Source organism: Pongo abelii, chromosome 13 (genome assembly GCF_028885655.2).
Source record: "Pongo abelii isolate AG06213 chromosome 13, NHGRI_mPonAbe1-v2.0_pri, whole genome shotgun sequence".
Classification (NCBI taxonomy): domain Eukaryota; kingdom Metazoa; phylum Chordata; class Mammalia; order Primates; family Hominidae; genus Pongo; species Pongo abelii.
Window position 1 is genome coordinate 65,156,845 of NC_071998.2, and position 223,141 is coordinate 65,379,985.

The window sequence follows — 223,141 nt, forward strand, 5'->3', positions numbered from 1 at the left end:
AATGGGAATATTTTATAGCTGTCAAAAACCAACAGTGCTCAATAAAGCCACTCTCATTACAATTAGATTTTACTTCCTGGATGCAACAGATTTGGCCATTATAAATGAATTATGAGAAAATAAAAGGGAATATGTCTGATGAGATTTTGAAGATGCCTGGTGCAAGAAGACATGGAGAGCTAGTTGAAAAGGTACCATGTTCTAAATAAGAAAAACTCTGTATTAGGTACTTCTGTATAAAGAAAAAACCCACTTGGAAAAGCCATACCAAAGAACACTCCAACTTCCAGAGCCACACACAATTAAATGAAGAATTAGACCAAGATAGATAATCCTTAATTTGACAGAGATTGCTAACTGTTCATTAAAATTACTTTTCTCTTTTTCTTGGACATACTGCTAGACTGCATTTTTTGTGGGTGGACATGGCCTTCTGATTGAGTTCTAGCCAGTGGTATGTGAATCAAAGGATGTGTACCACTTCTAGGGCTGGCCCCGAAAATTTCCCATGTGTGTTCCTCCATGTTCTTTTCCTCTTCAAATGACTGGGCTGAGAAACCCCAGGGCTACTTTGAGATCCATCTGTTGAAGATGACAGAACCCTGTCAGCCTGGATCCCAGAAAAACGGTGTGGAGCAGAGAACCCAATGACTTGCCACTGCCCTGGACTTTTCAGTAGGCAAGAAATAACTATTCACTGTGTTAAGTCTTCACATTTCGGTGCCTATTTATTATTGTTGCCTAGCCCACATCATAGAGAACCATTTTAATACTGACATTCTAATATCTATGTCATGAACTATTTAGTCTTTGAAAAAAAGAAGCAGCTCCAGCTTTACCCATCTTAGATTTGAGATAGCTTTGGTGATTAAAAAAAATAACTTAAATAATAATTCATAATTTGGAAATAAAATTATTCATAATATGACATTTTAATAATTTCCCATCATGCCTATTTGTGTGCCAGACACTGTACCAAGTGCCTTATGTACATCATCTCTAATTCTAGCAATAATCCTGCTTGTTAGACATTAGGTTACAGAGATGAATTTGCTTTATAACACTCAGTCACAAGAAATGGCACACTACCTTATTTTTCTAAATCTAGACATAGGTCCCCTCTCTAAATGATGAGAGAGTTACTGCCAGTCAAATTTGGGTATTCTAAAATATGTGAGGACAAAGGTAGTTCACAGGAGGCCTGAAAGATATGGGAGGGCTTCTCACCTTTAAGTCATCAGGCCCATGGTTCAGGGCCCTATAGTTGATTCCCAAGCAAGTGACTCCAGCTGCTCCATGATTGGCATGGACGTTATTGCTTCCTATGACTTCTTAGGCTATAGCTATAGTCAGTCCTCCTGATATCTATGAACTAGCCTACACTTCTCACCAAAAACATCACCATCTTCCCTATCCCCGTAAATAAATCTCTCTTCTCTTTCCCACAGGAAGGCACCTTCTGCCTCAGCAACTCCAATAACAGCTCCCATCCATTTCCAGAAGTCTTGGAGGGAGGTTGTCATACTGGGGCCTTGCCACCTCTGTGGTATGCCATTAACGTCCTGAGGCATGACCATCCACCTACCTTGTTGGGATAGAAAAGAGCAAGAAGGAATAAGAGTTTGGTATATTTACAGGTTTTCCTGCCATGTTCAGATAACAGATTGAGGTTCAGAGAGGTCAAATGAGTTGCCCAAGGACACAAACTACTCAGCGGCAGAGCTTCATTTCAAACCCAAATCCATCTGGCTCCAAGGCCTACAGAATTTTCTATAATCCCAGTTTCTCCCAGAAAAACCCAAGGCACCACAGGCCTAAGAAGTTTTTTTTAATGACAATGGAAAATAATTATAAATGATTTAAATGAGATGAAATATTTGAAATCCAAATCTTACAGGGTTTTTTCACTTGAAAAATCACCCAAATAGCTTACCTTTTATTTACACACACACATAGAAAGACACAGACACACATACAAATAAGCGAAGACAATTGGTAAAAATCATTAATTTGTAATATCATCTTGCAACTAGAGTTCTGAAATCACATATCTAATCAATTATCTTCATTGAAACACATCGACAATTAAAATCTCACTTGGCCCATCTTAATGACAGTCTTATAAAGATTTCCAAGTTTAAAATTTAACTGTATACATATCTGAATTTTTTCAGGAAAACAAAAATTTTAACACAACAAGAGAAAATTATTTGCTTTAACATGCAAATGGGGCCATTATTAGACTAAATAAGGGTGACTTAGGAGGCCTGAGTTATAGTCTCTCTTCTAACAATAGTTATACAAATTAACTTCGGGTGAAGCCCAATTTCTTTGGATTTAATCGTTCTTATTTATCCTTTTAGCTCTCACATTTTCTAATTTTACATTTCTTGGAAAACTGGTATCTCTTAAAATCAGTGATGTTTATTGATCCACATTTGTAGCCAATGTAGTGTAAAAAGGGGTAACATAAAGAGGGCATCAGAGAAAGAAAAAAGGAATAAAGAAGGAAGGAGGAGAAAGAGACAAAAAAGAGAGAGAAAGAGTGAGAGAGAGGGAGAAAGGTGAGAGAGGGTAGAAAAAGAGAAAATAAATATTTTCTCATCATGGTCCATGTTTCTCAAGGCTGGTCGAAGAGTTGCTTGAAATTCTGTTGCATCCTTTGGAATCAGTCTGAAGCATTTCAAACTTCGAGTATTCCACTCCCACTGGCAGGCCCATCCCTCCAGAGAAGATGAGATGAAACAGGATGTCTTAGCCTGACACCATTAAAAATTTGATTTATCCACCTCTCTTTGTTCTGATTCCATGCGCTTCAAGCAACCTCTTGATTATAATCCAGCTTCCGTGGCCTCCAGGGACACTGTGTGATGGTCAGGCTGATAAAAGTTTTGTAACTTGCATAGGTTCTATTTCTCACTATAAATTGATATGCTGCAGGTCACTAAATGCTTTCAAGTGGTAAGTATTGTTGGATTGACCAACAAATTGTCTAAGTAGCCAAAAAAAGGAGGGGAGGGGCAGACATGCAAATGGAGGCACAAAGATTCACCGGCTGACAGTGCCAGACTCAAAAGAAGCCACCCATTCCCTCATGACATGCCAAGAGGAGCTGGCTTTCCCATGGACTCACAGGGTCTACAGATGGCCATTAACTGTGCAAGAAAGATTTTCCTGACATGACAGGAGCAGAGAAGACATTGGGAAACATTCTATAGACTTCATTTTGGTTTTTCTCTTCTGATGGCCTAAGTTAGGTCCCAATTTTCAAATCTATCTTTCAAACCATCATAGGGATTCATGTTCTAGTACTTTAAGTGTGCTGGCTAGCATTGCATAGAATTCTACGTCATTGATTTGATCTAGCTTCAAATCCCAGCTCTCCCTTTGGTAGCTGATTTAGTCAAGTTACTTAATTCATAAGCAGTATTTTAAAATATTTATAATGGGAATAATAGACCTAGCCCATTGTCATTATTCAGATTAAATGAAATTATGCACAATGCTTAAGACATAATGACTGCTCGATACATATTACCTACAGTCATAACAAGTTATCATTATAATGATCATGGCTGAGCAATGCTGAATCAGCATATTGTAAACTCTTACTTGTTTTAGAGATCCTTAAAGACAGAAATGGATCTTATCTAATAAATTTAATCTTAGTGTCAGTGCATAACGTGGTAATGCTCTAAAAATATGTCTTAAGTAGGATATACAGTGAACAGTTGCACAAAACTAAGGACCCAACCACAACTTTCTTTCCACTCTACCTTCTAAGACATCCCCAGAAGCCCTTTCATGGTAGGCAAACATCCAATCCCATGAAGCCCAGCCCATATTTGTTTTCATCTGTAAGATACATGTGATCTTCCAGAACACACCACTCCCTACTTTCTCAGTAAAATAATTCACCAATCCTGCCACCATCCATGACATTCTGTAACCTCACCCATAGCAGACACACACATCTGATGATCGTTTCTCCTCCTCCTCTCCACTGTTGTAACTAGCACCTCTGCTCCCCAAGTCCTTATCAACAAAATTTCCAGGGTGACTAGGGAATTCTAAAACATGGCAACATACCAAGGGTTTCTTTTGGTTACCAAAGCATCCTGAAGTCCTGTGACCTGTTGGGGGGTGACCATTAGGATACAGAACAAAAGATTTATTCAAAGCCCAAGTGCAGTCACGTGACATCATTGGTGATTTCCCCAAATCCCTCCAACCAAAGGCAATTGTTATGTCCATATTGGGATAGCCATTAGCAAGAGTCTCCACCATAATATTTGGAAGAACTTTGTGACTAATTTAGCAGATGGAATTTTTTAAAGTTACAATTAAAAAATTCACTATAAGATGAAAATCCTGAAGAAAGTCAGTTGCTAAAAGCAGATGCTGGCAAGTTATAGGCCAGAATTTTCTTATTCCTAAACAGCCCAAAACTGACAAAATTTAAATCATCATTAATTAAAAAAACCTTTTTTTTTTTTAGACAGAGTCTCACTCTGTCGCCCAGGCTGGAGTGCAGTGGTGCAATCTTGGCTCACTGCAACCTCTGCCTCCTGGGTTCAAGCAATTCTCCTGCCTCAGCCTCCCAAGTAGCTGGGATTACAGGCACCCGCCACCATGCCCAGCTAATTTTTGTATTTTTGGTGGAGACCAGGTTTCACCACATTGGCCAGGATGGTCTCAATCTCCTGACCTCATGATCTGCCCGCCTCAGCCTCCCAAAGTGGCGTGTGCCACCGCACCCAGCCAAATTTTTTTAAACCTTCAAGTTTTATAGTATCAAGATTCTAAACCTACCCTCTTTTCATGCCTTAAAATGCCACCAATGATGGTGCCAGCTTGGCACTTTACTTTTTCTCCTGGAACCCTTTCTTTGGGCAAAGGATGGCAAAATAAATTAGCTGAGTAATCCCAAATCCATCAAAAAGCAAAATAAATAAGACATACTGTGAAATGGTGAGTTTTCTCATCTTGAAATATTTAATTAAGTTTTAAAACAAAAAGGCAGCAATGAGCTCTTTCCCCTTGGAAAGGGAGAAATAGCAGAAATCACTTGTGTTCATGTTGAAACAGGTCCACTGAGCATCCTCTGTAAACATTAAATAACTATCACATAACATCAAAAATGAAAACCCCTTATTATTTATTTATTCAACTGAATTCCATGCTCACAAGAAGCCTTTTAAATAAGAGTCTCAGAGAACTTCATAAATAATCTCTCATTATCACTCACCTTCATTTGAAAAGGTATTTTCATCCCCATTTCAGCATTAGGGGTTAACAGAAAGGTTAAATGAATTATATAAAGTTATATTAAATGCCTGCAAACAATAGAGACCAAGGTTTATTATCCCTTGAGAACTAAACGTCTTTCTTTGAAAAATTAAGCAACTTATCTAATTATTTTTAGGAGAGTGTTTCACAAAAATACAATATTTTATGTCTACATCATGGTCTATAAAGAAAAGTCACAAAATAATAACCATGCTAAATAAAACATCAGTGTAGTTTCCAGAATCCTTTCTGTTCTCTGTACCCACCCATGTGGCTGGAGATTCGAAATGCTATTTAAGTCTCATTTTCCTTCAGAAGCTAACCTCTGTGGAATAAAATGCTGTTAAGGGGGAAAAATCTTTTCTGTCATTTGACTTTAACTTATGATAAATTAGCTTCAACTAGTTTCTTAGAAAATTGCCCAAGAAATGACTACAGAAAATTAAATACCAAGACTTCAAAGAGGCAAACACACAGCCTTCAAATTCCGACCTTAGAGAATAATCCTCCCTTTCTCATGCTTTAGAGAGATGTGAGTAAAGAAATCGTACTAGGGCATGGTAATGAACCATCTTTCAAATGACTTTTCTATCAATCTTCTTTTCAAAGGGTAATAAAGTGATGATTATTTCTAGGCAGTTTCTGGGAAGTTATCATCTCATTTCAATAGTCACCAGTGAAGGACTGCACTCTGGTATTCTCACCAATGGTGATAAGGGCAAGAACTGGGTGAGAATTCAATAGACAAGGTATAGGTTTTTAAAAGCTATTTCCTAGAAAATTAAAACAGAGAAAGATCAAAAGAATTGTGTTGGGTCTTAAGGAATTGGTAATTATTTCCTTCTAGATTAAAAGTTCAAATCTGATTTATTACCTAGTGAATGAAATCCACTATTATGTGAGTATTTTTTTCTTTCAACAAATATTGTTGACAGCATATTATGTGCCTTCCTTTGTGTCAGATGTTGGTTACTAATTGAGAAGGACGAGAGACAACAAGGGAATCTGTGTCATGATTTCTAGAACCAGAGCAATAGGTCTCATCTAAAACAACAGTAACAAACAACAACAACTCAAAAAAATTCTTTGAAAGCATTGACTAAATGGTTGCTGGGAATTCTTAGTCACCCGGTGTTTGTTTTGCAAAACTGCAGAAAATAACAACAGGGCAAAAATATCCAAAATTGTATCTGATTCCATTCCCCAGAGCTCTAAGAAGCTTTAAGATAGCATAGGGCTTCTTTAAGGACCATATGGCCTTGAGCAAAGAAAATCCTATGCACTGGATGCCTTCAGGAGAGGTCTCTCTGGAATGTGGCTGCTTCTCTGGTTGCCAAAGTCAAATTCAGATCCTGTCTGTGATATGGTCTTTGTGCTCAGACAAGGATTATGAGGTCTGCTTTTCCTCAGTAGATCCTAAAACCAGCCCCAGCCATGGCTTCTTATTTGTCCTAATTCTCTTACCCAGTCCAATCCTACTGCGCACTGGCAGATAGGATATGAAACACATTTCTGAATTTGACATTTGGCCAGAAGTTCAATTTCTTTAGCATTAGCTAGAAATCCAAACGTGGAACAAAACAAACAAACAAAAAGAAACATGAGACAAAGCTTTCTGAGGGCAAAAACATGCCATGTGCACCACTACATCCTCATCACTAACGCAGTTCAGAGAAGGCACTTAATATCTGTTGAATAAAATCAACTGACTGAATGAACACCCCACACTTTTGTGGTCATGGATCACTCAAAGTCAAGACTGCCACACTGGTATTTGTATGCAAGTATTCCCACAACGACTTTTGCTCAGCAGTTCATCTTTTTAAAATGTTATTCTGTTGATTTTTCTTAAAACAAACAAAAGAAAAGGCATACCACAGAAATTTGAAATCCAAATGTATTTGCTTTCAAGTTCCATTCCAGGTAACAAATATTTGACCAATGAACTGATGTCTTTAGTTTGGCCATTGGGCAAGCAAACTCTGCCTCTTTCCATAGTTGAGTGCAGCACTGAGGTGAGTACCAATTGTTCCTTTACCGATTTGTAGAATAGGATAAAGTTGTTAAGCCCCCAAAAAAGTATTAACATTTTATCTTCATTGCCAATCAACAAATCCCCCAAATTTCCTGCCTTCCATCACCCCAAAACCCAAGTAAAAGGGGAATAAATTAGCCCTTGTGGAACTCAAACTTACAAGAATCAGAGGCAATCATTGGCAAACTAAATTCTTGGTTTCCACCTTCCTATTCAACATTTCCCCTATATACCTAAGAATGCAAGAGTGTAGATTTTTAAAGCAAGCTCACTAGCAAGTCAGCTAATGTCAGGATTAAAGATAAAAATAAGCTGGAATTTTTCAAACCCAGGAGGTTTGCTGCCTGTGAACTGGAGCATCTTATAATAAGAAAGGGGATGCAATAGGATGGGGAGAGGACTCCCAGCCCCCCATCTCTCCTTGTGTGAAAAGCTGGTGCTTGTTCGAGGTAGGGCGACCAGGCCCAGCATACAAGAGGGATGACTGATCCCTCAAATACACTACACAGTGTGGCTTCCAGGAGTCCTTCACCTTAGGCCTCACAAACCAATGACATGTTCTCAACCATATTTCAAAATATATATACATTCTTTATGCCAGGGGAATAGGGAACTCTGCCCTGGAAGGAAGCAAACACCTGTGAAACATGTTTTCAGTCTGAAACCATATCTTTCTTCATAGGACCTGACATAAAGTAATTTAACCTGCAATATTATATATACAACTTTGGAAAGAGGAGTGGTGTTTTACAGGCTGAGTTAGTCAACTCCTAACTAATAGTACCCCTGAGCTTTAAGGAAGGGAAACCCTTTCTTAATGATTTCCAGTTCTTCATATTCTTGTTCTCTTGTTTTAAAAAAAAAAAAAAAAATAGGCCAGGCGCAGTGGCTCACGCCTGTAATCCCAGCACTTTGGGAAGCCAAGGTGGGTGGATCACCTAAGGTCAGGAGTTTGAGACCACCCTGGCCAACATGGTGAAACCCCATCTCTACTAAAAATACAAAATTAGCCAGGCATAGTGGTGCACACCTGTGGTCCCAGCTACCCGGGAGGCTGAGACACAAGAATCGCTCAAGTCCGGGAGGCAGAGGTTGCAGTGAGATCGCATCATTGCACTCCAGCCTGGGCAAAAAGAGTGAAACTCCATCTCCAAAAAAATATATATATATATATATAATATATATATATAATATATATATTATATATATATTATATATATATTCCATATATATTGTATATATTATATATGGAAGGGTATTTGTTTTAGATTTCCCTTTCTTTTACAGAAACCTGAAATATCCAGGCATCATATGATTCACTGACAATATCTGAAACCCATCTAGATTTCACCAGTATACTTGGTAGTTTGTGCAGGAATGTGCTCCAATCTGTGCAAACCCACCCTCATTCCATTGTTTTTCCTATCATTGCTATTCAAAGTCCTATGTTGTGGAAAAGACAAGAGGAGGAAATCACATAACTTTTTATGAACATATATACATAAATACAATCTGTGGGTGAAGTGACAAATAGTAGTAGGGGGTCCAGTCTGCACACATAGTGAGAAAATAAAATAAATGTATCCCCCCCAACCCCATCCTTTAATGTGCAGGATTCTGCTCCAAGGTTCCAAGTGACCAGCTAAAGCAATGAGGTATACAAGAACAATATTCCCAGCTGACTCATCCAAGTATCTTCATGTGGAACTTGAGGATGGAGCTGCAAAGTGCCCTGGACAGAGGTCAGTGTCTAGGAGAACCCATTGATCGTATACCAATGAGGCCTTTGAACAGGAGATGTGAGGCTCAGAAGGCATGTCCCAAGGAGATGCTGATGTAATCAACATCACGTTGATCAATCTATGTTATCACAGAGTTCCTGGCAGGCAGGGCAAGCACTGGGATCTTCTTGCTCCTCCCTTTTTATAGTTGCATATCATCTTCTGGGGAATTTCTACCCCTCTCCCTTGCTGGAGGCTTCTCAGCTGATTCTATTTTTATCTCAAGTCCAAAGGTGGAATTTATCCTTTCAGGGGAATAGTCATTTCTTTTTAAATCTGCAAGGAGGACAAGTAAAAAGGTTATAGTGGATCCCCAAGAACCTACTGTTCATGAAGACAAATGGGACTTCAGGCTTTGCCAAGTGTTCAGAGAGATCTCCTCTTCCTCAGACCATAGATATTGGAATTCAAACCCTCAACCATGTCTAGATTAAGCCTCCTTTCCCACCCCAATACCCCCTCTCCCTTCCCTATGCTGTTTGGGCGCTGTTTATGGGGGCAGGGAAGAACGACTTGGTGGCTTGCTTCAATACACAGTGCCCTATAAGGCATAATCTGGCCAGAGTTAAGTAAGACCAAATGGGAAATGGGGCATTTTACTATTGAATGACAGGCAGAGGCAGAGAGGTCAGCCAAGAAGGCTGACTCCTCATCTCAGTGGTCAGTTTTCTATGACAAAAGCTCCACCTCAGGTTTGGTACAGCCAATAAAAGCTCCATCCAGTTATCAGATCCTATGCTTCCTAAGCCCTCCTTCCATTTGAAAAGAAAAAAGTTAAAAGAAAATATTAATAGGCATAACCTTTGTAAGATAAGTATGGAGGAAAATGGAGTTAAAATGTTTGTGACCTTTTTGTGCTGTACTGATTGTATTTGCTAGCCTAGAACATGTATTTCTTATTTTTTTAATGTTAAATGAGGATTATGTGAAAATAAAAATAATACATACTATATATTAATAATAAAACAATCAACATTTATTGAATATGTAAATTGATATGGTTTGGCTGTGTCCCCACCCCCAAATTTCATCTTGAATTGTAACTCCCACAATTCCCACATGTCATGGGGGGAATCCAGGGGGAGGTGACTGAATTATGGGGGTGAATCTTTCCTGCACTGTTCTTGTGATAGCAAATGAGTCTCACAAGATCTGACAGTTTTAAAAACGAGAGTTTCCCTACACAAGCTCTCTCTTTGCCTGCTGCCATCCAGGTAAGATATGACTTGCTCCTCCTTGCCTTCTGCCATGATTGTGAGGCCTCCCCAGCCATGTGAACTGTAAGCTCATTAAACCTCTTTTTTTAATAAATTGCCCAGTCTCAGGTATTTTCTTTATCAGCAGCATGAAAACAGACTAATACATATACTACATAATTCAATCTTCACACAAACTTTATGAAACAGGTGCTATTATATCTGGTTTACAGACGAGGAAACTGAAGCCCAAGGTAATATAGCTGGTAAAAAGCAAAATTAAAATGTTTGAGTTCAGCCTCTCTGGCTACAGAGCCTATGCCCTTTATACTATCCTAAACTGCCTCTCATATAAAAAAATATGAAGGGAAACATAGTCAAACAAAAATGAAAAATCACCTCTAATCCTATTTTCCAGACAAAACTCTTTTTTTATTTAGATTACCAAATGTCTGAATAAACAAGGATATTTCTTATTTCCACTTAAATGTTGGTCAAAAACTAAGGTTTTGAAAGAAAACATGAATTAGGACTACAGATGGTGGAATTCTTGAATTACTCAAAACCTACCAGTGTATCACACCTGTGATCCCAGCACTTTGGGAGACCAAGGCAGGTGGATAACCTGAGGTCAAGAGTTCGAGACCAGGCTGGCCGATGTGGTGAAACCCCATCTCTACTAAAAATACAAAAATTAGCTGGGCATGGTGGCGGGCGCCTGTAATCCCAGCTACTAGGGAGGCTGAGGCAGGAGAATCACTTGAACCTGGGAGACAGAGGTTGCAGTGAGCCGAGATTGCCCCACTACACTCCAGCCTGGGTGACAAGAGCAAAACTCTGTCTCAAAAAAACAAACAAACAAAAAACCACCTACCAGTGCAGTGTAAAAAAAATTATCTCAACCTTAATCATACAGGACCACTAACTGAGCTCAAGGATTGGAAGTAGTGAGTTCTGTCTCAAGTCTCCCTGTGTCCTGGCTCCTTAGATGTAGTACTTGTATCTTCAAGAATGCAGGCTGCCCTTCCAGGGTAGGAATGAATCAGACCTGGGAAAAGGACAGTATCGGAGGATGTTGAGTGAACGAGCCGGACTCCAGCCTGCCATCATGGAATGACTCTGATCGTTGTCAGCTCCTGCCTTCCAGAGGGCCCTTACCTGGAGGTCCTGATGACTCTCAGTCCAGTCCCAGCCCCTTCCTGAGCTCCTTTTGACCAGAGAAGCCAGTGGGCAGCTTGGCTGTGCACTAATCTCTTTGCTCACATCAGGTATGTGATTTGTGAGAGTGAGTCCTGGCCAGTTGTGAGAGTTATGGCCCTCCCCTCTCTGACTGCTGCATTTTGATCTCCCCACCCCTGGCTGACCACTATATTCCCAGTGGAACTGGAAGCCTGCTCCAACTCTGTCTTTCTATGCCTTCACCACAAGAGCTCCCCCTACCTCTAACTCCAACCTGTAATCCCAGCACTTTGGGGAGGCCGAGGTGGGAGGATCACGAGGTCAGGAGATCAAGACCATCCTGGCCAACATGGTGAAACCCCGTCTCTACAAAAAATACAAAAAATTAGCTGGGCTTGGTGGTGAGCACCTGTAATCCCAGCTACTCAGGAGGCTGAGGCAGGAGAATCGCTTGAACCCGGTAGGCGGAAGTTGTAATGAGCCGAAATTGCACCACTGCACTCCAGCCTGGGCGACAGAGTGAGACTCCGTCTCAAAAAAAAAAAAAAAAAAAAAAGAAACCTCCTTCATTTGTTATAAATTTACACCTGTCCCATCCCAAGTTACGATGGATGGTGCTCTTTCACTGACTTCAAATTCAGGGTATGATCATTTATTATAAGGCAAGAAGAGCTACTCAGCTTAAGATACATGAAATCCCACTGTAAGGACAAGTTCAGTGTGACCAAAAGTAGTGGGCAAGCTGAGGCACACATGATGCTCCCCTTCTGGGACAAAAGAAAGGAATGAAACAGAGCCAGGACTGCCCATTTGGAGGGCACAGGCCTCCAGCTGCTTGCTTTTATAGTAGGAATTTTTAAGTATGTCATATTATCAAATCAGATTTTAAAAAATATATGTTGCAAAGTGTGTTCAAAGTAGCAGATTTTTACAGTGAAAAGCACTACTTTAATTGAGGGTGTCATTTCCCTCCATACCACACCCTCCCAAGTACCCAATGGCGAAATTAGAATAGAATAGAAATGCTGTGGGCAACACCCTGCGGCCATCAGCAGCTGGCAGGACCCAAATGTGGGGGGTGGGGCGGGGGCAAAGACCTGCCTCGGTCAGATTTCATCCCATTTAAGTCGGTGGAACTTTTCCTTTGGAATGACTGTGACAAGTATTGGGCCCCAAGTTGTTTTATCACATTTTGGCAGAACCTAAAGTAAAATCCCTGTCCTTTTAATCCCTTTAGAGACTTGAAAATTTTGCAGTCAGAAAGTCAGGCTCTGCGAATGACTGTGAATGGGATAAAAATGTGATTACGATTTTCTACTTTATCCCAGGTTACAAAGGATGTCGTTCTATGGGAGATTTACTTAGAGAAAAATAGAACTGTTAGTGGCATACCCGGGAGTTTGAGCTTCCGGCAGCAGGAGTTACAATGATGTTTTGCAATGAAGTTTCTAATTGCATCTTCCCCCAAATTGGCCGGTCCAAACACCATTCCTCTTGATCTAGAGGAAATATCAGAATATCAATTAGATCACAGCTAAGAAAAAGGAGCTCAACTAGGATTCTCCGAGATACCGAACAGTATCCCATAGTAACCCAGTAAACTTGAAGGAGCCAACAAAGAACAGAGCACTTTGGGGGAAACAACAATGTTAGGTTTGCAAATTTAAAATTCAAATGCACTTAAATCTTTGTTCCCAACTCCAAGACCTACTGTGAAACGCATTTCAACGCTAATCTGATAGAAGAGTGAATTTTCTATGTACTACATTAAAACAAAATACAGCGAAATCCTTTTTAATGCATATGGGGTGAAAGAGTGACATTCATTACCAAATGCTCTACTAGAATACCCCAAAGGTAAGATATAAAGTAAAATACATTTGCTTTTGGGACACGCCTTCTAAAACGACGCATAGACATTGTTTCAAACCCAAATACTTTTCTGAAAATAACCGTCCTCAAAAACAAATTCCTGACTAAACCCTAGATCCTTACTCATGGCTCTTTCAAAGCCACTTGCTCTCCTGCAAACTGCTAGAGCTGGGCTTTTTGTGGAAAGACAAGACTATGACACAATGTGTTGGTGGAAGTAAAGTACATATGCTCGATGTAGGTGACAGAGTTACAAATAGAATCAGTATATATAAGGCACCTTTTGAATACTCTATAATCATAACAAATCCCTAGCAGATTCTAAGATCAGTGTTCATCTGTTATCATATCAAAGGCGACCATCATTCTTTGGATTTTGACACTGCACACCACAGAGCAGAGCACACCAGAAACATTTCCCAAGAAACTTTATGAAAGCTAATATTTTATTTTAATGACATGCAGAGTGGAAAAAGCACATTTTAAAATCTGAACTCAATTACCGCTCTTAAATACCACGTCTTAAGAAAAAAGAAAAGCAAACTATCACAAAAGGAAACAATAAACTTCGCTTCTAAGGAATGCGGTTTTTCAAAAGGGACGTGGTGTAAAAATGGACTTTTTTCCATCCAAGGATTGAAACATTTATCTCAATTTCCACTTCCTTTTGGCAGAATAACAGTAGCTGCTCTGAAGATGTGCCAAGCTCAGAATGAGGGCTGATGTCAGTTTGATCTCAGATTGCCTCTTTGCTCCGAGGCGAGTAGGTGGAGGAAATCTCTTGGGAAGACAAAGTGAACAGACACCCAGGATTAACTTTCCTGGTCACTCAATCGCTCTTACAGAATACAGCTCTGGGGGTATTTACCCTGCTGCATAAGCTGCCTCTTGTTAACTATTCCTCTCTCTCTGTCCATCTGGTAAGGAACCACTTCAATAAGGTGAAACTGAAGGTGGCAAAAAAAGTCAAAGCACTCAGCATTTAGACCAGGATTCTACGATGCCAATAAAGTGAAACACAGTGTTATTTTAGTCGTTTAAATTGAAGAATGCCTTTTCATAGTCTCTCCAACATGACCCTGTTAGAATATTTCACTCATTTGCTTTCCATACCTGCCATTTCTTTCTCCCAGCAAAACGTAAAAGCCCCCAACTTAGAGATGCAACACTGAATCTCAGATAAAACCTGTAAGTTAAATGATTTCCCTCTATGAGCTCTGGGAAAGTTAAGACAAAAGAATCAAAATTAATACCAAATGCATATAGCAGGAGTTCGACCACTCCCGGTGTAGGGGAGAATGAAGGAGAGTTGTAGGGAAATTCATTTGCATCTACCCCCTACAGCACGCCTAGAGCCTTGCAGTCTTAGATAACCAGGTTTTAAAAAAAATACAAGTAGCTGTTTTCCAGATTTTTCACAACACAGGAAAAGCAGGTGGTAGCTTGGTTCCACATGCGAGGAAACGCTAATTAGTGCCATCTATACATAGATTTACTAAAGAACATCTCATCATCATTTCATACTTGTCAAATGCCCAAAACTATCAAAGCAGCAAGCTAAAAAACTGTAATCCCAAATGACCAATAACCAAGGCAGAAGGTTAGGGAAAGTTAAGAGACAATAAACATTAGAAACAATATGAGAATTTATACCACAAAGAATATCTTCTCTTTTGGTAGAGGGTTATCCTTTCATTGACCCCTTCTCTTCATAAGAAAGTTACCATCTTCACTGAGCCTAAGTTTTCTCATTTTTGAACTGGGATTGAAAATGCTTCCTTTCATTGTTGTTGCAAAGGCTAAAATAAATAACCCATGAAAGCACTTGCTTAAATCAGTGCTTCCCAAACTTTAATTTACACCGGATCACCTGAGGATCTTGTGGAAATTCAGATTTTGGTTCAGTATTTCTGGGGAGGGTCCTGAGATTTTGCATGTCTAACCATCTTCCCGGTGATGCTGACCTTGTTGGTCCATGTCCCATGCTTCGTGTAGCAAGTGCTTCAGACACGTAAGGCATTCGAAATGTGAGCCCCATTGAACTAATCAGACGTAATTCCCCATGATAATGAGAAAACAGTGCTTCTTGTTATCTTGACCATGAAGGCCAACTGCATCCAAAATTGGGTAACCCCACAAAACCAGGCAGGCCACAATGAAGCCATCCTATCAGTTTCCAGAGTTCCTATCCTTAAGTCATAAAAAAATAAAGTTGTCATAAGACAGAGTTTCTCAACCCTGGTTGCCCATAGAATCACATGAGGAACTTTTAAAAAATACAGATATCAGGGCCCTATCTTCAGAGATTCTAATTTGATGCCAATCCTTGGCATTTTTTTTAAGTTCCCTAGGTGACTTTAATAGAAATTGAGGCCCACTGGCCTACAGCATGCAATTAAATACCTACCTGTCAAGTGGGATAATATAATCTTAGAATTCTAAATGATAGAATATTCAGGTCATATTAAGTGACATATGCCAAGGTCAAAATTTAATAAATGATAGATGGGGTATACATAAACTTGGTTCATTATATATGCAAAAAATTTCCACTGCAAAATTATAGAGTACTTTTAGTACAAGATTCCTACTACTAACCCTTAGGCACACAGGACTACTGAAGAAATCATATTCTTAGCTAAAAACACTTTAGCGGAGCTAAAGTGAAAAATAATAAAGTCTTTATGTATATAAGAGCGGTAACATGGTCTCTACAGTCAAATAAATATCATAGGAATTAGCTGTGTATGTTCAATATGGATCACCTTTATTTTCTCTAGTTCACCTAGTTCAATTAAATATCTAATACACTTTTAGATGGGCCTCTTTGCATAGAAGCCTACATGTTTAGATTAAATCACTCAGTAAAATAACAGAGCACTAAAGCAGTGAATACGAGTTCTTGGGGAGGGAAAGTAAAAATTTCAGATTTTATTGATTGCCCACTTATGTAGTTATATATATATATATATAGTTATGTATATATTATGTAGATATATATATACACATATTATATATATATATATATAAAACTACCACCCAGGGGCCAAGTATAGACAATTATGACAATTAAGAAGTAAAAATGTATGCTGGCAGTTCTCAAGAGTGGTCTCTGTACCAGCAGCATCATAATTCCCTGGGAACTTGTAAGAAATGCAGATTATTTGGCCCTACCCCAAACCTACTGAAGCAGAAACTCTGGGAGTGGGGCCCAGCAATCTGTGTTTTAACAGGCTCTCCTGGTGATTGTGATGTAAGCTCTTATTTGAGAACCATTGTTGCCAGCCATATTGATCAGTGTTTAACCCTCATGATCACTTCTTTCTACCCCACCTTTAATAGAAGAATGCAACCTGAGATCCTTTACTGCCAAGTCTTCCCAAAAGCCTGCTTCTGGGATAAAATATCCATGGGAATTCAAGGGACAGGTTGATGAGTCATCTCTCTATAGAATTTAAACTTCAGCTCTTATTTAAGTCAGACAATCTGATGTTTCATATTTAAGCTCCATTGTTTTGTCCTCTCATAAGATTTGCTGTTACTAAATAGCACACTTTATGCCCCCAGCTTTCATTTTATAAGCATATGATGGAAGATGCTGCCCATGATAAGATGCAATGACTCCATTGTGAAGACAACAAAGGAAACTGTGCTTCTCCTATAACATTGTTCTCATATCAAAGCCACAGAGGCTGAACTTACATATTGGAAACTCAGTCAAATTTGCATTAGTCCTCATAATTTCCATTTATGTGTACAAATCTAACTGCAGATTTAATATCATTTTACATATTTCCATATTTTTCCCCCCATTTCCTAACCTATGCTTTTTTATAATCTTATTGTTTTTGGTCTATATAGATAAGCTACCTAAAAACCTTTCTAGGATCTAGGCAGGGAACATATATGTTTGTAAATTATTTTTAAAACCATTTACTATGTGTTAAATGCAATTTTCTAAATGATAACACATAAATTAACTTACTGTTTGACTTCAGGTTTTATAACAGATGGATCTGTCAAATTTTCTCCAACACCTCAAAAGAAGAAACAAAATTTGTTTAGCAAATGGAGATTTCATTTTCTTAGAAATTCAAGAAAATAATAATTAAATTCTAATTTCTTAATTTAAAACTCACAGTCACTCTGTAGTAAATTAAACGTCATGAGCCCATACTTCACCACTAAGCAATACTGGCAAGTAAAAAATCTGGCTGGGCGCGGTGGCTCACGCCTGTAATCCCAGCTCTTTGGGAGGTGGAGGCTCGCAGATGACCTGAGATTAAGAGTTCGAGACCAGCCTGGCCAACACGGTGAAATCCCATCTCTACTAAGAATACGAAAATTAGCCAGGTTTGGTGGCGCATGCCTATAATCTCAGCTACTCGGGAGGCTGAGGCAGAAGAATCGTTCGAACCTGAGAGGCAGAGGTTGCAGTGAGCCGAGATCATGCCACTGCACTCAAGCCTGGGCAACAGAGCTTAACTCCATCTCAAAGAAAAAAAAAAAAAGCATGCAAAAAAAATCTGTACTTGTACCCCCAAATATATAAAGATATATAAAAACTAAATATAAAAAAATTAAATATTTTAATTCTCAAAAAATCATGTAAATTAAATGCACTATAAAATTGTTCAGAAATGTTCGAAAATTTTAGTTAATGCACTGTTTCCCACAAACCCTCTGTTATAATAAACTTCTAGGCCTCAAATGATTGTTTTAGTGGTGTGTTCACAGTTACTGATAGTGGCATCTGTCATTCATTTACCACTTGTATATACCAGATATTCTAATTTTATTTTCTGTAATTCTCAGCAATTATAAAAGAAAAGTGTTATCCTCGTAGCCTCATTTTACATTTTATCCTCATTTACATCAATGAGTACACTGATGTTCAAACCAATTATGTCATCTGTCAGAGTTTGCACAGTCCATACATGGTCAAAACAGGATTAATGCTGAGCCAAAGTTTGTGTTCCTAGTAGCTGGACTACAGGCATGTGCCAACACGCCTGGCTAATTTTGCATTTTTTGTAGAGACCAGGTTTCTCCATGTTGGTCAGGCTGGTCTCGATCTCCCGACCTTAGATGATCTGCCCACCTCGGCCTCCCAAAGTGCTGGGATTACAGGCGTGAGCCACCGTGCCCTGCCACATACTTATACTTTTATTCTACTTATAAACAGTAGAATAGAAACCACCAAATTCTTGATCTGGGTGATGGTTACACCTGTGTATTCAGTTGTGAAAATTCTTTGAGATGTATGCTTATGCTACGTGAATTTTCTAAATGTATATAAGTCTTCAATAAAATTTACCTTTGAAAAAAAGATGACACTAAAGCCTAAAAAGGTAACATAGGTGCAATGTAAAGCTAAAATTTATCAAAACAGGGATCAGCACCTAAAGTGGATCTCTTATAAAATATAAGTGGTGAGGAGGCTGATTTCCATTGGTGGAAATGTTCCAGGACAGCCAGTAAGATTTGGGCACAATCCAGCGATTTCTGAGATCATTCTCTAATCAACCATGCTTCTCTTTGCTTGAAAGCAACTAACCTTGTGGGAAGATTATTTTAAAATTATATAAAATTTGTAAATTTTAGTGTATTTCTATATGTTGAGAAAACTCATGTTTTCTAGCCAGTATGTTTTAAAAAGATTTTTGCTATCATCTGTAGGTTTTACAATATGCTAAACCTTTCATAAGAAAATGTAATCCTTATAGACTTTCACCCTATGAAACTGACTTCCTTAGAAAAATAACCTAGAGCCTGAAATTGGGTGACCTGGATACCTTCCTTAATCTCTTTGAACCTCAGTTTTATCATCTGAAACTGTGAATAATAATGGGCCTAATCTTACAGGGTTACTAGGAGGATTAAATTAACTACTGGACACAAACTGCTTAGCAAAGTGTCTGCCCCCTAGGAAGCTGAAAAAATGTTCACTGTTACTTGTATTATTTTTCTTCTATCAAGAACTTCTTGTGAAGTGAAATTTTATTTCCTTATCACTAGTAAAATCATGTTTCTGATTGATTATCTCATTTCCCTAAAGTACTATGTTCCCTAAGGAACAGAACTCCTTATAAGAATGAGGGTAAAGAGTATCCACAAAACTTTATACCTCTAAACCCAATCTGACAGTCCAAAGATTAACTAATAAATACATATTTGGGGGCACACAAATGGCAGAAGGACCTTTCAATGTGTGAAAACAGAGAATAGGCCAGGCGCGGTGGCTCACACCTGTAATCCCAGCACTTTGGGAGGCCGAGGCAGGCGGATCTCTTGAGCCCAGGAGTTTGAGACTGGCCTGGCCAACATGGTGAAACCCCATCACTACAAACAAATACAAAAATTAGCCAGGTGTGGTGGCGTGTGCCTGTGGTCCCAGTTAACTTGGGAAGCTGAGGTAGGAGGATTGTTAGAGCCCAGGAGGTTGAGGCTGCAGTGAGCCATGACTGTGCCACTGCACTCCAGCCAGCCTTGGCTACACAGTGAGACCTTGTCTCAAAAAAAAAAAAAAAAAAAAAAAGAAAGAATTGGAGAGGAGAGGAGAGGAGAGTAGAGGAGAGGAGAGCAGAGGAGAGGGAAAAGAAAAGAAAAGAAAAGGAGAAAAGAGCAGCTCCGAGTACCAATCTGACTTCAAGAGAGTAAATGCTCATGTCAGGTAATATGCAGCATGCCTTTATGAGGAACTCAAGATTGACATTCTGATCCCAACCACCATTGAGTACATCAATGAACTTGCACATTGGTGGAAAGAAGCTACCTTTTTTGTAGTAGCAGAATTTATGATGATGATGATGTCGATGCCAATGCTGACATTCTGGAAACTGCTTTGTTGAATAAAAAAATTAATATCTCTAAAAATTAATATTAATATCTCCAAATTAATGTTGAAAAATACAATGAGCTAAAAAAATGCTATAAACCACTGTAATTTGAAATACAATTGTTTTTCAAATTCTGTTGCTGGGAGCTAAAGGTTGGATTTTAATGATGATGATTTAGGCCCTCACATGTAGGATTTTTTAAGTGGAAATAGAGCAAAAAACTTTAGCATAATTACAAGTGATTGGAAATTGGTCAAGTCTCTCCTTAGAGTACAGTTTCTGACCTGGTGTGGCAGCTTCTGGGGTTAGTTATTGGCACTCCCTTGGAAGAAAGCAAGGAGGAGGAGAAAAGAAACTGAAAGAATCAACTGCTCGAGTGTTTCACACTCCTTCTTTCTCTCAAAGCGGTAGGGAACCACAGCACACTGAGCAGGGCCTTCTTCTATAGAAGCTGAAGCTGCAGTCTCTCTGCAGCACCAACAGGACCACACAGCTGAGGGCGGACTCCCTGCAACTGCAGATTAACCTCCATATTAAAGAGTCACACAGAGATTAATGCTTACAGCAACAATTACTAACATTTGCTGAAGGCGGTGTATCAGGAACTTGTCTCAATTCTTGCCCTTAACAACTCTATGGCTTAAGTGCCTAATACTATTTTCCCCATTTACAAATGAGGGAAGTGGGGCTCAAGGTGGTTGCTCCTCCGTGTTACGCAGCTAATTCACAGTGGAGCCAGAAGTCAGACTCCGGCATTGCAACTCCAGAGCTCCTCCTCCTAACTGCTGCTGGTGAGCCTCTGTCTCCACTTCCACCACCCAGACAATGTGCATTATCTCTCCAAAGACTAGAAATACAAATAAATTAAACACAATATAAAACTGAACTAAAAACCATTAAGAGATTTTAAAAATACATTCTATTTTCCCTTTCCAACATGGTTTGGATTAAATATAATAATGCACGTAAAACCTTTAGCCAAGTGCCTGGCACATAGTAAATGTTAGCTAGTAGTAGTGGTGTAACTGTTCATAATTACTATTATAGGATTCACATTCTTCCATAAATCCAGGTCTAACCAATTGGCCAAAACTCTCTGATAAGTATCTCAAATTTCATAACACTCATTCTATGATGTCCACTCTTCCCTTCTTTGAAGGTCAATGTTTTGACATCGTTTATTTGGAGCGGCCTATTTCTGCAATTCACATAATTGCCCATTAAAAGAATAAAGTTAATTCTCTTTTTCCCTCAAGACTGTCAACGCAGCATTTGTTCTGTTTAATGTTACTTTGGATTACTAAGAGACATAAAAATCCCCAAACATAAACATCATTAAACAAAAACCTATTCAAGTGGAATACAAAACACACTGAAGAGTCATCATTAATTCCTTAAAGTTTTTCTTTGGTTGTTTTTTGTGTGTGTGTGTTTCTGTTTTTCCTTTTTAAACAACTCCACCCAAAACTCAAAGCACAAACAGTCAAATACAGATGAAAACAATCAACCTCTCTCCAATTTGAGCTACAAAAATAGATGCCTTGGGCATCGATGCTCTGGGTTTATATGGATCAGGTACTTGCTGGTTTAAAAGCTGAATCAACTTGGTCATTTTAACTTTGTTTATATTGCTTCCTAAAATATTGGGTTTGAATTGAATTAGAAATATAATTCAACTCTGTGAGCAGCATAAATATGAAAGGACAGAAGCACCTATATGTCATTTAAAAAATGCACTTATATGTAGTTTAAAAATTTGTGTCACATCCTTGAGCATGTGACACAAGTTTCAATCAAAGTGACTTTGCAGCCTTACCGGACATTGCTCATGATGCCCCAGGACTGTCTGCTTATCTCTACATTCTCCAACCTCCAAGCCTGGCTTTCAGCATAGAATCCCAGAACCAGAGAGCTGGGAAAGTCAGACAGGACAAGAAAAAGGCCCAAGTTGTTTAAACAAACCATAAGATGGTTATACCCTCTACATATGAAACTCTTAAAAGAAATAAAAGAACATTGAAACGAAAAGAACAGGGATGTCTTAAGAACAGCTTAAGTCTGCATCCTGGCTCCCCCTTAAGTAGCTGTGCAACTCTGGGCAAGTTATTAAACTTTCTGGGCCTAAATTCCCATAATATTTACCTCAAGGTGCTGCTTCTAGGATTAAATGAGGTAACTTCTATGAACTTCCTGGACTAAATCTATTATTTAAAACCAAAGCCCTAGTCAGTGAGCCTAAGGACTAAACATTGACCTCAATACGTATTTTGTTCTGTCCCTGCAAGGAAAGCCTGCTGGAGATACTCTGTTTTGTGCCGCAGGATTATAAGTCACATGTGAGGTGTTGATAGCCAGGAGATGTGCTGATCAAAGGCTTCCATTAAATAAGAGTGTGCTGTGTTGCCTCTCTCATTCTGTGTATTTTCATGAACTGTTATAACAAGGGACACAGCAAAGAGAGCATGCTAAATTATAAATTGCTAAAGCAATGAGCTCAAAATCATGAAAAACACCCAGAATTTAAATGTTCCTATGCATATAAATGCATGCCTAAATATTAACATAAGGCTAAGTGAAGTCATAAAACCGAAAAATTTGTTACAAAAATCATTCCCCATTTTGCTCAAAAATTTAGATGTCTTTATATTTTAAATAATCATCTGCCTACATTTTTCCCTCTACCTAAGTGGGAAATAACATAGCAGATTCCATGATTATCACTGTACAATGTCTCTGAAATAAATGTGCCCACCTCCCTTCAAAGCTAAACAGAGCAACTCCATATATTACCCATCCTGGTTCTTGCAAGATCTCTTTACACTTTGCCTCAAGCTTGTTGTATCAAATCCTACATCATCAATCACCTTGCAAATCTAAAACCAGCAGCTCTCCCCGAGTGTACTCATAGGTCCAGTGAGAGAAAGCCAACATCAGCTCCTCCAGGGTGTTGGTGGGGGTGACTTCATCACCATTGTTGTTGTTGTACTTTCGGAACTCCCCTGTCATATACTTCTCAATGGTCAACCACTGGTTGGCTGAATGGCAGTAGATTAAGAAAACTTCCAGGAACCTGGTAGGGAAAAAGAGGCCATTGATCCCCCACAATACAGCAAAAATGGGACTTACCTTACTGAACAGTCATCAGCAGGAAAGATTACCTAACTCTGGTATGATGCAGCCTCAGTGCACATGTCCTTGCCCTTTCTATGGAACGGATAGGATGCAAATATTGGGAATTTTTCTTTCCATGCTGACCCACCTCCCTTTGCTTTGAGGCAACTTTCCAACTCTTTTATGAGTACCAGACCCAACTCTTCTTGCTGTGCTCTATAAAGTTCCTTGTAAATGAAAGAATGAAGTTTTACTTTGTCCAGCACCAAATTATGATCTGTGTCTCAATAAATGAATGCAAGTGTATGAAGACACTCAAGTGAAAGTAACAAGAGTTTATTCTTACAAAATTCCTACTTTCTATAAGATATTGGGGGAAGAGACCACGCTTACAATAAGAATAACTTTTCTACCACAACGCCCCTGGACATTAGTAACACCCAAGATCTGTCTGTTTCCCATAACTGAAATCTTAGTTATAGCCTCTGAACCTCTTTTTTCCACTCATGTTTAAGTCCAGTGATCAACACCAAGGTATCTCTGGGGTCTCTAATTCTCCTTTTGCCAGTCTCCGAAATTATGGAAGGAAGAATCCAAAAATAAGATCATGGGGAATTTCCCCATGGATAAGATTTCTCATGAGTAATGGGCTGAGAAGACATGATAGAAATTCCTACTTGAAATAAAGGGCCAAGGTACCAAGATTTTCTTACCTTGGTGTGTAGGGTATGGTTTGTGGTTTCATTTGGTTGAAGGTATAGATCAATTTTTGAGCAGCTCTTTGTTGTTGAATTTCCTACAAAATAGGGGCACTGATAAAAATACTGATTTACTGTTGTACAGCTATGATCATGAAATTACTATAGGCCACCCCAATGTGATTTTTAGCCTTATTCAACTCCCACCACTGCCTGCCCCAAAAGCAAAAGTCCTACAAAGCAATACTACCTCTAAAAAATAATAGGCTCCCCTTTGGGTTGAAGATAATGGCCTTAGATAAGGATGTAGCCAGATCTCTTTTCTTTGACTTGTCCCTCTGGGCTATGGGTCTCTGAGTTTCAGACTTACCCTGAGGCAAAGATGAAGCACAGTGCTCCCCTGGAAGATTTTATGCCATGTCCGCACAACCTCAGGAAGAAAGGACTTGACAATGAAAACTTGTCCCGGCTTGAGAATGTCATCCTCAGACCAAGTGCTGACGACTCGCATAGCTTTACGGAGGCCCCCATCCATCTCCTCTCGGGACAATACCTGGATCATTGCCGCTCTCCCACGCTGAGACCAAGAGGACATGCTTTTATCAAGGTTTAAAGGGGAACTCTCCTCCAACCTGTAGACAGTTATTTCTTCTCCTGCTGCAAAGAGAAGTGAAGGCTAGGAATTCAGTAAGATCACCATGTCTGTGACATGGATAGTATTCTAAATATCAATGCACAGTCAGTTCAGTTACCCAAATGACCAGAGGAGAATGGGACTAGCAGGGAACAGAACAGAATAAGGACATGTATCAGGCTGGCAATGTTTCCATGTTATTTATTGTCTAGTAGATGTGGGGAAGGGGAGAAGGGACAAGTATCAGAGGATACAAAAGAATTAAGCTGTTCTTACTGTAGACTATAACTGGACAAAAACAAAGTGGTAAGGATATGCTTCTTTTGTTAAAGACAAATACTTCTAAAGAGACGGTTTAACCTGATGGTGTTGCTCATTATCATCCTCCTAAGGAGCCTATAATTAGACATTCTTTTCTAATTGTTCTTCTCATGACCTATTAATACAGGTTGCATATCCCTTATCCAAAGTGCTTAAGACCAGAAGTGTTTCAAATTTTAGATTTTTTCAGATTTTTGGAATATGTGCATATACATAATGACATATCTTGGGGATGGGACCCAAGCCCAAACACAAAATTCATTTGTTTCATATACACCTTATACATATAGCCTCATAGTAATTGTATACAATATTTTTAATAATCTTGTGCACAAAACAAAGTTTTGACAGTGTCTTGATTCTGACCTGTCACATGAGGTCAGGTGTGGGAGTTTCCCACTTGTGGCATCACATTAGCCCTCAAAAAGTTTCAGACTTTGGAGCATTTTGGATTTCAGATGGATTTCGGCTTGAATTTAATACAAGCTCAACTTGTATTAAAAATATTCTGTATATCTGCTTATGTGTACTCTATGTAGATCTGTGCTTTATATCATAAAAAAACTTATTTTTTCCTAGGGGTGATATTACTTCATTGAAAATGCAAGGTTTAACTCAGCTGGAGTCAAACAGTACCAATGCCATATCCCAGAGCCTCTCCTTCCTTCCTTTGTGCCTTTGGATAAGTTACTTAAAGCCTCAATTTCCCCATCAGAAAAATGGGGATGAAAATACTGTTTTCATTGGGCTGTTGTAAAGGTTAAATAGGCTAACATGTCTAAAGTGAATTACAACCTCAGATACAAACTCAATCCCACTTAAAGGATTTTAGACACAAAATACTACTTAACTGCTACATAGCTTCCACTTTTAGGCTGTTGAAGAGGGAAAAATTCCTGTTGAACCTAAACGCTACCAAGTCAGTGTTTAATGTTTCTTAACAGAGCAACATAATCTATATACAACTTCTGTCCAGCCCCAGCTGGTGTTTCATTTCCCCCTTACACCTTTGCTTCATTTTATACATATGAGCACGGTACTGGTTTACCAAGAAAGGAATCCATTCTCTCACTCTTGCATCTAATTCCTCACCAATAAACACATCTAGGTAGTGCTCAGTAACAACTTTTCAAACCTTTCAAATATTTATTCTTGGTGCCCAGATAAATGCCACTGAAGATCTCTTTGGAGTTCTAAATCCCTAGAGGCTTTAGAGCAGAGCTATTGATTTGCAAAGCCAGCCATGGGGCCAAATGGAAGGGGAAGGCATCTGCATTAACAATCAGAAGCCAGGCCGGTGCGGTGACTCTGTAATCCCAGCACTTTGGGAGTCTGGGGCGGGTAGATCACCTGAGGTTAGGAGTTTGAGACCAGCCTTAGTAACATGGTGAAACCCCATCTCTACTAAAAATACAAAAATTAGCTGGGCATGGCGGTGCACGCCTGTAATCCCAGCTGCATGGGAGGCTGAGGCAGGAGAATCACTTGAACCGGGAGGCAGAGGTTACAGTGAGCCAAGATCCTGCCATTGCACTCCAGCCTGGGCAACAAGAGCGAAACTCCATCTCAAAAAAATATAAAAATAAAAATAAATAAATAAAAACAATCAGAAGCCAACCTGGTCTGTCCCCATGTGAACAGTGTGAGAAGAATCAAGATCAAGGACAGTTTGGGGACCCTTGCTATACTGTCAACTTGCTCATGCCTTATCCTGCCAAACAGAGAAATTTTGGTAGCTTTAGCCAGGGTGAGATTGTTTTTCTTTACTACTCCAGACTTTTAAAATGACATTCGCAGTCTGAGGTAAGAGCAATTAGTGTACACAAAACAAAATAAACAAAAAACAATACACAAAGCATTTCTCTTCAGATGCCTGTTGGCTTTCACCATATTGACATTTATCGCTTTCTCCTGTGCTTATTATAAATGGTTGGTTTGTTCTTTTCTTTCCTACTTACTTCCAGCCTTGAGTCAGTGAATGCCAGGTGCAATATTATTGCTTTCTTCCCAACTGCTGCTCATTATAGGTCTCATTCCCATAGTATTAGCTTTTGTCACAGAATGCTGGCCATGACAGTTAACAAGAATTTCCATTTTAGGAAATGAATCTCACTAAACTACAACTATCAACAAAACAAAATTTTAAACTAAAATAATGCAATGTGGTTTCTCCTTTGATTCACTCAGATTTTATGCCTCTGTCCTGGCATAAACTCAAGAAGGTAGAAATGCTACTCACCAAACAGTTGGACTGGTGTAAATGGTATGGTCTGAGAAAGCCTCATTAAATTATTCCTTTCAATGGCTGCAAACAAAAACAGATTTTCTATTTTAAGTATGCATCAGTGGGCTGAATTTACAGAAAGCCTCTCCACATCAATATATTCATATAATGCTATTTAATTTCAAAGACCTCTTATTTTTGCCATTATCAAAAATATAATCTATAATACAGTCTTAAAAATAAACTATGCCTTAAACAGGAAAGAAATCCCAATTTTAGAGGCATTTAATGAGATTATGTCACATGGTCTGAGGTAGGACTATCACCTCCACTCTCCTGAATACCAAATCACATACTAATCCATACATATGTGGAACTTTCTTTTAAATGGCATTTTAATCCGTGGACTTTGGTTTTCCTTTCCAAAGCAAATCCAAAGCACAGTGGACTGTGGGGACACCTACTGTTCACTTTGCACAGTTCATCTTCTTTTTCCAGAGAGAGCTGAAGACCAATTTTAATTAGAAGCGAGTGATCTGCATTTTCCTGTTAAGAGCTATAGCCTAACAGATCAGAGTCAATATGAGTTACAGTATTCCTCACTAGAGACTTTCTTAAGTTGACAGCTGGAGTCAAAATAATAGATTACTGCCGAGCTGAAAGACTCAGTTGTAAGAGCCTGGGTTGAGGAGTCTGGAATCCACTGCAACTCTATTCACTACAAAGGAGAATTCAGGATAAGGCAATCTATTACTAGACCCTGAACAAACAACCTCATATAATTATAACAGTAATTATCGCACCAATAAGCTCTTACTCATGTATTGAGCTTAAGATTTGTAAAAGGCTTGCCCATGTATTATCTCATCCAACGCTGAGAGCAATGACTCCCAAGAAACCATCCAATGGCACAAGTCCAGTTGGTTTTTATATTGCTTTGCATTTCAAAGTGTTTTCCTCTTAATTCTCAACTAGCCCTTTGGCAGACTGTTCCTCAGGAAGGGCAAGTACAATTATTCCCACTTTGAAAGAAAGACAACTGAAGCACTGTGAAGTGATGTTGCTTAAGAGAGTCAAGACCCTTGACATCTTTGTTTAATAACATCTTTGTTGAACTCACTCTGTGGGGTTGGCCTTCATTCAGTGATCATACTCACTGAGGCCCCATTGAGGGTACAAAGCCCTCCCTCAAGGAACTACTTTCAGGTCTGCCTTTTCCCCAGTCCAAAACATTGAGATCTCTGGCTTGGGGCTGCTTTGAGCTTGCAAAGAATTTTTAGATCTCAAGGTCATCTTTCTACTTTGCAATCTGGAACTTGAGAATGCAAACATTTTGCAAAAATGCAAATTCTCTTAAATTCTGAAAACTTGTTTTCCCAAGTCAATGGCAAAGTTAGAAATTGGAATGCTCTTCTCATCAAAGTGAACAATAACTTTTCAAGTTGCAAGCCATGCCAGTAACACGGAATTTGTCAATGTTTCTGTTTACAAATGCAGAAGCACAGACATTTAGCTCAGCTGACATGTCTATGTGCACATGCATCCTACCTGAATAATGATGGTGAGGCTCTTGAGGGCTTTTTAAGGAGGCTGAGATCTCTGAAATTAGAGAGGAGATTGGCATTTTAATTACGTGGCTGGAGATAAATACATGTTTATGAATATATTGCCTTCAAAGTTATTATTGAACAGGTTAATCAGAATGGCTTCTCAGTATTCGAAAAAGCTTGCCTAATATTTTTTAACCACAGTATTGCGCATGGTATCCTGACAGCTTCCAATCATCAGTGTAATATCTCCAAACATATTTATATAGGGAATTGAAGAAAGGCAGGTAATATTAGCCTCAAAGATGTATTTCCTCTGAACCAATTACACCTCTGGGTTGCAGAAGGCACTCAGCTGCCCATCATACTTCACGACATCCCAGAAGCATGATTCTCTGAGCTCCCTACCAAGATGCAGTACCCGTAGAAAGACAGTATTAATACCAAGTTATTAACAGACTACTTCACTGACCTAAAATAACAACAAAATGCTGAAAACACATTAAGAGCTATATACTGGAAACAAAGAAGAGGGTGGATAATATAGCACCAAGAGATTTGTTTGGTTATACAAGGACTATGTGTTGGGAACACCTCTTCCAACTTTAACTAATTCTCTTCTGCCTGCTCCAGTCCTAAATTACAAGGCTCTAGAGAAATCCCTTGCAACAGTTTTGCTATTTCATAAAATCAAAATTAAAGTGGAGAACTTTGGTCTCATGATGGCAACTGCTTTATACCTTGTAGAGTAAGCAGCATAATGAGCCCAATTTCGTAGATCTCTCTGGGTTTTTGTTGCTGGATAAGGAAAGGAACAAGAATCACTTCCTTTAGGGAGTGTTGGCAAAAAGTAAGATCAGCAGAAGACTGTTTCTTTCTGAAGTCATCAATAAAAACAAAAAGTATTCCTCTCCCATATCATACTAGGCATGAGAGATATGGGTAAGATGTTGTTCCTACCCTACAGAAAAGCAAATGTATTAGGAGAGACAGGTAACTATAATCACAATACAGTTAAAAGTAATATACGTAATAAAGGTATATACAGAGGTTTATGGAACACATTGATTCCACCTGGAAGGTAGGGCCTTCATAAACAGTGTGAAATGATTGAAGTGTATGGGCATCTGAGTCTGGTAAAACTGAGTTTCAGTCCTGGCTTCACTGCTTAAGGAGCTGTGAGACCATATTCGTATTTATTCAATATACATTTATTGAGTACCTACTATGTGCCAGGCACTGGTCTATGCTCAAGAGGAAGAGCAGTAATCAAAACAGATAAAGTCTAGTTACATTCTAGTAAAAGGAAATAGAAAATAAATATATAGTGCATATAGTATAGTGTGTGTGTGTGTGTGTGTGTGTGTGTGTGTGTGTATGCATCAACTTGAGAGAGTTAGAAAGCATGGGGATAGGAAAGTTGCTGTTTTATATAGGGTGGTTAGGCAGAGCCTCTCTCATAAGGTGAAATTTGAGCACAGAGTTGAAGGAAGAGAGGGGCAGCAATATGAATAAATGAAGAGTATTCCAGTGATAAGTAACAGCAAGTGTGAATTCCCTGGGGCAGGTCCATGCTTGTCATGTTTAAGGAGAGTGTAGCCACAGTGAAATGCACTGACAGAAATGAGGCTGGGGGGGTGGCTGGACAGCAAAACAGGGTATTGCAGACTCTGTTTGGACTTTGCTTTTGCAAAGTGAGGAGGAATGCCATTTGAGCAAGAGTGACTCAGTTCAACTTTCAGTTTAAAAGGATTATTCTGGCTGTTTCTGGAAAAAGACTACTAGAGAACAATAGTTTGGAGGCCATACTATAATCCAAGAAAGAGATTATGATTGCTTAAAAATGGTGTTATGGCCAGGCGCAGTGGCTCATGCCTGTAATCCCAGCACTTTGGGAGGCCGAGGCAGGCAGATCACGAGGTCAGAAGATTGAGACCATCCTGGCTAACACGGTGAAACCCCATCTCCACCAAAAATACAAAAAATTAGCCAGGCGTGGTGGGCGCCTGTAGTCCCAGCTACTCGGGAGGCTGAGGCAGGAGAATGGCATGAACCCAGGAGGCAGAGCTTGCAGTGAGCTGAGATCGCGCCACTGCACTGCAGCCTGGGCGACAAAGTGAGACTCCGTCTCAAAAAAAAAAAAAAAAATGGTGTTATGTGGAAATAGCAAAACATGATCAGAGTCTTGATATATTTTGAAAGATTTACTGATAGATGGGATGTAGGGATGTGAAAAAATGGAAGACAAGTATTGCAAGACTTTGGCCTCAGGAACTGGGAGGATAGAATTGCCATTTCCTGAGATGAGAGAGGACAGTGTTGGAACATTTTGTTTGAGACACCTTTTAGACCTCCACATGGAGGTGTTACTATGTGGTCAGTCATATTCTGCAAGGCAGAAATAATGAATGAAAGGGATCATGCCTATGGGCCTGGAAATTTGAATTGAGATCCAGCTTTCAAGAGCATTGAGGAAAAACTCAGGGGTTTGCAGTCTACCTTTGGGTAACAGGGAGCCATTGAAGGCTTCTACTTGAGTGATGATTTAGCATTCATAAAGATAATTCTGATAGAAACATAGGAAAGTTTAAAAGGAGACAAACCAATCAGACTGCTAAGACAAACTCAAGGGCAAATGAAAGTATACACTTTTGTTTTGGAAAATAAATAATGGTGGCTTTAAGGCAGGAGCAGTAGGGTAGACCAAACAGATCGCTTTGAAGATGTGGGGGTGGGGAGTAGCGGGGGAGGGACGGAGTTAGAAGTCAAGGTTAATAGCTAAGAGCAATGGGGTGGGAAGGAGATTGTAAATGACTAAGATTTCCAGCTTGCATGAAGGAACAAGAGGCTCTCAGAAAGACCAAAATAAGTCGACGAAGAAGTAGAACAGCCAAAGAAGAAGAGCCTCAAGGAAACACAGAAAAGAGAGGGTGCCACGAAGGAAAAATGGTCAATATCAAATGCCACGAGTTCAACAAGAACTGAAAAGAGTCATGTGAGTTAGCAGTTGTAGTTGAGTTTCAGGAAAGTGATGGGGCACACCCCATGGGCTGAAGATCAAATGTTAATTGCTCTTTCAATTAATTTGGAGGTGAAGGGTTGGAGTGGCAGCTTGAAAGCTAGGTAAATCAAGAAAAAGACTATTTGTTTCTTTTGTATAGAAAACAACCTAAATTTGTTAGTAGGCTGGGGAGAAGGAATCAACTGCAAAGGAGGTGGGGGAGTACTGGAAACCCAAGAAAGTGTGATGGAACAAGAACACAGAAGACGAAGGTGCCTTTACATCAGGGAGTCAAGAATATGGAAAGGAGTTTGTAAATTGTAGTCAAGTTTGAGAGTAACTGTAGTGGCTTTACCAGGGAGCTGTCTCACATGATCTAATCCTATTTAGCCATTTGGGGCCCCGGATCTTACTAAAACCCCACAGGAAAAGGCACCCATATAACAATCTTATAAATGGCTCTTAATGAGTAATGTGTGAAAAAACAAAAGGACAGTAAGAGTTGGTGAGCAAAATGAGCTCAGTGGTTTACTTTCATTCACACAGAAAATGGGGAAATAACAGTCAGAAACCGTCACTCAAAAAGTTTTAAACCAGACATCAATCCCAATTTGTCTGAAGAAAGATATTCAGCTTTCTACTCTTCTACTGAACTTTCTACATTGCATGATAGACAAAAATCATAAGTACAATTTCAAGAATGACAAAAATAGCAGTACAGTGAACCTCAGCATTAAAAAGATGAAAAAATAAAAAATAAAATGTTTAAATAGAAAAACTTACTGTCAACTCCATTTGAACTTTTCAGCCTGTTTGAAAAAAAAATGTTGTTTAGATAATGCTGCCTTAAATCTTACAGTTTTCAAAAAAAAGGAAACAGCATGTGAAACAGTAACAACACAAAGTATATATCTTATATATATGTGAAATACATATACAGTCATGCACTGCCTAATGATGTTTTGGTCAACGACAGACAGCATATATTACAATGGTCCCATAGATTATAACAGAGCTGAAAAATTCCCAACACCTAGTGATGTCTTAGCCATCATAATGTCACAGCGCAATGCATTACTTATGTGTTTGTAATTATGCTGGTGTAAGTAAGCCTACTGTGCTGCCAGTCATATAAAAATATAGTACATACAACTATGTACAGCACATAATACTTGATGATCATGATGGATGACTATGTTACTGGTTTATGTATTTATTATATTATGCTCTTTTTCATTCTTTTAGCATGTACTCCTTATATTTATGTTTTCTTTTAAGTTAACTATAAACAGCCTCTGGCAGGTCATTCAGGAGGTATCCGGAAGAAGGCATTGTTATCATAGGAGGTGATAGCTCCATGCGTGTTATTGCCCCTGAAGACCTTCCAGTGGGACAAGATGAGGAGGCAGGAGACAGTGATACTGATGATCCTGATCCTGTGTAGGTCTAAGCTAATGTGTGTATTTGTGTCTTCATATTTTTAAAAAGTTTAAGAAGTGAAAATAAATAAATAATTTAAAAACAGAAAATGGCTTCTAGAATAAGGATATAAAGAAAGAACATATTTTTGTACAGCCGTACAATGTATTTGTGTTTTAAGTGTTATTGTAAAAGAGTCAAAAAGATTTTTAAATGTTTTACAGTTTATCAAGTTAAAAAGTTACAGTAAAGCTAAGGTTAACTGATTATTTAAAAAAGAAAAAAATTATAGAAATTTAGTGTAGCCTAAGTGTACACATAAAGTCTCCGGTCGTGTAGAGTAATGTCCTGGGCCTTCACATTCTTTCACCACTCACTCACTCTGACACCCAGAGCAAGCTTCCAGTCCTGCAAGCTCCATTCATTGTAAGCATCCTATACAGGTGTACCATTTTTTATCTTTTATACTGTATTTTTACTGTACTTTTTTTGTGTTTAGATACACAAATACCATAGCTTACAGTAGTCAGTACAGTAACACACTGTACAGGTTTGTAGCTTAGGAACAATAAGCTAGATCATATAGCCTAGGTGTGTAGTAGGTTAGACCATCTAGGTGTGTGTAAATGCACTCTGGGATGTTTGTACAACGATGAAATCACCTAATGACACATTTCTCAGAATGTATCCTGTCGTTAATTGAAGCATGACTGTATATATATTTGAAAGAGAAGCATTAGTTACATCTAATCCCTATCGTATCAATAAAGAAGTAACTTTTCAGCGCTGCAAGTGTTTTTATAGAAAAATGAGCACCAGATATGTATGTAAGTCATTTACTGTGTACATCCTAAGCTAATTGAAAAGCAGTTGTTGTTTTTTAATTAGCTTTGTGATCACACAATATATATAACACGTAACTGTGTTTGTGTTCTTCTCGATCAATTAAACTAAAGGGTTCCTGAACTATGCAAAGCAGATGCCTACAAATAAGTCTGTGAATGTCTCTGGACAAGCCTACAAATCAGTTTCATTAGCCCACGTGGCCCCTAAATGTTCACAGGCTGAAATTAGTTCTCTTTAAACTGTTACTTGCCCTGCTCAAATGCACAAGTGGCCACAGGCGAGTCTGAATAAATACATTCAAATAATATCTTCAGTATTTAAGGTCTCTAAGAAAGAAAGTACAATTACGATTATTGTTCAATTTCATGCTGCAATAAACCCATACTCTGCATGAGCACAAACTACTGAACCTCTGGGAGAAGAAAGTCATGTGTCCTTTAAGTTTGGAGGCAGGCTTGCACAGGGTCCATGATGGGAGCCCTAGAGAAAGACCATCTCTAAACAGAGCTGACTGCAAACTGAAAGTCACCTTCTACCTGCTGGGTATCAACTGGCACTTCCATAGAGTAGATGATTTTGAATTCTACCTGTATGAATAGTTAATGTGATGATGCAACTAGGAAAGTTCAGAAAATACTACAAATAAAATAGGATAATCTTTGCTTGGTTGATTTACAACTTTTATTTCTCTAGATATATACTAATAAAATTCCAGGAAGATACTCAAGTGAGTTCTCTATCTTCTTTCTCTCTCCAACCCATCTTCCTCCCCCTCTCTGTCTCAATCTTTCTCAGAGTTACTGCTTTGATGATTAGGATGCTACTGAGAAACCGAAAACAAAAAAGATATGCCTTATAAACTGAAAGGAAAAAATAATTATTTTTAAAATTAAAGAATAAACGTAATCAGGTGTTCAGTCTAAGTCTGTTTCGTTAAGCAAGACGATTTATTTCTACTCTTTTATGCAAATTCACAATCTTATCTATCCAAAAAGATATGATAATCATTATTCCATGTGTGTTTTGACACTGAAAAGGCAAATGTTTAATTTGTTGTAGGAGTATGTGTTTCGTTATATTCTTAAAAGGAACTCAGGTGAGATCTTGTTGCCAGAAACAGGAAAACTTGGAGAAGAAATCATTTTCATTCTGCTAACAAGAGAAAAATATTGTCATTTGACACACACTTCTTTTTTCTCCCTTTCTGACTATATTAAACCTTTGTTCCTTACCAAGTTAAAAAAAATAGAAGCCAAAGATTCTTAAAGATAGACATTTAGAAATACTCACAGGGAGTTCCTATTGAGGTTGGTGCTCCTGGAATTCCACAAAGAGTTTTTGCTGAGATCCTGAGCAGAAGGGAAAGGCCGTTACGTGTGTGCTCAACATAGTCCCACCCCAAGATTCTAGGAATGATCTGCCAAACACGCTCCTTGGAGAATCTTTCTTTTTTCTTCATCTACCTGAATATTCTTCTTTTAAAAAACATACTAAACCCAAGCTAGAAAGATGCATAATGTTAGGGCAATGTCAGAGTAACTCAGTGTGTTGATGGACTTTAACAGAATGAAATTACCTTTAAGGAGATATCAAACAGAAAATGTAATATATGAAATTTTTACAGACTGAACATAGAAAATCAGGATTAAACATACACAATCAGTTAATCAGGACTGAACATACACAATCAGCTAATGACATGGAAAAAAATGAAAGTACAAGTTGACAGACAACACGGATCATCACATTGTTATGTCTTATGAAAAGATTCTCATCTCAGGTCATGATGATTATTTAAAATAACATTACCTTGGATTTACCTCATTTGATTTCCTACTCAAATTCAATTATTTCCTGAGACTTAGTATACTCCAGGCATTACTCTAGGTAGGTCTTTTCATAGTTGTTATTTTTGCTGTCAATTAGCAATAATCTTATAAGGATGGCATTAGTCCCACTTTAGAGATACAGCTAATGAAGCTCATAGGTTAACTGATGTACATAGCTTTGAAACATAGAAAGTGGCAGAGCCAGAATTTGAACACAGGTCCCTGCTTCCAGTTACCCTCAAGTAGTCTGACACTTTACTTTGAAAATCTTTCACAGATCCTATTCCTACAAGAATATCTAAGGTTGTTAGTCATAAAGGTCATGTCTCAACAGTTCTCAAGTTCAAACAGGTAATATTCAAACAAAGACTTAAAATTAGGTTTCTTGGGTTAAGCTAACTATTCACACTTCCCATGTGGTGGATGGCACAAAACAAGGCCCATATTTTTAGACAGCAAGAAAAACAGACTGCAAAACCAGAGAATCTCAGCATTGAAGAAACACTAAGGGTCTTTACCCTGCAAGGCTTGAATCCCCTCCATCATGCCTGCAAAGAGGTTTGTTCAGCCTATGCTTGACTGATCGCACTAGTGAGGGACTCACTACTTCCAGAAATAAATCATTCCATGCTTGGAAAGCTCCAATTGCTAAAAATTTCTCCTCAGATTGGGCTGAAATCTGTCTCCCAGTGGCTTCTATATGTTGATTCTAGATCTACCTCTTAAAAGTGTATAGAAAATAGCTTATTTTTCTTCCACATGACAACTTTCATATATTTGAAAACAGTTTCAAAAACTCCTGAATTCTTTCTCTCTCATGCTGAACATCCCCAGGATAAATTATTGAGTGGATAGGTAAATTGCATAAAGAAAAATGTCAAAGAAAGAATAATGTGGAGGGGATTGAAAAAATAGAACAGGAATTCAACTGAGCATAGCTTCAAAACAAAGATTAAACAGACTGTCAATAAAAAGTAGAAGCCAATTAAGGGACATAAAGGTAAAATGGGCATAGTCAAGAGTAGCACTGCATGCTCGAATGCTTTTTTTTTAACTCCTAAAATATTTTTACCTCTTGAGACTGCTTTAGGTAATCACTGATTTGTACAGCATATTGTCCAATTTCTTTAGTTTTCATTTTCTGATGTATGTAAGGTTCTACACCTTGTAAAGAGGAAGAGAAAGATTAGAAAATACATGAAAATGTGTTACATTCAAATCACAGTTCCCAAATAGAAAAATCTGAACACAGTACATTCATTTAAACTTGGATATAGTTTTCCCTTTCTGTTTTTAGCAAGTTTTACCAAGTTTCCTTTATCCTTTTTTTCTCAAGAGGTTGAAAACTATATATTCTATTTCTATTCTTCTATAGTTACTTTCACATTTATAACAACTTACACTTCTCTATTGAAGTCAAGAATTAAATGATCCATAAACTGTCCTCTTATAAGACAATACCTTTAGAAATTTTTTATATCTATCTTATCCTGCACACTATTGCACATGCTTTACTTAAAATATGTGAAATTTAATTCCATTCCTAGTCTAGTTAGGAATCCTTCCTTAGCAACTGCATCAAACATCATAGTAGGCTACTTAAAAAGAACAACAAAAGAATAATAGAGGCTGGGTGCTGTGGCTCACATCTGTAATCCCAACACTTTGGGAGGCCAAGGCGGGTGGATCACCCGAGGTCAGGAGTTCAAAACCAGCCTGACCAACATGGGGAAATCCTGTCTCTACTAAAAATATAAAAATGAACCAGGTGTGATGGTGCATACCTGTAATCCCAGCTACTCAGGAGGCTGAGGCAAGAGAATCGCTTGAACCCCGGAGGCGGAGGTTGCAGTGAGCCAAGATTGTGCCACTGCACTCCAGCCTGAGCGACAGAGTGAGACTGTCTCAAAAAAAAAAAAAAAAGAAAGGAATGCCATCAAATAAATAGATTTAATTTTTAGCCTTTTATTAAAAAGGATGATGAGGTTCATTACTGTTATTCTTTATGTAGCTGGTACCTACAGAGTTACTACATATAGTAGATGCATAATAAATATTTAATGAGTACTTGGTTGGATTAATTCTGAGAATAATACTTATTAGGAGTCCTGACTAAAAATAGGAGATAACAGTTGCATTTTTCCCTAATGATTTTGTGCTGGAAAAAAAAAAAAAGTATACAAGAAGTATAAAAATTACTATTTGAAGGCCAAGTGGAGTAGCTGGCTCATGCCTGTAATCCTAGCACTTTAGGAGGCCAAGACAGGAGCATCACTTGAGGACAGGAGTTTGAGACCAGCCTGGGTAACATAGTGAGACCCCCATCTCTACAAAAAATAAACAAAATTAGCCAAGCATGGTGGCACATGCTATAGTCCCAGCTACTCGGGAGGCTGAGGTGGAAGGATCGCTTGAGCCCAGGAGGTCAAGGCTGCAGTGAGCTGTGATCACGTAACTATACTCCAGCTTGGGTGATGGAGCCAGATCCTGTCTTTAAAAAAAAAAAACAGAGAGAGAGAATGCTACCTGGCAGGGCATCTGCCTATTCACAGACTTTTATTTTTTTAATTCTTTTTCAATTAATTATTAACTCAGACACGTTTCAAAAAAACAAGCTTCTCAACTCTGGATGTGGTTCAAGGAAGACAGTGGGCCTCATTACTCACTCAGATTAGCCGGGCACTCAGATCAACCTATTTCCCTAGCCTTACCTCCCCCTCTGATCATCTGACTTAATGAGATTCTTTCCCAGAAACCTCATGCCACTTGCATCTCTCGATGTTTGAAATTCATTGGAAAGAACTTAAATGATTTAAGAATGATATATAACATCCTAAACATAAATTATACTATTTATAAAAAATATAATACCTAATATATATAATATAAATATATTACATTTATAAATAAAATGAATCTATTTATAATTGGTCCTGGAGTCATGTCTTTAGATGTGGGATTTAATTTATCCAAATTTATGGTCTCTAGTAAATGGTATGATTAAAGTCAAGGCAAATTAAGCTCTCATGCTATATCTAATAAATTGAGGGGGTGCTGACTAATTTAATCTCTAAATGTCTCTTTCAGCTTAGAGACCACTTGATTTTCAGTGATTTAACAGACAACTGAGTATTTCTAAACATAAAATCAGGGTTTCTCCACCTTAGCAATGACATTTTGGGCTGGATAATTGTCATGAGGACCTATCTATTCCATTCATTGTAATCTATTCCATTCACTGTAAGATGTTTAACAGCATCCCTGGCCTCTACTCACTAGGTGGCAAGAGCATTCCCCCCACTTGAGTTATGACAACAAAAATATCTCCAGATATTCCCAAGTGTCCCATGGGGAAAGCGAGGGGAACATGTAAAATCACCCCTTGGTTGAGAACAATTTACCATATGAACAAGCAGATTTTTAGAAAAGTCTGACAGCATAAATTTCAATACAATGTCTACTTGTACCTTAAACTTAGTATTTTAAATATTTTTAAAACCTTATGACTACTTAATCACTTAGTCCTTTCTGTTTAAAAATTGGTAAATGTCTCTTATCTAATGCAAGAAGTCCAAAGTTCTTATCATTGCTATCTTTTCTGTTCACAATCTGCCCTCATCTTACCATCCTTCTCTCCTCTACAAACACCATTATTAAGCTTATTAAGAGATAATTGCCCACAGAATAAACACTAAATGTAGACAGTAGTAAATAACCAAATATAACTTAACTCACTGAATTCTGTGTAGCGGTCCATATCAGTGTCACATGTACTTTAAGAATTTATAAAATTAGACAATCCCCTATCCATAAATCGGACTAAATGAATGCTGTCTGGATAAAACACTCTGAGTCAGGTTCAACAGCTTTGAATACAAGAGACTATCTAAATCTTAATTTTTCTTTTCTGGAGTCCTTTGGACAAACAAAATTTTGTCCCTTTCATAAAAATGAAAAACAGAAGAATGCTATTTTCTTTACAGAGTGTAGCCACCTTCTCTTTCCCTTATCTCCATGTGAAAGAACAGGAGGGACCGCCAATGGTCTAAAGACTGTACCCTGAGAAAACTCCACCAGGGTTTTTGGGATCCAAGATTGTAGATGTTACACACCTGTGTGACTAAATTTGGACACTGTGAACCAGTTCTTGCTGTACTCCTCTTCAGAGATGCTGTTTTCTCCTGGCTCTGGATTCAACTGGTGACTCTGAGAGCAGGCATTGACTGTTATGATCTGGAGAGAAAGACACTTGTTGGAACACAGTGACACTAATTCAAAAGCACTGTGAGTCACACTAATAGAAGCACCAGGGTGAAGGGCAGTGTCCATTAACACTGGCTGCATATGACAATTGCCTGGGAAGTGCTGACAAATCCCATCACTTAGGCTGGCAGAACACAAGCATCCATGGGATTTCTCTTTGCAGTCATGACAGAGAACCCCTGCTCCACACCTTGGTTCTTAATCTTGAGTGCACATCAGAATCACCAAGGGCTTGGGGGCTTGTTTAAGCCACAGGTCACTGGGTCCTACCTCTGGAATCTCTAATGCAGCAGGTCTGGAAGGAGGAAGAATTTGAATCTCTAATAAGTTCCCAGGTGATGCTCATGCTGCTAATAGGAGATCATATTTTGAGAAAATATTAGAATCCAAAGAATTTGTTTTGGAATTCTAGCTCTGTCATTTAGAAGCCATGTGAACTTGGGAAAATCACTTAATGTCTCTGAGCCCCTTTTCCTTCATTACTAAAATAATAGATAGCCAATAATATGACTGTCCTATGTACTTCCGAGCTGCAGAACAAATGCGGTAAATTGGTAACTCAAAAGCAATAAATAAATAAATGCAAGCTTGAATTACTGAACTCAGTTGCAATTTCTAGTTGAACTCTGGACACTTGAACTATTCCAAAAATAAATCTACTTAAGTGCATATTTCTTGGGATTCCAGAAACTCATGGCATTTTTCCTGAAAGAACAGCCTTCCTTATCTCTCCCCTAAAAGGTTCTTTTACATAATTGTCTCAATACTAATCTCTTTGCTTCTGCTTCTCATTCTAAAAAAAGGCTGAGGTATTTTTTTAATGCATCCAGATTATTATTTGGAAAAATAAGTGTAAAAATTTTTTAAATAAGGCAGAGCATTAAGATCATGAAAGGTGAATTCTTACAGAATTGCTACTTGAGATCTAAAACTTCCTAACGAAATATAAAAAGACTCACTGAATGAAAATAAAAACAACACATCAAAATTTGTAGGAAAGAGCTAAAACAGCGCTTAGAGGGAATTTTATAGCACTAAACGACTACATTAGAAAAGAAGGCCGGGCACAGTGGTTCACACTTGTAATCCCAGCACTTTTGGGAGGCTGAGGCAGGTGAATAGCTTGAGCTTAGGAGTTTAAGAACCAGCCTGGGCAACATGAAGAAACCCTGTCTCTACCAAAAAAAAAAAAAAAAAAATACAAAAATTAGCCAGGTGTGGTGGCACACCTGTGGTCCCAGGTACTCAAGGGGCTGAGGTGGGAGGATCACTTGAGACTGGGAGACAGAGGTTGCAATAAGCTGAGATGACAACCGCACCCCAGCCTGTGTGACACAGTGAAACCCTGTCTCAAAAAATAAATAAATAAATAAGAAGGAAATCTGAAGTCAATGACCAAAGTTTCTACCTTAACAAACTAGAGGCTGGGTGCAGTGGTTCACACCTGTAATCTCAGTACTTTGGGAGGCCGAGGTGGGCAGATCACCTGAGGTCAGCAGTTCAAGACTAGCCTGGCCAAAACTGAAAATACAAAAGTTAGCTGGGTGTGGTGGCGTGTGCCTATAGTCCCAGCTACTTGGGAGGCTGAGGCAGGAGAATCACTTGAACCCAGGAGGCAGAGGATGCAGTAAGCCAACATCCTGCCACTGCACTCCAGCCTACACGACAGAGAGAGACTTTGTCTAAAAAAACAAACAAACAAACAAACAAAAACCTAGAAAGAGAAGAGCAAAGTTAAACTCAAAGTAAATAGAACAAAAGAAATAATAAAGATAAAAGCAAGCATGAATGAAACAAAAATCAGAGGCTGGGCGTGGTGGCTCATGCCTGTAATTCCAGCACTTTGGGAGGCTGAGGCAGGCGGATCAATTGAGGCCAGCCTGGCCAACATGTCGAAAACCTGTCTCTACTAAAAATACAAAAATCAGCTGGGCGGGGTGGCACAGGCCTGTAATCCTAGCTACTCAGGAGGCTGAGGCAGGAGAATCACTTGACCCTGGGAAGTAGTTTGCAGTGAGCTGAGATTGCACCACTGCACACCAGCCTGGGTGACAGAGAGAGACCCTGTCAAAAAAAAAAAAGGAGGGGAGGGAAGGGGAAAACCCAAATTTAAAATGTTAGGAACAGGCCAGCTGGGCATGGTGGCTCACCACTGTAATCCCAGCACTTGGGAAACCGAGGTGGGTGGGTCACCTGAGGTCAGGAGTTCGAGCTCAGCCTGGTCAACATGGTCAAACTCCATCTCTATTAAAAATACAAAAATTAGCCAGGCATGGTGGTGGGCGCCTGTAATCCCAGCTACTCGGGAGGCTGAGGTGGGAGAATTGCTTGAACCTGGGAGGCAGAGGTTGCAATGATCCAAGATCAAGCCACTGCACTCCAGCCTAGGCGACAGAGAAATACTCCACCTCAAAAATAAATAAATGAATAAATAAAATAAAATGTTAGGAACAAAAGAAGTGATGTCACTAACCACAGATCTCAAAGACAATAAATGAATAATAAGAGAAGATTATGAACATTATGTCAATAAATTAAACAACTTAAACAAAATGAATAAATTCTTTGACATACACAAAAAAAGCTCATTCAAGAAGAATTACATAACCTAAATAGCTCTATATCTATTACAGAAATTGAATTTGTAGTTAAAAGCTTTCCCACAAAGATGGTTTCATTGGTTAATTCTACCGAATGCTTCAGACTGAAATAATATCAATTCCTTACAAATTCACCCAGAAAACTGAAGAGGAGGGAATACTTCCCAACTCAATAAATAAACCAAGCATCATCCTAATACCAAAACCAGACAAAAATATTACAATAAAAGTGAACTAAAGACAACTATCCCTCAATAATTCTGATGCAAAAAAACTAATGAAAAGTTTGGCAAAATGAATACAATATGAAAAAAATACATCATGACCAAGTGGGGTTCATCCCAGCAAGGTAATTTAATATTCTAAGAATTCTAACATTATAAAATTAATGAATGAAATTCACTGTAAAATAACAAAATCAAAAGGAGAAATACCTGATCACCTAAGTAGATACAGAAAAAGCATTTGACAAAGGCTAATATCCATGAATGATAAAAATTCTCTGAAAACTAAAAACAGAAGGAAAGTTTTCACCCTGATAAAGGGCATCCATAGAAAAACCTATAGCTAACCTCATTCTTAATGGAAAAGGATTAAATGCTTTTCCCCTAAGAACAGACACAGGAAAAGATATCTGCTTTTATCACTTCTAGTCAATATTATACCAGAGGTTCTGTTCAGTGTAATCAGGCAAGAAAAGGAAATACAACATGTCCAGATTGAAAGAAAGAAATAAAACTATCTATGTTTGTAGATGACATGGTCATGTATATAGAAAATTCTTAAAAAGCTACACAAAATCTACTGAAGTAAAGAAGTTTAGCAAGGTTGCAAAATACAGGACCAGTATCAAAAAACTTCTATATACCATAAACAAATAATCAGATATTAAAATTGTTAACTAATGGCAGTTATAATAAAATTAAAAAATATGAAATAGGGATACATTTAACAAAATATGTGCAAGATCAGTACTCTAAAAGCTATAAAACATTACTCCAAGAAGTCAAAGAAGGCCTAAATGGAGAAATACATCACGTTCGTGAATCCGAAGACTCATTATTGTTAAGATGTCAACTTTCCCCACATCGACATATAGATTTATGGCAATTCCATTCATAATCCCAGTCCACTTCTCTATAAAAATTGACATGCTGATTCTAAATTTATATGGAAATGCAAAGAACACAAAAAGCCAAACTTTTTGAAAAAGAAAGAAAATTGACCTTTAATATATGACTCAAAATTTATTATAAAGTTGTATTCAAGATAGCATAATATTGGCATAGAGATAGAAATCGATCCATACATATTGTGATCTATATGGTCAATTAATTTTTGACAAAGATGTCAAGGCAACAACAGAAAAAAGAGATCTTCTATTATTGTTAATATGGTCAAGAACAAATTGAAAAAGATATCTTTTTACCAAAAAAATGGTAGAGAATTTTGATATTCATATTCAAGAAAGAAAGAGAAGGGCAGAAGAAACTCAATTCTTAGCTCAAAAATTACCTCAAAATGGAGTATAGGCCTACATGCAAGAGCTAAAACTATGAAATTCCTAGAAGAAAACATGAGAATAAGTCTTAGTGATGTTGGCAAAAATATTTTAAATGTGATACAAAAAATCATAGACTATCAAAGAAAAGAATCAAACACTTCATCAAAAAAATTATGGTTTCAAAGGACATTTACGAAAATTAGAAGGCAAACCACTGAGACAAAATATTTGCAAAAACATCTACTCAAAAAAGGATTTATATCTAACATATATTTTAAAACGCTCACAACTTTATAATACGACAACAAGCCAATTTTTTAAATGGGCAAAGATCTGAGCAAACATGTCACCAAAAAAGATATACCGTCATGCCCTGCATAACAATATTTCAGTCAATGACAGGCCACTAATACAACAGTGGTCCCATAAGATTATAATGGAACTGAAAAATGCCTGTCACCTAGTGACATTACAGCTGTGATAACATCGTAGCACATTTTGTTTTTTATAAATTTAGTGTAGCCTAAGTGTACAGTGTTTATAAAGTCTACAGTAGTATACAGTAATGTCCTAGGCCTTTGCATTCACTCACCGCTCACTCACTGATACTCCTAGAAAAACTTCCAAGTCCTGCAAGTAAGTGCCCTATACAGGTGTACCAATTTTTATCTTTTATACTGTACTTTTACTGGCCCTTTCTATGTTTAGATATGCTTAGATACACAAATACCATTGTGTTACAATTACCTAAAGTGTTCAGTACAGTAACATACTGTACAAGTTTATAGCCCAGGAGCAACAGGCTACATCATACAGACTAGGCATGTGGTAGGTTAGACCATCTAGGTTTGTGTAAGTACATTCCATGATGTTTGTGCCATGAGGAAATCACCTAATGACACATTTCTCAGAAAGTATCCCCATCATTAAGCAATGCATGACTGTACAGATGGCAAATAAACATATGAAAAGATGCCTAGTAGCATTCGTCACTATGGAAATACAAATGAAATTGTACCATGAGATACCACAACACATTCACTAATATGGCTAAAATTTAAAAGATTGAGTATAGTGAATTGGTGAGTGCTATGATTTGAATGTTTGTTCCTTCCAAAACTCATGTTAAAACTTATCCCAGTGTAATCATATTGAGAGATGGAGCCTTTAAGAGGTGACTGGATCATGAGGGCTCTGGCTCATGAATAGATTAATTCATTCATGAGTTAATGGACTAATGGATTATGGAGGGGATAGGTTATTTATCATGAGAGTGGATCTGTTACAGAAGCCTGTTTGGCTCTCTCAGGAGCCTCCCTTGCCATGTGATGCCCTGTGCCACCTAGGATTCTGCAGAGAATCTCTACCAGCAAGAAGTCCCTACCAGATATGTTCCCTCCACCCTGGACTTCCCAGCCTCCAGAACTGTAAGAAATAAACTTCTTTTCTTTATTAATCACCCAGTCTTAGGTTTCCATTATAGCAACACAAAACAAACTAAGACAGTGAGGATGTGGAATAGCTGAAATGCTCATAAATTACTGGTGGACATGTAAAATCTTACGATTACCTTGGAAACCAGTTTGGAAGTTTCTTCAAAAATTAAAAAACACTTACCATATGACTCTGACATTCCATTCCTAAGTATTTACCAAGGAGAAATTAAAACATATGTCCACAAAAAGACTTGTACACAAATGTTCATAACAGCATTTTTGGAATAGCCAGAAATTGAAAACAACCCAAATGTCCTTCAACATGTTAGCAGATAAATAAATTGCAGTATATCCACCCTAATGACTCTTAAATTTATATCTGGGTGTGGTTGTATATGCCTGTAGTCCCAGCTACTTGGGAGGCTGAGGTGGTAGGACTACATGTGCCCAGAGGTTCAAGATCAGCCTGGACAACATAGCAAGACCACATCTCTTAAAAAGAGGAACAAATTATATCTTCAATCCTTTCAATACAGTGTTATTTTGTGTAGATGGCACTTTACAATAAAGATAAATCAAACTAAGATAGGCCACTACCTTGACTACTCAAAACCTAAAAGACAGAATAACAGTACACTTACCGGCACCTGGAGTCCTTGAGTATTCTTCTTTTTCTTTGACAGTCTCCTGTCTTTGGTTAGCATTTTCGCTTTGACCCATGCTCCCTGCCCTATTTCTGAAGAGCCTGAAAGATCTGTAAGGGAAATGGTCCAGATGAGAAAGTTGACAACAGTAAGTGGGGAACATTTTATTTTACAGAAAAAGCTGAGAGAATGAGGAGAATGACAATGTGGTTAAGAGTCATAGATTTAAAAAACAAAACAAAACAAAACCAGTAGCAATGCAAAGGACTTAATGCTGATTTTTTAAATGTTTATTCCTTACTTTTAATCTTACAGATCTTCATCAATTTCTCCTCCTTATGGAATCTAAAACTATGACTCCTAGCGAAGGGCCTGTCTCTGCGGAGAGGATTGATCCAAAAGGATGTGTTTGGCTGAAGCCATGGTCCCACCTCTGAGCATTCACTACTCTGGGCCGATCTTGTTGAGTTATTAGATAGGGAGCTGTCCTGGGCCTGCTTCTGGTGCTGTTCACTCCAAGCGGAATCACTGTCACAAGTGGAGGGCAAGCAGGTTTGCCATTTTTCCTTAATGCTAAACACACCAGTTTCATCACCTTCTGAAAATGCCCAGTTTACATATCCACCTCCAGTTTGCATGATCTTGGCTTGGGAAAGAGGGGAGCTCATTGTCATGGGTTCAGGTGTGCAACTCAAAGTGGGTAGCACTTGCTCCACCTTGTCTTGTCCATCCAGTAAGTAAGCAATTGGCTCGTGCTTTTCCTTGGGTTCATCCACTGATGCCCGGTCAGAGACAACTGGGGTCTGCCCAGTCAGATGAACAAGAACCTCAGTCTGGATGGCCTGTTCAGTTGCCAGCACATCTGGCACAGAGGGTCTGGACAGAGGCAAGACAGTTTCTGCTGAAAAAGGAACTCGCTTTAGATTAGAAGGGACCAGAAGAAACTGGCCATACTTTGAGTGTGCTTGCCTGTTAGGAGACACCCCAGAAACCACTATACTACTTTCTGTTTCTTGCCTTTCCTGGTCATTTCTTACATTTGTGGCCTCTCTTTTACTGTCTGTAATCTCAAGAAGCGCCCCCCTCTGCACTCTTGGGGGATGCCGGCCTCCAGCCAGGCTCCTCAGCAAAGAAGAGGGCATGCTATAATACTGGTATTTCTTCTCTCCAGCGATCTCCATGCTGCCTAGAACCTCTGCACAGATGACATTGCTCCAGCTGTGGGGAAGTTTTTTGCAAGTAGAATGCTTTCTCTTGGCCAGGAGAGCCTCATCCTCTTGCAAAGTGTCAACAGCAGAAAGGACTTTTAGGGTATCCACAGTCAGGGCAGAGAGATCCTGCAGGTGTCCCACCTGGCTGTCCAAAGACAGTAAGGAGTCGTTTATAAAAGACACCTTTTCATTCATTTCTTTCAGCTGGAAGTACATCTCTGTAACCCTAGTGGTGAAGGAAGGGAGAAAACCAATAAGCACATTAAGCCAGTGGGAATTTGCTCTCTTCCTACCCTACTTCCATCCTTAAATGGCTCCTGAGCCTCAGCTGCTTCCCTAGGTTAAGTCTGTCTTTTGCCTTCTTCTTCGCCCAATACATAACTCTCAACTCAGGTCATCTCATCCACTCCTATAATGCCCACTACTACCCACAGGAGAGGAAAAACTTACATATCTACATTTCCAGCCCTTATTTCTTTTTAATATTTCAGAACCACATTTCCAGTTCCAGCTAATGATTCCTTCAATTGTGTGATCAATCATCCCATTTTTACTCATTAATATATTTATTCATTTACATGACAAACATTTGAATACTTCCTAACTGCAAGCACTGTACAATTTTAATGCATGTAGGAGATCCTGAGGAAGAAATAAGAATGACAGAAACAGAATCAATAATCAAATATGTAATTAAGAAAAAGAAAAAAACACAGATCTTTAAAATTAAAAAAATATATATATCTAACTCTACTGTTCAAACAGGCTTCCCAAGTTTCAAACAAAATCCATTTTAGAAGACTTATATTCAGAAAAAGCCTAATGCAAATTTTTAAAGTTGTTTTGAATACTTTAACCCAAGATTATGATGTTCAGTCATTGATTCATGTAAAAGCAAGACAACACATGTTCACCTATTCAAATGTAAATGTTAAGTTGCAAGTAAATTGAATTAAATGTAACAATTAGTCCAGGTGCAATGGCTCAGGCCTGTAATCCCAGCACTGTGGGAGGCAGGTGGATCACTTGAAGTCAAGAGTTTGTGACCAACCTGGCCAACATGGTGAAACCCCATCTCTACTAAAAAATACAAAAATTAGCTGGGCACGGTGGCAGGCACCTGTAATCCCTGCTACTCAGGAGACTGAGGCAGAGGTTGCAGTGAGCCAAGATCGCGCCACTGCACTCCAGCCTGGGCAACAGAGTAAGACTCCATCTCAAAAAAAAAAAAAAAAAAAGTAAAAATTAATTTAATTGAGAGATGGTTACTATTTGTCTGTACATTTCTTTGTAATTATCTCTGTATGTGGATGAGGTTGGTTTTGTATCCCCCAAAGAGGATATGTTGAAGCCTTAACCCCAGAACCATAGAATGTGACCTGATTTGGAAATCAGATATTGATAGAGTAATCAAGTTAAAATGTGATCATCAGGCTGAACCCTAATCCAATATGACTGGTGTCCTTATAATGTGAAATCCTGACACAGACACACAGAGGGAAGATGATATGAAGATACACACGGACAAAATGGCCATTGACTAGAATGATGCATCTACAAGCCAAGGAACACCCACGGTTGCCAGCAAACACCAGAAGCTAGAAGAGGCAAGGAAGGATAGCAACATCGGAGAAAGCATGTCCCTGCCAACACCTTGATTTTGGACTTCTAGCTTCCAGAAGTCTGAGACAATAAAGTACTGTTAGAAGACACACAGTTTTTGGTATTTTGCTGCAGCAGCCCTGGGAAACTAATGCAGCTATCTAAACTTCATGAGTGATGGAATAAATTACAACATGTATGAGTTGATTACATAAAAAGAAACTTGTATGCAAAAATAGAACACAAGGGTTTAAAACAAAAATAAATTGGAAAACTAGTATTCTAATAAATTTGATGAGGCATTGATATCTCTTGATTAAGCAAAAACGTTCACAATTTATTGAGGAAAAAAAATTACAAAGACTCCCAAGGACAGGAACAGATGAAAAGATACAATACAAAAGGTAAGGAAACCCAGTAAAATAGTCAACCTCATTAGGTAATCACAGATGAAAATTAAGATAATAATGAGTTCATCCATATCATAACAGCATTTGTTTTAACCCATTTGTTTTAACCTCGCAAATTAAAAAAAGAAAAAGTGAAACAACTCAGTGGTAGCAAGGATGGAACACAGGGACACAATATTGTAAAGGAAACATAATCTTACTATGCTAAAGCAGACAGATATGTTATATTATGAGATAGAATATTATGCATCCATTAAAAATCATATTCACATTGTTGATAATTATTTTCTTGGGCTATTTCTGGTGGTAGAGGCAGGGCTGGGAATGTCTATTATGTTCGGCATTATGTTTTCAAATTTGGTATAAAATTTTAAGTTCAGAAACAATCGTTAAAATATATTTACAAAGTATATGTAATTAATTGGAGAAAACATTTTTGATGTGTAAAAGCAAAAAAAAAAAAACAGGATACAAAACAGTATCATTTTAACTGGAAATATGTAGAAGACTAAATTTTAAAAAGCCAAAATTTTCACAGTGAACTCTGGCATATCACATTGTTTTTTCTTTCTTTTCTTCCTCTGTTTCGTTCTATTATTTGGGTGAGAGGAGGTATAGTTTCAGTTTCTCAATAATGAAAACCTTCAATAAACAAGATTAAAATAAAAAAACAGCATGGGAGGGAACCTAACCAATTGTGTCATGGCTGACGTGACCATTGCAGAAATGAAAAATGATTCCCGCTCTTATCTGGGGGCAGGGAGAAGTCGTGATTGTGCCATGAAGAGTTTAACACTCAGCTGTAACAAGTACTTCCCAAAATAGTGTTAGACTTCCCATCTTTAGAACACATCTCAAGTCACAGGGATTGAAAGAAAGATCTTCCACTTCCTCTTTCTGGGACCTTTGTAAATAGAAATTAAAGATAAAAAGAGTGGCATTTTTATTATATTCCATTTTTATTATATTCTATGTGAGTAGAACCCTCTCTTTCTTGCTTCTGCTATAGAATTCAACTTCTATAACTCAATAGAGGCTTAACAAATGCTTCCTGACCTTCTGGAATCTGCAAAATTAGAACTGGCAAGGATGATGTGGGAAACAGCACAAAATATATGTATACTCCCTTCCAAATATGCTTAATTAGAGCCTCTCCATCCAGTGAACTGTTTCATCTAATTCAAAAACAGTACAGTCTGAACACCAGTAATGGAGACTCATTAAGTTCCATTAGCAGCAGTCACATCGAAAGGATACAATAGAAACCAGCAACTATTCACAGCCACAGGTAACATGCTACAATAGAAACCTGTTAGACAAACAACCTGGTCACCCTTAAATCAGGTCCCTTGCTTTTACAGACTTATTTTCTAAAACTTGATGTCCCGTGAAACATATTTTAATTATATTGCTGGACCACCAATGACATTAATTTAGCCTTTCAGTCATTCTGACACATAAAATTTATAATTTTAGTTTCCTCCATGCAAGGTACGAGGATGGAAGAAAGATGAGAATGGTAGTTGTTTTATTATGGGCCTTTAGGCAAGATGGCTTAAAATGAGATAACAGCAAGTATAATTACAATCATCATGAAAATCACCATATTCACTGAGTGCTCACTATGTGCCAAGCATTTTATAAAGGTTCTACCTGTACTATTTTATTTAATCCATGTAACAACCCTATAAGGTGGGCATTACTATTATCCTTTCATAGAAAAGAGCCTGGGTCGGCCGGGCACGGTGGCTCATGCCTGTAATCCCAGCACTTTGGGAGGCTGAGGCAGGTGGATCATCTAAGGTCAGGAGTTCTAGACCAGCATGGTCAATATGGTGAAACCCCATCTCTACTAAAAAAAAAAAATAGCTGGGAGTGGTGGCAGGCACCTGTAATCCCAGCTACTGGGGAGGCTGAGGCAGGAGAATCACCTGAACCCAGGGAGCGGAGGCTGCAGTGAGCTGAGATCATGCCATTGCACTCCAGCCTAGGCAACAAGAGCGAAACTCCGTCTCAAAAAAAAAAGAGAGGTTAGGTCACATAGCCAGAGTCACATGGCCCATGAAAACGTCAGGCATCAAACCTAGACAGGCCAACTCCATATTCAGTGGCATTGACCACTGCCTTCTGGTACCTCTCAGCAACTCACCTAGGATCTAGGCAATTTCTTTTGGGGGTTCCTAGAGTACCATGAAATGCTACATGAACTACACCAACAATTCTCATGCTGGGAGGTGTCACAGATGTTCCTCAGTAAGGTTTCATGGTCAAATAGTGCTGGGACCTGCTTAAGCTATAACTGTACTGACGAATTACAATGCACATTATGTTAAATATTTTTTAAAACCACAGTATTTCCCAAATATAATGTACCAAAACATGCTTAATGTGGAAAAATACCTAAAAGCATCTTACTGCACAGAACAGAGAAAGGGAAAAGCTGACTTACACTACTAGAATCAAAAAAGAAGTTAGAGTCCCAAATAGGGAAAGTAAGATTTAAAACAGCCTTGCTATGTTCTCTTTTTCCACTGTCACAACTCACTTGATTCGAGAAGGATATAGCAATCTCTTCTTCAGAAGTAGGCTAACGTGCAAAATCCTCTGAATCTTCTTCCCTTCCCTCTTCAAACTATTGCTCAGTTACCTCAGGAAATATTCTCCCCCCTTTCCCATACCTCATTTATGAGGTCCCCACAAATGACCTCAACAAAGATGACAGTATAAGAACAGTGCCACTGAGATAGCTCCATCAAGAGGGAAAATAGATTCTATTTTGAAGTTTAATTAGAGCTGCAGGCTCAGATGTGGTAACTCATGCCTGTAATCCCAGCACTTTGGGAGACTGTGGCAGAAGGTTGCTTGAGGCCAGGAGTTCAAGACCAGCCTGGGCAACAGTAGCAAGACCCTGCCTCTATAAAAATGAAAAAATTAAAAGTTAGCTCAGCATGGTAGCATGTGCCTGTAGTCCTAGCTACTTGGAAGGCTGAGGCAAGAGGATCGCTTGAGCCCAGGATTTCAAGGGTGCATGAGCTCTGATCACTCTATCTAAATAATAATAATAACAATTAATTAGAGCTTCATAACCAAATTCTAAACCTCTTGGAAGCACCCATAATTTTCAGAAGGTACATATCCATTGAATTTCTAACCCTCTACTCAAATCCCAAGAAAAGAATCCAAGAGAAACACAATGCTTTATGATGGTTAATGTTTTTAGGATTTTATCATTGAATTACTTGTTTATAAATGTCTGGTTCTCAATTTTCACTCTATGTTCTCTTAGTTTGTGATACCGCCTTCTTCTAGTTCTCTTTATACTCCTCTGAATGGTTATTTATGGTCTTCTCCATGAGTTTCTCTTTCTTTGCCCATTACAGGTGTTGGCACCTCCCAGGATTTAACTCTCAGCTCACTAGGTTCCCTCACTCTTGCTTCCTGGGCATAATCACTTCCTCTGTCATACTTCTAGTTTCCTACAATAGGCAGATGACTCCTACAGTTGACTGTACCAATAAGCAGATGAGCTCCTCCACCAGTTCAAATGCTCCCTAGGGGCTTCAGATGCACACATCCAAAGCCTCCTGAACATCTCTGGCTAAATATACTACAAGAATCACAAGCTCAAGAAATCTAAAACTTATTGCTTTCTCCTCACACCTCCTGTGCCTTCATTTTGGTGGTGCCACCTTTCACCTGATTACCCTACTCTTTTCTGAAAGTTGTGCTGGACTGTATGCTCGCCCTTAGCTCCACATCTGATCCTTAACATGCCTAATGAATTGTTCTTTCTAAATGTCATATTCACCCCTTCCTTTCAGTCCCACCACCACCAACCTTGGCAAGGCTGTGGACACATCAGTGTGCTGCACTATTCTCTCAAATGGTCTCCCTGGTTCTTATTCTGACCCCTCAAATCCACACCATTACTGAAGGTAAATCTATCCATATCTTTGGCCACCTGAAATCCTTCCTTAGTTTATAGTTTAGAGTAAACGGCTCTCCATAAACTTATCCCAGTTCATAATCTTGGGGAGGCAGGGAGGCTATCCTGTCCGCATCTCATCTGTTCACCCCCCTTTCCTTAAGGGTTGGAGAAGAATTTGTATTTAAAAAGAAATTATACTAACAATTTTGAGGGGCCCGTTTTTACTTAATAATAGATAACTTTCATTGTACTCTTACTATGAGTCAGCACTCTGCCACACAGTTCATCTATATTATCTCATTTAATCCTCACAACATCTCTAAGAGGTAGGGCTATTTCCGGGGTTTGTTTGTTTGTTTGAGACACAGTCTCATTCTCTTGCCCAGGCTGGAGTGCAGTGGTGCGATTTCAGCTCACTGCAACCTCCACCTCCTGGGTTCATGTGATTCTTCTGCCTCAGCATCCTGAGTAGCTGGAACTACAGGCATGTGCCACCATACCCAGCCAATTTTCTTTGTATTTTTAGTAGAGACAGGGTTTTGCCATGTTGGCCAGGCTAGTGTTGAGCTCCTGATGTCAAGTGATCCACCTGCCTCGGCCTCCAAAAGTGTTGGGATTACAGGAGTGAGCCACCTTGCCCGGCCTCCATGTCTGTTTTACAAATAAGAAAACAGCCTGGCATGGTGGCTCACGCCTGTAATCCCAGCATTGTGGGAGGTCAAGGGGGGCGGATCATGAGGTCAGGAGATCCAGAGCATCCTGACTAACACGGTGAAACCCTGTCTCTACTAAAAATACAAAAAATTAGCCGGGTGTGGTGGCACACACCTGTAATCCTAGCTACTCGGGAGGCTGAGGCAGGAGAATTGCTTGAACCCAGGAGGCAGAAGTTGCAGTGAGCCAAGATCACGCCGTGGCACTCCAGCCTGGTGACAGAGTGAGACTCTGTCGAAAGGAAGGAAGGAAGGAAGGAGGGAAGGAAGGAAACCAAGGAGGTTCAGTAAATTTGCCCACGTCCATATAACTAGTAAGTGCCTGAAGCAGGACTTCACCCCAGCTCCGTAAGCTCCTAATATGGGTCTATGCTTCATACAAAGCGGAGAACCAAGCTTTCCTGTCGGACTCAATGAGCATAGCTATAAAGGGGGGCAAAACGTGTAGAAGAAGGAAAGAGAAATTCATATAACTATGGACTAAAGATATTATGTAGGTGAAATCAATTTTTGTGGACTCAATCTTTGATATTCAATTTTTTCTCCATATTAAATTTGATCTGAAATTCAGGCACAGAAACACAGATTTATATAAATATGGTATCAATAGAGAAGTCCAGATTTATTTAAACATGACTTATGCCCATAGTGAACCATTTAGAAAGTTCTTCATATGATTCAGTTTAAGTAAAGCCATATTTAAGGATTCACATCTCTCTATCTGATATTTGCACATCAGAAAAAAAATACATAATTAGATATAATACATCATAGTTCCATGTATGTTCAAAAATAAAGGAACTCATTTAACTTCTGTCAATTTGCTTCCATTTACAAGAACAATTCTGTGTTTTAAAAAAATGCATTTCATCACATATAGCCTTCCATATTTTCACACGATGCCATGCACCCACAATTAGTAATAAATCCACAGTAACTCAGATCACATTATAGCTTCCTAATATGTTCAATCTCTCCAATACGTCTCCTCCTCTTTCCTCAAATCTCTGAATGTCCCCCATACCGCCTGCCTCCCTCGAAATCCCACACACAGGCACACCCAGCTGACGACTCTGCCTCAAGACCTGGGTCCCCACCAACCTTGTCTGCCCTCCCATCTACTCTGGCCATATCCTGTCCCGTTCCCCTGCTTCGGGGAAAAGGCCAGACCCTCCATTTTCCCAGCTTCTTAGGGACTTCTCTTCAGCAAATGGCCTCCTCCCTCCACTCCTGAGTTTCTCCCTTGCTGGTGGATCATTTTCAGGACCATGCTGTTTTATTTATTGCCACATTAAGCAAAATCCAACAAAAAAACCTCACTGTGTCCCCATACCTCATCAAGCTTCCCTGCACCGTAACACTTCTCCCAAAAGCCACCTGTAATTGCAGTTTCTGCTTCTCCTATTCTCTCTTCACCCACTTCAGTGAAGCAGCCGCCAACTCCACCGCACGACAACCGCCAGTCAGACGCCCTAAGAACCCCACTCCCCATCCAACCAGCACCCTCTATCTACCTCCTCCTCCCCTCTGGCTGCTGCCAGACACACCATGTGGCCTCAGGCGGCTGCGCTTGCTGTTCCTTCCGCCAGGGGCGCTATTCCACCAGACACCCCTGCCTCGCCCACTGCCTCACTTCCTTCAGGCCTCCACTCAATGCCCTCAGAGCGACCTTCTAGGACCAGACCATCTAAACAGTCCACTCAACCCCCAGCTCCGCTAGATTTCACGCCACCATCATTTCCTATTCTCTCCAACTACTTTATTTTTCTTCATAGCTCTTTTACTGCCTGATATTAAATGACAAATCTATTTTTGTGGTTCCTTGCTTAGGTTTTGTTCTCCATCCACTTCATTTCTCTCACCACCTACACACATGCACACACACACACACGCGCACGCGCGCGCATGAATGTAAGTCCCATGAGGACAAGGACTCTTATGTCTTATTAGCCACTTATTCCTAGTAAGTAAAAGAGTGCCTGGAATATAGTAGATGCTTAATAAATATACTTTGATTACATGAATATTATATATTATTAAATGTTTCAAATTATAAAGAACTCAAACCTCTGGGATTTGAAAGTAGATCTTTCTACTCCTTTAGATATTCTAGCAGAATCACGTTTTGTTAGTGGTTTCAGAATGGAAAAGATTTATATCTTTTACCTTTCTGATGTCACTCGGATTCGTTCCTCACAACTACAATTCACATCTTCCATCTTCTCATGGAAGTATTTTTCCACGCACTGCTCCTCAAAATCATGAAGTTTTTTCAGATCCTCCTTACTCAGGTAGAGTTCTATAGAAATAAGTATGAAACACAGAAAGAATCATTATTCACCTCAGGGCATGAGTGGCTTTTCTTCCACTTGTATTGAAAATGAGCAACTATAGCCTTTTGTGATAAAAGTTTGTCACCTTGTCAAACTATTTCTAATATTAATGCAGAAACAGCACCAATAAACAACTGGAAGCCAGGCGCAGTGGCTCACGCTTGTAATCCCAGCACTTTAGGAGGCTGACGGAGGATGGATCGCTTGAGCTCAGGAATTAGAAACTAGCCTGGGCAACACAGGCAGACCTTCTCTCTACAAAAAAATTTCAAAATTAGCTAGGCGCCTGTGGTTCCAGCTACACAGGAAACTGAGGCAGAAGGATGGCTTGAGCCTGGGAGGTCAAGGCTGCAGGAGCCATGATCACGCCACTACACTCCAGCATGGGCTAAAAAGCGAGACCCTGTCTCAAAAAAGGAAAAGAAAAGAAAGGACTGGAAACACCAGCCTGGGTCTCTCCTACTCATTCTCTGAAAATGACTCATATATAGAATTCTTTCTCTTCAATATTTTCACAGGTTAGAATGTTTTCACATTTAACAAAAATTCACTGCGTTTATATGAAAATGGGGAATCTGATTGTCTTTTCTCTCTGCCAACACTTTCTAAAATTAATTAAATTTTAATTGATTCATATTAGATTCACATATTTTTGAGATACATGTGATAATTTGATACATTCATATAATCAAATCAGGGCAACTGGTGGCACAAGCCTGTAGTCACAGCTACTCAGGAGGCTGAGGTAGACCACCTTAAATATTTACCTGTCCTTTAAGAGAGAAACGTTTGAATTATTCTCTTCTAGCTATTTTGAAATGTATAATCAATTAATTTTAACTATAGTCAACCTACTGATGGCGGGGCATGGTGGTTCACACCTGTAATCCCAGCACTTTGGGAGGCCGAGGCAGGTGGATAACTTGAGATCAGGAGTTCAAGACCAGCCTGGCCAACATGGTGAAACCCCACCTCTACTAAAAATAGAAAAATTGGGTGTTTCCTCTCTCAGCTTTGGAGGCCCCCTCCCTCTGTCTCTGTACAAGGGAGCTTCTTCCTTATTTGCCTATTAAACTCTCCGCTCCTTAAAACAAACAAACAAAAAAAATTAGCTGGGTGTGGTGGTCCATGCCTATAATCCCAGCTACTCAGGAGGCTGAGGTATGAGAAACATTTGAACCCAGGAGGCAGAGGTTACAGTGAGCCGAGATCGCTCCACTGCACTCCAGCCTGGGCAACAGAGCGAGACTCCATCTCAAACAACAACAACAAAAACCCTACCGATCTATTGAACACTAGGTCTTATTTCTTCTGTCAAAGTGTATATTTGTACTCATTAATCAACCTCTCTTCCAACTATTTTAGCTGTTACAATGACAGTAAATAACCAATAGGTTAAATGCAAGATTAGAAGAAGGCAGTCTGTTGAAATTAATCCAGTAAGTATAAGAAAGTTTTACCTTGTTACACAGAGTTTGTGCATACTACGTCCTTCTACTGAAGAATGAGATGTTATTATTGCCATTCAATGGCCCGCCACGGCTGTACACCTTCTCTGACACAATTATAAATAACTCATTAAATAGACACATCGCTAAGTGATATTATAAGGCTAACACAATTCTTCATCAAACTCCAGCATTCACATTTGGTCTATTACCTTGGCTTTCACTCCTGCCTAATAGAATAATATACCATCTTTTAAGCAAGTTTATAACACTTAGAAAATATATAAATGAAGTGATGCTGCTAAAAGGATTAAATTGGAAAGTTCTCTTTCTTGAATGGTTTTGCTTACATTAGGAGAAAAAGAACTAACACGGTTCTCCAGAATTTATTTAAAATGCAATTGTTACATTATTTTCTGATAAAATTAATGACCAAAAAATCTTAATTTTAAATTGAAAACATAGCTAAAAGTATTATTCAGCTGTAAAATGTATTCACAACTCAGGTATACAGTGCTTTCTGATTTAAATGGCAGGAAAAAATTTTCAGACACTGAAAAGATTCGGTATCTCCCATCCCCTACCCAACTCTAATGTCTTCTTTCACTAAAGAATCTCCTATGAGCAAGAAACTTTACAGGTGTCATGATGTGAACCTTATGTGGATCCCTGAGAGCAAACAATCCAGAGTAATTCCAATGACAGGTGTAGCTTGCAGTATGTGGCGCTTTCCTGTAATTGTCCGCAAGGTGGCACTGCTGCCCCTTTTGTAAATGTCTTTATCCTCAATATAAAGGATTAGAAGCAATGTTATGAAAATTCAAGAATGTTCCAGAAAGCTCAGGGTGAATTCATTTTAAACTTTACTTGAGTTTTATATGAATCCTCCTATAAGCACAGACCAAGGTGAACCCAGGAAACGTTCTTTCATGTGGTACTAGGAAGTCTGGGCAAATGCTAGTCAATTTCAGGATTTATCAAGCGATTCACACTCTGCTATTAGGTTGCAATGGTTCTGCAGCCAAAGCCTGGGACGTCTCTCTATTAGCAGCCTGAAATTCACAGTATAATTATAAGCCTTCAAGTTAACTTCAGTTATGCTTTGGCTTTTGTACAAAGGCTGAATCTCTTGGTCAGGGAGCGGGGTATGAAAAAGAAAAAAAAAATCTTCAAAGTGACTTAGGAGGAGAAAAAATACTTCACAGAGTCACCTACCACCAGCAAAAGCATATCACCCTGTCAACCCCATAATATATTGCAGGGGATGACCTGTCCCCCTAAGGACCTACCTAAACACATTAATAGCCCACTGTCCCTTAGCTGAAACTCCCGGAGTCCAGAGTATTTTAGAATTCAGAACTGTTCTTTTCTAGTTTCAGAAAGTTAATATAGTGAATATATCATAAATGAAGTGAAATCCCTAGTTAAGATTAAAGCAATCCCTAAAATCAAACATATTACTATTTTCTGCAGCAACATCAATGAATATTCATACTACAAGAAATAAAGAGAATAAATGGCTTCACATCAATTCTCATCAGCCTTTTTTGGCCAAATGAGTCTTTCCTCAATTTATGAAGAAAAAAGGCTTTCAGTTTTCAGAGGTATTTTAGATTTAGGAATTGGGAAAAGGATTGTGCATTTATGCCCTCTGCTTCCTGTATTTCTGGGAACTATCTAGAAATGGGCCTGGTACCAATTGTGGAATTGTTTGACAGGAACTACAGAAGATCTGTAAAACCACCAAACGCAATGTTCTCTGACAACAATTAGTACGACAGTCATATCATGCAGTGAAGATCTGGCTAAACGAGATGAATAAGAAAACCTCAAAATATATAAGCTTATGCTTTGAAAAAACACAAGTGAGAACCCCTGTTTCCGCATCCTGACTCACAATGTTGCCCAGGCTGAAGTGGCTATTCACAGGCATGATCGTGGTGCACCCCAGCTTTAATATTCTGAGCTCAAGCAATTCTTGTGCCTCAGCCTCCTGAGCTAGGACTACAGGCATGCACTACCACACCCAGTTTCTGAGTTGAGGTGCTTGAAAATAAGAAACATCCATTTCAGAATCACTTCCATGCTCAGGAGATTAGAGAACCAGAGGATCGTGACTCTGGTTAATAAGTTAAGCCCAGCTTTGCTTATCTTTTCCCTTAGACCCTAAGGCCTTCTGTAACTCCATTCTCTCTGAATTCCATCTTCCACAACAAAGAGAACAGTACATGTCACATGACTACTCTCTAGGAGTTATTCTGATGAGTTCTCCAGTCAGCAGAGAAAACAGAGGTTTTCCATGTGACATAAAGCCTTTACACAATCAAGCAGAGACTCTCTTCCTACCTATTCCTTTCTAAGTATCTGTTCATCTTGGCAAAAGGCATTGCGACCTCATAATGAGGTCAATATATTTACTTAGACCCAGAACATCAGCTGATATCTATTGTCAGGGAACTCCCAGAGCCCCACAGTGCCCTGGACTTATGATACTCCACTGCATCTTTGTCTTGAATCCTACTTTTTGCTCTCTTTCTGCTGCCTCACATAGAACAACTTACTTAATCCAACGTCACCCTCTTCTTGATCGTGAGGAGCTCGATGACAGCACAGGCGGCGGAGGAGAAGGCCCACGTGGCTCAGCAGGATGAGAGGTGGGGGCAGCCAGGGCTTCTCATGGTAGGTCATGATGTAGCGATAGCGGTTATATTTCCACAGGTTATTTGAAATGGATTCCATATCTAAGTAAACGTTGCTGTAAGATGAAGTAAGAGAGGGACAATGTTTTAATATGAAGACTTGAAAGGTAACAGATTCTATATTTTCCAACATTTATGATTGGCTCACCTGACATTACCAGCAGTTACCCAACACAAATACTATCCATGTGTTTACGATTCTTCTTCCATCAAACAAATATATTAGCTACCTTCTACAATGAAACATGCTAATCAGAATAACAAGCAAAAGGCAGACATTACAATCAGAGAAAAGAAAATGCCAACATTTTCAGTGTAACGAACAGAAAATCCATTCTGGAACTCAACACTATTCTCAAGTCACCATCTCTTCTCACATAAGAAGCTCTTTTTCAGTCCATAATTCATCGTTTATGGGAAACAGCTTTAACGTTCCTCTGTATCATCTACCTAATGTCAAATGTGAGAACTGCTAGAAAAATCCCAGTTAAAACACGCAAACGAACAGTGTTAGTGAAGAAATTGAAGAAGAATCAATTCATCTTAAATCAAAAAGCAGAGCTTCTATTAAAATCCAGACAAATTATTTAGATTAACTTTACAATAAAAGTAACTCCTTATTGGTAGGTCACTTTGTAGTTGTAACATGGAGATAGGATGGTGAATGTTGATATTATAGAACTTGCCATGGGGGTAATGATTGGAGGTACAGTTATTCTGAAACAATGCACCATCCTTAACTACTTAACTTTAAGTATATAATATGATATAAGAGGAAAACAATAAGATGTCCACCTTAATATTTTGCATAGACTAACAAAATTTAGTTTCTTTTTAAAACAATTCTTCTTCTTGCAGTGTCAAAATTTTAGTTTCTTTAGAGAAAGATAGCAGAGTAGAACTTGAGGAAGGCAGCCAAATCTAGCAAATAAAAACACAGACAACCCTAAACTTCAACAGTGATAAAGAAAAGGAACCAGGATCATCCTGGAGAAAGCCATCTTTGGGTAAGAATAGATGTTTCTCAGAATCCGTACAGAAGGTGATTGAAACATAGATGACTGGGTTATACCAGTAGTTCTCAAGCATGTTTTCTGAACCAGCAGCAGCAGCATCACCTGAGAACATGTCAGAAATGCACATATTTGGGGCCCGGTCAATGAGTGGGAAACTCTAGGGTTGCACATGCTATTAATAGCAGTTTCACTCCAACGTGACAACAGCCTTCCACCAGCAGATGGCGACCTTAACAGTGTATTTAATTTTGGGGGGTTGGTTTGTTTGTTTGTTTTTGTTTTTTTCAATTATTTTATAAAGAATTGTCTGTAACCGGCTCCTGGACAAGTAGTCAGGTCTGGGGTTGGTCACTTTGTATGGTCTTCAGTGTGTTCATCTCTAACGTGAGAAATTTGTCCTATGCGAGGATTTCTCAACTTCTTTTTTGATGCTGGACATTTGTTGTTGTTGTTGGCCAGGAGGCTCACAAAGAGGCCTTTATTTATCTAGCTCAAAGTATACACTATCACAGTCTTATTTGCTACTCCTTCTACTAAAATAGTTCAAATCAATGTTTCTACCACACTATCAAAAAGTTATATTTCTTTTTGCCTCCCCACATCAGAGTGGTTGAATAGAAGGTAGAAACAGGCCGAGAGTCCATAGGCTCCCAGCTCTAAACAGTGTCAGGGCAGGAAGGGGTGGCTCCAGGTCTCACTGTGGCACCTTCTACAGAAAATAGACGCAGCTGCCAGGCCTGGGGACAGAAACCAGACATCCCAGTCCATCTCCAAAAAGCAGCACAAATACTTTCCCCCGACAGTGTGAAAAATACACACCTCTAGCACTCTGCAGTGGTGCATTTAGTTTTCTTTAAGAAAAAACAAATCAGTAGTTATGTATCCTGTTTCCTCAAGTTTCAAGAAAAAAAAAAATGAAAGGTCACTCTTTTCTCTTTAAACACTGATGTGTAGCTAGTAACTTGGATAAAAAGGTAACCACCCTACAAAATGTGCTCAGCATGTTCTGATGCCAGGATGGGCTTGGCCGCCTAGGCTGGGGCTAGAAAGGAGAACTCCATCTGTCCCAGTGGAAACTGAAGCCAAGTGTCGGTGCCGCATTTGGCTTCAAGATCAAGAATCAGAGCCTTTGAAATGGAAAGGGGGCATCTGAAAGGGCACCCCCACCAGGGGCTTTTCAGAGCTAAGGCTCCAGAAGGAAGGAGTCGCCCTGCTAGTGACAGAGCTGGGAGTCACTCTGAGCTGCAGCTCCCACAGGATCCCCCTGTGAGAGGCCCCATCTGACCCTCTCCAGCCCATGGCTCTCTGCAACTGCCACCTATACTCAGGTATATGGCTTTGCTGCTGCTGGCTTTTCAAATCAGCTATTATGTTTGAGATGTGACTGTCACCAACAGAGTTCTGTCCTAAAAAGCCATCCCAGTGCCATGTTGGCTCAGGGGGCACCAGCTTTGTGCTGCCTCCATAACAAGCAGGAGAGTTCTCAAAGCAATGTTCCACTGATCCCTGGACGCCACTGCAGCATTAGGGACAGGTTCGGTCCCCTGGAGGGGAAAGGTGGCTTCAAGGCTGTTCTCTGGGCCGTTTGCAGGAGATCTGCAGGTACCAGGAGCCCGTACTTATCGCTTCTTTCAGTGGTGGCCAAGCCAACCAGACCCAAACATGATGCACACGGGCTCCCAGACTTGGCTCTCACTCAAAATTGACCCACACCCCTTGGGCTGCTCTGCAGTTCTTTGGACTCCAAGACCCAGAAGGGCCTCTGCCCAGCTGCCTGCTTGGGCAAGACTCACTGGGTACCATGAGCAGCAGGTGTTCACCCAACCTCGAGTATACACCCCTAGTGACTGGGAGCGCACCACCTGACCGGGCGACACTCCTTCCCAAAGAGTCCAAAGAGCCTCTTGGAGACACCCACAGCAGGAGCATCACGCCATCCCATCAACAGCCCCCATTTACCTTCCTAGGGCTAAGATGCGGGGTGTGAGCCTTTCCCCTGAGAGCAAATGGGCAGTGAGACACTGGACATTTTTAATAAACAAAAATCTCAGACTACCAGCCTGGGCAACATGGCGAAACCCCGTCTCTACCAAAAATACAAAATTTAGCTGGACATAGTGGCATGCATCTGTGATCCCCGCTACTCGGGAGGTTGAGGTGGGACGATTGCTTGAACCAGGGAGGCAGAGGTTGCAGTGAACTGAGATCACACCACTGCACCACTCCAGCCTGAGTGACAGAGTGAATCCCTATCTCTCCCCATGCCCCCACAAAAAACTCAGACCCTTTTATTATTTGATATATAAAAATAGCTATTATAACTAAACACCAGCAAATATTCCAAGTTCCTAAAATGGTTGGGCTAAGAGACATGATGACTATCATATAAAAAGCAGGAAGGTATGTCTTCCCCATGTATAGGTAACAACACAGCAGTCACTTTTTTTTTAAGAATTTTGATTTACTTTGCTGACTCTCAACCCTTGTCTTCCCTACTTTCGTTACTCATACTGCATAAATTGATTTTCCCTTTTCTTATCTTTTCCTCTTCAGTAAGATAAGCAAGGAATCAAATACCTAGCACAGTGCCTGACAGTTAAGAGGCATCTAGAAAATATGAGTTTCTTCCCATTACTTCACTTGGTTTCTTTTGTCTAGGAAACAAATATGTGTCAGGCACTCTTTTCAGTGTTTGAGGTAAATTGCTTGCTTCTGAGCAAGACGAGAAGAGGTGAGGAAGTGGCCCATACTGGTAGCTGCAGGAAGAGCATTCTAGGCAGAGGGAATAGCAAGTGCAAAGGCACCTGTGTGGTCTGAAAAACTGAGGGGCCACTGTGGTTGGAGAGAATGGGTCAGGGGAAGACTAGTGTGATGCACGATTTAAGAAGTGACGGCTGGGTGCAGTGGCTCATACCTGTAATCCCAGCACTTTGGGAGGCCAAGGCAGGTGGATCACAAGGTCAAGAGTTCAAGACCAGCCTGGCCAATATGGTGAAACCCTGTCTCTACTAAAAATACAAAAATTAGCCGGGTATAGTGGCATGCACCTGTAGTCCCAGCTACTTGGGAGGCTGAGGCAGAAGAATCACTTGAACCCGGGAGGCAAAGGTTGCAATGAGCCGAGATAACACCACTGCAGTCCCGCCTGGGCAACAGAGAGAGACTCAAAAAAAAAAAGAAAAAAAGTGACAGGGGCCAGGCATGGTGGCTCGCACCTGTAATCCCAGCACTTTGGGAGGCCGAGGCGGGTGCAGGAATTTGAGACCAGCCTGGCCAACAGGGTGAAACCCTGTCTCTACTAAAAATACAAAAATTAGCCAGGTGTGTGGCACACACCTGCAATCCCAGCTACTCGGGAGGCTGAGGTAGGACACCTGCTTGAACCTGGGAGGCAGAGGTTGCAGTGAGCTGAGATCGTGCCATTGCACTCTAGCCTGGGTGACAAAAGTGAAACTCCGTCTCAAAAAAAAAAGAAGTGACAGGAAAGCCAACTCACATGGGGCCATATAAGTCATTGTAGTGACTTAAACTTTTACCCAGAAGTAAAATGGGAGGCACTGAAGAGTTTGGAGCAGAAGAGTAATATCCTCTGATGTCTGCTTTTAAAGGGTCATTTGGACTACTGTGTTGAGAAAAGAATATAGGGAGTCAAAGACAGAAACAGAGAGATAAATTAGAGACTCTGTGGTAACAGTGGGGTAGTGAGAGGTCGTTAAATCAGTTATCTATTTGAAGGTTGAGTTAATAGAAGTTCCTGAGAGTTTAGAGGTAGAGGTTCAAGAGACATTAAGAATGACTCCACGTACAGAATCATGGTGTAGAGTAGAGAAAAAGTAAGAATGACTACTTAGTTTTTGGTGTAAACAACTGAAAAGCTGGAACATCAACAAAAACTCATGTTCTTCCTCGCAGATTTGGGAAAGACTACATTAAATATTATAAATAAAAGTATGTTGGGAAAGAGGGGAGATGAAGAGTTTGGGTATTTTAAATTTTAGAAACTTCTAACTGGTGAAGGAAGGGGCCAGTTGGATCTCCATGGCTGGAGTTTAAGAAAGAGAGCTTGGCTGGGGATATAAATTGGGTGTGCTCAGGATATACAGGAAACTGAAAGAGATCACAAAAAGCATAAATAAAGGAAAAGGCAGGTCCGGGTTCAGGGACATTCCAATGTTAAAAGGTTGGGGAGAAGATGATCCAGAAAAGAAGATTGAGAAGTAGTGAGAAGTGACAGAGAAGAAAACAGAGGGCCTGACACCGTGGCTCACTCCTATAATCCCAGCACTTAGGGAGGCAGAGGCAGGTGGATCACTTGAGGTCAGGAATTTTAGACCAGCCTGGTCAACATGGTGAAACCCCATCTCTACTAAAAATACAAAAATTAGCCAGGTGTGGTGGCAGGCGCCTGTAATCCCATATACTTGGGAGGCTGAGGCAGGAGAATTGCTTGAACCCAGGAGGCAGAGGTTGCGGTGAGCTGGGGTCACACCCACTGCACTCCAGCTTGGCTAACAGAGCAAGACTCTATCTCAAAAAAAAAGAAGAAAAAGAAAGAAAGGAAAAGAAAAGGAAAGGAAAGGAGAGGAGAGGAGAGGAAAGGAAAGGAGAGGAAAGGAAGAAAGAGAGAGAGAGAAAGAGAGAAAACAGAGAACGGGGAACCTGGCAGCAAGTGAACAAAGAATATCAAGAACTCCTTAGCCAACTTGCAATTCCATCACTTGCTATCCTTTCATAATTTGAACTTACTGCCTAATCACAACTCAAGATCTCCTTGCATTTTGATGTTGTTACATTGTACTTTCCCCCCACAGTCAGTTCTCCGTATCTGTGGGTTCTACATCTGTGGATTCAAACAACCACAGATTGAAAATATTTGGGGAAAAGAAAAGGATGATTGTGTCTATGCTGAACATGCAGAGACATTTTATCTTTGTCATTATTCCCTCAACAATACAGTATAGCAACCATTTACATTGCATTAATACTATATTAGGTATTATAGAGAATTTAGAGATGTTTTAAAGTATACAGGAGGATGTGCCTAGGTTATATGAAATACTACACCATTTTCTATAAGGGACTGGAGCACCCATAGAGTTTGGTATCTGCAGGGGGTCCTGGAACAAGTACTCCACAGATAAAGATGGATGACCCCATTTATTATTTCACCGTTTCCCATGCTCCGTGTCCTTCTTACCAATAGTTTTATGTGCATATTTCAAAACAATAATAATAAAACATAGAACACACAAAAATCAAAGGTTACATACTCAAAGTACATGTGAATCTACTCAACATATCTGCCCACATTTCTTATTTAAATAATCATATTTAATTGAAATAACCTACTTGAAGAAAGCAATCAACAGGTTCACCATGATGATATATTGCACGAAGAGGTAGACAGCTTGCAAGAATGGAGTAAGAAAAGAACCAGGAGGGCAGGATGGCTGGCTTGAACAAACTACAAATAAAGAATTTTAAAAGAATGAAAGATAAGATGAATCACAGTCCTGCCACTCTAGACAAACATTTAGCACATTAACTGCACAGAATACCATAAATTCAAACATTTTTAAGATTTAGATGATTGTTTTTCAGATTTATTTTACTCTTGTTAACTATGAAGGCACAATTTCTGCATGATGGTAAAATCCCATACACACCATCTATGTCTCCAGCATAGACTTCTCCGTATATCATCCAGTATGGCTCAAATACAATATCTCGAGCTAGACTCCAAGATGGTGGCTCCTTTGGCGAAAGGATGGCCTTGCGTGCCACTCCAAAGCTCAGCAGGACTATGGCCATGATGATCACAATATAGAACATGTTTGCTGTCTGCAAAAGAGCATAGTACAACCAGAATTTTACCACAGATTTGAAGTTCAAAAGAAACCAAACACCAGCAGCCATCATAATTATACCTGCAAATAATAAGATTGTCTAGTCATTGACTAAAACACCCTTGTGCAGGAACAGCTAGACTTTCTTTGGCTAAACTCTCGTTTTCTCACACAGTATGCATTTCAAGTCAACTTGGTCTATGGAATAATATAAATGTGCTGAGAGGAGAGAATCTGTGCTTCTTTGTTTAAGCAGTAATGAATTGTGAACACTTTTTGATTAGCTAATATCTAAGTTTGCCCCTAGTTGGACCAGAGGTTAGGAAAATTAAAAAAGAAAAAATAGGGTATTGTTGAATTAGTCCAATGGCTCCTTATTCCCAGAATTGTCTTCAGGAATTGATTAGAGTCTAAGAAACTGATCAAGCCAGTTTAATTCTATCTACTAAATGTACATCAACTCAGTCCTTTAGTTTACTGTAACAGAGAGAGCATTCACCACAATTCCCATCATTATTTCAAGAGCTACTCTACATCTCTTAGCTTTCCTTCCATTAGGCTGGGGCTGTGAAACCTATTCCAGCCAGTGGGCTGTGGTTTGATGGTGACTTGGGCACTTCTTGTCCAGAGCAGTTAAAAGCCATTAGACTTTCTCCATCCCTCTCACTCCCTACCATAGACCTTAGGAGCTAAATGTTCACGTAGCTATGTCACAAGACAAAGGGATCCCAGATTCCTGAGTCACTGCACAGAGGACAACCCCCATGAGCACTCACCAAACCTTGCATTAGGGAGAAATACCCTTGTGCGAAGTCATTGAAATATATTGATTATCTCGGCATAGCCTATCTCATAAAGACTAATGTCACCAAGACAAGAGAAAACATTTCTAGTCTAAGAGAAAAATGTCAAATAGGAAAAATCTTTGGAGTCCTGGAGGTTGTCTCTTTTCTGTCCTCTTTGTTTGTTTGTCTTAGCACTACCCTTCAATCTCCAGAACTTGCCCCTTCCCTGCCAGTAAGTATTCTAGAAGGAAAAGTCAAAGATGATCTTGAGACACTGTACTTATTAAAGCGTAGGTCTTAGGTCCTTGTGAACAGCCAGATGGAAAAAGCCGGCCAGGCTCAGTAGCTCACACCTGTAATCCCAGCACTTTGGGAGGCCGAAGCGAGCAGATCACTTTAGGTCAAGAGTTTGAGACTAGCTTGGCCAACATGGTGAAACCCCGTCTCTACTAAAAAATAAAAAATTAGCCTGGCATGGTGGCAAGTGCCTGTAGTCCCTACTATAGGCTACTCGGGAAGCTGAGGCAGGAGAATCACTTGAATGCAGGAAGTGGAGGTTGCAGTGAGCAGAGATTGCGCCACTGCACTCCAGCCTGGACAACAGAGCAAGACTCCATCTCAGAAAAAAAAAGAAAAAGAAAAAAAGAAAAAGCTGACACAACTGTATGGCAAGCTCAGATGACAGACTGGAGCTAGGTGGCCCAATTTTGAATCCTGGCTCCCCATATATTCCTTTGAGGAATTTGCTTAACCTCCATTTCCTTGTATGTAAATATGTATAATAACACTACCTATTTCCTAAAGTTGTTACTAAGATTAAACGAGTTAATACATACTAATTACCTAGAACAGTGTGTGGCCTATAGTAAGCACGATCTAAGAGTGTGATGGTAGGGGAGAGTCAGTGAGTGATACAAGAATAAACGGATATTTTAGCAGAAAATATCATTGGTGGTAGCCTCACATGAATCTGGTCCTCGGGAATTATTGTGCTCAGAGACAGATTTGACTCAATCCCATACCATCTGGTCCTAATCAAAAGGGTAAGCTGAGTGTCCCAACCAACTAACTATGCAATATACTATCCAAGTTCATTTGCTAATACTAGTTTGTGGTTATATGGAAGGCAGTGGTGACATGATCTTGCTCGCTGTGCTTCTATAAATAATTCCAAAATAGCGAGGCACAATGGCTCATACCTGTAATCCCAGCACTTTGGGAGGCTGAGGCAGGAGGATCATTTGAGCTCAGGAGTTTGAGACCAGCCTGGGCAACATAGTGGGACCCTGTCTATATAAATAATAAAAAATAATTAGCTTGGCATGATGGTGTGTGCCTGTGGTCCCAGTTACTCAGGTGGTTGAGGATTTCTTGAGCCTAGGAGGGTGAGGTTGCAGTGAGCCGTGATCGCACCACTGCACTCCAGCCTAGGTGACAGAGCGAGACCCTGTCTCACATAATGATGATAATAATAATAATAATTTCGAAAGTTAAACTATCCGATATAAACCATGAAGAGCCATTAAAAAGAAGCCAGGCATGGTGGTGCATGCCTATAGTCCCAGCTACTCAGGACGCTGAGATGGGAGGATCCCTTGAGCCCAACAGTTCAAATCTAGCCTGCACAACATAGCATCTTTACAAAGAACACTAGAACAACAGGGGGACTATATTTAATAATAATTAATTGTACATTTTAAAATAACTAAAAGAGTATAAGTGACTTGTTTGTAACACAAAGGATTAGTGCTCGAGGTGATGAATACCCCGTTTACCCTGATGTGATTATTATGTATGCCTATATCAAAATATTCCATATACCCCATAAATACATACACTTACTTATGTACCCACAAGAATTCTTTTAAAAACTTTTTTTTTTTTTGAGATGGAGTCTTGCTCTGTCGCTCAGGCTGGGGTACAGCGGTGCAATCTCGGCTCACTGCAAGCTCTGCCTCCCGGGTTCACGCTATTCTCCCACCTCAGCCTCCTGAGTAGCTGGGACTACAGGTGCCCACCACCATGCCCGGCTAATTTTTTGTATTTTTAGTAGAGATGGGGTTTCACCCTGTTAGCCAGGATGGTCTTGATCTCCTGACTTTGTGATCCGCCCGCCTTGGCCTCCCAAAGTGCTGGGATTACAGGTGTGAGCCACCACGCCCGGCTAAAAATAATTTTAAAAAAGAATACCAGGATATAAAACTAGACTGTACTCACCATTTTTGCAATCATGGTCACATATGGACCTGCATGTTGATTCACAGCAAAGAAGTCCAGGAGCCGTGAGAACCAGAATATGATGTCTATGCAGTAGATCAGTCTTCCCGCTGTGTGAAAAGGAGGGTCACCCCATCGAAGGACGAAGCCAACTGAAAACAGGCCAATGGCCACAGTTTCTGTTAAGTTCCAGTACTCACTAATCCATACCTTCACCTTTTGAGTAAACTTCCCAGGTTCTGAAATACAGATCTAAAAGAAGGAAGAAAGAAACTTTAAAAACGAGGTACAACCAAAGAATCCCATCAATATGATCTTCTTAAATACACAAACCATTCACTGAAAGAGTAATCTAAAACCTGCCAAACCTTAAATCACTCGCAGATTTCAGAGACTTAAGTTATCATCAGTAATGAATTATTTAAACAATGCTATACAAATATAATTTAATTCATTTGATAATGCTAAATTGTCACTTGAAACTCCAACTAGAAGTCAAAAAAAACAGAAAGCACTTTTTCTAGCTTTCAATAACCCTAAAATACCATGAGAAAACACCAAGACATTTTAAAACAATACTGCAGGCTGGGCGCGGTGGCTCATGCCTGTAATCCCAGCACTTTGGGAGCCCAAGGCGGATGGATCACGGAGGTCAGGAGATCGAGACCATCCTGGCTAAAACAGTGAAACCCCGTCTTTACTAAAAATACAAAAAATTAGCCGGGCATGGTTGCGGGCGCCTGTAGTCCCAGCTACTCGGGAGGCTGAGGCAGGAGAATGGCATGAACCCGGGAGGCGGAGCTTGCAGTGAGCCGAAATCGCACCACTGCACTCCAGCCTGGGCGACAGAGGGAGGCTCCGTCTCAAAATAAATAAATAAATAAATAAAATTCAATACTGCAGTGGATCTGTATAGCTACGATTTCATTTCAGGAGGCACAGCAGGGTGCAAAGAAACACTGGATGGAGCAAGGGATCCTGTAATCCAGTCCGACTACTGCTATTTAGTGAGTTGTTGACAAACTACTAAGAATATGATATCGGGCCGGGTGCAGTGGCTCACGCCTGTAATCCTGACACTTTGGGAGGCCGAGGCAGGTGGATCACTTGAGGTCAGGAGTTCAAGACCAGCCTGGCCAACATGGTGAAACCCTGTCTCTGCTAAAAATACAAAAATTAGCTGGGTGTGGTGGCAGGCACCTGTAATCCCAGCTACTCCGGAGGCTAAGGCAAGAGAATTGCTTGAACCTGGGAGGCAAAGGTTGCAGTAAGCCGAGATCTCACCACTGCACTCCAGCCTGGGTGACAGAGCAAGACTCCGTCTCAAAAGAAAAAAAAAAGAAAAAAAAAGAATGTGATATTGGAACTCACTAAGATAAAAAAATACCCCTGAAACACCATATCAGACAAACAGAAATGTAAAATAGTACACCAATTTTCCCTGAAGCATTAAAAAAAAATGGTACAGTTCAGATAACTATCTGTTTCTCTCCTGACTTATTTTCTATAATCATAAACTCCACATAGGAATTAGCAGGCAACATAGGTATAATTACAAAGAATATAAGTATATAATGGTTATATTACTTCTAGGAGAAAATAAACATAGGTAAATACACAGACACAGAGACACACATTGACATCTAAAACAGTCTGAGTCAGAAATATTTATGATTGCAGTTATAACTGATAGGAATGCTAGTTTTTGTTTTTGTTTTTGTTTTTGTTTGAGATGGAGTCTCGCTCTGTCACACAGGCTGGAGAGCAGTGGCACGATCTTGGCTCACTGCAACCTCCAGCTCCTGGATTCAAGCAATTCTCCTGCCTTAGCCTCCCAAGTACCTGGGATTACAGGTGCGTGCCACCACGCCCGGCTAATTTTTTGTATTTTTAGTAGAGACGGGGTTTCACCATGTTAGCCAAGATGATTTCGATCTCCTGACCTTGTGATCTGCCTGCCTCGGCTTCCCAAAGTGCTGGGATTACAAGCATAAGCCACCACGCCCGGCCCCTTTTTTTTTAAAAGTAACTCACTATGAACCAGAAATTTTTAAGTTTTGTTTTTTTGCTTCTTGGATTATTTGCCTCAGAGAGATTTCCAGCTTCAATTTTCAAAATGTTTGGTAGGAGCTTTCAAAAGCTATAAACATATTCCTTACATATTGCACAACTTCAGCCATTTATGCCACTCATTAGATGAAATTGATAATATGAAAATAATGCAAAGCAACAAAAATCCACCCCACCAAAAAAAAAAAAAAAAAAAAAAACTCAGGGAAATCAAACAGTTGGAGGGTTTAATACAATTCTATGGCACCATCTATCCTTTAGGATTGGTAAACACACCAAGATATCCACTTCAAAGATAACTGCTTCCAAAGTGCACCAACCAGCAGAAAGCAGCTGATAAGGATAAAGGGCTGGAATCAAGGATTCTCCCCCAAATAACCTTTATGCAGCATGTAAGTCAAGGTCAGTGTGTCCTGTCTTCCCCCACCCTTGACATGTCCGTTTTCATCACCAGAGCCAAGGAGTCTTTTAGCGGACACCTACAGAAGCTGAGGACATATGCAGAAGATAAAGGTAGATGGCATAACTCACCTCCCTGACCGCCTCAATAGCATTGGTGAAGATGTAAATGCTAACAAGCCACTCCTGCACGCTGGGCTGGGGCTGCATCTCCACCAACACGGTGTAAGTGAACAGCATGAGGAATGCCAAATACGCCATCTGTGAGGGGGACACACATTCCCCAGATGTAAGTGAGAGCAAGCATGGAGCATGCCAAGGAGAGGCAGATGGAGCAGAAACCCAGGCATGAACTTCAACATGATAACATGAACACAGAACTAGCACCACCTTTGGGTTATTGATGACCTACTATCAAGGAAAGCACAATAATCCATGGTGTTCTAGTCTAGGATTTAGAGGCAGGAATGAAATCACTGTTCTCAGATACATGGAAGGACACAATGTGTCATTCTGCTGGCTCCTGACTAGCATTTCCAGGACCCTGCACATCCAACAGGGGCACTGGCAAGCTAACAGCAAGCCCAGGAGGAATCACAGGTCTTCCCCTCCATCTTAAACACAGAAAGAAAACATGTGTGAAGCATGCCAGATCCGCAGTGGCAATAGATGCTTATTTTCAAATACAGTGAACTGTGGCATTTACCACTGCTGGAAGTTCTATTTTATGTTGATTAAAATACTCTGTTTAATAGAAAAGTTGTGTCCAACTGTGAGCGCTTTTAATTAAGGACTGTTTGTCAATATTTATATCTTCAGCACTCAGCACTCTGCCTGACACATGATAGATATTCAATAAATGTTTGTCTAATTACTGTGTATATATATGTATGCCTAGATTTCCAAAGTCTTGAAAGAATTAAGACATAGTGATCACACATATAGATACATAGTGATTAATAGCTTTGTAATCTTACCTAATATTCTTATCTTCTTAAAATATAGTCCCAGAAGCAGAATATCTGTCCATGCACATTGAAAATTGTGACAAATATTACTAAATTTTCTGACAGGAAGGCTTTACCAATTTACACTATTATCAACAATGTATGAGACTGCAGTCCTCTAAATAGCCTCAGAGACAACACACAATGCTCACTGATCAATACTTGCATTTTAAAACCTTGTATCGGCTGGATGCGGTGGCTCATGCCTATAATCCCAGCCCTTTGGGAGGCCAAGGCAGGCGGATCACCTAAGGTTAGGAGTTCGAGACTGGCCTGGCCAACATGGTGAAACCCCGTCTCTACTAAAAATACAAAAAATTAGCTGGGCATGGTGGTGGGCACCTATAATCCCAGTTACTCAGGAGGCTGAGGCAAAAGCATCTCTTGAACCCAGAAGGCCGAGGTTGCAGTGAGCCAAAATCGCACCATTGCACTCCAGCCTTGGTGACAGAGCAAGACTCCATCTCAAAAAAAAAAAAAAAGAAAAATCAGTTGAGAGAAAAATGTGCGTGTATGTGCGTGTATGTGTGTGTGTGTGTGTGTGTGTTCATTCTCATAAAAGTCATATTATTTTAACCTTGATCCCTATTTCTCATATATTTTTATCTACCTAAATGGATAAGTCTGCTTCTAACTTTAGTTCTGCACAGATAACACAGAGAATAGCTTAAACCATTTCTAACTAGATAAGAATGGTATTATTGACAATAGGTTGTCTTTTAGGCAGTCATAATGGATATTAGTGCCTATGATTTACGGAAGTGTAGAAGAGAAGCATATAAGAAAGTAAAGGTAAATTTCAATAATTCTATACTTCTCTTGGTCTATATCTCAAAGTCTGAGTTTTTTTGATGACTCCTTAGGGACACACTTTAAGTTAATTTGTTCTTTCAAGCAACTTAAAAGTTTTTTGTCATTGGTTTCAGCATGGCTAGACAATTTACTCCTTAACTTTTACTCTGCGGTTCAGACCTTAGCCCATTTGTCTGTATATATTTTATTATTTGTATTTTGTTATCTCCTTATACTGATTCCTTATACTGGACTCATTTATGTACATTAATGGTCTCCCCTACATAAGTGCAAGCCGTTTGATGTCAGTATTGATGTTTGGCAATGTCTTCTTCTCACCGCCCCCACTGCTGCCTAGTATACTATGTCTTAAAGACAGCAGTTAGCTGTCAGTAAAATCGAATTGAGTGACCTGAACCTTAGGTTACCCTCAGCCGTAACTTTCTTTCTATATAGTGTACAACTATATACGAATCTGGAAGATTTATAAGCAAAAGACTACAAACATATTCGATAAGTAGATATTCAGATTGAGAAAGCAGCACAATTCCTCTACTTGAGAACAGGTTGGATTCCTAAAGGCTATGTTAAGTACACTTACTCTTTAGTCCAAAGTGGCATCACACAAAGGCTACAAGCAACCAAAGTACTCACACCTAGGTAAAATTAGGTACTAAACTCTCTGGACATTGGCAGTATTGCTTCTGACTCTTTTTGATTCTTTCCAATTATTAAAAACACCATGGTGGGCAGATCTGGCTGATTTTGTGCTATTGCTTAGCTTTGTTCCTGTTTCTTAAAGCTCCTGAGCTAGATGTTTCCAAGGGAAGAAATGCCTAAATACGCTTTTCCCAATGGTATGACTATGGTTAAAACTCTCCCAGCACTCCTGTCAGAGTCTTTCATATATGTTGTTGCACATTACAAAAATAGCAAAACCTCATTGTTTGAAAGCAGATGTGATTTTTGGAAACAGATAAAAATCATACACAGCTATGTACTTATTCAATAAGTATAGGAAATAAGTGTGTGGTTGGCCAGGTAAATATTTGGAAATACAACACATTTAGATAAATATCCTTTTATAATCACACTTCAAATGTTTTAGATATACAAACTCTTGGCCATGAGCTATTTAAGTATAGATAAGCATTAGAAAAATAAATGCTATGGGAGCACATGTTCTCAGATCTCCTGAGGGCTGTGTCACGGAAAAAAATATTTAAAAAAAAAAGAAAAGAAAATTATATGAAATAAATGTGAAAAGCACCAAACACATCTAAAGCACAGTTCATGCTTTCTCTGTAGCTCTACTATCCATAATAGATTTAGTATTTGTTCACACAGTTCAGCTTCTAAAATTTTTCATTTTCTCTCTATATTTATAAACATATACTACTGAAGGCAAAAACAAACACTTGCATCATTTTCTACCTATATAACACATTCCTACAAACAAAAAGCTGATTCAATTGCTGATTGTTTTTTGTTTTTTTTTCTTTTGAGATGGGGTCTCGCTCTGTTACCCAGGCTGGAGTGCCCCAGTGTGATCTCGGCTCACTGCAGGCTCTGCCCCACGGGGTTCATGCCATTCTTCTGCCTTAGCTTCCCGAGTAGCTGGGACTACAGGCGCCCACCATCACGCCTGGCTAATTTTTTGTATTTTTAGTAGAGACGGGGTTTCACCGTGTTAGCCAGGATGGTCTCGATCTCCTGACCTCGTGATCCACCCGCCTTGGCCTCCCAAAGTGCTGGAATTACAGGCGTGAGCCACCACACCCAGCCTCAATTGCTGATTTTCTAAGAAGAATCCACCCTCCTATTGCTTAATTCTGCAAACACTGCTATTAATTTGGTTGTTCCACAAATCTTTGAATGCTCAGTCTCCCTTCAAATGGTGAGGTTTTACCACTTTTGTGAAATGTGCAACAACATATTTGAGGGACTCTGATAGGAGCACTGAGTTTTAACCACAGTCACACTGTTAAGAAAAGAATATTCCAGTGTTTCTTTCCATGGAAATTTCTAGCTCAAGAGTTTTTAGAGACAGGAGCAAAGCTAAGCAATAGGGCAAAGCCAGCTAGATCTTCCCACAATAACAGTGCTAACTCTTAGCACTCAAAGAGAGAAGAAAATGCTTGTTCTCAAACTCCAAAAAGTAGGCGAGCTCCACCCTAACCTCTCCTTGCATTCCTCCAGTCCTCTTTGCTACCTACTTTGTCATGCCCTCACTTTTAACTAGGTTTCTACATTTTTATTGCAAAGTGGCAAATCAGGCATATTATCAACATCATCACTAGCTATCAATCATCATTAATCCGACATATATTGTTGTAATGACACCAACCGTATAAAACCAAAACTTGACAATTGGAGCACCGTAGAACTCATAGACTTTCCTGGTCCACGGAAGGTGTTGGTGCCCACTTTCCAAACCAAAATGCTGATTTTCATCCAGTTTCTCATCATGGCCCCTTTCCAAATCATACTCTTTCTGTAAAATAAACAAATAATCATTTTCTTGTCAGCAGCTTAACTAAAATAGTGACAAGCATGAACATCCAAAAAATATCATAAATAATATATTAGAAATTAATTGGCTGGGGGCAGTGGCTCACACCTGTAATCCCAGCACTTTGGGAAGCCAAGGTGGGCAGATCACCTGAGGTCAGGAGTTCGAAACCAGCCTGGCCAACATGGAGAAACCCTGCCTGTACTAAAAATATTAAAATGAGTAGAGTGTGGTGGCACGTATCTGTAATCCCAACTACTTGGGAGGCTGAGGCAAAAGAATCGCTTGAACCCGGGAGGCAGAGGTTACAGTGAGCCGATATCATGCCACCGCACTCCAGCCTGGGTGACAGAGTGAGACTCTGTCTCAAAAAAAATAATAATAATAATTGGGCACCCACATGCCAAATTATAATCTTTGAAGGGAGAGAAAACTGCATGTATTGTATAAATTATTGACCAGTTAAAACGCATGAGGTATTTCTGAAATGCAAGCTGACTCTGTAGTAATCAAACCCAAAGTAAGAATAGTTCCAAGGATTTAAAAATTGGTCCCTATTCCCAATATCCTTTTTTTATGAGATGAAGTCTTGCTCTTGTCGCCCAGGCTGGAGTGCAATGGCGCGGTCTCAGCTCACTGCAACCAACCTCCGCCTCCCAGGTTCAAGAGATTCTCATACCTCAGCCTCCCAAGTAGCTGGGCTTACAGTCACCCGCCACCACACCTGGCTAATTTTTGTATGTTTTTCAATTCTGGAACCTAAGGATACTCATAAAATCCCTGTGAAATCAGTAATGAACAATACAATTATTTCCTTAACACATAAGAAATTGAGCATACATTGATGATGCATGGCCATCCCTTGTCATAGGAAATTCAGGCACTGCATTAGTTTTAGGATTCTGACCTTCGATAGCATCCCCACTGATTTATAGCAGAGGGTCTGTTTGCCTGCAGTTCATGTGCTCTCTGAGCTTCCAGAGTTCCTTGAACACCCTACAACCATGTGCAAGTATTTGTGTTGTACATGTATTTTTCTGGGGAAACAATCAGATTTTTCATCAACTACCAAAAAGGTATGTGTCAGTCCAAGGGAATTAACTCATGTAGAGAATTAGCAATGAGTATATGTAAGGCAGAGCAGGAGTTGCCTGAATGTGACTACACAAACACCCACGCAGAATGAGCTTTGAAAAGAGGAAGGAAAGGAAGAGAAAAGAAAAGAGAAAAAGGAAAAGAAAAGACAAGACAAGACAAAAGACAAGACAAGACAAGACAAGACAGGACAAGACAAGGAAAGAAGCACTTATAGCCTGGCTACCTTTAAGAAGCAGCAATACAAGGGCAGCAAAAGGAAAGCAAAAGCAATATCACTCTACTGTATAGATTTATAGGTGGTTTTAGTTTTTTAATAGGAAACACATGTAATTTTTAATTTTTTAAAGTAATATTAAAAGAAAAGAATGTTCTCTGCTGTCTCTCAAACTAGTCCATTCTTGCAACCTAGCCACAAAAGTTATCTCTTTAATGTCAGACCTGCAAGATTAGCAAAATTTTTTAAGCCAAAGAATGAATCAAATTTTGCTTGAGTTGTCCATGTAATTGCAGAAAAATGTGATGTTTAAGGCCTCGGGCATCTAGATGGGTTATTGTCAGTGCCTGATTAATTATTCAGTCATTTATTTCACTTTGGGCAGTGAGGTTAGGATTGTGACTGTAGGAATTGGCCCAGTTCCTAGCAGGTTTGAACCAGCCTAGAATTAAAATGGTGTAAAACCAATTAGAAAAGTCATCATTTATGAGCTTTTAATGACACCAACACCACATCAGAAAGACCCCAGAAAGCAATTTAAGTAATGACTTTATTATTAAATAACTTCTCTTATTATTTTTCTAGGAGTGTTTCATTAGCTCTTAATTGCTCTTGACAGTTTGGAGTGGATTATAAAGTGCTGATCGGGCCTGTCTCTGAGTTGACTTCAAAGACACCAATTGCTATGATGAAGACAACCTGAGAACGTAAATTCAGATTTTTTTTTACTGAGAAGAAGGTAAAGACAAAAACATATGACTTGAATAACTTTTATTATATATATATAGCTCCCCTCACCCCCCACACCCCCTGACCACCCCACACTCTTTTTTTCTCTCTAATTGTAATCTGACACACAAATTAAAATTATGACTACAGCAGTAAGTCTTCCCCCCATATCTGTTTTGCAGTCATCTTTCCCACTTAATTATGCTCTGATAGAATAGATTTTGTTATACAACTTTCTTAGTATTATTTCACTGTGATTTATCTACCTGTCTAAGACCGAGCTCATCTTTCCCCTTCCGAACCCACTCCTTCTCCAGTTAGCCTTGTGTCCCTTCAAGACGGCCTTGTTTAAAAGACCCTCTTCCTCTCCATGTCCATTGCTACTGACTCTCGTTAAAGGACTTATTGTTTCTCACCTGGATGGCTACCCTGGCCTACCCTGCTTCCAGCCAGTCTTCTTGCTAAACCATCCTATGCCCTGGAGGCAGAATAATTTCTCTAATAGTCAGATCATCTCACTACTCTGGCATACACATTCACTGGCTGTCCGTAACCTACAGAATAAAAATCATACTCCTTCACAGGATATACAAGATTCTACATGATCTATCCTCGATCTACTTTCCAGCCATTCCTACAAGTACTCCCAGCTTGTCACATAACCCTCATAACCTAGATTCCAGCCGAACCATACCACTTGTGATGCTTTACATACACCTTGCCACTTCCCAACTCCATGACCCTGTTGATAGTCTCCTTCTCGCGATATGCTCTTTTCCCTCTCCACATCATCAAGTCAAGCTCAAACACCATCCCAATCATAAAACTGTCACTAACCCCTAATCCTTACCTACTGACTCCTAATGGGAAGAGTCTTCTTCTGCTGTTGGTTAACCCATTCCACCATCTTACTGTAATTTAGTCCTAAGAAAACTCATGTCATCACAGGTCACGTTTTCAAGAGGTTATCAGCTAAAAAGATCTAAATTTCACATGGCAAAGTTATTCTGCCTGTAAAAATTTCAATAACGAGTTTTATAAAACCTCAGTGAGTAAATGCAGTATTTGATGCTATACAGCTTCAGCTCCAGAATAATGGCTTTCCTTCTCTAATTACCAGAAGTGCCTTCTTTATATTCATTATTACCCACTATTACCACAAGAAGACAACACAGTGACACTCTAAAGAGCATCTAAGTATCACCTGCCTTCAGTTTCCTGCCACAATACATAATGCAAATTATGTTCCTCAACTAATAAATTGCATTACTTAATCAGTGTTATGAAATCTTATCTACCCCATCAAAAGTGCTGCCTCCACCCCTTACCCCATGCCTAGCAAAATTCTAAAAACATAGCAGCTTATTAATAATTACTGCTTAAGTTAAATTCAAAGGCAAAAGAAAGATTGTTCTTATGATTATAAGCCATTGATAGTGAACAGACTTGAAACACTTTTTCAATACCTGTTTTAATTGAACAATGGTGAGATATTGTGGATATTCTGTCTGATTATAAGCCCCACAGTTGAAAAGGCTGCATCTGCCTTAATTAATTCAGTATCCACAGAACCTCTAGCACATGTAAAGTGGCCACTAATGAGTCATTGAATTAATAAATTGGTATATGGCTATGTCCAAACCACGTCTTTGATTTTGGCTTCGAAGTAGAAATAGAATATTTTGCTTAATTGTATACGGGGCTTAATTAGGTCTATTGTACATAGTATACCTGACCATAGCATAATATGGTTAAGATTAAGAAAACTAAATGCTTGATTGATTAGTCAGAGGCATTTTAAAATAATGTATAACCCCAGGACCATATGTCATCACGGGCCTGAAATAGAGGCAACATAACTTTTGTTTAATAGATGGCTATATAAGTAAACTTTAAGGATGTGTATATTTGCGTGCAGTCAATACAATGAAAATTCAGTTCATTATGATTTTGCACTAACCACAGAAGCACTTTCTTTGGAACTGCTGGCATTCTGGTCACTGTAATACCACATAAATTGGAAGTCCTGGGACTGGGGAACATGTGACATCTCAGCTTTGCTTTTAAATTCCAGTGTCAAAATGGTGGGTGGTAAAATAATGCTTATAATAATCTGTAAAAAGAAAAAAAAGCAAAACAAAGTAGTAGGGACTACAAAAGCACATACTAGACAAATAACGAAATTAAGAATTTCAGTGTATATAAAATGCCAGACCCATCCCAGTCAATTTTCATCCCGTTTCTATAAATAATTTTTTGACTCAGCAACTTCAGTTCTAGTGTCTCTCTCAGAAATACTCATGAGTACAAGCATTTGCAGATAAGAATGTTCATTGCAGGACTATTTGTAAAAGCAATACACTGGTGTCCACCTAAATGTCTATCTAGAGAGCGACAACTGGTCTGGAATAACCTAATAGTGGAATACTGTGCAACCATTAAAAAGACAAAGGCAATGTTGAATATAATGAAAAGGTAGCCACGCTATATTGTTAAGTGAAAAGATCAAATTACAGTTACCTCTTGGTGTCCAAAGGGGATTGGTGCCAGGACACCCCTGACCCCCGACCCCAAGGATACCAAAATCTGAGCCTGCTCAAGTCCCTGACATAAAATGGTGTTGTATTTCCATATAACCTATGCACATCCTACCCTATACTTTAAACCATCTCTAAATTACTTACAATACCTAATACAATGTAAATGCTATATAAATAGTTGTACTGTATTGATTTTTCATTTGTATAACTTTTATTGCATTGTTATTTATTTGGGGGTGTTTTTCCAAATATTTTTTATCTGAAATTGATTAAATCTGCAGATGTGGAACCCATGGATATGAAGAGCCAACTGTATAGAAGAACATAGAGTGATCCCATTTTTGTTAAAAAATAAAATTAAAAATCTTAGCTATTTATATGCATATAAATATACATTTAAAAGTTTAAAAATATGTATACTACACTGTAATTATTTATCTCTAGGAGTAGCAGGACAGGGCAGTGACAAGTATTATTTTTCAATGAGCACACTGCTTTAATAATATTTTAAAGCCATTAAGTAGCTACTACCACATAAAACACATTAAAATTTGTTGACATTATAAAATCAAGAATCTAAAAGTATACCATCACCTTCTGTTAGATCCATCTCCCATCCCACAAGTATCTTTTCTCTACTAGTAAAACCCAAGGAGGGTATAGATCCAGACATCCACAAGTTTTTTTCATTATATTGCTATTATTCATTAATTGCTAACAGTCTTTTCAAAAAAAAATTTTAAGTTCAACTTGTATGGCCTTCCAAGGTAAAGAGTTTAAAAGATTTACTAAATGCTCTGATATCAACTTGATGAACACTACTTCTTCAAGCTAAAAGTAGGCCTTAGTATTCTGGTATTCAGTGACGAAAAAGAAGATTTAAATTGACTATTTGACATTCATTATTAAGTATGGTAAACTGAAGTCATATCCTTGTTAACCTTCTTTTTTTTTTTTCATGATGAAATTATCTTTTGTCATTCTGTTTTAAAGCTTGATCTCCTATGAAGATTCTCTGGACTTTCTCCAGTTCTAATAGGATTTTATTTGTGTGTTTGTTTTCTGTCCAGATGTACAACCCAAAATACATGCAATCTTCTAGGTCTGGAAAAATCGCAGTTACCATGCTCAGTGGTAATATTGTACTAATTAATCTCTAGTCAACTTCCTGAAAAGGCCCCACATTCTGTTGCCCTTGTGCATTGCAGAACAACTGGCTTATGAAATAGTATTTGACAACATCAGTATCCCATCTCTAAGGGATTGGATGGAGCATTACAATGAGTTTTCCCATCCACATCTCTCTACATGGTTTTCCTACAGTCTTCTTCTACTTGGAATTAGCCTAGCCAGGACATCTCACAATTATTTGCAAATGTGTTTCTAAAACTCACCAACCAAGCACTGATAAAGTAGCATCTAAACACTGGAGAAGAATGTTTACTGCAGCTTAGAGACTTTAAGTAGCTAACTCAGCCTTTTTTATTATTAACTCACTCATGTTTTGGGGCAAAACATTTAGTCTTACTTCACAAGTCTCCTTTTTGGTATGAAGTATATGAAGAACAAGAAATAACATTAAGTTCTCAGAAATAAGGATTTCTAGTAAACTAGAGTATATACAGGACAGAAACATGAGGAAAATTATTTCTCAAACTACCAGCTATCTATATCTTATCTCACTCCCTGAACGTTGAACTTATGCAGCTAGAGGTGAACCCATTCGCATCTCTGATTCCTCCGTTCCAAGGGTGCAATCAAAGCAGATCATTGGAGAACTTCTGAAAACAATTATTATTTCTGATATTTTCTTTAAAAGGATTTATGTTGAGATCCTTTTTGGTTGACATTTCTCTTATTTCTATAATTTCATCAGTGGAAAAATAGTCATGTTTGGGACACATCATATTTTTAAGAACTCTAGGAAAAATAAAATTACAATATAAAATACAGACTTATGTAGTTCTTAATACTCACTCTTTGTCTCCTTTTATTTATTTGGTTTCATAAGTATATGTACTCCTTAAGCTTGTCCATAACCTAAAGCCTTTAGACTTAGGTTTGATGTCAAAGGTTAAATGTCCTTAGCAGTCAACTAAATTATTATTGATAATTTAAGATAATAGATGAGGCTGAGAAATTTGAGATAGTTACTCATATGAACAAATGTATTGGAGGGCAGCCTTATGAAACAGTCACTTATTCTCTCAAAAAAAAAAAACACACATACACACACACACGCACACACACACACACACACATTGGGTGAGCAGAACAACAGAAGTTATTAATTTTATTTAGTTTATTATCTGTTAGTATTCTTACACTGAGAAAAAAATTCACTAAAAAGTCTCATTTACTTTTGTTGTAATTATTGGAGGCAATAGCAACTAGTAATAATGAAATCTTGCATGTTTGTCTATGCTTTTAACTTCTAAGCACCCTCACCTTTGTGGTGGACAGGGCAGGTAAAATTATACCCATTTTTCAAAAGGAAACTGTGGCCATGGGAGATAAAAGTCGTCTTCACAGATTCCTCTGGAAAGACCCCAGATCTTCTCTGAGAATCAAATATATTAACTGGGATGTGAGGGCGATCTGGCTGTGACATCTGTCACCCCATTGATCGCCAGGGTTGATTCAGCTGATCTGGCTGGCTAGGCAGGTGTCCCCTTCCTCCCTCACCACTCCATGTGCATCCCTCCCAAAGCTGTGCGCTCTGTCGCTCAGTCACAGAAGACGACCATCCCCAATAGGGGAAGACCAATCTTCCGTCAAGGGTATACGAGTAGCCGCACTCCCCTGCTAGAACCTCCAAATGAGCTCTCAAATATATTAACTGGTTTTCCTGAAGACACAATTCTGGAACAAAATGTAACTCGAGTACAGAATTTTATACAAGACTAACATTAAACTCCATAAGACAAGTAAAGTAAATTTACCTTTAACCAAGAGTTTTTCCTCATTTTCAGCCGCCCCATCCACATGTCTGTCAGTAGCATCTGGGTACAAGTATGTGAAACAAAGGGTCGTAATCCTCCCGACACGGCCAGTTTCAGGCAGGTCGAATTGCTCCAGTTCCTGAGTTCATACGTCAACAGCGTCATGGCCATGCGCTCATTCTGCTTGAATGCCTTCTCCAACAAGTCCAGAGCCAGCTGGCCAAACTGTCTGCCATGACGGTGGCCAATTAAGAAAACAAAGGCAGGTGAGAGAGCTGCATTATTAGAAACATTTTAGAACATTTAGAAACATTGTAAAAGATTGGATGTGAGGCTCAGAAAATAACAATTCATAAGGCTTCCTTTAAAAAAAAAAAAAAAGCAACAACACCAAACAGCAACTGAATAATCTTAGTTTCCAGAAACTATTTGAAAGGAATTATAGCTCAGGAAAGGGATTTTTCTCCCTTTCCTGAAGGAACAGAACTAGGAGGTTTACATTGTAGCACACAGAATTTAATTTACACCTGAGCTATTCATAGGGAGTAGCCACTCCACACTATTGGACATAGCTTGGTTTGGGACTTATACATAGGCTTATACATAGCTTGGTTTGTTTGGGACTCCCTGATAAGACCTAATAAAGTGGTTTTTTTTTGGTTTTTTTTTTTTGACAAAAAAAAAAAAAACTATTCAGAACCCAACTAGCAAGCAAAGAAAGCTGTGGAGTCACTTTTTTTTTTAAAGATTTTATAAAATATCTACGTGACTTAAGAAAGCTATAGACGTAGACCTAGAGACACCCTCATGTGATTTTCGAGGAGAATGTTTCCTCTGAAAGGTAGACATTGTCATGCTCTGGAATTTGTCTTTTTGGTAGAGACAGGGTCTTGCTATGTTGCCCAGGCTGGTCTTGAACTCCTGGCCTCAGTCAATCCTCCCACCTTGGTGTCCCAAAGTGCTGAGATTAAAGGTGTGAGCCACTGCACCCAGCCTGGGAAATTTTTTTTTTTTTTGATGGAGTCTCACTCTGTCGCCAGGCTGGAGTGCAGTGGCACGATCTCAGTTCACTGCAACCTCTGCCTCCAGCCTGGGAATTTTTAAATCAAAATTATAAATTAGTTTCCATTGATTCTAGCTTTCATTCTTTCTTCACTACTGTAACACTTCAGTAACTTAAAAATCAAAAGCATTTTTAACTTCTATTTTCCACCATTGCTCTCTGGCTCCCTAAGACAATGTATTTATTTGTTTTCCCACCTGAGAGATACTTAATGAAAACAATGTCTTAATTTAATTTAGCATCAAAGACTTCTAGAGTTAGGGGGAGCTTTCAAAATCATTAATTGAACATTTCATAGTTAGTAAACTAAAGCCCCGAAATCTGGTCAACTGACTTGTCTAATTAGTCAACAGTTGGCTAGAACCCAAGTCCCCTGACTTGAAGGTCACCTCTTTTCTTTACTTCACAAAGCTCCTTAGAATACCTGAAGACCCTTTTAATAGGAGAGTCCATAAAATGCATGGCGGTAAGTCCATTTGTCCTACAAGTTTAAAGACGAGAGAGATAAAAGTGTCTAACCATTCTAAGAAGTGTTGATGTTTAGTATGAAGTGAAGAGAGAACACTTACTTTGAGTAATTCTTCAACTCTTCTGAGGCATCATCCACCATGTGACTCTCCTTAGCTTCATGGGCCATTGCCCGGTAGAGGATACACGCAATCACGGCTTTAACCGTGGCCTCCTCTCCATGCTGCCAGAAGAACATGGCCATCTTCTGCCTTTTCATCAGCACAGCCCAAACTAGCAGGTCATTGTAAGGGTAAAGAAAGCCAGTAGACTCGGGGTCATCTGATACATTTTGTTCTTTTGACTTCTTCCTTGATTTATGAAGGACTATAGACTTTTCCTGTTGGAAAATAAAATAGGAATGAGTTTTCAAATACTCAGATGCATGATGTTTTACCTAATTCAACACGGCAGGTGTCCTAGAGATTTTTTTTAATCACTACTAAAAAAGAGATGGAAATAATAAGAAGATTTTATAAGCCAGCAAGCAAAATTTAGACCATAAAAGGTAATCTACTTCTTGTTGCATTTAACAGATCCAGAGTCCCTGAACTGATATATCTTAAGGTTATTTAGCATAACTCAAAGCAGTGCCTCTTTAGGATATACCCAGAGTGCTTAATTGAATTTGAAAGATGGGTGGGTAGGGGGAGATATAACAATGCCTGAGAAATGGTTCCATCTTCCTCAGAGTAATAACCACAGAGCAGTACGATGAGTGCTGAAATAGAGACTACATGACAACTTTTAATTTCTCAGGGAAATGGATCGAAATGGCATATTGGATACATGAGAGTGATGTATTTTTAAAACGCTCTAACCTCACTTAGCAAATAGATTCATTATCTTCCCTTTGGGAAAACATCCCTAGTGTAGCCAACATGTATCCAAATAGATTGATTTGAAGTTTCTTTTCCTTTATTCTGATTATATTTACCAGCAAAGGTAACAGGTGATCATGAAATACCATTCTCCACCTGATAAATCCCCATTCATCATGCCATTCTACCTCCTCACATAATCCTGTATCATCACTTTGTGTGTCTCTATCTCTGGGCTCATCATACTGCACTACAGTTATGACTTTGAGGAAGATGAGACCATTTCTCAGACACAATTATATCCTCCCCTCCCCACCCCCCTTCCAAGTTCAACCAAGCACTCAGTATAATGCCTGGCAAACTCTAAAGATTCAATAATTACTCCTTTTAATTTGAGAGGTCATAGCAAAAAATAATAATCCATTTCCTCTATTTCTATAAATAAAAGGAATTCATGTTCATTGATGATGACCAAGGGTAATTTTATAAAATGCCTCTTTCATACCAGGAGCTATGGAAAGCAAACCTCTTTCAGCTAACATAACAACCATTTGCATGGAAATTCTTGAGCAAAAGCATTTATTCTCAGAGTAAAGTGGGACTGGAGGAGTATGAGACTAGGAGGAATAACAGTGTTGTAAACACACACACACACACACACACACTCATCATCATTGTCATACTGTAATATTAGATTCATAATAATTTCAAGAAAGCCTCAAAAAGGAAAAAATATTAAAAAAAAAAAAGAAGATGCAAAAAGTCAATGCGACAGAGAAGTGAAGGAAAAGAAGGAAACAGACTTCACATCCAACTGGCCTTAGGGAACAGGACATAAGAGTATGGTGTTGGGTTAGTGATCACATTTTTTAAGTACCATCCCATAGATCACCTGACTGAGTCACTGTCTAGACACAGCAGGGATAGCAGCAAGGAACAGAGGCTAAAGTGCAAGTCCAGAGAATCACTGTGCCTTTGCTCACTGTTGTTACCGGACAGCTGTGTTATGCTTTTGACTTGCACCATCTGTTTATGGCACTTATAAATGGTCCCTCTATTTGCACCTCCCTTTCTTTGACGTAAATGAAGGAACAGTCTCGAGCTGCAAAAAACATTTTCCTTTCAAGTCTAAAAACAAGTAAATGGTACCTTGAATTTGTATGGCTGTGCAGTTCTAATGAACTGGGAGTGCAGCGTACTTTCTGCAGACTCATTTCTATTTCCTGAGGAGTGTCTCTGGTGCTGGGAAAGGTTTTGAACAAAGCTGGTCACTCTCTGGCACATGTTATTATTTTATTTTTAAAATAAAACAAAAGGAGGGGAGAAGATTATAGTGGTAACAATATTTTATTTCTAGACAATAATGAAAACCAAATATAATGTTGTGTCCTACCAAATATCCATGCCTCTGTTTCTCATCCATGATTAGCACCCAACAAGAGCCTCTAATGATCTCATTGTGCATTTTGTTATTTCCTAACATCTTAGAGAACACACTCTTTTGTTCCGTATTATATATCTGCATACCTTCACTACGTGGAAATTCGATTAGAATGAATGGATGTTCTCTCCCTGGAACAAGTTCAAAATAGGCAATAAAGATCTACAGTTCTGATAAGAAAAAATTCCCATTCACAAGCAGTTCTAAGGTTAAGGTTAAGTCAGAAAGTTATGGAATTTCTCAGGTATTATATAATATCTCCACTGGAACTCCAGTGGCCAGGCCCAATAACAACACAACTCATTGCCATTAGCAGGAAGTTTTCATCAATGAGAAACAAAAACAAAAAGAAGCATTCTTAAAGGGACTAACATAAAATATGATAAAAACCGTTAGCTTGCCTGATCTCTACTTCTACAGAGATCCTGAAGAGACTGAAAAAGAAGAGCAGGCTGCTGCTGAAAAGGCTGTGACCAAGGAGGAATTTCAGGGTGAATGGACTGCTCCAGCTCCTGAGTTCACTGCTACTCAGCCTGAGGTTGCAGACTAGTCTGAAGGCGTGCAGGTGCCCTCTGTGCCTATTCGCAGTTCCCTACTGAAGACTGGAGCGCTCAGCCTGCCACAGAAGACTGGTCTGCAGCTCCCACTGCTCAGGCCACTGAATGGGCAGAAGCAACCACTGAATGGTCTTAAGCTGCCCTTGCACGGGCTCGTAAGCAACATGGAAATAAGCTTAATGTAAAATAAACATCAGTTTCTAAAAAAAGAAAAGTCCGAAGCACAAAAAATCCCAAAATATGCACATAGCAAATGAATGATTATAAATATTTATGGAAAATAAAGTTTAAAGAGGGAGAACTTTTTAATAGAAAAATAATAAAAATGTTTGAAATGTCATCTTAAACAACTAAAGACTAATTAAAATTAGTTTAATTTTACATTAGCTATAACAAAGGTTAGATGATCATTGCAACTGAGCACAACTCCTTCAACTGAGCAAAGACTGAATCAATTAATTTTTCTAACATAATTGGATAAAATCTCCAATCCTAATTTGTGTTTAAACTTTAGTGGCAAAACCATAAACAGGATGCTTTTGGCATGAATGTTTCCCATTTTTCCTAAGGCCTCTCTTAGTTTTTGATACTTAAGTCATTCTCCTAGGAAGAAATACAGATTCATTTTCACCTTGCTATTGATTTGGAAGATCATCCGCAAACCTATGCTCCCTAATGCAATTTCTTAAAAAGGAATGTCTTCACTTGTTGAGGGAGAACATTTACCGCTAGATAATCTGCCCACACTAAGAGCCCACAGGTTCAGTAAAGAGTGGGTCTGGCCACTAAACCCAGAAATTACTCCCTCATTACTGAGGAAACTTATAAAGAAAATAGAAACAATCTTCAGACAATGCTACTCCAGCCAAATGAGGAGGCCATAGAACTGAGATGGTGCTTAAGTAATATGTCTCAGAATGTGACAAATACGTGCTATCTGTGAATGTGAATTTTTCACATTTTCACCTGGATGCAAATTTGAAAGTTGAAGTTTAAGATCATTGGTGTCCTTAAAGCAAACTATACCTGGGTGACTGTGGCAGGGATGCCCAGAAGCCCCAGGCAGGCATTAGGGTGGTATAATGACTTGGGGATGACGAGGAGGTGAGGAGAGCCCTAGTTGGTTTTTCTTAAGTATCGAAAAGACGACTGGAAAAAAAAAAAAGTGCCTGCCTATTTTGAGGTTGGAAATCTTAATACAGAAAACACAAAGAGTTAAATGCAAGCAAGCACAAGTTAGACCAGTTCAGAAAAGCTGGAACTGCTTAAATTGAAACCCTCACAGCTGAATCAGAAAGCATTGTGAATGTTGATTGGATATTTCATTATATTAAGGAATTATTCATTGATTATATTAAGGAATTATTCATTTTTTGTGTATGGTAATGGCATCATAATTACATTTTCCTAAGTACATTTCATTTAGAGATATTCACAAGAATTTATGAATGAAATGATATGATGTGTAAGATTTGATCTTAAATAATCTGGGGGCAGGAGGTTGGCCATTGTTGCTATTATTGAAACTGAGTGATAGGTACATGTGGATTCATTATACTATTCTCTATTTTTGTACGTTTAAAATTTTCCATTAAAAAATACAACTGAGAAAAAAAACCATAGGCTTTTAAAAAATTTGTTTATTTATTTATTTATTTAGAGAATGGATCTCACCGTGTTGCCTGGTCTCGAATTCCTGGGCTCAAGCAATCCTCCTGCCTTGGCCTCCCAAAGTCTTGGGATTACAGGCGTGAGCCACCATGCCCAGCCCAAACTATAGGCCTTGAACTGCTTTATTTAAGTTTCTGTTTTGTTGATAAAAATTGAACATAGAAATGATGAGGTGAAGACTTTTTAAAGGCAACACCCAAATTATTATTACTATTGTAATATAGATTTAATAGTGTCATTATAGTAATTATCATAATGACCATTATTACTCTGCACCCTCTGTGTACCAGGAACATGGATTTTTCATATATTATTTTATTTAATCCTGACAAATTTATAAAAGGGGGATTACTATTCCCATTTATAGATGAGAAAACATGCACAGAGAAGTTAAGCTTATTGTTCAAGATTACACAGCTACTAAAGAGCAAAATTGGAGGCAGTCCTAGCCAGATGTCTCTGACTCCAAAATCATGTGCTTGTAACTACTACAATCTAGTTTAATATGACACACAATAAACTCTGCACTCCACTGGAAGACAATCCAAGAAATGGGTGACTTCATACTGGCAGGCCATTTAAAGAAAGGGCACTAAGGGAAGTTCCCTAGCAAGCTCTACACTGGGCTGCACCAGCGCCACAGTCAGTCCTCCTACTTGTCACTGGGAACCTCACAGCAATGTCTGTTCTGTTTAAATGAAGTAGCTGATACCTCCTTAAGTGTATCCTTATGCCTTTGAAATCTTAATAAAGAACATTTTTCTGTGTCAGATTTGGCTTTCCTGTTTTGCTTTTTCATTTCTGAAAGCCAAGCTGGGCTTTCACGTCACTTGATTCTTTATAAAGGATCCCAAGTAGCTTGATATTCTAGGCTGTTTATGGAATCTTACCCCAAACTGCCTTTCCAGTCTCCTGCCTTAAAACCATATGACACTGATTCTCCAGCAACAAAGGTCTCCTTGTCACAGCAGAAACATACCTGAATATCCAAAGGCTTTGCCCTTTACTGCTCCTTCTCTTCTCTCAACAAAAATACCCAAAACTACATTTTCTAATCCTCCCCTCATCTTCTAATAAGAATGAGTCTCCTCAGGTTGCTAATCCATAATGGCAATTTCAAGAAATAGGCAATGTTTCCTCTGCTAACTACTAACCAACAACTCTAATTTTACATTCCTAGATTCTCAAAACTATCATGGAAAATAAAATATGTATCACTTATGTTTTTAAGGATATTCTACACGCATCTTTCAATATGATCACTACATGCTTATACCAAGTTTGTTATCTCCAGACTATGGACTAGGATGAGTTTACATATCTAATCTGATTAAGCTTTTGATATCAGTATTTTCGGAAGAACAAAAAGAAAAGAAAAAAAAAGAACTAGTCATCTCTCCCTCTAACCTGCCTCATCACATTACTTCTATGTCACTATAGCATGTATTATATACTGTTTTGTATTATGGTTAGTTACTCATAAATCTGTTTAAGAGTTTCTAAACTTCTGATCCTTATGCATCCCAAGCCAACATTGCAACACTTAGTACAGTATACTTTACATACAGCAGATAACAAATATCCATAAATAAAATGACCATTTTAGGAGCTATTTTTGTCTGAACTTCCAAGGCCATTTTTCTAAAACAACAATTCCTAATCATTCTCAATTTTACTTGGGCACTTTTCAATTACTCTACCTTGTATTTTCTGTAGAGGTTGTTGTAGAGGGCTCTGAAATGTTTTCTAGTGTAGTTGCTGCGATATGCTCTACCAATGAGGTATTCTACTACTAATCCAATGTCAATCAAGGTTATTCGGTAGCTTGAAAGAAGGGTATGCTGCAACAAAAACATGCAACAACTTTTAACTTTTAGTTATCTTCTTCCATTTCTCTTGCCATGCCATTAGAACATAATCAAATTCATTGCAAAAAGGTAGACATACCTTTTAAATATCTTTACAAACTGATTAATTTAAGTGACCGGCCATTGATACAATATGCTAGTTCAGAAGGAAAAATATCTTAGCCTCAATATGTTTTCTCATTTCATAGACATTAAATGTGTGCTTCCATCTATGCGTGCTCTCTCTCTCTCTTACTCTTGCTCTCACTCTCCTTATCATGCACACAAACATAAATACACACACGTTTGAGTAAAATACATTTAAATATTTTTTATTCCATATTGAGTTCCTAATTGGAAGTAAGAGAAAAATATTAAACAAGTAGAAAAACAAACAAACAAATATGTATACAGAGAGTTTTTTAACTAGAAATAATATAGCTACTCCAACAGAAGTAAAATCTTAAAAGTCTACACTGAATGTGTGTGATCCAAAATTAACATTGGGTTAGCTTTTCAGCTTCTCTCTTTGTTGAAATGGATATAACACTTTGCACTGCATTGACTACATCATATGTAAAACAAGAATATGGGAGGAAGTAGAACAAACGAAAACAAGGAATAGAGAATGACAGAGTCAAATTCAATACCAAAACATGAGGCTTATGCAGCCACGTTCTTCCTTGAATTGAACTTAATCCCGTATAGACAGTATAGTGTTTTCTATATTTCAGGGCATATTTGGGGGTCTCTGTGTCTATAATCCACTTTCCCTATGGTCCAAAATCCCACAGGATATATTACAAGGGTATTGAAGTTGTCAGCTTGCATGTCTGTCTTCCTTTACAGACTGTGTGAAAGGGTCTGTCTTTGTCTACCCAGAGTTTAGCATATGCACTTGGCCAAGCTGAGTAACTATCTGAAACTCCATACAGGCATACCTTAGAGACATTGCGGGTTCAGTTCGAGACCACTACAATAAAGAGAATATTGCAATAAAGCAAAACAAACAAACAAACAAAACCATGAGGCTGTGCCAAGACAAGTGTTACGGTTGGTTGGCAGGAGGGATGAGTGGTAGATTTCCAAGTATGTGGGTCTTAGTCTAAATGAAAATTATTTTGACTCCTTAAATCGCACTTTACTACCTCTTCATAACTATTCACTTTTGAACGGCCCATTTACAGTAAATTTGTAAAGGCACACAGTGTTGAACAAGGTCTCTGAAATGAAGATTGTGACTAATATTCACAAAGCTTGGAACAAGAAATAAGGTTATATATGAATGAATGTAAATAATTTAATTTTTCTTTTTCACATGCATAATTTACTTTTTTCAAGGAATGCCAAAAGTAATGCTCTTATTGCTGCTAGTTAGAACATATTTAACCTAGTTCATCACTTTTTTTCAGTTTACTGTGGCAGAGTTTAAGAAAAAATAAAATAAAATCATTTTTATATTGTATAAATCAATACAAACTAAATTTACATGAGCATGGACACTTTTGCTTACTGCTAATTTGCCAAGGAATAGGCGGGGCACGGTGGGCCACGCCTGTAATCCCAGCACTTTGGGAGACCAAGGCGGGTGGATCATCTGAGGTCAGGAGTTCGAGACCAGCCTGGCCAACATGGTGAAACCCCATCTCTACCAAAAATACAGAAAAGTAGCCGGGTGTGGTGGCAGGCACCTGTAGTCCCAGCTATTCAGGAGGCTGAGGCAGGAGAATCACTTGAACCAAGAGGCGGAGGTTGCAGTGAGCCAAGATCGCATCATTGCACTCCAGCCTGGGCAAGAGCAAAACTCCACCTCAAAAAAAAAAAAAAAAAAACGAAACAAAACAAAGATATGTCTTCCTTTCACTCCGGCTCTCTCTCCACGTCAACATAACCTGAAAGCTCACATTCCTTCTAACAAGATATCAGACTTTAGAAAAACAAGAGAATTTTTAAAATGTGCCTTGGATTTTAACCATAGTGACAAATAAATAAAAAGTACTCCCAATTTTCAGGAGATGTGGATAAAAGTCACTGGTAATGGAAAGAGAAGAAACTGAGGTATAAAAGTTTGTTAAAGTTGGAAGGCTTTGGTAACTAATGGGAAATCAAATACTTTAAGTTTGACTAACTCACAGTTCAGTGAGAACACCATGAGCAAAACATGACCAAGAGTATAGAACAGGGAGGGGAACCACCTGACTGCCTAGAACAATGCAGACTCACAAAAGCAGCAAGAGAGTGCCGGAACTATCACTGATATCAAAAACAATGGAAATCACATATTAGTCCTCCAATAAGGATAACACAACCACAAAGTTCTTTATTTCCAGCTGGTATCATCTTCATAGGCACCACCATGGTATGGTGGTAAGCTGAAGTTCTGATTAGAAGCATGGCATGTCTCTGATTCATGGCTTTTTATTAGCAAATATCACCTAACTGGTGGATCAAGTCTTTTAAAACATAAAGTAAATTAAGGAAAAAAGTGTACGAGTGTGGTTTGTTGATGAACTTGTTCAAATCAAGGTAAAGAAGATAGGTAATTAACAAAACAATCCAAATCTGCATTTTACACAGCAAAATTCAGTGACTCCTCCAACACAAAGCTAAGGCAATATACAAAGACACAGTCACGCCTTCTTAATTAGGTTACCTGTTTCACATCTTGGACGAGATGATGCAAGAGTGTATTAGTAGGTCCTTGTTTCTGAAATAAAGAACAAAAGGAAGAATTATTCTCTTTAATTACCATGTGCTGTGGGGTAAAACCTTTACTTCAGAATGCATAAGTAACTCAGAATACTGAAAATTGTGTTCAACATTTTTAGTAACAATGCTTAAGCCAATTAATTCTAAAGAAGGTGTTTTCCAAGAGAAGATGTAATTATACGAAATATTTTTCAAAGCAAGATGCAAATATGTAGATAGTAAAGACTTTATGTGATAAGAGATAGAAATGAATCTTAGGTAATTTATTACTATCCTTTAGCATACAATTACAAATCCTATCACACGAGCACATTCCAGCAACAAATATTTATTGAAAGCTTACTATATTCAATCAGGGATTCAATGACAAATATAAGCACTATTTTCCTGGAGTGTTTATAATAATAGAAAAGAGTGGCTACTTACACTAAAAAATAACCAACAATATGTGTGGGCTCAAAAAGAGTTACAAATAATTGGTACTCTAGGAACAAATCACTGTGAACTAACTGTAGTAATCAAGAAGACAAGACTTGAATAAATCATTGAAGAAAGAATAAGATTTAAAGGACAAGGAAGGCTATTTCAAGAAGTGTCCATGGCTTGAGCAATTGGTGTTTTCACACTGTGTAAGCCAGGCTAGTTTCAACAAAGGGTTTACACGGGAAAGGTACAGGAACAGTATTTTAATAGTGGCCTTAGGTTGAGATACTTCCAATCACTCAATAAAAGGTAATTTCTTCTTATTCACAATTTAGTCTTTAACTATGTTTTTACTAGGATAAAATAGAATTGGTAAGAATGTTTCTCCTTTGGTTGAAGAGTCTATCTATAAACTATCTTTGTACAAGAACATTCAAGGAGATAAATAAGTCTTAAGCTGATCAATAAATAATTACCAGGCAAAGTGTCAGACCCCTGGCAACGGAAAGTGACTGGCTTGCAGATAGTAAGAAGAATTTACTGACAACAGTATAGGTTTTGAATAAGGAACGTTTTATTAAAAGGAAAGAACGCTGGAGAAGAGTGCAGAAGGGAGCTTCCGCAAGACAGAACTGAGCTCACAGCAGTGGATTTTCCTCATGAGTATTTATGGACCTTAAAGTGGGAGCTTAAGGGTAATTTGAACCATGTTAGCCATGTAGGTCAGGATAAATGATTGCATTTGTAGACATTTTGGTGCCTTCATGTCAGGAAGGGTTGCACAATGAGTTTTAACATGTATCCATTTTGAAGACATACAGAAATTCTAGTTACTTATAAATATTGGGGAAAGAAGCCTGGAACTAGATCCAGCTTCAGATAATAGGGAAGTCCAATTACTTCTAACTTCCTCAGATAAGGAGTTTTGCCTCCGCATGGTCTGCTTGATGATCTTTGCTCTTCTCGAATCTGGAGAGAAATGATTGATGAAATGTTCCATACTCACTGTATTATAGAGCTCTTCCAGTCGAGGGATGGTAAGAAAGCGATGGAGGTTCACTCCATATTCTATTAAGAGCTTCACAAAATCCACCCGATCCATCACTAAAGCATCTGACATTGCTTGTTCCAGGGCATCAGGCTTCAGAAAGCACAAATAAGAAATGTAAAGACAATTAAGAAAGTAGAAATAACTAAAGAATTACGTTTTTGAACTCAAAATTACACAAACACAATAATTTTACAATAAAATCCTGCCATCAGTGGGTACAGAAAAAAAAAAAAAAGAAAAAAATTTAAATACGGTCTTACTAGGCCAGGCTCAGTGGCGCACACCTGTAATCCTAGCACCCTTGGAGGCTGAGGCAGGTGGATTGCTTGAGTTTAGGTGTTCCAAACCAGCCTTGGCAACACAGCAACACCCTGTCTCTACCAAAAATACAAAAATTAGCCAGGCATAGTGGCATGCACCTGTGGTCCCAGCTAATTGGGAGGCTGAGGTGGGAGGACCAATTGAGCCCAAGGGGTCAAGGCTGCAGTAAGCCATGAATGCATCACTACACTCCAGCCTGGGCAACAGGGCAAGACCCTGTCTTGAATGAATGAATGAATGAATGAATGAATAGTCTTACTAGGAAATGTGCAGGACTTAAGTGAAGACATCTTGAATAAATCAAAGAACATCCCATGTACTTGGATGGGAAAACTGATTATTGTAAAGATCTCAAAGCTTCCCAAATGAATGACTGTACAGCCTTAATGGAATTCTGATAGACATTCAAGGTTTCTTCTTCTTCTTTTGTTTTTGTTACTTGTCATGTGTCCATTTAAACTCTACCTGGCTTCTAGGTACAAATGGCAGGTTGAACACGCTCATCTAATTTTTCTCCCACTCAAAACTTCATTAAAACTACAGTAAAGGGATTTTTCTTACGAAATAAATCTACAAAGACAAGGAGGACAAGAGTGGAGACAAGAATGCAACATTTTGGAAGCTGGAAAGCAGATGGTCAAGTCGTAATTGACTGAGCAGTCACCAGAAAGCCAAATAGCAGAAGTGGAAAATGTCAAGAGACAAACAGATTTATACTACAGAATTCCAACAGCAACAAAATACATGTATACATGCTGAATCCCTAATGTTAGGGTCTTTCCAGTCATCTTTCCCCTTTGAGTCCCATAACACTAGCAACAAGGCTTACACCTTCCAGTCAGGCAACTAGAGGATTCTTTTCTGGTAATGTCACCAATACAAGAGAAAAGACATGAATATGTTGGTATCTGGGGGCCCCTGAACTAATGGCAGTCAGATCACCCTACTGTGAAACTCAAACCTATAGGCAACCTCCAACTACAGGCTCGGAATTTCCAAAGAGTTTTTTATCCCCTACACTTAAACAAAAAGACCAAAACAAACAGATCAAAAAACATCAACTAGCAGGAAGCAGACAATGCAAGAAGAAGAAAACTTCAAAAGAGCTCTCATTCATACCCTCAAAAAGGTAAAAGAAGATATTGTATTCTGGGCCGGGCACAGGGGCTCACGCCTATAATTCCAGCACTTTGGGAGGCTGAGGCAGGCATATCACCTGAGGTCAGGAGTTCGAAACCAGCCTGGCCAACATGGTGAAACTCCATCTCTACTAAAAATACAAAAATTAGCCGGGTGTGGTGGCAGGAACCTGTAATCCCAGCTACTCGGGAAGCTGAGGCAAGAGAATTGCTTGAATCTGGGAGGTGGACATTGCAATAAGCCAAGATTGTACCACTGTACTCCAGCCTGGGCCACAGAGTGAGACTCCATCTCAAAAAGAAAGAAAATATTGGATTCTGGATGCTAACGAAAAACACAGGGGAGGGTGCAATCAGGGAGCAAGTTTGCTGTCACAAATTAATAGACTGCCAGGCATAGAAAGACAAATTTACATGTGCTCAATAATTCATAGGAGCTGAAAATTAAAACAATTGAATCCATGGAGATGGAGAGCAGAAGGATGGTTACCAGAAGCTGAGAAGAGTACTGAAGGGGATAAAGGGGATAATTAATGGGTACCAAAATATAGAAAGAATGAATAAGATCTAGTATTTGATAGCACAACAGAATGACTATAGTCAATAATAATTTAATTGTACATTTTAAAATAATTAAGAATTATAATTGGATTGTTTGTAACACAAAGGATAAATGCTTGAGGGGATGGATACCTCATTTACTTTGATGTGATTATTACACATTGTATGCCTGTATCAAAATATCCCAGACACCCTATAAATATATACACCCACTGTGAGCACACAAAAATTAAAAACTAAAAAAAGAAGAAATTAATAGATTCATAGTATGCTACCAGAAAAGAAAAGCTTCGTAGAAGGCTTGAAAATTAAAGTTGAGGCTCAGCCTATAATCCCAGCACTTTGGGAGGCTGAGGCAGGTGGATTGCTTGAGCCTAGGAGTTCGAGACCAGCCTAGCCAACATGGCAAACCCCCATCTCTACTAAAAACACAAAAATTAGCCTGGCGTAGTGGCACACACCTGTGGCCCCAGCTACTCAGGAGGCTGAGGTGGGAGGATTGCTTGGTGTGGGAGGTGGAGGTTGAAGTGAGCCGAGATCATGCAACTGCACTCCAGTATAGGTGACAGAGTGAGACCCTATCTCAAAAATAAATAAATAAATTAATTAATTATTAAAATTAAAATACAAAAATAAAGTTGAGCAAAGCTACCAAAGGAAAGATAGGGAACATGGGAGGAAAGAGATAAGAATATTAGAGGAGCAGTCCATAAGGTCCAATATTCAAAATATAGGAATTACAAAAGAGAACAAAGGTTGGGGGTGTTATGGAAGAGAATGGAATGGAATGCAATGAAAACATGTGATTTCCAAGTTGAAATCATGTGCCCAATTGGCAAAATGGATACAGAGACTCACAACAACACACAGCATAACACTGGAAAAGAAAGATTTTTTTAACTTCCAGATAGGAAAAAAAAATGGTGACAAAGAATCTGAAAACAAAAAAAAAAGTGTTTACTCCTCAATAGAAATTCTGGGTGCTGGAAACTAGGCATTCAAATTTCTGCAGGAAAAAATAGTTTAAATCATGAATTAAAATACACTCAAACATGTAAGTCCTCAAAATATGTCTCTCTCAAACTCCCTTTCTCAGGAACTTACTGAAACACGTATACCGTCAAAATAAATGAGTAAACAAAGAGGAAGACAAGGGACATAGAAGACATGCCCTCTAACATGGGAAAGATGCAAGGGAATCCCCAAGATGATGAGGGTGTTTCCCGGGATGACAGCTGTGCACCAGGAGGAGAAGGCAACTGGTCCACATTGCAGCTGTGAGGCCCACAAGACAGAAGTGTTGAAAAATTTCTGAAACTGATGAACCAAAATATAGCAATATGACATTATTTAGAAATGTCAAAATGACATTATTTAGAAAAATCAAAAACGTCTTAAGTACTAGCTCTTGTGATTAGCAGGGCAGAGAACTACCATCTTTTAAAATTGTCTTTTAATATCATTTGATATTTCAAACAATGTGCATGTATTAGCTTGGCCCAAAAATAACATACCTGTAATATAGCTACAACTATAATCTTTTAAAATGAATGTTAATAGTGATTATCATTAGCATTATGGGTAATCTTTCTTCTTTTTTATGTTTTCACTAATTTCTAATGTGAGCACTTACAACATTTTAAAGCAAAAAGTAAACTTTGAGTTTTAAATAACAAGATAGAAATCTACCCAAAAATAAATCAAAAATTGTATGCCAGGCACAGTGGCTCACGCCTGTAATTCTGGCACTTTGGGAGACCAAGGTAGCAAGATCATTTGAGGCCAGGAGTTCAAGACCAGCCTGGACAATATAGCAAGTCGTTGTCTCAAATCATAAAATAAAATACAATTTCCAAAGAAATTAGTTGGGCATGGTGGCATGCGCCTGTGGTCCCAGCTACTCAGGAGGCTAATGGGGGAGGATTACCTGACCCCAGGAGTTAAAGGTTACAGTGAGCTATGATCATACCATTGCATGACATCCTGGGCAACAGAGTAAGACCTTGTGTCTAAAAATAAAATAACATAAATAAATTAAAATAAAAACCTTCCATTCTGTCTTTCACTCAACTTCCCTTTTCAGCTTCAGTTAGATTGCAGAGCCAGGAAAACAAACAAACAAACAAAAAAAAACAGATGGTTTTCAGGAAGGCAAAGTCGATGGGAAAAGTGTCTTAGCTATCCCAGCTACAGAGATGCTACCCCACACTTCTACCAAATCAATATCTCCCCTCATTTTCTCTTTTGCCCCTTCCTAACAGACCATCACACAAAATATTTTTTCCAAATAACTTCATTTTCACTATACCTTCCAGTGTTGTTCATAAGTTAGGATATGTTTCTTGGCAATGTCCACCCTGTCCCAAGCCATTGCCAGATTTAATTGCTCTGATGCTGATAAATTTGTGCCTAGGGTAAAAGAAAGGAACAATCATATATTCTTTTCAAGATATCTACGCAAGAAGCACAAAGTAGTGTGGAACATGAGAAGCGTAAGTGAGAAACAATTGCAACCCCATCCAGATACTCACCCTTCAGCAAAGCTGTTAGGATTGCTAAGTCCAGGTCTTGCTGCTCTTCAGAGTCAGCATCAAATATGGTAATCTACAACAGTGAAAAACAAAGAGCCATACATTTGGGGAACTACCAAATAAATGCTTTCAAAGAGTACCCACAGAATTCAGACTGGAGCTAATGAATTGAGGAAAACATTCTTCTTTAAAACCTTTTTTTACTTATAGGAGAGAAAACTTTTAAATAGGGTAACAAAGAATTATGGGCACTTGGGGGGAAAAAAACTAAAAATTCCACATATACAGAGGAAACATTTATGAAGGAATGTTATTACATGAATTTACTACGTACATGCTACAACAAAAAGAACCTCGATGTTAATTTCTGATGTAAATAAAATCATGTCTCCTTTCAAAGAGACAACGAATGAAATCCTTCATTCACCTAGCCTTGGAAACTAAGACTTTTGCTTTTTTTTCTCTTTTCTTAATTTTTTGTAGAGACAAGGTCTCACTATATTGCCCAGGCTGGTCTTGAATTTCCTGGGTTCAGGCGACCCTCCGGTCTCAGCCTCCCAAAGTGCTGGGATTACAGGTGAGTCACCACGCCCAGCCAGACTTGCTTTTTCATGAGAAATGAATCCTCAAGGGTTTGTCATAAAGTAACTGAGGTAATTACAGTGGACCCAATGAGCAAGTACCCTGGGCAACACAGACGGTCTTTGACTCTTTTAAAGACAAGTAAGTTAGTTACTTATGGTTCCAAAGGGTCACCTATGGGCCCTTGAGGCACTTGCTCACCCGTTCCCACCCTGTGGGGTGTGCTTTCATTTTCAATAAATCTCTGCTTTTGTTGCTTCAAAAAAAAGGGGGGGGGAGTCACCTGTTATTAATGACTATATCTCAGTCTTTTTAAATTAAAATACATTTCATATAGTAGAAGGAGCTATTTTAATGAAAAAGCCAAGATTGGAAAGACCTAGTTCCAAGTATGCCACTAACAAGCTAGTCCTAGGTAAATATCTTGAGGCTGCTGAATCTCAGGCTCCTCATCCATAAAATGAGAGGAACCTGCTGAATAATCTCTAAGGTATCATAAAGATAAAAAACTATGCTTCTATAACTTCACACATTGTTTCCTTTCACCTGACACGCCCACTATGTGCATGAATAAAATCAGCCCTCAATTGTACAACCCAATTCCTATCATCTGCAAGCCCTTTGCTGCCTTCTCTTGACCCTCTTAGTCATTACATTGCTTATTAATTATTCTGCTTGATGGCAGGAAGAGGCAAACATAAGGGCAATCTCTTTTACCTGTCCTTTTCTTAACTTTCTGATTACTGTGGCAAATAGAAAGTGTAATAGACTAAGAAGATTTCAACTCTTCTGAAACTCAAGTTTCAGATCTATCATTTCTTTTTTTTTTGAGACAGGGTTTTGCTCTTGTTGCCCAGGCTGGAGTGCAATGGTGCGATCTCGGCTCACTGCAACCTCTGCCTCCCGATTCAAGCGATTCTCTTGCCTAAGCCTCCCAAGTAGCTGGGATTATAGGCACCCGCCACTATGCCCAGCTAATTTTTGCATTTTTGGTAGAGACAGGGCTTCACCATGTTGGCCAGGCTGGTCTCGAACTCCTGATCTCAGGTGATCCACCCACTTCGGCCTCTCAAAGTGCTGGGATTATAGGCATGAGCCAACGCGTCCGAGCCTATCTGTCATTTCTTAACTGCATGACTGCAAATCCCTTAAATTCTCTAGCCTTCTGCTTCATCATTTCCAAACTGGAAATAACCACTGCCATACTGAACTCACTCACAGGGCTATTTCAAATGAAAAGAATACATTTAGAAGCACGCTGCTAATTAGAAACATGGTTGCTATTATTGTTGTTATTGGGCCAACTAAAACCCCAAAGAGTTTTTTCCACATAGATTTTGTCGTGCTTCCTCTAGCCAGAACATTTCAGTTGGTTTTTTTTTTGAGGCCAGGTACTTAAATATTACCAAAATTCTTATACAATTTGGTCCAGCCTTCAGATTGTAGAAAGATCACCTTGAATCATGACATATCTGTATATTTACTGTAATTGTCAGCTTCATATCATCTGAGTCATTGATATGAATTGATAATTCAGCGGGCACAGTGGCTTACGCCTGCAATCCCAGCACTTTGGGAGGCCGAGACAGGCAGATCGCTTGAGGCCAGGAGTTCGAGACCAGCTTGGCCAACCTGGTGAAACCCCATCTCTACCAAAAAATACAAAAATTAGCCAGGCATGGTGGCACGCACCTGTAGTCCAAGCTACTCAGGAGGCTGAGGCATGAAAATCACTTGAGCCTAGGAGGTGGAGGTTGCAGCGAGCCAAGATCTCGCCATCGCACTCCAGCCTAAGTGACAGAGTGAGGCCCTGTCTCAAAAAAAAAAAAAGAATTGATAATTCATATCATCCAAGTCATTTTGTTCATAGGCTGGCCATGGTGGCTCATGCCTATAATCCCAGCACTTTAGGAGGCCAAGGCAAGAGGATCACTTGAGCCCAGAAATTCAAGGCTGCAGTGAGCTATGACTGCACCACTGCATTCCAGCCTGGGCAAAAGAGCAAGACCTTGTCTTTACCAAATTAATTAATTAAATTAATTAATCTTTTTATCACAGTACCCTAAAACACTAAAAACTTTTCCTGAGTCTACATTATGGTAGCAGCCCATAGTTTGTGGGCTCCATTTTTTATCCCAGAGTTTATTCTCACTTTTCCCATTGTCCAGTACATTCCCAATGATTTCCTGCAGGATTTACTCAGGACGCTGTGAGGCAGTCATGTAACTCAGCACCATGAAGCTGTGTTCGTTGAAGACACAGAGCTGTTCCTTTACCCTCCGAAAATACTTCTGTGTAATTTTCGCTAAATCTGATAACTTTTCTGGAACATTGTTATACCAAGTGCCTTTTCTGTAGTAGAGTCTAGTATTTGAAGCATGGGGAGTGCGGACAGCAGTGACAGTAAGAAGTCAAGTTTACTCAACTAAGAATCAAATTCTGTGGAGCTAGATACACTCAAAATCAAAATGAAAAATCCATATTTTTTATTTTTAATTATTTTAATTTTAAAAAATTTTACTTTAAGTTCTGGGATACATGTGCAGGATGTGCAGGTTTGTTACACAGGTAAATGTGTGCCATGGTGGTTTGCTGCACCTATCAACCCACCACTTAGGTATTAAGACCTCCATGCATTAGCTATTTATCCTGATTTTCTCCCTCCCCCTCCCCCCTGACAGGCCCCTGTATGTTATTCCCCTTCCTGTGTCCATCATGTTTTTTTTAATTGTGAAAATAAATATTACAATGTTTATAAATTAGCAGTTCTTAAGTCAGTTGAATCATCAACTCCTCATACTCACACAATCCCTGTGAACCATACACTCCATTAGAATTTGGAAAAGGTGCTTGGACTGTTTAAGACTAAAGTTGAAAGTGTTCTGAATCATGCAGATGATCTCCTCTTTCACCTGAGGTCGCAGCATCCTGGAAGAGAAATAAATGGTCTTGACACAACCCAGAGAGGGGAATGAGCCGGCAACATCAATAGAAGAAAACACCCCATCAGCTCCCCAGACTGAAAAGGTGTCTATGGACAGTTCTGCCAGAAGAGCAAATGAGGGGGAGCAAACGGAAGCAGGAGCTCAAGAAGAAGGCCGAATCTGAAAGTGGGAATGGAGCCGGGCATGGTGGCTCACATCTGTAATCCCAGCATTTTGGGAGGCCCGGGTGGAGGATCACTTGAGGCCAGGAGTTCGAGGCCAGCCTGGGCAACATAGCAAGACCCTGCCTCTATTTTTACATTTATAAAAGAAGAAAGAAAGTGAGAATGGGTTGATCTGCCACATCCTGAAAAGAATATACTCTGAAGTGGAGTTCTGAAGCTGGTAGATTTCCAGAGGGCTGGGAATCTCCAGAAATTATAGGTATTATATTCTCTAAAGGATCTGAAACCCTAAAAGGTTTAATAACCACACATCCAGGTGATTTTAGAAAAGGGAGAGGAGTGAAAGCAGAGGGAGATGGTAGAGGGCGGAAGTAGAGGCAGGAGGAATGAACAGGGAGAGCAATCATAAGCAAAGGCACTCCAAAGAGCTGTTACAGCATAAGCAGCGAATAACTGTTTACTAAATAAATTAGTGGGGTCAACATTTTAGTTCTTAGGCACTGTACTTATTTATACAGTAGAAATATCATGCTTTTGAAATTGGAAGAATCACACTGGCTAGAGGGATGGCAAGAGAAAAATTATCTTCTTATTTGAGAAGGGGAAAGAATTAAAGCCTGAAATAAGCATGACATATGCTATGAAAACGTCAGGATATAGACCTTCCCAATTTCTGCTATTTCCATTAAGGGCAAATGAATTTGAAGGTACTCTGGGCCCAATACTGGCCACCTCCCTTACAAGGTCCTTACGGCTGTAATGGCCAATTGCTCAAGCCACACCTCCCTCACTCCCCCTGCAAACACCTTTTCCCCAAAGTTCAAGCAAGACTCAAGCTTCCCTTTAAAGGCAGGCCTTTCTTCAGCTAAGAAAATAGCAACTCTCATCGCTGAAGGGCATTTTGATGTTGAACAACAAACACAAAGTCACTGAGAAATGAAATCCAGTCTCAACTTCTATAATCCAAGAATATCTGGCCCACATAAATGCACAGTCAAAAGAACTAAAATGGAGGAATAAATAGCCCCTATAGTTTCAAAAAAGAAGAGCCAACAACTCACCCTTCATCTGCCAGGTGTTTGTGTGTGAAGGCCAGGAGGTCAGCCGCCCTGCCTGTGCCCTCACACACCACCACCGGGTCCTTGTCCTTGACAGTCTCCCACACTGACAGGATGACGTTGGGACCGCCTTCCACCACCAGCCCCACCACCGGCACGCCTTGTCTTGAGCCTATTCCAGACCACAAACAATACCACACTGTTAGAGAATCCCTAGCTCAGCCAGTCGGCCATTTTGACTTCCAGACACAAGTCTCTCAATTGCCACCTATGTTCATTCCTCGCACTGGCCCATCTCTCATTTTACCCTGGTTTGCTTAGATCAAGACCAAGCCAGAAACTTGGACTTCAAATAAAATGTGGCATAAATATGGTGACAGCATCTTCAAGCTTTTACCAGGTAAAAAGGCTTTCAATAATTTTTCAAAAAAATAAGTATTGCTTAAGAAATAAGTGTTCCATTATGGGAAACTCCCAAAGTATCTAAAAGTAAACAGAACAATATAATAGATCCCAATGTGTTCATCACTCATCTCCAAAAATGAGCAACCTTAACCAGTTCAACAAACATTTTAATTATTACTTATTTATTTATTTTATATAAGACAAGGTCTCACTCTGTCAACTAGGCTGGAATGCAGTGGTGTGATCACAGCTCACTGCAGCCTCGACTTACCAGGCTCAGGCAATCCTCCTGTCTCAGCCTCCTGAGTAGGTGGGACCACAGGTATGTACCACCACATCTAGCTTTTTTTTTTTTTCAGTTATTTGTAGAGATGGGGTCTCCCTATGTTGCTCAGGCTGACCTCAGGCTCCTTGTCTCAAGTGGTCTTCCTGCCTCAGCCTCCCAAAGTCTTGGAATTACAGGTGTGAGCCACCACACCTAGACCCTATAAACTTTTAATGGTGGTTATTTCTAGGAACAAGGTAGGATGACAACCCTCAAAGACTTTTGCATTGCCATTTATTTCATTTTATTGTTTGAATTTTTTATCAGGACTATATATTACCTTTTTTTCTTACAGACTACATGACCCAAGCCTATATATATATATTACTTTATTAAAGTACGGGAGAAAGAACAGAAAGGAATAACTGCAGAGTCAGTCTTTTAAAAAAGATGTAAGCAAAAAAGCTTACAGAATAATATGCACAGTATTATCCTATGTATTTTTAAAACAATACACATATATACATATTTTATATGTATATATGCACATACCTGTATGTATAGCATGTTATATAAATGACCAGAAAATTCTGGAAGGATACACATCACACTATGAACAGTGGAAAAGAGAAGCGAAGATTTAGGAAAATGTTGAAAAGGGACCTTGACTATTTATTCTATAGATTTCTTATTTGCTTTATGTTTTCACACCACACATATATTGATATACTACATTTAAATCACTGTATTTTATTTTATTTTCCAAAAGAAGAAAATTTGGCAAGCAATGCCACACTCACCCCTAAGCAAAAGAGGACTTTACTCTGGGCCCCATGTTTTCAGGGGCGCACATTGGCCTTCCTCTGGCCACACCCCTGCCCTCACTGTGAGACCTCTACAGGGTCAAGAGTCAAGGGAAGCCTGTGCTCCCTCCCCAGCTTACTAGGATGCCCAAGGAACACCATGTTGCTCAGTACTTCCAAAAATCCAAGGTTTCCAAACTCAAGTCTGGCCTTCCAGCTGTATGTGTCAAGATAAAAGGCTAGGACATATTTTATACAGTTATCTAGATTTAAGGCATTTAAATAGCTAGACATATAGTATGTGGTCTTCCATGTGTATCCTGTGTCAGGCTCGCAAATGTTAGGGATGGGTCAGTTAGCAACCATCCACAAGCTTCACTCCATCGATTTAGTTGCTTTGACATTCTACTCCTTTTCCATACACCTCCACCTCATTATTTTCTCCATATCACTAAAAAGCATATCTATGATGTACCAACTAATAGACATAGGGTTTCTCTAAATAGATAGTCTTATAAAAGCCAAATGAAGCGGCAAAAATAGTATAAGGCACAAAAGTAATAGAAGAAAATTTCTATTAATATTTTATTAATTTTGGAATAAAAACATTTGTAAGTGAATTTTTTGTATCTTGTGTAATAAAATGTTATTCAGCCATTAAAATGTACTAAATTATACTCACTGACATGGAAATAGGACCGTGTTTAGTGGGGCAGGGGAAAAACTACAAAAGCATTAAGAAATCACCCCAGTTTTTGCTTAAAAGATGTTGCTTGTGTGTGTGTGTGCGTCTGCATGTGTGTGTAGAAAATTTGTGAAAATATACACATGAAAAGGTTAAGAATGGTTAGTTTTGATAGTGAGATTACAGAAAACTATCCCTTTCTTCTGTTATATGCTTTCTTTGCATTACCTGAATGTGGAAGTATATAATACTTTTACCATCTGAAAAAGAAAAAGAAATTAATATGGGCATTTTTGTGGAAGAGGAAGAGAATTCAATTTCTGTTAGGTACTCTTTTTTTTTTTTTATGGAGTCTCACTTTGTTGCCCAGGCTGGAATGCAGTGGCACCATCTTAGTTCACTGCAACCTCTGCCTCCTGGGTTCAAGTGATTCTCCTGCCTCAACCTCCTGAGTAGCTGGGATTACAGGTGCGCACCATCATGCCCGGCTACTTTTTTGTATTTTTAGTAGAGACGGGGTTTCACCATGTTGGCCAGGCTGGTCTTGAACTCCTGACCTCAGGTGATCCATCCACCTTGGTCTCCCAAAGTGCTGGGACTACAGGCGTAAGCCACCATGCCTGGCCCACTTTTCTTGAAGTAATAACTTATTCCCACAAAATCAAATATATTTATGGCTTTTTCCGAAAAAAAAAAAAATCTTACTGATACACTAATAAAAATTGGTTTAAAAAGAAAAAATGTAAAATTCTTGCTGAGAAATCTCACTAGAGAGCTGCTTCTACTGTAAGGTCCCAGGGTGAGGCAGGAATACAATATTAGACCTCCAAATTAAAAGTTCCTAGAACAGACATTCCAGGAAAGAGGACTCTTCTCCCTTGAGACTTGGATTATGAAAAGATACAGAGGCATCAGACCCTATGTTTCCTATCTTGAAATCACATCCTTAGAGTCTTACAAAACAGAAGCTGACATTGGCCACATTTCAAATGGCTGAAAGCCAGGATTCCTACAGCAACTTTATAATGTGAGTCTTTTTTTTTTTTTTTTTTTTTTTTGAGTATTCTCTGCCAACAACAAGGGTTTGCCAGAGTCGCCAAGAAGACTGGCTGAAAAGCAATAAAATAAATCAACCAAAGGCTGGGCACGGTGGCTCACACCTGTAATTCCAGCACTTCGGGAGGCCAAGGCAGGTGGATTACTTGAGGTCAGGAGTTCGAGACCAGCCTGGCCAACATGGTAAAATCCCGTCACTACTAAAAATAGAAAAAAATTAGCTGGGTGTGGTGGCAGGCGCTTGTAATCCCAGCTACTCAGGAGGCTGGGGCAGGAGAATTGTTTGAACCAGGGAGGCAGAGGTTGCAGTGAACTGATACCATGCCACTGCACTCCAGCCTGGGTGACAGAGCGAGACTCAGTCTCCAGAAAAAACAAAAAAGTCAAATAAATCAACCACTAGTTAAGTATTTTCATGCCATCAAAAATAAATCCCTTCTTGATCATATCAACAACAAATACAAATACAAATATGGTAGCCAACCTCCCTCATAAGTATGTTAGGTATGAAGATCAGCTTGACACATAAGAATTTTGAGTTTCTTGAGGGCATGTCTTCTCTTTCTTCCGTGTGTGTGTGTGTGTGTGTGTGTGTATGTGTGTATGTGTGTGTGTATAGGTGGCTGCTTCTTTTTGCTGTTTTTATATGGGTTCTCCTTAGAATAATAAATGTTACCAGTCCACTGGAATTGACTCCACAGTCAGCAAAAGCCTCCGGATAAATCCTAGGTTTCAAGGTCTTTGAAAGTAGAAATGTCATCTGCTACTATAAGCAAGCTCAGGGTTGTTGCATTCATACTAAAATGGGCAATCAGCAGGGAATAAGAAAGACAAAGACTCTCATACCTCCCATGGAGCATACATTATAGCGCTGCACAGAACCCCACGCAATTTAGGTGGTGGGCAAAGGTCAACAGAGGCAACAGGACATTTCAGGTAATATTTCAGGCCCCTAATGGATCCCTCTCCATACAGATTCTTCTTCAAGGTCCTTCTCTGACCTCTCTTCCTTCCCTCTGCTCTGCTGGTCTCCCTTCTCCCAGCCTTTCCTACTCCGCAGAAGACCACATACCCGATCCTCTCTCCCCTTTTCCTGACCTGCATAAGCCTCAGAATCCTTATTCACACTAAGAGCTAAGTGAACGACCCAATTCCCAGAGTCCCTCCCCTCCTCCTACCTCACAACCATGAGATGATCACTATACCAAAGGAGGGAAAAAGGAAGGAAAAAAACAGACATTTATTAAAGACATACCGTGCACCCAACACAATTCTAGACACCCCTAATATACATCTTCTCAATTAATTGTCACAACAAACATTAGAAGTAGGTAGTTCTTTCCATTTTATAATAAGAAAACAGTTTGACAGATGTTAATGCCATCTGGCCAAGGTCACAGGCACAAAATGACAGCCCTTCAATCTGTCTGACCTCACTACATTCTGCTGCCTCCAGGGATCAAGGCCAAAAACTAAATGGACTTCCAGCCTTTCATTTTTTCAGCCCAATGCTCAAAGGCTGAAGAGGACTTGAGCCTCCTGAAGGCATTCCCACTCCCTGGCCCTTTGTCCCAAAGAAGTATTTTGTGGAAGATTTAATTTGGCACAAGAGGCAGGGGTCCACTTTCTGGTGCCTTGAACCAAAAGTCTCCAGTTTTCCAGGCAGTACTCAGCCCTCCTGCTCTCTGTAAAGGATTCACACTTCCCTGCCCAGTGGTGCATGCTGATTCTGGCCCTCCCTTCTCCTTGCCCTCCTCCAGATAAAACTACCAAAATGGCCCTCTTGAAGCACCACTGTGAGCATGACACAAACTTGAGGACTTTCCAAGGTCCCTATTTCTTTTTCTTTTCTTTTTTTTTTTTTTTTTTTTGAGACAGAGTCTTGCTCTGTCACCCGGGCTGAAGTGCAGTGGTGCGATCTCAGCTCACTGTAACCTCTACCTCCCAGGTTCAAGCCATTCTCCTGCCTCAGCCTCCTGAGTAGCTGGGATTACAGGCATGCACCACCACACCTGGCTAATTTTTGTATTTTTAGCAGAAACAGGGTTTCACCATGTTGGCCAGGCTGGTCTCGACTCCTGACTTCAGGTGATTCACCCGCCTCGGCCTCCCAAAGTGCTGGGATTACAGGCGTGAGCCACCACACCCAGCCCCAAGGTCCCTATTTCTAAAACTCCTGTCTGGTCTTAACCCGTTCCCTGCCTAGGGCCACCCCACCCACACATGAAATGTCATCTTCCCTGACCATCAAAGCTCACACCCCTAGTCCCCTCAAGCTAGCCTCCTTAATGCTCTTCAGCCACCCCCCTTCCCACATGGGTATCTCCCCTCCTCTCTCCCTCCATCTATCCAACCCAAATGACTCTTTGAGGATCCACTAAAGTCTTCATCCCTCCATCATCCCCCAAACATTTCTTCCTCTCTCTCAACTGTCACCCACAAGTCTGCACTGTCTTATATCCTGCTTTCTTCTGGCTTCGGGTTCACTATGTTAACTTAATCCCTCTGGCTGCTCTAAGGCAGGGGCCAACTTGGGCCTCTCTACTCTGTGCAGATGATAAGTGAGCACCTTGACCACGGTGAACCCACAGCCGGAAGAACACAGGATATCAGACGGTGCAGACTCGTGGGTGACAGTTGAGAGAGAGGAAGAAATCTTTGGGGGGATCATGGAGGGATGAAGACTTTAGTGGATCCTCAAAGTGTCATTTGGATTGGATAGACGGAGGGAGAGAGGAGGGGAGATACCCATGTGGGAAGGGGGGTGGCTGAAGAGCATTAAGGAGGCTAGCTTGAGGGGACTAGGGGTGTGAGCTTTGATGGTCAGCGAAGACCATGAAAGACCTCAGCAGGCCTGCGACCAGGTGACTGAGCCCCTGTGATACTCACGGCAGTGTATTTTCTGCAGAGACAGGTATTTCTCCAGGTTCCTTCTGAGCTTCATTTCATTTCCATACTTGCCCACGGTCCCGTCATCAGACAGGATGAAGTGCGAGTGCATGCTGTTGAGTGTTGTGAGCTTGCTGAGGGGGTTATCCAGAGTCTGATACAGGCACACCACCTGAGAGACAGCAAGGACAAGGGAGGGTCAGAGCTCTAGATCCTTCCCCAGGCTCACCTGCTCCAAAGGCCTATCTTTATGTGCTAACAGAGTTCCTGTCTAGTTTAAAAAGTATTACTTGCGGCCAGGCATGGTGGCTCACGCCTGTAAGCCCAGCACTTTGGGAGGCCAAGGTGGGCGAATCACAACGTCAGGAGATAAGAGACCATCCTTGCTAACACAGTGAAATCCCGTCTCTACTAAAAATACACAAAATTGGCCAGGTGTGGTGGCGGGTGCCTGTAGTCCCAGCTACTTGGGAGGCTGAGGCAGGATAATTGCTTGAATCCAGGAGGCAGAGGTTGCAGTGAGGTGAGATCGCGCCACTGCACTCCAGTGCAACAGAGCGAGACTCCGTCTCAAAAAGAAAAAAAAAAGTATTATTTGCAATTTAGAGCAGTGCTTCTCAAACTATCTGTGGTATCAATTTTTTAAATTTCCCATGTTTTAATGGACCAATATGTGATCCTACTATGAATAACTAGTAGGCAGCTTGTGGTACATGAGATTCACAACACAAGTTCAACAATATTGAAACAAACCCCGTTCAGCAAGATTAGCCTGCTTTCCACGTGCTTGAATGACACAACATGGTCACATTGCTGGCAGTGGTTTTAAATATTTTTTTTTCCTTTCTTTCTTTTTTTTTTTTTGTTTTTTTTTTTTGAGACGGAGTCTTGCTCTGTCGCCCAGGCTGGAGTGCAGTGGCATGATCTCGGCTCACTGCAACCTTAGCCTCCCAGGTTCAAGCGATTCTCCTGCTTCAGCCTCCTGAGTAGCTGGGACTACAGGCACACATCTCCACGCTTGGCTAATTTTTGTATTTTTAGTAGAGACGGGGTTTCACGCCCAGCCTTCTTTTTCATTTCTGTGCTTACCTTGTTTCAAACCATTAAAAAACACTTCAAGGACTGGCACCAGTACATAGACCACACCATTATTCAAAAATACTGTCTTTTTATAGATTTATTCCAGAATAATATTTTGACACTGACTTTTCTCTAGTATTTCAAACAAAATAAAGAGTAACAGCTGGCCAGGAGTGGTTACACCACTCCTGGTAATACCAGCACTTAGGAGGCTGGGGCTGGCGGATCAGTTGAGGTTAGGAGTTTGAGACCAGCCTGGCCAACATGGTAAAATCCTATCTCTAACAAAAATACAAAAATTAGCCAGGCATGGTGGCAGGCACCTGTAGTCCAGCTACTCGGGAGGCTGAAGCACAAGAATCACTTGAACCTGGGAGATGGAGGTTGCAGTGAGCCGAGATCTCGCCACTGCACTCCAGCCTGGGCGACACAGTGAGACCCCATCTCAAAAATAAATAAATAAAACAGTGGAACAGCCAACCAGCCAAACAGCATTTCATTCATTATAAAACATCAAAATCTTTATTATATTAATGGACATTTTCTTAAGCTGCTCCACTTCATATTTGCTTTTAGAGGCAAAAGCACAATATTTAGAGTAAGAAAGCCCAAGTTTAAGTCAAGGCTCTTCTACTTACTAACCTTAACTCTGAGTAATTCTTGCCTTCTTTCTCAGGCTTATTTTCCTCAGGTATAAGTAAGGATGATGATACTGATAATTTTTGTTCAGAGGATTGTTGTGAGGCTTCAAAGAAATAATGGATGCAAAAGGCACTATGAACTTTATAAACATTAGACTTTAAATGTTACCTTTATAATTTTGAAGCATGACACTGAGGCAAGAAACCAAAAGGAAAATAATTGAGAGATTTAATACATATTTTGTATTTATTTTAAAAAGATAAGAAATAATATAAAATAAAAACTATGAGAAATGCAGCATACTTGACAAACAAAATTGTTACTAGGCTGAATTATAGGATCTTTCAAGGCTAGGCACAGAGAGAGGCTCATTCCTATAATCCCAACACTTTGGGAGGCCAAGGCAGGAAGATCACTTGAGGCCAAGGGTTCAAGACCAGTCTGAGCAACACAGCAAGGCCCCATCTCTAAAAGAAAAAAAAATTTAAGAATTAGTTGGGCGTGGCGGTGCATGCATGTAGTACCAACTACTCTGGAGGCTGACACGGGAGGATCACTTGAGCCAAAGAGTTCAAGACTGCAGTGAGCTATGATCATGTCATTATACTCCAGCCTTGGTAACAGAGCAAATTTTATCTTAAAAAACAAAAACAAACAAAAAAAAAACTTGAAGGTTAAGAAGTCTAAAATCCCTGCTTGAAAATGTACAAAAACCATATGAAGAGATGTTGAACCTCACTAGCAATCAGGGAAATGTAAATAAGAAAAATCAGGTATTATTTTATACCTTAACAGAATGGTATAGCTTGAAAAAAAACAGAATACTCAGAACTCAATGGGCATCCACATACCCCATTGAAAATAATATGAATTGTTTTGTTTTGGGGTTTTTTGTTTGTTTGTTTTGTTTTTTTCTTTTAGACAGGGTCTAATTCTGTCACCCAGGCTGGAGTGCAGTAGTGCCCATCTGGGATCACTGCAACCTCTGCCTCCCGGGCTCAAGCGATCCTCCCACCTCAGCCTCCTGAGTAGCTAAGATCACAGGCACATGCTGCCATGCTGGCTATTTTTGTTTTTGTTGTTGTTTGGTTTGTTTGTTTGAGACAGGGTCTCACTCTGTTGCCCAGGCTGGAGTGCAGTGGTGCAATCACAGCTCACCACAACCTCAACTTCCCAGGTTCAAGCAATCCTTCCACCTCAGCCCCCCAAGTAGCTGAGACTATAGGTGCGCACCACCATGCCCAGCTAATTTTTGTTTTTTTTTTTTTTTTTTTTTTTTTTGTAGACACAGGGTTTCACCATGTTCCTCAGGCTAGTCTCAAACTCGTGAGCTCAAGCAATCCGCCAGCCTCGGCCTCGGCCTCGGCCTCCCAAAGTACTGGGGTTATAGGCATGAGCCACCATGCCCAGCCAAGAATGTGAATTGTTACCACCTTTCCGGAAGGCAATGTGTCACATTTTAAACGGTTATACAGACTGGTCCAAGCATTCCACTTTGAGAATTAATTCTAGGGAAATAAGCAAGCTAGTATCAAAGATTTACATATCTTATCATAATATTATTATTATTATCCTCAAAGGTGAAAAACAGAACGTGACCTAAATGGACAATAATAGAGGAATCATTGATTCAACACAGTACAGTATGATACTAGCTGACGTGAAAAATCAAAATGTTTCCTTGGCCTCCAGATGTGCTCTGCTAATACTATGTCCCAGCGACCAGGCACAGTGGATCCCGCCCATAATCCCAGCACTTTGGGAGGCCGAAGTGGGTGGATCACAAGGTCATGAATTCGAGACCAGCCTGGCCAACATGGTGAAACCCCATCTTTACCAAAAATAAAAAAATTAGCTGGGCGTGGTGGTGGGCACCTGTTATCCCAGCTACTTGGGAGGCTGAGGCAGGAGAATCGCTTGAACCCGGGAGGCGGAGGTTGCAGTGAGCCGAGATTGTACCACCACACTCCAGCCTGGGCAACACAGCAAGACTCCATCTCTGGGGAAAAACAAAAAACAAAAAACTATGTCCCACTAAAAGCAAACAGCCTTTACTCTGGGAAACAAAAAATATACACAATGAGCCTGGAATATTTTTTCATACTAAAAAGCAAGAAAGTCATGATAGACAATGGAATTGTATGGAAAGACAAGGAGACATCTTGAAAACACTCCACTGGCCAAAATGCATTTGAACATTATTAAGAATAATAGCTGCATTGATTAATGGATTGAAATATGACAAATATGTTTAAATTTATGAGTTAACAAAACTCATCATTCACCTTTCATTATTTTGAAAACTGGCAAATAAAAAGAAAAGAGTCAAGCATTTATTCAGCCCTTCCTATACAACTGTACCACAAGGTAAACCAAGTGATTGCTGAGAAAACGTTTCTCTATATGGAGTATTTAAGTATTAGAGTGTTAAGTACATAGAGCATGTAAACTAATAAACAAAGGACATTATAATTAAATGTCAGCATGTTGGAACTCTGTTGAAATAGTGAATCTATGCAAAGACTGCTAACATTATAAAAAGAGAGACCACCATATATTACAAGGGAAAGACATACCTCCTCCTATGGCATAAACTTACATAGAAAACCTGAACCTGATCATACCTCTCAATCAAACTACCAATTTACAGAAAAGAAGCAAAGAAACATGCTAAACACCACTACAAAAGATTAAATCTGGAAAATCCAAGCTGGAGGAAACTCTTCAGAACAAATGACCCAGTTTCCTCAATAAATAAATTACACACACATAAAAAAATGAGATGGAGGTAAAATCCATAGATTAAAAGTGACAAAAATAAAAGTAAGTCAAGAGATATATCAACCCATCACAATATATGAAACTTTTTTGGATAATGAAATCAAATCATTAAATAATGAAGACTTAAGAAATCCTGTTTTTGAAAAAAACATTATGAGGCAATGAAAAACTTGACTAGACTGGATAGTCAGTGATACTCAGAAATTCCTGGTAATTTTTTAGATATAATAACTTCATTGTGATTATATATTTTTCATTGTCCGTATATTTTAGAAAGAACTACTGAAATATTTATAGATGAAATTATTTGATGTCTCAAATTTGCTTCAAAATAACAGAGGGCGTCGGCTGAATGGATAAGGGAAGAGGCGAAACAAAATTGGCTATGACCTGGTAACTGTTGAAGCTGGAGATAGGTACATAGAAAACAGTTCATTTTTCTAATTTCTCTACTGCCTAATATGTTGGAAATTTTCCAAAATAAAAGTTAAAACAGGCTGAGTGTGGTGGCTCATGCCTGTAATCCCAGCACTTTGGGAGGCCGAGGCAGGTAGATCATCTGAGGTCAGGAGTTTGAGACCAGCCTAGCCAACATGGTGAAACCCCGTCTCTACTAAAAATACAAAAATTAGCTGGGCCTGGTGGTGGGTGCCTGTAATCCCAGCTACTTGGGAGGCTGAGGCAAGAGAATTGCTTGAACCCAGGAGGTGGAGATTGCAGTGAGCCGAGACTGTGCCACTACACACCAGCCTGGGCAACAGAGCGAGACTCTGTCTCAGGAAAAAAAAAAAAAGTTAAAACAACCCATAAGCATGTCTGTATTAATCGACATGGAGAAATAACTATGGCAAATAGGTAAGCTAAAAAAAAGCACATTTATCGCAATCAGTTCTGTTACCATTTTTAAATATACACTTTTTTTGCTGTACATATATACACACATACACAGAAAAAATTCTGAAATGATCCTGACAGAAATATTAACAGTCATCTTTCTTCTTTAGAACATTTTCTTATATCTGATATTTTACCAAAAAATTATATTAGTCTTACAAAGAGACTGAGACAAGTACATTCCCTTTGAAAGAATACATAGGATCAAAGAATCAATACACAAGAAGGAACGAAGCGGAGTAATACAAGATAACAGATGAGAACTAGAAGGGCCAAAATAAGAATGTCCCTTGTTTCACTACGGGCAAACCACTTCAAGAACCTTGGCTACTACCTTAAGTAAGACAGAAGTCCTTGAAGTGTTTTACACAGAGGAATGACATGATCTGATTTGTATATTTTATAAGAATCATTCTGGCTACTATGTTGAGACATGCTGTTAGGAGACAAAGGTAAGAGTAAAGATGGCTATTGCAATCATTCAGGCAACAGATAATGGTGGCTCGGAATCACTCAGTAACAGTAAGGGCAGTGAGAAGAAGAAATCAGATTTTAGATATATTTTTAAAGTGGAACTGATAGATCAAGTTTGAGTGTGAGACAAAGAGATCATTCCAGGATTAGTCCAAGGCTTTTGACTTGAGCAACTGCAAGGGTGGGACTGTCATCTTCTAAGACAGGGTGAGGGAAGCAGCAGAAAGTCAGGAGTTGGTTGTGAATGTATTACATCTGTGATGTTCATTCATTAGACATCCAGGTACAGTGTTAAGGTGGCAATTTGCACACGTGTTCATTTGCTTTTGTTATGAAAGGATTGTCTACTTACATCTTTTCCAATAAGGTCTCTCTGGTTCTCAATGACACCCCAAGGAGGGATTCCAACTGTCCAGATTTTTCTCAAGGAATGAGAGGAATGGGATTTCAAGGCATCCCCAACATGCTTGGACACTCCTATGAACAACCAGTTTAGAAGTCAAACTTTAATTCACAAATCGTGCAAAACAAAGAGACTGCCAGAAACAGACAAATAAATAGGCAAGCATATACGAAGGGCTATTCTTAGGGAGAGCTGCTGGCACAGTGGAATTAGTTTCTGATATCTTGGCTTCCTCTGTTCTTTCTAGACACATCTTCCTTTTATCATTACCTCTCTCTACCTGAACAATGTTACTCTGAGCCCTTTGGGCGATTTCTGCCTACAACTTCAGATCCGATCCTACTCTTGCCTAAGCAAAATGCTGTGCACTGTCCTTCCTCAGCAAGCCCAGCCCTAACATTATGAATGCTTATTATTATTATTATTATTATTATTATTATACTTTAAGTTCTAGGGTACATGTGCACAACGAGTGGGTTTGTCACATATGTATACATGTGCCATGTTGGTTTGCTGCACCCATTAACTCCTCCTTTAGGTATTTCTCCTAATGTTAGCCCTCCCCCAGCCCCCCACCCCCTGACAGGCCCTAGTGTGTGATGTTCCCCGCCCTATGTCCAAGTGTTCTCATTGTTCAATTCCCACCTATGAGTGAGAACATGCGGTGTCTGGTTTTCTGTCCTTGCGATAGTTTGCTCATCTATATCCCTACAAGGGACATGAACTCATCCCTTTTTATGGCTGCACAGTATTCCATGGTGTATATGTGCCACATTTTCTTAATCCAATCTATCACTGATGGACATTTGGGTTGGTTCCAAGTCTCTGCTATTGTGAATAGCGCCGCAATAAACATACGTGTGCATGTGTCTTTATAGTAGCATGATTTATAATCCTTTGGGTATATACCCAGTAATAGGATCGCTGGGTCAAATGGTATTTCTAGTTCTAGATCCTTGAGGAATCGCCACACTGTCTTCCACAATGGTTGAACTAGTTTACACTCCCACCAACAGTATAAAAGTGTTCCTATTTCTCCACATCCTCTCCAGCACCTGTTTCCTGACTTTTTAATAATCACCATTCTAACTGGTATGAGATGGTATCTCATTGTAGTTTTGATTTGCATTTCTCTGATGGTCAGTGCTGATGAGCATTTTTTCACGTGTCTGTTGGCTGCATAAATGTCTTCTAATGAAACGTGTCTGTTCATATCCTTTGCCCACTTTTTGATGGGGTTGTTTGATTTTTTCTTGTAAATTTGTTTAAGTTCTTTGTAGAGTTTGGATATTAGCCCTTTGACAGATGGGTAGATTCAAAAATTTTCTCCTATTATGAATGTTTTTTTATCCCTAATCTTACCCAATGTCCCAGCACAACATCCTGCAGATATGTCCCTTGTTCATTAAGGCAAACTAATTTAATAGCTTTATATACACAAATATTTCAAAGCTAATACATTGAGGAGTAACATGTTAATGTTCACCCTTCTGGAATTAATACTAGTAATTAGTACAGTAGCCAACACTTACTGGCCTACAGTAAGATTTCAGTAAATGTTGGCTACCTTTGTATGTATTTACACTTTAAGTAGGAATGTTTTTAGTCCACTTTACAGGCAAAAAATTGTGGCAATGAGAGTTTAAATAAATTGTCCAAGGTTTGTAGAGCTTTGGACAATTTATTTAGAGCTTGGATTTTGTAGAGATTGGATTCCAATTTGGGCAATTTGACCTTTTTCAAGAATAGACTTTGTTTTTTAGAGTAGTTTTGGGTTCACAGCAAAATTGAATGAAAAGTACAGAAAGTTCCCATGCCACGCCCTGCTCCCACACAAACACAGCCTCCCCGACTATCAGCATCCCCCATGAGACTGGTACATCTGTCACAGTTGATGACCCTACATTATAGGGTCATGACAATAGAATATCACTATTCTCCATAGTCCACAGTTTACATCAGTTTACATTAGGGTTCATTCTTGCTGCTGTACATTCTATGAGTTTTGACAAAGATACAATGATGTATATCCACCATGTTAGTATCACTGCCTTGAAAATATTATGTGCTCTGCCTACTCATCCCTCTCTCCCCTCAGCTCCTGGCAACTGCTGATCTTTCTACTGTCTCCATAGATTTGCCTTTTCCAGAATGTCATATACTGTAGTTGGAATCATACAGTAAGTAGCCTTTGAGATTGGTTTGATCTGACCTTTAAATCACAATACTGCATTGTAAGACTTATTCTTCCTATTCTTCCTATGTGTGGTACTGACCTTATATGTGTCATTAGCACAGAAGGAAAAATAACCTGCATATGGCATGGATCTGATGCATAGCAGCTAAATCACTTCCTCGTTCCTGGCATCTTCCCTTCCAACTCATTTTCTGACCCTCTCCCAGAGCCATCTCTAGAATCTGGGATCTGGATCACGGGCACACATCAATATCAAGTGTGGAGCCATCCACCCCAGTAGAGATTCTGATTCCATGGTTTGGCATGGTGTGCCAACATTGTTGTTGTTTTAAGCACCTTACATGTGATCCTAACACATATCGTTGGTTGAGACTCTCCGTAAAACCCAATTTGACCATGTTATTCCCCTATTCATCCTGCTGTTCAAATTCCTTTCAGGGCTCCTTGCTATGTAGAGAATAAGACTTCAGCATGGCACACAATCTGGCTCCAGTCTCCTTTGCAGTCCTTGTCCCTGCCACATGGCACACACTCCAGCCAGGAGCTTTATCACTTCTTTCTACACATGCCTTCACCTCTAGCTGTGTGCCTAACCCTGAGCTGCCACTTCTTACTTATGCCACTTCCTACCTTTCCCACAAGACCAATGCCAAGTGCTATATCCTTCCCAAGACTTCCAAGGTGCCCTCAGTTGAAACTAGAATTCATGTCCCTCTTCCTTGAATTCTCAAAACACTTCCTTTGAATCTCAACTATAACCCAGTCAGCATCAATTTCTCACTAGTTGCTTTTTGTCTGTCACAGCCCAACCCATCACTAAATTCAGGGTCCATGTTACTCTTCTTTCATTCCTAACACCTATCCAAATGCTTTTCACATAGTAGATTCTTAAGGCTTATGGTATTCAATTTAAGTAAATGTCAAAGATTCATGCCAAATTATGTTCAACTATGGTTGAGAAGCCTGTCAAGAATAGACAGGAGCTCATAAGCAGAGTTCAAATTTAAACGTGCATGGGAATCATCTGCGGATGTTGTTAAAATGCAGGTTCTGATTCTACAGGTCTGGGGTGGGGCCTGAAATAGGCACTTTCAGCAAGCTCTCAGTTGATGCTGATGCTGCTGGTCCAGGGACTAATCCTTAAGTAGCCAGGCCATAGAGGAGCTGTGGTTGAATCAGGTTGGACTGATTGTTTTATGTTGTTGTTGTTTTCTTTTTTCTTTTTTTGAGACGGAGTCTCGCTCATCGCCCAGGCTGGAGTGCAGTCGCCCAGGCTGGAGTGCCAGGCATGATCTCGGCTCGCTGCAACCTCCGCCTCCCAGGTTCACACCATTCTCCTGCCTCAGCCTCCCAAGTAGGTGGGACTACAGGCGCCCGCCACCACATCCGGCTAATTTTTTGTATTTTTAGTAGAGACGGGGTTTCACCATGTTAGCCAGGTTGATCTTGATCTCCTGACCTTGTGATCCACTTGCCTCGGACTCCCAAAGTGTTGGGATTACAGGCGTGAGCCACCACGCCCGGCCCTTTTTTTTTTTTTTTTTTAAGACAGGGTCTTGCTTTGCCACCCAGGCTGGGTAGAGTGACATGATCATAGCTCACTGCAGCCTTGACCTCCCAGGCTCAAGTAAACCTCCCACCTCAGCCTCCCCAGTAGCTGGGTCTACAGGTGCACAATACCACATCCAGCTAATTTCTGCAATTTTTTAGAGATAGGGTTTTGCCACATTGCCCAGGGTGGTCTCGAACTCCTGAGCTCAGGCAATTCACCAGCCCTCAGCTTCCCAAAAGGCTGGGATTATAGGCATGAACCACTGCATCTGGTCTGACTGTTGTTTAGTGGAGATCCAAGTATTTCTCATTTCCCATTTCTTCTGTTTATATGAAGTATTTCAATCATCTCCACACTACTCATTTGTGTTCCTTTAGGTTAACTGGCCATAAACTCAATGATCTTTTTAAGGTATTAAGTAAAATGAAGCATGACATGCAGTTAGTTATTCAAAGAAAAAGCCTTGCCCAAGCTTGTCTTTTTAATGAATGATGTGAAACTTCCCTACCCACCCACTTTACTGGAAATCAAATAAGAACTATACAATGGACTCAGAATTCTGCCAACTTCAGTTTCTTCCAAGAATGTGAAACAATCTCTATAAAATATGTACAATAAAGTATGCGTTACCTATTTGTGATGGGCCAAATCCCTTGGTTTTATTTTGCTTTGTTTTTTCAGTCATTCACTTCCTTCATTCCTTTTCAGTCAAAATGAACTTTGTTATGTCAGTACGAGGTGCTAAATGCTTAGGCAGATGCTCAGGCCCTTGCCTCTAGTACACAACCAGAAGGAGAGCTAACACACTGACTCATCCTAGCCTGTAAGGCAAAATGCCAACATTCTACAAGTGCTACAGGCAGTAAATGCTGTAGAAATTAAAAAACAAAAGTGAGTAGCTCTAGTTGAGATATTCAAGAGGCTGTTTGATGAGTGCGTTGGCATCCCGTGTAGATCTTAAAACATGGGCAAAATTTGATAGGAGACACTGGGCAGGGCATGCCAAATCAAAAGAGAGAAAAGTAAAGGGAAAATAGAAAACCACAGGTTAGGCCAGACACGGTGGCTCATGCCTGTAATCCCAGCACCTCGGGAGGCCAAGGTGGGCAGATCGCCTGAGGTCAGGAGTTCGAGGCCAGCCTGGCCAATATGGTAAAACCCCGTCTCTACTAAAAATACAAAAATTAGCCGGGTGTGGTGACAGGCACCTGCAATCCCAGCTACTTGGGAGGCTGAGGCAGGAGAATCGCTTGAACCTGGGAGGCGGAGGTTGCAGTGAGCCAAGATTGCACCATTGCACTCCAGCCTGGGTGACAAGAGCAAGACTTCGTGTCAAAAAAAAAAGAAAAAGAAAGCCACAGGTTAGTAACAAATTGGTAAGAGACAAGAGTTTATGGAATCACTAGTTCTCAATCCTGGCTGACATACTTCAGAAGCTCCAGACTAAAAGCCTCTAATTCATCTGGGGAAGAGCCTGTACATCTGTATTTTAAAAGCTCCCCAGGTTGTCCTTATGTGCAGACAGTTCACAAACACTGAAGCAAAGAAATAAGGTCAGAGCCCACCATATAAAATTCTTGAATTTCAGATTTTAAGAAGTATAGAAGAGTCAGTGATTGAGACGGTGAGTGTTTTGGCAATCATGCAGTTAAAAAAAAAAAAGTATCTACTCATGCCCAAAACACGCAATGCAAGTTTTACCTACATCACTGATTTCCCAAATCTGAGAAACTGACAAAGATTATATGAGTTTAGTGAAAGTCCAGGCCCACACACACTATGCACTTGCATGGATTCGATGTCCCTTCTAGCCTTACTGTAGTTGGGAGCTCAGGAAAGACTATTTTCTTTTCCAGAGGTTTATCTGAAGTTACATTAAAATAGTATATTCTGACAATGGTGAAAACACATTCCAGGAAAAACCTATGATTCTTCTGGGTTTATTTTCTAGTCACTAGGATTTTCATCTTTCTTCCTCACAGCACCACGTATCCTAGGAGCGCTACAGAGCAGAGATTATGTGGCACACTACCTGATTCACAGTTAGAAAGAAGACAGAAAAAAGAGAAAGAGAAGAGAGAGAGAGGAAGGAAGGAAGGAAGAAGAGAGGGAGGGAAAGAAAAGAAAGAGAAAGAGAAAGGAAAAAAGAAAAGAGGGAGGGAGAGAGGGAGGGTGGGAGAGAGGGTGGGAGAAACAGAGGGAGGGAGCTTTACCTGTATTGATGCCTTCAGTTATTATCCACGCTCCTGTTGTCTCTGCAGCTTTAACCAAACCTTGGCTGAAAATCTCTTTAAATTTAGAGGGCATAGTAAAGTTCTGGATGCCCCCATGGACTGAGATCACAAGCTTGGGCAGTTCCATTTTCCACTCTTTCAACATTAAATGTAACAGATGATCCAATTTTGTATCATAAGAAGTTCTAATATACTGCAAGAAAAGCACATGTAGGTGAACAGAACATTGTAAAAAAGATATGCCAGGCACAGAAACAATGAGCACACAGCAGGGCAACTGAAATGGCCAAAATCTAAAAGGAAGTATGTGGGATCTCTTTAAAGTTCATCTTCATGTAATGGAAATATTTACTTTTAAAAGATTCCACACTCCCATTAAGTTCCTTCTGGGAATTACAAGTCACTGTAGGAAAGCTTCCTCTGGTTTTCAAGGCTGGCCCACCAATGCTCTCCAGAGAATCTGGGGTGAGGCAGAAATACTTCAAAAAGGCAGGGTGCGGTGGCTCACGCCTGTAATTCCAGCACTTCGGGAGGCCGAGGCGGGCGGAACACCTGAGGTCAGGAGTTCAAGACCAGCCTGGCCAACATGGTGAAACCCCATCTCTACTAAAAATACAAAAAAATTAGCCAGGCATGGTGGCACACATCTGTAATCCCAGCTACCCGGGTGACTGAGGCAGGAGAATTGCTTGAGCCCAGGAGGTGGAGGTTGCAGTGAGCTGAGATCACTCACTCCACTCACACCACTGCACTCCAGCCCGGGTGACAGAGCAGGACTCTGTCTCAAAAAAAAAAAAAAAAAAAAGAAAGAAAGAGAGAGAAAAAAGAAAAGAAAAAGAAATACTTCGAACAACTGGCCAAAATCACTATGTCAGCAAACCTTTTCATCAGAAGCTATAACAAACAGGTGAAATGGGATTTTTTCATAAATGCTATGGCTTTCTGTTTACTTAATCATTTCACAGATTTGCATAATTTAAATTAAGATTTTAGAGCATGGACATTTAATTTATTGTAAATTTTACCTTCTAATCATTCCATTAAAATTGTAAATTTTACCTTCTAACCATTATCCCTCTGAAAACACTTTTGTTCTGAAACAAATACTTTTCACAAAACAGTCATCTCTTTAATCGTCAATGTAAGCAAAAGAAAAGGAAATCAAAGCCAGCAGGTAGACCCAGAATCATTTTTTATTTTACCTAATATTGTATTGCACCGTTGGCTTGCTTTTTCCAGCAAATGCAGATCACTCAAAGGATATTGAGATGAATTTGCCTCCCTTAAACTTATGCGAACCAACAGCAAGAATAAGCCAGATTTATAGGAAGAAGGACAATAAGAAACCATGAATTGTGAAACAAAACCGCAGGCAAAGATCTCCATACATGCAAATAGGAATTAACACATGATCCTCCAGAACGTGACAGTAATTTAAAACAATTTCCAATTCATCTTTGAACTTTTTTTCTTTTTGAGATGAAGTCTTATGCTGTCGCCCAGGCTGGAGTGCAGTGGTGCAATCTTAGCTCACTGCAACCTCCGCTTCCCAGGTTCAAGTGATTCTCCAGCCTCAGCCTCCCAAGTAGCTGGGATTACAGGCCCGTGCCATCACACCAGCTAAATTTTGTATTTTTTAGTAGAGACGGGGTTTCGCCATGTTGGCCAGGCTGGTCTCAAACTCCTGACCTCAGGTGATCCACCTGCCTTGGCCTCCCAGAGTTCTGGGGTTACAGGTGTGAGCCAACATGCCCAGCCTGAACTTCTTGATACATAATTCCTTTATTCCAAAATTAAAATATTAAAATTTCTGAACATCAGGAATGGTGCAGCTATTGAAAAATGTGAAGGCACAAATACTTTAAACAGGCAGAAACCTGTTAGTAGAAACCCCGTCTCTATTAAAAATACAAAATTAGCCAGGAGTGGTGGCCCATGCCTGTAGTCCCAGCTACTCGGGAGGTTGAGGCAGGAGAATCACTTGAACCCAGGAGGCAGAGGTTGCAGTGCGCTGAGATCGTGCCATTGCACTCCAGCCTGGGCAACAAGAGCAAAACCCCGTCTCAAAAAAAAAAAAAGAAAGAAACCAGCAAAACAATTTGGGTTATTAGCAAACCTTGGCATGGTGGGTGTGCTCTCCATCTTGGAAATTAATCGTGCCAAAAGTATCTGTTGGGCTTTTTGTTGTGTGCTTTTCAACAGACCATTGTTCACTTTCTTTACCCTTGGCAGCTGAGATGGTCCAGGAATAATCTATCCCAGCATGGTCTCCAATCAGTCGGCCACAGTAACACCTTAAATTCAAGACCAAAAAAAAACTCAACTTCAAAATAGAAAATAGATGCAATATGTCTACCTTTTTCTAAAGTAATGTATAGATGCCATATACTATTTCTTAAAACTTCACATTAAGGTTTATATTAGATTTCTAACATAGGACTGTCTTCTAAGTTTAGAAACACTATTAGTGGTTCTCTCTGTTGGCTGCACATTAGGATAATTTGGAGAATATTTTTTTTTTTAAAGGCAGGAATACCTTGGAGACATTGGAAGTTTGGTTCCAGTCCACTGCAATAAAGTGAATATGGCAATAAAGCTAGTCACACAAACAGTTTGGTTTCCTAGTGCATATAGTAGTTATGCTGACACTACACTGTAGTCTATTCAGTGTTCAATAGCATTACGTCTAAAAAACAATGTACATAACTTAATTAAAATAATTTATTGCTAAAAAACGCTACCAACCATCTGAGCCTTCAGTGAGTTGTAATCTATGTGCTGATGAAGGGTCTTCTCTCAGTGTTGATGGCTGCTAACTGATCAGAATGGTGGCTGCTGAAGGTTAAGGTGGCTGGGGCTATGTCTTAAAATAAGACGACAATGAAGTTTGCCACATTGATTGACTCTTCCTTTCACAAAAGATTTCTCTGTAGCATGTGATGCTATTTGATAGCATTTTACCCACAGTAGAACTTCTTTCAAAACTGGAGTCAATCCTCTCAAACTCTGCCACTGTTCTATCAACTAGGTTTATGTCATATTCTAAATCCTTTGTTGTCATTTCTACAAGATCGATCTTCACCAGTAGATTCCACTTCAATGAACCATTTTCTTTGTTCATCCATAAGAAGCAACTCCTCATCTAATCAAGTTTTTTAATGAGATTCAGTCACACCCTTCAAGCTCCAGTTTTAATCCCAGATGTCTTGCTATTTCCAGCACCTTCTACAGTGACTTCCTCCACTGAAGTCTTGAACCCCTCAAAGTCATCCATGAAAGTTGGGATCAACGTCTCCAAAACTCTCATTAATGTTGCATTTTGACCTCCTCCCATGAATCACGAATGTTCTTAATGGCATCTAGAATGATGAATCCTTTCCAGAAAGTTTTCAATTTACTTTGTCCAGATCCATCAGAGGAATCACTATCTACAGCAGCTAAAGTCATACAAAATATATTTCTTAAATAATAAGAGTTGAAATTTAAAATTATTTCCTGATCCATGGGCTGCAGAATGGATGTTGTGTTAGCAGGCATGAAAACAACATTCATCTCCTTGTAATATTTCCATAAGAGCTCTTGGGTAGCCAGGTGTGTGGTCAATGAGCAGAAATATGTTTAAAGGAATCTTTCTTTTTTAAAGCAGTAGATCTCAACAGTGGGCTTAAAATATTCAGTAAACCATACTAAAGACAAATGTACTGAGATTCAGGCTTTGTTGTTCCATTTATAGAGCACAAGTAGAGTACATTTAGTGTAATTATTAAGGGACCTAAAATTTTGGCATGGTAAATGAGGGCTGGCTTTAACACAAAGTCACCAGCACAGATACTGATAGACTTGCTCGATCCAAGGTTCCCAGAAACCTCCAATTGTCTCCTAACAAGAGAGTCAGCCTGTCCTTTGAAGTTTTGAAGCCAGACATTGACTTCTCTCTAGCTATGAAAGTCTCAGATGGCATCTTCTTCCAACATAAGGCTGTTGGTCTACATTGAAAATCTTCGTTTGGTGTAGGTACCTCATCAATAATCTTAGCTAAATCTTCTAAATAACTTGCTACAGCTCTGCTGTTAGCATTTATTGCTTCACCCTGAACTTTTATATTACAGAGACTGCTTCTTTCTTTAAACCTCATGAACCAACATCTGCTGGTTCAAACTTTTCTTCTGAAGCTTTCTCACCTCTCTCAGACTTCATAGAATTGAAAAGAGTTAGGACCTTATTCTGGATTAGTCTTTCATTTAGGGGAATGCTGTGGCTGGTTTGATCTTCTATCCAGACCACTCAAACTTTCTTCATATCAGCAATAAAGCTGTTTCTTTTCTTATCATTTGTGTATTCACTGGAGTAGCACTTATAATTTCCATCAAGCACCTTTCCTTTGCATTCACAACTTGGCTAACTGTTTGGCACAAGAGGCCTAGCTTTCAACCTGTCTCAGCTTTCAACATGCCTTCCTCACTAAGCTTAATTATTTCTAGCTTTTGATTTAAACTGAGATATGCAAGACTCTTTATTTCATTTTGTTTCACTAAGTGGCCATTATAGGATTATTAATTGGCCTAATTTCAACACTGTGGCATCTTAAGGTAGAGGGAGGCACAAGGAGAGGGAGAGAGACAGGATCAGTCAGTGGAATAGTCAGAACATATATAACATTTATCTAATTGGTTTGCCCCATCTTATATGGGTGCAGTTCATGACACTCCAAAACAATTACAATAGTGACATCAAAGATCGCCGATTAAAGATTGTCATAACAGATACAATAATGACAAAATAAAAAAGTTTGAAATATTGCGAGAATTATTAAAACGTGATGCAGAGACAAGAAATGAGCATGTGCCACTGGAAAAATGGCACTGACAGACTTGCTCAATGCAAGGTTCCCACAAACCTCCACATTATAAAAAATGCAATATCAGTAAAGCACAATAAAGTAACACACATGAGGTATGCCTGTACTAAAAATCTCTTGCATACTCATGTTCATAGCAGCATTATTCTGAATATCCACAAAGTGGAAGCAACCTAAATGTCCATCAGTGGAGAAGTGGACAAACAAAATGTGGTATATAAATACCATGGTATATGATTCAGCCGTAAAAAGGAAGAAAATTCTGACATATGCTATAACATGGAAAAACCTTGAAGACATTATGCTAATTAAAAGAAGCCGATCACAAAAAGATAAACAGGCCAAGGGTAGTGGCTCACGCCCGTAATTCCAGCACATTGGGAGGGTGAGGTGGGAGGTTCGCTTGAGGCCAAGAGTTCATGACCAGCCTGGGCAACATAGCAAAACCCTGTCTCTACAAAAAAATATAAAAATTAGCCCCGTGTGGTGGAGCAAATCTGTAATCTCAGCTACTAGGGAGGCAGGAAAATCACTTGAGCCTGGGAGGCAGAGGCTGCAGTGAGCCGAAATTACATCACTGCACTCCAGCCTGGGCAACAAAGCCAGACTCTGTCTCAAAACAAAACAAACAGTAAGAATAATTTATCATTTTATGCATTATCTACAACATGTTGAATAAAACTAACAAAAAATACAAATGTAGAGGGAAAGAGTTATAATTTAGATGAGTAATAAGAGCCTCTCTGACATTTTGGGATGGATGATTTTTTAAAAAATTTACGTAAAAAATAAAAAAAAAGAGCCTCTCTAGGAAATCAATTTGACATCAAGAGAGTTCTTATCTCTTGAAAATGAATATCAAGAAGCAGAGAAAATTTGTCATTTATTATAAATAATTGAGTACAGTTCCTACTGTGACTTTCACCTAACCTTGATTAATCAACAGATAAGTTGATTAGGTAAGTTGATTCTGCTTAGCTGCCTGGATATTAAATTTCTCTTTTCTTTAGATTTCTTGTCAATACAAACAAGTCAATTTATGGCCCAGTACATCAATAGACATTTAAGGTGCAAATTGTTTGCTTCTTTTTTTTCCCCTATAATTAAAGCTCATTCTCTTCTTAAAGGGAAATTCATATTTCTACATTTATGTACCTCCTTTGCAAGAAGGGCCCTATTATATTATTTTAAAGTTCTCGCTATACCTAATTCTCATTTAAAACAATTTTATTGTTTTCTGGTATGAACTTCAGTGACACATTTTTAAATGAGAATTAGATAGGTATAGCAGGAACTTTAAAAACTGAAAACATTTTTCTTATCGATATTTTAGTTTTTTTTTTTTTTTTTTTTGACAGAGTCTTGCTCTGTTGCCCAGGCTGGAATGCAGTGACACGATCTCTGCTCACTGCCATCTCCACCTCCTGGATTCAAGCAATTCTCCTGCCTCAGCCTCCCAAGTAGCTGGGATTACAGGGGTGTGTCACCACGCCTGGATAACTTGTTTGTATTTTTAGTAGAGACGGAGTTTCACCATGTTGCCCAGGCTGGCCTTGAACTGCTGACCTCAGGTGATCCACCCACTTCGGCCTTCCAACGTGCTGGGATTACAGTCGTGAGCCACTGCTCCTGGCTATTTTACAATATTTTTCTAAAATGCACACTTTTAAGAAATTATCTTCATCTATTAAAATCTTCAGACCTGGGTTTGTTTACAAGTTCCAAAAAGCCTAGTCATCGATCTTATGAGTCTACAAACCACACATGGCTCCATGCACTAATCCACCATGACATTATTCCTTTCCTACCTTGAGTACACAGACGAGGTGTTCTGCAAGCCAACAATGGTCTTTTCACAATTAGGTGCAGCTATTCACACACCATCAAGTTTTAACTGAAAATGGCTGACAATGTCAAGTACTAGCAAGGACACATTTCCTTTGTAAAACAAATTTTTTAAATTATTATTAGTTTTAACATTCTCACTTTTTAAAATTTTCACTGTTTAGTTTGAGGTAAGGTCTTACTCTGTCACCCAGGCTGGAGTGCAGTGGTGTGACCATGGCTCACTGCAGCCTCAACTTCCCATGCTCAATCAATTCTCTCACCTCAGCCTCCCATGCAGCTGGAATTACAGGCAACGACTATCACGTCCGGCTAATTTGGGGCTTTGCCATGTTGCCCAAGCTGGTCTTGAACTCCTGGGCTCCAGCAATCCTTCTCCCTCAGTCTCCCAAAGTGCTGGGATTTTTAATCATTATTTTAAGATGTTAATTTGCATTCAATATTGTCAAAGGCCGGCTGCTCTGATGGTAGTAGGTTATCAGAACTTACTAACATTAGTGTCACTAAAGTTGGTATACAATCCCCCACTGCTAAATTTGACTGGTTTTAATATATATATAGTCATATATATATAGTGATATATATATAGTCATATATAGAGTCATATATATAGCGCTATATATATAGTCATATATATAGCGCTATATATATAGTCATATATATAGCGCTATATATATAGTCATATATATAGTCATATATATACAGTCATATATATAGTCATATATAGTCATATATAGTCAAAGTCATATATATATATACTCATATATAGTCAAAGACAAAGTATACTCTAAACCATTGTCATTCTTGATTTTAAGACCCATAAGTAACTTTGTGTCTCTGATTAAAGTTATGAAGCCTACACTCAGGAATTCTGAAAAATAGATAAATAATGAAGTTATGAAGCCCATCTCAAGAAAAAATATATATGTAGCAGTAGTTCTCCCTTATCTTCAGGGCATATGTTCCAAGACCTCCAGTGGGTGCCCAAAACCGCGGATAGTACCAAACCTAATTGCTGTCAATCAGAACAGGTTTCTGTTCATGTCTTCCACCCACAAATACAACAATTGTTTCATTTTAACTAAGCACTTACCAAAATTATGGCCCTGTGGCCATAATTTTGCAACTGAAGGTACAGCAGTAAAACTGGCATGAATTTCTTTTTCCTTCTTCACAATTTCATGGATAGAAGATGGATTTGTACCACAGATCTTAGCAATCTCAGCTAACTTTTATTCTTAGCTTATTAAGCTGAGAACTTTCACCTTTTCACTTAAAGAAAGCACTTTATGGCTCTTTGGCATGTCCAAATCACCTGCATCACTACTCTTGCACTTTGGAGCCATTATGAAGGGTTACTTGGATTCAAGTACTGCAATACCAAGACAGTCAATCTGATAACCCTGACAGCTACTAAGCCACTAACGGGTGGGGAGCGTCTGTAGCATGGCTAGGCTGGACAAAGGAATGATTCATGTCCTAGGTTGGACAAAGCAAATGGCAAGAGATTTTATCATGCCACTCAGAATGGCACGCAATTTTAAACCCATAAATTGTTTTTTTCTGGGATTTCCTATTTAATCTTTTTGGCCCATGAGAAACTGAAACAATGGAAAGTAAAAGGGCAGAAAAGGGGGGACTACTCCTGCCAAATTTCTAAACCTTCTTTAATTAAAAATTGCATCCTGGTCCACAGTTTTCCTCAACTGCCCTGCCTCCAGCTAGATAGTAATGCCTGCAATGCCTGAAAGGAGTCAATATTCTTAACAACTTTTCATTCTAAATTTCAGTGTCTATATTCTGATGCACAATTAATTCCATGGACTACGTAAGGTGCAGTATACATTAGTAAATGTTATATTTAACTTCTATATATCTGCTTATCTGATGACAAATATATACAGTGAGAAGAAAAAAACGTAAAGAAATCTAGACAGGGCCAGAGCTCAATTTCCAAAATGTTCCAAAGAGACAATAGAGACAAATACATTTGAGTACATGGTGGAGAAATGTGGCTAGCTATTATGGACTGAATTGTTTTCCAACAAAATTCATATGCTGAAGCTCTGACCCCTAATGTGACTGCATTAATTACCTCCTTAAAGTTAAATTAAGTTAAATTCAGCAGGGCACCGTGTCTCACGCCTTTCATCCCAGCACTTTGGGAGGCCGAGGTGGGCAGATCACCTGAGGTCAGGAGTTCGAGACCAGCCTGGCCAACACGGTGAAACCTCATCTCTACTTAAAATACAAAAAATTAGCCAGGTGTGGTGGCAGGTGCCTGTAATCCCAGCTACTCGGGAGGCTAACACAGGAGAATCGCTTGAACCCGGGAGGCGGAGGTTGCAGTGAACTGAGATCGCACCATTGCACTCCAGCCTGGGCAATAAGAGTGAAACTTTGTCTCAAAAAAAAAAAAAAAGAAGTTAAGTTAAGTTAAATTAAGTCTTAAAGGTGGAGGATTAATTTGATAGAAATGATGTCCTTAGAAGAAGAGGGAGAGATCCCCAGGATGTGTGCACACAGAGAAAAACCATCTGAAGACACAATAAGAAGGTGGCCATCTGCAAGCCAAGGAAACACCACAAGAGAAACCAACCCTGCAAACAACTTGGTCTTGGATTTCTGACCTCCAGAACTGTGAAAAGTTCATTTCTGTTGTTTAAGCCACCTAGTTTGTTGTATTTTGTTATGGCAGCTCTAGATGACTAAAATCCTGGCTATAGAACAGTGGATTGTACCTGACAAGCAGGGGAACCAAAAACAAGAGCTGAAGTGCAGGCAGCCTAGGCCATAAACAGGAAGCATCTAGGAAGCGATGTGTCCTGGAGCAAAAGCACTGGACCAGGAGATGGCCAACGCCATGCAAATATCTGCTCTCCCAAAGCCTCTATTTCTTCAACTGCAGTAATGTAAGGATTGGTTGGACAAGGTGGTCTCTAATGCCTTTCCTTTCCTTTCATTGTGTAACTGAGAACCTGTAGCAATGCTCAGTGTTCAGGACCCTGCTCTGAAAGAGGTGATCAGTGGGCTAAGGATACTTATTGTGCAGCTACTGTATTGAGCAGCATGTCAGGTAGCACATGGTGAGAAGTTACAGGGGAAACAGAAGTGTCTACAACTTACAATCTCTTCAGAGAACTAGAACAGGGCTGGGCGTGGTGGCTCACGCCTGTAATGCCAGCACTTTGGGAGGCCAAGGCAGGCAGATCACTTGAGGTCAGGCATTCAAGACCAGCCTGGCCAACATGGTAAAACCCCGTCTCTACTAAAAATACAAAAATCAGCTGAGCATGGTGGCACGTGCCTGTAATCTCAGTTACTCAGGAGGCTGAAGCAGGAGAATCGCTTGAACCCAGGAAGCGGAAGTTATAGTGAGGCGAGATTGGGCCATTGCACTCCAGCCTGGGCGACAGAGGGACACTCTGTCTCAAAAAAAAAGATAACCAGAACAAGCGCAGGTGATGAAAACTTCTGTGTATGTAAAAACCAACGTAAGGCCGGGCGCGGTGTCTCATGCCTGTAATCCCACCACTTTGGGAGGCTGAGGTGGGTGGATCACATGAGGTCAGGAGTTCAAGACCAGCCTGGCCAACATGGTGAAACCCTGTCTCCAGTCTCCACTAAAAATACAAAAATCATCCAGGTGTGGTGGCAAGTGCCTGTAATCCCAGCTTCTTGGGAGGCTGAGGAAGGAGAATTGCTTGAACCTAGAAGGCAGAGGTTACTGTGAGCCGAGATCACACCATTGCACTTCACCCTGGGTAACAAGAGCAAAACTTCGTCTCAAAAAAAACAAAAAAAAAAGGCAAAGTAAGAATATTGGGGTTCCATATGGAAAGGTTCTTAATGTAAAGGGAGGCACAGTAATCCCAAATGTACCGAATAGACGTAATCAGGATATACTAGTTAGAATGCTGTCATCTGATCATCTTTTGGAAAAAGGGTCACCCTTCAAAATGAAGCAGCATCTATTCAAACACAAGACAAATAATGATGCATCTGCCTGGCTTTTTCTACACAGAACATAAATTGAGGTAACCTCATCTGGAGAGATAACTCATTATGATTTTATAAGGCAGTTCTTTAGTGCAAACCAACTTAAGTTGGTTCAGCTTAAGTATATTTCTATTCTGATTATCTATTTGATTTGAGTTGACATTTTATTCTTTTTTTTTCTAGTTCATTAAATTGTAGCAAGGTCCCATAGAAGAAACAGACCTCCAAAATTAAAAAATATATATTCATGTTTGCCTCTTTAATTACAACTTTTGAAGTCTTAAAGAACATATCACCAACAAGTACTAAAAGCTCACTTTATATAAATGTCAGTTCCAGGAGGGGGGTAAAAAAATGTCAATTCCCTCTCAAATTGTTTTATAAATTCAGTAAAATACCCATCACTCAGAGCATTTCACAGCCATGTTAAAAACAAAAAATAAAATAAATTTAAAAAGAAAAAAACATCAAAATCTCAAAATATTTTTCAGGGAACATTCTAAAATTTATATTAAATCGGCTGGGCACGGTGGCTCACGCCTGTAATCCCAGCACTTTGGGAGGCCGAGGAGGGCAGAACATTTAAGGTCGGGAGTTCGAGATCACCCTGGCCAACATGGTGAAACCCCGTCTCTGCTAAAAATACAAAAAATTAGCCAGGCATGGTGGTGGGTGCCTGTAATCCCAGCTACTCGGGAGGCTGAGGCATGAGAATCACTTGAGCCTAGGAGGTGGAGGTTGTGGTGAGCCAAGATTGTGCCACTGCGCTCCAGCTTGGGTGACAGAGCTAGACTCTGTCTCAAAAATATATATATATATTATATATATAATATATATAATATATATATTACAATCACTTATTGACAAGGAGATTTAGGATTATTTTTAAGTATTACAATATAGTCCAGGTGCAGTGGCTCCCAGCACTTTGGGAGGCCGAGGCAGGAGGATCACTCAAGGCCAGGAGTTCTAGAACAGCCTGGGCAACATAGCAAGAACCCATCTCTATAAAAAATAAAAAACAAAAAAAATCAGCCAGACACAGTGGTACATGCCAGGAGGGGGGTAGCTACTCAGGAGGCTGAAGAGTGGGGATCACTTGAACCCAAGAGTTTGAGGTTGCAATGAGCTATGACTGTACCACCGCACTTCAGCCTGGGAGACACAGCAAGACCTTGCCTTTAAAAATTAGAATTTTTTTTTTTTTTTAATGATAGCATTGCAATGTAGCGGAACTACTTTTTAAAACATGCTATTTTAAAGAAAATGTTTACTTTTTCTTTTTCTTTTTGAGACAGGATCTTGCTGTGTTGCCCAGGCTGAATGTGAACTCCTTGGCTCAAGCTATCCCCCATTCTCAGTCTCCTGAGTAGCTAGGACTACAAGCATGTGCCCACCACACTTGACTAAAATTTCCTTTCAATTAAAAAAAAAAAAATTTGTATAAATGCACAAAAGTGTTTTGAAAAGTAAAAACAATTTTTAAAAGATAAATAAAGTATAGGAAACTTACCCTATCAGATATCAAGACATATATTACAAAACTATAATAATGAAACAGTGGCATTTGACAAGCATAGAAGTAGATTAAAATACTGAAAAGAACGCTCAGAAACAAAGCCATAGATGGATGGAAATGTACTATATAACACAGACAGCATCAGAAATGAGTGAGACTTGGAGAGACTGCTCAGTAACTCGTATTAGGACATTTGGCTCTCCCTATCAAAAAAAAAAAACTAGTCTCATCTAGGTGCAAAAATGACTAGTTTTTAATCATTTTTAATTTCTGAGAGGTATAAAAGTATATGCTTTTCCAATATTTTCACATTAGTTGTGTCTGAAGGTTGTGGGGTTGAGGTTTTGGAGGACATTGAGAAGGAGAGTTTCTAAAGAATATAGTAGAAACTAGGTAGAATAAATGAGGTCTTTTCTTTTTATTATATTCTTATTTTGCTTTGCATTTTATTAGGTTTATGCAAAATTAATTGTGGTCTTCACCATTACTTTCAACAGCCAACACCACAATTACGTTTGCACCAACCTAAGAGCAAAATTTTAAATAATTACTAAAAGGAAAGAAAAAAATTGAGGAAAAACTGAGAGGTCAGCCAAGTAGAAATTCTTCCTCCAGCAACCTCCTCCTTCTTCTCGTTCCATATCTGTGGATGCTGGTTTCCTCTCCCCATGATTTGCTAAACTGAGGGTTCCAATTTTTTATTTTATTTTATATTTATTTGAGACAGGGTCTCACTCTGCCACCCAGGTGGGAGTGCAGTGGCGTAATCACAGCTCACTGAAGCCTTGACCTCCCAAACTCAAGCAATCCTCTCACCTCAGCCTTCCGAGCAGCTGGGTATACAGGCACACACCAACACGTCCCGCTACAATTTTGGGGGTTTTGTTTTTGCTTTTGTACGTCGAGACAGGGTTTTACCATGTTGTCCAAGCTGGTCTCAAATCAGAGCTCAAGCAGTCCACCCGCCTTGGCCTCCCAAAATCCTGGGATAACAGGTGTGAGTGACCGTGCCTAGTCCCAAATGTTTTCTTCCAAGAATAAATTTAACTTTGGTTCAATCCATTATATAAACTTCAGGCTATGATCAGAATTAAGAAAATTTTATTTCCTTCCACTTACAAAAGAGAAAGGTAAAAACGGTCACATAGTTTAAAACGCAAATCACTGTTAAAATTTGTATTGCACTAAAGAGCTGTTTTTGCCCATAAGCTTAGTATGCATACAAGGCACCTGCAAGTCATACATCAGTTACAGTCCCGTATGCGCATGCAGCATCTTCATTATCCAAATGTGATCATAAAACTAAAATGTAATGCTTTACAGTGTTTCCCTTGGTAGAAATTCTTGTCGAAGGTCCTTAGCCAATTTACATGTCTCAGTAATTCAAGTAGTCTATTATGTTCGAATACTCGCTCTCCATCAAAAACATTTTTTTAAAACTTCCCTTGGAAAGGTAAATTGCATGCACCATTTACTGAGTCCATTCAAGATATGAGGAAACTGTCCCAGTAAATTTTAAATAGGGTGCCTAAAAGCTAAAAGGAATCTTGCTTATCTAAGTCTTACCTGATTAAATTCTGGCAGACCTGGCATACTGGAATACATCTAAATTAAAGAAATAAAACCTCTGTTAGTTTGTTGGTGTATTTGAAAATACATTTAATGCTTGTACAGTAAATATCTATTATTTTCCGTGATCTAGAAATCAAGGTTTGCTGAAATTCATATATCATGTTCCAAATATTCCATTATGGCATTTACCACATATTATTACTGCAGCAACTATGATCTAATTAATACAACATTCAGTTTAGAACCAAAATACCTCAATTTAAATCTCATTGATTTAACAATTACTCTAAGCCCCAGTTTTTACATCTGAAAATAATATGTGCTTCATAAGGTTATTAAAATAATTATCAGAGATAATAATATGTAATGTGTCTTATGGTACCTGGTAAAGACAGTGTGTACAATAATGGTAGCTATTATTATTATTAAACTATGAAGATAACACAGATTTCTTAAGAATCAAGAAAATAGATATATGTAAACCACTTTAAAACCATAAAGCACTATCAAATAAGGGACATTTGGTATAATTATAAATTATCCTTTATTAATCTTTCTTTTTTATTATTCAGAAGAATCTTATAGATTTAGGAGTTAGCACTGTGGTCATCAATTATATTTTTGGGCCAGGCACAGTGGCTTATGCCTGTAATTCCAGCACTTTGTGAGGCTGAGGTGGGAGGATTGCTTGAGTTCAGGAGTCCAAGACCAGCCTGGGCAACATAATAAGACCTTGACTCTTATAAAAATTCAAAAAATTAGCCCTGTGTGCTGATATGTGCCTGTGGTCCCAGCTACTTGGGAGGCTAAGATGGGAGGATTGCTTGAGTCCAGGAGGTTGAGGCTTCAGTAAGCCAAGATCATGCCACTGTACTGCAACGTGGGAGACACAGCAAGATCCTGTCTCAAAATATGTGTGTGTATGTGTGTGTGTGTGTGTGTGTGTGTGTGTGTGTGTGTGTGTGTGTGTGTGTGAAGAAGTATTAACAGGGAAGTCTAGTTAAAATAATGGAAGAAAAGGTAATGTTCATAAAATAAGGGCCGCTCTAAGTTATTCAGAAACTAATATTCAGGACTTTTATTTCTTCCTGTCCTAGCCTTTTGGGAATGCCTTTTCTCAGAAGCTTTCCTTCAGCAGTAAATTGAAAATGAGAAGGAAAAAGATGTTATAATCAAGTGTATCAGATTTGTTTCTTATTGGGAGCTACAAAAAGAATAAAACAAAGAAACCTTTATCAATATTTTAAAAAGTGAATTATCACCCACTTCCTGTGCACCAATAATGAAGAAAACTGCAAAAAAGCTAGAATTCTGAGAATTTTACTAGGATCTAAAAAAAAGGCTGGCATAGAAGAAATAGCCATAATCATCCATTAACTTTTATCTACAATCCCACAAGACTGTTTTTTCACTTGCTAAAGTATACCATGACTTGGAACATTCATGGAATTACAATCATTGATATTCTTCTTGAGTCTATGGGCTAGTAAAAGACTCAGTAATTTCATCACTTTTTTTTTGAGATTCAAGATTATTGTAAAAATGATTTTTTTATTCACAGACACAAAATGAGCCACCTGAATCAACTTGCATTCCATTGCAGTCACCACCACATGATGTCATAAAAAATGAAGGGGAAAAACAAGGTTATCTTGGCATACTATAAACCTTTCTTAAGCAGGTAAAAAGAGAATTTCCAATCACAAGACTTACAAATCATAGGTAATTCAATAAGGGTGGGACTAGTAAATATTTAACAAAGGCAAGGAACACTATTTCAGTCATCTCCAAAGAACTAGAATTTCAAAAACCTTACCATGCTACCCTTCATAACACATAGTTATGAGTTCTAAACCTTAAAGGCATATAAGGACAAATGCTCAAAAAAAATCTAAAAATAGATTGGTTCCCTTACTTAAAATATTACTCTTCTATTTTCCTTTTAATTTATTTTTCCAAGGGCAATGTCAATCTTAATTTCACAGACCTGATTACCCAGAGGAATTTTCCATAGCCCTTTCTTCCCCTATCTTTCACTAGTTGCTTTTTTGACCTTTGTTCTACAAGTAGAGCTTCCAAAGCATTGTCAAGAACTCAGTAGTCAAACTCAAATTATTCCATTCTGCTGCCGATTATCTGCTCAATCCAAAAGCCTATGGGCGCTCACTTCGGCAGCACATGTACTAAAATTGGAATGATACAGAGAAGATTAGCATGGCCCTTGCTCAAGGATGACATGCAAATTCATAAAGCATTCCATAAAAATAAAGTTTGTGGAAGGAAAATGGAACTGAAATTACCTGTTCATCTAATCTGGGCACAGTGTACTGAAATATACCAGTCACTATTTTCCACAGATACTTTAGTTGGGGATAAGAAACATTCACAATATTTTGAATATTCAGTATTCAGAAAATGTAAATTATTGATTCCAACCCAGTGAAATGGATGTAACACTAGATATTTCTGTAACGTCTATCCCCCCATCAAGAGGAACAGAAGAATCAAGTAGAATGAAATCCACGACAATATTAACAGTGATGGCATTAAGAATAACTTCTTTATACTTCACTAAATTCCTTAAACAGATATTTATCGCAGGGCTCGGTGGCTCACGCCTGTAATCCCAGCACTTTGGGAGGCCGACATGGGTGGATCACGTGGTCGGGAGATCGAGACCATCCTGGCTACGTCTCTACTAAAAATACTAAAATTAGCCGGACGTGGTGGCAGGTGCCTGTAATCCCAGCTACTTGGGAGGCTGAGGCAGGAGAATCGCTTGAACCCGGGAGGTGGAGGTTGCAGTGAGCTGAGAGTGCACCACTGCACTCCAGCCTGGAGGACAAGAGCGAGACTTCGTCTCAAAAAAACAAAAAAACAAAAACAAAAACACAGATATTTATCAAGAGCCTACTATGTGGCAGGCACATTCACAGACACTGGAGTAAGAGTAAGGTACAAATTGACAAGGTCCCTGTTCTTCCCACATTTTCTACAATAATCATGTATTATTTTTATAAAGTGAAAGAAATAAACATTGAAAATTCTAACTTTATAGATATGATCAAATCTTCTAAACAAGTCATATTTCTAAGTTTCTATAAATAGTACTCCAGGTAGTGTTGCTTTTAAAAGAAGAATGTAATTGAAAATTTTACCTGTGAGGATTTTTTGAGCTGGGTATGATTGTGCTACATTCTCTCTTGTCAAATACTCCTTTAATCCAGGATTTCTGGGACTAAAAAGAAAGTGTCATTATTTTATACTCTAATTATGCGACAAAACAATGTAACCATAGTAGTTCCCGCAGGTAAGAAATACTCAAGTATCATGAATGCTAATTAAAATGCCAAGACCAACCCCACACAGGCTAAGCATTTACCAGTTTCTATTACAGATAACATAGGCACAAATAAGCCAAATGTGAACATTAAACGACACACAAAGTGAATATGCCCATAATCTCATTTTGAGTAACAAAAGCCCCACATGAACAAACCCCTAGCAAGGAAGTAAAGATGTAACTGATATATCCTCTTAAATCTGCCAAAAGTCACTTTTATATCTTGTACCATACATAATCCTATGGAATAAATACCAAGCTCCCAAAACTTCAAAATTTTTACCCATCAAGTCCCACTTTGGCTAAGATTTCACAGGAGGCTGGAAAGAGTGTCAGAGGAGAGATGTGACTCAGCAAGATTCGATACACATTCTGCAAGCATAGTTTACCGTTGAGTGTGTTGTTTCAGGTTGCACAGCCTATAACTGTCCCTAAATCCAAGTGAGACGCTGATACTCACTCTTCCTCCTAATAAACTCTCTCCCATTCTACAGAATCCATGTTATAGCCAAGCTCCTCCATAAGCTATATTACAAGTCCAGTGGCAGAGGACACTGGATGGACTATACATCCCAGCTACTTATGAGTAGTTCTAATATAAAAATATTTTGGCTATAAATGGTATAAGAATATGTGTCCTAGCCGGGCGCGGTAGCTCATGCCTGTAGTCCCAACACTTTGGGAGGCCGAGGCGGGTGGACCACTTGAAGTCAAGAGTTCGAGACCAGCCTGGCCAACATGGTGAAACCCTGTCTCTACTAAAAATACGAAAAATTAGCTGGGCATGGTGGCAGGCAACTATAATCCCAGCTACTCGGGAGGCTGAGGCATGAGAATCGCTTGAACCTGGCAGGCAGAGATTGCAGTGAGCCGAGATTGCACCACTGCACTCTGGCCTGGGTGGCAGAGTGAGACTCTGTCTCAAAAAAAAAAAAAAAAAAAAAAGAATATGTGTCCATATTACTTTATACACACATAGATATTAGAACAGAGATGAATGGAAGGCTTTCTAAAAGGCAGCTTTTTCAAACTCCATGTCAGTGCAGTCCCCACCTCACTCTTACATCTACCCCCATTCTACTGTGGAAGGAAATGCACTGGGCCAGAAAATATGCTACAAATCCAGCTGTAGTACCTCGTTATCACACTATCCTCAAAAAAAGTTCAGTGGATCTTGTCCAATATGCACCAATCCTAAACGTAAGTGTTCATCACCGAACAGAACTGTAGATAACGGAAGTCCAGACTTTTAAAAGTAAAATAGAAAGGAGAAAAACAGAGATTAGTTGATGGGTTCCTGTGTATTTAAATCTTATCTATAAACAAGGAAAACTTCCCAGATCAAGGCCAGAGTCATCTTAAATCATTTTACTCTCTTATTCTTTTTGCATGGTCAGCAGCATTTTCTGTGTATTAAAACACATTCACTAAATTGGCAAAACACTAAAAAACTTAGGAAAATCCAGAGTCATACAATTTATTTATTTATTTTTATTTATTTTTATTTTTTGAGACGGAGTCTTGCTCTGTTGCCCAGGCTGGAACGCAATGGTGCAATCTCGGCTCACTGCAACCTCTGCCTCTAGGTTTCAAGCGATTCTCCTGCGTCAGCCTCCTGAGTAGCTGGGATGATAGGCATGCACAAGCATGCCTGGTTAATTTTTGTATTTTTAGTAGCAACAGAGTTTCACCATGTTGGTCAGACTGGTCTCAAACTCCTGAACTCAAGTTGTCTGCTTGCCTTGGCCTCCCAAAGTGCTGAGATAACAGGCATGAGCCTCCGCACCCAGCCCAGAATCATAGAATTTAAAAGGAACTAAATGAACAGGGAATTCAAAATCTTTATTTCAATAAGAAATGACACAATCTGGCTGAGCGCAGTGGTCCACACCTGTAATCCCAGCACTTTGTGAGGTCGAGGCAGGTGGATCACTTGAGCCCAGGAGTTCCAGACCAGCCTGGGCAACATGGTGAAATCCTGTCTCTACAAAATACAGGAATAAAAACAGCCATGCATGGTGGCATGTGCCTATAATTCCCAGCGACCCAGAAGGCTCAGGTGGGAGGATTGCTTAAGCCCAGGGAAGTCGAGGCTGCAGTGAGCCATGATTGTGCCACTGCACTCTAGCCTGGGTGACAGAGTGAGACCTTGTCACAAAAAAAGAAAGAAAGAAAGAAATGACACAATCTTTTTGAATCAGTCAGCCCTGTCCCCTATTCAAAAACATTAACAATTTCATTGATTCATTCTCCAAACATTTATTAAATACCTAATTTTTGCAAAGCACTGACAAACATGTTACAAAGTCAGTATGTCCTCAAAGAATTCTTCATTCTGAATTTCAAAATATCTGAATCTATGAATTCATTCAACAAATATTTTGGATAGGCCTCCACGCTGCATGCTGGGACTTCTATTGCAAATGAGACAAAGTTCCTGCTCTCAAGGAAGTTGGAATAAAAAGGAGGAAACAGATAAGAAACTGATATCATTAAACTTTATGTGCACCAGTTAACTATTTTTTTAAATTTTTTGTATTTTTCATGCCTCTGAGACAAGTTCAAAGCCAATTAACTATTAAAAACAGATGCTAAAAGGGTATCTAATGTAGAAGCCTGTATAGACAAAATAGGCAAGCTGTGCTCAACCATTCACTTCTTTCAAAATGCTGAATGGCAGCTTTGTAGTAGGACTACCTGAACAAATTATTCAATTTCTTCATGCCTGTTTGTCTATCAAAATGGAGATAATAATAGTACCTCATAGAACTATTATTGAAAGGATTAGATAAAAGTTTAGAATTCTTCCTGGGACTTATTAAGTCTGAATAAAGCTCAGGTATTATTATTAGCAATATCAAAAGTAAAAACTGGCTTTGGGTTAACGGTCTGGGAACTTAACTTTGATGTATTTTTTTTTTTTCATAGAAAAATGCCTCCTGACCTCCAAATTTCCCTCACAGTTCCTCTCATACTATGATTTAATGACCTTTACAGGCTCACATCTTCCGTGGACTCCAGCTCCTATAGGCCCCATGCCAGTCATTTCTATTGCCCTAGGGCCTAACCCAATGATTGTTGAATGAGCAACAAACATGCTGAAAATAGAACTTCGGTAACCCATGTATACCATTTTCCCTCCAAAGGTGTAAACAGGAAGCCCGTGTCATAACAAGAATGTGGAAACTTTCCTCCTTCAACTCCGGTTATCTTATCTCAAAACTACCAGAAAAAAAAAAAAGCAGGCTTTAGCTTGAAAATGTTTCAAATAATTCTCAATTTAGAACTTTACTTCCCACCCTGTCAACCTCGTAATAGTTCCTTTGCAATATACTCTCCAGCACACTTCAGAGAGGCCTCCATGTTCAGTTCAACAGAGAACCAAATGTTTGTTGGTTCTGATAGGACAAAAACACCCAGTGTGCTAGCTTCTGCCACTAGAGCAGCAAATTTGTTGTGGTCGTGGTAGTTGAGAGTAAGGATTTTGACATTTCTGCAGCTATCATGGCAGTCTTCATCAACTGGATGTTTTTTGCTTTTTAATTGTTGTAATTTAGGGGAGGGAAAGGCAAAAGAGAAAGAAGGGAAATAGTGTGTTGGTCTCAATTTGTGTCATCCTAAAACATAATCAGATTTTATATCTAATCTTTGGCCTGAGGTCAGGCTGGGGAATTGCAAAGAAATGTTCACAGACTAACATAGTGAGATATCTTGGGGAGGGATCCAAGTCTGAATGTGAAATTCATTTATGTTTCATATACATCTTGTATGCACAGACAAAAGGTAATTTTACACAATATTTTTTAAAAATTTATACATAAAATTATCCGGGTGTGGTGGCTCATGCCTGTAATCCCAGCACTTTGGGAGGCTAAGGCGGACAAGTCACTTGAGGTCAGGAATTCGAGACCAGCCTGGACAACATGGCAAAATCCCATCTCTACTAAAGATACAAAAATTAGCTGACGTGGTGGTGGGCGCCTATAGTCCCAGTTACTCAGGAGGCTGAGGCATGAGAATCACTTGAACCCAGGAGGCAGAGGTTGCAGTGAGCCAAGATCATGCCACTGCACTCCAGCCTGGGTAACAGAACAGGACTCTGTCTCCAAATAAATAAATAAATAGTTTTATGTGTGAAACAAAGTTTTTTTGTTTTGTTTTGTTTTTTGTTTTGTTTTGTTTTGTTTTTTTTGAGACAGAGTTTCTCTTATTGCCCAGACTAGAGTGCAATGGCACGATCTCGGCTCACTGCAACCTCTGCCTCCCGGGTTCAAGTGATTCTCCTGCCTCAGTCTCCCGAGTAGCTGGGATTACAGGTTCCTGCCACCACATCCAGCTAATTTTTGTATTTTTAGTAGAGATGGGGTTTTACCATGTTGGCCAGGCTGGTCTCAAACTCCTGACCTCAAGTGATCCACCCACCTCGGCCTCCCAAAGTGCTAGGATTACAGGCGTGAGCCACTGTGCCTGGCTGAAACAAAGTTTTAACTGCATTTCAACTGCCACCTGCCACATGAGGTCAGATGTGAAATTTCCTGCTCGTGGCACTCAAAAAGTTTCAGATTTTAGAGCATTTCACATTTCAGATTTTCAGATTAGGGATGTTCAAACTGTATTTCCACTCTAAGGCTTTTTAGGGTTCCCAGATCAATTATCTTGGGGTACTCTCTGAGAAGGCATAATTTCACAGATGTTCCTTAATTTTCAAAAAAGTGACTTTTTTTTTTTTTTTTTTTTGAGACGGAGTCTCGCTCTGTCTCCCAGGCTGGACTGCAGTGGCGCGATCTTGGCTCACTGCAACCTCCGCCTCCCGGGTTTTACGCCATTCTCCTGCCTCAGCCTCCCGAGTAGCTGGGACTACAGGCGTGCACCACCTACGCCCGGCTAATTTTTTTTGTATTTTTAGTAGAGATGGGGTTTCACCGTGTTAGCCAGTGTGGTCTCGAACTCCTGACCTTGTGATCCGCCCACCTCGGCCTCCCAAAGTGCTGGGATTACAGGCATGAGCCACCGCACCCGGCAACCTTTTTTTCTTTTAAAAACATCCACAAGTTTGCATGATTGGAGGTAAAGGGAGACAAAGATAACAGGTCATTTGTTTTCTTTCTACAACTTTTTTGCACCTTAAAAAAAATCTATCATCTAACAACTACTTCTTCAGTGGAACTGATAACTGACTCCCATTTTGATTTCCTGCATTCTGTCTTACACACATCACAGCATTAACAATGTTTACTTGCATTCACTGGACCATCTCTCTCTCTCTCTTAACCTTATTGTAATCCACTTCAAAAGAGGGCATTATTTTATTTATCTTGGAATCCACAACACTAGAATGGGTCAAATAGACAATATTTTCAGACTCCAGATCAACATTTGTTACTTTTTCTTCAGAGCGCCTCCCTTGAAGCAAGAACCCCTTCAAAGTGCCAGGTAGATGGACATCAGGATGTACCATCAATCAATCTGTTGGCTCAGGGAATCCATCAGTGCAAAGCCAGCCCATCCACTTTCAAGTGTCAGCTCAGGGCCTTCTATCAGGTTCTGTCCAAATTCTGCAAGGATACCTACCTGACACTTGATCCAAGAGGGGCAGTCTCAGAAAAACAGCATCCAAGCTAAAAATATCTAAAAACCAAGTTCCTGTTCCACCAACACTACCACAAAGTGTGTTGACTGATTTTCCACTAAATACTCTGTCCAGGAGGCAGAGAACACAAAGTAACCTTACACCTTCATCTCACTTTGGTGGTAAAAGGTGAGCACTATTTAGCTGGTAGTGATTTATTTTTGGTAACATCTCTAAAAATTGAATGTCAACTAAATAATTCACAATTCCCTAAAACGCCGTTTCTCCTGAGTAGGTGAGAAATTTTACTAACATTTTCACATAGTGCTTTGCTAAGCAAAGGCATTTAGAACCTTGGAATGAGGCCTGGTGCGGTGGCTCATGCCTGAATCCCTGTACTTTGGGAGGCCGACGTGGGTGGATCACCTGAGGTCAGGAGTTCAAGACCAGCCTAGCCAACATGATGAAACCCTGTCTCTACTAAAAATACAAAAAATTAGCCACGCACGGTGGTGGGCGCCTGTAATCCCAGCTACTCAGGAGGCTGAGGCAAGAGAATCGCTTGAACCCAGGAGGTGGAGTTGCAGTGGGCTGAGATCGTGCCGCTGCACTCCAGCCTGGGCAACGAGAGAAATTCCGTCTCAAAAAAAAAAAAAATGGAACCTCAGAATGAATTTCTAGATTATATAAACTCAAGAGTAAAGGAGTAAAACATTTATAAATCTTCCTGGAGCCAAATAGGGGATTAGAGGAACTCAACAGTAACCTTTCAAGTAAAGTGCATCAGAAAGGTGAAAAGTGAAGTGATTTCATACCCCTTCCTTCCTCTTTCCAAATTGGTTGAAGCCCTCATTATTTCAGCCCCAAAACCCAATTTCAAAATAGCAGTGAAAGACATCCTTTTCCTCAGTTGTCACTCACGCTTCAGGGTTTAACCAGTCTCCTGGGGAATAAAACATGCAAATGAAACATTTGTAATTTCAGATCTTGTTAAATCATTCTGATGAAAAGGGAAGAGGAAATGGAAGTCTCCTTTATGAGTGTACTTTACAACTGTCCCTCGATAGTAAAATACAGAGATTTAACCAAATGCTGGGCCTATTTGTAGTACAACCACTCTAATCTGGTTAGATTTTCCACCTACATGCACTCAATTCTCTCCAATTTCCAAGCTCCAAAATGCTCACAAATTTGTTATCTATGTACACAGATGGTCTTCATTTATGCTCCAAATATCTTGTTAAATTATCCAAAACTTTACTAGTACTACATGCAAATGAACTACATGACCTAAAAAAAAGTCTTTTTTGGAGTGGCTCATGAAACTATGCTTTTATTTTTGTTTTAATACAGAGTCTTGCTATGTTGCCCAGGCTGAAGTGCAGTGGCTATTCACAGGCGTGATCACAGCACACTGTGGCCTCGAACTCCTAGGATCAAGTGATACTCCTGCCTCAGCCCCCTGAGAATCTGGGACTACAGATATGTACCACCATGACTGGGGAAAATATACTGTTAAATAATTGACTTTTAGGAAACTTACCAACCTCTCAGACAATAAAGCCTTTATTAGAAGTTACATGTTTGGCCAGGCATGATGGCTCATGCCTAGAATCCCAGCACTTTGAGAGACCATGGCTTGAGAATCATTGAGCCCAGGAGATCAAGGCCAGCCTGGGCAACATATCAAGACCCTGTGTCTACTTCCAATAATGTAAAAAATAGAAACATTTTTAAAAAGAAGTTACAGGTTAAATTTTATTTATGACATTCATAGTAAGGTTTATATAGACAATGGAGATTATTTGTCTTATTTTTTTCAGTATAGCACAGCAGAAAGAAAACACAACTGGATTTTGCTCCTTAAAATTTGGTGTACACTCATACCGCATGTGTAACTTAGACAAATTCAAAAGCTTTGCTAAAAGAATGAGAGAAGGTTAGAAGGTGAAAAATAAGACAGAGAGAGAAACAATTTTAATAGTGTGGGCAGTTTCACTGTCATTCCACAATCAGTAGGTTTGATTTTTTGTTTGTTTGTTTGTTTGTTTGTTTGGGTTTTTTTTTGAGACAGAGTTTCATTCTTGTTGCCCAGGCTAGAGTGCAATGGCGTGATATCGGCTCACTGCAACCTCCACCTCCCAGATTCAAGCGATTCTTCTGCCTCAGCCTCTTGAGTAGCTGGGATTATAGGCATGCCCCACCACACCCGGCTAATTTTGTATTTTCAGTAGAGACAGGGTTTCACCATGTTGGCCAGGCTGGTCTTGAACTCCTGACCTCAGGTGATACACCCACCTCAGTCTCCCAAAGTGCAGGGATTACAGGCGTGAGCCATCAGGCCCAGCCTCAGGAGTATCTTATATCCAAAAGCAGCAGTTCTGAAACTTCTTGAGCTTAGGATCCTTTCATAATCATAAAAACTACCAAGTACTCCAAAAAATATTTTGCTTATTTAAATTATGTCTACCAATATTTACCACATATGAAATTAAAACTGAGACATTTAAAAATATTTACTCATTAGTTCATTTTAACCTATTACATGCTAACACAAAAATTTTCCAAAAAAGTTCATAAACAGAGCACTGTCTTATGTTTTTGCAAATCTCTTTCATGTCTGGCTAAAGATGGCTAGATTCTCATGTTTGCTTCTGCACTCAATCCTTTGCAATAAGTGGTTTTGCTTGAAGTATACAAAGAAAATCTGCCTCACAGAGACATGTAGTTGAAAAGGGAGAGTATTTTAATGGCCTTTTTAGATCATTGTGTATTCGTCATGTACCCTTGGGAAAACTCCACTGTACACTCATAAGAGAATATGTCAAAAGGGCAAATAGCATCTTAGTACCATTGTGAAAATAATTTTGACTCTGAGGACCCTCTGAAAAGGTCTTAGAGACCTCTAGGAGTCCTTGGACAACATACAGAAAACTACTGCACACAAGTGACTGTGTGTAGACACTAGAGTGGAGTCTGTGAGAGCAAGAATATACCATTCCCCAGATGGTCTCAGTTCCCACATGCATATCTTAGTCTGCATACCTCATCTTAATGAGTAGATTCTAGTACTTCAAGATCCCCTGTTTAATCTGGTACTCAACTGAAGAAAGTTCCAACACAAGATAAAATCTTCATGTACTGTATTTTATGCTCAATGAAAGGGACTTTTCAAGGGTAGTTTGGAATGCATTCAATTTCTAAACTTACAGCCAACTTTAATGCCTACCGTACCCACCTTCTGGAAGATGTCATTAAATTCAGTGACCTTGGGAAGCTTGTGAAGTGTGGAACCAGCCCTTTACAATCCATAGGCAGGATACATCCTATCAGTTTATCCACCTCTTTTAAAACATTGAAATCTCGAAAGGAAGAAACAAATGAAAAGAAAAATTGATACCTCTAAGAATAATAGGTTTATTCATTCATTTAAAAAAAAAAAATACGTTGACGGCCAGATGCAGTGGCTCACGCCTGTAATCCCAGCACTTTGGGAGGCCGATGTGCAGGGTCACGTGAGGTCAGGAGTTCCAGACCAGCCTGGCCAACATGGCGAAACCCCAACTCTATTAAAAACAAAAAAAATCAGCTGGGCATGGTGGCACAGGCCTGTAATCCCAGCTACTCAGGAGGCTGAGGCAGGAGAATCACTTGAACCCAGGAGACAGAGGTTGCAGTGGGCTGAGATTGCGTCCCTGTACTCCAGCCTGACAGAGCGAGACTCCGCCAAAAAAAAAAAAAAACAACTTTGACACCTCATGTTATTCTAATTAAAATAAATAAAATAAAAAAGTGTCCCGCCGGGAGTGGTGGCTCACGCCTGTAAACCCAATACTTAGGGAGGCCGAGGCAGGTGGATCACCTGAGGTCAGGAGTTTGAGACCAGCCTGGCCAACACGATGAAACCCCATTTCTACTAAACCCAAAAATTAGCTGGGCGTGGTGGTGCACGCCTGTAATCCCAGCTACTCGGGAGGCTGAGGCAGGAGAATCATTTGAACCCAGGAGGCAGAGGTTGCAGTGAGCCGAGATTATGCCACTGCACTCCAGCCTGGTCGACACAGCAAGATTCCATCTCAAAAAATAAAATAAAATAAAATAAAATAAAATAAAAGTGTCCCAAATGCCACCAGCAAATGAGAAGCACTTATGTTAACAAATGGATACTAAGTAAGGAAGTAGGTCATAAATGTCACAAACGTAGGCAACAGGACACTGGTGAACGAGAAATTCCTTCTGCCTATAGATCCTTGAGATGTTTTCATGGAAGACATGGAATTTATGAAAGTTCTTGAAAGACAACAAAGGTTTTAAAAGGTGACGAGGGTGTCCGTGGTCATTAGAAACGCAGATTTCAGCCTAGAGGAAAATTTAGAAGGGGTTCACTTTAAGGTGATGATAAAAGCCATGAGGTCACTGAAGGACAGATAATAGAGAAGATCAAAGAGTCAAGAACTTTCAGAAACATCTAAACAAGGATGCAGAAGAAAGAGTTTGGGGGATAGAGAATAGAGACTTACTAGCCAGGATGGTGGTTTGATACCTGAATTAGGGAAGGGAGAAAGTTTCTCACTTTAGTAAAATGTTTGCATCATTACCAAAGTAGAAAATTTCAAAGAAAAACTGATAAGACATATTTAATACTAAAAAGAAGATAAGAAGAATGGCAATTTTGTCCATGATGAACAAACCAATTTCAAGAGATTCAGGAAAAAGGTTGTAAAACAGAGGAGATAGGTAGTTAGTGTAAGATTCTCTTGGGAGAAGCAATACTAAAAACAACAGTCAGGGCCGGCCTGTAATCCCAGCACTTTGGGAGGCCGAGGCAGGCAGATCACGAGATCGGGAGATGGAGACCATCCTGGCTAACACGGTGAAACCCCGACTCTACTAAAAATACAAAAAAATTAGCCGGGCATGGTGGCGGGCACCTGTAGTCCCAGCTACTCGGGAGGCTGAGGCAGGAGAATTGCTTGAACCCGGGAGGCAGAAGTTGCAGTGAGCCGAGATCACACCACTGCACTCCAGCCTGGGCGACAGAGTGAGACTCCATCTCAAAAAAAAAAAAACAGTCATAAATGGACGATATAAAGCAAAAGCCAACACTAAAGTAGTTTGTCATATCTGCCAAAGGCTGGGTGGGCTAAATGTCTTAGGTGCTTTAGCTAAAGCAATATTCACAGTTCTGTGGCTCATCACAGTACTATTTATTCCCTCTTCACCGAGGAGGAGCAGGTTCTAATGCTAGTGCCGGAGATCTTTTACATGATGTTTTATAGGCACAGTTTATTTTATGTTGAGAAAACAGGACTTTGTAGACTAAAGGAGAAGTCAACAAAAAGAGAGAGAGTGAAGATGCAATGAGAGAATGGAAATGACTGTAGAGATCTTGGAGAGGGGTGGAGAGGGAAGGAAGGAAGGAAATGGTATGGACAGCTGAAGAGGAAGGCTCTGCCTTGAAGTAATCTTATATCTCTGATAGATATCAGAAAGAATGACAAATTTTCCTTCTTGGTAAATTTGCCCAATACCTTATTATCCATGTTCTATAGAAACTGATAGCCTGTTTAGCTCTGGAGGTTGCAAACTTCAGCACTTATTTTTGCCCCTCTTACCCAGGGAGAAAGGACAGTAGGAAACACCCATGTGCATTCACAGACCCCCTTTTTATTACCCGCACTTTACAGTATAGCAGCACAGTATAGGACATTTCCCAAAGTAGGTTCTACGGATCACAAAGCATATGAAATCCTCTCTCAGCAAAGTATCTGCTAAATTTAAAATAGTTGAAAAAAATAATGAATTCAATTAAATACCTAGGGAACACCTATAGTATCCCATTGGATGCCCCATGGGGAATATAATATTCCTGAAACACAACATTGCAGGAATTTCCCTAATAAGCTAATAACCTAAAAACATGTACCTTTGAACACGTGGGTCTGCAGACATCTACACTAAGGGAATAGGAGTTTGGGATAAAGGATAAGAGTAAATGTAACTGGGGATCATGGGCATTCAATAAATCATGTCAAGCTATAATGAAAGGAAAAAAGAAAGGGAGGAAAAACAAGATAACACTGTTTTCTTCTGTAGCCTGTAGGTAATCTCTACCAGCAAACTAGAGAAATCTTGTTCTCCCTGGGTGAGTGACCCCAGGAATTGTTAATTTCCAGCTGTCCAGCTATAAAGTTTCATGAACATTCCTTTAGCTGCACTTAGAAATAGGCACTCCACGGGCTGGGCGCAGTGGCTCACACCTGTAATCCCAGCACTTTGGGAGGCCAAGGTGGGTGGATCACCTGAGGTCAGGAGCTCAAGACAAGCCTGGCCAACACGGTGAAACCCCATCTCTACTAAAAATACAAAAATTAGCCAGGTGTGGTGGTGTGTGCCTGTAATCCCAGCTACTCAAGAGGCTAAGGCAGGAGACTTGCTTGAATTCAGGAGGTTTGAATTTGGGAGGTTGCAGATCGTGCCACGGCACTCTAGCCTAGGTGACAGAGAGATACTCCGTCTCAAAAAAAAAAAAAAAAGAAAAGAAAAGAAAAGAAATAGGCATTCCACTTCTATTTTTAAAAAATAATAATAATTACAGTAGCTTCAAGTAAACCCTCTATAACCGTGTGCCTAAATTGCCACATAGCAAAAAACAACCAAAACAGATAGTTACAATGTTATAACTGTGACAAAGCTGCACTTAGTTCTTATCTAAGTCCTCACTATATCATCCATGGGATATGCTAAACCAGCTCCTGGCAATTTTTTTCTAATAGATAATATTGCAAATGGTATAAAATCCAGGAAGTACATCAGGTGATACAGGGAAAAGTTAAATTTCCCTCCCACCCCTGTTCCCCAGCCATCCAGTTTCCCTCTTAAAAGTTAACCTCTATTACAGTTTGTTGTGCATTCCTCTAAAGATAGTCAATGTGTTTACAGGTATATCCCCCAAAAAAATCTTACATAGATACAGGCAAATTATACATGCTGTTCTGCACCTTGTTTTTTTTCCTGATTAATAATGATATGTAATAACCTTATATATAGAATTGCTTCATTTTATGAGGCTGACCAGTATTCCCTAATATGGAAGTCCCATAATTGACTTAGCTAAGCACCTGGTCGTATATATATGTTATTTTTCATCTTACACAACATATATACAGCATAGCTTTCATGTTCATGTATATCTTCAGAATATACACCTGCAAGTAAAATTTCTAAGTCAACTCAGATTTCCACATTCCCCTCCATAGAGAGGTACCAATTTATAAGCACAATAGATGACTTACGAGCAACTTTTTTTTTGAGAGGGGGTCTCACTATATTGCCCAGGTTGGCCTTGAACTCCTGGGCTCAAGCAGTCCTCCCACCCTCACCTCCCGAGTATCTGGGATTACAGGCATGTGCAACCATACCCAACTCAGTAGTAACTTTTTTTTTTTTTTTTTTTGAGACAGAGTTTCGCTCTTTTGCCCAGACTGGAGTGAAGTGGCACAATCTTGGCTCACTGCAACCTCCGCCTCCTGGGTTCCAGCAATTCTCCTGCCTCAGCCTCCTGAGTAGCTGGGATTACTGGTGTGCGCCACCACGCCCAGCTAATTTTTGTATTTTTAGTAGAGACAGAGTTTCACTATGTTGGCCAGGCTGGTCTCAAACTCCTGACCTCAAGTGATCCACCTGCCCTGGCCTCCTAAAGTGCTAGGATTACAGGTGTCAGCCACCATGCCTGGCTGCAACTTTTTAAAAATAGTGACAGGGTCTTGTTATGTTGCCCAGGGTAGCCTTGAACTCCTGGCCTCAAGCAATCATCCTGCCTTGTCCTCCCAAAGTGCTGGAATTACAGGCATGAGCCACCACACTCAGCCAACAGTAGAAGTTTTTAAGCATTAAGGAATACACTGAGATGGGATCTTGCTTTGTTGGCCAGGCTGGTCTCAAACCCCTGGCCTCAAGCAATCCTCCCACTGCAGCCTCCCAAGTAGCTGGGGTTGCAGGCATGAGCTGCCATGCCTGTGAGCTCTTTTTGAGACAGGGTTTCTCATTCCTGTGCCCAAGCTGGAGTGCAGTGGCACAATCTTGGCTTACTGCAACCTCCTCCTCGCAGTGCTCAAGCAATTCTCCTGCCTTATCCTCCCAAGTAGCTGGGACCACAGGTGCACACCACCACGCCCGGCAAATTTTGTGTGTGTGTGTGTGTGTGCATGCGCGCACGCATGTACATGTTTTGTAGAGACAGGGTTTCCCTGTGTTGGCCAGGCTGATTTCAAACTCCTGAGCTCAAGTGATCCGCCAGCCTCAGCCCCTCAAAGTGCTGGAATTACAGGCGTGAGCCAATGCGCGGGACCTGATTCTATCTCTTAAACATCTCTTGTATCTGCCTACCTCTCTGCATCTATATTGCCACTGCCCTAGTTAAAGTCACCATAAACTTTTGCCTACATTGCCTCCCAGGCCTTTCTACCTCGAATTTTCTCTTCAATCCATTCTCTATAATAAAGCTTATAATCTTTTAAAATAAATAAAGTGAACAAGTCATTATCACATAAAACCTTCCAAGGGCTCGTCATTATCCTCAAGATAAAGTTGTAAAGTCCTTCACACGCTTTACAGAGCACTGCCTGCCACATCTTGGGTGCTCCAGCTCCTACCTGATCTCTTGCTCCTCCCTGCCTCCATCTCTACATTCTAAATATACTGAGCAACTTTGAATTGTCTGAATTCACCTACAGGTATTCTCTACACACTGTTCTCTCCACCTAGAATACTCTCCACTCCCTTCCTTTCTCCACCAACTTAGACATCATGCCTCCTAGAAAACTTCTGGAAACTCTCAAGTCTGAATCAGGACCTCCTTCCCCATGCTCTCTGAGCCTGAGCCTTCTGTGCTTATCCCCTGCACTGTACTGTCATGACCTAGTTAGACCCACTGTACTCTATGTCGCCAAAGACAGGGAACTGTCTGAAGTACAGCCTGAAGAAGATACTGTATTTCATGGAAGAAAAAGAAAATGTGCTCTCCTGGGCAGCACATATACTAAAATTGGAAAGGAAAATGTTTCGTGGCTGTATAAGCACATACGAGAATTATGATTGTCCAGAAGGGAAACACTGTCTGTTTCCCAAAATATATTTGATCAAGGATTTTCTCTGAGGATATTACAGACTTGTTTCCATAGGATGCAATTTCAGGAGACTCTTTTCTAAGACATTTCCAACAATTATCAATTAAGACTATCCCCTCCCCTAAATCATTTACCTTAAGATTCTTATTTTAATCTTTGAGGGACTCATCTTAAATTATAAAGATTTTTTATCTTAACATTTAGAATTTTTAACTTTTTTACAGAAAAAATCTTTTAATTTAAAAGATCTTAAAAATCTTTGAGACTTTTATTGTAACTTAAAGATTTAGGGTAGGGTACAGACAAGTTTTTTATTCAGAAAAAAAAAAAACCCCTCACATTCAAAATAACTGATTCCCCTAAAATTTTTAGGAGGAAAAAATGTTTTAATAGAATTAGGGCAGTCCAGGCTGGGCATGGTGGCTCACAACTGTAATCCTAGCACATTGGGAGGCTGAGGCAGGCAGATCACCTGAGGTCAGGAGTTCAAGACCAGCCTGGAAAACATGGCGAAACCCTGTCTCTACTAAAAATACAAAAATTAGCTGGGCATGGTGGTACATGCCTGTAATTCCAGCTACTCAGAAGGCTGAGGGAGGAGAACCACTTGAACCCAGGAGGCAGAGATTGCCATTAGCCGAGATTGTACCACTGCACTCCTGGGCGACAGAGTGAGAATCTGTCTTAAAAAAAAAAAAAAAAAAAAAAAAACACAAGAATTAAAGTTGTCCAGGAAATTGAGACTCAGAAGTCTGTCAGTGGGATACCAAAAATCTTATGAGTTAACAGAGGTTGGCAGATAGGACACTATCATTTGCTAGGCTGAAATTTCCCAACTTCTCTTTCTTGCTGGAACACATGATATTAAAAGTTCCAGTGTTGTTGGTTAGAGAGTGCCTGTACTTTCAGTGCAATTCAGGAAGGAAATGAGAGCACAGTTACCCATATAATGCCTTTCTTTAAGTCAATGAGGACCGCAACTCCAGAACAGGTTTCTATTTTCACTGGGTTTTGATGCTGAAGATGCTTCTTCGGTATTTAATTTCTTCTGATATTGTAAGATGAGAAGAAATATATTTTATCCATAGAAAGAGACTTTGAAATGACCCAAAAAGGCAATCATAAAAGAGGGATTAAACAAAAGCAAAGCAATTTTTTTTTTCTTTTTTTTTAAGAATGTGTCACTCATATGCTCATAACATTTTGTAATTGTTTTTTTTTTTTTTTTTTTTTTTTTGAGACAGTGTCTCGCTGTGTCACCCAGGCCCGGAGTGTAGTGGTGCAATCTTAGCTCACTGCAACCTCCACCTCCCGAGTTCAAGTGATTCTCCTGCCTCAGCCTCCAGAGTAGCTGGGATTACAGGCATGCACCACCGTGCCCAGCTAATTTTTTTTTCTTTTTTTTTTTGCTACTTTTAGTAGAGACAAGTTTCGCCATGTTGGCCAGGCTGGTCTCAAACTCCTGACCTCAGGTGATCTGCCCACCTCAGCCTCCCAAAATGCTGGGATTACAGGCATAAACCACCATGCCTGGCCTGTAATTTTATTATAAGAAGGAATATTTTATCTTAGCCTCTTCCAGTTGCAAACCCAGGCCACCAAATAAGTAAATAATTTTTAAAACCACCATCATCATCTGCAGGTCAGAGAACAAAACTGATAAAACACTGGAATTCAGAGATGTTGGCCTGCACCTTACAGCAATTTTTCCCTTCCATTAAACTTGAAGGAGGGCTGGGTGTGGTAATTCATGCCTATAATCCCAGCAGTTTGGCAGACCAAGGTGGGTGGATCACCTGAGGTCAGGAGTTCGAGACCAGCCTGGCCAACATGGTAAAACCCTGTCTCTACTAAAAATACAAAAATTAGCCAGACGTAGTGGCACACACCTATAGTTACAACTACTTAGGAGGCTGAGGCAGGAGAATTGCTCAAAACTGGGAAGTGGAGGTTACAGTGAGCCAAGATCGTGCCACTGCACTCCAGCCTGGGCAACAGAGCTTGACTCCATCTCAAAAAATTAAATAATAATAATAATAATAATAAAGATGCAGTCTATAAAGCCTTATGTCAATTCATTATTCCCTCGTAGTTTGCCTTTCTTAAGGCTGTCCTAAAAATGATAGTTAATTTTAGAAAGATTTTAAAATTTGAAGACTTTGGACCCCATTCTCTCTACGTGCTTGACCTTGGGGTGAAAGAGCAAAAACTGCCTATTTGGAAGGTTGTTTCTCTGGGCCAGACAAGGACAAAGGCTAAAATATGTTTTCTTTTGTTTTAAAATCCCTCTAAAGCAGACACTAACAGTGGTGACAAAGGTTAGAAAGCATTAACTTAAACAGGCCAAGGATCTGTAAAGTACCCTGTAAACTTAAGCTTATCTAAGAAGATAATTCTCTTTCCTGAGAAGATTACAAGATTCAATTTGCAGAAACTTCTTGGCCCTTTTAAAGATCAATAGAAGATATCTACATCCCCCAAGAAAAGAAAGATGTTTTCATATTCAAAGGTCAACCTGGTCTGTCATGTAATATTAACTGCAGGCTAACAATTTGTTTATTTACTTATTTTTGGAGATGGATTTTCGCTCTTGTCGCCCAGGCTGGAATGCAATGGCATGATCACAGCTCACTACAACCTCCGCCTTTCAGGTTCAAGCAATTCTCCTGCCTCAGCTTCCCAAGTAGTTGCAATTACAGGCATGCGCCACCATGCCTGGTCAAATTTTATATTTTTAGTAGAGATGGGGTTTCATCATGTTGGTCAGGCTGGTCTCAAACTCCTGACCTCGCGTGATCCACCCACCTCAGCCTCCCAAGTGCTGGGATTACAGGCGTGAACCACTGCATCCAGCCAGGGTAACAATTTATTCAGCACTTTCTGTGTGCCCACCTGGACAATGCAAAACATTTTGTTTATTAACTCACTTAAATTGCTCAAGAGTACCTGGGTGCAGTTATTAAACTCATTTTATGAAAGAGGGTACTGAATCTTAGAGAGGTTGAGTAATTTCCCTAAGGAACACAACAGCTCATAAAAGTGACACTAGGATTCATATACAGGCAGTCTGACTTGAGTTCATTCCCTTAGCAACTTCATTTTACTATCGCTTACCCACAACACTTGTGCTAATACCAATCCCTGAAGCACTATAGTGTTTTAGGGTTAGCCAGTCACTTTCCTGAATATCTGATCATCACACAAATCTGGTACATAATAATTATGGGTGAGACTAAGCATATAAAATGCCCTGAAAAACATCCGCCACATAGCATGTTCTCTGTGAGAAGCCTCAGGCCCTTACAGATACTGGGAGGGTCATGAACCCTTAGAAACTGTATACTAACTTTTGCGTGGATGTGCACATTTTCCGGAAGAAAATCTGAAGCACTGGATCAAAAATAAGTGCCACACAAAGGATCTAAATAGTTCTCCAAAGAACAAATGTCGAATAAACCCATGAAAAGATGCTCAAAATCATTGGTCATAAGGGAAATGCAAAACCATGCAGTCTCCATACCTGCTAGGATGGCTATAATCAAAAAGTCAGACAATATGAAAAATAGGGAGAAACTGGAATTATCATGGATTGCTGGTGATTATGTAAAATGATACAGTTGCTTTGAAACAAATTCTGGCAGTTCCTCAAAAGGCCAAACACAAGAGTCATCATATGACCCAGAAATTCCACTCCTAGGTATCGCCCCAAAAGAAATGAAAACATATGTCTATACAAAAACTTGTATACAAATGTTCATACCAGCATTATTCATAATTGTCAAAAAGTAGAAACAACACAAATATCCATCAACTGATTAATGGACAAATAATATACAATGCAGCCACAGGAAAAAAGAACCTGGACTCCAGTGGGCCCTGAGACTAACAGGGAGCTGCCTGGAGACCATGTGATGGCATTGCTCCAGGGAGAGAGCTCACATTGAGTCCCACGCACACTATGAATTCTAAGCAGCTACAGCAAGGTGCCATTTTTAGAGCCCAGCCCCCACCAGACTGCACCCTGTCCTGGGACCCAACAGCCCCACATCTCCATATCCCTGGAGTCCCATTGATGTCCCCTGCCCACAGCCCACCTCCACTGTTTGCTGCTGCCTACAGGGCCAAACCATGAGCCATTGGCACTGACCCCACCATGCTCCATATTGGGGTCACCACACATTTAAAAGTGCCCTGAGGAAAGGCAGCCTCATTTAAAGCCACCAGCTGGAGCCAAGCTAGCTTTCCCCTGCTGCCTGTTTACAGCTTCTGCCGTTGAAACAACTCTACCCTCCCCAGCAGCAGGGCCACAATGCAGCTGCTGCCACTCCAACTCAGGCATTCCACCAGGGGCCTGGGGATCACCTCACTCCTCCTACCACAGCCAGTGGCTACATGCACCATGAGGGGCCTGAGGAGAAGCCCACCCTGTCCAACTCCATCCCACCCAGTGCTGGAGCACACCATCCAGGGGCCTAGGGATCACCTGCCCCACCCACCACAGTTGACACCTGAGCACTCCTCCCAGAAACCTGAGAATGGGCTCACCCAACCTGCCACCACCACCACAGCTGGCACCCACACGCACACCACCTGCAGGCCTGGGGACTGACCCACCTAATGCATCACAGCCAATTTCAACACCAGCATGGATCACTTGGGAACCAGAGGATTGTCTCACCACTGCTACTGTTATCATTCACACCACACCCACTGTCCAGGGGCTCAAGGACACACCTGCCTGCCCTTCCCACCATTGCCACTGACAGCACCCAAGAAAGTCACCTGCAGGCCCAAGAATCAGCTCACCTGGCCCTACTAACACCAGTGTCAGCATATGCCATCCAGGGGCCCAAGGACTGGCACATTCAGCTCACTGCTATCACCACTAGGGCCCAAGGACTGGCCCATCTTATGTCCCCATCCCCAGCAAAACCTCACCAAAGCCTCCACTAACAATCACACCCGAAGCCACTGAGCAAATCTCAGACACTACTGACACTGTTTATAGCTGAAGAAATCATACCGAGACTATTCTACTGCACACACCCAGAATCAAAGCCAAAGTGCCCTACCTAAACACCACCACACAAACGTCTTCAGAATACAATCCTCCCCTGTGCAAGCAAATTCAAAAGATTGGAAGAAGCAATGGTTATGCCAGATGCACAGATATCAATGTAAGGACACAAGAAACATGAAAAAGCAAGGAAATATGATACCTCCAAAGGAACATAATAATTCTCCAGCAATAGATTTCAATGAAGAAATTCATAAAACCCAGGAAAAAGAATTCAAACTAATGACATTAAAGAAGCTCAGCCAGGTGTGGTGGCTCATTCCTACAATCTTAGTTACTTGAGAAGCTGATGCAGGAGGACCACTCAACCTCAGGAGTTCAGGAGTTCAATCTGCCATTGAGCTATGATTGTACCACTGGAATCCAGCTTTGGCAACAGAGTGAAACCTCATCTCAAAAAAAAATTCTTTTTAATTTTAAAAAAGTTTTATTTAAAAAGCTCAGTGAGATACAAGAGAACTTGGAAATACAATACAAAGAAATCAGAAAATTCAGGATACAAATGAAAAATTGACCAAAGACATAAATATCATTAAAAAAGAAACAAAACAAATTCTAGAATTAAAGAATTCTCTGAAAGAAATACAAAATATATTAGAAAGCTTCAACAATAGACTCATCAAGCAGAAAGAATTTGAGAACTTGAAAACAAGTGTGATGAAATAACCCAGTCAATGTAGTGTAATGATTTAAATACATATATATGTATATGATTTATATACATATATATAACAAGGAACCACTTTATATATATAAAGGAACCATGGATATATATAGGTTTTTACCTATGGTTCCTTGTTAATAACTCCCATATCCTTTCTTTGAGTCTTTTGTTATAATGTCGGGTGTGTTAGGCCTCAGTGGAAGGTCTGAGGAAACAGAATTTGTCTCCTGCCTTTCTTATACCTGGCCCAATGCAGGATTCTAATCTTTCTGCTCCTTTCTGATTGTGAGCCTTAAGTCCCTTCCCAGAGAGGGTCCCACCCTATACCCTGGAAGAAGAAATTCTGACATCATGAAGCTTCCATAAAAACCCAAGAGGACAAGGTCTGGTGAGTTCCTGGATAGCTGAACACATAGAGGTTCCTGAAGGGTGATATGCCCAGGGAGGCATGGAAGCTGTGCACCCCTTCCCCCATACCTAGCCCTGTGCATCTCTTCATCTATATCCTTTGTAGTACCCTTTATAATTAACCAGCAAATGTGTTTCCCTAAGTTCTGTGAGCCGCCCCAGCAAATTAATGAAATCCAAAGAGGAGGTCATGGGAACCCCAACTTGAAGCCAGTCAGTTAGAAGTTCCATCTGAAGGAGGCAGGTGTAGTCTTAGGGAATGAGTCCCCAACTTGTGTGATCTGGCACTATCTTCAGGTAGATTGTGTCAGAACTGAATTGGAAGACACCTACCTGGCATCCGCTGCTTGATGTGTGGGGAAAACTCCCACACACATATTTGTCACAGAAGTCCTCTGTGCTGATTGTTGTGGTGTAAAAGTAGAGGAGAAATGAGGATTTTTCCTGACACAGACAAAAATAAAGAAAAAATAATTTGAAAGAATAAAGTCTACGTGACAAATAAGGCACCATAAAGAAGCCAAATATTCAAAATTTTGGTGCTCTGGAAGGTGAAGAGAAAACAAAAGGAACAGAAAACCTATTTAATGAAATAATAACTGAAAACTTCCCAGGTCTAGCAAGAGATGTAGACATCCGGAAACAGGAAGCTCAGAGATTGCCAAAAAGATACAATTCAAAAAGATCTTTTCCAGAGCACATTATAGTCAAACTGAAAGAATTCTAAATTCTAAAAACAGCAAAAGAAAAATGTCCAGTGATTTATACAGGAACCTCCATCAGACTAACAGCAAATTTCTCAACAGAAACTTTACAAGCCAGGAGAGAATGCAATGATATATTCAAAATACCAAAAAAAAAAGCACTGCCATCCAAGGATACTATTCCTAGCAATGTTATCCTTCATAAATAAATGAGAAGTGAAGTCTTTCCCAGATAAGCAAAAGCTGAAGAAATTCATCACCACTAAACCAGCCCTATAAGAAATGTTTAAGCAAGTCCTGCATATAGAAGCAAAAAGACAATATCTACCATCATGAAAATACACAAAAGTATAAAACCCACTAATAGGGCAAACACACAAATAAGGCAGTAAAAGTGCTTAAATGTTACCACTACAGAATACCACCAAACCACAGTGATAAACAATAAGAGAGAAAGAAAAGAACCAAGGATATACAAAACAACCAGACACCAATTGATAAAATGGCAAGAATAAGTGCTCCCAGATCAATAATAACTGTGAAAGTAAATGGATTAAATTTTCCACTTAAAACATATAGATTGGCTGAATGGATTGGAAAAAAACAATGACCCTGGCCGGGCGTGGTAGCTTTCACCTGTAATCCTAGAACTTTGGGAGGCCCAAATGGGAGGATCACTTGAGGCCAGGAGTTCGAGACCAGCCTGGTCAACATAGCAAGACCCCATCTCTATAAAAAAATTTTTTTAATTAAAAAAAAAAGACCCAACTATATGCTACCTGTAAGAAACTCATCTCACCTATAAAGACAGGTATAGACTGAAAGTAAAGGAATGGAAAAAGATATTCCATGCAAACAGAAACCAAATGCAAGCATAAATAACTATAGTTCTATCAGATGAAACAAACTTTAAGTAAAAAAAAAGTTAAAAGAGACAAAAAATGTAATTATATAATATAATTATATAAGGCAATCAATTCAGCAAGAAAGTATAACAATTCTAAACATATATGCACCTAACAAAGCATGCACCCCAATATATAAAGCAAATATTATTCAATCAAACAGGACAAATAGACTCCAACACAGTAATGGTTGGGGACTTCAACACCCCACTCTCAGCATTAGACAGATTATCTAAACAGAAAATTAAAATAATATTTAAATTGTACTTTAGACCAAATGGACCCTAATAAATATTGACAGAACATCTCATCCAACAGTTCCAGAATACACATTTTTATCAGCATGTGGGACATTCTCCAGAATAGACTACATGGTAAAACACAAAACACATCTCAACTAATTTTTAAAAATCAAAATCATATCATGTATCTTCTCAGACCACAAGATAAAGTAAAACTAGAAATCAATAATAAGAGGAACTTTGGAAACTGTACAAAAGTATTCTTATAGCTATAGTAACCAAAACAGCATGCTATTGGTATAAAAAGACACATAGACCATTTAACAAAATAGAGAACACAAAAGCAATTCCACATTTTTACAGCTAACTGAATTTTGACAAAGGCGTCAAGAACATACATTGGTTACAGGACACCCTCTTCAATAAATCATGCTGGGAAAACTGGATATTTATATGCAGAAGAATGAAACTGAACTCCTATCTCTCACCATATACAAAAATCAACTCAAGATGCATTAAAGACTTAAATGCAAGACTTCAACTATAAAGATACTAGAAGAAAATATAACGGAAACACTTCAGGACATTGATCTAAGCAAAGATTTTGCAGCTAAGACCTCATAAGCACAGACAACAAAAACAAAAGTACACAACTGATTCAGTGCTTCTTGGTTGGTTAAAAAGAAAAAAGAGAAACAAAAATACACAAATGAGACCATGTTAAACTAAAAAGTTTCTGCACAGTGAAGGAAACAGTCAACAAAATGAAGCGACAATCTGTTGAGTTGGAGAAAATATTTGCAAACTATTTATTTGACAGGGGACTAATATCCAGAATATTAAAAGAACTCAAACAACTCAGCAGTAAACACAAAACAAATAAGCCCACTGAAGAGTGGGCAAGGACATGAATCAACGTTTCTCAAACGAATACATACAAACAGCCAACATGCATATGAAAATATGCTCAACATCACTAATCATCAGTAAAATGCAAATCAGAACCACAATGAGATATCATCTCGCTCCAGTTAAAATGGTTATCATAAAAAAGACAAAAATTAACAAATACTGGCAAGAATGCAGAGAAAGGAGACCCTCGTACACTGTTGATAGGAATGTAATTTAGTACAGCCGTTATGGAAAACAGTAATGGAGGTTCCCCCAAAAACTAAAAATGTAATTACCATTCAATCCTGTAATCCCACTAATGAGTATTCATCCAGCTGAAAGCAGATTCAACCACCTATTCAAAGTATAAGACAAAGCCCACTACAAAGGAGTCTGTGTGAGAATCTCTTTTTCCGTTTTTGTTTTAATTGTGGTAAAATATATAATGTAAAATTTACCATCCTAACCATTTATAAGTGTGTAGCTCAGTTTTGCTAAATATATTCACATTGTTGTGCGGCCAATCTCCAGAACTTTTTCATCTCGAAAAACTGAAACTCTATACCCATTAAACAACTAAACATTTCCCCTCCCCAGCCCTGCCAACCATAATTCCATTTTTTGTTTGTATGAATTTGATTTCTATAGATGCCTCATAAGTGGAATCACACAGTATTTATCTTTTTGTGACTGGTTTATTTTACTTAGCATTACGTCCTCAAGGTTCATCCATGTTGTAGCATGTGTCAGAATTTCCCTCCATTTTAAGGCTGAATAATATTCCCTTGTGTATATATGCCATATTTTGTTTATCCATCCAGAAAATCTATTTCTATATCAGTGGTATTGTTCTGTTGGTCTGGTGGCACAACAGGTATTTAGCTCAATTTTTAATGATTGTGATTTTATACCAAGAGAAAAAGAGATGTGATTGTATATTTGCACTCTAGGAAAGGAAAACCAAATTAAAGCTGAAACTGAGCTGTTTCATCAAGAAGCATCTCACTATCCCTTTCTATCTCAAAAACAAAAGTTTTGTTCACTGTATATTCCCAGATTCTGGAACACAGTTTGGCACATAACACTCAGTCAATATTTGTGACTGATCGTGAAGAGAAAATGCTATACCTATGATCTTGATCACTCCAGTTCATCTGAACATATTATTCAAGAAGGCATTAATGTGTATTGACACGGAAAAATCTTCAGGAACTACTGTTAAGTGAAACAAGTTACAGATCAATATATACAATATGATTCAATTTATTTAAAAACACATGCAAAGCCAGGCACGGTGTCATGTGCCTGTAATCCCAGATACTTGAGAGGTTGAGGTAAGAGGATCCTTTGAGCTCAGGAGTTCAAGACTAGCATGGGCAACATAGTAAGATTCCATCTCAATAAAATAAAATTAAATTAAAATAAATAGATCAGGTGCAGTGGCTCATGCCTGTAATCCCAGCACTCTGGAAGGCCGAGGCGGGTGGATCACCTGAGGTCGGGAGTTCGAGACCATCCTGACCAACATGGAGAAACCCTGTCTCTACTAAAAGTACAAAATTAGCTGGGCATGGTGGCACATGCCTGTAATCCCAGCTACTCGGGAGGCTGAGGCAGGAGAATCGCTTGAACCTGGGAGGCAGAGGTTGTGGTGAGCCAAGATTGTGCCATTGCACTCCAGCCTGGGCAACAAGAGCAAAACTCCATCTCAAAAAATAAAGTAAATAAATAAATAAATGCACAAATCAAAATAATAAATACATATGTATGGCCAGGCGTGGTGACTCACACCTGTAATCCCAGCACTCTGGGAGGCCGAGGTGGGCAGATCACAAGGTCAGGAAATCAAGACCATCCTGCATAACATGGTGAAACTCCGTCTCTACTAAAAATACAAAAAATGAGCCGGGCGTGGTGGCGGGTGCCTATAGTCCCAGCTACTCAGGAGGCTGAGGCAGGAGAATGGTGTGAACCCAGGAGGCGAAGCTTGCAGTGAGCTGAGATCGTGCCACTGCACTCCAGCCTGGGAGACACAGCGAGACTCCGTCTCAAAAATAAATACATACATACATACATACGTATATAAAAGCACATCTAAATAATATGCTCCAAATCAACAGTTTGATTACCTCTGGGTCAGAGGTGAAGTAATTGAGGGGTAGAAAGGGAACTTTCTATTTGGATTTCTATTTGTAGTATTTGAGTTATTTACAACAAGAAATTATTTTTATATTGTTAGTGACAAAGTTTTTAAGGGAAAAACATCTGGACAATTATTTTCTGTGATACACAATCAAGGAAAAAAACATATTCAATTCTGTTTACCTTACATGTACTTTTTCTTAGAAAGCTATTGGAGAATGTGCTCCATCAAAATGATAGAAGAAATCAAAAAAGACTGAGGTGTGGGATATAGGAAACAGGGGCCAGCATAACAGAGATGCAAAGTGAATCAGTCCCCAAATGATGGTGAAGAGAGAGCCCAAGGTAATAGCTGTGCATCAAACATCAAGAGCAACCAGTCTGGACTGGCAAAGCAGGTGAGAAAGCTGTGCTAGAAATAAAATTGATTCAAATGGCTGTTGCATTGGACATCTTGAGGGAAGATTTAGACAACTGGCAAAGAACTTGTGGTTAAATTGGTGAAAACTTTGCAAACACAGAGAGACAACTCTGGAAAAAAACAAGGAAGAAAGCTCTTAATAGCATGTAGGGAGGCATAATAATGTTGACCTAACTAAATATTGACCTAAGCAAAAATTATGAAATAACTATATTCAGAGGATCTATGGAAGGAACAGGTAGGATGCACATAAGTGGTAGTGGCAGGAAAGCAGAAAAGAGTTAAATCCACACATTTCTTGCAGGAAAGCCAATGCATGATGACTAAACCTCAAAAACCAAGAAGGAGCAATTATAAGGAATATCTAGAGATACAGACAAATAGTAACTAGTTAAAAGAGATGAACATGATTACTTCTCTTAAAAAGCAGGAAATGATGGAGGGTTCTACTGTTTTTAGATATTAACCCTATGGAATTAATTGATTCTGAACAATGAGAACGTAAAACTTCAATAAAACTAAGAAGTAAAGAAAAAAAGGCACTATTGAGACTCACATCATAATATCTTACCTAACAGTGATGGATTTTACAGAAAATAGTTGCCATGTAGACTTCCGATGTGTCACAAAGAAATAACTGAGTTACAGGTAGGATGGTCACTTTTAGTTCCAGCATGGTATGATTCTACCAGAAGTATAATGAAAATCACTCAGATTATTTGGGCTGTTTATACTGAAAACTCATGATTTAAAACACAGTGAGGCCAGGCACGGTGGCTCAGGCCTGTAATCTTGGCACTTTGGGAGGCCAAAGAGGATTGCTTGAGCCCAGGAGTTGAAGACCAGTCTGGGCAACACAGCGAGACCCTGTCTCAAAAAAATAAAATAAAATAAAAAGTGAGAAATTTGAAAAAGAAGGAAAAAGAGAGAAGCCATATTTCAGGCACAGTATTTACCAAATGCTTGATAGTTTTGGCATAGATGTCCTATCCAAAAAATTAGCTATGATAGAGAATTGTAAATAGGCAAGATAAGACCAAAAATTGTGACAAATTGCAACATATTGCACGATTCTTTCCCTTCACCTCTGGTATAATAATCTCAAATGCTATTCATGCCCTGTCTATCAAGACAAGTTTAACACTACCAAAGGGTACTAGTCTCCAGTTTTGGCCCAAAAAACAAAACTCATGCTAACTCCTACCCTAGGTGGTTACCACTCCTGGTGGGAAACATAAGAAACAAACAGATTCTTAAAGTCAAGCCCAGATTCCAGTCTGGCCAAAATAGCTAACGCTTTATCAGTCCTGTAAGAACCCAAAGCAGATGACAGTGAAACATCAAAATCTGTATACAGGGGGAAATAAATTGAATAACTCGTTTCCCACTTTAACAATTAAAGGTGATCATTTCTCCCTAGAAGAAATAATCACAATGATGTGTATGACTAGAACATCCATGTTCTCAGTGTCTTTTTTTCTCTCTTTTTTTTTCTATGTTCTCAGTGTCTTAAAGCACTGACCTGAGTTCAAATCTCAAATCTGCTTTTCTCCTTTGGTTTCATTTTCCTCACCTGTAAACCGGTGGGGATGGGAGAGAAAGGATACTTGGACTTTATAGGATTACTGCCAGGATGAAATAGTTAAGAATCCCAAACTCTTACAACCTGCTAAATACGTCAGGCATTATTCTAAGTGCAAATGGCATGTAACATTTCATTTCATCTTGAAACTACAAATCGTATTATCGCATTTTCCAGATGAGAAAGCCGAAGAACAGATGTTAAATCGCCCAAGATCACAGGTAGTGATGCAGCTGGGATGCTAATTCAGACTACCTGGCTCCAGAGCATATGTTCTTATCAGAGCAGGCTGAAATGAGCTAACGTTTGCTAAGCTGCCTGGACTATTCCTGAAATACAATGTGCTCAATGATACTTATTTTTCATACACAGTATGAGAAAGTCCAGACAAAATAGGCAAGACCAAGGAATTACCAGGGTCTCCACTACTCTCCCAAGCGTCTCCAGCGCTCTCCCAACAGCCAGGAGCACCCTCCCTCTCCAAGCCCCCCAGAACTTCCTGTTGCGCCACATGCCAGCGGTGGAGAGGAGCCAGCGGGGACTCCTGAGGTTGCAAGTCCGGGCGGCGCCGCGTTGGGGAAGGAAGCGGACTGCAGCGGGGCGGGCGTTTACCGTAACCGGCGCTGTCATCGCTCCGGGACTCCGGCACGGGGCGCACTGGGCGCACGGGGACGCGCAGGGGCGCGGAGGGACGGCGGTCTGGGCACTTCTCCAGGCGCCTCGGAAAGCCGCGACCCCCGGGTCGTCAGCGTCCTGGTCTGAGATCCGTGCCCGTGGCAGCTCAAAATGCGCCTTCTCTCCTCCGGGTTCTCAGCTCAAGCCACCTCCGAACTCCTCTCCCTCCGGCCCGGAGCGGAACCACAGAGCTGCCTCCTCTCCCGGGGTGTTTCCCACCGCCCCAAGCTGAACCCCCGACCCCGCTAGGTTTCCGCTCTGACACCACCTCCGCTATGGCCGCATCCCAGCTCTTGAAACGGGGGCTGCGGGACCTGCCCTGTAGCGTACACTACCTTAGATAGGATAATCATCTTTGGGTGGAGACCAGAGAACTTGAAAGCCGGTATTTCGTAAATCCTAGCTATTCTAAATCCTCGTTAGCTGTAGTGTCCCTGGCCCCACCCACTTCTATCTAAGGCCGGGGGCGCAGATCTAGCGAATCGCCTGAAGTCGAGCAGTCGAGCAGCCTGAGCTTACCTGCAAGCGCTCCAAGACAGGTTGTTCTTTCATCTTTGATTTGCAGGCCCTGCTCCCAAAGCCCTGTCTGAGCTTTTAACTGTGGAGGCAGAAACTCTGGGCTCCACCTCCACACGCTGCCTTTTACAGCCCAGTGGATTTGTCACAATACCTTTCGGCTTCAGTTACCTAACTGCCTAGAAAAGAAGGTGACTCCCACGTTCCTTCGATAAAAGAAGAATAATAAGGATCAAATGGGATGGCCACTGTCATCACAGACATCCTGTGTAGTAATGTATTGTTATTGTTGAGTCAGTGTGGGGCGTGAGGACATCAGAGATTTAAGCTAACGCACAGCTTTTACTACCTGTGACTTATTGGGCATGTCAAGCCTCAGTTTATTTATCTATGCAATGGGAATAATAGGGACAAAAATCCAGTTCCCTCACAAGGTTACAATGAACAAAGGAAATCACTTAATGTGCTTCATGTGTAACATACAATACAAATGTTTTGTTATTTCTGATTTTTTTTATTTTTTTGTTTGTTTTGTTTTGTTCTGGTGGATTCCTCTGGATAGGCGTCTTTTTTCTTTCTTTCTTTCTTTCTTTCTTCTTTTTTTAGAGATGGAGTCTTGCTCTGTTGCCCAGGCTGGAGTGCAGTGGCAGGATCATGGCTCACTGCATCCTTGACCTCCCAGGCTCAAGTGATCCTTCCACTTCAGGCTCCAGAGAGTAGCTGGGACTACAGGCACACACCACAGTGCCTGGCTAATTTTATTCGTTTATTTATTTATTTATTTATTTATTTATTTATTTATTTTAGAAATGGGGTCTCACTATGTTGCCCAGGCTGGTCTCAAACTCCTGGACTCAAGCGATCTTCGTGCCTCAGCCTTCCAGAGTCCTAGGATTACAGGCATGAGCCACCATGCCCGGCCTAGGCAGTCTTGATTAAGGTTGTGGTCAGTGATTTGGGGTGGATCCCAGTGTGTTGGCAGAGGTGGCACAAAGCACAAAGGCAAAATGATGTTCACATTATTACAAGTGTAATTAACAATGCTAGTCATTCATCCCTGACAACCGACTTAAAATTAGGGACACCTACTCATTTAGTTTACTATGAATTTTTGCCTGGTGAATTCACATTTGCAGACAGTTTACAGGGTTTTTTTTCCCTCATTTCTCAATGTGGTTTTAATGAGCATTTCTTTGTTTATTGGAAAATTGTAATCTTTCATATGTGTATTGGCATTTTGTTGTTTTTCTTTTTGTTGTTGTTGCTGTTGTTGTTGAGCCAGGGTCTCGCTCTGTCACCCAAGCTGGAGTGCAGTGGCACTATGTCGGCTCACTGCAACCTCCGCCTCCTGGGCTCAAGCAATCCTCCAGCCTCAGCCCCCGAAAGTAGCTGGGACTACATGTGCAAGCCACTACACCTGGCTAATTTTTGTAATTTTTGTAGATACGGAGTTTCACCATGTTGCCCAGGCTGGTCTCGAACTTTTGAACTCAAGCAATCCACCCACTTCAGCCTCCCTAAGTGCTAGGCATTTGTTGTTCTTCTATAAACACATTTAATCTCCTTTCCTCTCCTTAACCCATCTCCTTTAAAGAGTTAATCTGTAAACAGTTAACAGGTTCTGAAAGCTCTTCTAAGGCAATTAAATCCTTCTCGATCTCTGTCTTCCATACAATTTCTTTGTTAGGTCTCTTACAGTGACCGGGTCAGAGAGTTCTCAGAAATCTTCAGACCCACCGAGAAGAGTAGCCATTTGGAACCCAAGATTCTTAAGAAGTCTACCATCTTCTAGTTTACCATCTTTGGTAAATCTACATCTTAGGATGATCATATATTCTTTTCAGATCAAGCTTCAAGGCATTTAGAGGCTGAAATACAAGGGCAATTCGAAGTGCTTAAAGCATTGGATGTACTAGTTTACAAGCTGCCTTTGGTTCCCAAGCTGTATCAGAAACATCTGAGGCATTTGTCAAAAGTGCAGATTCCCAGGCTCCAACCACCCTACCCAGATCTCTTGTATCAGGATTTCTAGGGTGGGGCCCAGGAATCTGTATCTTTCACAAGCACTTTAATCAATTGTCAAACTTGTATATAAAACTTCTTGTCTGGGCATGGTGGCTCATGCCTGTAATCCCAGCATTTAGGGAGGCCGAGGCAGGAGAATCACTTGAACTCATGATTTTGAGACCAGCCTGGTCAACATGGCAAAACCCCATCTCTACAAAAAAAATACAAAAATTAGCCAGGCATGGTGGCTTACACTTGTGGTCCCAGCTACTTGGATGGCTGAAGTGAGAGGATTGCTTGAGCCCAGGAGGTCGGGGCTGCAGTGAGCTATGATGGCACCACTGCACTCCAGACTGGGCAACAGAGTAAGACCATATCTCAAAAAATAAATAAATAAAAATAAAACTATTCTGGGCACAAACATGCCTACGCCCAGGGTAGCTGTGAAAATTAAATTTTAAAATATTCATTAGTAGTCTAGTGTGGTTTGATTCAGGTCAACAAATATTTCCTGAACATAGACTGTTTGTCAGGCATCATGCTGGGCACCAGGAAAACAAAGATGAATAAGACATTGTCCAGTCTACAAGTAGCTCAAGTTTATAAGAGGAAGATGAACAATCAAAAATGAAACTGGGAAGAGGTGGAGCAAGAAGGTGGAATAGATGGCCCCGAACATCCCCTTTGCAGGAAAACCAAATTCAACAACTATGTACACACAAAAAAAGCACCTTTCTAAGAACCAAAAATCAGGTGAGCACTCACAGTAACTGGTTTTAACTTCATATTACTGGAAGAGGCACTGAAGAGGTAGGAAAGAGAGTCCTTTTTATTTTTAACTTATATTTTAGGTTCAGGGGTACAGTGCAGGTTTGTTTTATAGGTAAAGTCATGTCATAACAATAGCCAATAGTTATTTTTTCTGATCCTCTCCCTCATCCCACCCTCCACTCTCAAGGAGGCCCTAGTGTCTGTTCTTCCCTCTTTGTGTCCATGTGTTCTCATCATTTAGCTCATGGTGAGCTTGTAAGTGAGAACATGCCGTATCTGGTTTTCTGTTCCTGCATTTGCTAAGGATAATGGCCTCCAGCTCCATCCATTTCTTGTAAAATATATGATCTTGTTCTTTTTTATGGCTGTGTAGTATTCCCCAGTGTATATGTACCACACTTTTTAAATCCAATCTGCCATTGATGAGATTTAGGTTGATTCTATGTCTTTGCTATTGTGAATAATGCTGGAGTGAACATATGTGTGCATGTGTCTTTATGGCACAACAATTTACATTTCTTTGGGTATATACCCAGTAATGGGATTGCTGGGTTTAGTGATTGTTCTGTTTTTAGCTCTCTGAGGAACCACCACATTGCTTTCCACAATGGTTGAACTAATTTACACTCCCACCAACAGTCTATAAGAGGAAAGACAGTATTGAATTGTGGATGCCACCCCTTCCCCACCCATCCACAGCAGCCACTTGGCATGGAGAAATCTGTGTGATTGGGAGAGGGAGAAAGCAGCGGTTGTGAGGCTTTGCATTGAACTCAGTGCTGCCTTGTCACAGCAGAAAGCAAAATCAGGCTGAACTCAGCCAACGCCTGCCCACTGAGAAAACATTTAGAGCAGCTCTAGATAGAGAGGAATCATCCATCCCAGCAGTCAGAACTCAAGTTCCAGCAAGCCTCGCCACACCACAGACTGGAGTGCTCTGAGGCTCTAAATATTCTTGAAAGGCAGTTTAGGCCACAGGAACTGTAAATCCTAGTGCTGAGCTGGGCTCAGACCAAGTGGACTTGGGGGGCGTGTTACCTACTGAGACACAAGCTAGGACAGCTAACAGGGTGCTTGCGCCACCCTTCCCCCAGCCCCAGGCAACACAGCTCCTGCCAAAAGAGACCTCCTTCTTCCACTTGAGGAGAGGAGAAGGAAGGGTAAAGAGGGCTTTGTCTTGCACCTTGGATACCAGCTCAACCACAGTAAGACAGGGCACCGGTCAGAGTCATGAGGCCCCCATTCCGGGCCCTAGGTCCCAGATGACATTTCCAGACACACCCTGGGCCAGAAAGGAACCCACTCCCTTGAAGGGAGGGACCCAGTCCTGGCAGGAACCATCACCTGCTGGCTAAAGAGTGTTTGGGTCCTGAGTAACCAGCAGTGATACCTAGGCAGTACGCCGTGGACCTTGGGTGAGACTCTGAGAGGTGCTGGCTTCAGGTGAGATCCAGCACATTCCCAGCTCTGGTGGCTACAGTGAGAGACTCCGTCTACTTGAGAAAAGCAGAGGGAAAAGTAAAGGAGACTTTGTCTTGCACCTTAGGCACCAGCTAGCCACAGCAGGGTAGAGCACCAGGCAGGCTCTTGGGGTCCCTAATTCCAGACCTTGGCTCTTGGACAGCATTTCTGGACCTGCCCTGGACCAGAGGAGAGCCCACTGCCCTGAAGTATGAATCCCAGGCCTGGCAGCATTCACCACAAGCTGACTTCAGAGACCTTGGGCCTTAAGTGAACATCAGCAGTAACCTGGCAATACTCCTCATGGGCCTGTGGCGGTGGTGGCCATGGGATGAAGCTCCTCTGCCTGTGGCAAGGTGAAGGAAGAATGAGAAGGACTGTGTCTCATGGTTTGAGGCCCAGCTCAGCCACAGTAGAACACAACACCAGGTAAACTTCTAAGGTTTTCGACTCTAGTCTCTAGCTGCCAGTCAGCATCTCTGGACCCACCCAAGGCCTGGGGGAATTCACCTCCCTGAAAGGAAGAACACAACCCTGGCTGGCTTCATCACCTGCTGATTGTACAGCCCTAGGATCATGAGTAAACATAAGCAGTAGCCAGGTAGTGGTTACAGTGGGACTCGGGCAAGACCCAGTGCTGTGCTGGCTTCAGGTCTGACCCAGAGCAGTCCCAGTGATGGTAGCCACAGGGGTGCTTACATCACTCCATACCCAGCTCCAGGTAGCTCAGCACAGAGATAGAGAGACTCCATTTGTTTGGGAGAAAGTAAGATAAGCTAACAGGAGTCTCTACCTGGTAATCCAGAGAATTCTTCCAGATCTTATCCGAGACCACCAAGGCAGTACTGTTAGAAGTCTGCAAGAACCACAGCATTACTGGGCTTTGAGTGCCCCCTAATGCAAATACAGCTTAGATTATAACACCCAAATCCTTTTGAATACCTGGAAAGCCTTCCCAAGGACAAATACAAACAAGCCCAGACTGTGAAGACTACAATAAATGCCTAACTCTTCAATGCCCAGACACTGACAAATATCATCCACAGGCATCAAGACCATCCAGGAAAACATGACCTCACCAAATTAACTAAGGCACCAACAACCACTCCTGGGAAAACAGAGATATGTGAGTTTTCAGACAGAGAATTCAAAATAGCTATTCTGGGAAACTCAAAGAAATTCAAGATAACACAGAGAAGTAATTTAGAATTCTGTCAGATAAATTTAACAAAGAGATTGAAATAATTTTTAAAAAATCACTGACTGCAGTAGCTCATGACTGTAATTCTAGCACTTTGAGAGGCCAAGATGGACATATTGCTTGAGCTCAGGAGTTCGAGACTAGCCTGGGCAACATAACAAAACCCTGTCTCTACAATAAATGCAAGAAATTAGCCAGGCATAGTGTGCATGCCTGTAGTCCCAGCCACCCAGGAGGCTGAGGTGGGAGATTGCCTGAGCCTGGGAAGTCAAGGCTGCAGTGAGCTGTGATCATACCACTGCACTCCAGCCTGAATGACAACATGACACCTTGTCTCAAAAAAAAAAAAAAAAAAAGCAGAAATTGTGAAGTTGAAAATGCAATTGACATACTGAAGAATGCATGAAAATCACTTAATAGCAGAATTGATTAAGCAGAAAAATTAGTGAGCTTGAAGACAGACTACTTGAAAATACACAGTCAGAGAAGACACAAGAAATAAGAATAAAAAACAATGAAGCATGCCTATAAGATCTAGAAAATAGCCTCAAAAGGGTAAATCTAAGAGTTATTTGACTTGAAGAGAAGGTAGAGAAAGAGATGGGGGTAAAAAGTTTATTAAAAGGAATAATATTAGAGAACTTCCCAAACCTAGAGAAAGATATCAATATCCAAGTACAGGAAGGTTATAGAGCACCAAGCAGATTTAACCCAAACAAGACTACCACAAGGCATTTAATAAGCAAACTCCCAAAAGTGAAAGATAAAGAAAGGATCCTAAAAGCAGCCAGAGAAAAGAAACAAATAACATACTATGGAGCTCCAATACATTGGGCAGTAGACTTTTCAGTGGAAACCTTAGAGATTGGGAAAGAGAGTCATGACATATTGAAAGGGCTGAAGGAAAAAAACTTTTACTCTACAATAGTATATCCAGCACAAAGGAGAAATGAAGACATTCCCAAACAATAGCAGAGGAATTTCATCAACATCAGGTTTGTCCTACAAGAAATGCTAAAAGGAGTACTTCAATCAGAAAGAAAAGGACATTAATGTGCAATAAGACATCATCTGAAGGTACAAAACTCATTGGCAATAGAAAGTATGTAGAAAAACACAGAATATTATATTACTATAATTGTGGTGTATAAACTACCCTTTCTTAAGTAGAAACACTGAAAGTGAACCCATTCAAAATATTAACTACAACAACTTTTCAAGACATAGTCAGTACAATAAGATATAAACAGAAACAACAAAAAGTGTAAAAGCAGGCCAGGAATGGTGGTGCATGCCTGTAATCCCAGTGCTTTGGGAGGCCAAGGTGGGTGGATCACCTGAGGTCAGAAGTACGAGATCAGCCTGGCCAACATAGCGAAACCCAATCTCTACAAAAATACAAAAATTAGCCAGACATGGTGGCACATGCCTGTAATCCCAGCTACTTGGAAGGCTAAGCCATGAGAATTGCTTGAATCTGGGAGATGGAGGTTGCAGTAAGCCAAGATTGCACCATTACACTCCAGCCTGGGCAACAAAGTAAGACTATGTCTCAAAAAAAAAAAAAAGTGTACATATATATGTGTGTATATGGTATACAAAAAACAAAAAGCAAGAAATTAAATTATACCACCAGAGAAAATCACCTTCACTAAAAGGAGGACAGGAAGGAAGGAAAAGAAGACCAGAAAATAAATAACAAAATGGAAGGAGTAAGTCCTTACGTATCAACAATAACATTGGCTGTAAATGGACTAAACTCCCCAGTTAAAAGACTTAGAGTGGCTGAATGGATAAAACAAAAAGACTCAAGGATTTGTTGCCTCCAAGAAGCAAACTTCACCCATAAAGACACACATAGACTGAAAATATCCCAGGCCAATGGATACAAAAAAAGAGCAAGAGTAGCTATACTTATATTAGAACAAATAGATTTCAAGAAAAAAACTACAAGAAGATACAATGAAAGTCTTTATATAATAATAAAAGAGTCAACTCAGCAAGAGGATGTAACAGTTGTAAATATATATGCACTCAACACTGGAGCATCCAGATACATAAAGCAAATATTATTAGAGCTAATGAAAGACTTAGACTCCAATACAATAATAGCTGGAGACTTTAACACCCCACTTTCAGCATTGGAAAGATATTCCAGACAGAAATTCAACAAGGAAACATCAGACTTAATCCGCAGTATAGACCAAATGGACCTAGTAGATATTTACAGAACATTTCATCCAACAGCTACACAATACACATTCTTTTCCTCAGCATATGGATTATTCTCAGGGATAGATCATATGTTCGGTCACAAAGCAAGTGTTCAAACACTCAAAAAACTGAAATAATATCAAGCATCTTCTCTGGCCACAGTGGAATAAAACTAGAAATCAACAAATGAGGAATTTTGGAAACTATACAAACACATGGAGATTAAACAATATGCTCCTGAATGACCAGTGAGTCAATGAAAACATTAAGAAAAACAATTGAAAAATTTCTTGAAACAAATGATAATGGAAACATAACATACCAAAACCTATGGGATACAGCAAAAGAGGTACTAAGAGGGAAGTTTATAGCTATAAGCTTCTATATCAGAAAAGAGAAACACTTCACATAAACAGCCTGATGATGCATCTAAAGAACTAGAAAAGAGCAAACCAAACCCAAAATTAGTAGAAGAAAAGAAATAATAAAGATCACAGCAGAGATAAATGAGTTAGATTGAAATTTACAGACATGGAAAGGGGAAAATAGCAACTAGTAAAAGTAAATACAATCCCATTTTTAAAAATTTACATATGTAGGATGGAATATTCACAGGAAGGCTGTAGAAGAAAATATGCAGAATTGAACTGTTAACAAGGGAAGGCAGACTTATAATAAATACATTATTTGTTGCTTATCTGCAATTCAAATTTAACGGAGCATCTTGTCTTTTTTTTTTTTTAATCCAGCCCCAAATTTCACATCCCAGTCACATAAGATTGTTATGCAAGCCTAGATTGGTAGCTTCAGACAGCTGTGGGTGCTTTGCTTTGACACCAAACCTAAGCTTTTTTTTTTTTTTGAGATGGAGTCTGGCTCTGTTGGCCAGGCTGGAGTGCAGTGGTGTGATCTCGGCTCACCGCAACCCTCGCCTCCCAGGTTCAAGCAATTCTCCTGCCTCAGCCTCCTAACTGCTGGGATTACAGGCGTGAGCCACTGTGCCCAGCCCATATTCAGCTTTGAATGATTCCTAAAGGGCAGAAAGGAGGGTCATTAAAATTAGATAACTGCCACCAACAAAGTGCTAGACAAGCTGATAACCATCTTCTTCAGCTCTTTTAAATCAAAATTGACAATGTAGATTGTTTAATGGCCACAAACTTTTCCCATTCCAGTTGGCACACCAATTTGCAACAGCCCTCCCATGCAAAGGCACAGTTTCTATTCACTCACTTGAACCTGAGCTGGATTTGTGGCCAATAAAAGTGGCAAAAGTGACATGGTTTAAGTTTCTGAGCCTAAACCTCAGGCAGCCCCTGCAGCTTCAGCCTTCCTTCCATTTCCCATTTTTGCCTTACCCAGCATTTACAAGGTCCAGCATGCAAGAAATGTTTACTTAGCCCAATTAAATTGAAGTAGGAGCCTTATTATCTTTACATTTTTCTCCCCAAATTCTAAAAACCTTGCTATCTTTATTCTTTAACGAACTATCATACCTGTTCAAAATTATAATCTCTTACTTTAAAAGTTACCAAAAATGGGTCGGGCATAGTGGCTCATGACTGTAATCCCAGCAGTTTGGGAGGCTGAGGCGGGCAGATCATGAGGTCAGGAGTTCAAGACCAGCCTGGCCAATATGGTGAAACCCAATCTCTACTAAAAAAAAAAAAAAAAAAAAAATACAAAAATTAGCCAGGTATGGTGGTGCTCGCCTGTAGTCCCAGCTACTCAGGAGGCTGAGGCAGAAGAATCACTTGAACCTGGGAGGCAGAGGTTGCAGTTAGCTGAGATCATGCCACTGCACTCCAGCCTGGGTGACAGAGCGAGACTCCATCTAAAAAAAAAAAATTAAAATTAAAAAAAAAGTTACCAAAAATGGAGGCAAAGTGCTAAGCATTTATATTTAATAGAGCTCAGGAATTTATTTATTTATTTATTTATTTATTTATTTATTTATTTATTTATTTTGAGACAAGGTCTCGCTCTGTCACCAAGGCTGGAGTGCAGAGGTGTGAACACGGGTCACGGCAGCTTCACCTTCCTGGGCTCATATGATCCCCCCACCTCAGCCTCCCAAGTAGCTGGTACTACAGGCACTCACCACCATGCCTGGCTAATTTTTCTTCAATTTTTTGTAGAGATGAGGGGTCTCAACATGTTGCCCGGTCTGGTCTAGAACTCCTATGCTCAAATGATCCTCTCGCCTCAGCCTCCCAAAGTGCTGGGATACAGGCATGAGCCACCATGCCCTGCCAGAAATTCTTATTTAAAAAAAAAAAAAAAAGCATGAAGAATAAGCAATCTGAAGCATTGTAGTTTTCTATGGCATTAGTACACTTAGGCCAGCATGATTGTATCTACAGGGAGAAAAAGGATATATTGCAACATGGATTCGTATCAAATTTCTCTAAAGTATTTTACAAAGTTGTATAGCATGGGAAAATCAAAAACCACAAAAGGAGAAAATGATTACTGCAAATAATGCAACTCATCATCAAGATAAGCAGAGATTAGAAGACAAACACTTTTACTTGGGCTGTAAATGCTATCTAAATGACATAGAGTAAGTATTTGTAAGTATTTATAGTCTTAAAGTCCCATCTAGAACAACATAGGACCCAGGAAGCCAAGTCACTGCTGTGTCAAGCTCAGGACAGAAATGGAAATGGTTCTGTGACTATGATCAAGGGACCAAGTTCACAATCAGGACCACCAGGAAAGCAAATGTATTTCAGGAAGACATTATTCAGAGATATCCGGATACTTCCCTTCTTTTTCCCCTTGTTGAGAATGAGCATTTAATATCAGGTCTGGTTCAAGAAGGAGGAGAACTGGATATTTGTCATCATTTCCTTAACAGAGGGCAAAGTTTTCAGTGTAACTTCTTCTGGAATAGTAATATAATCCAAGAGTTTAAAGGATTTGTGGTCCATAAGGAATCGAGTTTTTTTTTTGACTCTGGCAAGACACTGTCTGAGGGTGTCAGTAGTGACTTTGCATCCCATTGAGGGAAACAAGGAAAGGGCAGAATTGGTTCTGTCTCTACATAGATACTCCTTCTCTATGAAGTTCTGAATTTGTGCATGTGTGTCTGCTGCACTCAGAAGGTTCTCCTATGATGCTGCTGGACCTAGCAACAACCTCACCTCTACCGTAAAGAAGCACACTGCTCCATATTCCACCTCCCCGCCTTCAACTAGTACTAGAAACTGCTTCCAAAAAGTTGCAAAGTTGCATGTGTCTCCTTCATTCCAGGAGCATTCTTATTTTTCTTTTTTTGTTTTTTATTTGTTTGTTTGTTTTTTTGTTTTGAGACAGAGTCTCACTCTGTCGCCCAGGCTGGAGTGCAGTGGCGTCATCTCAGCTCACTACAACCTCCGCCTCTTAGGAGGTTCAAGCGATTCTCCTGCCTCAGGCTCCCAGGTAGCTAGGACTACAGGGGGCTGCCACTACGCTGGGCTAATTTTTCTATTTTTAGTAGAGAAGGGGTTTCACCATGTTGGCCAGGCTGGTCTTGAACTCCTGACTTCAGGTGATCCGCCCGCCTCAGTCTCCCAAAGTGCTAGCATTACAAGCGTGAGCCACCACTCCCAGCCAGCATTCTTATTTTTCTGATTATAAAAGCAAAATGGGCCAGCAAAAAGCAAAAAGTAACAAGAGTGAAATTCCATCTCAAAAAAAAAAGCAAAATGCCCCCACGTGGTAGATCATGCCTGTAATGCCAACACTTTACGAGGCTGAGGCAGGAGGATTGCTTGAGGCCAGGAGTTCAAGACCAGGGCAACAGTTCAGCCTGGGCAACATAGCAAGACTCCCATCTCTGCAAAAAAAAAAAAAAAAAAAAAAAAATAGCTGGAATGGTGGTACGCACCTATAGTCCTAGCTACTCAGGAGGATGAGGCAGGAGGATTTCAGGAGCCCAAGAGTTCAAGGCTGCAGTGAGCTATGATCATGGCACTGCACACCAGCCTGGACAACAAAGCAAGACTCTGTCTCTAAAAGAATAAATAAATAAGTATACCTTGGTTGTAGAGAACTGGGGAAATTTAAAAGGGTACATGGGAAAGGGAGAAAGAGTGGTCTCCCACCACAGAGGGAGAGAGAGAGAAAGTGAATCACTGGTAATTCTACCTCTTCCAGATAACAACTGTCATTATTCTAGTGTATTTGCTTCTAGAAGCTCTCTTTTCAGTATTTCTTTGCCCACTTCTCATCGGCTCCCTGTCTTGCACTTTTAATGTCATGTTTTTAATAGAATTGGTAGTTAAATGTGTAAATGCTTTAATTGGGAGAAATTTTATTTTGTGATGTTAAATGAAATGTATAGGAGGCCATTGGTTTGGACTGAACTCCTGCACTAGACCTAACAGACCAAACCAAAATCGAGTCACTCATGCTAAAGTTCCATACCACCAAGCTGAAACTAAGTTGTTTATCCTTCCTTCCAAGAAATTAGGACAGTGAAAGATAACAGCCAAAACCCCAAACAAGCCAGTTTTAGTGGGCATGATAAGGATGTTTCTTCTGCTTTAACTTTACAAGGAAAGTCACTTTATTTTGGGCGTTTTTTGTTTGTTTGTTTGTTTGTTTTTGAAACAGAGTCTCTGTCACTCAGGCTGGAGTGCAGTGGCATGGTCTTGGTTCACTACAGCCTCTGCCTCCTGAGTTCAAGCAATTCTCCTGCCTCAGCCTCCCGAGTAGCTGGGATTAAAGGCATGGAAGTCTCGCCAAGGCTAGTGTATTTATATATATTGCATATGTCAATAAATGTTGTTGTTGTTTTTTCCGTAGGCTTTTCGGGGAACAGGTGGTATTTGGTTACACGAGTAAGTTCTTTCTTTCTTTCTTTCTTTCTTTTTTTTTTTTGAGACAAAAAGTTTCACTCTTGTTGCCCAGGCTGGAGTGCAATGGCGCAATCTCGGCTCACCACAACCTCCACCTCCCAGGTTCAAGCGATTCTCCTGCCTCAGCCTCCCGAGGAGCTGGGATTACAGGCATGTGCCACCATGCCTGTCTAATTTTGTATTTTTAGTAGAGACGGAGTTTCTCCATATTGGTCAGGCTGGTCTCAAACTCCCAACGTCAGGTGATCTGCCTGCCTCGGCCTCCCAAAGTACTGGGATTACAGATGTGAGTCATCACGCCCAGCTGAGTAAGTTCTTTAGTGGTGATTTGTGAGGTTTTGGTGCACCCATCACCCAAGCAGTATACACTGAACCCGATTGGTAGTCTTTTATCCCTCACCTCCAGTCAATATATGTTCTACATACATTGTGACTTAAACCCACAGACATATATAATACTGTCTTGTTTTCTAACTGTGTGATATGGGTACATATGTTGAATCTCCTAAGACTGTATGCACTAAGTCTTTGTACTTCCTTCCTTTGTATCCCAGGGCACTGAGCATTGCTAACTCCTGGTAGGTACTCAGAAAATACTATTGACGTACCTGAAAAAGTAAGAAATATTAAAGGAAATAAAGAGATAGTTAAAACACTTGGCCAAGTTGGTTTTTTAAAAAAACTCAATATAATCTGGTGCCTAGAAAATATTTACTGGCCCAAGATTACAGTTTAAAGGCTGTAGAAGCCTGTACATCTGTCTCCTCTAATCCTAATTATGATCAGAAACAGGCCATTATCAACAGAAGCCTCTCTCCATGTGCCACATCTCAATCACTGTCTTGTCCATCCCTCAAAAAGTAACCATGATCTTGACTTTTATAGAAATAATTTCCTTCCACTATTCAGACTTTTATACCTTCCTTGCATTTCTTTATGATTTTATCAACCAAGTGTACACTCCTCGCTTCTGGAGTTAGTCTTGACTATTTTTTTTTTTAAAACTGGGGCCGGGCACAGTGGTTCACGCCTGTAATCCCAGCACTTTGGGAAGCCGAAGCAGGTGGATCACGAGTTCAGGAGTTCGAGACCAGCCTGGCCAAGATGGTGAAACCCTGTCTTTGCTAAAAACTACAAAAATTAGCCAGGCGCAGTGGCAAGTGCCTGTAATCTGGGCTACCCGGGAGGCTGAGGCAGGAGAATTGCTTGAACCCCAGTGGCAGAGGTTGCAGTGAGCCGAGATAGCGCCACTGCACTCCAGCCTGGGCAACAGAGTGAGACTCCATCTAAAAAAAAAAAAAAATTGGTCTTTTCTGTTTCTTTTAATGTCCGGGTTTCCCTCCATCCTTACACTTTTTCTATTGAATAACCCAAGCCATTTGGCCTATAGAGATTCTCTCCAGTATGGATTTTGCTGATTGCACATTCGGGGAATACTGAAATACGTTCCTCCTACCTCTCTTCCTGCAGGTTGACAACTGAATCCAGAGGCTTCATCAGACAAGTTCAGTCTGTTTGGCAGGATCTAGTGGGTGATCTGTTTTTTCATCAGATGGCACTTAATGTCTGGTTTCTGTTCCTTATCATTATCAACAACATTTGATGCTTAGTACCTAGATTCATTAATTTATAGGTGGCTTGTAATAGGAAATTCTAATACTGTTATTTAATTTTCATTAGCTGAAATAATTTTTTGTGTGTTTTTTTTTTTTTTTTGAGACGGAGTCTCGCTCTGTCACCCAGGCCGGAGTGCAGTGGCGCGATCTCGGCTCACTGCAAGCTCCGCTTCCGGGTTCACACCATTCTCCTGCATCAGTCTCCCGAGTAACTGGGACTACAGGCACCTGCCACCACGCCCAGCTAATTTTTTCGTATTTTTAGTAGAGACAGGGGTTTCACCATGTTAGCCAGGATGGTCTCGATCTCCTGACCTCACGATCCACCCACCTCAGCCTCCCAAAGTGCTGGGATTACAGGCGTGAGCCACCGTGCCTGGCCAAACATTATTAGCCTGTCAGGGAATCGAACCCTGGTCTCCCGCGTGACAGGCAGGGATACTCACCACCATACTAACGAGGACCGTCTTTTTTTTTTTTTTTTTTTTTTTTTTTTTTAGATGGAATCTCACTCTGTCACCCAGGCTGGAGTGCAGTGGTGCAATCTCAGCTCACTGCAACCTCTGCCTCCCAGGTTCAAGCGATTCTCCTGCCTCAGCCTCCCAGGTAGCTGGGACTACAGGTGCATGACACCATGCCCAGCTAAGTTTTTGTTTTGTTTTTGTATTTTTTTTTAGTAGAGACGGGGTTTCACCGTGTTAGCCAGGATGATCTCAATCTCCTGACCTTGTGATCTGCCCACCTCGGCCTCCCAAAGTGCTGAGATTACAAAGTGCTGAGATTACAGGCCGTGAGCAACCATGCCTGGCCCAGCTGAGATAATTTTATAAACAGAAACGATTACTCATCTATTATTTGGTTTTTGCTGTTGTTGTTTTGTTTTTTGTTTTTTTGAGATGAAGTCTCACTCTGTTGCCCAGGCTGGAGTGCAATGGCACAATTTTGGCTCACTGCAACCTCTGCCTCCCAGGTTCAAGCAATTCTCCTGCCTCAGCCTCGTGGGTAGCTGGGACTACAGGTGCATGCCACCATGCCCAGCTTATTTTTTGTGTTTTTAGTAGAGACAGGGTTTCACCATGTTAGCCAGGATGGTCTCGATCTCCTGACCTCGTGATCTACCCACCTTGGCCTCCCAAAGTGCTGAGATTACAGGCGTGAGCCACCGTGCCCAGCCTAGCTGAAATAATTTTATAAAAGAAACTTTTACTCATCTATTCTTTGGTTTTTGCTGTTTTTTTTTTTGTTTTTGTTTTTTTGAGACGAAGTCTCACTCCATTGCCCAGGCTGGAGTGCAATGGCACAATCTCGGCTCACTGCAACCTCCGCCTCCCGGGTTCAAGCGATTCTCTTGCCTCAGCCTCCCGAGGAGCTGGGATTACAGGTGTGCGCCATCATGCCTGGCTAATTTTTTGTATCTTTACAACAGATGGGATTTCACCATGTTGGTCAGGCTGGTCTTGAACTCCTGACCTCATGATCTGCCTGCCCAAAGTGCTGAGATTACAGGCATGAGCCACTGCGCCCAGCCTATTTCCCCAGGTTTTTTGTTTGTTTGTTTGTTTGTTTGTTTGAGATGGAGTCATGCTCTGTAGCCCAGGCTGGAGTGCAGTGGCACGATCTCGGCTCACTGCAAGCTCTGCCTCCCAGGTTCACGCCATTCTCCTGCCTCAGCCTCCCGAGTAGCTGGGACTACAGGCGTCCACCACCACGCCCGGCTAATATTTTTGTATTTTTAGTAGAGACGGGGGTTTCACCGTGTTAGCCAGGATGGTCTCATTCTCCTGACATGGTGATCTGCCCGCCTCGGCCTCCCAAAGTGCTGGGATTACAGGCGTGAGCCACCGTGCTATTTCCCCAGTTTTTAAGATAACATATGGTTCTCTGTCATCCTTAGAAGAACAACTTTGTTTGTTTGTTTGTTTTTAGAGATGGAGTCTGCTATATTGCCCAGGCAGGAGTGCAATGGCTATTTACAGGCACCATCATAGCACACTACAGCCCCAAACCCCTGGGCTCAAAGAATCCTCCTTCCTCAACCTCCTGAATAGCTGGGACTATAGGCGCTGGCCACCGTGCCCAGCTGTTTGTTTTAAATATTATTGTGAACTGATAGATTAAAGCATATCTGAAGGGTTTCGGACTGTGAGAGTCAGTTTCCAAGACGGTCCCCAGTGACCCCTGTCTTATAATATTCACAGTTATAGAGTTCCCTCCCACATTGTACAAGCATTGGTCTGTATAACCAATAAAATATAGCAGAAATGATGGCGTGTCACTTCTGAGATTAGGTGCAAACTTGCTGGACAACTCCCACTTTCTCTCTATACTCACTTTGCAGGGAATCATGTTATAAACAGCCATGTGAAGAAGCACACATTGTAAGGAACCAAAGTCTCCTGCCAAAAGCTACATAAGTGAGTTTGAAAGCAGATCTTTCAGACCCAGATTCAGATTAATGTATCCCCAGCTGGCAGCCTAACTACAGTGTCATTAGAGACCTTGAGACAGAACCACCAGTTAAGCTGCTCCTAGGTTCCTGATTCTCAGAAACTGTGTAAAACAATAAACGCGTTGTTGGCTTTAAGCAAAGTCCTGTGGTAATTTGTTGTACAGTCTGTTGCAATTCTCATTGTTATTGAAATGTGATTTGTCCCATCTCTGGTCAGTGGGAGCCTTTTCAAATTGTCTTCTGAGGCTGGGCGAGGTGGCTGGCCCTGGAGGCCCAGTGGTACTGAGGTCTCAGGAATACAACCTGATGGTGCCTCTTGCCATCCCGAATGGCAGAGCAACTCCCCTCAAGGGAGCATGGAGAGGGTCACTGTGGCAAGGACTTCTCAGAGGTCAAAGAATATGGCGCCATGACATTGACACAGTCAAGAGCTCAGTTCTCAGCAATAAAGGACAAGCGAGGTCAACAGGTCACCAGCCTTAGGGTCTTACCAGAAGACCTGGCCTGGTTCTGGATGCCAGTGACAAAGAGGGCTGCCCCAGGACCCAGAGAGCTGGAGAAGTGGGTGGGGCTGAGCACAAAGGTCTGAGCTGGGTTTGGATGCAGGCTGGGAGTGAACAGATTCTGAAATGGGGGCAAGATGGTGCCCCATGGAGAATCTGGAGAGGTGGCCCTGCCTGGACTTCCCTCCAGTTCCCTTGCAATCTATTCAAATTCTGGTAGTCTCTGTGTCACCAGGTTAGGGGAGGAGCAGTGTAAGGGAGACAAAGGGACCTGGAGAGAGGAGGGCCCCACTAGGCCAACATGGATAAGAAGAGCAGGAGGCAGCTGCTGGGCGGCAGGATACCCTGGAAGGCAGCCGGGTCAGCACTGGTAAGTGCAGGCAGTGAGGAAAGCACATCTGTTGGGTGTCTGAGCCACAGCTCAGGTAAGCTCCCATGGTCAGGTCTGGGGTCTCCTGCTGCCCAGCCCTGGCCCACCCTTACCTTGCAAAGCCAGAGCCTCCAGGCTCTCAGATTCCACTCCAGGGTGCAGGAGGAGCTGGCCATCTGTTGGCCCCTTTGAGTCTCTCCTGTTCTCAGTCCACCTGACACTCCATTGCTTCCTTCTGCGGTGTCCCAAATAGATGATAATAACATTCAGCCTGTGATCATTGGTGATTGTAGTTTATAGGCACTTTTTGGTTGGTTGCAGGGGTTGGGGAGCAGAGAAGTAACATGTGTGTAGACTAGCACTTCCATTCAGCAGAGGAACATGGTACCTCTTACAGTAAACAAACACATGCTCTGTGATCCAGCAATGCCATTCCTGGATCTAGAGTCCAAATAAATTCTCACACTAGATCTATGAAGAGACAGTATGAGGAAGTTCATCATAGTTTGTAGTACAGGGAATTGGAGATAATATTAATTTCCATCACTGGAGGTGTAAATAGGTATAATGAATGAATTCACACCGTGGAGTGTATACATTATGTAGCAATTCAAAATAATAGATCTATACCACAGCAATATGTATAGATCCTAAAATCCTTAATGTTTAGTGAAAAAAGTAAAAAGTAGATTAAGATCCATAACATATGAACATATTTATACAAATTGTACAATATCTGCTAAAAAAACAAAGCTACAGATTTTACAAAACCACATACACGAAGAGGATGCACACTAACCACATTAGAATGGTTGCTGTGGAAATAAGAAGGAAACAATAGAGAATAAAGATAAAGAGGACTATATAAACAAATGAACAAACAGATACACAAATAAAAACATGAAGATAAATTGCAAAGATCAAGAAGATAAACTGCAAAGATCAATGAACATGAAGTGCCCTAAACTCAGAAGTAGTTAACTCACTTGTCCACATCTGAGTTCCTACTTTAAATATTTTTCCTTAAAACTTAACTTTTTGGAATATCTCTAACTGCAAAGTGAAAATTATCTTCCCTATCCTATTAGCATCTTCTCTATTTATTTTCCATTTTATGACTTCCTTTTTCAGCAGCGTTTTCAATCTTATAACATTTTATTCATCTGACTCATTCATTCATTTATTCAATAAGTGCTTAAGTGTTTACTCAAATATCAAGTGTACATAAAGTATTATTCTGGGGACTAAGAGGATATGAGGGAAATGTCTTATGATCCCTATTTCCGGGAACCTACAATGTAATGGTGGATGCAAAGCATTAACCCAGGAAACATTTCAAAATCGTCCGAGGCAGCATTGATTCCATGTCTAAAAGAAGTGGATGGGCCAGGCTCAGTGGCTCACAACTGTAATCCCAGCACTTTGGGAGGCCGAGGCAGGCGGATCACCTAAGGTCACGAGTTCAAGACCATCCTGGCCAACATGGTGAAACCCCGTCTCTACTAAAAATACAAAAATTAGCCAGGTGTGGTGGCAAGTGCCTGTAATCCCAGCTACTTGGGAGGCTGAGGCAGAAGAGTTGCTTGAACCTGGGAGGCAGAGGTTGCAGTGAGCTGTGGGCAACAGAGTGAGACTCCGTCTCAAAAATAAATTAATTTTTTAGAACAAGAAGCGGTTGATGATTACAGGGGAAGGAATCCAAAAAAAAAGAACTGGTTGATGGTTACAAGTGAAGGAATCAAAAAAAAAAAAAAAAAAGACATCTGTGAAGACTGATGTGGGTAGGAGAGACCTGTCAGAAAGGTCACAATTGCATCAGATCTTATCTAATGGGTAATGTAGATTAGAGAGAGAGAGGAATGGGCATCCCAAGGTGGGGAAATACCTCTTTAAAGACACCAGATTGAAAAAAAGCACCATCGGGAAGCCTAAAACCAGATGGCAGGAGCTGAGTAAGGAAGTAAGGGAAGTAAGATTGAATCAGGCTGGGTGTGGTGGCTCGTGCCTATAATCCCAGCACTTTGGGAGGCCAAGGCAGGAGTTCAAGACCAGCCTGGGCAACATAGTGAGACCCCCATCTCTATTTAAACTTGAAAATATAAATTTAAAAAAGAAGATTGAATCAACCTAGAATAAATTATAGAGGACTTGGCAGCTTCACCAAGAAGTCTTGATTTAATCCTGTCAGCAGCAGAAAGCCTCTGGAGGTTCTTCAATTGGGAACTGAATAATTTTCTGTTGTATCCCACATCAAATCTCCTACCAAATATGGCTGAGGACCTTAGTCCTCTTTTCCTCCAGCCACACAGGGGTACACCTTGTCCCAAGAGGGTCCACTGAACTCCTACTACAAACCGTCTCTCTTTGCTGGCCACCCCACTTTCAGCCTTTTCTCCTTTCACTTCTACACTTCTTCAACTTCGCAGCCTGACTTCATCCCATCATAGTCTAGGTTATGTTTGTTCCCTTGGCATCCTGTGCTTACCTGTACCACGTTGATTCATTGTTCACTCATCAAATATTTATTATTTGATCCCCTACTGCCTTCTAGGCCCTCTGCCAAGGGTTGAGCTCACAATCAAAACCAAAGCCCGCCTTCACGAAGCCTAGAGGCAGAGAGAGCAGTTATCATATTTTTAGTATCCTATTTTTCACTGTAGCATTTATTGCACTATATTGCAACTGTCTTCTTCTTTTTTTTTTTTTTGAGACAGAGTCTCACTCTGTCACCCAAGCTGGAGTGCAACGGAGCGATCTCGGCTCACCACAACCTCTACCTCCCAGATTCAAGCAATTCTCCTGTCTCACCCCCCGGGTAGCTGAGATTACAGGCATGCACCACCATGCCCAGCTACTTTTTTGTATTTTTAGTAGAAGTGGGGTTTCACCATGTTAGCCAGGCTGGTCTCAAACTCCTGACCTAAGGTGATCTGCCTGCCTCAGCCTCCAAAAGTGCTGGGATTACAGGCGTGAGCCACCGTGCCCAGCCTCCAACTGTCTTCTGTAATCTTCACAATAGAGTATGAGCTCATAGTGTCTAACACATTGTAGGTGCTCAATAAAGGTTTATTCAATAGATGAATGTATTGATGCTTGGGAGAATGCTACACATATAGCCATAAGAATTGTCAACAGTCCTGGATTGATAACGGCAATCTCATCCCTTCTGAGAATAACCGACCACATAAAAATGTAAATGCTGGGTTATAAGTTGACACACTTTTTCTGTGAAGTGCAAGATAGTAAATATTTAGTCTTCACAAGCCATATGGTGCCTGTTGCAACTACTCAGCTACAGGGATACTCAGCTGTACCTTTGTAATGCAAAAGCAGCCATAGACAATAGGTAAACAAACTAATGTGTCCCCCCCTCTGATGACCACGCTGGGCGTGGTGGTTCACACCTATAATCCCAGCACTTTGGGAGGCTGAGGCGGGTGGATCACCTGAGGTCAGGAGTTCGAGACCAGACTGGCCAACATGGTGAAACCTCGTCTCTACTAAAAATAGAAACATTAGGCAGGCATGGTGGCAGGTGCCTGTAATCCCAGCTACTCAAGAGGCTGAGACAAGAGAATCACTTGAACCTGGGAGGTGAGGTTGCAGTGAGCCGAGACTGCGCCACTACACTCCAGCCTGGGCGACAGAGTGAGACTCTGCCTCAAAAAAAAAAAAAAAAAGAGAAAGAAAAAAGAAAGAAAAGGGAGGGAACATGTTGCAAAAAGTAGAGACGGGGTTTCACCATGTTGGCCAGGCTGATCTCGAACTCCTGACCTCAGATGATCCATCTGCCTTGCAAAGTGCTGGGATTACAGGCATGAGCCACCACGCCCAGGATTACAGGCGTGAGCCACCTCTCCTGAGGTCAGGAGTTTGAGACCAGCCTGGCCAACATGGTGAAACTCCATCTCTACTAAAAATACCAAAAACATTAGCCAGGTGTGGTGGTGCGCACCTGTAGTCCCAGCTATTCGGGAGGCTGAAGCAGGAGAATCACTTGAACCCACAAGGTGGAGGTTGCAGTGAGCCAAGATTGTGCCACTGCATTCCAGCCTGAGCAACAGAGTGAGACTCCATCTCAAATAAATAAATAATTAAACAAATCAAGATCTGAATTTGAGAACTGACTTTAGGATTCATGCAACCTTTAGCACATTCCTAACTTTCTTGAATGTCAGTATCCATCCCTGCCAAGCAGGAACAACAATTCCCATTTCACCAAACAACACCTTCACCTCATGTGGGGCTCATGTGTTGCAGAATATTTTGTTATAAAATGTTCTATTTTTACCTTTCATTTCTGAGCCTCACATTAAAAGATGGATTATCACTTACACACTTTCTTAAAATTCCAGAGGGTTATAAGTAACATTAGCAGGATCTCTGTGTTCCCTCAGCCTTGTTTGTCTTCCCAACTATGCTCATTTCTAAAAACTTCAATGCTCTTTTGAGTAAGTACTCTTCTGCAGACCAAGGGTATGAAAAAAAGGGGAAGGACAAATTAATGGGTATACATAACTTGGAGGCACTAAAAAGTCATCAAAGGATTATTATTTTTTCTTTAAATGGTTGTTATGAATAGCAATTATTATACTACACCATCAGTTCTTCATAAATGCATCTCAAAGAAAAAAAAAACTCACCCAGGACAGAGGAATGGCAGATTTATTGTATTTAGATAAATTTCTGTCTAGCATCCTGTGAACAGGAGCTTGAGATGATATTGTAAATCCATGGCTTCTCTTAGGACGTACCGTGGCGTTCCACGCCACCAATAGGGTGAAGTGGATTGTGCATTTCCTGCCAAGCAGCCAATGAGAGTCAAAACTGGGTCTAAAATACTGTGCTGTAAAAAGAATTTAAGAGCTAGTTGTCAGTTGTGTTTATTATGCTATAAACTTTTAAACATCACTTTCCTGATCGCCCTTAGATTGCTGGTTTAGAAGTAGATTGATGATTCAGAGTTCTTATCATCCTTCCTGAGATATTCACCATGAATTGCCAAGTTAATTTTAAGAAATCAATGTGTGGCAGGTGCGGTGGCTCATGCCTGTATTCACAACACTTTGGGGCACTTTGGGAGGCCAATGCAGGCAAATCACTTGAGGCCAGGAGTTCAAGACTATCCTGGCCAACATGGTGAAACTCCATCTCAACTAAAAATACAAAAATTAGCTGGGCATGGTGGTATGTGCCTTTAATCCCAACTACTCAGGAGGCTGAGACATGAGAATCGCTTGAACCTGGAAGGCAGAGGTTGCAGTAAGCTGAGATCACGCCACTGCACTCCAGCCTGTGCAACAGAACAAGATTCTGTCCCAAAAAAAAAAAAAAAAAAAGAAGAATAAAAAGAAAGAAATCAATGGATCTTTCTTTCCCTACCTCACCTCCCCTCATCAAAGAAAACAAATTTTAACTATTTTAGTGTTGTAAAACTATTCTAAGTAAATTCAGCTAGTTCCTCTCTCTACACCCATATACTGCTTTTGTCTGTAAAATATAACAAGTGTTCTGGGTCAGTTTCCAATGTTCTATGCAGTGCCTAAAATGGTGGGCACTAGAAGGAGAAACTGAGTGATATGACTGACTAGAAGCCCCTAGCATTCATCCCTTCCACAAAGAGAGACAAAACAACAAATAAACAACTACATTTTAAGAAAAATAATCAAAGGAGCATGCTGGAATATGTCAAAACAGCAACAGAAACCTTGGAGAGCACAGAAGCTCATGATATCCACATAGAGAATGGAAGGATGCACTGGACCCCACCACCCCATTCTCCAGCCAGGATCAGCCAGGAATCAGGAGGAACTTCTCCCTAAAGCAAAAAGGGAGGCAAGAGGATCCCAGTAGCTCTCACCAATATCTTGGATACCTACAGTTTTCCCTGTTGGGATCCCCTACAGCCCTCACAGGCCCAGCTGAGGGAGCTTCCTAGAGGCCACATAGCAGCACTCCCCCAGAAAAGGAGCCAACACTGTGCCCCATCCCCTGTGGCCTGCACAGCTACTGCACTATGCCATCTTGAAACTAGAAATACTGCTGGAGTGTGTCTTGCTCCAGAGTTAAGTAGCCGTGGCTCCTTTTCATCCTTGAGTCTAAGGAGCCACTGAATCACCTCAGCCTGGTGGCCTGACATCCCCGAGCCAAGCTGTGAGCAACTGCTATACCCTTCCTCATGGGGCCATGCAGTGATAGAACTGTTCCATTATCCCTCTGCCTACCCTCTGGACTGAGCTGAATCTGTATAGTCCCTCCTGAAGAAATGGTACTTTGGCAGAACAGCTCCATCTTCTGAATTCCAGAACCTGAGCTGCTGGGGAAGGGGGCGTGCCTCAAAGACATAGATCCTGGTGCTGTTTACCTACATCCAACCCTGCACAGAACACAAACCTACCAAGACCCAGGTGACACAATAGGTTCATGAGACCCTGAGTCTCGGACCCCACAGCCACCCTAAGCACCTTGCACCTAGAACAGAGCGCCACAGTAGCTGCTTGTAAACAATAGTAGACCTAATACCAAGAGGGATCCCCTTAGCTAAATCTCCCTATTGTGGGGAAAATGAGAATACGAGAATCCCAAAAGTCCTTGCCACCAAGGACATTAACTACCTGTAGTGATGATAATGATTACCCTACAAAAACTTCTGCAGCCTAGTCTTCGGAGGCACCCACAGTTGTTAGTGACATTGAATGCAGCTGAAAATCTGCATGGAGACTATACCATGCACCTACCCATAAACAGAGTCACCACACCCTTCCCAACTGACACACTGAGACCCAATTGCAGGTGAAACTCTTCCTCTACAAAAGCCACTCTGGAAAGTTGGGAAGAAGTAATTCTTCCACCAGATGCACAGACATCGATTCAGGAACACAAGAAACATAAAAAAGCAAGGAAATGTGACACTACCAAGGGAACATAATAACTCTCTAGTTACAGATCCCAGTGAAAAGGAAATCAATAAATTGCTATAAAAGGAACTCAAAGTAATGGTCTTAAGGAAAATCAATGTAATACAAGGAAATACAGATAGATAATTCAATGAAATCTGGAAAACAATTCATGGGTATGAATGAGAAATTCAGCAAAGAGATAGATATCATTAAAAAAAAAACCTCAGAAATCCTGCAACTGAAGAATTCAATGAATGAAATAAAAATACAATACAGAGCTCCAATAGCAGACCTAATCAAGGAGAAGAAAGAATCTCTGAATTTGAAGATGGGTTGTTTGAAATTACTGGGTGCAGTGGTTCACACCTGTAATACCAGCACTTTGGGAGACCGAGGTGAGAGGATTGCTTGAGCCCAGGAGTTCAAGATCAGCCTGGGCAATATAATGAGACCTCATCTCTAAAAAATAAATAAATAAAATAAAATTATCCAGTTAGAGAATCAAAAAAGAAATAAGAGAAAAAGGGAGTGAAGAAAGGCTATTTATAGGACTTATAGGACACTATTATTAAGTGAACAAATATTCAAATTTTGTGTATTCCAGAGGGAGAAAATATGGGAAAAGCCATAGAAAACCAATTTAAAGAATTAATAGCTGAACACTTCCCAAGTCTAGGGAAGAGTATGGATGTCTACATCCAGAAATCTAAAAAGTCTCAAATAAATGCAACTCAAAGGGTCCCCCAACTTCAGACATATTAATAGTCAGTGATTAAAAGTCAAAGACACGGAGGTAATTCTAAAAACAGCAATAGAAAAGTGTTAAATCACATATGAGAGAATTCCCATTTGACTAACAGCAGAATTCTCAGCAGAAACCTTCAGGCCAGGCAAAAAAGAGATATAGTCAAAGTATTGAAAGAAAAAAAATGCTAGTCATGAATACTATACCCAGCAAAGCTACTCTTCAGAAATTGGGGAGAAATACTCTTTCCCAGATAAGCAAGAACTGAGAGAATTCATCACCACTAGATTGGCCTTATGACAAATGTTCAAGGGAGGCCTGCATCTAGAAGTAAAAAGATAATAACCATCATAAAAATGTGAAAAAATATAAAACTCACTGGTAGAGTCGATACACAAAGGAGAAAGAGAAAAGAATCAAACCTTATCACTGTAGAAAACTACCAAACTGAAATTATAAAAATTAAGAGAGGAAGAAAGAAACAAAGAATATACAAAACAACTAGAAAACAATTAACAAAATGAAATAAGTATTTACCTCTCAATAATAACCTTGGGCCAGGTGCGGTGGCTCACGCCTGTAATCCCAGCACTTTGGGAAGCCAAGGTGGGTGAATTGCTTGAGCCTAAGAGTTTGAGACCAGCCTGGAAACATGGCAAAACCCCATTTCTACTAAAAATACAAAAATTAGCCAGGTGTGGTAGTGTGTGCCTGTAGTCCCAGCTACACAGGAGGCTGAAATGGGAGGATCAATTGAGCCTGAGAGGCAGAGGTTGCAGTAAGCCAAGACTGCACCACTGCACTTCAGCCTGAGTGGCAGACTGAGATCCCATCTCAAAATAATAATAATAATAAACAACTTTGAATGGAAGTGGATTAGATTCTCCATTTAAAAGATATAGCCTAAGCAAGGTACAGTGCTGCATGCCTGTAGTCCCAGCTACTTGGGAGACTGAGGCAGGAGGATCTCTTGAGCCCAGGAGCTTGAGGCCAGCTTGGGCAACATAGCAAGATCCTGTCTCCAAATTAATCAATCAATTAATTAATTTAATAAAAAGATATAGACTGGCTCAATAGATTTTTTTTAAATGACCCAACTACTCGCTGTCTACAAGAAACTAATTTTTCACTTTTAAAGACATATAGACTGAAAGTGGAGGGATGGGAAAAAGAAATTCCACACAAACAGAAACCAAAAGCAAGCAGGAATAACCATATTTATATCAGATAAAACAGACTTTAAGTCAAAAATTGTAAAAAGAGACAAATAAGGCCATTATAATGATAAAGGCATAAATTCAGCAATAGGATATAACAATTGTAAATATATATGACCCAACATTGGAGCACCCACATATAGAAAAGCCAATATTATTATATTTAAAGGGAGGTATAGACTCCAATACACCAATAGTTGGACATTTTAACACCCCACTCTCAACATTTAACAGATTATCTAGACAGAAAAATCAGCAAAAACCATTGGATTTAAACTGCACTTTAGAACAAACTGATCTAACAAACATTTATAGAACATTTCATCTGACAGCTGCAGAATACACATTCTTTTCAGTAGCACATGAGACATTCTCTGGGATAGATCATGTTAGGCCACAAAATAAGACTCACCACATTTAATATAATTAATATCACATCAAGTATTTTTTCTGACTAGAAAAGAATTCTTATTCTTACTGGAATAATACTAGAAATAAACAACAAGAAAAAGTTTTGAAATGGTACAAACATATAAAAATTAAACATCATGTTTTTGAACAACCAATGGATCAATGAAAACATTAAGAAGGAAATTTTGGCCAGGTATGGTGGCTCACACTTGTAATCCCAGCACTTTGGGAGGCCAAGGCAAGAAAATTGCTTGAGCTCAGACATTCGAGAATAGCCTGGGAAACATAATGAGACCTCATCTGTACTAAAATTCAAAAAAATTTAGCCAAGTGTGGTGGTGCACGCCTGTGGTCCCAGCTACTTGAAGGGCTGAAGTGGGAGGATCACTTGAACCTAGGAGGTTGAGGCCACAGTGAGCCCTGATCATGCCACAGCACTCCAGCATGGGCAACAGGGTGCACCTCTGACTCAAAAATAAAAATAAGAAGGAGATTTAAAAATTTCTTAAACGAAAATAGAAACACAGCCTACCAAAAGTTATGGGATACAGCAAAAGCAGTATTAGAGAGAAGTTTATAGCAATAAATACCTACATTAAAAATATTCAAGTCTGGGCGTGGTGGCTTACGCCTGTAATCCCAGCACTTTGGGAGACCAAGGTGGGCGGATCTCCTGAGGTTAGGAGTTCGAGACCAGCCTGACCAACACGAAGAAACCCCGTCTCTACTAAAAATACAAAAATTAGTCGGGCGTGGTAGCACATGCCTGTAATCCCAGCTACTCGGAAGGCTGAGGCAGGAGAATCGCTTGAACCCTGGAGGCGGAGGTTGCAGTGAGCTGAGATCACACCACTGTACTCCAGCGTGGGCAACAAGAGTGAAACTCCGTCTCAAAAAAAAAAAAGATTTCAAATAAGCAACATAAAAATGCATCTCAAGGAACTAGGAAAGCAAGAACAAATCAAACCCAAAATCAGTAGAAGGAAAGAAATAATAAAGATAAGAGCAGGAAAAAAAACAATGAAATGAAAAGTTAGTTTTTTGAAAAGATAATCAAAACAAATCATTAGCTGGACTAACCAAGAAAAAAATCCAAGTAAATAAAATCAGATATGAAAAAGTAGACATTGCAAATGACACCACAGACATAGAAAGATTCATTAGAGACTATTACGAACAACTATATGCCAACAAATTGGAAAACTTAGTGGTAATAGATAAATTCCCAGACATATACAACCTACCAAGATTGAACCAAGAAAAAGTAGAAAACCAGAACAGACAAATAATGAGTAAAAAAATTGAATCAGTAATGAAAAGTCTCCCATAATTTTTTTTAAAAACCCAGGACCTGATGGTTTAACTGCCAAACATTTTAAAAATAACTATTAATACCAATTGGTTTCAAACTCTCCCAAGCAATTGAAGAAGAGAGGATTCTTTTTTTTTTTTTGAGAGAGAGAGAGAGAGTCTTGCTCTCTCGCCCAGGCTGGAGTGCAATGGCGCGATCTCGGCTCACTGCAAGCTCCGCCTCCCAGGTTCACGCCATTCTTCTGCCTCAGCCTCCTGGGTAGCTAGGACTACAGGCGCCGGCCACCACGCCCGGCTAATTTTTTTATATTTTTAGTAGAGACGGGGTTTCACCGTGTTAGCCAGGATGGTCTCGATCTCTTGGCCTCATGATCCGCCCTCCTCGGCCTCCCAGAGTGCTGGGATTACAGGCGTGAGCCACTGCGACCGGCGGGAATTCTTCTATACTCATTCTACAAGGCCAGCATAACCCTGATACCAAAACCAGATAAGGACATAACAAAAAGAGAAATCTATAGGTCAATATTCCTGGTGGACATAGATTGAAAAAAAAATCCACAAAAACATACTAGCAAATCAAATCCGGCAGCACATTAAAAAGATCACTCACCATGGTGAAGTGGGATTTATCTCAGAGATGCAAGAATGGTATAATATACACAAATCAAAAAATGTGATACATCACAACAACTGAATGAAGGACAAAAACGACATGATCATCTCAACAAACACAGAAAAAGCATTTAATACAATTCAACATACCTTCATGATAAAATGTCTTCACCAACTAGGTATAGAAGGAACATACCTCAACACAATAAAAGCCATGTAGGTTAAACCCTCAGCTAGCTAGCATTATACTAAATGCGGGAAAGCTAAAAGCTTTTCCTCTAAGAACTGGAACAAGAGAAGGATGCCCACTTCCACCACTTTTATTCAACATAGCACTGGAAGTTCTAGCCAGAGCAATTAGGCAAGAGAAAGAAAAAAAGAGGCTCCAAATTAGATAGGAAGAAGTTATATTTGCATATGTCCCTATTTGCATATGGCATGCTCTTATATACAGAAAACTCTAAAAGCGCCATCAAAAAACTCTTAGAACTGATAAAGAAATTTAGTAAAGTTTCAGGGTACAAAATAAACATGCAAAAATTAGTAGCATCTGGCTGGGCACAGTGGCTTACTTATGTGACCCCAGTACTTTGAGAGGCCAAGGGAGGAGGATCACTTGAGGCCAGAAGTTTGAGACTAGGCTGGGCAATATAATGAGATCACATCTCTACAAACAAATTGAAAAATCAGTAGCATATTTATACACCAACAATGAACTACTGGAAAAATAAATCAAGAAAGCAATCCCATTTGTGATAGCTTAAAAAAAAATACCTAAGAATAAATTTAACCAAGGAGGTGAAAAATCTCTATGAGGAAAACTATAAGACACTGATGAAAGAAATTGAAGAGTTCACAAAAAAATGAAGACGTTCCATGTTCATAGATTGAAAGAATTAATGTTATGAAAGTGACCATACTACCAAAAGCGATCTACGGATTCAATGTAATTCCTATCAAAATACCAGTGATATTCTTCACAAGAATAGAAAAAAAAGATCCTGAAATTCAAATGCAATTATAGAAGACCCCTGAATAGCCAAAGAAATACTGAGCAAAAGAACAAATCTGGGAGCATCACACTACTTGACTTCAAAATACATTACAAAGGTATAGTAGCCAAAACAGCATCATACTGGCATAAAAACAGACACATAGACCAGTGGAACAAGATAAAAGACACATAGATAAATTCACATATTTACAGCCAACTGATTTTCGACAAAAGTGCCAAGAACATTCAGTGGTAAGGGATAGTTTCTTCAATAAATGGTGCCAGGAAAACTGGATGCCCATATGCAGAAAAATGAAACTAGATTCCTATCTCTCACCACATACAAAAATGAAATAAAAATGGATTAAACACTTATATGTAAGACCTGAAACTGTGAAACTACTAGAAGAAAACATCGAGGAAACGCTTCAAGACTTTGATCTGGGCAAAGATTTTTGGGTAATAGCTGAAAAGCATGGCAACAAAAGCAAAAATAGACAAATGGGATTACATCAGGCTAAAAAGCTTATGCACCGCAAAGAAGAGTGAAGAGACAACCTACAGAATGGGAGAAAATGTATGTAAACCAACAAGGGATTAATAACCAGAAAATATAAAGAACTCAACTCATTAGGAAAACAATTCAATTTAAAAATAGGCAAAAGGGTCAGCCTCACTGGCTCACACCTGTGATTCCAAGAATTTGGGAGGCCAAAGAGGGAAGACTGCTTGAGCCCAGGGGTTTGAGACCAGCCTAGGCAACATAATGAGGCTTTGTCTCTACTGAAAATTAAAATTAAAAAATTAGCCAGGCGTGGTGGCAAGTGCCTGTAGTCCCAACTACTCAGGAGGCTGAGGTGGGAGGATCACTTGAGCCGATGAGTTCGAGGTTGCAGTGAGCCGTGATCACACCACTGCACTCCAACCTAGGCAACAGAGCGAGACCCTGTCTTTTAAATAAATTTTTAAAATTAAAAAAAATTAATGGGCAAGTGATCTCAACAGACATTTCTCAAAAGACATACAAATGGCCAATAGGCCTATGAAAAAATGCTCAACATCAATAATCATCAGGGAAATGCAAATCAAAACCACAATGAGATATTATCTCACTCCGGTTAAAATAGCTATCATCAAAAAGACAAAAAGTATGCATTTCACTGCAATATCTAAATAAATAAACTAAAACCAAACAAAAATGACAAAAAATAAATACTGCAGAGAAAGGGGAATCCCCATTCACTGCTGATGGGAAGATAAATTAGTATAGCCACTACGGAAAATAGTACGGAGTTTCCCCAAAAAACTAAAAATAGGGCCGGGGGCGATGGCTTATGCCTGTAATCCCAGCACTCTGGGAGGCAGAGGCGGGCAGATCATCTGAGGTCGGGAGTTCGACACCAGCCTGGCCAACATGGTGAAACCTTGTCTCTACTAAATATAGAAAAAAAAAAAGTTAGCTGGGTGTGGTGGTGCATGCCTGTGAGCCCAGCTACTCGGGAGGCTGAGGCAGGGGAATCACTTGAACCTGAGAGGCGGGAGGTTGCGGTGAGCCAAGATCGCACCACTGGACTCCAGCCTGGGCGATAGAGCAAGACTCAGTCTCGGAAAAAAAAAAAAAAAAACTGACAAAAGGTCTATTACATGATCTAGCAATCCACTACTAGGTTATATCCAAACGAACGGAAATCAGTATATTGAAGAGACATCTGCACAACCATGTTTATTGCAGCACCATTCACAATAGCCAAATCAAACTAAGTGTCCATCTACAGATTAATTCAGTCATGAATTAATTCGCAAAAATGAAATCCTGTCATTTGCCACAATGTGGATGGAATCAGAGGTCATTATATAGTGAAATAAGCCAGGCAAATATCACATGTTCTCACTCACATCAATTTCATTAAAAAGCTGATCTCATGGAGATAGAGAGTAGAATGGTGGTTATCAGAGGCTTGGAAAGGTAGGTGGGGAGAGGGTGAAGAGAGGCTGGTTGGCTGGAAGCAGTGGCTCACGCCTGTAATCCCAGCACTTTTTGAGACCAAGGTGGGTGGATCACTTGAGCTCAGGAGTTTGAGACCAGCCTAGGCAACATGGCGAAACCCTATGTCTACAAACAAATACAAAAATTAGCTTGGCATGGTGCTGTGTACCTGTAGTCCCGGCTACTTGGCAGGCTGAGGTAAGAGAATCACTTGAGCCCAGGAGGTGGAGGTTCCAGTGAGCCAAGATGGTGCCACTGCACTCCACCCTGGGCGACAGAGAGAGACCCTGTCTCAAACAAAAAAGAAACAAAAAAAAAAAAAGAGAGAGAGCGAGAGAGAGGGAAGTTGGTTAATGGGTACAAAAATACGGTTAAATAGAAGAAATACATTCTGGCATTTGTTAACACAGTAAGATGACGAAAGTAATTTCTTGTGTATATTAAAAGAACAAGAAAAAATATTTGAAATGTTCCTAATACAAAAAATTTAATAGATGTTTGAGGTGATGTATATCCTAATTACTCTGATTTGAGCAATACACATCAGATGCATGTATCAAAATATCATATGGACCCCAAAATATGTACAATTATTATGTATCAATAAAAATGGGGGTACTTTATAGATGTAACTATGTTCTCACTTCTTTTTGTTGGGCTACGTCAATTAGCTAAAAAGTTTGAGAAAAGTCACACACACACACACACACACACACACACACACACAGGAGCTTTAAAGTCAACCTCATTGTTCAATGTTATAAGCGTCTGGCACATTGTAGGCACTGAATAATCAGTTTCCATTACAGTTGTCCCTCCAAATCTACAAGGGATAAGTTACAGGAACTTCCACAGATACCAAAATCCTTTTATGCTAAGGTCCCCTATATAAAATGGCATTGTGTTTGCATAAAATCCACGCACATTTGCCCATATACTTTAAATTATCTCTAGATTACTTATAATACTTAATACAATGTAAGTGCTATGTAATAGTTGTTATACTGTGTTATCTGTACTATTTTTTGTCTTATTTTTTCTTTTTTTAACATTTTCAATCTGTGGTTGGTTGAATCTATGAACAAGGATCCTGTGGATACGGAGGGCCAATTTAATTATTCAGTTATCTAAAGGATGGTGTCTACATAAGCACATGAAAAAAAGCGAAAAAATAAAATTTTCTGGAAAGGGAGTTTTCAATCTAGATTTTAAGGGGACCAAGGGTTCTGTGAACACCCTGAAATTGTATGTAAAATATGTGCTTGTGGCCAAGCGCAGTGGCTCACACCTGTAATCCCAACACTTTCGGAGGCCGAGGTGGGCAGATCACTTGAGGCCAGGAGTTCCAGATCAGCCTGGCCAACATGGTGAAACCCTGTCTCTACTAAAAATATAAAAATTAGCTGGATATGGTGGTGCAAGCCTGTAGTCCCAGCTACTTGGGAGGCTGAGGCAGAAGAATGTCTGGAACCCGGGAGGTGGAGGTTACAGTGAGCTGAGATTGAGCCACTGTACTCCAGCCTGGGTGACAGAGTGATACTCCGTCTCAAGAAAAAAAAAAATTAAAAAAATTAAAAAAAATTATGTAGTTCCTGGGGATAAGCTTGGGAAGTACACTCTAGACTTGGATTGCAACTTTCAGGGAAAGATTATATATTATCTCCATAATATGGCAAAGATCAATATTAACTATTTGAGTGCAATATTACTCCTCTGCTTTTTGTTTTGTTTTGTTTTGTTTTGAGATGGAGTTTCACTCTTGTTGCCCAGGCTGGAGTGCAATGGCACGATCTCGGCTCACTGCAACCTCTGCCTCCAGGGTTCAAGCGATTCTCCTGCCTCAGCCTCTGGAGTAGCTGGGATTACAGGCTTGCGCCACCAAGCCCGGCTAATTTTGTATTTTTAGTAGAGACAGGGTTTCACCATGTTGGTCAGGCTGGTCTCGAACTCCTGACCTCAGGTGATCTGGTCGCCTCGGCCTCCCAAAGTGCTGGGATTACAGGCGTGAGCCACCGCGCATGGCCTGTTTTTTTTTTTCAGTTACAAACATTATAAGGTGACTAGTGTTATAGCATAATAAACACACATGAACAGATGATCGTGGTGCATGTTTAACTGAATCAGAGTCAATTAATGATAGCCATACTCACAGTGTTACAAGGTAATTAGACAGACAGGATAATAAAATGTAAATGCCTGAAACCTCTGTTACTTTTTTTTTTTTTTTTTTTGAGACAGAGTCTCGCTCTGTCGCCCAGGCCGGACTGCAGTGGCGCTATCTCGGCTCACTGCAAGCTCCGCCTCCCGGGTTCACGCCATTCTCCTGCCTCAGCCTCCCGAGTAGCTGGGACTACAGGCGCCCGCCACTACGCCCGGCTAATTTTTTTGTATTTTTAGTAGAGACGGGGTTTCACCATGTTAGCCAGGATGGTCTCGATCTCCTGACCTCGTGATCCGCTCGCCTCGGCCTCCCAAAGTGCTGGGATTACAGGGGTGTGCCACCGCTCCCGGCCCTCTGTTACTTTTACATGGTCAAATCAGATATGGCTCTTCATACTTTAATTTTTGTAATAGCTGCAGGTAACCCTAATGCCAACAGTCCTACCTAAGATGATGTTGTCCTCACCCAGACAGGAAAATTGGTGTCAGGGAGCAGAGAAGTCCCAAAGAGAAGAACTCTATATACCTGGTATTTAAGGAGAGGAAGGAATTCCTTCCAGGTCCAAAAGATTATCCAGCGAGGGCAGAACATCAGGACAGGGAATGGAGGCTTGGAGCTGGCAGACAAAACTTAAGCAGGGAATGTCTTGTGCTAGAACAAACACTGCTCCATGTACCCCCACAGTGGCTGGGTAACCACAGATCCTTGTGGAACGGGGTGTCTGGAAGAGGGTAGGGAGTGTTTCTTCTCTTATATCCTCCGTCCCTTCCTAGAGAGACTCCATCAGGTTTATCAGCTTCCACCTACCTGCACACACCCGAAATTCCTCCAACAGAAAAGAAAGCAGGTGTGTCCTCCCCAGCACATGCTGCAAAGGGGAGAATCTCTATGAAGAGCCTAATCACCATCATTTATTGAGCAGCTATTAAACATGGGGCACTTGCTTTACCTTCGTTTTCTTATTTAATCCTCACAACAACACTATAAGGTAGGCACTACGATTATTCCCATTTAATAGGCTGTATCTTCTCAGGCTCAAAGTAGTGCAGTTTGAAGAGAACTACACCAGAGCTCTGTAATTTTTATTACAATGACTCATCTATAAGTTCTTATTTATTGTCCTTTGGTGTAAATCTTTATTTCTTCACTTCTGAACTACTAGACTCTGCCTACCTGGTCTTCTATCCTCCATCGTGTACATCCAATTCATCCTCATCCTCCACACAGAGCCACTGAAGCATAAGGTGAGCCAGCCTAGAGGCCTCACCACTGCTGCAAGCGGTTGGAGTAGCCAAAAACAAACACTTCTCCAGCTTAATACAAAAAACTGGGATTGTGAACACTTTAATACTCATGCTTCATTCATATTTTCAGTCAAATTTTCAGGTTTTTAAAAGGGAAAATGTGTTTTGGCATATTTAATCTTTAGAACACATTGAATATTGTCAACTACTTACTTAGAATAACTTAAATCTACTATGATTGTGATTATGGTTGAATGTAACACATGAGTGATTTTTCCCTCCAGGAAGACTGCTCTAGAAGCCTTCTTATGACTTGGCATCACTGAGTGACATTTGGTCCAATGAGGCCATAAACACTGTCATGTGATAGCCATTTTCTGAGGGATAGTTTGTTTCATAGCACTATCAGTACTCCACAGTAAAGGAGTCATAGGTGGAGTAACACTGATAAACAGCAAAGATGAGCTTTAAAAAAATTCTCTTACACTTAATGACCAGCAATTAAAATAATAAAACAAGATCCATAGCAACATTGTGCACAGGTCAGAGAAAATGTGACAAATAAAATTCTCATAATATTTTGTGAAAAAAACAAATAGGACTATATCTGGTCTCAAGTTTGACTTTTCTCTAGAATTTTCAAATCCTAGAACCATGCATATATCAATATAATATGTTGATGGGTTAAAAACAAAAACGAATATGAATCGGTGGTTGAGACATACCTAAGAGTGAGGATTCTGTTCCCTGATCACCTATCTCTATGAACCTCTGGCTTTCATTCTAGGAAAAAAAAAAAAATCATTCCTTTTTTTCTTGGAGAAATAAGCCAATAAAAACAAATAAAGAAAAAAGAAAAAATCATTATTGAAATACAGAAAACTCATTCTTAAAATCAATAACTTAATTTGACTTTTGCTAAGACAAATCTTTCCAATCTTCCTTGATTTCTCTTGACCTCTATGACATGTGTCCAAGTAGAAATTCTCCCCCTGCACCCCCCCACCTTGGTTTTAGAGATGCTGCCCTCTCTTCTTTCCTCTCTGACCAGTCTTCTGCCTCCTACCATTTCTGTAACTTAAATGAGGTGTTGGTCCTAGGTATGTGATAATAGTTTTCTTTCTGTCTTCTCCTTTAATAGCTCAAAAACTCCCCTTGCTTCAGTGGGCATGTCCAGGCTAATAACTCTAAAATAAATATATTATTTCAGCCCCGAGACTTCACCAGCCTGAGAGTCCTATGTGCTAAACATTTGCAACAATCAGTGAGTCCAGTTCAATAATTCTAAGCTTGCCTATGATTATTCTCACCAAATTATCTTCCCATTCTCGTGTCCCTATTTCTAGTAATGATCCAATTACCCACTGTCTTACCAAAACTTGAAACTTCAGTATCATATTTTATTCAACTCTCTCTCACGGCCCCTTCCCACTCACTAGCATATCTTTTTTTTTTTTTTTTTTAGATGGAGTCTCACTCTGTCGCCCAGGCTGGAGCACAATGGCACGATCTCGGCTCCCTGTAACCTCCGCCTCCCAGGTTCAAGCGATTCCTCTGCCTCAGCCTCCCTAGTAGGTGGAATCACAGGTGCCCACTACGACGCCTGGCTAATTTTTATGTTTTTAGTAGAGATGGGTTTTCGCCATGTTGGTCAGGCTGGTCTCAAACTCCTGACCTCAGCTGATCCGCCCGCCTCGACCTCCCAAAGTGCTGGGATTACAGGCGAGAGCCATCACACCCTTCCTAGTATATCTACTAATAATCATTGCCAAACTTCAACGGATTTTTTTCCTGCATTAGAAAGCCTTTTCTTGCCAGGCATGGTGATTCACACCTGCAATCCCGGCACTTTGGGAGGGAGAAGCAGAAGGATCTCTTGAGCCCAGGAGTTCAAGATACAGCCTGGGCAATACAGTGAGACCTTGTCTCCACAAAAACCTTAAAAAATTAGCAGAGCGTGGTGTTATGTGCCCGTGGGCCCAGCTAGTGGGGAGGCTGAGACCCGAGGATCACTTAAGCCTGGGAGGCGGAGGTTACAGTGAGCCAAGATTGCACCACTGCTCTCCAGTGGTGACAGAAACCCTGCTGAAGGAGAGGGAGAAGGAGAAACAAAAAGAAAAGAAAAAAAAGCCTTTTCTTGCATTCCTTCATTTTCAATTTTTTTTTCATTCCTATTCTAGTTATCCTACTTCTGCCATTCAGCCCAAAATTTCTGGGTTACCATTATTTTCTCGTAGATGGCATCCTTTGCTTTTCTCTATTTTTTTTTTTGTTTGTTTGTTGTTACTAAATGCAATTTCCTTAGAGCACCACTTTGATAGTATCCTTCCTCTGATCCATAAGCTTCAACGACAGTATTATCATAGAGGTTTAGACTGGGGCTTCTCACATTTTAACATGTATACAAGTCAGCTGGGGCTCTTCCTAAAATGCAGATTGGGATTCCACTGGCCTGTGGTGAGTCCTGAGGGTCTGCATTCCCAGCTCCATGGGGGTGGGGGGTGGGGGTGCTGTTGATACTGCTGGTTATGGGCCACGTGTTGAAGATTTATGACCTTGGTCACGTTCAAGTCTCGTTTTCCTCATCTATCAAATGGGGAAAACAATAGCTGATAACAGGCCTCCTGCCCTCACCTTTGCTGTCATTCAATCTATTCTCAATATAGCAGATAGAATGATTTTGTTAATGTGTAAGTCTGGTCATGTCCCTCCTCTGATCAAAGACTCCCAGTGCCTTCATTCTCACTCAAGTAAAGCAAAGTACTCACTTTGGCCTGCAAGGCCTGTATGATCTGATCTATCCTTTACCTCCCTGACTGCAACTCCTAACATCCTCCTTCTTGCTTATTCCACTCCACCCTCGTTGCCTTCTTTGCTGTTTTTAAAACAACAACAAGCTTCTTCCTTTAGGGTTTCCTCTTGCCTTTTATTATGTCTAAAATGCTCTTCCTCCAGATAGCTGCATGGTATGCTCCCTCACTTCCTTTAAACTTGGACTTAAAGGTCATTTTCTCAATCATATCTTCCTTAGCCACGCTATCTAAAATTGCAAACATCCCTCCTTCACCACCAGGTCCTCACATCCTCTTCCTTGCTTTATTTTTCTCGGTAACATTTATCCATATCTAATATAGCAAATATTTTGCTTAGAGAACGTAAGCTCCAGGAGGGCACAGATTCTTGTTTCATTTAGTTATTCATACATTTCCATTTGTTTTATTTAGCTGATCCCTCAAGAACTAGAAAAGTGCCTGGTACATAAATAAATGTTTGTTAACTGAGAAATAAATGAGGAATAATACCGACCTCAAATGATTATTATGAGGATAATAAGATAGCACACATAAAGCATTTAACACAGTACTTTAAAGTACCAAAATTATTTGATTCTAATTTAGTTATCTTTCAATAATAAGATGGATGAATACATTGTGGTAAATTCATACTGTAGAATTCTATGAAGCCATGGAAATAAATACTTATATGAATTAATATGGATACATCTCAGTAACTAACATAATGTTGGGTAAAAGAAGCAATGCAAAATAAAATTTTATATATATATATTTGTGTATGTGTGTGAGTATATGTATATATTTAACACACAAAAACTAATCTAGACCAATGGACATCAGAATATTAGTTACCTTTGTAGGTGGGAGGAGAGTGAGAGAATGCACAAAGCCGGCATCTGGGGTGCTCAATTGTTCAATTACTTAATCTGGGTGGTGCTTACACAACATTTTCACTGCTTAAGAATTCATTGAATTATATACCCATGATTTGTATGCTTTTTGTGTATACGTTATATTTCAATTAAAATGTTTTCTTTAAAAATGAGAAAATGGTCTTTATGCTAGGAAACACTAAGCATAATTGAGGAGAGAGAAATTAATTGAAAGTTTACGTAATAAATGTCAAAACTATCAGTCTTCCTTTTTTTTTTTTTTTTTAAATGGAGTCTCACCCTGTTACCCAGGCTGGAGTGCAGTGGTGTAATCTTGGCTCACTGCAACCTCCGCCTCCTGGGTTCAAGAGATCCTCCTGCTTCAGCCTCCCAAGTAGCTGGGACACAGGCGCGTGCCACCACGCCCAGCTAATTTTTTGTATTTTTAGTGGAGACGAGGTTTCACCATGTTAATCAGGATGGTCTTGATTTCCTGACCTCGTGATCTGCTGGCCTCAGCCTCCCAAAGTGCAGGGATTACAGGCATGAGCCACCGCGCCCGGCCCAGGCTTCCTTTTACTTGAATCCCAGAACTTAGTCAGCCAGGGCTTTCCCCTCCAGACAGGTTAGGTGATTCTTCTCTGGAGACTTTGACAAACTAGGAGAAAAGACTTGATATTACGGTTGGGCGCTGTGGCTCACGCCTGTAATCCCAGCGCTTTGGGAGACCGAGGTGGGCGGATCACCTGAGGTCAGGAGTTTGAGACCAACTCAGCCAACATGGTGAAACCCCATCTCTACTAAAAATACAAACATTAGTCGGGCATGGTGGCAGGTGCCTATAATCCCAGCTACTCGGGAGGCTGAGGCAGGAGAATCGCTTGAACCCGGGAGGCAGAGGTTGCAGCGTGCTGAGATCGCGCCATTGCACTCCAGCCTGGGCAACAAGAGCAAGACTCTGTCTCAAAAAAAAAAGAAAAGACTTGATATTAGGAGAGGAGTTCTCCAACATAAGGCTTAGCAGATCACTCTGTAATGAAGGCTCCAGCTGACAAGCCTCACACATGCACACAGCATTAACTAGCTTTTGTTTTTTGTTTTCTATTTTTGCTTTTTTGACACAGACTCACTCTGTTGCCCAGGCTGGAGTGCTCGAGTGGTGTGATCTCAGCTCAATGCAACCTCTGTCTCCCAGGTTCAGGCAAGTCTTGTACCTCAGCCTCCGGAGTAGCTAGGACTACAGGAATGCACCACCATGCCCGGCAAATTTTTTTTTTTTTTTTTTTTTTTTTTGTATTTTTAGTAGAGACGGGGTTTGCAATGTTGGCCAGGCTGGTCTCGAACTCCTGGCCTCAAGTGATCCACCCACCTTGGCCTCCCAAATAATTCGCTTTTTAATGTGCAAATCTTAAATATGCTCAGATAGCCAAAGACTACTGGATATTTTAGAAAAAATTTAATATGAAGTAAAGAAAACAAAGCAGGGAGGAAAAAATTGTCAAAAAATACATCATTCCTGTGAGACTACATCAAACAAAAAGCTTCTGCAGAGCAAAGGAAACAAACAACAAAATGAAAAGGCAACCTATCGATCAGGAGAAAATATGTGTGAACCATATATCTGATGAGTTAATATCCAAAATATATAAGGAACCCACACAACTCAATAGCAAAATAATAATAATCATAACCTAATTTAAAAATGGGCAAAGACCTGAATAGACACTTCTCCAATGAAGACATAAAAATGTCCAACAGGTAGGAAAATTCAAATCAAAACCACAATGAGATATCACTTCACACCTGTTAAGATGGCCATTACCAAAAAGACAAAAGATAGCAAGTGTTGGTGAGGATGTGGAAGTAAGGGAACGCTTCCACACTGTTGATAAGAATGTAAACTGGTGTAGTCATTATAAAAAAAATGCATGAAGGTTTCTCAAGAAATTAAAAATAAAATTACCATACGAACCCAGTAATCTCACTTCTAGGTATATATCCAAAGGAAATAAAATCAGCATCTCATAGAGATATTTACACTCCTATGTTCATTGCAGCATTATTCACAATAGTCAAGATATAGGGCTGGGTGTGGTGGCTCATGCCTGTAATCCCAGCACTTTGGGAGGCCGAGGCAGGTGGATCACAAGGTCAGGAGTTCGAGACCAGCCTGACCAATATGGTGAAATCCCGTTTCTACTAAAAATGCAAAAATTAGCCGGGCGTGGTGGTGCGTGCCTATAATCCCAGCTACTCGGGAAGCTGTGGCAGGAGAATCACTTGAACCCAGGAGGCGGAGGTTGCAGTGAGCTGAGATCGCACCACTGCACTCCAGCCTGGGTGACAGAGCAAGACTCCATCTCAAAAAAAAAAAAAAAAAAAGATACAGAAATGACTTAAGTATCCATCAATGGATGAATGGTTAAAGAAATTGTGGAATATATACACAATGAAATATTATTCAACCTTTAAAAAAAGATCCTGTCATTTATGACAACGGGGATAAATCTGGAGGACGTTATGCTAAGTGAAATAAGCAGGAGACGGAAAAATATTGATGATCTCACTTATATGTGGAATCGTTTTTGTTTTATTTTTATTTTTTATTTTGTTAAAGACAGGATCTCGCTCTGTCACCCAGGCTGGAGTGCAGTGGCCTAATCAAAGCTCACTGCAGCTTTGAATTCCTGGGCTCAAGTGACCCTCTAGCCTCTCAAGTAGCTGGAACTACAAGAATGCCCCACCACGCCCCACTTATTTTTAAGTAGTTTTGTAGAGACTCGCTCTCACTATGTTGCCCAGGCTTGTTTCAAACTCCCGTCCTCAAGGGATCCTCTCACTTCTGCATCCCAAAGTGCTAGGATTGGAGGCGTGAGCCACGTGCTCAGCCTATGTGGAATCTTAAAAGAGTTGAATACATAGAAACACAGAGTAGAACAGTGGTTCCCAGGGGCAGAGGAGGTATAGTGGAAATAGGGTGATGTCGATTGTTTTGAAAAAACTCCCAAACCTGTTTTCCCTCTGCTCTCCCCCGACAACGATCAACACAGACGAGTTCTGTGACCCCAAAACATGTGGAGATTTCTCCCCACCTGTAAGCAAGCAAGCAAGCAAGCAAGCAACCATTTCAGCAGCGGACACCAGCTGGGTGTCCTCCAATTGAGTTCTGACACGGTCTTCCTGGAGATAGCGTCAGATCCCACAGGTTGAGGGCTCTCCCCGCAAGACTGTCCCCTCCTTCCCTCCAGTTACAAGCCCGGGCCTTCGGAACTTCTGACTGACTAGCTTCAAGTTGGAGTTCCTATGAGTCCCTCTTTGGGTTAATTTGCTAGAGTGACTCACAGAACTCAGGGAAACACTTACCTTCACCAGTTTATTACAAAGAAGATTTTAAAAGATACAAATAAACAGCCAGATGACGAGATACACAGGGCCAGCTCTGAAAGGGTCCTGAGTGCAAGAGCTTCTGTCCCTGTGGAGTTGGGGTGTGCCACCCTCCCAGCACACGAATGAGTTCTTGTTCACCTTCCTGTTGGCCTCCAAGTGTTTAGTTCCCCGGAAGCTCTCTGAACTCCCTCGTTTGGGCCTATTATGGAGACTTCATTGGTTGTTCATGGTTGAAGCACAATCGTGGCGAAATGTGATTGGATAGCCAGGCGCGGTGGCTCAGGCCTGTAATCCCAGCACTCTGGGGGGCCGAGGTGGGTGGATTGCTTGAGGTGAGTAGTTTGAAACCGGCCTAACATGGTCAAACCCTGTCTCAACTAAAAATACAAAAATTAGCTGGGCATAGTGGCTGGCGCCTGTAATCCCAGCTACTCGGGAGGCTGAGGCAGGAGAATCGCTTGAACCTGGGAGGCAGAGGTTGTAGTGAGCTGAGACCACTCCACTGCACTGCAGCCCAGCAACAAAGCAAGATTTCGTCAAAAAAAAAATTAAAAAATAAAAATAAGTGATTGCACAAAAAGGATATGATCTAAACCCAGCAAGGTCTGTCTGTTCAGTTTAGATTCTTCTTGCTCTCCGTGCAGCATTCCTTCCTCCAGAGTATGCAGCAAGACCGTATCTGGAATGAGGGTCTTAGGACCCACAATCAGATTCGAGTGCTGCCTTGGGACTCTAATGAAAAGAGGGCAGGAGAAGGTCAGAGGGAGTGATTCTGTCACTTGAGGCCTACTTCTGAGTCTTAACAAAAGACTATAACAAGGGCTATGGGAGTTGTGAGGCAGGAACTGTGGATGAAAACATATATACATATTAGGCTGGTGCAAAAGTAATTGCAGTGTTTGAGTTCTGTGAGCTGCACAGTGGCTTGCACCTGTATTCCCAGTGCTTTGGGAGGCCAAGGTGAAAGGCTCACTTGAGGCCAGGAATTCGAGACTAGCCTGGGCAACATAGCGAGACTCCTGTCTCCACAGATAATGAAAAAATTAGCCAGCCATGGTGGTTCGCACCTGTAGTCCTAGCTACTCAGCAGGCTGAGGCAGGGGGACTGCTTGAGTCCAGGAGTTCAAGGTTGCAGTGAGCTATGATTGTGCCATTGCACTTTAGCCTGGGTGATGGCATGACCCTGTCTTTAAAAAAAATCAATTAATTAATTTAATTAATTAATCTTCCAGAAAAATCTTCCAGAAAGTAAGGCAAAAGACAATAATTTGAAAAATAGATGGAAAAGATATGAAAACTTGTAGACCAGCCCAAGGATCCTAAGATAGAGAGAAGGGAAAAAACAGAGTCAAGGATATTATCAAGAAATTGATTCAAGAAAATTTCCCAGCATATAAGTTCTAAATTCTAAATTGAGCATCCATCACAATGGATGAAAAGGAATTCAAATTATTGTGAAAGTCTACAACAGTGGGGAAAAAATAAAAGCCCCTATAAGCTTTTGTGATAAAAATGTCATACAAAACTGAAGAGTCAAAAAAGTACTGGATAACTCAATGGCAACATTGGAAACTAGGAGACAATGGTCCAATGGCATCAAAAGTTTGAGGAAAAATTATTTCCAATGTAGAGTAACACATTCAGCTAGACAATAAAATTCAAAAGTAAATAAAAATATTTTCAGGTGTTCAGAACCTGAGATTTTCCTAACATGCTCACCTCTTAAGAGCTACTAGAGGATTGGCTCCACAAAAATAATGGAATAAACTGAAAATGGAAAGTATGGTGTTCAGGGAACAGGGGAGCCAATATGAGAAAAAGTAAAAAGAATCCACAGGGTGAGAGGGAAAGGAGGCCCCAAAACAAGGGCTGTGCAGTAGGCGCAATGAACAGCTAGACGGAATTGAGCAGGCATGGAGAATGTGGGGAGATTTTCTTCAATAAGTTGCAAATGATAAAATACCTAGAACATATTGAAAATAATTTACTAATCGGGGTGGGGGGAGATTGGGCTTGAAATACTAGAAAATACATAGACAACTAAGCAAGTGAAAAAAAAAAAACTAATTCCAGGAAAGGAATAATCATGGTGATATGGGTTGGCTGTGTCCCCACCCAAATCTCATCTTGAATTGTAGTTCCCATAATCCCCACATATCGTGGGAAGGACCCAGTGGGAGATAACTGAATTACGGGGGTGGTTACCTCCATGGTGTTCTTGTGAGAGTGAGTGGGTTCTCACAAGATCTGATGGTTTTATAAGGGTTTCCCCCCTTTTGCTTGGCACTTCTTGCTGCCGCCATGTGAAGAAGGACATATTTGCTTCCCCTTCCACCATGATTGTGAGTTTCCTGAGACCTCCCCAGCTCTGTGGAACTGTGAGTCAATTAAAACTCTTTCTTTTATAAATTATCCAGCCTCAGGTATGTCTATAACAGCATGATAACAGACTAATACACATAGTATATTACAGTTTCCTATTCTGTGCAGATAAGGAATCTTAGTATATATACTACATATTCTCCTGTGAGTTGCATTTTCATAATACTGAAAATACTGAATACGGAACTAGCCAAGGTTACAATATATCTATATGGAGAAAAGTATGTGTGCATATGTGTGGTGGGGGTGGCAAAAGAAGCTAAATTCTCAGCTTCCATGATGAGTTATCAAAACATAATACCTAAAGCTAACCAAGAAATAACAATAAAAACATGTTATTGAGGGATATAGAGCCATAAAATAAAATAATCAGCTGAAGGAATTGAACCTTGAACAAGCCAAGCAACACATATAAAAATGAACTTTAAAAAATAACAATGGGCCGGGTGCAGTGGCTCACACCTGTAATCCCAGCACTTTGGGAGGCTGAGGCAGGTGGATCACGAGGTCAAGAGATCGAGACCATCCTGGCCAAAATGGTGAAACCCCGTCTCTACTAAAAACACAAAAATTAGCCGGGCATGGTGGCAAGTGCCTGTAGTCCCAGCTACTCGGGAACCTGAGGCAGGAGAATCACTTGAACCCAGGAGGCAGAGGTTGCAGTGAGCCGAGATTGCACCACTGCACTCCAGCCTGGTGACAGAGTGAGACTCCGTCTCAAAACAAAAACAAACAAAAAAAAACTACACAGCAATGAAATCAGCCAGCCAGGAGATGAATTTTTTAAAATTGTGGGCCAGGTGTGGTGGCTCACGCCTGTAATCCCATCACTTTGGGAGGCAAAGGCGGGTGGATCATCTGAGATCAGGAGTTTGAGACCAGTCTGACCAACATGGAGAAACCCCGTCTTTACTAAAAATACAAAATTAGCTGGGCATGGTGGTGCATGCCTGTAATCCCAGCTACTCGGGAGGCTGAGGCAGGAGAATGATTTGAACCCAGGAGGAGGAGGTTGCAGTGAGCCAAGATCACGCCACTGCACTCCAGCCTGGGCGACAGAGTAAGACTCTGTCTCAAAAAAAAAAAAAAAAAAAAAAAAAAAAAGTGTTTAAAAAAGAAACATCCTAGGAACACTAGAGGGCATTGGAAAATAAGAAATAAATACATATTTAAAAGAGAAACCTCTTGAGGTTTAGCAGTTTCTTCTATTTTACTTCAATTTCTTACCTTCTATTAAATTCAAGTAAAATTGCATGTAATACCTTTTATTTTAAGTGGCTTATTGCATGATAAGCCAATAAGCATTTTATAAAATTCTTTCTATCTACCTTTCCTCTATGCATCTATATATTTCAATTCACCAATCCCTCTGTCCATCAAGAAGTTCTAGATGTGATGCTCATCTAGTGTTACTAAACATTACTTCTAAATTACAGTGATATCATAAAATTCTCTTTTGTATTTATCTGTGTTGCTTAAATTTTTACAAGTATGTTTCTTTTCAGTAAAGTCAAAGCCATTCTATTTTAAAATATTAAGAGATTTCAAGCTCACAAAAGGTCACAAGAGTATGTTAAAACAATACAAGAGTGTTCTAAACAACGTCATACTGAACAGGCAAAAACTGGAAGCATTCCACCTGAGAACTGGAACAAGGCAAGGATGCCCACTCTCATCACTCCTATTTCAAGTAGTACTAGAAGTGCTAGCCAGAGCAATAAGGCAAGAGAAAGATAAAAGGCATTCAAATAGGAAAAGAAGTCGAACCATCTCTCTTTATGGAAAATGTGATCCTATAGCTAGAAAATCCTGAAGATTCTGCCAAAAGGCTCCTGGAACTGACAAAAACTTCAGTAAAGTTTCAGGATACAAAATCAACGTACAAAATAAATAGCATTTCTCTATACCAGTCACGTTCAAGCTGAGAGCCAGAGGAAGAATGCAATCCCATTTAAAATAGCCACAGGCACAAAATAAAATACATAGGACACATCTAACCAAGGAGGTGAAAGATCTCTCCAAGGAGAACTAGAAAACACCACTGAAAGATGTAAAACATGGCATAAACAAATGGAAAAACACTTCATTTCTAATGAATTGGAAGAATTAGTATCATTAAAATAGCTGTATTGCCCAAAGAAATCTACAAATTCAACACTATTCCTATCAAACTACCAACATCTTTTTGCAGAACTAGAAAAAACTATTCTAAAATTCACAAGGAACCAAAAAAAGGCCCCAAACAACCATAGCAATCCTAAGCAAAAAGAACAAAGCTGGGGACATCACATTACCCATATTCAAACTACACTGTAAGGATTAGGTAAACAAAACAGCATGGTACTGGTACAAAAACAGACACATAGACCAATTGAACAGCACAGAAAACCTAGAAATAAAGCCACAACCATTGAATTTTCAATAAAGCTGACCAAAATAAGCAATGGGGAAAGGACTTCCTATTTAATAAATGGTGCTGGGATAGTGGGCTAGCTACATGCAGAATGAAACTGGACCCCTACGTTTTACCATATACAAAAATTAACTCAAGATAGATTAAGATTTCAATGTAAGACCTCAAACTATAAGAATCCCAGCAAAAAACATAGGAAACACCATTCTAGACATCAGCCTTGGGAAAGAATTTATGATGACTAAGTCTTCAAAAGCAATTGCAACAGAAACAAAAACTGACAGGTGGAACCTAATTAAACTAAAGAGCTTCTGCAGAGCAAAAGAAACTATCAACAGAGTAAACAGACAACCTACCGAATGGGACAAAATATTCACAAACTATGCATCCAACAAAGGTGTAATATCCAGAATCTATAAGGAGCTTAAACAATTGAACAAACAAAAAACAAATAAACCCATTTAAAAATGTGCAAAAGACGTGAACAGACGTTTCTCAAAAGAAGACACACAAGTGGCCAACAAACATGAAAAAATGCTCCACATCACTAATCATCAGAGAAATTCAAATCAAAACCACAATGAGATACCATCTCATGCCAGTCAGTATGGCCATTATTAAAAAGTCAAGGTCAAGTTCAGTGGCTCACACCTGTATCCCCAGCACTTTGGGAGGCCAAGGCAGGTAGATCACAAGGTCAAGAGATCGAGGCCATCCTGGCCAACATGGTGAAACCCTGTCTCTACTAAAAATATAAAAATTAGCTGGGTGTGGTGGCACGCAGCTGTAGTCCCAGCTACTTGGGAGGCTGAGGCAGGAGAATCACTTGAAGCTGGGAGGCACAGGTTGCAGTGAGCCAAGATCGTGCCACTGTACTCCAGCCTGGCGACACAGAGACTCCGTCTCAAAAAAAAAAAAAAAAGAAAGTCAAAAAACGACCTGGCGCAGTGGCTCACGCCTGTAATCCTAGCACTTCAGGAGGCCAAGGTGGGTGGATTTCCTGAGCTCAGGTGTTTGAGACCAGCCTGGGCGACATGGCGAAACCCTGTCTCTACTAAAAATACAAAAAATTAGCCAGGCATAGTGGCACATGCCTGTAGTCCCAGCTACTTGGGAGGCTGAGGCACAAGAATTGCTTGAACCAGGGAGGTTACAGTGAGCTCAGATCGTGCCACTGCACTCCAGCCTGGGCAACAGAGCGAGACTCTATCTACACAAACACACACACACACACACACACACACACACACACACACACACACACACACACACACACAGTCAAAAAACAACAGATGCTTGGCAAGGCTGCAAAGAAAAGGGAACACATATACATTGCTGGTGGGAATGTAAATTAGTTCAGCCAGTGTAGAAAGCAGTTTGGAGATTTCTCAAAGAACTCGGAACTACCAATCAGCCGAGCAATCTCATTAAGGTATATATCCAAAAGAAAACAAATCTGTCTACCAAACAGACACATGCACTTGCATGTTCTTTGCAGGACTACTCACAATAGCAAAGACACAGAATCAACCTAGGTGCCCATCAATAGTGACTTGGATAAAGAAAATGTGGTACATATACATCATATGAATACCATGCAGCCATAAAAAAGAATGAAATCATATCCTTTTCAGCGACATGGATGCAGCTGGAGGCCATTATTCTAAGGGAATTAATGCAGGAACAGAAAACCAAATACCATGTTTTCACTTATAAGTGGGAGCTAAACACTGGGTACTTACCGATATAAAGATGGCACAATGGAAACTGAGGACTTCTTGGGGGGAGGGCGGGCAAGGGGCAAGGGGCAAGAGTTGAACAACTGTTGGGTTATATGTTCAGTACCTGGGTGATGGACTCATTTGCACCCCAGACCTCAGCATCATGCAATATACCTAGGTAATCTGCACATGTAGCCCCTGAATCTAAAAAAAAGTTAAAGAAAAAAAAAGGAGTGCTCTAAAAATCACGTGAATTTGGAAAAAAATAAATACAGGTTTAGCCATTTTCGAATATTAGTTTGATTTAACAAAAAAATGATGAATTCAAATATATGTGTATAACTGTAGGTAAGAAGCAATAAGCCAAAATAATAACTGTGGTTGTCTCTGGGAAATGAGATTTTGATTTTTTCTATATCTTTTTGTGCCTTTGTAAATTTCCACAATGGGCACATATCATTTAGATAATCATAAAAACAGTATTCATTATATAAAAAATTAATGAATAGATTAGTTAAGTACAGATAGAGAGTTATGTACTAGGTTAACAACTTTGCCTGCTAGACTTTACAACTGCTTGTTTAACAATGGAACACAGTAATCAAAGAATACCCGGAAAGCTTAGGGTGGGAATGCTTTTAGACACTATTGAATACACCCACACTTTTACACCTGCAGTTTTACAAGCTCAAATGAGAGAACCTATCATGTTAATAAAAATAAAAATATTGGAAGGAGCCCCCTTCCAAGAGAGGGGGTGGGTGCCATAGTGACAGGCTGGTGCTGAGGCTCTTTCCCTGCAGTCCTGCTGAGGAAGCGTGTGTCCCTGGCGCTTCCTTCTTCTCTTCAGGAGGAGAACTTGGGATGTGGTAATGCCAGCCATACTTCTCAGAGCTGTGGCCAGATCTCACCGTATATTATCAAAAGCACATCAGTGCAGAAGAATTGGTCATCTAATGTTAAAACCACTTAAGGAATTTGAAAATACCACATGCAGCACACTGACAATATGTCAAAACTTGGATTTGTTCCTTCCTGATAAAACAGCTGGTGGTTTGAATAAATCTCAGATCCTCGAAATGAACCAAAAAAAAAAAAAAAAAAAAAGATCAAATACTAGCATGCTCTCTCCATTAAATGCTGCTTGTTGCCAAGATGAAAAATCACACCTTCCAACCAGGAAATCCTTTGGTACTCACAGGAGAGTGACCCACAAACCAAATCTATTGGGTTCTAAATGGTTTATTAAAATATTAAAGAGGCATTTCTTATCTATATCAATGGAAACATTTCTTCCAAAACAAGACTTTCCACAGATCAAGAGACCACTGAAAGCATCCAGGACCAGGCAGCCATCCAGAACCAACCTTCCCGTTCTGTCTGTGAACGAAGTAAAGTGGGGGTGGCCATGGCTCTTGTGCTTAGTGATCATTGCCCACGCTAAACCAGTGTGCATTTGCACCCCAGCCTTACCACCAACATAAGAGAAATGGCAGTCAACTCAGACTTCTTCAAGATCTTTGAAGCATAATAAATATTCAAAGGGATTCAAAATCTTAATTTTTAAGAATTAATGATACATATAAAAACAAAATACAGGCAATAAAACATGAAAATATAGTTTATAAAAGATTTAGTTATTGGTCTAAGGAAACTGAAAAAGAGGACTAGTATTAAGTCCAGTCTAAGAATGGAACTGTAAAAAAACAACACAAAACCCATTAGAAAAAAAACAAACTAGAAATTCTTCATCAAATTAAAAAAAATCGTAACTCTGCAGACAGATAAGCCTTTATTAGCCTGTGGCAACTGTGCATGGGGAGGTGAAATGACACACTAGGATAGACTCCAAAAGCAGCAGGGGAAGAGGGCCTTGCTTTTTTATCCTCTTAAGGTTTAAGGGGGTATTTTTTATTCATCTGTAAGGGGTTTATGGGAATTTTTCTGCTACAATTTGCATTTCTCCTTTAATAACAATTTAAGGGTCAAAATCAAGCCCTTGGTAACCTTTGTATCTTGCATAATACCTAGAACTGTGCCTTGTACTTAAATGTTTATTAAATTGGAAAGGATCGGAAAGAGGCAAGAGGATCTTTAATGTCGATAGTCATCAACATTAAAGATATTTTAAACTTGATGAAGACTTCTGAATCTACCAGAAAACAGGTTAGAATGTCTGTCTTCAAGTCTTGATTCTGAAACGTAACCCCTGAGCCTGTTTAATTTTGGCTGTGTTTTTATTATGGTGTAGCTGACACCCCTTAGAAAGGTATACATACCTTTACTCATCCTCAGATCCTGAAGCTAGGAATTAACAAATGGTTTTTGTGTTGGATTCTGGAATGGTTTCAATTCTTGTATGGTTTCTGTGAACCCAGGATGTGAAGGATGGAAGCGTTGTGCAAGTATTGTTCCCCCTTTCCTTTCACTGGAGCTTTGGGGTAACCTGGGAAATTCAGTATTTAAGTGTCTGAGATGACATTAAGTGTAAAAACCTGAATTCATGGCAGAACCAAAAAAGAGAAAGCTCAACTCATTTTGTTCTTTTGTTACAGCTAGCAGCACAGTGCATCAGGTTTCTTAGGAAGGAGCTGATACAGCCAGAGAATTCCCTAGGCTCTGTTTCTTTGGGCCATCCTTAGACTTGGAAGCAATTTTCCTAAATACCATTTCTTATTTTTCTTTAGGATTTTTTTTTTCTACTTCCTTCCAGGAAAGGATTTGAAGAAATTTTCAACATTCAACATAGTTTCAAATGAGATAATAAATACTGTCACATATTAGTCAAAGCAAATAGTTGACATGAACAGAGAAATAAACTTTATAAAGTACCTGAAATGAATAATCTAGTTGAACGTTTTGTTTTGAGAGGCCCAGTAATTAAAAGAGGAAATCGTCCTGGGATTTATTGTTTGCTGTTTATTGTTGTGGGGGAGGGCAGAGTAAAAACATAAAAATATCTTAAGAGAAATAAATTTTTCCGGCGCTGAAATTAAGGAGTCAGTTATTTCATGGGTCCTGTTATAGAAGACATTATATAACACGACAGACAATGACTTCAGTTGGAGTTTGGCAAAAAGAAGCCTATGCTGTCTTTCTGAAAGCACAGGAAAATAATAGAAAATCATATGTTTCTGGCTGGGTGGTGGCTCACGCCTGTAATCCCAACACTTTGGGAGGCGAGGCAGATTACTTGAGGTCAGGAGTTCAAGACCAGCCTGGCCAACATGGTGAAACCCCATCTCTACAAAAATACAAAAATTAGCCAGGCGTGGTGGTGGTGTGTGCCTGTAATCCCAGCTGTTTGGGAGGCTGAGGCAGGAGAATCTCTTGAACCCAGGAGGCAGAGGTTGCAGTGAGCCAAGATCAGGCCACTGCACTCCAGCCTGGGTGACAGAGCGAGACTCTGTCAAAGAAGAAGGAGAAGGAGAAGGAGGAGAAGGAGAGGGACATATGTTTCTAAAGTGACCTGAGATAACTTGAAGATTTTACTTTTCATAGAGAAAGCAGTTTTGGCATGACTAGGTAATATGTCCCTAGGACCGAGACTGACTTTCATCTGCCCCAAATTGAGGGCCACTCCATTTTCATACGGCCACCATATTGCTGGTAAACCCTTTATACAACTCTTGACTGAGACAAGGAAAAGACTCTGCTTTGTGTCAGAAAGCATGTGGACTTTGTTTTGTTCCCATAGTTGCACCAAGCTCATGTTTTTTAGCTCTGCAGAACAGCATGCATCTGGAGTTGGCTGAATGAGGTTTCAGTGATGCTCTCTGTCGAAATTAAATCTTTACCTGGTCTCATTTTCAGAGATCATAAACTGAGATATTCAACCCACATCCCATTGGCTTACAATTCCTAAAAGCAATAGTGGGTGCAGTGGTTCATGCCTATAATTTCAGTGCTTTGGGAAGCTGATGCAGGAGGACCACTTGAGGCCAGGAGTTGAAGACCAGCCTGG

General features: G+C 40.1%; 2 protein-coding genes and 1 non-coding gene across 3 annotated transcripts; 2 read left to right on the forward strand and 1 right to left on the reverse strand.

Moving 5' to 3' along the window:
• Positions 1–8,601: 8,601 nt before the first annotated feature.
• Positions 8,602–170,820, reverse strand: TRPM6 (transient receptor potential cation channel subfamily M member 6). Its single transcript, XM_024252302.3, has 39 exons — positions 170,410–170,820; positions 141,482–141,561; positions 138,318–138,356; positions 126,647–126,824; positions 124,510–124,723; positions 118,497–118,621; positions 112,274–112,445; positions 106,174–106,342; positions 104,808–104,931; positions 101,422–101,494; positions 101,199–101,299; positions 96,825–96,959; positions 95,340–95,393; positions 92,540–92,680; positions 88,320–88,412; positions 86,412–86,689; positions 84,780–85,008; positions 81,258–81,410; positions 77,092–77,238; positions 73,078–73,206; positions 70,477–70,728; positions 67,295–67,469; positions 66,978–67,092; positions 60,475–60,668; positions 56,299–56,431; positions 46,570–47,705; positions 46,266–46,378; positions 39,934–40,054; positions 36,894–36,985; positions 35,283–35,341; positions 32,511–32,536; positions 28,728–28,778; positions 27,195–27,260; positions 24,371–24,657; positions 24,016–24,098; positions 23,056–23,261; positions 17,338–17,389; positions 12,873–12,979; positions 8,602–9,381 (listed from the first exon to the last, which is right to left on the reverse strand). The coding sequence occupies exons 1-39, from the start codon at positions 170,425–170,427 to the stop codon at positions 9,248–9,250; spliced, it is 6,054 nt and encodes a 2,017-aa protein (XP_024108070.3). The 5' UTR covers positions 170,428–170,820; the 3' UTR covers positions 8,602–9,247.
• On the forward strand, positions 140,483–140,589 carry LOC112135100 (U6 spliceosomal RNA). The gene has a single exon (XR_002916398.1). It is a non-coding gene; the product is annotated as a U6 spliceosomal RNA (small nuclear RNA).
• Positions 170,821–220,000: 49,180 nt separating the features above from the next.
• On the forward strand, positions 220,001–220,661 carry LOC100451103 (required for meiotic nuclear division protein 1 homolog). The gene has a single exon (XM_054519626.2). The coding sequence runs from the start codon at positions 220,050–220,052 to the stop codon at positions 220,659–220,661; it is 612 nt and encodes a 203-aa protein (XP_054375601.2). The 5' UTR covers positions 220,001–220,049.
• Positions 220,662–223,141: the final 2,480 nt, after the last annotated feature.

What these genes read in the sequence shown, in the direction of transcription:
- TRPM6 (XM_024252302.3), bottom strand. An exon ending in AGAGGGTGACGTTGGATTAA is followed by an intron (nt 56,432 to 60,474) that starts GTAAGTTGTTCT and finishes TTATTTCTATAG; the next exon opens with AACTCTACCTGAGTAAGGAG. An exon ending in CCGGAAGCTCAAACTCCCGG is followed by an intron (nt 9,382 to 12,872) that starts GTATGCCACTAA and finishes TCCTCCTTGCAG; the next exon opens with ATTTAAAAAGAAATGACTAT.
- LOC100451103 (XM_054519626.2), top strand. Translation starts at nt 220,050, where the DNA reads ATGCCAGCCATACTTCTCAGAGCTGTGGCCAGATCTCACCGTATATTA.